This window comes from Apodemus sylvaticus, chromosome 1 (assembly GCF_947179515.1).
Source record: "Apodemus sylvaticus chromosome 1, mApoSyl1.1, whole genome shotgun sequence".
NCBI lineage: Eukaryota > Metazoa > Chordata > Mammalia > Rodentia > Muridae > Apodemus > Apodemus sylvaticus.
The window spans coordinates 126015186-126303543 of NC_067472.1; the positions used below are offsets into that span (position 1 = coordinate 126015186).

Genomic DNA, 288358 nt, shown 5'->3' on the forward strand with positions numbered 1-288358 from the left:
AGGTACTTTAATGAGAAGGTTAAGTAATATGCCAAATTTGCATAAATCCAAGTCCAATTTGCTTGTCTTTTTTACCTATTTCCATGTAAAATAACTTTAAAATGTATATCGTACTAATTGTCCAGAAAACTGGAAATGTGTGAGAGAAGAAACCTGGTTATAACTTATGCACCATAATAAAATATTTAATAGTTAGTTCAAGGACTCGGGTCTGTAATTAACATGTAAAGCTGAAATCACAATCTACACTTCCACTTGTGCTCACATGTGAATACGCAAGTGTGCACAGGCAAGATGGGAAGGAAAAATGTCGCACCCATAATTCTTTTGGGTTTTCGGACTAAAAGGTGATTTCCACTTTCCTTTACAACTTCAGACATCCTGAATTTTTCTATGATATATCTGTGTGACCTTTAAAATTAGAAAAATACAGGTATTTGAAAGTTAACATTTGTTTTGACCTCTGAAAGGTCACAAATACATTTTCCGTTAAAAGAAACTTTACACGACCTTCTTAATGATGAAGAAAGAAAACTCAATGCCAGCTGGGGGGGGGGTACCCCATGGCGGTTCCTTGACATAAGCTCGGCCCATCTGGAAAGAGGGAATCTCAGCTGAGAAAATGCCCCATCGGGTAACCTGTGGGCAAGCCTTGTGATAGTTTGTTGATTAATGGCTGATATTTGAGAGCCCATCTAAAGCCCACTCTAGGCGATGCCGCAGGGTTGACGTTCCTGAGTTGCACAATACACCAGGCTGAGCAAACCAGCAAGCAGCACTCCTCCAGACCCCTGCTTCGGTTCCTGCTGCGGATTCCTGCCTCGAGTTCCTGCTCCGACCTCTCTCCATGATGGACTACCGTGGTCTGTAAGAGAAAATAAACCCTTCCCTCCTGAGGTCTTTTTGCTCATGGTGTTTATTGTAACAGTAGAAAGCAAACCTGGAAGGCAGTGAATTTCCAAAAACTATGAGAGCCTTGGGGCAGGAACTCACAATGAAATGTTCCTTCCAACAGCTGGTTAGAAGCAGATGGTGTCAAGCCAGAACCCAAATGTTATCTGACAGCCTTCTCCACAAACGTCATGTGGAAATGGGACCCTGTAAAACAGCCGAGGCCACAAGCCCATGGCAGACACAAAGTGGCCCAGGCAGCGTCACCAGCAGCTCTACTCCCCCCTCCTCAGCAGCTGCCTGGTGCTTTACCACACCCTGTTTCTAATTGCTTTAAAGTATTCTGATGCAAATTGCTGGATGTCTTGGTTATTGTTAGAAGTTAATCTGTAGCTGTCAATTAATTTCAATTACTGCATATTCCACCTACACAATTTATCAGAGTAAATTGTAAGCATCAGGAGTCCTGGGTTTCTCGTTGGTAAATCTCTAATACAGCAAATGAAGAATAAAAGCCGGTGTGAAAACAGGCTAGTTTGTGAATTTACATGGAGAAAATAGCTAATCTAGAAGGGGGACTACTTACCACAGGCATAGGGGAAGACTGTAAATTAAAATCCCAGCTCTGACATTTAACTGTGACTGGAAAAGTGACTTGGCATTTCTGCGGCAGCATCCTAGTGTCTGAAGAAAGGACATCAGATCGACTGCACAGGATGGTCTGTAAGGGTTTCATGGAAGATGCTTAGAGCAGCACCTGGCACATATCCAGTAAATGCTAAGAATTACCATTACACACACACACACACACACACACACACACACACACACACACGCTCGCGCATGCACTTAAGAAAGCCAGCTCCAAAATCTAGGAAACCCAACTTCAGTCACCTTTTCAGATGACCAGTCTGGCCTCTGGGCTTTTGTTACAAGTGCCAGTGATCATCGGGGCAGGTCCCAGTGACCGGTGAATGCTGTGTGCCACCATCCGTCACACCATCAAAGCTCAGACTCTTGTTTCTGCCACTACTTGGTAGTCTGATTCTTGGCTGTTCATGACTCTGCTTCTCTGCCAAGGCAATAACTGCCCCCTCTTTGTGTGACAGGATTGCTGTTGGATTTCCCTGAGCCACAGCACGTGACAAGGTCATACTCAAGGGAAGGCCAGGGCTAATCCTGTAAACCTAGGCTATCAGACGCTCAGTCCAACTGACCAACCGTGCCGGACATCGGCATCTACCGTGGGACTGTTTGAAAACCTGCCTGCCCATATATGACAGCGAAGCTTGAGCCGGCTATTTAGTGAACTTACCAGTAGGCAGGAAGTCTTGCTAATCTTAGGCTGAGAAAGGGATGCACCGTGTGTAAATCCGTAGCTACTAAAGCGCCACCCCACCTGCTGGCATTGATTGACAGCCATCATCTAAGGACCCCACCTGGGACCACAGACCAGCCAAGGATTTGCCCTGAGGTCCAAGCTTAAAAAGCAATTTGACATTAAAAATAACCAGTCTTTATGAACACAGTGTGCCATGTTTATTGGGCCGTTCACAGGTAAGCTTACAACAGGAAAAGACCGGATGCCATCAATAACGTCAAGAAACAAAATCTTTAGCTTTCATAGCTGCAAAGGGTGCATTCCCACTGCAGCTAAGGACTACCCAGGCCACTCGAATGGGCGCAATTTACTTTAAGCAACAGGAAGCAAATACATTTAACCAATGACTTTTAGAACAAGAAGAAAACTAATTTTATGAGTTAGGACAAAGAAATCAGTTATACAAATTAAATTGATACAAAATACATTATAAAGAAAACACACATACAAAAGTGATTAAGTGGGCAGAGAGCGAGGATGCCACAGAACACCACACTGAGCGAGCACTGGTGCCAGTTCATTTCAGTTCTGAAGTTAGGTCCAAAAGACACATTTACCGAGGTAAAGGCACAATGACTTCCACATAATTAATGGGGAAGAAGCCGGATTCCCCACGGAGCATTCCTTCGTACCAGTTTTCATCTATCTGATTGGTTAACGTAATGATGTCCCCTTCTTTAAATCCTAATTCTCCTTCGTTTTCTGGCTCAAAGTCATAGAGACCGCGACAGCAGGGCTGGTCCGAGGGAGCGTCAGTGCCTGTCCCTGTGATGTGGACAAAAAGCGCAGGTTAACAGACAGATCACCCAGAGAGGAGCAATGGCGGACAAGCCTGTGCTGGTCCCTGCCTACCCCAGGGCTGCCCTCCAGCGCTACTTTGTGGCCCCTGGCCGCCTCCAGCTGCCTTAGCACACCCCCTGCACACAGTGCCTGTCTTTTCAGTCCTCTGAGGAGAAGGATACAAGCCCAAGAGCCCAAGGGGAAAGGCAGATCACAAGGCCCTGGTCCTGCCTCCAGAATGAATGCTCAGACTCTCTTTGAGGTGACTGGACAGACCTGGGACTGCTAAAGGACAAAGTTGAGGTGAGACGTGTCAAGCAGTGCTGAGGCGGTAACATGAGAACACAAAGAGAGGACCCACAACAACACAAATGTTCACAGAACTGACTAACGGGGCCAAACCTAGAGTTCTCACAGCAATGGCTTTCCCGGAAAAGACTGAAACATGGTCACTGTAAAAGAGAAAATGTGTATACAGATCTGAGACATGTCAACTCTAACTTGTTGACTCAGATAACCAGTGTGAGGCCTGGGAAGGCCAGGTGTCTGTATGAATAGATCTGTGAATATATTTCCATATATTTGTTTTCATTAAATAATGTTCCTGCACTTAGTACGGCGGTGGCGAACTTAGCCCCATACACAGCTATCAGCCAGCTGCCACCTGTTCCAAATCCCTCTATCGTTGCTGTCTCTCATGATGGCCATTCTGAGCTCTCCCGAGACCCGTCAGATCTCTAACTGAACATTTGTAACCCTCCCTCCCTGCCTCCCTCCCTGCCTGCCTCTCTCCCTCCCTTCTTTCCTCCCTCCCTCCTTTCCTTCCTCCCTTCTTTCCTCCCTCCCTCCTTTCCTTCCTCCTTTCTTTCCTCCCTCCCTCCTTTCCTTCTTCCCTTCTTTCCTCCCTCCCTCCTTTCCTTCCTCCCTTCTTTCCTCCCTCCCTCCTTCCCTGCCTCTCCTTTCTCCCTCCTTCCTTTTCTTCCTTCTTTCCTCTTCCTCCCTCTTTTCCTCCCTTCCTTCCTCTTCCTCCCTCCCTCCCTTCTTCTTGCCTCCTTGCCCCATCTCTTCCCCCTCTTTTTCATCTCCTCTTCCACGCTCCCTCCCTCATTTTTTTCTCACACCCTCTCTCCTCTTCAGTTCTCCTTTAGACTTTCTCAGCTTTCATAGATAAATCTGAAGATAGTGTGTGCATTTCTTGACATACATGCACACAAATATGTGCATTTTTCCCTCAGAGTAACCACCCAGAACAGGATTTGATCATCACAGAATATGAAGTGTGTTAAGATGCTTAAAATTTGTTATCAATTTAATATTGTACCTTTATATTTAAAAATTAGAAGCCCTTGACCATCAAGAAGCAGGCCCCAAGTGCTTTCTTTTTTTCTTTTTACAAGTTGTCTTAGGTCATTGCATCTTTTCACAGCAACAGAACAGTACTAAGACAAGGCCTCCATTCCCACCTTTAGACTTCACGTGAGAGTTGAAGTTCTTTAGGAGACTGTATCCCTCCTCACCAAACCTTCACGGCTCACATAAGGTTAGCAAAGAGAGAAAGATTGAGAACAGATTTAAACATGTCTGCAGTTGGCCAAGGATAACTCCCAGACCTGTTAGAGCAGACAGACAGATGCTCAACAATGTAACTTATCTTTTTAAAATTTCCAGATCTTTCCAACCTGGGGCGGGGGGCCTGAGAACTCCCCAGCACCACAGCCTTTCTTGCATCCAGAGTTAGGTATACAGAGCTTTGGCGGCTGGGGAAAGAGAAAGTATTGTAGCAAGTCCTCTCCTCCTTCTGAGGGGCAGCTCCTTCCCCTCAGGTCACCTGCAGACTGACTGGCCTCTTGAAATCTGGATCTTTCTATGCAATGGTCCGGGACCACCTAGATGTTTGTGGATTTGGACGGCTCCTTCCAGGAGAGGATTCACCCCAGCCTGAGTGTAAAATCCTTTTGTCATAATGATGGAATCCAGGGAGACAAATATAAACCCTGGGGCTTAGTTCCACTATTTTCAATTTGGATAGAATAACATTCAATGATTTCAAAGCACTAGGGAGCTGCGTTTCTAGCACAGAACTTTTCATTCAGAAAGCGACTCCTCTAACAATCTGGCAGAAGGCAGCCTGGGAGTCTTGTACAAACCTTCCCCTTTCTGAAGACGTCACAATGGCCTGATATCAAATCAGAAAGAAACACCAGGGTTCCAGACCCCAAACCAAGGCCTACCTACCTCACTCAAGGCAACCTTCTAAACAATCTTAGATGCTACTAAGGTGCTTTGTGGGCTATCTCACTGACCGTGAGGCTCACTCTATGATGCTGCTGAGGCACTGTGTGGGCTATCTCATGGACTGTGAGGCTCACTAGTTTTCCTCACACTTACTCTATCAGCAACCTTTGATGACCAGAACACATTCTAAGCAGTATAACATTCTCTCTCTCTCTCTCTCTCTCTCTCTCTCTCTCTCTCTGTCTCTTTCTCACGCATGCCCACACACATGCACACACGCGCATGCGCACACTGAACCACTCAAAAGACAGACACATGGCTCACACACCACACCACGCCGCACTCTGATATGCCAAGAGAGGTGCTGCACCAGCAAATACACACTAGACAGGATGCCTCTCAGGAAACCACTAGGAAGAAAGACTCCATAAAGGAGTTCCCCGGCTCATGCACCTGGGGACCTCCACACCTTTCCTGCACTGCCCCAATGCCAAGCACAATCCTCAGGTGCGCAGATACTTATAACGCACACTGATCAGAACTTGGACTAGCTGGCCCAAACCACACCTGTGGCAGCACAACGTTCTGAAATACCTCCTGATACATTTTTCATTCTGGGTCATTTTTGTTAGCCAGAGTCCTCTTCCAAGTAAGCCTCCCTTCAACAAAGGGAGCAGAGAGGCCAGGCAGGAACCACAGCCCGCGCATGGCGTGCAGTTCTAAAACGTTGCTATTTCAGTTGTGAAATGCTGTGGACATTATGCTGCGGGAGTTGAGGCTTTCAGGGTTTCGTGCTGGAGGCCGGGTATACTTTGTAAGATGTAAGAGGCAGACTCCGGTTCAAAAGAACCAGAGCTTGAAGACCTCAGATCCTAGAGATTTTATTTCCATCTGTGGAGATGGAAAGGCTGTTTCCTGCTACTAAGAAAAGAGGTAGAAGTTCTTCCTGGACAGGGAGGGACCTGGAGAGAGAAGACAGTGGCTACAGCGTGCAAATGTTTCCTCGATTACACCCTGAGGATGACGTCTGCCCCACTTCCCACTGGAACTCTGGATCAAGGCAGCTCCCAAAGTGCTCTGGGCCAGGGAAAGTGTGGTGCAATGAAACCCGAGGGGGCTTGAGGTAACTACCGCTTACTCCCCAGAGTGAAGGAGGACTGAGGGTCCACAGGCCACAAGCACAATGGGACAGATGTTCAACATACACAGATCTGGCCTCTCAGAGGTGGGACTGGAGCAGGAGACATCAGATCGATCTCTGTGACTAGAGAGCCCATTGGCCTCCACATGTGCAACCCCCAATCTCCATCAGCTCCCACGCATTTGGACAGTATCTCGCGGTGATTGAGGATGAGAGGACAATTAAGGAAAACCACCAGCTCCAAGAAGGGGGTGCATCTCTGAACCACTACAGTGGTTTCCTGAATCCAGTGAGTAATGAATAGGCCATTGACGCTTTTCATTGGAGGAGACTGAGTTACCTTGAAATGGCAAGATTACATTTTTTTCCATTAAAAGAAATGGAAAAAAGATTAATTTTTTTTCTCATTCCATTTTTGGCAAACAGTGGAAATGGAAAATGATCAAGCCGTTTCCGCTGCTGGTCTAAATGGAGAGTCATAGCAAGACCAAGTAGAGGGATAACATTTCTGCCCACCTAAGACACAGGCGGGGCCCTCTGGGACACAAAATCCATGCCCCAGAAGATGGAACTCGCAGCCAGTCAAGACAAGCTCTGCTTCCTCAGAGTCTGAGATACTCGCATGTAAGGGGCCTGGATGCCTGGCTCCCCACCCCCAGACACAGCACCTCCCTACAATATTTTCTCTGACTCTTGAGAGTAGGCCTTAATGTAGCATGAGAGGGGAGATAGGAAATACAATCTGTCTTTGTGAATGTCATGAATCAAAGATTATTTTAACGGGAGAGAGAGAGAGAGCATCCCTCTTAACTATGATTCTGCTTCAGCTGCACAGCATCAAGGGGCGAGAGAGAAGGGAGTGCGTTTTCTCTCAGCCACACACAATAGAGATGGAAACCATATTCTTCCTAAAACAAACTTCACTTCCCTCTTGGCAGTGATGTGGCCCACTTTCTAACAATAGAGGGTCCCATCTTAGCCTCAGGAAAATTCGCTCACTGCCCTCCCCCCATCCTTGTTTGCCAAGTCCCTGCTGGACGTGTCACTGGCACACACAAACTCTGACCACATTTCTTCTCATGTAGTAGCCATCCCATCCCATAATATCTCATCTTACCCAGCTTCAACCCTCTCAGGTGTTAGTGAGGCAAGTCATGCCTCAGCCTCAGCGACAATAGATTTAGTTTATTAATTAGTTACTACCATTTCCCCCCAACATAAGGGACAGAGAAGCCTCTGACCCTTGCCTGGGTGCAGTCTGCTGTATGGACCACGTGAGTAACCGTGGGAAGGTTTATCCCCTCTCCACACCTCCTCAGCCACCCTCAGGCCTTCTTGTATGAGCCAATCCCTGTCCCTCAGAGGATATCCTCTGCCTGGATCTTACCCACCCTGAGGAAAGCCCTTCCCTAATGGGGCTTCTGTCCTCCCTTCCGGTTCCCAGAGCCTGCAGTTTTGAAACAACATCCTCTCCCTAGACAGCAGCATGGGGACTGTGCTAGAATAGAGTGGCCTGACCTGGTCCTTTCCCGCCATTCTCTTCTCATTCCCCCCCTCAGGCTGGGATCTGTTCTCAAAGGCTCTGAATCCACACTTGACTCTGAGGGGAATGACGTAGTAGAAGGGGCGGTGAGTAGGGAAGCGGTGAGCTCTCTTCTCAGGTGTGAAAAGTTGAAGCTCTTCCAGCACACTGGATCTTGAGCTATCTTCCTGTGGGTTTTCTCCTCTCCTCCTCTGGCTTTGACTCTAGGGATTGCAAGACTCAGAAAGCACTCAGTCTGAGAACTACCAATGAAGGGCACTCTTGAACCCCTCCCTTCACACACACCTACTTTCTGGAAGTCAGTGAGATGGAGAGAGAACTCACACAGCCTACTATTTGTCCCATGGAAAGAGACAAGGGGTGGGGTCTCCAGGAAGCGACTGACCTGAGGAGAGCACTCTTTTAGTAAATGCCCCAAAGTGTTGTGTCTTTTGAAAAGAAAAGTTGTTTGTTTTTAAAAATATACACACATATACATATAGCTTCGTTCTTGCCTCCCTTGCAGCTAGGTTGCGACCTGTCCCTTTCCCTACTGCCAGTGGACCTTCCCGAAGCAGTCCCTTGGGTCCTTCTAATCTGCTGCTCTCAGTCTGCTGTAGGCTGGGAAAGCAGATAGCCGATTATGTAGCATCAACAGCGGCTGTGCTGTGGCTCCTACATGCTAGCAAGTACTGTGCCCAGCACCCCGAATTTACAGGCTTTAACTTTATCCTTAGAACAGTTCTTCCCAGTGGGAAGTTATGACCCCTGCTCTTCAGGACCCATAAGTATTCAGTGACAGAGATGGGATTCAGTGCCCTCTGACCCCAAAACTCCCTCTATCCTTCTTGGTTGAGCCTGAGGGTGGGCTGACTTGTTTCCAACTCACTTCCTTGTCTCAGGTCCAAATGCTCAGTAGTGTCCGCTTACTGCTTAAGCTACACCCAGGGCCACTGAAGCTTGGGGAAGGTACCTGGCAGGTTGAGAGGAGCAGTACTCCAGTCAGGAATGCATCAAGTGTCTTTCTGGAAGCCTGGTTTCCACAAGACAGTCACCCTAGGATGTACTACACTGAAGAATTTGGCTCAATCATTTGTCTCCTAGACATGTCTATACTCCTATTGCAAAGTGAGTGTCTTTTTTTTTAATGTGTAGGCCCTGCCTTTCCCTTTTGAATACATGTTTATTTTCCAATGTAATCCCTGGAGATTGGCACCAATTGTGCTATTTCTGAGCAGACTTCAAAGTGTCAAGAAGTTTATAAAAGTCTCTTTTATACCTCACGAAAGCTAGAATGTCTTAACACAGGTCAGTGGAGAGATTTACTTTGCCTGCTCTGACAGACCCTCACCCTTCTCCACACACTCAGATCTCAGCCTGGGGCCTGTTAACCCTTAGCTGTCACAATATTAATTAGGACCTTCAGAAATCTCAATGGAGCTTTTTGCATTTTGCATTTTCTTTAACTGTTGAGTCCATGGTTTCTATGGCATCTTCGGCCATAGAATCTGAGATTCTTTCTTCTATCTCTTGTATTCTGTTGTTGATATTTGCGTCTATGGTCCCTGATTTCTTCCCAAGGTTTTCTATCTCCAAAGTTGTCTCCCTTTATGCTTTCTTAGTTGCTTCTACTTCTGTTTTTAGATCCTGGAAATTTTTGCTCAGTTCTGTCATCTGCTTGTTTGTGTTTTCCTCTAATTCTTTAAGAGATTTTTGTGTTTCCTCTTTCATGACTTCTGCCTGTTGATCAAAGTTCTCCTGTATTTCTTTAAGTGATTTTTGAGTTTCCTCCTTATTGGCTTTTGTATTCTCCTGAATTTCTTTCAATGATTTTTGTGTTTTCCTTGTAAGGGCTTCTAATTTTTGATCCATTTTCTCCTGAATTTCTTTAAGTATGTCCTTCATGTGTTCCTGTACCAGCATCATGACCAGTGATTTTAAATCCAAATCTTGTTTTTCTGGTGTGTTGGGGTATCCAGGACTTGCTAATGTTGGAGAATTGGGTTCAGATGCTGCCATAATGCCTCGGTTTCTGTTAGTAACGTTCCCACGTTTGCCTTTAGCCATCTAGTTCTCCCAGGTGTTAGATGGTCTTATTGTCACTGGCTGGTGCTTCAACCTACTGTGGATCTTTAAGGTTATCTCTGCAACACTGGATGACTGGGTTTCTTCTGGCACAGATTACTGATATGCTGCCTTCCTCTTCTGGGCCTTTGGAGCCCTTCTCAGTCTTGCCTCAAGCAATGTTATACTGAGGTTGTCAAGGTCAACCAGGTGTTCTCTGTCTGCTCTATTATGGAGCGGAAGATGTTGTGGTGGGGGTCACTCCCTCTGTTGATTCTCACATCCTTGTACCAAGCTCAACTCCAAATGGATCAAGGACCTCCACATAAAACCTGACACACTGAAACTAATCGAAAAGAAACTGGGGAAGACCCTGGAGGACATGGGCACAGGAGAAAAGTTCCTGAATAGAACACCAATAGCTTATGCTCTAAGATCAAGAATTGACAAGTGGGACCTCATAAAACTACAAAGTTTCTGTAAGGCAAAGGACACCGTCAAAAGGACAAAACATCATCCAACAGACTGGGAAAGGATCTTCACCAACCCTAAATCCGACAGAGGGCTAATATCTAATATATACAAAGAACTCAAGAAAGTAGAACCCAGAGAACCAAATAACCCCATTAAAAAGTGGGGTATGGAGCTAAACAAAGAATTTTCACATGAACTTTGGAGAGCTGAGAAACACCTTAAGAAATGTTCAACATCATTACATTAGGGAAATGCAAATCAAAACAACCCTGAAATTTCACCTCACACCAGTCAGAATGGCTAAGGTCAAAAACTCAGGAGACAGCAGGTGTTGGTGAGGATGTGAGGATGTGGAGAAAGAGGAACACTCCTTCACTGCTGGTGGGATTGCAAGATGGTGCAACCACTTTGGAAATCAGTCTGGCGGTTCCTCAGAAAACTGGGCATGACACTTCCTGAGGACCCTGTTATACCACTCCTGGGCATATATCCAGAGGATTCTTCAGCATGCAATAAGGACACATGCTCCACTATGTTCATAGCAGCCCTATTTGTAGTAGCCAGAAGCTGGAAAGAACCTAGGTGTCCTTCAACGGAGGAATGGATACAAAAAAATGTGGTATATTTACACAATGGAGTACTATTCCGCCATTAGAAACAATGAATTCATGAAATTCTTAGACAAATGGATGGAGCTGGAGAACATACTAAGTGAGGTAACCCAGTCTCAAAAGATCAATCATGGTATGCACTCACTTATAAGTGGATATTAGCCTAGAAACTTGGAATAGCCAAGACATAATCCACAAATTAAATGATGTCCAAAAAGAATGGAGGAGTGGCCCCTGGTTCTGGAAAGACTCAGTGCAAGAGTATAGGGGAATTCCAGAACAAGGAAGTGGGAAGGGGTGGATGGAAGAACAGGGGGAGGGAAGAGGGCTTATGGGACTTGCGGGGAGTGGGGACCCAGAAAAGGGGAAATCATTTGAAATGTAAATAAAAAATATATCAATAAAAAAAAAAAAAGAAATCTCAATGGAGGAAAAAAAGAAAGCTTCATAAACAGATGGCGCCAAATAATCGGTATCTGGGGCTGGACCAGAGAAGCTGGAGCCTGTGTCTGAAGCTGGAGCCTGTGTCTGGGTGAGTACTTTTCCAAAATGCCTGTCTGTCCTTGATTCTGTATTAAAGCCTTCTCTAATCACTCCAGCACTGCTTAAGTCTACAAACAGAGGAAGGGCAAGTATTGCCTGCCCTCTATTGTAATGTAGAGCAAGATCCCAGGGTGAGGAAGGTTTGGGACACAGGTCTCAAGTGCCACACTGTTTCCTGATTCTGACAACTGCCTAGGCACAGAGTTCCTCTCAAGGACTCTCCTGGGCTTTCTCTTCTCTCTAGGGACAAGGGGGCAGCTCAAGCAGTGGACCTGGTGACCCTGTGTGGGGCTTAGACAGACACTAGCATTCTCCTGGCCGGGTCTGAGTGCGGCCTCAGCGGTGAGCCCCTCCTCCAGGCTAGCTCACTTCAGTCCCCCCCTCAGCTGCCTAGCACTGACATTATCAGCGGCTCCATCGCAGCCGCAGCCCCACGTAGTCTGCCTAATTGACCTACATCCTTTCAGCAGGCTCTGCTCTTTTTCCTTCTCTGGAAAGAAGAAATGATGAAGAAAATGTTCTTGGAATCTGTTTTTGGCAAAGTCTTCAGAGCTTTGCTTAAAAATTGTTAGTGAAATGCTTGACATTTTTCCTTTCCTTTATAAACATTATAGGCAAATCATTCAGAATCCTAATGGAAAGTAATTTCCCATTAATGCAAGCTGTAAAATGCTATTTTCTTTTGAAACTCTGCCTGGGAAACAAACAGTGCAGGGCCCTTTACACTCGAAATTCCACCTACAAACCAGCAATGCTCCACGATGGGTGTGTGACGAGGGGACCCAAGGCGACCCCAGGGAACCTTCAAGGACATGGCTGGCACAGGCACATGGCCACAGTGTCACTCGGGAGACCCCACCGTCTGGGAGAATTGAGTTTCTGGGTTCAGCCTTCCTATAAAAGCCAGCAGGGTATTACTTTTCTTACAATTTAATCTGCCGAGGGACAGAGCTACTGGCCAAGGCGAAGGGACAGAGGCTTGGATGTGAAGAGCCTAGGTAAGGAAGCCAGGGCTCCCTTGTCCTGTTCCAGTTCCCTCCACCAGGCCAGATGCACGCGGCAGATGTCCTCAGTCACCACACACCGGCCACACCCCCATGATCATGGATCCTTGAGACCAACTTTCCCAACGCTCTTAAACATTGTTACATTTGCCAGGATTTCCTGTGTGTGTGTGTGTGTGTGTGTGTGTGTGTGTGTGTGTGTGTGTGTGAGAGAGAGAGGGGGCAGGAGAGAGATATGAGTGTATGTGTGTGCACATATGTGTGCGCGCGTGCAAGCACGCCTGCATGTGGTCAGAGATCAATGGTAGGTCTCTCCCTTCTATCATCTTCCACCTTAATTCTGGAGCAGAGTCTCTTCCTGTACCTGGAGTTCGCTGATCCCTCCTGTCTCTGCCTTCCTAACCCTGAGCGTGTGAGTGCACACTGTACCTCGCTGAGAGACCACGTACTCGTCTGTAAACCAGTGGTACAGCAGCATCAAAGCTGCACCCACCAGCAGACTACCCAGCCTAATGCCATCTGTGGTATGGTGCCAGCATCACTACGCTGTTCTGCGGTTTCATTCTCATTTTGACTCTGCAACCTTAGTATGCAGAAGGAAGGAGGTCCACCCACACAGCAACAAGCAACGATGCTGGCCTGGCGTGCACACGCACTCCAGATGCAAAGGGCCCTCCACCTTTCTCTGACATTTAACCAAATCTTCCCTTCTCATGGAACTCAATAGTCTGCGACTGCCAGGCTAAACGACGGAACAACGGAAAGCCGGGTCTGGCCTGGCAGCCTGTAAGAGACGGCGTTTGGGTGAACCTTACCTAAGGTCCTGGATTCCTGTCTCTAAGAGCAAGCCCCTGCTTCAGTGTTGGCCAGCAGGATGGAAGTGGAGGGCTGGGGGCTGCTTTATCCAGAGATAGAGGCTGGGATTGCACTCACTTTCAAGGTTCTCAGTTCATTTGTTTATATCCTCCATTCTAAACAGAAAGCTTAAAAGGACTTCCAGAAAAATCAGTATCCAAAGTAAAGATTCATGTCAGGCCAGAAACAGGCAAATCATAAAATGTACAAAACTGTATTTTATCCAGACAACCTAAGTTCTGAGAGAGGAGGTAAGCACTGCTACGCCATGACACTAGTGGACAGACACACAGTGGGACTGGCCCTGGCAGAGCAGGATGCGGGTTTCCCCTGGCAGTCTGCTCAAGGGCCAGTGAGCTTCCCCACAGCCAGAGGAAGTGACAAGGTTTAACAGGTGTATGATTTTCCTAAAGTACCCATGTCAGTTCTCCAAAGCCTCTGACTTCTTATATTTACTCAAATATGTGTTATTGAAATACATTTTTCAAGATTTTCTTCAAACCAGATAAATATTGCCCATAACCAGTTTAGCTTATGTGCAGGTGTGTTTACAGCTGTGCAGTCATGGGATCTACTTGATGTTGTCTTTCTTTTCTATTTAACTTCACGCCTGTTTGTGTTTCTGTATAATCCACACATCATGACAATTCAATAGATAAATAGTATGTCACGTAGTCTATCATTATCCGACTATGGCCAACGTGCTTACAAGTGAACGCCTAGCCACCAGGGTGCTCCCACAGACAACTTAGTAGAGATTACCTAACAGGGTTACAAGAATATCCTGTGCCTAAGTACCTCTTTAGGTGTGTTTCCAGAAGGGAAGCCACTGAGGTGCACAGACAGAGAGCTACACTGACTTCCCAGTGAGGAGTGTCAGGGGTTGGCAAACTGTGGGCCCTACGCCAAATAATGTAGGAATGGAAGCCGGCTGAGCTCACTCCTCACCTATGGACACGTTTGGATGATGTAACAATAAAATTCAGTAGTTGTTACAGAGATCGCATGGCCCTATAGAGACCATAAGTCTTGCGTATTTACTGTCTGGCCCTCCACCAAAAGGTCTGCTTATGCCTAAGTGATTCTAATCTATAAGCCCTCAGTGATTGTGAGATTGTGCCCAAGTGCCACATCTGAAGAGAAATGGAGCCTGCAGCCCCCAACAGAAGGCAGTAAGTCACAACAGGGCAGTCACGTTCTTCCAGTAACTTTGTAGAACATTCATGTGGCATTCTGCACACTATCCACCAACCCACCTCTCCCTCTGCAAGAGTGATAGAACTGCACGTATGTCTGGGTCTCCAGTCCACCTCTTCCTACCTTTGTAGCTGGTCTGGTCATGTGACTAAGCCCTGGCCATGGGGTGAGAGAGGTGAGGTGAGCCACTTATGCTCCATTCTTTAAGGGGGAAATTACACCTAGACTTTCATTTTTCGCCTCTTGAGTCTCTTGGGAACAGTGGCTACTATTACCCCAGTGTAAAAACTGTTGCCAGAAGCCAGGCACTGTCACAATAAAACCTGCAACCAGAAATGACAACTCAGAAGGCAGAAATGGAAGGAATGCATGTGTAGTAGGTGTGACAGCCCTTAATGCCTGTGAGGACAGCAGAACATTATGGTCCAAGTTTTACATGTGACAACCTTGAAAGAAGGCCCCACACCAGGGACTCCTAAACAGGAGGAGGATAAAGCTAGGATGTGCGTGCCCATCTATGATGGCCAGTGGAGCCTGGCAAGTTAGTATAAGAAGGCAGATCACTGGTCTGTGAGTGAAGACATACTCTTCAAGAGAAAGAGCAGAGGGCGAGAGTCGGATGTTAGGAAGCAACGTCAGGAGCCCCCGAGAGCAGAGGCGAGCAAGCTGCTGATTCAAACGCTCCTAGAGACCCCCCAGCGAGGAGCCCGGGCATGTGACCCTCACTTGGATCTGTTGCTTCCAGTGTCCTCCAGACAACCTCTGAAAGCTGAGAGGAAAGACGTCGAGCTGTCTGCAGTGGTGGGTCTAAGAAGGGACCAAGGCCCTGGGCGCATGCAGAGCACAGTCACCATGGCTTTGAAGGACTCACCCTGTGACAGATACACACGTCTCACCTGGAAACCTCTGAGCTTAGTGAAACTTCCAGGGCCACACAGCACAAGTCTAAGAGGACAACTTGCAAGGCCAGCTTCAGATGTGGCATTTCTGAGGGAGAGCTGGAAGCCATAAAGGACAGGAGAGGAATCTAGCATACAGACAGAGACACAGACACAGATATAAAGACACACAGACACACACAAACACACACAAACTCACACACTCTAATCAAGTCCTTCACTTCTAGGGCAAGGGGTATACACATTCTCATTCATTCTCTCTCTCTCTCATACACACACACATACACACATATACACACACAGACACACACATTCTGTCACACAGAGACACCACACACACATACACACACATACATTCTATCTCTCACACAAACACATTCTCCCTCTCTCCCTCTCTCTCTCTCTCACACACACACAAACACACACATATACATATACATACATATATACTCATCCAGGAGTACTAATTGAACCACTAATTAGAACCAGGTTCTAATCAAGGCAAGTCCTTCACTGTCAGGGCAAGGAGTCCTTTAATATCTGTTAAGCAAGATTCCATCAGTGTTAGGGAGCTGCTCCTGCTGTGTATTTCTATTTGCTGAGGTTTGAATCTTGCTATTAATATTGATCTGTATGTGTGTCCCAAATCCATGTACTACAACTTAGTTCCAGTGAGTCTAGTAGCCTTCCCCACAGGATGATTTCATAAAGGTGGGACTCATGCATGAATTAGTATCCTTAAAAATAAAAGGCCCAATAGAGCAGCTTATTTGCCACTTCCACCATACAGGAAATAGCTACAAGGTGCCATCTATGAGGCAAGTCACGTATCAGCCACCAATCAGGTGACGCTCCAAAGGTCAAGTCTATCTGAAGCTAAAGATGCATGACCAGTGTAGCTGTGGAGGGGCTTGGGGGGAGGGGATTTGGGGATTTGGACTTGCCATTTTCGTGGTGGATGTGTTTCATGTCATCCACTATGACACAGACAGCTGTTCTGTCTCACAGCCTCAGAGGGCTCAGTTCGCTTCACTGGCCCATTTGACTGAGGTGGGGCAGCACTTCATAGTAGGTGGCAAAGGTCCTCATTCCCTTCTGAGAAACAAGAAAGCATCGGGAGTAGCGATGCCCCCACCATGTAGTGGCATAAGGTAAATCTACCAGGCCCACTGTTAAAGGATCGACCACCTCTCAGCAAAGCTATGGTCTGGAGACCAAACTTCTAGTACATGGGCAGCATTCTGAATCTAAACTAAAGCAGAAGAGACATGACAGCTTCTGACCTTAGAACGTCTTGTTGTTCCTAAGTTTCCCACTCAGCTCAGACAGCACTGTGGGGAGGTAGCGCCATTTCCTAAGCTGCTTTATCCTTCTGTGGGTCTGCAGCCAGAATCTGCAGTGACTGATGGCTGGCCTAAAAGGACATATTCATTCTCATATTCTCTCTCTCTCTCTCTCTCTCTCTCTCTCTCTCTCTCTCTCTCTCTCTCTCTCTCTCTCTCTCTCCCCCCCCCCCTTCCTCCTGGCTGGAGTAGGAACAAGCAAGGCAGCCTTATAGGAGAAACAGCCAGGATGACAGGGAGTCAGTCTGCCTGCATGAGTCAGTGGGTAGGTACGGTAGGTACGGTAGGTACGGTAGGTACGCCCTCCTTTTGGAATAGTTCCCCCAGTCATTGTACAAGCAAGAAAACCTTACAATGCTGCATGTTGTAGGCTTATTTTTCTGTTTGTTTGATAGCAAAGTCTTGACACTACTGGTCTGTGAATGTTCTTGATGACTCTTCCTGAGGTAAATGCCATTTAAATCATTAAGCTTTGCATGAAGCATTACATCACAATGCAAACTGAAAACTAGCACAATGCACTGCAAACCACAGCTTCAGGCTGAAACTCTAAAATAAGCACGGAGGAGATAGACTAGTTCAAGTCAAACTGAGCACTGTGCTGATGAAGACATCTAACAACTGCAGGCCCAGATTCTATGTTAAAGTTGGACATTAGAAATATGTCAGGGCTGGGACGATGGCTCTGTGTATAAAGTGCCTGCCTGCTGCACAAAAGAATGAGTCCTGAGTTCAGGTCTCTGGGGGGTTGTTGGGGGATGGGAGACAAAAAGCCACAGTGTGGCAGTTGCCTGCCTGTAACCCCAGCACAGAGGGGCAGAGGCAGGTTTGGCTCCTAGTACCCAGTGTATCTGATGCTGTCTTCTGGCTTTTGAGAGCACCTGCACACAGGCGCACACCCCTCTACACAGATAACACCCATACTATATACACAATCTTTAAAATTACAGCTAAGGGGCTAAGGGCTTAGTTCAGCTGGTAGAGTGCTTGCCTAACATGCAGAAAGCCTTGGGTCCACTGCATGGGACCACATAAACTTAGCATGGTGGCACACGTCTATACTCTTGGCCACACTAACGGTGAAGCAAGAAGTCACAGGCCAAGGAATGCATGTGGCCCCCAGAGAGGGAAAAAGACAAGACATGGGTCCTCTCCTAGAGCTTCCAGAAAGAACACCAACCTCTGGACAGGTCCCCAGAACTATAAAGAAACTTCACCTTATATTGTTTGTTAAGAAGTTTGTTAGGAAGTATAGAAAACTAATGCAACTAAAGAAAAATTAGCATAAATGAAACCTAAATGGAATGGGTACAGAGAGAAGGCTGAAAAGTGAGACATCCTTAGAGAGCAGCTGTGAACACAGAAGAGCACAGAGAAGCCCAAAGCCACAGACAGCATCACAGGCCTGCTGTCCCAGCGCTGGGGAGGGGAGGCAGGAAGATCAGGAGTTTAAGGTCATCCTCAGCTGCAGAATTATTCTGTAGTCAGACTGGTATAAGTGAGATGCTGTCTCAAAACACCAGTAATCATAACACTAACAATAGAAGTTTAAAAGGGAAATCTGAGGGAAGATAGGAAAGGTGTTTAAGGTATATCAAGACGTCCACATTTATCAACTATGTGTGTAACTAGGTTTACGTTTAAAGGCTCAGTGAGAATGGAAGGAGGAGGAAGGACAGGACCCACTTTCCCAGCGTTCTGCTCTCCCGACACTGCCGTTGTCAATTAACTCACCAACTAACCGGAAAAGACAAAAGCCAGCCAAGTCCATCTAACCTGGCCTGCCACTCAGAGCAACCAGCAAGAGTGAAACACAGATTGTTTTCAAGGGCACACAGAACATTTGCCAAGATGGGTCATGCTATGGGCCACGAGATGAGTTTCAAAAAGTATGGTACAGAGTAAAATTCATACAAATAAACTATTTGAACAAAATAGAATGACTGGCAGAAGAAATGGGCTAAAGAAAATGAAATTATTTCTTGTGCACGGGAGGGTCATGTTCTTGCGGGTGTGCGCATGTGTGTAGAAGTGTGTGCAGCTATGTGGACTGGCTTGGTAGTGACAGGTCAGCCTCAGACGCCATTCCTCCGGAGTCACCCACCTCTTTGGTTTTGGACAGGGTCTCTTACTGGCCAGGGTCTCCAGGGCTCTGCTTGTCTCTGTCACAACAGTCCAGGACTGTGAACCCCCTTAGAACACTCACATAACAGACCATCTTCTCTTAAGTTGCACCTGCTGGGTACTTATGTGACTGCTGGAGAACATTGCTGAGCAGGGTGAAAGATATCAGGAAATGAAAACTAGAGTTGTGGTGCAGACCAGAGCGTTCGGTAGGACCAGGCCCTCAACTCCCTACAGCAATATGTAGATTCTAGCCATATAAAATTAAAATCAGAATGAGCTCTTTTTGTAGAGATAGGAAAACTAATGCTAAAATTCACCTGGAAATGCAGACAAACAAACCTAGAAAGTTAACAGCAAACAGAAACAAAACACAGAGACAAAAGAATATGAGCTGGTTCTAAGACACAAAACTGCAGACCTTGGCACTAGAAGCTAAGAGAGTTCAGAGACGTGGCCATGGTGTGTGTGTGTGTGTGTGTGTGTGTGTGTCTGTCTGTCTGTCTGTCTGTCTGTCTGTCTGTCTGTCTTTATGCGTATGTTTGTGTGTATGTATTCATGTGTCTGTGTATGATGTAAATGCATGAGTACATACATGCTTTCACCAGCGTGAGTACACCTGAGGGGCATATATACACATCCACATGTATGCCAATAGTGCCAAGTGTCTTCCTTAATTGCTGTCTACCTTATATATGGAGGCAGAGTCTCTCATGTGAACCCAGATCTCACTGATACAGTTAGTCCAGCTAGTGAGCTAGCTCTGAAAAGCCTGTCTCTGTCTCCCAATGCTAAGGATTATAGGTGAGCCCACCATGCCCTCCTGGCTACCATGAGTGACATGGACTCTGGGGATCCAGACTCTAGTTCTCATGCCTACCCAACAAGTAAGCCAGCTCCCCAGCTCTTGGAAGATTGAGTTTCTACTCATGACACTACAGATCATTATCAGAGAGTATAAAGCAGATAAGTACAGAGACTGCAGAGCTGTTTGTTTTGTTTTGTTTTGTTTTGTTTATAATGGCATGCAGGAGCTAGAGAGATGGTTCACTGGTTAAGAGCACTGGGTACTCTTGTAGAAGACCCAGGTTCAGTTCCTAGCACACAACTGTTAACTCCAGTCTCAGGGGATCTGGTGCCCTCTTCTGGAACTTGCCAGCACTGCATGCACACATGCAGGTAAAACATAAACATAAAATAAAAACAGGCTGGAGCGAGGACTCCGCAGTTAGGAGCACTGACTGCTCTTCTAGAGGTCCTGAGTTCAGTTCCCACTTAGTGGCTCACAACCATTTGTAATGGGATCCAGTGCCCTCTTTTGGTGTGTCTGAAGACAACTACAATGTACTCATATACATAAGTACATAATTTTTTTTTTTCGAAAACTAACATGTTTAAAAAAATAAGATGTGCAGAAAAAGGCCACCAGACAGATCTTGCAAACTAATGACACAGAGTGATAAGGAGAATCCTGTTGTGATTGTTAATCCAGACCAACCTATGTGTGGCACAGACTAGCCCTGGGGACATTAAAAAAGACCGTGGAAACAGCACAAAAGAAGGTGTGTGTGTGTGTGTGTGTGTGTGTGTGTGTGTGTGTGTGTGTGTGTAAGAGAGATAGGCAGACAGACAGACACAGAGACAGAGATAGACAGAGAGACAGACAGACGGACGGATGTAGACGGAGATCCACTTCCCTAATACCTAGCTCCCAACTGCATCAGTTCCGCTGCAACTTCAATGGGAAACAGGAAACTGTGTGCAAAGCAGGAAAAGCAAGACAGGGGGCATTTTAAGACTCCTGAGTCTTAAAACATGAAGGAAGTTATGCTTAAAGGAAATTTATTTTCAATGGTAATTATAAGTAAACTGAATGGACAGAGTGTGTGTGGGAGAGTGAAGGAATTAAAGCCTCAACCAGAATATCAGGAAAACATGAGTGACTCAAAACAACACAGGAATAAAACCAAACTTTCTACTCTGAACTGTGGAATTGAATGCCAATCAAGTGGAAAACACAACAGGAAGTGGTTTCTTTAGGAGCAAGAACTGAGTCTGGGGGTGAGAAAGCCTGCTGCTCCTCACAGCTGTGACTCTCAAGTTCCATTTCCTATTTAAGACAGATGCAGTTACACTGGAAGTTTTGAATTTTCTTTGAAAGAAAAAATCCTGTGACAGTGCTGGGCAACTCAGAGCTCTGCTTCTCTGGCCGTGTGTGTGTGTGTGTGTGTGTGTGTGTGTGTGTGTGTGTGTGTGTAACGAGAACACCTGAGCATCAGGAGCAAAGTGGATCAACGCCAACGTCTCACATCTGCACAAACACTGCGACTGTGGGCTTCAGGAGGATGGGGGAATTGTCTTCAGCATCCAAGGCAGAGAGCGCTCAACACTCCACACCAACCACACAGAAGTCTCCGGTGTATGAAGATCTCATTCACAGAATACAAAATAAGACACAGAGAATGCATGGAAAGCTACAATTATCTCTCAAAGGACTTCTACTTAGCCTATGTAAAAAACTGACAAAGCTCAAGAATAGATAATAGAAATAATCCAATTATAAAATGGGTAGAGACCTGACGAGGTGTTTCACCCAGAAAACACGCACAGCAGACTCACGGGCACGTGATTCTCCTCAGCATTCATCAATGTGGCGAAAATAAAAAGCGATCACAGACGCTGCACCTCATGGACAGACAGGCCCGTACATGTCCCTGCTCAGGTGGCTTGACAAAGACCTAACCTAGATATTAAGGAATCAGCTTTTAAAATAGTAGAAACCATAGCAGAATAATCTTGGGAACAGAAAGACTTCTGAGGGTACAAATGTCCTTTTCAAATCATAAACAAAAATATTAATAAAGTTGGCTACACCCAAATAAGAGTGTCTACATCCTCAAAGCAAAATTAAGGCAAATAAAACAAACAAATCACTTCCCAGAGTTTGAGGGTGAGCAGTAAACGGGGGTTGGGAAGCTGTCAAGAACCTGTATGCAAAGGTTTCCTACAGATCACTGCAGCAAGGCAAATTTTCTAAAAGAAAATAAATGATGCACCTTAAATACTGACCAATTAAAACAGAAAAAAAATCTAAGTCCAGTGATGTCAGAAAGGTCAAAATGGAGATCGAACACCATTTTTTATGCAGCAAAGCTTGACAAAAATAAAGATCTGGCATACACCAGCACAGCAGAGCCATTTTGGAGTGACACTTGGCAATATCCACCATCATTAAATGCCAACAGTACAGCCCCGCCCCACCCCACCCACCTCACCCCACCCCACCCCACCCACCCCACCCCCACCCCTGGCTTTGATGCTGACTCAGAAATTTCATTCCTAGAAAGTTTTGATCCTTTGCATATAGAGGCGGATAAGGGCAGACACTGTTGCAGGTAACAAGGGCCAAGCAGAACCATGAAGTGGCGGAACAGCGGGAGAGGCCTGTGCAGCACACGGACATGACCACGGGAAAGAGCAATGCGTTTTGGGAAGAAAATTGCACAACAGTAAGTCACTTTGTTAAATATCATGTTAAATGTGAAATGCACGTGCCAGCCACAGAGAGGACAATATTCACACACAGTCATTAGGAGAGCCTACGCCTGCGGAGGAGACCAGACATGGTTGGGAATCATAGAGCGGGCATGGGAACGTCTTTTCTACTCTTGGTTGTATTTAAGATCTGACAGTACAGCACTGGAGCTAGTGCCAGGCAGACCTCAGAGCTCAGAGAGTGCTAACTAAAACTGCCTAACATTTGGGAAGAATGAAAAGTGTTAAACCTTTAAATATAAAAGATAACCCAGCAACTGTGGTTCTCCAGCCAAGGGACAGTCTAGCGACTACATTAGACAGCATTAGTACACAAAGGATTTCTCCCAAGGACTGGTTTTCAATTTTTGAACACATGACCACTGGAACTGGGAAAGGAGGGGAACTCATCAATCACCCACGGAAAGTCCATCGGTTTCTCAGGCGTTCCCTCATGGCCCACTTCAGATGGCGAGCTTACCTGTTATCTGTGATGAAGAGCTGGGTCCAACCCCATTGGCATCGGTGGAACTCGTGTTCACAGGCTTTGGCATGAATTCTCGCTTGGGGACTTTGGATGCAAGAGCTATTCTGTAACACACATAGGAGGCCAAGTCAGACCTCTGTCCTCCACGGGCCTTGGCTTTTCTTGTGGACCAGACCCAGTGGGAGTGGGAGTGGGAGTGGGGACTGTGCACACTGACTTCAGGGATATGACCAGCATGCACTTCTCCAGTATCTGAAAGGGTGTCCTCACTATGTCCTCAAGGCTTAGCAGCCAGGCGCTCCCCGGGCTAGCTGCTGGAGAGGGGACCATCCCTGTGCTCACGGCCTAGATGGCTGCCTGCCGACAGACAGGGATGCCTCGGAACGGCCTTCGCTCTGGAACTACAGCACTACTTGAAACAAAAATCGCTCTGACTTTGTTCTATTATGAAGCCTAGTCAAAACACAGGGTAGGTTTAGCCCAATGATTTGATTAAGAGGGTTGCTGCATGTGCTATAAATGATATTACCGATTTTCAGAAAGTAGGGACTACATTGACCATGAAAGCCCCAAGACAAAGAATATTTCTTTGTTACCCAAAGTATACTGTCGCCTGTCATATGAACCCAGCCCGGTAATAGTTTTCATGGCGTTTACAAAGTTCTGGGTATCGCCTGGCTTTCTCCCCATCCCTAGATGCTGGGCATGGGGCCCGCTCTACCCCTCAACAGGTAACGGGAAAGCTGCCCAAGTCAGCAAGGAAGACACAGGAGCTGACGTCTCAGGCAGACAAGCCACCGTGCTTGTGTGCCCTACACATGGGGTGCAAAGACGGAGTACCAATAAAGAGAGGAAGAGGAGCCCTTCAGCCCTTTACCCACTTCTGCCCTGTTCTAAGCTACACAGATATTATCTTGGCCTCATCACATACCCAACCTGCGAGCAGACTAGAGAAAATGTCAAGCAGAACTGGAAGGAGGGCTGAGAGACCGGGACAGACGGCTGCTCCGGTGCTGCCTGAGCAGGCGGAGGTGCTTACCGCAGCTCCAGCTTGTTCTGCAGCTCCTGGAGGATCTCTGTGGACTGCCTGTGATAGTCTAATGCCGCCTCTACAAACACAGCCAGCTGGCTGACTTGCTCTACCTGTGGCAGAAGTGTAAAGTTACTCCATGCTGGCCAGAGCCCGTGAGGTATCCAGAGCAAACAGGGAGCCAGTGACGGCAGCCTAGCTCTGCGAGGCAGCTTGGCGACTGCCTGAGCCCTGGTCATTTCATTGGTCTCGGAGCCCTAGAATCATGAGGGTCACATCAGAGCTGTCAAACTGATTTGTTATTCTGAATCTGTGGTAACTCCACCAAATATTCTCCTTTATGGTTATAAAATTATATCCTGAGATTTTTTTTTTTTATTAATGCTCTAAAAGTCATGGATCTGAAGATGGCAGGAAAGAGTGCTCCCAACTTAAACAAAACCAATGCTAGGCACGAGAGCTTGCTTAGGAAGAGGTCTCTAGTTAAGCCAGACCAAAAAAACAGTCAGCTAATCCATGCTCAGAGAGTGGGGACATAAGACAAGTCACACCTGCTCCAGGGTAAATAAATGTCCCCTGCATTTCTGTTGCCACCCAACAAAGTGTTTTCCCTGGAACATACAGCAGGACGGCTGAGCCACAGAGACTCCATTATTCCTCTTTCCCACAAACTGACATGCTCATGAAAGTGGCGCTTGGTGGGGACTCAGGAGACGATTAAGACAGGGCCCCACCATTATCTAGCCAAGGCTAGCCTTGAACCGCCCCCTTCTCCACCCAAGTGCTGTGAGGTTTTGTTTTTTAAGCAGTTTGTAAGAAAGGCCCAGAGGAGCTCCAAGCTTGAAGAAGGGCCTGAGAGCAGCTGCATCTGTGGGGTTGAAGAACCACTGCAGCAAATCAGGATTAAGCTTGTTTCTAGAGCCTTCTGTAGCAAGCCCCAAATGACTGAGGTGACTCCTCCCAACCACCGATTCCCAGCCCAAACCTCAGAAACTCCAGATCTCGACAGAGATACAGCTCAAAACCGCTTGCCCAGGCTTCTCCCAAGCAGCCTTTTCTTCCACAGTGTTCTAACCGGCCGAGGCAGGGTCTGGCCGCTCGCCATTCTGCCGCCTGCCTCTCCCTGCGGAGCCGGCTGTGAGCTGCTAGCTTCCACAGCTCCATCTGCTTCCGTGTGCTCCTGAGAACTCTTTCAGTTGTCTGCTCATTACTTGTCCTGCCCACTTTTTAAAATCACGGCTTCAACGTGTGTTTACAACATACATAGAGGCCGCTTATGCCAGGAATGCAGTGGGCACACACATGACTACAGAAAGCCCTGGCATTGTGCTCGCCTTACCATGCTGTGGCTAGGGAAACAGCTCTGGCCTTCCATTTCCAAAAACCCAATAAACAAAACAAGGACAGCCTGGCCCCTGCGAAATCCCAAGGATTTCTTACATTTCACCTCTTTGGCTTTTATGAACACTTTTGAACAAGTCCAGCACCACAGTCTGACATGATCGTGGCAGAAGCTGCTAAGACAGAGCACTGCACCCTAGCAGTGCTACAGCTGCACGCTCTGTGAAAATCTCTGCGGCCTCTCCATCTGAACAATAGTAAGGGGTCTGTTCTGAGCCTCATTTTAACTATGCCTGCTATTTGCAAAATTCAAAGATGGCTAAAAGCGACCAGGTGAAGAGCCCGACCCTGCAGGTGTGGTGCACACTCACTATGCGCGTGGAAGTGGGAGTCACATCGACCATTCTCTCTGACAGCTAAGATCATGCAACCTGGAGCTGCACCTGGAATCCTTCCCTTGACCGCTGACTTTGGGAAGGAGACAGATCCCAGAGCCCCTGAAAGCTTGGAGACAGCGAGAGCGTTCCACATGGCGCCTGCGCACACGGCTGCCCAGGGAAAGCCCTGAGCAAAGCTACTCAGCTCCTCCTACTGAGCATGAAGGCAAGGCAGTCCAAACCGGATTATCTCTCCATCACTGCCAGGAGCCAGAAGCTTCTATCTGCCTCCTAGGATGTGAGCTGTGGGCTGGGAACCACAGAGACGGCTTCTGCTTCCAAGGGTACAACTTGAACTAAATACCTAGAAAGACAGAGCCACGCTGAAGCAACAAACTTGGGGCCTGCAAAAGCCAAAGACTGTCCAGGCAAAACACACCCTCCATCGACCACATTATGAAAACTGAAAAGCTGCCTGTTGGCTTCATCTGTGGGTGAAAGCTATGACTACGTTAGGTTGTACAGGAAGGGATGCTTTGCAGAGAGATTACATTAGGAACCTTGAAACAGGGTGGTATCTTGGGTTTCCAAGGTAGCCCAAAGTAACTATAAACTGACTTTGGGCTGACAACGCAGTCTAGCTGGTAGAATGTTGACCCTGAATGCACCAAGTCTTGGGTTCAAATCCCAGTGTTACCTAACCCAGAGGTAGAAACAGGAATCCCAGCGCTTAAGAGGTGGGTCTTCCACTGTCTCTGCCTCTCCAGCACTAGGATTACAGGTGTACACCAAACAGTTTTGTTTTCTTTAACTTTTTCTTTTTTCCCCTTCCTTTATATCTTTCTTTTAATGTGGAGTCCATGAATCTGAACTCATATTCACTGGAAAAAAGCATCCAGAAATTCCAGCTCCTTTGAGGAATCCAAAAGAGCGGCAATCTTAAGCACGGGAATGGGAGGAGGACATGGCGTTCCAGGTCATACTCATTGCAAGGAAGCCAAGCTAGGAGCCACAAAGCTAAGGAATTCTCGTGCTCTGGAGGCTGCAAAGGATGACAAAGCAGGCTCTTCCCATCAAGCCTCCAGTCCTGCCAACTCCCCACATGGTCAAATTTCCCACCTCCAGACAAGAAGACAATTGATTGGAATCCTTTAAGCTACAGTGCTGCTTGTGGACACTTGTTACAGGGTCCATAGAAAAGGAACAACATTGTTTTCTTCTCTTCTCAAACCGAGAGACCTCTAAGGGTGGGCAGCACGGCTCAGGGTCTGGGGACAGAAGCTGCTGCCCTGAGACTCACGGAGACAAGCTGCCCTCTTAGCTCTATGCATGGTCCTGGCTCTTCTCTAGGCTGGGGGCTAGGGAGAAAACAAACAGTACAGACAACCCCACCCATAACAGACACTGAATGCTGCAACAGAACCTGTGCCGCCTATGCATGCACGTTAATTCTCTCTCTTCCACTGCAACCGGGTGGGCAAGCCCCAGAATAGGAAGCTCTGGGAGGATTGGGGCCCTGGAACAAGGCAGTTTAGATGCCAGGGGACTGGGTACCAGGAGTTGCAGAAACTGCGGGTGCAGCCATGTGAGATCTGAACCTGGAGAGGACGTCTGAGCCAACCTACAATGGACCTGAGCTTACCCAAAGGAGCAGAGCTCAAAGACTATAACCTACAAAAAGATCCTCCACCTCAACTCTCTGAAAGAGGACCACAGATAGGGTGGCTGGGGAGAAACAGGCTATAGCACCCAATCCAGATGCCTGGGAGCCACAGTGACTGGCATGGAAGCTGCCAGCTAGCCGGAGCGCGTGATCTCTGTGAGGTCATCTTCTATTTCACATGTGATAGTCAAGTGACCTCCCATTCCCGTGCTTATGATCGCTGCTCTTTTGAATTCCTCAAAGGAGCTGGAATTTCTGGATGCTTTTTTCCAGTGAATGTGAGTTCAGATATAAAGAAAGGGGGGAAAAAAAGAAAAAGAAAACAAAACTGTTTAGTGTGCGCCTGTAATCCTAGTGCTGGAGAGGTGGAGACAGAGGATCCCTGTGGCTTGCTGGCAGCCAGTCTAGCCAACTCAGAAAGCTCTAGGTTCAGTGAGAGGCTCTATTTCAAAAGTGTGTGTGTGTGTAGAGCAGGGGGTGGGGGTAATGAAGGACAACACCCAATATCAACATGTGGCCTCTACTTATGCACGTGTATATATGTGTGCTATGCACACATACACACACACACACACACACACAGAGAGAGAGAGACAGACAGACAGAGAGACAAAGACAGACAGACAGACAGAGAGACAGACAGACAGACAGAGAAGCCTAAAGAAAATACTTCTCTGAACCAATGAAAAACCCAGCATTCTGGAATCCAGTGATTCCATTGGTCTGTGGATAAAGAGAAGCCTCTGGCTGAGGGATTTGTCAGCTGGTAACTGCTGCAAGACCTTGGCCTCCTCAGGCTGAAATACTTTTAAAATGTATTACGTCTGACTTCTTCTAAGAGCAAAGGCTGACATTTAATAATGGCATGTTGTAAGGACTCAGAGGAAAACTGTCCAACCGGGGGGTGATGTGTTATCCTCAGGAAACAGCTAAGAAGCCTCAGAACCAACCTCCTGCCTGCTGCAGCCCCACCTGGCCATGACCTGTGTGGCACATGGGCCCTCCTCCAAAAGGAGGTGCAGTCTGCGTGCCAGTCACAATCTGGCACAGGAGGAATCAGTGGGCCTGGCCCCCCTAGGATTCATGGAAACGCAGAGGGCCCAACCCCAACCGCTCCCTGTCCTAAATGGCTGCCTGATGGAGTCACTTGATCTCAAGCAAGAAGTAAGGCCCTCAGGTCCTGCATCTAGCTCTTCCCAACAAAATCAGCAAGGACTGCACTGTGGAGCTAAAGGAGATACTTCCCTATTCCCATCCCCAATCTGGCCTGGATTAGATGGGTAGATTGAAGTGGCATTGTTTAGGGATGATGGAATGAACAACTCAAGCCACATACATACACACACACACACACACACACACATATCACACATGAGCCACATGCAAACAGTCCCTAGGTTGAGATTTCACACATAGCTGGACATGTGTGGAGTGCCGGACTGCGGGTCCAGCTAGGCTCACCTGATGGTTTCTCAGTTACAAGAATGAAGTTGGGAAGGTTTATATTGCCTGAAGAGAAAGCAGCCCCAGAGGGTGAGATTTCAGCCCCTGAATTCCTGGTGCCACAGAAGCATACACAGGAAGTAACCACAGACAGGCAGAGCCCAGCGTCTCAACGATCTCAGCCACTCTCCTCTGTCTACTCATTTCCTTGGGATGGATGCTAACAAGTCCCGATGCCTTTCCCTCTGTGTGGGTGAGACTGAGCCTGTCCCTAACAGCATGCCTTCCTCTGCCCTATAACTGATTCTCATGGTGCAGTGAGGGACACTCACCCAGTGAACCATGATGGCTTTACGTTGAGAGGCTAGCATCCATCAACTGAGGTTATCGAGAGGAGGATGGGAAATGTTGAGACTTTGACCCTGGGCCATAACGCTAACAGTTGATCAAAAGGTCGATAATTTTTTTTTTTTTTTTTTTTTTTGGTTTTTTTGAGACAGGGTTTCTCTGTATAGCCCTGGCTGTCCTGGAACTCACTCTGTAGACCAGGCTGGCCTCGAACTCAGAAATCCGCCTGCCTCTGCCTCCCAGAGTGCAATAATTACTCTTAACTGAAGGCTCACGCCAGATACCTGACTCCTTTGTCAACTTCTCAATTAGTCAGAACCCAAACCCATGTCTGCTGAGTTCCCCAAAACTCCTCCCAGCAATGATGAGACATCCCCCGCTCATGTTTGGAGGAAGCCATGGCCCTTCTGCTATCTGCTGGCATGCTCTCCCTGAAGCCCCACTTTAACAGCCTGCTTACCAGCTCCCAGTAGGTACAATGCCAAGTGTGTCACAGTGTGAACATAAAATGCGCTCAAGGACCACACACTGAGGGTTTGATCCAGAGATACGGCAATATTTTGTAACTTCTGGAACTTTAAGAGATAAAGCCTAGTTTAGAGTAAATAAGTCACCAGAGGGATATGGGGGAGACTAGGGCTGTCCTCTCTCTCTCTCTCCCTGTCCCTGTCCCTGTCCCTCTCCCTCTCTTTTCCCACCCTGCACCTCCTTTTTGACCACTCTAAGGGCAGCATCCATCACACCATGATGCTCTGTGGCACCATAATGGAGAGAATGGATCCAGCTGGCCATGGTCTGAGACCTCCATCCCCTGAGACAAAGCTCACCTTCCTCCTTTCAAGTTCTCTCAGGTGTCTCTCCCAGTACACTAAAGTCTGGCCAACTCAGGGTCTAAGCACTGTCAAACCCATCAGGCAGTGTCCCAGCCTGCAGACCTTCTATGTTTGACAAGAATTAAAGGGGTCCAGTCATGTTTACCCAGAACCATGATGATATCCTAGAGGAAACCCAGCCATCACCAACCACTCTGAAGCACAGCTCCCAGCCACGGGAAGCAGGCACCACCACGAAGGCCGAGTGACCAAGGGTGGACATGAAGTTGGTGGCCAAGAGGTATCAGAACTCTGTGGACTGCATAACCATGGCCTTGGCTTTATGGAGGTGGGGTGGGGAGGGAGAGGAGTGAAAGTCAAGGTGAGAGTTTTTTAAAAAACACCCGACCTCAGCAAGGATTATTAGCACCTTTTCTCCACCTCCCACCAGTTTGTCACACCCACAGTTTGTTCTGCCCGTGGTGGGCAATGCTGGCATTAGCCTGTGAGACCCCGAGGTCAGCTGGAGGTTTTCACACTTTAACTCATCAACAGGAGAGAAAATGCCAGGCCACAAGGACATGGAAAAGACCAGGGAGGCCCCTTCCGAGTCTGACTGCTGTCACCCCCCCCCCCCCCAGAGAAGAAAGATGATCTGCACGATAGCGCAGTGACCAGTGAGTCTCCTCAGCTGAGACAGATCTCCACCCCAGAGTGTGCTGTTAAAGCTCTGCAAACCAACAGCTCCAAACCCCGAATGCTGTGGCCTTTAACACAAAGGCTGCCCTCCTGGGCCATCTTCTGCTACAAGGCCGCCCCTAGAGACAAGCAGCCCCCGCCAAGAACTAAGACTTCAGTCAGGGATTGCTGATTCTCTCACTAGATGTAAGGCAGGAAGCCACAGTCACAGAACATTCTAGAAACGTCCATAACAACTAAGGTTTTAGAGCTACTCCGCATGGCAAGCACGCTCATGTACAATGGTGTTTTATTCCTGTGCATTAAAGTCATCTGTTTGGTTTTAAATACTTACATCATTTTCTAAAAAATTAAACATGCTTCTTTCGGCCAACTCCTTTGACTCTTCAAACTTTTCTACTGCTTGTCGTATTTCTTCCTCGGGGATCCTACCTACCCGCTTCTTCTTATAATCGTAATCCAGGCGGCGGCCTTCCAGCTTTCTCAGGTGGTGCTGAAAAGAGAAAGGATGTCCTCACTAGGTGAAGAGACTCTCGTGGTGGTGTGACACACCACAGTGTGTGCCCACATTGTCTTTCTTATGTTTCTGTTCCTTTCTCTCTGTCTAAATTCGATCTGTTGCTGCTTGAGACTCTGGCGCATGCATGTGTGTTTTAATCTGAGCTGCCCTGAAAATGCTCTCTCCTTTCCTCTCCCCTCCCCCCCACCAGCATCACTCTCCCTTCCCAACTTCATGCACATTAATCCATGGAGGCCACACAGAGCCACCTGCTGGAGAACCCCTCAAGAAAACTGACCCCCTCCGTACCCTGGAGGCCATCACCAGCCCTCAGCTAGTGGGTGGGATGTTGTGAGCCTCAGCCCCACCCACTCTTCAGGTAGGAAGGGTTGCATCCTCTGCTCTGCACTCTCTGCCCACACTGCTGAGCATTCAGAATACTCACAGATGGTCACATGGTGGGCGGAGGGATGGGTGGCAGGTGAGAATGAGAGTCTGTGTGGAGCACAAGGAAGGATGCAGCGTAACCCTTCCTAACCGGCTCCACAGGACGCCCTCCCACAGTTCTGTTAACATACACCATGTCTAAGCACACTAACTACAAAAAATAAGAATATTTCCATTGCCAATTATTCCCTAAAAAGATAACTACAAAATGATGATGATGATGATGATGATGATGATGCATGTCTAAGGGACTTACTGCCCAACAAGAGACAAGAGATGGGCAGCTGTGCTCATGACCCACAAGCACAGGAGGGGTACCTTACAGTCTGGAGAGGGGACAGAGAACGTCCCAGGGGAAATAACATCTATGGTGATATCTAAGATGCTTGGATGACAGGAGAGCAACCATCACAAGAGCAAAACAAACCATCACCCAGGGACAGGAGGTGACTGCTCTGTCACCCGGGGACAGGAGGTGACTGCTCTGTCACCCGGGGACAGGAGGTGACTGCTGGAGGCTGGGCAGAAGGGGAGCAAGGGGACCGCAGAGGCCAGGAGAGGGTGAAGGTGATGTTGCCGGCCAGGGTCAGCTCCTGAGGCCGGAATCTTAGGAAGATTCCTCTGCTGAAAGCTGGAGCCTGGGCCAGAGGCAGACGTAAATACCACAGGGAGAAATCAACCCAAGGAGGAAGACTGAGCGTAGACAGGATGACAGGTCTTGGTGGGGTGAGAGGGAAGGACCTGGGCCCAGTGTAGGCTGGACTATCACAGAAATGGGGGAGAGGGCATGCTTTCCCTGGGATGGAGGGAAGGGTAACAGACAGGTGAGGGGGTTGAGGTATCCAAATAAGGAGGGAAGCAGCTGTCATCTCTCACCCAGCCCTCCTGGGTCCTTCTCTCATGCCTTGTGCTCTTAGAATAAACTCTGAATGCAGGTAAAGGCATCTGGGGGCTCCCTCCACAGCCACCTGGTCTCCGCCCTGTGTCCTGGACTCCTGGACATCATAACCCTGGCCCTTCACCAAGATGTGCTGCATATTTATTCAGCTCAGTCAGCCCGGACAGCTCCTCAGAGGCCTTTCCTCATCCAGCTGTACAGAGGATGGGGCCCCTCCTCGGCCGTCCCTGCTCATCCCCAGCATTTGTAACTGCTGTCTGTTTCCCTGCCACGCGACTCTCTGCTTCATCTGTTTGTTATGGGGACACACTACCTAACCCAAGATCTCCTTAACTGATCTTAAGTGATCTCGGTGGCTGCACACCAAGATGGCAACAGGCCCAAGGTTCAAAGGAGCTTGCAGCTCAAGGGGGAGATGTCAAGCAAGTTTGAAGGCAGCGAGTTATTCTCTACAGCACCACAAGAGGGCGCCTGGACCTGCAACGCAGGAGTCGGGTAGCCTGGATTGCTTGCAGCTGGCTTGCACATCAGCAAAAGCAGCCAGGCAGAACGAGACCTGGGAGTTCCCAGAGACGCTCTGGACAATGATTTCTTGCAGGTTTCCAGATGAAAGCTGCCAGTTTCTAGACAATGATTTTCTCGAGAAAGAATGAAACGGAATGACCACAAATGCAATGGATCCAAGCACACAACCGATAGAATGTGATATTAGCAATCAAAGTATGAAGTCACTGTGCTATATGAGAAGTGGCTGCAGAAATATGATATTCGGTCTGGCTTGTAGATGACTCAGTGAGATGAAGAACAGGGAAGTGACAGTCGGAGTTTGTACCTCCACTCCCTGTCTCTGTCTGCCAGGAGAAATGGATCCCAGAACTCTTTCTCAGGGAGCCAGATAATATAGTAACCGAGTGCAGTTTTCAACCCTTAAATGAGACTGTGTGGTTGCTGAGTCCTTGCAGAAACCTTGATTTAAGTCATGGCATCATTATGAGCAGCAGCAGGCACGGGACAGCCAGGAAGACTCACCCCAATCTCTTTTAAATCTTTGTCTTGCAGTAGCTGAAGCGGATCAATAAAAGTTTGCTTCACATTAATATCCAGAGAGTCTTTCACCTCAGCCATGAGTTTCAGGGCCTCACCAACATCTACCAATGAGTTGCCTTGAACAGAAGAACACAATGTATCCTTCAAAATAATAGTCTAGGTTAGGGGTGACTCAGGATTGGGGTACAGTGAGGCTTCACTCTAAGGCCTCTGCTTCCTGACTCAGAACCAATGGGAAAAGAAGAAAAGCTACCTTTATTCTGCATGCGTCTCTAGCCTGCCCTCTCCCCATCCTTAAGAGTGAGTTGGGGGATCAAAGCACTTACCACCTTGGCCATTAGATGGAGACAAAGTTCTTTTGTGGAAAATCAGGTCTGCAAACTGGCACCAAAGGTCCCTTACAAGCTCAGGGATAAAACATCTTTATAACGATGAAGGGATCCCTTCATGGGAATCTGTGTTAACCCAGCCAGATTACAAATAAGGCTTTCCTCAGCCTGCTGTGGGATCGGTAGGCAGTCACTCATTGCACAGGGTCCTAAACCTCCCTGAGGTCTTGGGTATCAGGGATGCTCTGTGGACTGGGGGACTGGGGGAGGGAGGGAGGGGCTGCTCTGGTGGGGATGCTTCCAGGATATGGAGCTCTTTCATGAATCAGACTCCGGTATCCTGACTGTGACCTGCCTGCAAGGCCTTTGCCACCCAGTGTCTGGTTGCCATTCACAAGGACAGTTGTTTGGCCTCTGGAAAAGATGCCTGGGGACACTGCATAAAATTAAACTACTTTATTTGAGATCCTCCAAATTGATTTTGCAAAAAGATGGGGGCAAGACACACTCAATTCCTCAGATTAGAAACCTGAAGGGCCCGGCCCTAGACTGACTTTGGAGTCAGACAAGGGCATGAACAGTCCACTCATGCATAAAGCAGGGAACGCAATGGTGGCCTCGTCTCATTTTTAAAGGAAGTAAATCCACAGCTGGGTCCCTGCCAATTAGAAGTGGAAACCATCTCTGGAAAGTCGGGTTGGCCAGATGCCAGTCCAACCCTCCAGGTGTCACTTCTCCTAGAAGGAGAGGTTTTCTAAACTGAGCTGGCTAGAATTTGACTCAGAGTTGTTCCTGCATGGAGGAAGGATGTCTCCTCCTAGCTTGGGTACCACTGCCTACCCAGCTGCCTGACCCTGCCATTCCTCGTTGCCAGGGCCTAGGTATCCTAATATCAGCCTACTGAGTTGTGGCAGAAACATCTGAAATATGCCTCTGGGGACTGTGGAGATGTCCTGTCAGTAAAGTACGTGCAGTGCACACGTGAGGACCCAAGTTCGACCTCTCCAGCCCATGTAATAATATAAAAAGCCCGGCTTGGTGGGGCACATCCGGAATCCCAGCTCCGAAAAATGGAGTAAATAAAATGTCTGAGGCTGGTCGGTCAGCCTCACTGGCAGAACCAACAGCTCCAAGTTCAGTGAGACATCATGTCCCAAAAAACAAGATGGAAAGAGACTGGTGAAGACCTCCAGACATCACACATGAAAAGCCACTCCTACACACACACACACACACACACACACACACACAACACACACACACACACACACACACTTAAATTAAAAATAAAAGGTCCTCTCCTATCTGTAGGCTTTTCAGAGCTTGGGAATGTGAAGGCAAGCAAAGAAGTCTGTGTGTGTGTGTGTGTGTATGTATGTGAGAGAGAGAGAGAGAGAGAGAGAGAGAGAGAGAGAGAGAGAGAGAGAAGACAGTACAGAGTTTGAGTCAGCCTGGTCTTTATAGAGAATTGCAGAGCAGCCAAGGGTGTGTGATGAGATCCTGTTTCAAAACAGAACAAAACCAGCCTGTCTAGATGGATGGATGGAGAAAATATAGTGCCCACACAATGGAACTTTATTCAGCTGTGAAGGAAAATAAAATCATGAAATTTGCAGAAAATTTGGTAGTGCTAGAAAATATTATTTGGGGAAGAAATCAGATTCAGTGAGACAAATGTGCAAACCCTAAATTTTTAGTGTGTGTGTGTGTGTGTGTGTGTGTGTGTGTGTGTAGCAAGAGATGGCGATGGGTTTAGATCATAAAACTGTAACGGGGACCGTGAGAGGAGACAGATCCCAGATGGGGAGGCTGAGGACAGTAACTGAATGCATGCTGCAGAAAAGCAGTGGGTGGGCAAGGACCAGGAGAGGGGCCGGAGTGGGGAAGCCTGCGAAGGGAGGGGCTCAAAGGCCTACACATATTGTGCTGTAGTCTGTGGGCGGAAACAGAGGATAGCCGGGAGCTACGTGCACACATACACACGTGTACACACTGTGTTTTAATCTTTAGAGACACATGGGAATAAACAAGAGATACAACAGGTACAGAGGATTTGATTGCGCCTACCCATAGAGATGGCAGAATTACTGATGCTAAAGTTTTTCTTCATTTTATTTACTTATGTTTCCTAAAACCCCTGCAATGAATATACTACTCTGGTAATATGTAAAACTATCAAATTGCAGAGATACAGGCTTTGTGTGCAACCAAAAGTCCACCCAGGAGGTGTTCGCACCATGCCAGCTGGGACAGGGATACCCACCAAAAGCAGAGTCTTCTCCAAGTTCCTTGCCGTACTTCAGCATGCAGTCCCCCAGCAAGCCTTCTGTCTGTGGGTAGCCGGTGGCCTTCACCTGCCCTCGGAGCTTCGACATAGTGTTCAGCATCCCTAGCTTAGCTCTGTATGCTTAAAAACATTGTCATTTGTAATTCCTTAAAGTTACAATGTGCCATTGACAATCACACCGTTTTAACAAACACAGCCGCCCAAACTGAGGTCCTCAGACCAAACACCACAGCCAATCCAGTCACAGCACTTCCCACAGGCTTTGCAGGGGGAGGGGTACACAGAAATATTGCTTCCAAATTGTCTCAGCCTCATGCAAAGGAGCTTGGACCAAGAGAATCCATGAACACAAATGTGCAACAGAATGTTTCAAGACGTGTTCTGACATTACCTGGATTGGGCTGGAGATACTCTGTGGCTTTTGAAAGAATTTCTGCTACAGCTTTACTGGTAATATCTATTTTCTTTAAAAAAAAAAAAAAAAAAAAAAGAACAAATGTTAGTGAATTTAAAGCTTGCTAAAGTCACAAAACCAACAACAGCACTTCCCACTAATTTAAGTTCTAACACTGCTATGGTGACCTCTTTTTTTCTTATTTTATGTGAATTGATGCTTTGCCTGCATGTATGCCTGTGTGAGGGCATCAGATCACTAGAACTGTACTTACAGACAGTTGTAAGCTGCCATGTGGATGCTAGGGATTGAGCCCAGGACCTCTGGAAGAACAACCAGTGCTCTTAACTGCTGAGCCACCTTTCCAGCTCTGCTGTGGTGATTTTAACACAGATGCTTTCTATATCTTAGGGAGAGGTGATCTTTTCTCTGTCACTGACTCTGAGATATCGCCTCTTCTCAGTGATGTTAGACCACACTAATTTCCTTTTCTTCATAATGTTAAAAATGAATGTAGATGAGAACGTTAGAAATATTTGATACATTACAACTCTACTCAGTGAATAGAGAACTTGGAGAGCTCCCAATACTAAGACTAGACACGAGGCCTGGTCTTATCTGGAGAGTGACCTTGAGTAGCCATGCTTAGAGACGGTGTCATGATATAATGGGTCATGTCACAGCCCTGGTATTAATAAGACAACCACCACCATGAGTGTTATAACGTAACACAGCCACCATGCCTGCTGGATGTTAGCAGAGGTTGTCTGCCGCGATTTGATTGATTTTGCCCTGCCATTCCCCTACATTGCTTGTTATTAATTAACATAAAATTAACAAAATATCCAGGAAAGCCACATTACAGAGTTCATTCATTTTATTCTATACCATCAAAAACTCATCCACACATAAAAATGAAGGTAAATGAGATGCCAATCATAAGAACAATACAAAATCATGTCCTAAAAAGGAATAAATCTTATGAGAACATACTTTTAAAAATCCAATTCCCTATGTAAAAAAAAAAAAAAAAGTTTTAGAAAGACATAAACCAGCTGGGTGTGGAGGTGCATGCCTTTAATCCAAGCACTTGGGAAGCAGAGGCAGGCAGATTTCTGAGTTTGAGGCCAGCCTGGTCTACAGAGTGAGTTCTAGGACAGCCAGGGCTACACAGAGAAACCCTGTCAGAAAGAAAAGAAAAGAAAAAAAGGAAGGAAGGAAGGAAGGAAGGAAGGAAGGAAGGAAGGAAGGAAAGAAAGAAAGAAAGAAAGAAAGAAAGAAAGAAAGAAAGAAAGAAAGAAAGAAAGAAAGAAAGAAAGAGAAAGAAAGAAAGGAAAGAAAGAAGAGAAGAGAAAAGAAAAAAAGAAAGACACAAGCCTTCCCATAAATTAGCATTACAATCTCATCAGAATTAGCGATTGCATGCTAAGCTGATATGGTGAGCTTGAACAGGAGTGGCCCCCACAGGCTCAGAGATTTGAATTGCTGGCTATTAGGGAGTGACTCCACTTGACAGGGATTAGGAGGTGTGGCCTTGTTGGGGAAGTGTGTCCCTGGAGGTGGGCTTTGAGGGTTTTAAATGCTCAAGCCAGGCCCAGAGTCTCTGTCTCTTCCTGCTGCCCGGGGATCCTAATGCAGAACTCTCAGCATCTCCTAGCGCCCACGTGGCCATCTTCCTGCAATAACAATAACTGACTAAGCCTCTGAACCGTAAGTTATTGCCAATTCAATGTTTTCTAAGAGTTCACATGGAAATGGTGTCTCTTCACAGTAACAGAAACCCTGACTAAGACAGAAGCTGGTACCAGGGGCTGGGGTATTGCTGTGATAAGCCTGGCATGCTTTTGTTTTGAGGAATGTGGACTCTGAAACTCTGGATTTGAAGGAAAGATGGTGGTGCTGAAGGTGATTTGAACTGTGGGGCCTGGCTCAGGAACCTTCACAGGGGAAGGATTTTAGTGCGTGGCTTAGAGATCATTCTTGTCATCTTTTAGCAAAAACATGTAGCTGCTTTTGCCCTTGTCCAAAAAGTCTTTCTGACGCTAGACTGAACAGCTTTGGATTGATGGCATTGGCAGAGAAGATTTCAAAACATCCTAGTATAGACTGTGCTGTGTGGTTATTCATGGTCAGTCATAAGCAGATCTACACAGAAACAGAGCAGGCAGTAAGCAGCAGTCCTCCATGGCTTCTGTGTCAGCTCCTGCCTCCAGGTTCCTGCCCTGTCTGAGCTGCTGTCCTGACTTTCTTTGATGATGAACAGCGATATGGAAGTATAAGCAAAATAAGCCTTCCCTTTCCAATTTGCTTGATAATCATGGTGTGTCACTGCAGCACTAGTAACCCTAACTTAGTTGATGATAAAGTGAGATTCATAATTCACACTGTATCAGGATTAAAATATGGACCAAAAACTAAAAATGTAATAACTTATAAAACAGAATGTCTCAAAAAGGTGATGCGGGAAGAAGCATCTAAGCTAGATCTGAGATCCCACACAGTTAAACTGTGACACACAAAACTCCATTCTACAGACAGTGACAGACACAGTGACAGACACAGCACATGGCGTTTACAGGAAGTGGCAAATGGGGGGAGGCATCACAGAAGGTCAGCATCCATAGAGCTCAGAATTCCCACTATACATAAATTTTAAAAAATAAAATAAAATAATCTGGTTAGATATTGTGCAAGGAAACTCTTGAGGAGGAGAAACAAAAGAAATTCTATGCATATTACTGAACATGTTGACAAAGATAGATGGTCAAAGGAAAGCCGGAAAAGAAAACTAACTTGTGAAGTGTGAATACAAAGAAACAAAACCAAGCGGCCCTTCTGGAATGGCTGGGGTGTGTCTGCACTAACAAACTGGTAAGCAAGTATCTTTAGCAAAACTCAAAACAAAACAACAACAACAACAACAAAAACAGGCAGGCAGAGAACTAAAAGCATGTTGGGGAAGCTGTGTGTTGGGAAGCTTGTTTTCCAGTTGATTAAATATAGGACTCCTGGGGATGTGCAACGAACTCTCCCAGGCCTGGCCCACACAGGGCTGAGTAGCAGAACAGGGTTCTGAGGATACCAAGAGTTTACAGTCATTGGGTTAATTAAGTGGACTGTATCTAGGAGCTGGAGAGAGGGCTCAGGAGCCAAGAGCTGCCCTTCCAGAGGACCTGGGCTCCGTTCCCAGGACCCACATGGCAACTTCCTTCTTGAACTCCAGTTCCAGGAAATCTGATACTTTCTTGGCTTTCATAGGTACTGGGCATATACACACAGTACACAGATGTGTCACAAGATTTTCCCTGTCCAATAATATTAGGGCAGCAGGAGGCCTATGATTGGACAGGGAAAAGGGAGGCAGAGCTAAGAATTATAGAGCATCTCAAAGTTGGGGAGGGTGGGGGAGGTGGGAGGGGTGGGGGGGCAAGATGGCGGCAAATGTGAATCAGTGGCTATGACCAACCATTGGTTGTTATGATATCATAAAGGTTAGAATATTGGGATAATTTGTCTAATCTAGGTGTTATCAAACCAAGAGGATGGTGGATCTATTTGGTTATTAGAATATGGGACAGATCCAGCGAGACCCCACTGAGACTGTGTTGTGGCCCACTGGTGCCAGTACTAGATTGGGAACATGGCCTGGCAGGGCCAGACAGTTGGCAGGTTAAAAAAAGTAGGAGCACAGAGAGTTGGTGGGTTCATTTTTTTAATATTTCCCACATATATATAATATATGTATATATATATATATATATATTTATATGCAGACAAAATATACAACATACACACAATACAAAACACCCTGTGGCTATGGTTATAGCCCCTTTCTTTTGCAATGAGCATTTGTGCTTTCTCCCTCCTCCCCTTGGTCTTCCTCCCTCCTCCCTCCTGGCCTTTATGATTTTCCACCTTTTCATTAAAAACAGAACAAAAAGATCACTTAGCACCTATTTTTGTTATTTTCTGTCTTATCAACCTTTTTGTAATGGCTTATTTTTAGTTGTGTATATATGTACATGTCTGTGAGAGGGTATGCATACGGGACTGCAGATGTCCTCAGAAGCCGCAGCCATCAGATCCCCTAGATCTGGACTCATATACAGGGGTAGCCCTGGAAGGTAACTGCAGTCCTCTGCAAGAGCAGTGCTCCATATCAACCGCTGTGTCCTCCATACTGAGCTCTACCTTCTATTCAGAGTGACTCGATTGGCTGATGATCCCCCAGCTGTGGACTCTGTGCTGTCCGCACTTTTTTTCAACCCTGCTTTCCTGCTAACTGCATTTGAGACGTAGCCTTATGTCACAGGTGTGGAATGCACAGTTCTGTCACTTATCCTAATACATAATTCTGCTTTTTTATTAAAATCTCCTTCAAATGAAGAAGTGATTTCACGTTTTAAAAGGAGATTTTTATTTTATATAAATGAGCATTTGCCTGTGTGTGTGCCTGCTACCCTGGGAGGCCAGAAGAGGGCACTGGATCCCCTGCAACTGAAGTTACAAGTCGGTTGTGGGTCACCAAGTTAAGAACCAAATCCTGCTGCTCTGCAAAAGCAACAAGTGCTCTTACATGCTGACCCATGTCTCCTGCCCAAAGTTCACATTTCTGAGGATGCAAACATGTGTCACTGTTTCTTCTGCTGCAACTGCAACCAGCGAGCCCGGAAGGGATGCGCGTGCCCACTGGCGATGCAGGCTCTACTTACATACAGCCAAAGTTATTAATTCTTTGCCCAAATCGTTCTTGAGCCCATGAGCGCCTTGGGTCCATCTGTTATTAGGGGGGGGGGGGTGCAGCTTCCTTGGCTTTAGTCTCCTCTCAGGCAGTCCTCACAGCTTTTACCCTTCAAATTTAGAAACTGCGTCATGTGATACAAACTGACCTAGAACTCTGATACTTTTCTGGTACTGATACTTTTCTTCATCTTTTTATATTTTTATAAGTTCTTTTGGGGATATTTGGGGGAAATGAGAAAGGAAATGGATATGACTAAGATGCATGTATAAAATTTAAAGAATGCATTAACATGCCAATTCTTTGAAGGAAACATTTTTCCTTGCATTGCGTTTCTGTGCCATGCTGCATTCTGGGGTCAGCATCGCTGCTTTGTTTCTGCTGAGTAAGCAAGTTTGTGGGTTACTCTTCCCGCTACCCAGTCATCCTCATGTCATCTTCTAGATGACACTAATTTCTTCCATAAAGTCCTTAAAGTACTTAGTTTTGTGACATATAATATAATCACATAATAGCAAGCCTCTCTATCCTATACTATAGTATAGATATTATTTTTATACTTCTATCACTTCCAATGTTTTTGGAGAGAAAAAAAATCCCAAACAGGAATAAATGAGGGATCTCAGTCCATCAGCTAAAACTTCACCTGCCCCATCAGGGGTGACGACCTCCTAAGAAACCCCTCCTGTCCATCCCCCTTTTGGTTAGCAGATACTGGAATTTCCCAGGATGCTATGCTATATGAGAGGATCTAGGGAAGTCAACTTGACACAAACTGGAGTTATCACAGACAAAGGAGCCTCCCTTGAGGAAATGCCTCCATGAGATCGAGCAGTAAGGCATTTTTCTCAATTAGTGATCAAGGGTGAGAGGGGTGGGAGGGGTGGAAGGACGCATTGTGGGTGGTGCTATCCCTGGGCTGGTAGTCCTGGTTCTATAAGAAAGCAGGCTGAGCAAGTCAGGGGAAGCAAGTCAGTAAGCAGCACCCTCCAATGGCCTCTGTGTCCGCTCCTGCCTCCAAGCTCCTCCTGAGTTCCAGTCCTGACTTCCCTTGGTAATGAACAGCAATGAGGAAGTGTAAGCTGAATAAACCTTTCCTCCACAACTTGCTTCTTGGTCGTGATGTTTTTTGGGTTTTTTTTTTTTTTAAAGATTTATTATATGTAAGGACACTATAACTGTCTTCAAACACACCAAAAGAGGGCATCAGATCTCACTACAGGTGATTATGAGCCACCATGTGGTTGCTGGGATTTAAACTCAGGACCTTTGGAAGAGCATTCAGTGCTCTTAACCACTGAGCCATCTCACCAGCCCCTGGTCATGATGTTTTGTGCAGGAATACAAACCCTAAGACACCATATGACATCTTCTACCTTGCAGAAGAGAAGGAGAGACAGGGGCAAATTTGGGGCCATGACCAGAATCATGGCCTAGTTTAGTTACCCACATCCTTGGCCATACCCTGGGCAGCACTTCCTCAGTCCACTAGTGAAATCAGAGCCTCACTTCACACGGAATCTTAGTGTGTTTCTCTTGGTGCAGATGTGGCTACACTGAATAAAATGCTTTGCCCTGCCCCCTGCCCCCTGTCTCTTTAATGGGCTTGTTGAGAACAGGTGTCTGAACCCAGCTTGTCACGGCTGCCAGGGCCCAGGCCTTGACTCTAAAAGCCCCAGTAACATAGCACCTGATATTTGTTTTTAAGTTTAGCATCTGAATTGAATAATCTACTTGGTAAAGAAGCTATATACATACTGTCATTATATATTAAGAAATTTAAAAATCAACTTCAGATGTGTTAATGATATTAACATGTTGATAGGGGTTTTAATTTACAGAAATTCTTTTTTCAAAATCAAACACAAAATAAGCTTCTTAGGGTCTTAACATGTCTAGATATTGTCTTCTTCTCAGGGGGGACTTCCTGGAGGAAAGCTGGCCAGGTCCAACGTACATTAAAGAGACTGTCTTCTGAGCCCACACCCAGCAGGCTTTCCCCCAGCCTGTACTGCCAGCCACACCCAGGCCTCCAGCTGTGGTCTGAGGAATCTAATTATCTAGACAAGCTCTGCTCAAAGGGCCCAAGACCAAGAGGAGGCTGAGCAGTGTGAACCCAGGTAGACGGCCAGGGGACAGGACGGGACGGACTCTGCAGTCCTCCGTTGGAGTGCCAAGCCAGGAATGCTGTTCTGAAATATTTCATGATTCTGGAAGGCCCCATGTGAGGCCAGTAGGGCACACATTCTCATCTCTGTATCACACTGACAAAGAGATAAACCAGCTCATTAGAGTTCACCCTGTCGGTTCTAATGGCAGAAAAGTATTTGCTGTGCAGCTGCTGAAACAGATGGGAACAACAGCCTGGATTCCCAAATGATAAATCAGTTGTTATATATGGGAAAGCCTTGTCCCAGAAACAGTTGACTCTCTAAGACATATGAGCACCATTTGGCCCTGGAGTTGTTGCCAAGGCTCACATCTTATGCATTCTGACATATGGCCACTAGAGGGAAGCAGTTAGTCACATCCTGTCTCCTTCTTCAACATGCCCAGACTGGATGTGGTTCAACCCAGAGCCGATCTTGGACTGGGAAGTACTGTGGTCCTGCCTTCCGATTCTGCACCCCATGTTTGCATTGGAACATTCTGGATCCACACTCCAGGTCGTATTCCTGACAACAGGAGGTTCTCTCGCTGGCGAAGACAGCTCATTTCTAACCCTTTATGTGTTCAAACAGCTTTACCTTTTCCATGTCCAGAAATTCTTCATCTAGCTTCGTTCCTTCGGCACCACTTATTTTTTCACTAAACAGCTGCAAAAACAAACACAGATGCTTTCACTGTACAAAGATTCTCTCTGTTCTGTTACCGACATTAGTAACAAAAATCTTGGTTCTGCTGTTGTTGGTTTTTTTTATTTTTTATTTTTTATTTTATTTTTTTGGTTTTGTTTCTATACATTGGTGTTTTGCCTGCATATATATCCTTGGAACATTAGATATAGATAGTGGTGAGCTGCCATGTGGGTGCTGGGACTTGAACCCAGGTCCTCTGGAAGAGCAGCCATTGCTTTTAACACTGAGCCATCTCTCCTTATCCTCTATGGAAACTATCAGGGACCAACAAGACAGTAGAGGTTCCTAAGTTCAAGCCCTGGAACCAACGGAGAGGTAGAAGGAGAGAACCAACCACAAGGTTGTTCCCAGACCTCTATATGTACTGAGGCACGCTCATGCACACACAAGCACACACACACACACACAGGCACACGCGTGCGCGTGCACCAGCACCACCACAACAACAACTAAAAAAAGAAAGAACAGGTCATGGGACAATGAACGTTTCCCATTTGTTCAAGCTTCATCATGCACCGTCCTCCTCAAATGGCACAAAGTGGTTCTACTACAAGCAGTGACAAGACGGCTAGGAACACAAGGAGTACAAGAGTTAGCCCCAGACAGCCTGAATGCAAGAGACAATAAAAACATACAAATACTAGGACCAGATGCAAACTATTATCAATGCATCAACTGGGAAGACTCTCAGAGCTGCTTAGAAAATATCCTCAGTCTGCAGAGCAGAAGGCAGATCATTCAGGACCTGATTCCAAAATGCTTGACATTTGAGCTTGCTTTTTAAGGATAGCGACATTTCAGTGTGCAACACTGAGGGAAAGGTCTTCCAGGATGTGATAGTGTTTTCAAAAAGGGGAAACTGAGGTTGGAATGGAAAGGGTGGTGGGATGCTGAGCCCGGATGCTACTCTTTGTGGGGCTGTCTAGACAGTACAAGGTGCTCAAGCAGTATCTCTGGTTTCTACTTGTTGGATACTAATTGAAGACATGTGCTCACTGTGCAGAAAATGCACACACATACACACACACACATACACACACACTGGCCACATGACTGTGACTACCAAAACAATGTCTCTAGATAATGAGAGGCCAGTGTGCTTACAAAAGAGTGTGTTTCATTCTGCACTCTGTGAAGAGTGTTCAAGGGAGAAGGGGAGGAGACGGCCATTGAAAAGGAGGCAGAGGCCACAGATCACACCCTGGCAAGCCAGAGGGCGTGGCAGACAGGTCTCTAAAAAATGCCCTGCCCAACACAACCACTTAAGAAGCCTTTCAGAAAGGTGACTCCGGCCCAGTGGATTTGGCTTCATGAGCACGTAGAATGGACTGCCATAACGAAGTGTGTTTTCTTAGAAAGGATTGCACTGTGATGTATGGCTTCAAGCGTTAATGCGTGTATAAAAGTCACAGGAAGCTGCTGTTAGGGGGACTGCAGACCCTTCACATGGAGGACAAGCCCTGCTAGGCAGAGAAGGAGAGGGGTGTCAGCCCGTCACACAGGGCCACTCATGAGGGGTGTCAGCCCCATCACACAGGGACACTCATGAGGGGTGTCAGCCCATCACACAGGGCCACTCATGAGGGGTGTCAGCCCGTCACACAGGGCCACTCATGAGGGGTGTCAGCCCGTCACACAGGGCCACTCATGAGGGGTGTCAGCCCGTCACACAGGGCCACTCATGAGGGGTGTCAGCCCGTCACACAGGGCCACTCATGAGGGGTGTCAGCCCCATCACACAGGGCCACTCATGAGGGGTGTCAGCCCATCACACAGGGCCACTCATGAGGAGTGTCAGCCTGTCACACAGGGCCACTCATGAGGAGTGTCAGCCTGTCACACAGGGCCACTCATGAGGGGTGTCAGCCTGTCACACAGGGACACTCACAAGGGGTGTCAGCCCGTCACACAGGGACACTCATGCCCCAGAAGCACAGCCTCCCACCTGACCCACAGCAGAGAGAACAAGCAGGAGTGCCACCTGCTGGCCACCGCCCTCCCTCCCAAGAACTAAGTCCAATAAGCAGTGTCATTTAAACTACAGAGCCTGTGTGCTCCTCAAGACCATCCACTTGACAGGAGTTCTTCCTTCTCAGGCTGAGAGGACAGAGGTCAGACAGGCTTGCTCCAATCTGTAATAGGAGACATGGCACTCAAAGGAATCTGAGACTGCTCTACACCAAACAGTGAGGAGCAAAGTCACTCCAGTGTCTAAACTTTGGCGGGAATACTCAGACGCTAATGGGAGATCTGCACGCTCTGGCCTTTATCTTGTCACCATGGAAGACTGCACAAGTGGCCACCATGCTTCGTCACTCACCCTGCTGAGATGCAGGACATCCCAGGACGTCCCATCCCGGCCCTCCTCCCGCCTCGGGGGAGGGGGAATGGAGGGGGAATGTAGGCTGTGCCACGCGACAACAGGACCAACTGGGCTGGAGATACTTTGTAGCCACAGTTCTGTTCCTTCTCTGAGACCCACAGTGATCGAGCGTGGAGAAGCGTGGACGAGGAAGAGCGGCGCTGCCCAGCGCACTCTGTACACTGGGTGTGTACGGTGACTGGAGCAGCCCCTACAATCTCCTGCATTGTTGGGTCGTGAAATATGGACTAGAGATCCACTTAGTATTGAGAGTTGAGAAATCTCCCCAGCTGGTCCACGATGGTGGGATTACACTGGCTCTGTTTTTTAGAAAGCATGGTGCCTCACACAGGAGTATTTCTACTTTTGGGTGGAGAAATGAATGTGATTTCCATTCCTTTCTCATTTGGAAAGAGATAATGCCTGGTTTTGTTTTAAGTAGGAGTCACAGGTCAGAGTTAGGACAATTCTGGTGGTTTACCTGCATTCCCCCAGGACACTTAGCTATTTTGAAACATTAAGTAGGAATACTTATATAACATATGTAAGTCACCTGACCATTGAATGATAAATTCCCACATTGGCTCAGGTATGTGAACACTTGGTTAAACACATTGATACTCAAGCAACCTTCACTCCTATTCAAGGTAACTATAGGTTCCAATTTAATACCTTCCCTATGTCCTGAATAAATTCAAATGACAACTTAAATATCAAGAACAAAGTCAGAAAGAGAAAGCACTAACTAGAATCAGAGTAAGTCTTTTTCTGGTCCTTAAAAAGAATTAAAGCACAGCACGGTGAGCTCAGGTGGGGCCCCAGGCCTGGCACAGCTCGGCTCCCGCTCCCCGTCGGATGAAAACAGACCTTAGAGTATGCCTAGGGTGGGAGTGAGGACCACGCTCTGCCGACAGGCTGGGAACAGGAAAGGAGCGAGCCTGGAAAAGAAACTCAGGTGTCTGACGCTGTCCTGTCTGGAGTCTGCACCCTGACCTCAGCGGATTATATCAGATACCCACAGCATCACCACAGGAAAGAAGCCAAGGTGCTGTCTGATAGTCTTAGGAACCCAGGTGGAAGAAAGAAAGCACAACCACCCAGCTACCTAACACAGAGGGTTAAAGGGCAAAGGACTTTTAATTTTTCCAACATTATTTATCCTAGATCTAAATTCTAAATAAATATAGCACCATGAAAGAGAGCCAGAAAGATTATACAAAATAGCATGAATTCACTGCTGACAAGAGGAGCTTTGTGAACATGGTGACAAGGGCCTCTTATGTATGTTTAGACTAGAGCCAAAACTGTTAAGCGATAGAAAGTTTCATTTAAAAAAAAAAACTAGTCACAAAAAAATAAAAATTTAAAGGCTATTTTTAAAAATTACAAGTCTTAAAAGGCAACAGTGACAATGGTCTGAACATCTCAATAAATGAGACACTTCTCAGGAGAGGTGACCATGGCTTATACCAATTTGGCAAAAAACCTAACCAGGCACAGGGGTAGACTGGGCATAATCAGAACTGGAATAGTAAGCTAGAAAGTATTTAAGGGACTTACCAAAACAAAACAAAACAGACAAAGCACTTTATCTTCTATTAGAATAGAGAGTGGCTCCAAAGTGAAAGGCACCGGGGAGTTGGGGGGGTGAGAGGGTGGGGGGGCTGGGGAGGGTGGGAAAATCAGTATTTTAAGAATAGGGTGTTTTGGCCAAGCAGTGGTGATGTATATGCCTTTAATACCAGCACTTAAGAGGTAGAGGCAGGCAAATCTCTGTGAGTTCAAGGCCAGCCTGGTCAACAGAGTGAATTCTAGGACAGCCAAGACTACACAGAGAAACCATGTCTCAAAAAACAAACAAACAAACAAACAAAAAACAAAAAACAACCAACAACAAAGATGCTTGTTTGTTTGTTTGTTTGGTTTGGATTTGTTTTTTTCGAGACAGGGTTTCTCTGTATAGCCCTGGCTGTCCTGGAACTCACTCTGTAGACCAGGCTGGCCTCGAACTCAGAAATCCGCCTGCCTCTGCCTCCCAGAGTGCTGGGATCACAGGCGTGCGCCACCACCACCCGGCTCAAAGATGCTTTTTTATTACATAAAGATGCAAGTCTTTAATTTTGAAAATATACTCAAGTTACTAAGAAAGATAAGTATTAAATGATAACAAGATCTCAAAAATAAAATACCCAAGACCGTCTGTCAGGGGTGGGGCCTCTCAGGCAGTGAGCAGCAGACATCAGATCTCCGCAGCAGCTGCAGCTGCTGGAGAGCCCGAGCTCAGCACAAGACAGCCAGGCCTACACACAAGAACAAGATTAAGACACCCAAGCCACTGGGGTTTCTACTAAAAAAAATAATGTTAAAATGCTATGTTAAGGAAATAAAACCAGAACCAAGAGGGAACGCATGGCAGACAATAAATAGGGGGAATAGAAGGGGAAAGACTCTTGGGACAAGATCAAGTATCCCCTGAAAACAATCAGGTAAAATCTAACGCCTGGGCTCATCTGAAACCCACGTGACACAGGTAAGGATGGGGTGGAGCTGCTGGGCGGCGAGTGTGACAAAGCACATGTGCTCACACAGAACTGTAGACAGCGGCGAAGAGATGCACAGGCACCTCGTTCAATAAGTAATACTTAACTTTAAAAGCACAAAGCTATAAAAGAAATAGTGCTGTGTGTGTGTGTGTGGTAATAAGTGTCTTTAATCAACACATGGGTAAAAAGCTAATGTATTTCATACCAAAGGAAATTTAGAAAAGATATTCAAATAGAAGCTAAGGAATGGCCTGTAGAAACCACAAAATGAGATAGTTACAGTAAGTCCCAGAGGGCCAACAATAACATGGGACTAGAATCACTGTATTAGAGGATGGAGTAATAGAATGGATTTTGTTGCTTCACTGGTAGAGGTAGGAATCAAAACCCGGGCTTTGTGCATCCCAGGCAAGTGCCCCACCCCTGAGCTACACACGAACCAGTTCAAATGAATGGATTTTGAAAACACAGCTAAAATTATTTCTAGATTGATATCTATGGCAAAATATACAAAAATATTAAAAGTAAATAAGTAAATATATACATACTATGAAATCACTGAACAAAATAATGCTTTTAACAACATCCAACAGGAAGTATTTCCCTGGGCCAAGCACTGGCTGGGATCTCAGGCTGACAACAAAAGGAGTAATGCACAAAACTCAGTCACAATGACACTGTGACAACCACCGCACAATTCACACACACACATGCATATATGTACACGTATATGATGCATGGCTCAAAAGTCAAATTAACATTGATCAAATACATACGCAAACATTTCTAACTTTTCAGCCAACAAATTAGGAAATGTATATTCATGGGACATATAGACAGAGTATGACAGAACAGGACCAAACCCAGATAGCACTCAGCACCAAAGGGAAGCGCGGTATTTGTTTTTGGGTTTTGTTTGTTGTTTTTCTATGTAGCGCTAGTAAGAATCAACAGTAAAAATAAATATGTAGGGACAAGTGTTGAGAATTTCATCCCCAGAACAATTATTTGGGGAACTAGGGAGATGGCTGTTAATAAACATGCTGTTCACGAGTACCTGACTCTGAACCCCCAGCAGCCGTATGAATGCCAGCGGATGGAGCAGCTGTAAAAGCCACGCGAAGCACTGCGTGCCTGTGGCTCCAGCACTGAGGCAGGAGGAGCTCCTGGGGCTCAGGGGTCAGCGGTGAGCAGTGGCCAGCGGTGAGCAGACCCGAAAGCTCTGGGCTCAGGGAAAGGTCCTCATTATTGGAGGGTGAATAAGGGGGACACCTGACATAAAACTTTGGTCTTTGCACATGTATACACACACACATGCACACGCACACGCGTGCACGGGCACACACACACACACCAATAGAACTTTATGCATCAAGGCTGACTGAGCACACCTTTAGTTCCAGCCCTCAGGAGGCAGAAGCAGGGTATTCTCTATGAGTTCTAGGTCAGCCAGGACTACTCAGTGAGATACAGATAGATGAGAGGGAGAGGGAGAGAGAGAGAGAGAGAGACCTGTAGATTACAGCAAAGCCATGTTTAAAGGTTAAGAGATAAAACTCTCCTGAGAGTTTGAGATTTAAACTCTCAAGAGTTTAAAAATACTAAAAAAAAAAAAAAAAAAAAAAAAAAAAAAAAAAAACCTCTTCAACTTACTGCTTTAAAAAAACAATACAATATCAATCAACCGAAATCACAAAACTACAGTACTGCAACCTCATGTCTCAAACTGATATGTCCATGAGTTATCTAATTACCAAACCCAGGAAATCTGCCAAAAGGTATCAATATAGATGTTAAAGACACTGTGATCAAGGCACAGCCACACAACACAAGATAAATACACTTCCACCCACGGCAGAGAGATGCAGAGCCTGACACTAGACACCAGACAGGATTAAGCAAATGACATGGGCTGCCCAGAAAGCTCATTGTACTTCACCAGGGAGGAAGTAAAATTACTGACAGAGGGAAGGAACATAGACAAAGCCAGGACATTAATATCCTAGCAAAGAGGCAACACTGTTAAGTCTAATGCCAAATGAGAAGGGTCACATCTCCAGGCAGGCAAATGACACAGGGATCAGGTCACACAGGTGGGCAGGTCACACAGAGGGGTAGGTTACAGGGTCACACAGGTGGAGGGTCACACAGGTGTGCAGGTCACACAGGTGGACAGGTCAAAGAGATGGACAGGTCACACAGGTGGGCAGATCACACAGAGGGGTAGGTCACAGGGTCACACAGATGGACAGGTCACACAGGTGTGCAGGTCACACAGGTAGACAGGTCACATGGGTGGGAAGATCACACAGGTAAATAGGTCAAACAGGTGAACAGGTCACACAGGTGGGCAGGTCACATAGGAGAGCAGGTCACACAGGTGGACAGGTCACACAGGAGGGAGGCCACGCAGGTGGACAGGTCATACAGGAGGGCAGGTCACAGAGGACGACAGGTCACACAGGAGGGCATGTCACACAGCAGGACAGGTCACACAGGGGCAGGTCACACACGTAAGCAGGTCACACAGATGGACAGGTCACACAGGTGGGCATTCTGAGACAGGTCACACAGATGGACAGATCACATAGGTGAACAGGTCACACAGGTGGACAGGTCACACAGGTAGATAAGGGCACACAGAGAGACAGATCACATAGGTGGGCAGGGCACACAAAGGGGCAGGTCACACAGATGTACAGGTCACACAGGTGAACAGGTCACACAGGTAGATAAGGGCACACAGAGGGACAGGTCACACAGGTGGGCAGGGCACACAAAGGGGCAGGTCACACAGGTGGACAGGTCACACAAGTGGGCAGGTCACACAGAGGGACAGGTCATACAGGCAGGCAGGTCACACAAATGACCAGGTCACACAGGGTCACACAGGTGGGCAGGTCACACAGGTGGACAGGTCACACAGATGGACAGATTGCACAGGTGGGCAGATCACACAGATGGACAGGTCACACAGGTGGGCAGATCACACAGGTGAACAGGTCACACAGGTAGATAAGGGCACACAGAGGGACAGGTCACACAGGTGGGCAGGACACACAAAGGGGCAGGTCACACAGGTGGACAGGTCACACAAGTGGGCAGGTCACACAGAGGGACAGGTCATACAGGCAGGCAGGTCACACAAATGACCAGGTCACACAGGGTCACACAGGTGGGCAGGTCACACAGGTGGACAGGTCACACAGATGGACAGGTTGCACAGGTGGGCAGATCACACAGGTGGACAGGTCACACAGGTGGACGGGTCACACAGGAGGACGGGTCACACAGGTGGGTAGGTCACACAGGTAGGCAGGTCAAATACACAGGCAGGTCACACCATGGTCAGGTAACACAGGCAGGCAGGTCACACAGGTGGACAGATCACATGGGTGGGCAGGTCACACAGATGGACAGGTCACAAAGAGGGGCAGGTCACACAGGTGGACAGGTCACACAGGTGGACGGGTCACACAGGTAGGCAGGTCAAATACACAGGCAGGTCACACCATGGTCAGGTCACACAGGCAGGCAGGTCACACAGGTGGACAGATCACATGGGTAGGCAGGTCACACAGATGGACAGGTCACACAGGTGGGCAGGTCACACAGGTGGAAAGGTCACACAGGTGGAGAGGTCACACAGGTGGAGAGGTCACACAGGTGGGCAGGTCACACAGGTAGAGAGGTCACACAGGTGGGCAGGTCACACAGGAGGACAGGTCACACAAGTGGAGAGGTCACACAGGTGGAGAGGTCACACAGGAGGGCAAGTCACACAGGTGGGCAGATCACACAGGTGGACAGGTTACACAGGAGGGCAGGTCACACAGGAGGACAAGTCAGACAGATGGACAGGTCACACAGATAGACAGGTCACACAGGTGGACAGGTAGGTCACACAGGAGTGCAGGTCACACAGGTGGGCATTCTGAAGGTCACACAGGTGGACAGGTCACACAGATGGACAGGTCACACAGATGGACAGGTTGCACAGGTGGGCAGATCACACAGGTGGGCAGGTCACACAGGTGGCCAGGTCACACAGGTGAGCAGGTCACACAGGTGACCTGGTCATGTGCCACCTCTAACCACACAAGCAGTACATGTTCAAACAGGTCAGTGTAGGAACATATTTGAATTTCAGAATGATCAGTCAAGTGGATCGTAGGGGAAGGAGCCTTGTAGGAGAACCAAATGGACAGGGTGCTCCAAAAAATGACAAGGGACAAGTATCACACATATACATCTGCTAAGGGACAGTGTTGGAATTCCAGCTTCTTCAGTGTTAACAGCAAAAGTCCTGTATTTGACTTGGGCTAATAGATAAACACTGCAAACCTGCCCGCAGACCTGCGGCAGGCCACCCCAGCCAACATCAGATGGAACCCTGTCTGGCTCCAACTTGGCAGCTCCAGTCAGATCAAAACTAGGAAAATGAAGAGCACTTTCCCACTTACCTGGGAAAACCCAAGGTACTGCGTGTGGGTTTCCACCTGTCTGCAGTAGTGGTTTAATGGTAAATATTATAGCCTTGGCCAGCCTCTGTGTCTGTCATGTTTTTAAAGAAAGCTGGATTCTCCATCTCTTCTGCTTTTTGAAAATGGATTTATTTTCATTTTTAATTATGTGGAGGGATGTGTGTGTGTGTGTGTGTGTGTGTGTGTGTGTGTGTGAATGAGGAAGCGGGTTCTGAATCCAGAGGAGGGCACAGGATGCTGCAGAGATGATGTGGGAGCGGGAAACTGAACGCAGGTCCTCCTCAAGAGCATCTCAACAGCTGAACCATCTCCCCAGCCTCACTTCTTCACTTTTTATAAAACAAACTAACCAGCAATAAAGCCAAACTCTAGGAAAAAAATTTTAAGCCAAACTTACACATAAGGATTCTAAAAATTGGAAACTGTGTAAACTACAGCTAAAACCGTGGCTCTATGGGAGGAGGGCTGGAGAAAAGCTCTGGCTACACAAGCTTAGAAAGACGTGAAGAACAAAAGTTATCAAGATTTCTTTACAAAAACATGTTCTGGGGCGTTAAAATGCTAGTGGGTACTTCCCAGCATCCCAGGGGCGAGTGGGATGGACTCGTGGGCTATGTTGGATATCTAATGTAAAGATGACTCTCCAAGAGGTGGTGCTCTGGAGAGACACGGCATCAGGCTCCCCAAGGGGGTTCACTTTCCCTACAGGCTCCTCTGTCTTGTCTGCCATTTAGCCACCATGGACTGCTTTTATGAGCTCAAAAAATATGGCAAGATTCAACTCATCAACAACAGGGAAAGGACCTAGGGGTGTGTGAGCCCTTCAAACCACCCAGGAAGGCACCGGAGCAGTGGGGCCCGAGGTCGGGAATGGAACTGGTGAAGCTTCTTGAAGTACAACAGGTGGAGAAGCAGTTGCAGATGCTTCTTCATTCGGGTGAATTTCCTGACTTGTAACACAGGGTGGAAAGTGGGAGCCGAAAGCTCCAACCTCGAATCAGCAGCAGACATCTCTCTCCCTCATGAGGGAAAAATCAGGGCACACTGTAACCAAGGAAACCAGGATCTCAGAGGAAAAAATTCCGGGGAAAAAAACAAAAAGCATAGAGAAGTGGCCCTGACAGACTGTTCCCTTTTCTCCTGGTGCTTGAGGTGGGTCCAGGCAAGGCTTACAACACGTAGCACAGGGCCACACGGGTGAAGGCTAATGATCTGGGCGGAGGTTTTCATGGTGTCACCGCCATCAAGAGACAATGACTGGATTAGGATTGGCCATGAGATGCCACAGTAAAGAGGATGGGAAGTGAGGGTGTATCTCCTCAAAATCCATACACCGAAACACTGATGATCGATGTGTCATATTAGGAGGCGGGGTCTTGCGGAATGAGTGGGTCAAGGTTGGGTTCTCGTTGTGTACAACCTCGTGGAATGGGATTAGTGTCTTTGTAAGGGAAATCTCAGAAAGCCCTCTCCTCCCCATCTACGAAGCACATGGGGAGCTGGCCAAGGCTAACAATCCTGGCCACACATCCACCGGCCTTTGCTATGAACAGTCCACAGAACTCTGAGAATCAGATGTCTGTTTAAATCGCCCAGTGTTTGGTATTCTTGTTGGAAAATCCCAGGTACACTAAGACAATATCCAAATGGCCCAATAAGCATTTGAAAATATCTCACCATTATTATTATCGTGGGAATACCAATCAGACTGTGATGAGATGCCACTACATTGCTATCAGAATGACTAATATCATCTCAAAACATGAATGTCAGCACAAGTGTTTCCCAAGGTTGATGGAGCAATTGGAATACGCATGTGCTACTCTAGAGTCCACATTGCCTCAATGGTTTTGGGAAACAATTTGGCAGCATCGACTGAAGATGAACACAGAAATCACAACGCCCTATGATTCAGAAATTCCCCTCTTAGGCATTCACCAGGCAGAAGTTCCTATATGTGTACACTGAAATTCACATACAGGCAGCATTATTCAAAACAGCTAAAAACCAGAAACCATGCAAATGTCCTCTGCAACAGTGAACAAGCAAAAGGACGGCTGCTATGTCTGCAATACAACATGCTATAGAAACTAGAAGACACAGTTGCCTCAGGCAACAAGAGACCATTGCGGGCAAACATCTCATCAAGGGTGCTCATTGTGCTGCCTAGTTTTTCATGTCAACTTGATATAAGCTACAGTCATGTGGAAAGAAATCTTAAGACAACACCTCCATAGTATTGGCCTATAGGCAAACCTGAAGTGCGTTTTCTTAGTTGATGATTGGTACGGGAAAGCCCTGCTCACTGTGTGTGGTGCCAGCCTGGGCTGGTGGTCCTGGATGCTATAAGAAATCTCGCTAAACAAGCCATGAGGAGCAAGCCAGTAAGCAGCACCCATACATGTCTGCGTCATCTCCTGCATTCCAGTTCCTCCCTTGTTTGAGTTCCTTCCTGACTCCCCTCAGTGTTGGATATAGAACTGTGTGAACTTATAGAACTTTAAGCTAAAATAAACCCTCTTGTCCTGAAACTGATTTTGATCATGGTGCTTTATCACAGTAACAGAAGCCAGAAATTGGTTCCAAGACATGAGGTATCATAGTAACAGACATGATCTTGTGTTTTTAGGAGGGCTGTGGTGGCCTTTGTACTTTGGGCTTAGAACATTGTTAAATGCTCAGAGCCCTGTGTGATGTTGTGTGTGGGAGGCTGGAAGAGAGGAAGGGCGAGAGATGCAGATGGTGGAGGCTTGTGACCGTTCAGATGAAAGTTTGAGGGTCCCTTAAAGGCTCTATAAGGGCCATTCAATATTTTGAATTCAAAACTCTGTGGTGTCTGGTCATCTGGGGCTGAAAGCCAGCTGTGACTAAGAGGAGACCAGAACCACTGGAGTCAAACTTTGGCTTTGCTGGGACAACTGATAACAGTCAGCTGGAGCTGTTAGAATTTGCTTTGATTAAGAAGTATTTTGATATCAGTAAGTATTTAAAATCCTCAGGGTCAGCCCACAGAAGCTGTGGTCCGGAGACGGGCAAGGCTGTATCACATGCTGGTAGTTCAAGAGCCACTGGCAAGAGCCAAGTGACACCGGTTTTGAATGTATGGGGAAAAATCTGAGGCCTGGCACTGAGTGGCATCCTGGAGTCCTTGAGGAAAGGCTATTGGTGAAGATGAACCCCCATTTGCAGCAGGAGTCCCCAGCTTAATAAAGACCCTAATAGCATGTGACAGCCTCCAGGACAGCAGCAGCCATGGGAGGTCTCCACCGAGTCTATGAGACAGAGCTTCGAAGGGCAGGCCCGGTGAGCACAGCTAGCTACTGGGTCCCCAGAGCCCCAGCGTGGGTCCCAGACATCAAGCACTGAACTTCTAACCGTGTTAAATTTTGGGTTTTCTTTGATTTGATTGTGACTGTGGCCTTCCCTTATGGAGTAAGATAGCGTTTAACATATTTTATAGGAGCCCACAGTTAAGAGACTTAGACATTTTGCCAAGATTTTGGATACTTTAGAGAAATGAAACAGACTTTGGATGTTTTTCTAAAAATGACTGGACCTTAAAAGAGTTGAAACTGTGTCATGCTTCCAAATGTTTTATGCTGTGATATTGGTATTAATAAAAAGATTCGGAGGATCAACAAGAACAGAAGTTATGGCTAAATAAATTATATGTTTCTGTGTTGTTGACAAGTGGTCAATTCTGCTAGCTAGTTATGACAATTTGACCCAAGCTAGGATCGTGTGGGAAGAAGGAATCTCACTCAGAAAAACGCCTCTATAGGACAAGCCTAAGGCAGGCCACTAAGGCAGTCTCTTGACTGATGATTGATACTGGGCCCATTCCATTGCAGGTGAGCCCACTGCTGGCCTGGTGGTCCTGGGTACCATGAGAAAGCAGGTCAGAGCAAGGCACAAGGAGCAAGCCCGAGAGCAGCACTCCTCGGACATTGTATCGGCCCCGCCTACCGGTTCCCACCAAGCTCCACTTCCCATCTCCTGGAATTTTAAACTAAAATAAAGTTTCCTCCCCCAGGATTTATCATAACAGAAGCTCTAAGACTGTGACTCTTCTGTTCTGTGAATCTATTGACAAAGTCCAAAAATCAAGGAGAACATGCTATGTTATTCTAGTCGCGTAAATCAAAAGTAGAATACACTAGATGTATAGGGCTGGAGAGGTGGCGCAGAGGTTAAGGACTCAAACTGCTCTTGCCGAGGACATAGGGTGGATTCCCAGAACACACACAGCAGCTTACAATCACCTCGGGGGAATCTTACTTCAGGGGATCTAACACCACTGCTACTGTCCCAGAACACCAAGCTTGCACATAAATATATGCAGACAAAACATTCAAACCACAAAACCTTTTTAAATCGAATATACTGAAGTGTAGTGGTAGAAATAGGTGTTAAGCTATGGCATTGAGGGAGGCTTCTTGGTGCTGGTGATACCTGTGTCTTTGTGTGTACATGCGCGTAGCAGTCAGAGGCCAATGACAAGTGTCTTCACCATCACTTTTCCTGTTATTTCTTAGACAAGGCCTCTCTAAACCTGGATGCCACTGATTTAGCTACCTGCTAGCAAGCCACAGGGACGGGACCCTCCTTGTTTCCCTTCCACAGGACTGAGGTCACATGTCTGTGGCACCGAGCTGAGTTTATGCGGTGCTAGGGATCTGAAATTGGGTCTCCCTCCTTGCATGGCAAGTACTCTACCAACTGCATCATGTCCCTAGCCTGATACCTGTACCTTGAACGGGATACATGGACATGTTGTTCATTAAAATACATCACGATATATATATATTTATAGATGCCATTCACTCCCTGTGTGCAAGTGCTGTCTCAGTAAATACCTTTTGCAGCAATTCAGCACTCAATGTTTTTAACATTTACATTCAATGTATTCTTTCTGATTTGTCTAGAATATCGGTTCTCAACTTGTGGGTTGCAAAGCCCATAAGGGTTGCATAGCAAATATCCTGCACATCAGATATTTATATTATTACTTGTAACAGTAGCAAAATTACAGTTATGAAGTAGAAACAAAATAATTTTATGGTTGGGGGTCACCCCAACTGTATTAAAGGGTCACAGCATTAGGAAGGTTGAGAACCACTGGTCTGGAGCAGCATAAAACAAGCAATGGTGGTCTGAGACTTCCTCCCATGTCAACAGCCCCACAGTCCAGAGTGGGTCGTCTCTGATCAGCAGATTCAGACTAACACACAGAAGCTCTCAGGGGCTGCCCTGCCGCTGCCCTGCCGCTGCTCTGTACCCTGAGCCACGGTGCTTGCTTGGGGCTTCCTTGTCATCACAGCAGGACAAGAGAAAAGAAGCAACCCCGCCACGGGGTAAATGAACTGCAGATAGCAAGTGAACCCAGCACAACTGAGCCAAGATGGTGGGCAGCTTACTCGACCAGGTGTCTTTAAATAAATGTCTAAATATGTGGAGGCAGCAGACACACCCGTAACGGGGCTGAAAACCCAGGAAAGGTGCCAGCAGCAATCCACGAATGGTGTGAGGTTCCTGGAAGATGGAGAGCAGATGGGATCAGAGAGGGGAGAAAATTATCGCCAATATAGACGTGGCAGAAAACTGCTCCCTAGATCAAAGCAAATACAGGGAAATTCCAAGCCTAAATTATGTAAACATCAAACGAACAGGAGTGATCCCCGAAGCACAATATGGGGATCATTTAAAAAATTATATGTGGGCTGAAGAGATAGCTCCGTGTTTAAAACAACCGCTAGACAAGCCTGACATCTGAGCTCAGATCCCCCGACTATGGAGAGGAACAAGCAGAGCAAGAACAGTGGAGCAAGAGTCTAACCCAGCACACGCCCACCGGAGATGGGAGACAGAGACAAGACAATGACTGGGAGCTCAGGGCTGCAGACAGAACAATGAACAAGAGAGACACTGTATCCAACAAGGAGGAAGGAGACCAGCACTGAGCCTGTCCTCTGCTCTGCGCATGTGCACCGCGGCACACGCATGCTAGCACCCATGTGAACACACATACACACATACACACACACACACACACACACACGCGCACGAGCGCGAGCAGATAGATAGATAGATAGATAGATAGATAGATAGATAGATAGATAGATAAACGACAACGGGGCTAATGACCCACTTACACTGTTAACCACAACTCTTCTACATCCAGAGGCAAATTCTGCAGTTACAGCATCTGGGCTCTACTCACTACTCCACTGATAAACACAGATCTGACTCTGGGGAAATTACGGAAACACTTTGCACCTTCAGTTCTTGATGTGCAAACTGGTGATAACAGTTCCCGATTGAAGGACGGGAAGGACAGACCAGTGTCTCATACCAAACAACAGACACTAACAATCCATGGAGCAGCCGACATCTGGGAGTGCTTGTGCCAGCCTGCGACCTGCACTCACGTCTGGGTGGACTCCCCTTGGGACAAGTGGGCCTAGAGTAAGGTCAGGATCAGAGAGGATCAGGTCTCTCCAAACATTCCAACAGACAGGAGAAAAATATGTGGGTGACTCATCCAAGAGGAAACCACTGCATTCCCAGAGTAAAGCCTTCCTTTGCAGCGTTCTGCTGCCCCGCACTGATCCTGTCAGCACAGCCCAGTCAGGAGATAACACAAGACAAAAACCTGCCAGCCACCTTACACATCTCAGCAGAGCCCTCAAGTCTAAAGGCAACCTGCAATCACAGAAAACTGAAGAAAACCAGACATAAGAAAAAAGTATCTACCAGGAAGCTGAGGATTGGCAGTTCTCAGCCTTCCCCATGCTGTGACCCTTTAATACAGTTCCTCCTACTGTGGTGACCCCCCAACCATAAAATTACTTTTGTTGCTACTTCATATCTGTAATTTTGCTATTGTTATGATGTGTTTTCCAATGGTCTTAGGTGACCCCTGTGAAAGGATCATTTCACACACACACACACACACACCCGCAAAAGGTCACAACCCACAGATTGAGAATCACTGCTTAGGACGTTCCAGAACTGACTAGGGCATGGGGGCTTATGGGATAGTAGACCTTACCAAAAAACTTGGTAAGGTAGAGCAGGTATGTGTCCCTGGAAAGTCAGGTACACACTTGAGACAGTAGGTGGCTCCCTGCTCCCTACCAGATTCCTGGCCTGGGACACACTCCCCATGTCAGTCAAATGGCCCAGAGCAGAGTTCTCCATGCTAATGAGGTACCTAGAGGCCCTGAAAGTTTAGTCAATAAACTTCCCTTCCCACACATTCCTTCCGGCAAAAGGTATTTTTATCTCTGGCCCACCCTGAGAAGTAGGTAGGCATCATTTTCCACAATGAACAACCAATAAACAGTTTGGAACTAAGGACTGTCTCCTTCACCTACCACCACCACGGTAGAGCATAGAGAAGGTCTTCACCTACAGAGCCTTAGTCTCCTGGAGTCTCTCTGCGCTTCCAGACCCCCGAAACTACCCTCATTAGCTAGCTGATGAGCTAAGCCAGAGCTCCCAGCCCTGGCCCCAGCCCAGAGCCAGATGCCAACCTCACCCCTTGGGCCCAATGGTCCTGGCCTCATCGCAGGCCCGTGAACCCCTGACACTGCATTCCTGACCTCTCTGTGTGGTTTTCTATTGGTGATTAGATGTCTGAGAGCCAGGGAATATCAGCCTTGGCTTCCCACATCTCAGATGGCATTTTCCTACCCCAGAGCAGTGTCTTGGCCCTTCCCTAAAGGCCTGCACAAGACGACAGTATCTTGGGATAAGTGCAGTCAAGCTCCTGTGTTTTGCCACCCACCCACCAAGTCGTGCCGCAGGGGCTGAGGCCTGTTTAAGCTCCCATCAATATGTATAGACAAATTTAAATAATATACAGGTGAAACAAGAAAGGGCTACTATGAAAAAGTAAGAGGAAACCAATCTTTTTTAACTGAACTAAAAATAAAAGTGGACAAAGCTCAATTCAGAACTGCTCCTTAGGAAGACACTGAAGGAAACAGGCCAGCAGACCACCAGGGACGAGAGGCAAAGAAGCCTGGCTTCCACCCTGAGGAAGCTTCTGCTGAGGCTGCTCTGGCCATCCACCCGACCCCTGAAGGTCTTGGTAAGACACCAAGCGAGGCCGTCCTTAGGCCTGGTGGGCTTATTTCAGGAATGGATTCTAAGTGCTCTGGAAGTCAGATGACAGCTGAGGGACTCAGTTCTCTCCTTCCAGTGAATTCCAGGGTTGGAACCTGACTTGTCACAATCATGCACTGAGGACTTCTACCTGTTGAGCCAACCCCACGGCCCCAAGAACCTTCATTTTATACAGAAATGCACATTAGCCAGTCCTTGACATAGGTAGATCTTTTAACATAATGTTTTATAGCTTTTGAGATAATTCTGAAAACTAGGAAATGTAAAATATCAATACTGACTTAGCTATAGGCTTAGGCAAAGCCCCTCCGTTCCTTCCCTGATGTAATCGGTCACGATCTTTCTTTTCCTCTTTTGGTTTGGGGGTCTTATTTGTTCCTTCATTTGTTTGTCTGTTTTGCTCTGTTTTCTAAGACAGAATCTGGCTATGAGACCTGGCTAACCTGGCTGATCATTAACTCCTGACTCTCCTGCCTCATGCATCTTCCTACCCGCTGAGAGGACAGAAGCGAGCCACCACGCCTTGGTCATGTCATCTTACATCTACAGAGCGATGCACTCCTCTTACACTAGGACAGTGAGTCATACATATTGATCTGCAAGCTCTCCAGGAAAAGGCTTTTATCTGTCAGCGCCTTTAACAATAACAATAACAAGACCAAAGCAACAGCAGCAAGGACTAAAGCAGTCCCTATCCTGTGTGCACCAGGCTAGGAACATCACTGGACTGTATGACAATGGTAGATAGCCCCAGGAGGACCCGAGGTACCAGTCTGCCTGAGGTCAGCCCCTGCTGTTGGGGGGGGGGGGGGGGGATGAACTTCAAGTAGCTGCTCCCATTGTAATGGTCACAAGAAAATGATAATCACATTATCCTGGTTAGTTTTTCTGTAATAAACACCATGACCGGAAGCAGCCTGGAGAGGAAAGGGCTTATTTCATCTTACAGCTTACAGTCCACCAGGAAGGGAAGTCATGTAGGAACTGAAGCGCACCGCCTAGAGGAACACTGCTTCCTGGCTTCCTCCCCATGGCTTGCTCAGCTTGCTTTCTTATAGATCCCGGAACCACCTGGCCAGGAGTGGCACCCTACACAGTGGACAGGGCCCTTCCACATCGATTACTAATCAAAACAATGTCCCACAGACTTGCCCACAGGCAAATCTGATAAAGGCATTTTCTCAACTGATGTTCCTTCTTCCAGGTGACTCTGGTTACTGTCAAGTTGACATAAACAGCAGCCAGCATAGATGTGGGACTACTCCTGAGAGCACAGGATCTGTGCAGGGTGTTGCAATAATCCTCAGAGTGGGAAACACAAGACAGAACGTGGGTCATTTCAAGGTAGTAGTTCCCAGATTATCACCTGTGCACATGCTCTCTCCTCTAACCTATTGACTCTAGAAGATCCCTGTTTCTAGAGCGCCCTTTTGTCAGTTTTCATACAGCATAGTCTTAATTCACTCCACGTCTCCGTGTGGAGCAGGCATACAGGGATCCCACTCAGATCAATCTGACATGACCTAAGCCTTTCACATTCTGAGAGGCCACCTCCCATTCCTTCCCAACATTCTATGGGCTACCAGCTTCTCTGATCCATACCTATTACAACAGCCTCCAAGAAGACCAGACACAGGCACTGGCTCCCTTCCCACGTCCTTCTCAACCCAACTTAAGCCACCTCTGTCTTCCGCCCACTGCATAAAGATTCTCCTCTCTTTGTGGCAGAATTTGTTCCAGCCTAGGTAACACATCACTACACTGGAATATTTTGTATTTCTTTAGCCCCCCCACCCCACCCCAGCTACAAGCAGTCACTTTTCTATAGCTAATCAGACCTGGACAGATATCAGTTGGGGTGGGAGTTTCTAGGAGGCTTTTCTTTTCTTTCTTTCTTTTTTCTATTTTTTCTTTCTTTCCTTTCTTTTTTCTTTTTTTAAAAGCATGTTCTTTTATTGAAAAAGGAGGTAAAAACATTTTATAATAAAATTGAAGATTTAAATGGAAAATATTTCTGATAAAATAAAAGAGATATATAAAAAAACACCTTAAAATTGACAGTTTTCATGGAAAATTAAAGAGTAAAGTGGTAGACATAAAAAATTGCTAAATTAATTGAAGAAGAAAAACATTTTATGACAGAATTAAATATTTTTACATGGAAAATATTTCTGATAAAATTGTAGAAAAATGTAGACAAACATGTTAAAATTGAAGATTATAATGGAAAATTTTATATAGATTTAATAATGGTAGGCATAAGTATTCCTAAGTTGATTCAAAGTGGAATTATAAACATTTTCTGATAAAGTTGAAGTTTACATGGAAAATATTTCTGATAAAATTGAAAAAATATATAGGAAAACATGTTAAAATTGAAGATTATCATGGAAAATTATATAGATAAAATGGTAGTCATAAAAATAATTCTAAGTTGACTTAAAAGTGGACATTTAATTATAAACATTTTCAGGTAAAATTGAAGATTTACATAGAAAATATTTCTGGTAAAATTCAAGAAATATATAGAAAAACATGTTAAAATTGACTATTTCATGGAAAATTATACAGATAAAATGGTAGACATAAAAAAACTTTCTAAATTAATTGAAGGTGGAATTAAAAACATTTTGTGATAAAATCTGAGATTTACATGGAAAACATTTCTGATAAAAACAGAAAGAATATATAGAAAAAACATGTTAAAATTGATGATTATCATGAAAAATAATGCACATAAAATGGTAGATATGAAAAATTACTAAATTAATTGAAAGAGGAATTACAAACATTTTCTGATAAAATTGAAGATTTACATGAAAAATATTTGTTAGTTTATGTCTTTTTATTGGAGAATTGAGTCCATTGATGTTAAGAGATAAAAAGGAATAATGATTGCTGCTTAATGTTATTTTTTTATGTTATTTTTATGTTCGTGTGATTATCTTCTTTTGGATTTGTCTTGCTTTTTCTAGGGTGTAGTTTCCCTCCTTGTGTTGGCGTTTTCCATCTATTATCCTTTGTAGGGCTGGATTTGTGGAACGATACTGTGTAAATTTTTGTTTTATCATGAATATCTTGGTTTCTCCATCTATGGAGATTGAGAGTTTTGCTGGGTCTGGGCTGGCATTTGTGTTCTCTTAGAGTCTGTATCACATCTGCCCAGGATCTTCTAGCTTTCATTGTCTCTAGTAAGAAGTGTGATGTAATTCTGATAGGTCTGCCTTTATAAGTTACTTGCCCTTTTCCCCTTACTGTTTTTAATATTCTTTCTTTGTTTAGTGCATTTGCTGTTTTGATTATTATGTACCAGGAGGACTTTCTGGTCTGATCCAGTCTGTTTGGAGTTCTACAGGCTTCTTGTATGTTCATAGGCATATCTTTCTCTAGGTTAGGAAAGTTTTCTCCTATAATTTTGCTGAAGATATTTACTGGCCCTTTAAGTTGGAAATCTTCTCTCTTGTCTATACCAATAATCCTCAGGTTTGGTCTTCTCATTGTGTCCTGGATTTCCAGAATGTCTTGGGTTACAAGCTTTTTCCATTTTGCACTTTCTTTGACTGTTGGGTCAATGCTTTCTATGGTATCTTCAGCACCTGAGATTCTTTCTTTTATCTCTTGTATTCTGTTGTTGATGCTTGCATATATGACTCCTAAATTCTTTCCAAGGTTTTCTATCTCCAGAGTTGTCTCACTTTGCGATTTCTTTATTGTTTTTACTTCCACTTTTAGATTCTGGATGGTTTTGTTCAGTTCCTTCACTTGATTGTGTTTTCCTGAAATTCTTTAAGGGATTTTTTTTGTGTTACCTCTTTAAGGGCTTCTGCCTATTGATCCATGTTCTCTTGTATTTCTTTAAGGGATTTTTGTGTTTCCTCTTTAAGGGCTTTTATCTGTTGACCCATGTTCTCCTGTATTTCTTTAAGGGAGTTATTTAAGTCCTTCTTGAAGTCCTCTATCAGCATCATGAGATACAATTTTAAACCTAACTCTTGCTTTTCTGGTGTGTTGGGGTATCCAGGACTTGCTGTGGTGGGAGAACTGTCAAGTAGTCTTAGTTTCTGTTGGTAGGGTTCTTGTGCTTGCCTTTTGCCTTCTGGTTACCTCTGGTGCTATCCGGTCTTGCTGTCTCTGGCTGGAGCTTGTCCCTTCTGTGGGCCTGTAACCTTGTGTCCTTACTCCTGGGAGACCAACTCTCTTCTGCCAGGGTTTGTGCACAGAAAGCTGTGGAGCCACCAGGCTCCCTGGTGCAAATGGCGGTGGGAAGACTTCCCTCCCAGCTGCTCCACTGATCTTAGGCCCTGTGTGCTTCTAGATGTTTCCCTCCAGAGAGAAGGTGGATATCTCACCTCTGTGCTCAGAAGTGAAAGCGCTGCTGGGGGATCACTCTCATAATTCAAAATAAGTAAAAGTAATATTTTATGATTTTCTTCTGCAACTCTTAATAAGAAACATGTTGGGACATAACACTATAAAAGTTTTTTTTTTAATCCTGCTTATAAAAACAAACAAACAAACAAAAAAACCCCAAAATAAAATAAAAACATAAAAAACTTGAACAGGAAGTCACAAGAGAAAAGCTTGGGTCTATTTGGTTGTTCTTCAGCAATAAGATGTGTCCTTCATACTAAACAAAGCAACAAAGAATATAATCCTTCTTAGGCTTAAAAGAAATAGCCAAAATCAGGAAACTTCTAGATAGTGACGCTTGTTGGAGGAGGAGGACTGATAGAATGAACCCTTTTCAGAATAGCACCTGCATAGGCAATGCAGGCGCTCAGAGCTCCCTAACTCCAGGTTCTCCAAGCACCTTCAGGGGACAAGAGCAGTAGAAATGGCCACACAGTGTGATCAGCTCCTCTTTCTCCTGGGGTCTAAGATGCTGAGAACCCATACAGACCTTGCGCTCTCTCTCTCTCTCTCTCTCTCTCTCTCTCTCTCTCTCTCTCTCTCTCTCTCTCTCTCTCCCTCCGTCCCTCCCTCCCTCCCTCTCTTTCTCTCCCTTTCTCTCTCTTTCCCATTCCCTCCCTTCCTCCCTTCCTCCCGTCCTCCTTCTCTCCATCCATCCATCCAAGGTCAGGTGTGAGCCAGGTGTAGCAGCAGCTTATAAAGATGACTGCTGGCTACCCCAGCCCCCTTCTTCCCCTCTCTTCATCTCTGTGTTCCCTGTTTCTGACTGGCCTCTCTTTCCCTCTTCCTCTCTATCTTTCTGTCCTTCTCTGTTGCCCCCCTTTCTATGCCCCTACCTCTTCTCCAGGTCTCCACTTCCTTCTTCCACAATAAATCATTATTCTAGGTCTATCCTGAAGTGTGATTCCTCAGGGGGATACCTTGGCAGGGCCCACCAGGTACTTCCATACTCCCGCCCTGCTGCAGTCCACCACAATTTATATTTCATAACACTCTCCCCCTCGGGGCTTCGGGTCCAATGAAATGTTTGGGATTTTCACCACACACTGGCCTCCCAGGAAAGAAGAATTGCTTATTTCCCACTCGTCATTTTTGGAGATTTGAAGAAACGAGGAAATGAAACAGGAAGATAGGGAGGGAGAGAGAGAAGGAAAGGGGGTACACTTCAGGCTACCCCAATCAAACCAGAGCTCCATCTAGACAGAAGGGCATTTCCAGGGTTTCACAAAAGGCCCCCAAACTCAGCCTCAGGGAGCCCAGACCTGTTAAACTTATGATCTAATTCATATGTCTGACTTATATGCAAATGTCCTTAGGAAACCTGCATCCTGTACAATGAATATGCACCAACTTAAATGAAAACAATGCGAAGCCCAATGTTCTTCAGCTTAAGAACATTCCAAAGCTGGTGACTTAAAGAATGCAGAGCATCAGCAATTATTAATTGGGGGGGAGGGCGCTGTTCAGGATTTGCAGACCTTACTACTGTGTGGAAGGATGGAAGCTTCCTCCCCTCAAGCTGAGGTCAGACTCCAAGACCTCCAACCTTTTCCCTGCCTCTTCTCCATGCTCCCCTCCTCCCAACAGCCAAGGCCCCCCCACCCCTGCCCCAAGTTCCCAAACAAGAGTCTCCCCCAGAACATTGCCCTTCTGACCTTCCCAGGCCTGCCACCAGGACTCCTTTGTTCCTTTGTCTGTACCAGGTCATTTTATCTCAAGGCTAAAGGATTCAAAACAAATGAGATGTCACTGACAACAATGAAACTCACTGTTGGTCACTCTGAGATACAGATAAGGGGAAACAGGCACTATGTCCTAAACTTCCTGTGAAAACACCCACGACCTTACCTAACTCTTTACAGCAGCGGGAAGTCCCACGCCCAGTGGCCTCCCACCTAAACTGGCTTATTCAGAACACCATCAAGAACTCCCTAGTAAAAACAAAGAGTGTTGGTGCAGAAGTCACCCCTCACAAGTATTTGCCACATAATATAGGTTAGGAGATAGCTACATTTCTTGAAGAGTTGGCAACTTGGAGAAGGAGGTGACTAGGTGTTCTCAGCTCTCTCTGTCCCTTTTGTTCCTTGTATGACTACATCACTGTAGAGTCCAAGAATAAAAAAGGGACACGGAGAAGTGAATGAAGAATGCCAACTTGTGTTTATAGTTTAAATAAGAGGAAATGATGCATTGGTGACTTCAGAATTTCAATCATTTAATGAGAATCACATGACGTTACAGGGGTGAACCAGGGAGTCAGGATTAAAAAAAAAAAAAACAATAGCAAAACTTTCTGTTCAGCAGAGTCACACATGAAAAGCCTGGTTTCTCTCATTTCTCTTTAAAACAGGAAGACTCATCCTTCAGGACAAAGCAGTAAAGACTATGTAACTTATATTTGAAATCACTGGCCATACAGCTTTTCCTAGAGTCACACCAAAGTGTCTTAAAAATCTCAAGGGAAAAGATCATTCATCTGACCTCAAAACAGATTTTAAACCTTCTGACATTTCTCCTTTTCTTTCTCATGTTGAAATTGTTGGCGGTTTGTCTAGGCTCCGCCCCACAGTTACCTGGCAATAGCCAGATGTGCCCGACACTATAAAAGGGACTGCTTGCCCCCTCCTCACTCTCCTCTCCTCCTGTCCCTTGCTTCCTTACCCTCTTCCCCTCCTCCCACTCAGTCATGTGCTCATAGCCGGCCTCTCCTCCCCCTCTGCCTTTCTCTGTCTCTACTACCCCCTCAACTCCCCCCCCCCGCCCTAAATAAACTCTATTCTAGTCCTGTGGCTGGTCCCTCAGGGGGAAGGGATGCCTCGGCATGGGCCGCAGAGGTGCCCCCTCCTCCCACACCATACCTCACCTCCGCCTAACATATCTCTTTCTCTTTCTTGTTATAAAACACAACAGAAATGACAGTCAGTCATCTGTCTCTCTTCCAAGCACTTATACCTATCATGGCCAAACAAGGTTAGAAATCAATCATGGGATAAGGGAATGTGGTTTGCTTCTGCAGGAGGATTGCCTAAATGAGACCCAACATACCTGCAAAAATGAGGTCAAGGAGGCCTTCTCCTCCTCCAGCCCTTCAGGGAAGTGAGCTGGACAGGTAGCATTGTCCCCATCCACATTTACAAGTCTGAAGGGGGCTGTTAGCAGAGAAAAGACCCCAGGACATAAGCTGTTAAGTTTGTATCACAATTGTACATGGTGCTATAGTGCTGAGAATTAATGGCCTCAGTGAGAGGGTAACGCGAACTACCTGCTTGGAAAGGGGTGGAGAGACAGAGATAGAGAGACAGATATAGAGACAGAGACAAAGTATACAAGTGCACTTCCTGTCAGGAGAGCCGCTCCCTCCTGGGGCTTCTCTGGCTGGAGAGCTGGTGCCTGAAGGAGAGCTGAGGACGTCCTCCTGAGGACGTCAGGAGGTATGGCGGAGGAGGAACGTTACTGTAGGAAGGAGGGAGAGAACAGCCAAGGGTTCTGGAAGAGTTCAGACTGAACACGGCCAGCAGAACAGACCAGGGGTGGGGGGAGGAGACTGAAAGAGGAAGAGGAGAGGGGGACAAGAGCGGGGACCAGGAGCAGGAGAGAAACCAAGAGAGCAAGAGGCCAAACAGGCTGGTTTATATAGGAGAAAAGAGAAGCTGGGGGCAGGGAAGGGAGGGGAAGGGAGCGGAAGGGCAGGGGGAGGGGGGCCTGAATGAGTTTAAGGTAGGGGATGGGGGTGAGAAGTTCTGGAGAGCAGCCCTGGGCTCTGTAACATATCCTTGAAATGCTGGAGACTGCTGGCCAATGGCTGACCCCTTTGATATGTTAATAGGCACCTCAGCCATCTGTCCTGGATTTCCTAGGGAGCTAACAGTGCCCCTCCACCTCTCTCTTCTCCCCCTCACTGGGACGTTCTCAGTGGGGGCACTTAACCATCAATATTTAAACTGTTACTGATGCCCCAGCTGGCACCACTGAGTCCCAGATGCATGGAACCAGCAGCCTTTGGCTACCCCAAGCCAGCATGTCCTGCTCTGCCTTTTCTCCCTTGTTCTGCTTCTGTCTGTGCCCGTTCTCCTGCATGTCGCCCATCCCCAGGAGACAAGAAGACAGGCTGGATAGAGAACTCAGACAATATGACTACCTGTGACTTCAAACCTGCATAGAAATCATGAAGCAATTCAATTTGGCTTTGCAAAGCACATGCTGTCCAGGGCCCATTTCAGTGGCATCTGCTCCAGACCAGCCTGGTGGCCACGGTCCCTAGAACGGGCCATAGCGTGAGCACTGCCTCTTCCCAGGCCCTTTGCTGCTCAGGACCTGCGGTGCTGTCTGTTGTTTACTGTCTTTTCCCTGGAGCCCACACTCTAGTCCACCTCACTGGGACTTCTCTGAACCCGCATGGCTCGGGCTTCCTGGCCGCTGCCCCCAATTACACTCTGAACAAGGACACAGGCAGGGGAAGCAGGGCAGAGTGGGCATCCTTCAAGCCCCTCCCCTGAGCTTTAGGCTGTCTATGGTCACCTCTTCCCTTCTGTCCCTGGAACCCAGAGGCAGGAGCAGCTTCTGGGAGTTTCTAATCTCAGGTTTACAGCACCCATTTCTACTTTCTCAGTCTCAGCATCTATCCAGACAAGCTCTAGTACAGCCTCTTACATGAAACGCTGAGCATGTCCACTCGGCCCCGACAGACCCTGACTCTTTGATCCACAGCACCCACACAATGGAAGGACAGAATCAACTCCTGAAAGTCGTCCTCCAACCTCCACACACTATGGGGATTGCATGTATGTGCACACTCACGCACCCTATTACAAAATAAGTAAATACAATGCTTTAAAGGTTTAAATATAGGTCAGGTGTGGTGGCGCAGGCCTTTGATCCCAGCACTCTGGAGGAGGAGGAGGGCGGATCTCTGTAAGTTTGAGTCCAGCACAGTCTACAGAGCAAGTCCCAGGCCAGACAGGGCGATGGACGCAGTGAAAGCTCATCTCAAAAACATTTTTTGTTCATTCAGTTATTTAATTTTATTTTTTAAATTAAATTAGCTGATACACAAAACAAGCTATTTACATACTTATGAAATACCATGTGATATTTTCATACATGTATTATTGTATAATGTTTAACTTAGGGTAAATTTATCACCTTAACTATCTTTATAGTAAGAAATTCAAGTTCCTAACTTTGTGTCTTTATGAGCTGTCCTGCACATTACTGCTGTCTGGGTTCCCCCTAATCTGCAGTAGCACCCCAGAACGCCTAGCTTGTACCTATTGAGCACCCTCTCTCCACGCCTTCTATTTCCTTCCACTCCTTTTTTTTTTTCAGAAAACCAATTTTTAATTTCTGTGTGTGTGCATGCACACACGCTTATATTTTTTGTTTGGGTTTCTGCTTAGAATTGTAATATATCTATTTAGGTGTTCACTGCATTGTTCAGACATAATTTCTATAGTCAAGCCACCATCTATTACCTCAATGCACAGCTAAAACATACTTTCTTTGCGAATTTCCATTATACAATAAATGGAATCAAATGATTGAATAATGTGTATATGTGTTAATAATTATGTGTGTGTGAGTGTGTATTAGTGGATAAGTGAGTATGTGTGTGTTTGCATCTGAGTGTAAGAGTATGTGAGAATATATATGTTTGCTTGTATGTGAGTGTGTGTGAATGTGTGTGTGTTTGCATGTGTGTGTGTTTGCATGTGTGTATGTTTGCATGTGTGTGTGTATGTGTTTGCATATGTGTGGGAGGGTGGGAATGTGTGTGTGTTACGTGTGTGCAAAAGCAGTGTGTGGGTGCTCTTGACCATGAATTCTAATGGTCAGTGTTGCTTACCTGCCTCCTCCATCTCCATCCTACTCACTGAACCTGGAGCTGGCCAAGTCCCTTCCCTCTCTCCCTCCCCAGCACTGGGGTCATGTATAGCACATTGCCACACCAGCCTTTAATGGGTTCTAGGGATTTGAACTTGGGTTTTCATCCTTATTCAGCACGCACTTTACCCACTAAATCATCCCCAGCCCCAACATAATATATTTTGAGATCCAAAGACTCACTGCTGGCTCGCCTCTCACCATCCCAGGAAGCCCTCCCAGTTCTCTGCAGTCTGCAGTTCAGCCTCCTCCTCATAGTCCCACCTCCACTGCAGTGACCCTCCTCTAGCTCATTTGGTACCTGCCCCTCTGCAGACAGCATTCTCAACCCAATCCAGTACCTGAAGCTGCAATATCTATGTATTGGCACAGAACACAATGATCGATGAACTGTCACACACAAATTAGTAACAAGTAGATTACACCTCTGGGGAGATCACTGTCCCCAGTTCTCAGATTCCCGGTCCTTTTATTCTAGACCATTCAAGGCATTTATGTAACCAGAAGGCTTAGAATATCAGTGTCTCTCCCCAAAGAAATGCACACACAGGCTTCTTCCTATCCAATTCAGCAGACAATATTCTCCCTTTGGGGCAAAGGCCAGATTAGCTTATGGCCCATAAACATCCCAGACTCCTAGGCTCAGGCTTCCTCGCCTCAGCACTGGATGTCTGAGCTCTGGGGCTCAGTAAGTGCACAGAGAGGTGCCCAGAACAATGAGGGACAAACCCATCTGCCTTTACCCAGAAGTCTTGGGCCTTTCGTAAGCATTTGTGACCCTTGCAACTAAAGCAAAATTTCACAGCCTGAATACACAGTTCCCAGCTAACTGTGCAAAACAAACCACAAACCTAGATGATTAAATAGCCATTTCATTATCTGGAGTCAGGAAAGAACTATTGAACAGAATGGGTCAAGATACTTAGCACAAGAACACGTAGGGGAAATTCTGATAGGCTTGAATATATTAAAATATGAAAGTTCAACAGATTCCATTAAGAGAGAAACAGAATCAGGCCAGAGAGCAGGGTGAGTTGGTGAAGTGTTTGTCAACAAGCATAAAGATCTGAATTCGATCCCCAGCACCCACATAAGGCCATGTGACAGTGGAACACACCTGGGATCACAAAGGTGAGGAGGCAGAGACAGGAGGAGCCCTGGGGCTCGCTGGCAGCCAGGCTGCCCAAGTCAGCAAGCTGCAGGCTCAGAGAGAAACCTTGTCTTAAAAGAATACAAGTGAGTCTTTGAGGAAGGCAAAGCAACCTCCATCCACCATACCTTTACGCGCACGCGCACGCACACACACACACACAAGGTATCTGCCATAAGTAACGTTCCCAGACATAATGATAAACACATGTCCACAGTAAGCACAAATCTTATAAGTCAATACAAATATAATTTATAGAAAACTTAGCAGCGGAGTTGAGCAAGCCCTTCTTAGTAAGAGAAATCAAAGTGCACGTGAATGTGCAGAAGAAACGCACGACACAGCTGTCAGTGTCACTCAAAATCAAGAAGATACACATGAAATGGAAATTTCCATGGAAAGCCATTTTTGCAAACTGAAGCATGCTTTATGATACAACTGTTCCACTCCTAGGCCCATATCCCCAAGGGATAGCGGGAGGCTGACCATGGTGGCCATGGTATTTGTAATAGTCAAAACCCCAAAGCTGCCCAGAAGTCTAACCTTACAGGAGAATGAACGGGTAAGCATGGTATAGTTATGTCACGGATAACAGCCCCACACACACACAGTTGGCAGCATCAGGGCTCTAACCCCAGGGCACAGTTGTTTTCACATGCCCTTTGAAGACAGGGTGCCATTCCCAAAGGAACAGCAGAAGCAGAGCCGCCTGGTAGAGAACCTTTTTGATTCGCCCTTGTGTCCCCTTCTTGGTTAGCAGGCCAGACCATCACCCAACCAGCTCCTGCCCCATACATCACCTGCCTACTGGCCTGAGCCAATCAGGTCCCACCTGCCTCTATAGAGATCCCATGGTGAGCCTGTTTATCAGGCCAGCTCTGGGCCAGCTCCCAGTGTGGACCAGCGTCCAGTTCCTCGGAAGCAGAGCACTACCCATTGCTACAGGAAGACTTCCTCCGGTCTCCAGGAACCCACAAGACCTACCCCTAGGGAGAAGGCCTGCTCTTGCTTCTGTGCCAGGCAAGACAGAAGCCCCTGCCACCTCCACTATGGTGACTGGCTCGCACTGGACTCCTTCAGAGACCAGCTCTTAAACACCCCTCCCCGCCATAACAATGAGCTAAAAATGGTACCACCAACAGACAACCTCTCTCAGCTGGCATCCCAAGGGCGGCACAGCGTTTAACTGTATAACACTTGCCTGCAAGCTATCTCATCTGGTACTTCAGGCTTGAGAGCTCAGAGCTCTAACACCTGCTGGCAACCCCACTCAGCTGGCATCCCAAGGGCGGCACAGCGTTTGGAGCTGTAACATTTGCCAGACGGTGCCTCTTGGTTGGCATCCTACCAGCCACCAAGAGTTTAGATGTCCACTTTTCCACTGGATCTGTCACACCCACATGAATTAAAAGTCCTCGTTTTTCACCTCTGTCTATCCACTGCATTCTCTGTGGTGGCAGGGGGACACGCAGCCATCAGTCAGAGCAGCTGTATCAGTCACACAGTAATTCTACACTGCGGTGAAGAACAAACTACTGCTACACAGAACACCACGGATGGGCCCTGAAAAGGGAAGCACTGAATGGAAAGGTCTGAGACACAAATGATATAACGCGGCCCTGTGCTGGGTAAGTTTCAAAGAAGACAAAGTAATCCCTGATATTCAGGAGCCCTGTGGGTGCTGGAATGAGAGCAGCCCCAGAGGCTGGCATGTTTGAAAGCTTGGCTTCCAGTCAGAACAACTTTGGAAAGGATTAGGCATGGCTTTGTTGGAGGAGGTGTGTCACCGAGCGTGGGCTCTGAAGCTTCAAACCCACACCATCCCAGTTAGCACTCTCTGCCTCTTGCTTGTGAATGAAGTGTAAGCTCTCAGCCATTACTGCACCGCCATGCCTGCCTGCCTGATGCCACGCTTGGTCAGAGGCTCTAAGCCTCTATAGCATGAGCACCGAGTTAGATGCTTTATTTTATAAGTTGTCTTGGTCATGGTATTTTTGTCATGGCAACAGAAAAGCAACTAAGACAAATACAAAAGTTCTAAAATATAAATACAATTAGTAAAAGTCATTGTCCCAAAATGTAAGCGTTATTTGGATGGAGGAGGCCTCATCAAGCACGGTGGTGGTTTGAATAGACATGCTCCCCATAGACTCGTGTGTTTGAATGCTTGGCCCATAGGGAGCAGCACTGTTAGGACAGCCTTGCTGGAGTAGGTGTGGCGTTGATGGAGGCAATGTTTCACTGTGGGGGCGGGCTTCAAGGGCTCCTATGCTCAAATACACCCACTGTGGTGTACATTCTCCTGCCGCCTGCTGATCGAGATGTAGAACTCTCAGCTCCCTCTCCAGCACCTTGCCTCTCTGCGCGGCCCCATGCCTCCTCACTCCATGATGATAATGGACTGAACCTCTGAACGGCAAACCAGTCCCATAGAAGATTTTAATTTATAAGAGTCGCCATGGTCATGGTGTCTCTTCACAGCAATAACTAATAATAATAGCCCTAAGACTTTGGGGGCTGAGGGGCCTGGTGATTTCTGTTTTGTGTCCTTAGTGGGGATACACTGCATTTGCTTTATAATAACCTACAGCTATGCTATGTGCCCATAAACACTCGTATAAGAGAAAAAAGTCAGACGAAGAAATGCCTGCGCATGGTAGCCCATGTCACACACTCATGAGACAGAGGAGGCAGGGTGAGCACTTCAAGTTCAAGAACAGAACAGAAAAGAAACAAATACTCAGGTCACAAAACATTCCCAGCAAGGCAGAGTCCATAAGCGACTGGCACCACGCTGACCTGGGCCCCCACATGGTCACCAGACACCATCACTGTAGACCTTAGTTTCCTCATCTGTGTACAAATGGACATGGTTAGATAGAATAGTTCTATTAGGGCCCGAGAACTGTCCTTTGTAGAGCAAGGAGCTGCCGTTGATTCCTTCAAGAGTTCAATTTGCATAAATTAGATAGTTGAGCTGAAACAGATACTGTAGCAGGACCTTGTTGGTGCTTGTAAAATCACACTGAGAATGCCAGTCTAGTCGAGCAAAAACATTGTCCATGGCATTAACTTCCTTAGTGTTATTTGGAATTTTGCTGGATTGTAATTTCATTTGTATTTAAATTTAAATAAGTTGAATGTTTATAATTATTGTAAAGCTGTGAGCACAACTTAACACTTTGTTTTATGTTTATATATATTAAACTAATGCCAAAACTAAATTCAAATTAACACAAGTAGTGTTTAGAAGAGGATTAGAGAAGTCTATGTAGGAACCAGCACCCCCTGAGCCCTCCACCTCCACCCCCCAGCCCCCACCCCCTCTTCTCACCCCTCTCCATTCCCCCTTCTTTACCCAAGGACAAGCCAACAGCACACAGGTACCTTCAAGCAAATTTATGCCAATTCCACTTGTCACACAGGTGATCAAAGCTGGGGCTAAATAAGGCCCAGTTAGTTAAGCAAAAGGCAGAAACAGAAGATCTGGGCCCAGGGACAGTTCTTTGAAATTCAAATGACCGTGACCCTGAGCTCACACCATAGCAGCCGAGGGCACAGAGCCACCCCTGTTCCTTGTCTCCAGTGGCTGCTCTAAAGAGTCACCAAGGACTCATGGCTGAGGACAACAGATAGACTCCCTATTGTCCTGGAGTTTCAAAGTGTAAAAATCACTCTATCTTTCAGATAGGAAATCTAGATGTTAGCAAGGCTGATTCATTCTGGGGGCTCCAGGGGAGACTGTGTGTCATGGTTGTGCTATTCCAGAAGTATAAGTTAACACATTTGTCTTTCCAAAATGCCGGGATTTCTTGGTTGACATTACATGTATAAGGTATGACCAACTAACGGGAGCAATTGGCCACATATCCAGCTGTCCTGAGCACTGGCTGAGGCAAACACAGGTCTTTTTATTCCAGTCTTAATTACTAATACCACACCCTATACCTAGCTCTCTGTAAACTCCTATGTTTCCTCTAGGTGGAGAGGAGTTCACATTCTCAAAGTCCTACGATAAGGAAGGCTGACAGAGACGCAAGTGAAGTCTCCTAGAGCTGTAAAAACCAAGGCTGCGGCAGCCATGGGGGTGGGGTGAGGTGGGGGATCGCAGGTTTGAGGGTAGAGCTGTAGACCCGGAGTCTTGATGGTGAAAGAGCAAACCTGCCTGGATCCAGATGAACTAATAGGCAGACAGACAGACAACAGGTCCAGGTGGACAAAGAGGACAGGCAGATGAAAATTTGAGCGAGCTGCATTTACAGCAAACATGGAGTCAAGCTGAAGCCTCTGAAACAGTAGGGAGTTCTCTACACACACACACACACACACACAGGCATAAACACATTAATATACACATGTACATACACACAGAGATGCACACACATACATACTGTCCACATCTTATGGAGTCCAGATGAGGGAGTTGCTCCCTCTTTTTTTGTCCCACGTTTCTCAGGCCTGTTTTCCTGGTATGATTTGGATATACCCCTGTACCCCTGTAATTCCTGCTTCCCCCAGTATTTGTATAGGACAGCACTCTTATTTCCAGAAATAAGTTATCTGTGTTGTGTAGGTCGGCACCCAGGTGTTTGCATCCATCTTCAAAATGGGGTCACAGTGGCGTATAAACTGAAGACACTGAGCAGGGCTGTTTTACACAGTATGGAGGAGATGAGCGCACAGGGAGCCTGGCTCAACAGCCTTCCAGCTAGAAGTCCCTGCACTGTACCCTTCCTGCCATACAGGTGGCCGTGTGGGGAACCCCAGAGAGGCAGCTTTGGCAGACCCTCACCCATGCTGGGCGGCACTCTGTGATACAGCAGCCGTTAGGTCACCCAAGCTCCCGATAAACCCCTGGTGCACGAAGCTTGCTGAGGGTGGAGCAGTTTCCTCAGTCCATCTCCAGTTCCCTAGTGGGATGGACAGATAGGCTGAGTTCACCTGCTCACAATACCCCAGGTGCACATTCAATCCAAACCTTGATTCTCTTCCTGCATCCTGCGTCTGTCTTAGGACCCACCACACAGCCCAGGGTAACTAGCTCAAGAGCCCACCTGAAACCTCCCACACAAAGAACTCTGACGGGTTCCAGCCAGCCTGACACAGGCACCTTGGATAGCCCTCACTGTACTGTGGTATAGGCTGCTGCACCCAGGCAGAAGCCTGACTTCTGAAAGCTGTCATTCCAAATGATCCCATGAATTTGCATAAATATCAAGAAGTCCAAACACACAAACAGCAACCAAAAATGCAACTTATTTTCCCGAGTGCAGCTCTACATGAATTGATCCAAGTTACACGTTGTACTATCATCAGTCCGTACATGTAAAGGAATACTTTTTAAAAATCATCTTATTTTTTAAGATGGATAATGATTCAATTAATCTGCTCTATTTAAAAAGCTTTTCAGTTTTTTAAAAGTCTGGCTTATAGAGACACTACATGAATGCTAAGAACCCTCCAGCAGCACAAAGACCAATCACAGTGACCTGCCCCTAAATTGTACTTGGCATCTATATCTCAATCCTCCCTTTCCCTACCTAGCCATCTCTTACTAGATTACACCTATGCACACACACCTCTAAATAGTCCAGTGTGCATCCCCTAATAAATTCAGGAGGGAGTTTTCCAAGGAAGACATCCTTTAAAGCTCAAAATTCAAAGGACCTTCAAAATTCAAAGGTCTTTTATTTTGGGGGGGAAGGAGCCACTTCTCATCGTATTGCAAAGAAGTTTCAGACATTATTATCCCAAGATCTAGGAACTGTGATTTAGGTCCTGGCCTCTTATGATCCATCACAGACAGGTCTGTCCACAGGAGGAAGCAGAGAGACTGAAGGCCAGGGGAGGGTTTCTGGCCAGGAGAGCAGCCTTGAAGGGACAGGGCGGAATGATGCTTTGGAGAGAGAGCAGCAATGGGCAGGAGCCCTGAAGCATGGAAGGGAGCGGTCACTCGGATGCAGAGTAGGGCCGAGCCGCTTCCCGTCCTGGTATTCCACGGTCTGTGTCTCCAAGTCATGGTTGGTTTTGCAGAAAACAAGTTTCCTTTTTTAGTGTTAAGTTTAGCCAAGTAATTAACATTCCACTAGCTTAATATTAAAAGTGTTGACCTGGCTCTACCTAGATTAAACAACTTCCTAAAGACCCTTCCAACCCCCACACCCCACACCCCTCACCCCACACCCAGCTTCATGCTGTAATGAATCCAGCACTGCTGGAGACAGGAGGGGAAGACCTCCAGATAGAGAAGAAATGCAGGTCCCCAGCAAGCAAGGGAAACTGTGGCCCAGCTGTGTCCAGGAAACATGTCTGAAAGGGGGCCATCTGGATTCGTCATGAGGCCTGTGATTATGTAAATGCATTTCAAAGAATTCTTTTCAAGTTGTTCTAAAAGTTGAGGAGAAAAGACGATACAGCCTTTCTAACCTGGGAGAGGAAGGGAAAGCGTGCTAGCAGTTCATTCTCTTGCACGCACGCACGCATGCACGCACACACGCTGCTGTCTGCAGAATACCACTTCTTCCTTGGAGGCAGCTGGTGGGGAAGGGAGGGAAGGGGTGACAGTCTGGGTAGTGAAGACAGCCTGCAGACTGCATTCAGATTGAGAAGGAACAGGAGAGAGAGGAAAGCTCAGCTCAGCTCAGCTCAGCACAGCAGCTTCCTGAAATGGGATGGCTTTGACACCTGACAGGCTCTGAAGCTGGGGTGCTGCCAAAAACAAACTCTTGGAAGCGGAAAGGTGTGTGGGTGTGTGGGGGGGGTGTAGGTGCTTATGTGCACATGATCTGTGTACATGAGTGTAGAGGCAGGAGGATGACCTCAGGTGTCACATTGCTACCTAACCAACCACATTCCCCTCGGGACATGACCCTTCACTAACCTGAATGCAGCCAAGTAGGCTAGGCCAGCTGGCCAGTGAGCCCCAGGGACACACCTGTCTCCACAGACTCTATTCCAGCAACTGACATGAGGTTTAGGTTTCAGGAGATAGCAACAGGTTTGTACAGCTAAGCATCCCAGCCAAGGTGTGGCCCTGCCCACCATCCTTGTCTCGGCTCCTCTCTCCTGACAAGTTGTCAGGATTGTGTGAAGTCGTTTTGGAGAACACAAGCTCCCTCTCGGGCTGGCACCAGCTTTGAGGTTTTTCCTTCTCCAGACATAAGATTCCTGGAGAATTTTCACTTTCTTTCATTTCATCTTTCCTTTCTTCCTTTCTTTCTTCCTTCCTTTTTCTTTCTTTCTTTTGAGACAGGGTTTCCCAGACCTGAGTGTCCTGGAACTCACTCTGTTGACCAGCCTGGCCTCTAACTCAGAGATTCGCCTGCCTCTGCCTCCCTAGTGCTGGGATTAAAGGAGTGAGCCAGCACCACCCCCAGAATGAATTTTCAGTTTCTTAAAGTCCATGGTTTCAGTGGTCTAACTGCCAAAGTGGATAGGGCACCAACATCTCTTTTGAATATCTTCATTCATGCCAGGACAGTTACAGAGGAGGAGGAGGAGGAAGAGGAGGAGGAGGAGGAAGAGGAGGAGGGGAGAAGCATGCTGTGATCCTGAAACTGAGAAGTTGGTAGAGGCTTTGACACTAAGAAAATAATGATAATTTTCATGGGGTTTATAGACAGTAAACACCAATGGTAGAGATACCACTTAGTAAGAAAAATATTTCCTTTTTTTTTTCATTTTCCCAGGAAAATCAAAAGAATTCCTAGGCTAGCAAGATGGCTCAGCAGGTAAAGGCATTTGCTGCCAACCTTCCTGACCCAAGTTCAATCCCCAAGACTCCCACAGTAGAAGAGGACCAACTCCAATAGTCTTTGGATCTATATACAGGTACACACATACATGTACACACACACACACAAATAAATAAATGCAAACACCCCATTGTTTCATTAAAAACAAATGTTCATGCTTGAATTCCAGGCCTAACATAGCCCACCCCTACTACCAAGCAGTTCAGACTTGAAGACACCGACTTCCCTCTTGCTTGCCACTGTCTTCTGTCTGGCTAAAAGCCAGTGGCACTTGAAGCCGGTGCCAGGCTCCTCCGGAGATGCCCTGCGACACAAGCAGATGTCAGACACTCTGCCACTCTTACCTATGCTTCTTACCCAGAATTAGCTTGGCAAAATGAGTACCTTGTACGGTTAGCCCAAGGTACAGACATTGGGGTGCTAGGATCCACAGTAGTCCTTTGCTTAATCCACTCTTCTGATTGGCCAGTTTTCTCATAGGAAACCTAGCAGGGGGAAATGCCCTGCTTGGTACTGGGCATGTTTTAAAAGCCCTTTGAAGAGCTAGGGGATGCGTTAGTTGATGGCTTCTCCTTCTCCCTTTGGCTGCCAGGAAGCTCGGCGTGCAACTCACTGGATCCTTTTCATTTGTTCACCTGTGCACTTATCCTAAGTGTCTCCCAAAGCCTCAACTTTTTCCTAAGCTATTTGCATTCTCTCTGACCATGATACATTTCTTAAAAATTTACACTTAAAGGAAAAGTCTACCAAGCGACTTCAAATGCTGTACGAGATGGAAGATTAGAAATATAAATGTAAACGTGTTTACAATGCACAGCAAATGCTGACAAAAGCAACCCATGGACAGACAGCTGGCTACAGCAAGCATGGCATCTCTTAAATAATACTACTCTGGGCTGGAGAAATGGCTCGGAGGGTGAGAGTACTGGTTGATCTTTCTAGAGGACCCAGGTCCAATTCCCACAGCCACAGGAAAGCACACAATGTCTCTAGTTCCAGTCCCAGGCAGCCAGTGCTCTCTTCTGGCCTGCATAGGCACCAGGCGTGAATGTGGTGCACAGACATACATGCAGGCAAAACACTCATACATGTGGAATTAGTAATGATAAATAGAATTAGAAAGCAAGAATCATTATGCCACCAGACTAGGCATTTGGTTCCAAGCTTGCAGAAGCATAACTAATTTCCCCCTAAAAGATATAATACAGTGGGCCCCAAACTGTGTTTAATATTCATAGAGCTTCCAAACAATCAAAGGCACTTTTCCATGAACAACGACATTGCATTCATATATGCATAAAGCGGAGATTCTTTCCGCTCCTCTGCATGCCGGCTACACAGATGAGGTATTCCGAGCCAGGCAGACCACAGAACCGATATGCACTCTACATGACGTCTGATCAGGGCCCATGCACCAGGCGACAAAAAGCACTTTGTGTGACCAAAAAGGCAAGAAAAATCCTGCAGCTCTCCTCTGACACTCTCTTCTGTTTGCCCAGAATGCCAGGCATTGAGGGCAGACGCATACATTAATATATTCATTTTGAACCTAACCCTGTGCACACCCCACGCAGATGCTCGGTGTGGGGGCCGTGGAGAGGGGCCCAAGTAAAGGAGACGAAAGACTCCACACCAAGGGTATCTGAGCAGAGGTTTTGGATTAAAGTTTTTCCAAAACAGTGTAACTTAAATTAGGTGTTGTAAAGTTAGTGGGGAAGGGGATCCCCAGGAGGTAACTGACACTCCATCGAGGTACCAACAGGTAATGGAAACCTCTGAGGCCAGATTCCTTAGTTGTTCCTATTTGTGGGTACTTACAGAATCAGTACAAACACAGCATCTTTGCAGAACTGTGCTCTCTTGTCCTTTTTGGTTTGGTTTGGTTTTGGTGTTTGAAACAGGGCCTCCCTTTGTAGCTCAGGCTGGCCCAGATCTTACTGGCCCAGGCCTTACTATGTGTGGCTGTGTAGCTCAGTCTTCCTGTGGGATTCTCAACAGTGGGAGACGAGGCTGGCTCTACTGTGCCTGCCTTCAGGACCCTTTCCCTCGTCCAGCTTTGACATGACAATGTGTTGTAGCTTCTTACACTTGGTTGATGTCCCTGAAAGGCCTGCTCTTTTCTGAGAGGAGGTGAAGGGGCGTGGAACCAGGGAAGGGGAGGTGGTGGGGAGAGACTGAGGGGACAAAAGGGAGGAGAAACTGTAGTCAGGAAAGAAGAATAAATAAAAAGGAAAAGAAAAATGGACTCCCTCCACATCAGTCTTCAACACCCCGGGCCCTCTAAGGTGTTAGTGAAGGGCTTTTGCCCCAAAATGCACTTCCTAATTCTGAGCCTATGGTATGAAAGGAGACTGAGAGGCCCCTCCCTGTCTTCACCTTAAAGGCAGGCTGCTCTTGAGCCTCCCTTGTCTTCTCACATCGGGACACAGCTTGAGAAACTGACCTGCTCCCCAGGCCTGCTCCGCCCTCTCGCTTTCTCTAGACAAATGTGTACATTTTAAATAACTGCAAAAGGCAGGTGCAGGGATGCACATCTGTAACCCCAGCTCTGTGAGGAGAAGACCCTGAAGCTCACGGGCTGGCAGGTCCACAGAACAGTCTAGGGGTGAGGTAAGAAGAGTAACTAAGGAAGACGACCAAAGCCAACCTCTGGCCTCCACACACTCGTGTCTACACACACACACACACACACACACACATCTACACACGCACATGTCTCCACATGTAAATGTACCTTGCAAGCACACCTGGTCTTTCATCTACATTTAAATCACACTAAAATTTTCAATGAGGCTCAGTGGTAGTGTTTTTCTAGCCTATACAAGGCCTTAGGTTCAATCCCCAGTGCAGAAAATAACATAGTCAATGTTTTAAAGGACTGTTTTAAGGCATTCTTTCCAGGGGCCTGGCCATCCATTCAACCACAGTAAGTGCCTGGAGAGGCGCTGTGGTACCAGCCTCCTGACTCCTCCCTGCTTCCGCCTTTGTGCATCCCAGGTTGGTTCTCAGTAGAGAACCAGGAGGATCTTTTCCTAATGTAAGCACATCTTGCTACCCCAATACCCCAGAACCCTGCCTCTCTTTTTACACCCTCACCAAGGCCCCAGGTGAGCAGCTTACACCCTTCTTAGATACCAACCTTCACCCTGCGGCACACCATGAGGTCTACCCAGCTGCTCCCTTCCCCAGCACCCGTCAGCAGTTTCCCTTTGCTCTATACGTTCTTACTCCCACAGTGTGTACCACACACACATCAATGTTTCTGACACATCCATCCCAGAAACCCACTGTGATGGTTTGTATCTGCTTGTCCCAGGGAGTGACACTAGTAAGAGATGGAGCCTTGTTGGAGTAGGTGTGGGCTTTAAGATCCTCGCCCTGGCTTCCTAGAAGCCAGTCTTCTGTTTGCCTTCAGAACAAGATATAGAACTCTCAGCTCCCCCTGCTCCATGCCTGCCTGGATGCTGCCATGTTCCTGCCTTAATGATAATGGACTGAACCTCTGAACATGTAAGCCAGCCCCAATTAAACATTGTCCTAATAAGAGTTGTCTTGGTCACGGTGTCTGTTCACAGCAGTGACACCCTATCTAAGACACCTGTGAACAGGAGAAAACCAGAGCAGGCAAGTGTCTAGGGCTATATGAAGCCAGCTTCTGAATTCATAGCTGCATCTCAGGCTGGAGGCCCACAGGAGCCTCTAGGGAGAATCTGCTGCTTGAGTTTACGGCCAAACAGCTAGTGACTTAACATTTGATAAACTGTCCATCAATCAGAACGACTCTGAACATGTCACAACCACCACAGCAATGTAAAAAGGAAAACCATGTCTCAAATGGTCATCTACAGACAATTACTTGCAACAATTTGACATTAATCCCAAAAGATACAAACAGTTCTTAGAAAGCAGAGACAGGTGTCACAGCAGGACTCAACAAACAACACAGAAAAGAACAAAAATTGCAAACCTGTCAGAAAGTTCCTACAGGTTTCTTTTTCTGGTATCAAGAAAGATATGGGGATATGGGTTCTCTTTCTTGCAGGGAGAAAGAGTCTACATTTCTGTGCATGGCAAAAATGTTCTAGAACCCTAAATGAAGCCATCCTATCATGCTGGCTCCTCGGGGCGGGGGCGGGGGCACACCCATCTTCTTCACACCCATCTACAGTAGTCCGTTTCTGGACACAAAGAGCAAGAGTCTACAGCATGCAGCACTAATTTGGCAAGCATAGTCTCTCCCTAGAAACTTAGCAAAGAGTCACTCGCTGCTACTCAGGATTCTAATTAGGAACGCATCCTGTGAGTCCTGCCGCCACATTCCATTTTGTGCATTGGTCTCCAATTGGTGAAATTTTGATTATCCCTATTACTGGCAAAATACTTGAAAATAACTTTAAGATACAAAAAAGTATTTAAATAAGTTATAGTTTGCCCACATTAAATACTCAACAAAAATTATGGTGTGGATCTCTATGGTCCCAGCAGAGTACTTAGTGAGAAAAACAGATGAGAAGCTAGCATGTATTAACACTTTGTTAAAATATGTAAATATAATAGTAATGGACACATACCCAATATCCAGAGTAATAAATATGCTAATGAGATGTGGGCGGCCTTCTTTGAATTTCATTTTTCTTCTGTGAACCTAGTTACTACCTGAAACACATTACCCTAGTCAGGGTTTTACTGCTATGAACAGACACCACGACCTAGGCAACTCTCATAAGGACAACATTTAATTGGGACTGGCTTACAGGTTCAAAGGTTCAGTCCATTATCATGGCAGGAGCATGGCAGCATCCAGGCAGGCATGATACAGGAGCTCCTGAGAGTTTCTACATCTTCATCTGAAGGCTGCTAGCAGAATTCTGGCTTCTAGGAAGCTAGGACAAGGGTCTTACAACCCACACCCACAGTGACACACCTACTCCAACAGGGCCACACTTGTTCCAGCAAGGCCACACCTCCGAATAGTCCCACTCCCTGGGGTAAGCATATACAAACCATCACACATATGATTCATTATCAAAAGAAGCAATTCAAAGCATCAAGTAAAATTCAGTGCCCTGTCACACATTTTGTAAAGGGTTGTATCTGCATGTGTGCACCTGTGTATGTGCATATGTACATATATGCGTGCACACACATGTGGAGGTCAAAGGTTGGTGTCAAGTGTCTTCCTCCGTCGCTCTCCACCTTATGTCTACTGTCTGAGACGGGCTCTCTCACTGAACTTGAATCGCCCAGTCACCCAGCCTTCCTGGCCAGCAGACACCAGGGACCTTCCTGCCTGTTCCCCAAGCACTGGGATTACAGGCGTGAACCTGCGCCACACTCTTACGTGTACTCAATACTTGGTACATGACTACCAAGGATTGAGCACAGATCCCCACTGTACCTCCTGAGCCTCCTCTATTCCAGGGGTTGCATTTTTTTAAAGAACGCATTTCTTGATCTCCTTACATACCTCAGTTGTATCTCATACAATCCTGGATACCTCACATTCTCAGTCCTAGAGACGGAAATTCAGAGGACACTCAGTAGTCACAGCAATCATAGTCTACAGAGTTGCTACAATCTAAATTAGGGCATGGCAAATAGTCACCCCTGGAAAAAACATACCTTAGGTTCTGATCACATAAACTCCGTATTTGTTTTTGTCTGTAAAATGAGTGAGTCTGTGCGTATATCTGTGTGTCTGCATGTCTATAGTATGTCTTGTATGTCTCTGTGTGTGTCCATGTGTATCTATGTGTCTGTGTGTGTCTGTATGTGTCTTCTGTGTCTCTGTGTCTGTATGTCTTCTATGGCTGTATATGTATCTGTGTGTATGTGTTTGTGTGTATGTGTATGTTTATGTTTCTATGCTTGTATATATCTGTGTCTGTGTGTCTACATGTGTATCTATGTGTGTGTCTCGTATGTATCTGTGTCTGTGTGTATCTCTCTGTGTGTGTTTGTGTATGTGTCTGTGTATATCTGTGTGTATGTGTGTCTGTCTATATCTATGTGTATCTGTATGTATCTGTATATGCCTGTGTGTCTGTGTCTGTGTGTGTGTTGTATGTGTCTGTGTGTATATGTGTATATGTCTATGTTTGTGTGTATCTCTGTGTGTGTCTCTGTGTTTATATGTATCTCTGTGTTGTATGCATATCTCTTTATGTGTACATCTCTATGTGTTTATGGGTGTGTGTGTTTATGTGTGTGTGTCATGTGTGTGTTTCTGTGTATATGTTGTATCTCTGTGTGTGTGTGTGTGTCTGTGTGTGTCTTTGTGTGTGTCCATGTCTGTGTCAATGTCCATGGTGTCTGTGTCTGTTCCTATGTATATCTTGGAAGATCACTCAAGTTCTTAAGAAAATACCAACAATGCCCCAGGAGTTAGGCATAAGATGTGACCAGATCTTAACCAAAGATAAGTGGCAAGCATCCTTCGTTCTCGCACACCCATCCTCCCATCCATTTACTCATGCAAAAATGAGCAAGTCACCGGTATGAGGAAGCCATGTTCTCCAAGGCATGGCCATGGCTTTAGGCCCCTCACCTGGGGATGCGGGAGACAGACATCTGCAGAGTAAAGCCAAAATGAATTCAAGGTATGTGAGCAACTGGGTGTAGGGGTGGTGGCCTGGCTGTGTCTACACTCACCACTCCACCCAGGGCAACCACAGTTATAGACCTTTACCCAGGAGCACCTCAAACACCACAGGCTGGGAGTTCAGAGGAAACCTGAGGCAGGTGCTCCTGGTTGTGTGACCTTGCTCAGGAGGTTGCTACACCCTCTGTGAGAAGTCTATCATGTAGGTAAACAATGGTCCCCAGTCTCCCCTCCCCCCCTGCATGGGAACTAACTCAATTAACATTATTTTTCTAACAAATCATCATACTTTGAGATAAAGTACATAAGCACCACTATCAAACACTTTCAAAACTACTAGACAAGTATGGTCTCCAGTCTGCAGGACCCTCGGGAAAGGCCGCAAGAACAAACCATACCTCAGAGAAGGCCATGCAGGTGATAGAGGAAGGGAACTAGAGATGCCCGGGCCCTCCTAAGGCTCAACAGAAGGAGCCATCGCTGGCTTTTCCCAAGTAGCCCTTGAGAAGCCATTTCCTTCAAGACCAGAAATGGAGGGAGACTTGGCACTTGAGAGAACTCAGCTAATTGGCCTGGGAGGTTTCATTTATCCAAGGCTTAATCTATGACCTCTAGCCCACTGAGAGCCAAGCAGGGGACAGCAAGGGTGATATGAATGAGAGGCTCAAGCAAATGCAGCAAAGAGGAGAATCACAGGAGATGTCCAAGGTTTGCATTAATAATACAAGGTCTTTAAGAAATAAAGTCCTGTTCACCTGTTTTGACACACTCGGCCTTCGTTAATAGAATTTTCATCTTGACCACTTGTTTTTAAACATACACAGTTGGTATCTACAGTGATCGAGGACAATCCTGCGTAAGTTTCCAGTAAAACAATGCAATGCCAGTCCTCTCGGAGATCCACATCTATTCCAGGAAACAGACAAAGCACTGAACAAATGCTCCTGAATGCAGCATGAATGCATGGATACTGGGCTCCGCTCACGACCCAGGACTCTAGGATTAGTGGTCAATAACATAGGCAAAGAGTATCAGACCTTGAGAGTCCTAGCAGCTATAAACCTGGGAAAATGAAAACTCTGTGCTAACTAGGTAAAGCTTGTGTATCACACAGTATACAGAGCACTAGAAAAGGACAGACAGACATGTCACTGGAGGACTGGACACAGAATGAGAAAAATTCAATAAAAGTCTGGAAAAACAAACCTAGAATCTGAGAGGTCAGTGTGTCTGAATATCTGAGAGAAGTTTTGCTGAGCTCAGTGGTGTATGTTTCTAGTCCTAGGTAGCTCAGGGAGCAGAACCAGGAGGGTTAGGAGTTCCCGACTAGCCTGGACTACATATGAAATTCCAGGCCAGTCAGGGCTACAGAGTCTTCTCAATATTGCTGCGCTCTCTCTCTCTCTCTCTCTCTCTCTCTCTCTCTCTCTCTCTCTCTCTCTCAGAACTTTCTTCAACAGAGTTTTGAAGAGAAAGTCAGTACCAGGCAAGATAACGGAAGACCTGCTGAAAGGAGCGGGCTACAGAAGTCCCATCCATCACTGATGTCACCACTTGATAATTACCCCAACTAAAGCAGCTCAGATAGAATCTTCTGGAAGAAGCATGGACATTCTGGGTCCAAGTCTAAGCCCCAGCCAGTAGCATGGAACTTGGCTATGTTTGCCTCCCAGCACTTAGCAGCACAACTATTACTAGTGGGAGATGGCTTCCTTGGTGGCTGTACCATCTGGGCTGTAGGACAAGGGCACTCATTAAGTCACTGGTGTTGGTGCTTCTGTGCTGGATATAAGGGCCACAGGAAAGCACGGTGCTCAGACCAAGCTCCTTGGTCATGGTCATATGTGTATCTTCTGGCTGATTTTCACAAAATCTTACATCTTACAAGGATCAAATACAGTGGACTTCAAACAGTGAACATCTGAGACTTTAAAATGCTCAGCAAATTATAAACAACACTGACAGAAGGATTTAAGCTCAAGGTCAGTAAAGAACACATGAAATGATGGTTTCCAGTTTTGTTTTTGTAAAACACTGTGTGTGTGTGTATGTCTGTGTGTGTCTGTGTGTATGTATGTGTGTGTGTGTGTGTGTGTGTGAGAGAGAGAGAGAGAGAGAGAGAGAGCTAGCTCATAGTGTGTGTGTGTCACTTCTCCCTTCTACTTGGCTTGAGACAGCGTCTCTGAAATGGGGTCTCTCATTCGCTGCTGCACACACTGAGTTTGAGATAGGGTCTCTCATTCGCTGCTGCACACACTGAGTTTGAGACGGGGTCTCTCGTTCCCCACTGCACACACTGAGTTTGAGATGGGGTCTCTCATTCGCTGCTGCACATACACTTTTCTTCCTAACATTAATAGACTTACAAAGCAAACTCACAAGATTCACAGGTTGTTTTTATAGATTTAAGGTAGAATTTGTTTTTATATTTGTGGCTTTGATTAATTAAATATTGAATAAAATCCTGGTGACTGTCAATCTCCCTTCTGAGCCATCAGGTGTTTAAAACCAAGGGACAGCGAGACGGTGCAGGAGGGATAGATAAGAAGTTAAGAGTCCTTACTGGACGTACAGAAGGCCCACACCCACAACCGCCTACCACTCCAGAGCCAGTGGTTCAGACACACTTTACTGGCCTTGGAGAGTGCCCATGTATACATATGTTCACACATATAAACTCACACAAAAACCTAAATAATAAAACAAGGGATAAGAAAATCAGGGCCCTGGACCACTAGTGGGGCAATATGTACAAAATGTCATCAACAAAGGAACTGGGCCAGCTGATCTTCACCATCCTCCAAGGGCAGTCAGGAGAGTGGCAGGTGATAGTCAACAGGTGGCAGAGGAGTGCATTTCAGCAGAAAGGAGGGCGCCATGTATGGCACAGCCCAGTTGGACACAGTATGGACAGACAGCTCAGGTAATTATAGATGGCCAGGGCCAAGCCAGCAGGCACGGGCGATCCAGGCAGCCACGGGTGAGGCCAGCAGCCAAGGAGGAAGCCCGGTAGCCATGACTGAAACCAGCAGCCCAGAGATGAGCCTGGCAGCCACATGGGGGGGGGGGGGTGGTTGCCAGCAAATTCAGGTGAACCTAGCAGCCATCAGAAGCAGTCTCGGTTTATCCAGAAAGGCACTGCATGGAAGTTTTAGTAGTTACATGAGGAACTTTGTGTACTAAGAAGAGTCCCCTGGCAGCAGTGGAAGATGGCCTGAGGGAGGGGAGGGGAGCACGGGGAAGGAGGTGGCAAGAAAGGGGGACAAGCACTGAGGCCTTTCAGAACACGGGACTTTAGAGCCGTTAGGAGGCAAGGTCTCAGTGTGGCCCTAGTGTCCAGCACAGTGTCAAGGAAATAAGTAGCGCACTGGGTGGCCTGAAGGAAAGATGACTGGGACAGTGGCATCCACAGCGAAGCTCTGTGTTTGCAGAAGCTAACATGTACTGAGTCTTTTGCCAGGAGTCTTACTTTATTTCCTTATTGTAAACCTCGTCTCATTCCCCACTCCAGTCCTTGAAGGCAGGCATGTTTATTTCTGGAAACTGAGACACTGAGACGTTCTCAGAAGGGAAGCCTGGAGTCAGTCCACCCCGGGGAAGCCAGCCTAGAGCTCCTTGCACTGCAGCAACCACGGCTGTTCTGGTTTTAATCAGGGCAGTAATAAAAGGATTTGGACTAAAGAAAAATTAAGTGCAATTTTGAGGTTGGGTGACAGCTCGGTCAGAAACAACATGCCTCATAATCATGAGCACCAGAGTCACACACCCCAGGCCACTTAAAGAAAGCAAATGCCAGGGTGGAAGAAATACACCTGTAACTCCACCACTGAGAAGGCGGAGATGAGAGCCGGCTCTCACTGGCCAGGCCGCCTAGCGACTCAGTGAGTCCTGGGCCAGGAAAAAAGACTGTCCGAAGGGGGTGGGGCAAAAGGTGGCCAGCACCTGAGCAAGGACAGCTAAGATGGTCCTGTAAATCACACACACACACACAACACACATACCACACACAACACACACACACTGCACACACACCACAGACACCACAGACACCACACACACACCACACCCACAACACACACACTGCACACACACCACAGACATGCACACATACAACACACACAACACACACACACAACACACACCAGACACCACACACCACACCCACAACACACACACTGCACACACACCCAGACACCACACACACCACACACAACACACCCACAACATACACACACTGCACACATACCACAGACACCACACACCACACACACACACACACACCACACAAAATACACCCACAACATACCCACAACACACACAACACACATACCACATACACCAAACATACCACATACAACACAACACACCACATACACCACACATAACACAACACACACATACCACGTACACCACACACAATGAGACATTGATCATCTAATCTGAAGTAGGGGGAAGATTGTCACAACAAGAAAGACATGCAGAAATGTAGCTTTAGGGATTATAACATCACAGGCATCCCTATGACAGATCACAGAGATCTCCATGACAACTGCAGGATCCCAGAATATGAGTAGTGCAAATGGATAAGGTCTGGGAGCCAACTCCAAGTGGTCATGATTTGAAAACGGTAGACACAGAGAGGACAGACAGTAGACAGGGAGACGAAAGCTTCCCCAACAGAGTGGAGGGGTAGAAACTACACCAGGTCTCAAGGAGACGGACGCATGAGATACAGACACAAAAGCCTGTGGTTCACTGGTGGCCTGGACTGAACAAGTTCCTCAAGGGACAGAGAAGGCAGGTGACATTGGGTGGGTGGTGAAATGTAAGGCAAGTAGAGGCAGGGGTGGTGGCCCAGTCAGTAGAGTGCTCGCCTTGTTAATCCCTAAAATTCACATTTAAACAGCCAGGCGTACACAATTCCAGTGCCGGGGAGGCAGAGACAGGATGCTCTGTCAGGAAGCAGCCCTGGGTCCCAGGAGAGACCCTGCCTCAAAACAAACAAACAAACAAAAAAAGGAAGATGGCTCCTGAGAAGTGACACCCAAAGTTGACCTCTGGCCTCAATAGGCATGTACACACACAGCACATGTACACACACACACACACACACACACACACGCGCGCACACACAAACTCGCGCACACACACACACGCGCACACACACACGCACAAATGCACTCTGAAACCAAAATAGAAAGATTCATGGGGTTTGTGAGAGAGGGGCTGCCCTCTGTGGGATCTGAGCAGGCGGGAACAAAAAAGAAACTAAATGAGCCCAGTCTCCGTTCAACAGAACTGATGAAAACCAAGTTGAATGGAACTTCACTGCTGACCTGGAAGCCCTGTTAATGTCCAAAGTGGAGGACCAAAGCTTGTGACACCACCACCCACAACCTCCACCCCGCAGGGCACCAAGCTTCCCCGTGACACCAGCTGCCCCCATACCCACAGAGCTTCAGTTAGCAAGAGATGCCAAAACTCTTCTTGTTCCCATCAACTCCACCAGCTCCCATGTCAAGAGAGGACAGAGAGGAAAGGAGGACCATGCAGGGGTGGGAGGAGCCACATGTGAGACCCAAAGCCAGAGGGCAGAACCCTAGATCTACCAGTGTGCAAGCTTATGCCCTAGGACAGTAGGTGCCCGTCTCCGGATTCTCCACAGACACCCTCATGCTACCTGAGCAGAACCCAGCTCCTCTGGAGGCTGCACTCTGCCTGTGGACCCGTTAGCATAAGCCTGGGACACTGCACTGAGCCTGGACACTAGTGGGAGGGGACGATGGGGGCGGGGCGCTGACGCATGCAGAGCCAGGTGTTCAGTAGCAAGCCGGGCCTCGCTTCCTTTGTTTCCTGACTCTGCTCATTTCCCTCTGGGGAAGTGCAGACCTTGTAGCCAGTACTCTGATATAATAATTCAAGCTCTCAGCCCTTCCCCAACCCCCCAGACTGAAGGTCCATCCTGCATATCCCTCCCCCCCTACTCCTCTCCCACCCCCCCACCCCATTTCCATTCTTCCTCTTGGAGCCAGACAGCCTCTCTGCAACAATGCTAAAGCCCTTCTATTATATTCCTGGCCTGTCTGTCCAAGGCCAGGGTCACACTGGAGTGGCTGACCATGTCGTAAAGGAAAAACCCCACAACCTTACCCTGCTCCCATGCAGCTACTGGCCCACCCCTCCTAGCCTGCTCAACCTAATAATTCTGGCTTGAGACCGTCAAGATGAATGCGGGGTGGGGGCAGGGCTACAGCTGGAAGGCAGCTGCAGCAAAACCAGAGGTCAAGACAATTTCAGAGCAGAGACTCCTGAGACGGGGCAGATCTGAGTGATGCCAAAGGCTCCAGGCTGGCTTTGAGGGGTAAATTATGGGGAAGAAAGATGCCAATGCAGAGCAGATGTGGAACCAGTAATGCTGAGACCACGCCCACCAAGCTGCTGCCCCACTGGAGAAAGGTGCATGGCCTGGTTCCTGGCCCAGGAAGAGGGTCAGTGCAGCCTGCCTCAGAAGGGCATTTCCCCATATTTTGTTTTGTTTTGCTTTGCCTTAGTGTTCTACTATAAAAATTATGAATGTCACAAAAGTAAACCAAAGAATTGAATAAACCACTGTGTACCCACCACCCGGCTTCAGCCCCTGTTGGAACTGTGTTCATCTTTATCTCACGGATGTCCCCATCACTGTCACCCCTCCACACACCACCACTGGATTATTTTGAAGTAAATCCCACACATAACAGCTTTTAATTTGGAAATACTTCCAAACAAATCTCCCAGAGCTATGAATTCTGGGTTTAACCTCACCAAGAAACAGTGAGTACATCTGAGGATAGTTTAGCAGGAATTCCTCAACATCCCGCATCAGGGGTCCCATTTAAATGTCTTTTGACAGATGGGTTCTGTGGCTCAGGGTGCCATGTTGCTCTTGAACACAGTGGATTGAATATTCCCTGTCTTTCTTCAGTTCCCACAGAAACAGACCAGGAAGCAGTGGTAAGGGTAGAAACGGTCAGGGACAGCATATCAGTAAAGCCAGGAGGGGCACAGGGGGGAGAGGGCCACCCACAGTGCACTGTCACGGGGAGAGTGGGTGGGATGGGAGGTTTCAGTGGCCCTGGGTGATGCTGGAGGCACCTCCCAGTTTTCCGAAGCCCAGGGCTATTTTCCGACTAGCTCCCTGCCCATCGCATCTGGATTGATGAGCGGCTAGGACTTGCCAAGAATAATGAAGCAACAGAACAGATGTCCTCGGACAGAAGGCAGGGGTCACAGGTGTTCCCAGCACACAGCCTTCATCCCGCGCAAGCCATCAAATTAGAAGTGGTAGGATAAAAAATATTTTTTAAAAAAACAGAACTACCACATGATTCAGCCCTTCCATTACTGGGTATGTCACCCAGAGAAAGCAAGCTGATGATCTCCAGAGACAGCTGCGCTGCCGTGGTCCTTTCAGCCCATGTCGCAATAGCCAAGAAATGGAACCCACCCAGGTGTCCTGATAAATGAATGCAGGAAGAGTGGCGTGTGCACAGTGGAGGGCTACCTATCCATGAAAGGATGAGCACCCGGTCATATGTGACAACACGGATGGAACTGGGGTGGCTCTGTGTTAAATGACATAAGACGTACAGAAGGACAACTGTCCCGTGACCTCACCCATGTGGAATCCAGCGGAGCTGAGCTCACAAACCAGGCAGGATGTAGGTTAATGGGATGTGAGAGTGGGAGACAGCCAGCGAGGAGGAAAGCTGGCTGCTGGCCTCTCAGACAAGAGAAGTCCCGCGTGCTGTCACACTGCAGTGAGGACAGACAACGTGCTGTGTGCGCTTAAACCAAACCAGAGGATTCTGAATGTCTCCATCATAAAGACAGACGGTGGATACCTTCACCCTCCATGTACACTGCACCGAAACATCACTAAGAGTCTAATAAAAATGGTCAATTTGGGGCTTTACTGGGGGAAAGGTGGTGGGGGGGGGGCCTCCAATGAGAAAAGGGGGCAGGAGGCCAGCATCATCGACAGACTTCCCAAAGTCCCTTTCCTCACACTTTTCCTTTTCTTGATTTATTAAGGAATTTATCACCTGTCAGATGGTGGAATACATTCCCACAGTGTTAATGTGTTCCCCTGGCATCTGTATATGTTTGTATGTACATGAACGTGTTCAGGTGTGAACATACATGGATGCAGATTTACATGCCTCAGTAGGGAGGTCAAAGATGCATGCTGAGTTTCTTCCTCATTAGCACCCCAATATCTCTTTTGAGACATGGCTGCCCACTGAATCTAGAGCTCACAGTTCAGCTGGACCAGCTGGCAATGGACGCCAAGGCTTCTCCTGTCTCCCAGCACTGGGGCTTCCACACGGGCACTGGAGATCTGAACGCGGGTCCTCAACTTGTGTAGCAAGCATGTTATCCACTGAGCATCTCCTCAGACCCTCTCTGGACTTTACATAAGCCAAATAAAAGACTGACCGGACCATGGCTCTACCACGTGTGACACCACCCTCCCTCCTATATCTCATCAGAGATGCACTTGAGAGCCTTGAAGCAAGCTGTGTCCCCTTCCTTGGTTGATCATGGAAGTTCAGTGTATTCTCCAATGGACCAAGTACCTTAGAAGCTATTTTGATAGGTGGTGGAAAAGCCAGTCTCTGTGTCACTTAAAGCATTTGCTGACACATTTCTGGCAGGGTCTGCACACACCCTAGAACACACACCTGCATAAATCACTTATCACCCCCAAACCCACCCATACACTCCACACACACCGAGACCTTGTCTCACACTTGAAGCTTTGGGAACCAACTTCAAGGGTGCGAATACCACATGGGTTTCTGACCTTGAATTTGGCCTGTGTGAATCTATTCACGCTTAGCTCCAACAAAACCCACAGCAGAATACTCAGCTTTCTAAATCCATCCACAGCTCCTCCCTGGAGAAGATGGCTTCCTTCACCTCAATGCACAGACAGTGGTCACCCAATAAACTGGTCTGGAGCCTTGACAGAATGGGCGTTCCCACGCAACAGTCTAAAGGGTCCCACGAGGCTGCTGAGGACCTTTAACTGGCTGAGCTGGCTGACTTTGTGCAGACCCTTCTCGCCTGCTCCCACTAAGTCTTTACACCATGTGTGCAGTGTCCAGTGCCCATCAGGGAGTGCTTGCTGGCCTTCTGGGTCCTCGTGGGGCCTGTGCTGGCCATGGTGGGAAGGGCTTATCTCCATAATGCCGATTTGCAAACACCACCCAACTCATAGCCTTCAAGACTTCAGACCCACCTATGACTGTCAGTTTGTCTACAAATAGTGACCAGCTACTAAGCCACATAGCCGCCTTGAGAAGCAGCACCACGCAGCTATGCTAACTGTGAACAAGTTCCCAAGGACACTGCTCTTGTGGTATTGCTATGGCAGGCTTTCCAGGGCTCTCCCTCCCAGACAGAAAGCCACAGGTGGCTTTTGGACTTGGCTATGAGAGCCGGACCAGGCTCCAGGTGAAGCAGATTGTGACCTCAGAGGCACTCGTTCGTTGTTTACCTTCGGACGGACCACTCCTTACTTTCCCACTTATATCCAGGCTAGAGATTTCCAGACTACAAAGAACAGTTTCTGCTCACTACACTGATCAGAAAAAAATAAAACTAATTGATATCACTCACGCTTACCAGTGACCAACACAGAAGTCACCTGGGAAAGCAGTGTGCAAAGCATTCCATTAAGGGGCATCATTGCCAAACAGACCAGCAGAGCAAAGCCTGCAGAAACCTATGGAGGAGAGAGTCCACACTGCGAGGCAGGCAGACCCTCCAGGGCTTCCACCCCATTGGCCATCTCTCCCTCAGGCTGGGCTCCACATGAGCTCATTAGCATTTCCCCAATGTCTTAGTGGATCACTGTTACCCATGTGATTTGATCCTTGGCGACCATCCTATCCCTGCCTAGTTAAATACATTTTTTAAAAAATGGTACAGAGACACGATATGGTTCCCCATTGTCTGACCATCTGTCCATCTGTCCGTCTGTCTGTCTCTAACCAAACCTGCTAGTCATCATCACCCACATACAGAACGCTGACCTCAGTCTCTGCTTCTCAAGCAGGACTAACTCCCTGTGTTCTTCTAGAAAGGACAGATAGACTGAGCCATTTTGCTTTAAATGGCAACTTTAAAGGACTACCACCTCCAGGAATGTCACTATAGTCCAAAAAACCTTAAGGTTGCCTTTGGACTGTAGAGCATTGGCTGGGGGTGGATGTATTAACTAGTGAAGTGAGCTCAGCTCCAGCAAGGGGGAACCAAACTGAAGTCATTTTGAGTAAAACTTCCATTTTGAATAGTTGTTAAAGTTTAAGTTCCCAAGACTTCCCTGGATAGCTGACGTCCTGTTTGACAGAGAGGCATCTACCTTGATAACTGGCGTCCTAGTTGGCAAGATGGAACATGAATGCTAGGCAAGTCGCCCACCACAGTTGAATAAACCAACAAATTAGAACAGGATGAGTGTGCTACAGAGGGCAATGTCCCTAGGAAAGTCCCCTATCCCTGAATCTGGTGGGGAAAAAAATATAACTGTAATTTGGCACAGATGTTTGTGGTTTTCAGGCTTAAAAGTGGGGGAAGGGGGTCACAGTTCAGCTCCTGAACCTGCTCTGCAGCCCTGATCCACCAGTGGCAGCTTGATTGCAATAATTTTTGTTTTCTGTATTGACTTGGTGTTTGAGTTGTGTTGGATCTAAGTGGTCCCTATAACAAAAGGAACTGGTAAACAACCCTGGAAAATTAATTGGCTGACAATGGTGGGGGCAGGCGGTGAACAATTAGAAGGATAAAGGAAATGAGGCGGCTTTTCCTTTTTCCCTTTGGCTTTACTGTAGACCTTCACTTTCCTAATGGATAGATACTGAAGAAATTAGGAAAAACTGATGACTGAACATGAGCCACACAGGAAAAACAGGCTTGTTCCCTAGAAGCTATATAAGCAGTGACATTTCCCACTGTAATCCCAGTACCCAGGCAGTTGAGGCAGGTGAATAGCTTCAAGTTCTAGGCCAGGCTGGGCTATGATGTGAATACAAAAAGAAAGAAGGAAGAAAGGAAGGAAGGAAGGAAGGAAGGAAGGAAGGAAGGAAGGAAGGAAGGAAGGAAGGAAGGGAAGGGGAAGAGGAAGGGGAAGGGGAAGAGGAAGGGGAAGGGGAGGGGGAAGGGGAGGGGGAAGGGGAGGGGAGAGGAAAGGGAACAGGAGGGGAGGGGAGGGGAAAGGGAACAGGAGGGGAGGGGAAGGGAAGGGAAGGGGAGAGGGAAGGGAAGGGAAAAGGAAGGGAAGGGGGAAGGGAAGGAAAAGGGAAGGGGGAAGGGAAGGAAAAGGGAAGGGGAGGGGGAAGGGGAAGGGAAGGGGAGGGGAAAGGAAGGGAAGGGGAGGGAAGGGGGAAGGGAGGAGGAAGGGGAAGGGGGAAGGGAGGGGGAAGGAAGAGAAGGGGAGGGGAAGGGAAGGGTGAAGGGGGGGAAGGGAAGGGGAAGGGAAGGGGAAGGGAGGAAGAAGGGAGGGGGGAGGGGAGGGAGAAGGGAAGGGGGGAGGGAATGGGGGGGAGGGAAGGGGAAGGAAGGGGGAAGGGAAGGGGAGGGGGAAGGGAGGGGGAAGGGGAGACTAAGGTACTTGCTGGCCTGAGTTCTGTCCCCAGAACCCACGTGAATAGACAGGTGTGGAAGCTCACAGTCGTCCCAGAGCTAGGGAGACACAGGATGGATCCCCAGCTGTCTGTCTGGCCATTCTAGCCTATTTGGGTAAGCTCCAGGCCAACCAAAGACCCCTACAAAGGAAGTAGACAAGATTCCTGATCATCTCACACACACACACACACACACACACACACACACTGCGCACACGTTGTTTCATATTTTTGTGTTTGTTTCTTCAGAATGAGTAGAATGGAAGCCCCAGAACAGATGGCCACACACAAACAAGGCCCTTCATCTTGCTCTCCAAGCTGGGCCAGTACATGCTCGGCACAGCAGGCCTCTGAGGGCCCCAGGGCCAACCTTGGAACCACACAGTAACTTCCAAAGTAGCAAGGATCTTTGTTTAAAAAAAAAAAAGTCTTCTGGATGGAGAGAAACAGCTAAAGAGCCCATACAACTGAATACAGTTAATGACAGGGGGGTTAGGACAGGTGTACTCCTGCTAGAAATAAAGAATTGATCTCTGACCCCACAAAGCCACAAAACTCCAGAGGCCACAGAATGCCATGAAAGGGAACACACTGCTGTGGATTTACCAATTCTCTAGATGGCAGCAGGCAGTCACCCTGCTCCAAACTGCCGAGCAGGGCAGTCTGTGTGTCTGGCACTGTCATGAAATGCCTAAAATATTGAGCTCATAATGGGGAAAGGTATGCTTTGAAGGTTTCAATCCAGGCTGGCGCTTTCCATGGCAACATGGACGAGAACACTCACTGGACAAAGCACCCATGGTGGTTGAAACAAAAGAGAAAAGACACTGGGGTTTCTAGAGGCCCTACCCTTCCCCAGCTAGGCCTTCCTCTTAAAGGTCCTCCCACTTCCCAGAAGCATCATGGGATTTGGCACTCGGGCCTGGGAGGGCACTTCAGATCCCATCTACTTGGAAAGCGCTAACACACACCTGATGCCTCTTCAGAGACAAACAGATGCAGAAGGTGAGGCTATCAGCACACAGCGCCCCTGAGATGTGCCGCAGAGAGGGCTGTCTTATGGGAGTGAAGCCCCCACTCCACTCAGATGCAGACTCCAGGGCCTTGAGCAGGTCCTGCTAAGGCTGTGAGTACCCAGCATGCCGCATCTCCACCAGCCCTGTTCACCAGTGGAAGGGGTCAGAAGCCTGGGGCAGGAAAGGAAAGCACACAGAACAAAGCCAGTTTCTTGAAGACTGCACTCAGATTTGCTGCAGGTGAGTGGGAACGCCCTTGGGCCATGAGAAAAAAAAAAGAGGGGGGGGGGCCTTAAAATAGCCTAGGAGCTAGAGACAGAAGAGGGAAACTCCTCAAACCACTAACTGAGGGAAAAGGGAGGCTGCAGAGAAAATTAAAACTGTCCGTTTCAAACCATGCAAGTCATGGGAAAATATGCTGGAAAATACACACACACACACACACACACACACACACACACACACGAAAAGCATTAGACCAAACCAAAAGGAGAAACAAGCGCATCAGCTGAGAGACTGATAACAGGGTGAAGTAAACAGAAGATCAGGAGGAAAAAGAAAGATAAAGGGATCCTTCCAGATTGAAGGATGTTCAAGAATGACCTCGTAATTGCACTCCTGAGTGGATGTTCAAACAATCAAAACCAGGTGCTCTTGTGCTTCAATAGTGAATGGGCGGTGGATGGTCTGTTCTCGTATGCAGATGCCGAGGCCCCTCTCAGGGTGTGTTAGTCCTAGGCATAGCAAGAGTGGGGCCACAGATGGTATAGTATTAACACAGAAGAGACTGAGCATGGAGTGTGACTCATTCTCCTCCCATATCTATGTATCTATCCATCTATCCATCTATCCATCTATCCATCTATCCATCTATCTATCCATCTATCTATCCATCTATCCATCTATCCATCTATCCATCTATCCATCTATCCACCTATCTATCCATCTATCCATCTATCTATCCATCTACCCATCTATGTATCCATCTATGTATGTATGTATCTATCTTATCCATCCACCTATCTTTTCCTCCCTCTCTCTTTCCCTTTCTTTCTCCCCTTCTCCCTCTCCCCTGCCTCTCTCAGACTGTGAGAAGGTTCCCATTCACAAGTTAAACAGAGGGTCTTGCCATGAACTAAATCTGCCAGCAGCTGCATCGTGGATGGACTAATGATTGCAGAGATTACAGAGATTAATGATTACAGAGATGGGGAAAGAAAATGCAAAGGAAGAATGAGGAGGGGTTTGTTGATTCATTTGGAGACAGGTCTCTCTGGCAGCCCTGACTGTCCTGAAACTCACTCTGAAGACCAGGCTGGTCTGGAACATAGAGAGGCCCCTACCTCTGTCTTCCTAGTGCTGGGATTAAAGGCACGTGCTCAGCTATTGAGTTTTATTTTGACAAGATGAAAATCCTTTGAAAAGTAGAGATGATTGCACAATCAACTATTTTGTCAATGCATACTAAATGCCACTGAACAAAATACCTGTAGATGGTTAATTTCATGCTGAATTGTGGTTTGAATGAGATTGTTTTCCACAGGCTCAGATATGTGAACCCTTGGCTCTCATTTTGGGAGGTCCGGGTGGTACCAGAGGTCACTGGGGGGGGGGGGGGGCAGCTCTGAGAGTCTAATTTTCTTGTCACTCCACTTGTTGTCTCTGCTGTGTGCCTGTGTTTGGAAACGTGAGCTCTCAGGTTCGCCCTCTGGCTGCCTCGGTTTCCCACCATTCCTGGACTCTTATCCCTCTGCAACTGCAGCCAAAATGAACACTAGCCCTGATAAATCACCATTGTAACAGTCTTCTATCACAGCAACAGAAAACTAGCACATGTGAATTTCAGATTTTATGGTGGGGGTGCAGGGCAGCATCCTCTGTAGCCCAGGCTGGGCTCCTCTGTAGTCCAGGCTGGTCTCCTACGTCAGTCTCCTGAGTGCTGAGATATAGGCATGTGTCTTCACACCCCAGTCAATTCAACTTTTCGAAAATGACTTAAACAAATGGCAAAGGACCGCAAGTTAACATATCACAGATACTTGCATAGCAGTATTCACTGCATCAGTAGTCACAATGACTAAATTATAGAAGGAGCTTAGATGCTGACAATGGAGACTGGGATAATGATGTGGTTTGTGAAAGGACCTTCTCCTTGAAAATGACACCACAGCTTCATACTGAGAAATAAGGTCAAGTGTGGGGGATTAAGCCAGGAGGCAGCACTGCCCCAACTGCAGACTATGTGGAAGGAAATTAGGCAGAGAGGGGACAGAAAGGGCAACTTCAAGATGCCAAAAGGTATGATCAGGAGCCAAGTCTTGGGGAAAATGGAGTGTTTTACATTCTTTAAAGGGCGCAAATGTGACCATGGGTTCGTTTCAAAATTCTGAATCCTGTTCCCTGCCCAGTGCCAACACTACCAAATAACAAGATGGCTGTAAAATTAGAGATCTCGGGTATCATAAGAGGAAGCCCAGTTCTGAAAGGGGGGGCACCTCACAACTGCTTGACAGCAGCTCTGCTGAAGTTCTAGATGAGAGAGAGTAAGTAGGAGCTCCTGAGGGCAGAGAGATGTCCCTGTTCAGAATGGTAGAGTCAGGTAATAACTAAGAAGGAAAGCTGAGAGTGTAAACCCACAGACACCCCAACAAACACCGCTTGTGGGGTTCCAGACGAGGACTGGGTGCCTCCCCAACTCAGAGTGACCACAGAGATGAACCCAGGAGCGTGAGAAGCCTCTGCCAGACACTCCGCCTCTCTGCTGCACCCTTTACCTTCACAGATGTTAAGTGCAAATGAGGTGAAAGGCACCCACGGGAACATAGCAGAAAAGAGCACATGACCCCTGAGCTGTGTATACCCCGTGACCTGGCATAGCCAGTCGCCACGCGTGACCATTTAAATTTTCATTAAAACTTTTTGTAAAAACTAAAGAGCAGTGCACTCTCATTTGCACTAGCCACATTTTCAAAGGCCCACAATATCTAAGGGTGGTGAGTGGGTGTGTGCTGGGTGGAATAAGAATGACCCCTAAAGGCAGGGAGTGGCACTATTTCAGAAGGATTAAGAGGTGTGGCCTTGTTGGAGGAAGGGTTTCAAAAGCCCAGCCCAGGCCCAGCCCACCCCCACAAATCACAATAGAGCTCTCAGTTACTCCAGCACCATGACTGCACACTGATAATGGACTAAACTCCCAAAACTGTAAGCAAGGCCCTAATTAAATGCTGTCTCTTACAGGAGCCACTGACTGGGACCAGGTATCATATGAGGAAGCCCAGACCCAAGAATGTGTCCATCTTCACAGAAGCAGCCTTGGGAAGCACCCAGAGCAAGGCCCTCTGGCCTGCTCCCCAAAGGTGACTGTGGGAGTCACACATCCTTTGAGAAAGCTAACCTGTAAGTCTAAGCCTCTGCCTGCCACACCATCTGGGCTGACAGAGCAGAAAGGGGAGTCTCAAAGGCTGCTTTCTTCAAAGAGCAGGAGAGAAAACCACCAGACACTGGAATAAACTTGGTGAATTCACATAAGAGAAACCCTCCACCATGCCTGAGGAAGACTGGCAGAGAGGCAGACTCTCACAGAAAGCAAGACCGGAAGAAGCAAAGCCATTCCTATTGCGCTCTGAGTTACAGGGTGGCTTCACAAAGCTCTTCTGGAAATGCGGTAAATGTAATTGTTTAGATTAAAAACAAGACAGCATTTAAAAAAGAAAAGGCTTGGCCACTTATGGTGGCCTGTGTATTTAATCCCAGTGCTTAAGAGACAGAGGCAGAGGGATCTCTGAGTTCAAGGCAAGTCAGAGTTATAAACTAAGACCTGGTTTCAAACAAATAAGTGGCTGGAGAGGCAGCTCAGTGGTTAAGAGCACTGTTGTAATAACATGTACTAAAAGGAATCAATATAATACAAAAATAGGCCACAGACCACAGAAGATCAACCAGTGGATCAATTTGAGTGACGAAGGCTTTATAAACTTGACTACGAGGGTGAGACATTGTCATTAAATGGCAGTGGGGCTAGAGACAACCCTGCAGCTATGAGCACTGACTGCTCTTGCAAAGGGCCGCCTGGGGCTTGATTTCCAGCACCCACATGGCAGCCTACAATCATCTGCAACTCGAGCTCTAGGGGATCCAGCGCCCTCTTCTGGCCTCTGAGGACACCAGTCATGCACATGGCGCACAGACTACATTGCAGGCAAAACGCCCATACACATAAAATAATAATTTTTTAATATTGTAATGGCAATATAATTTAAAAGACGGAAAATATCCAAAGACAAGTCACTAAAAAAAAGTATACGCTCTGCACCAGGAAAACCACACAGTTAAAGCAGAGCTCCAGTACTGAACCTTAGCAACCAACAGAGGCAGGAGGATCCACGGGAGGGGAACTCAGGCACGTGTGTCTGACAGGAAGAGCTCTCACAGAGGAGCCTGCCAGAGCCACAGCCCTGGCGCCAACACCTGGGACTACAGCCGTGCCCACGGGGTGCCCCCGGCACTTCTATCTGCTCAGCAACAGCCTGTCCATCACTTTTGTCACCTATTCTTGTAACCAGGAAGAGTTGTTTCCAAACAGTGTCTTGCCCCACTTGCCCCTGAGTGCTCAGTGTACTGCAGCGTGTGTTTTCACACTGCGGTGTCTACTGCCAAACAAATTCATTCTCTTTGGCAAACCTCACGTTGCTCGCTCGGTGTTTGGACAGCAGTGCCCATGTGACACCAAAGACACATCGAATGTGTTTCTCAACTTCCAACTACAGCACAGACTTAAAAAGAATGATTATACCCAGGGATAATGGCAATTTCATTGCCAGGGAAATGAAAGCAAGGGAAGACATAATACAAATAATCTTTGGGGGGGGATAAAATTTGAAAATGTAATAGGCTACCAGAAACACAACAGCAAACAATGATCTACTGGCTTTTTGCAGTAGTCTTCTCTCAAGTCTCCAATAGGAAATATCAAATCCAAGACTGTTCTAGGAGAGGAGCCGCCAAAACAAGATTCCTTTAAACACAACCAAAATCACACAAACCAGAGATGATTTCGATTACTGTCTCACAGTGCTGGGACAGCCATTATCAGGGACAGGCGTCTCCTCTGAGAACCAGGCCTAGAGAGATTGAAATCTCAATCCTTGAGAGCTTCTTCTGCTTTCATGTAACTCAAGCCAAAAGAAGTAAGCCATTTCTGAAGCAAACTGTCTCCCACAGCGTGCCACCTGCACAGAGAGAACTGACAAACGACTGAGATCCAGAGCCGCCTGGCCGCTGGCATCACGCCTCAGCTCCCAAAGTCACCTGCTGTGTGCGATCAACTATTCCTAAGGCTAATGCCATCTCAGCCTCAGTGAGAGACTGCAGCGGTGTGGAGGCTTTGAGTCCAGACACCACAATCACCAGGCACAGGATCTCCATCCTCTTGGCAATAAAAATGGAGTTTGTCCCCGCTCATCAAGTGCAGAGACAAGAATTTACATCAACAGACTTCAAAGGGACAAAAAGATAAAACGGAAATGTGGACGAAGATGTGGAAAAAGAGGCTCCGCATGCAGGCCTTCCAGAGGAATGGAAGTTTTCAGCCCTTGTGGAGACCGCTGTGGAGGTCCCTCCATGGCACCGCCCAGCAGCCCACTGCAGATACATACATACCCACAGGAAATGAAATCAGCATGCTGAGGAACCAACAGGACCCCTCTATCTACTGAACTCTGTCCACAAGAACCAGAACAGGAATCAGCTTACGTGTCCAGTCAGAGAACAATGGAGAAAGAAACTGTGGTGCAGACACCCCGTGGAATACTCTGCCACCCTAAGCAGCGAGACTTGCTGCCCTCGGTGACAGCATGCACGGATCTCAATGACATCACGCTAAGAGAAAGAAGCCAGGCACAGAAAGCAAACACTGTATAAAGTCATTTGTAAGATGAATCTGAGATCATTTATCTCAGGCTGAGACAAGGGAATTGTGGTTACCAGACACTTGGCAGAGGCGGGCAGAAGTGGATCAATGGACGCCAAGTTGGTGTTTAATAGGAAGAATATGGCTTGGTGTTCTGAAGCCCACAGGGTGAATATAATTAGCATCTGCTTTCTCTCAAATACTTAGAAGACAGGAATCTGAGTGAGCTCACCTTGAAGAAATGACGGGAAAGTCGGAGGATAGATGGGTACTTTCTCTGAGCTGATGCCTACCCAGGGGATATGTAAATCAAAGAACAGAGTTCGCCCCTCCCACTTCCCCACCTCATCTTTCCCAGTGCTCAGCTCTCCATGTAGTACAAAGCACGAGCACGTGAACATCTTGGGTCCCAGTGAAACTCTATCAATGGACACAAAAAAAACTGAATTTCATGGAATTATCATGAGTCGCGCAATTTTGCTATTCTGTGTCTTTCAACCATTAAAAGAAAAGGAAAAAGTCATTCTGGGTTGAAGGGCTGTGCAATACAGGCAATAGTCTTACTGTATCTCTTCAGCAGCACACAGAGAACAGACAGGCTCAGGTGACCTTACACTTATTCCAGGAATCAGCATTGCAGGGAAAAGGCCAGCAGAGAGCTCTGACAAGAGCTCCTGTGTCCTGTGCTGGCTTTGAAGTTATGAGGGCTGTCCCTGCGTCCTAGCATGGCGCCTCCCAGCCATGACTGTGTGACTTTGAGTGGGTTCTAGGTAACCTTACCATGCTGTCACCCCGTCCTACAGGGGGAGGGCCACCAAGCACCATTCCGATACAGTTATTGTAAGGATTCAAGGAGACCCTGCAGCCTCTGGAACATTCTGCACAGCAGTTCTGAAAAATTAGACTAATTAGTACAATCATGAAGACCCATGCAATGGTTGGGTCACTGCAAAACATTTTTCCTGAATAAGGTTTTTTGGTTATTAGGGTTTTTTTTTTGGGAGGCGGGAGGGTTGACTCCTACTTCTTCACTTATAAAAAGCCAATCTCAAAAAAAAAAAAAAAACTAAACTATATATAAAACTGAACAAGAAAAAAATTGTGAATTTTCATTCTGGCATAATATGTGAGGGTTCAGCAGGCAGGAATCTGGAACCCTGTGGATTCTCTAAGAGGTGTAAGCTCAGCCGTGCAGGAGAACACACAGGAACAGTCACAAGCCACACAGCAAGCCCATCTGAAGGCCTCTTTGCGAGAGGCAGCTTTTGGGGTCCGAATGAATTCTGTATGACAGACGTTGTCATTATCCATATGTGTACCAGGCTGAGGTGACGGGACAGAGAGGAACCACTGAGAACGAGAACGAGTACAAAATGACAGGCTTTAGAAATGGGAAGGGAGGGTTCCAAGCAGAAGCCACTGCACAGGCAAAGGCAGGAATGTCACAGGCCTTCCAGAGGATGGAGTAGGGGTGGGGTTGGTGTGGGCACGGGTGCTAGCGGAGGAGAGGTGGCTACAAACAGCTCTCCGTTAGAAATGTGCCCACACGTGAAATTAGAGTGTCTACCCAGGCCACTGAGGTGAACCCTGGGGGAGGATGGAATAACAGATCAGATGGATTCTAATAGCAACAGAGCACTGTGTTCTGTTAGACAGAAGCCACGTGGCTGCGACACTGGGGCGTTCACTGGGGAAGGGTGGGGTGGGGGACGGGTGGGGGTGGGGAATGGGCGGGTGTGTGGGGGAGGACTACTCGGCTAGGCAGCACCCACATGGGATGGAGCCAGTGATAGTGAGGAATCAAGTGACGCTGGACGGAGACGATACACAAACAACTGAGAAGGAAAAATACTGTAGATTCTAGACAAGATCGATAATGCGGTCTGTGGGTCTCTAATAACTGCTCAGGGAAAAGCTGTTAGTTTCAAAGCCAAGAACAGTCCAGGGGCAGGGAAGAAGGTAAAGAATGCATGGATGGCCACACACACACCGTCTCGCAAGCATGCAGAGAAGCAGGATAGAGTGGCCCCATGCACTGTGAGGTCAAATGCTCACTGAGTATTCCCTACGCCCCGTGGGTCACCTGCAACCTGGGGCAAGTGGTGAAAGGCACGCTTGTACACGGGTTCGTGGATCCTAATCCAGCTCCTTTTTTAAAAGCAACTATGAACACAAGAACCAGACAGTGGAAAGTGATCTTCTCTGTCCCAGGGAAGAATTAACTCACCGGCCTGTTTTGTGTTCTTCTGTCCCTAGAAATCACATGTTCCTGATACAAGGAACATCAGCAGAGGGAGAGCCCTTTGCAGAGAGATGAGAAAGCTCTGTGAACTCCAGAATGACCCTTGGCCTTGCTCACTGGATACATTTAAGGGTCATAGGAAGGAAGTGTGTTAGCCCCGGCACTCCCTGGATGTTAATCTCTCATCTGGCAACATTTATTAAAACTGGGAATCATTGTTAATAGACGGCTGTGAAGATTGAGTTGCTGTGAAGACTGAGTTTGTCAGTACCTACTACAGTCAGCATAAACAAAAGGCACTCAATAAATGAACTCTGGGAATGATTTCAGATACTGGTTCCATAATGCCCCCAATTCTAGATAAGGAAGCCAAACCCCAGGGAAAGTTAAAGTTACTCTCCCAAAGTCACACTTAGGTTTCCTCGATCTTCCGGGACACCTACTTTCCCACACAGTGAATCAGACTGTCCTTCTGGTGTTCTATGCCCCTTTCCTTACAATAAATTTCAAAGCTCTTAGCCCATTCAATAATGTGGGCCTCACAGCCAGCTGGTAGGTCAATTAGTAACCCCTTTCCAGATGAGACAACTCTGGTAGCCCTGTAAGCCCAAGAAGCATTTAAATCCAGCCTGACAGCCTAGGAGGCCCAAGCTCTCTCCACCTACATTAACAGAAGTTCACTTCCTGATGAGATGGCTTCACAAAACTCTGTAGAAGAGACCTGGGTGATGGGCACATTTGGTTCAACAATGCCTAGCCAGGGACAAAGGAAAAGACAAGGAAAGAGACAGCCCTGTTTTCCCATTGGCCCCATCTCCATTTCTTCAGATTCCACAGGGCCTCCATCCCCTGCAGAAAAGCAAGACAAGTGGAAATAGTAAAGCCATGGTGTTAGCGACATCCACCCTTGCATCCATGGTACAGCATCACCTACTCAAGGATGCTCACCTGCCGGACAAGAGCCAATCCTGAAGAACCATTGCTATGGCTTCTATGAGTTACGGCCATGACGCCTTCTCACAGAAAAGGCCTTGATCCAAAACACCAATGTGAAATATAGGGATCCAGCAGAGATAACATTCAAGAATGGAGCTTAGCTTCCTTTTACCAAATTTTATGAGTCATATGAAATAAGTTCTGTTCTACGCATGTCACTTTCACTTCTGAGACGTAATGTTCAAAGGACCACACAGGGTAGCACTAGATCTGCCTTAAGAGAAACGACCTATCCTTGCATCCTGTCTCAAAATATTCCTAAGCAGGTCACTCTGAGCAAGGTCTTACTGAGTTCTAGTTCATGGCCAGCTAGCTTTTGCACACCTGGGTGAGGCTGCCCACTCTTGTCAAAGCCAGTTGCACCCACTCAGGACTGTCAGGTCCACAGGCCCCTTTCCCTGATCATGTCACAGTCTTTGACAGATGCCACCAAGCTCTTCACACAGGCAGATGCTCAATGAGTTTTCCAGGAACATTCCCACAGAGGCCAGGAGCCGTCTCTGCAGGGAGCCATTTTAGCTCCTGAGCAGGAGTACAGCCAATGCCATGAGCACCGTTCACCTAACCCTGACACGAAGGCACCTGCGCATAAATGACTCACTCCCATGCTCAAGGCCGAAGGACTGCAGCCAAGCACATGACACTGGGCAGCGATAGTTCATCACTATCTTTTAGCACCCACAGCTCTTTAGAAGATTAATTACCAATATTTCAAAACTAGGATATCTCACATAAAAATTGAGACTTTGAAGGCCCCTCTCCCCAAATGAGGAAGACCTCAGCAAACTATAACCCAGAAGAATCAGAAGGAGGCCATAACTCCCTATCATTATTGTTTGTTAGATGCTCATGGAACACCAGCAGACAGCTTCCTGAGTACCCACTGTGTGTCAGGCTCCTGCAACACTAGAAAACAGCTTCCTGAGTGCCCACTGTCAGGCAAGGGAGGCTTAGGACACCTTAAGAAGTACACAGGACAAGAAATGATCCAACACCAAACAAGAAGAGACTGAAAATCAGATGACACAAAGGACCTTTATTTCAGAAAGATGGAGTATATGTACTTTCTAAATTTCTCCCACTGACTATAGCTAAAGTTCTGGGCACTGTCTACAGCTCAAATACAAGATGACTCAAAGAGTGAAGAAGAAATGTACTGGCCAGAGACACTGGACCTACCCGCCCCCTCAAAAGTGGCATGTTAGTGAGTTCCCTCAGTGTTGGAGCTGAAGAAGTTGGCAACCTAAAAATGCCAGTGAGCTTAGAGGAAACAGTGTTCCAAAATGAAGAAGAGGAAGAGGAAGAGGAAGGAGGAGGAGGAAGAAGAGGAGGAGGAGGCCCGCTCTCTCTCAGTCATAGAGTGAGCAATTTGGCCAGCTAGAGAGGCAGACAACCCTTGCAGTGTAACTCTTCCCCAGGGCCACACCACATAGAGAAGAAAGAGAAAGGTAAAGATAAATGATAAGTAGGTAGGTAGATAGTTAGATGATAGGTAAATAGGTAGGCAGAGAGATAGATGTTAAATAGATAACAGAGATAGACAATAGATAGATGATTGATAGATAGATGATAGATAGATAGATAGATAGATAGATAGATAGATAGATAGATAGATAGATAGATAGATAGATAGATATTAGATTAGATAGGTGAGTGGGTAGATGGATAAACAGAGAGACCCATGGCCCCACAACTGACCTCAGTGAAGGATGAGAGGTAGACTAGACATCCACCTTTGGCCAAATGTAATGAGTTGACTTATTTATCCCTGTCCCCTCTTATGCACAGTGTGGTGTCAGAGTAGACAAATGATACTATCATCCTCAACACAGTAAAAATCTGCCTTTAGTATCAAAGAAGGCCATCTGGGGAACTCAACTTCCATTTCTAGTGGTGGCAATGAGGTTTCCGCCCTCCTGTTCAGGGGAGTGGGTCACATAGGCTGAGCAGAGAGTCAATTCATGCATCGTGACCAGGGTAATGAGGCCACCCCTTCCACAGTGCAGGGTGAGACCAAGCGGGGAGCAGTAACAAGTTATCTCCACCCTTCCCAAACAGAGAGGCATCAGGGAGGCCTGGTGGGCACCAGAAGCCCAAGGCCTTCAGCAACAAAGAGGCCTTCCTATTTCTAAAGCCAGCGGAGTCTTGGACAGGAGCCTGGGCCTTCCTCCGCCTGGAAGGAACATGACAGTGACATTCCCATCCTGACCCCACCAGTGTCAAATACAACCAATAAATGACAGCCATCTGAGTAGGATCCAGAGCCTTGTAACACCCAGATGCCCAGATTTCAGTATTTTAGAAAATCACTCATCCTGAGAGCCAAAAAAGTTCAAGTTGAATGAGGAAAGACAATCACTAGATGCCAACACCAGGATGACAGAGACATGACAATTACAGCATCAATGCTTAAAGGGGGCACAGATAACTTGAAACAAGTGAAAACAAAAGAAATCTCAGCAAAGATGTGTATGTATAGATGACATAAATAAGATGCGAGTATTGAAATTCTAAAGTCAGAATTCAAAACTGTGTGTACAGGAAACAAATGAAGTATGAGCTGAGAGACAGGGTGATACAAATTATCCAACCTGAACAACAGAGAGAAAATAAGCTGGGAGGAAAGAAGACAGCCCCAGGGACATGGAGGATGAGAACAGAACATTCAGTGTTCATATCACTGGAGCCCCAGAAGGAAAGGAGAAAGGGACCGGGGCTGCTCAACTCTCAAAGATGGCAAGCGAAAATTCCAAATTTAGCAGAAGACAGAGCCTACTGACTCAACAAGCCAAGTGAACAGCGAACAGGATAAAGATGAAATGTAGTACATCAAAGCATAAACCATAATCAAACATCTAAAATGAAAGAAACCAAAAACATCGTGAAAGCAGAGACAGAAATGACACCTAAGTGACTCAAATTGTACCGGATCAGAACTCACAGTCAAGAGATTAACTTGACACAGAGAGCCAAGATGAGAAGTGTTCACTCTTCTTAGCTACCAGGGAAATGCAGGTAAAGCCTACGGTTACCTTCCACCTCATCCTCCTCAGAATGGCCACTGTCAAGAAAAGAAGTGATCACAAGTGCTGATGAAGGTGCGAAGAGACCGGCCAGGGAGGAGAACCAATACACATCATTGGTGGGCGTGTAAACTGGTCCAGATACTATACATACCATTATGAGGTTCCTCAACAAAGCTTAAAACTGACCCTCTATAGGATCCAAATATACTGTTGCCAGGTCTATATTCACAAAAGACTCTGGGTTCACATGCCACAAAAATATCTGCACAGAACCAGTCTAGGTAGCCAATGACAGAAGACTGAAAACAGGAAATGTCATAGACACATCCCGTGGGGTTTTATTCCGCTACAAATAAATAAATAAATAAATAAATAAATTATTCCATTTTCAGGAAACTAAGTAGAGCTAAAGATCCTCATGTTAAGGTAGACATAAAAAAAGCAAATTTCTCTTCTTATACAAGCAAAAAGCTAGGTTTAAAGATATTTGAAAGTAGGAGAACCATTTGGGGGAAGGGAGGGTACTGGCAGGAGGGAAAACTGGGGAAACAATTAAAGCCTAGTCTGTGTGTGAGAAATTTCACAATGAAATCCACCCATTTTATACAGTTAATATATAAAAATGTCATGAAAAGGAAAAATAAGACAGCTCTGAGGCCAGAACAACAGGCCAGCACTCGGGACCTGGAGAGGGGGTTGCAAAGATGCTTGCCTGACAGTATGAGCTGAGCTTCCTTGTTCAGCAGTGGAAAGAGTGGCTGGCTGTTTGTGGACAGCTAAAGTTTTAGCTTTATACTCTGGGGTGGATTTCACGTAAGTTGTAATGGTGTGGCTCATGTGGGAATTCAGAGGGCAGCCTCAGCTGATGGCCTCCTGCTTATTTAATTTCACATCATGGAAGTCAGGAGAAAGCACTACAACAGTTTCCACGAGCAGAAAGAAAAGAATCACCACCACAGGTCATCATCCACAGCAGAAATCCCTCAGCAGTAAAGGGAAAATGAAAGCAGTCCCAGATCAAAGAAAATTAAGAGCTTGCCACCAGCTCCTTACTCTGACAGAATGACTGAAAAATAAGTTCTCTAAACAAAGAAAGGAAATAATAAAAAGAAACTTGGAACCTCAGAAAGGAAGACAGAACTTGGTAAGCAAAAAAATTGCTTCTCCTCTTGAGCTTTTTAAATGACTTTTGATGATTAAAGAACAAATTATAACAGAGCGTCATGTGCTCCTCGTGAATAGAGGGGATGTAATTAATGTAATATTGTAAATCAGGAAGAGATGGGAAATAAAGGAAAGTAAGTTTTCTATATTAATTTTAACTGTTAAAATGACAATATTGGTGTACTGTGATGAGTTGTTTACGTTTATAATAGACATTACCAAGCTATACAAAAATATACATATGAAAACACCACAAAGAATTCAAATAAACTTTAACACAGAGAAAGGTTAAGTAAAAAAAGAAAAGAAATTCAAAACAGAGCCAACAAAAATAAGAAAAATGGCAGCCTTTAGCCATAACATGTAAATAATTACATTAAATGTAAATGGCCTAAATATAACACTTAAAGAACATACTGGAAGAATGAACTAATGAAGCATGACAGTTAGGGTTTGAAGGCTATTGGCACCATTAGGAGGTCAGGCCAGGCTGGTAGAAATGGGCCACTGGGGGCTTTTGCCTTTGAAAGTGCCATTCATCTTGGGTTCTGGACCTGTTCCTGGCTAGCACCATATGAGTGTCTGCCTTCCACTGCCTCTACCACTACAGAAGGAACCATTCCTACCCCCAAGCTTGTCCCCTATGAACTCTCTCTGAAACTGTGAGCCAAAGATTAACCTTTCCTTCTTTGAATTGTCTCTACTGGTTATTTTGTCACAGCAAAACAACCAACACAAAATCTGACTGTATTTGACCTAACAACATACTTCAAATATTGGATAATAGGCAGGCTGAAATCAAAGAAAAGCTGATTAGCTAAAGTAATATCAGACAAACATAAGAGCAAAGAAACTACAAGAGTGAAAACTGACCTTTTAAGTTTGATTTATTTTTATATTCATATAGAAGCCAATGAAGAAATGTCACTAGATTAACAGCCTTAGAGACATTTTTATTATAGTATATATTAACTGAACATATTAATGGAGTTTATATGGTATTTCAAAAGATACAACATGAACTTGCTTTTCTATTTCACTCAATAAAATATACTACAGTTATTTTTTTTTTTACTACAGTTGACAGGATTTTATTTCTTCTTTGTGGCTGTATAATAATTCATTGTGTGTCACATTTCTTTTATCCATCCACCCACTGAGAAGCACCTAGGTTGATTCTGCAGCTCTTGTGACTAACTCCACAATAAGCATAGATGTGCAGGTGGCTCTTAGGCACACTGGTTTTGCCTCCTTTGGTGATACGCCCAGAAGGGGAATAGCTGGATAACACGGAGTTCCACATTGTTCTCTACTGTGGCTTTTAAAAATATATATTCCTACCAACAAAAGATAACTTCCTGTCTTCTCCAGCATTTTTAATCTTTTGCTTTCTTGAGCTGTATCTTTGGAAGAACATTCTGGCACAGTGAGTGAACAGATGTATGCAGGAGGGCAGACACAGGTCTAACGATGTGTTAGAAGCTACTGCAGCCATGAGGGGCAGGGAAAGTGACCAGAGCAGAGCAGATTGGCATCAGCAGTGATGGAGAGCAGCCATTAAATAAAAGATACACTTTCTGAGCAAAGCCAGGAGGAAGAGCGTGCCAAGAAAACTCACGTGCTGCGCTTTGTTTTGTTTTAAGAGACAGCGCAGACGTCTGAGATCACCAGTAGAGAAATGCAAAGGATACAGACAAAAGTTCCTGTTTACCCATCTATACCCTAATATCTGAGAGGAAAGGTAGCACTGATGTATGTATGTTGAGATTCATCGGAGGACATACTGTTTAAGTGTGGGCAAGCTTCCTTGAAAGAGTGTAAGTGTGGAAAACGGGAGCCAGAGCACGGGTGTGGAGCACGCTATGCAGTCGAGGGATGAAGAGCTGTGAACGGAGACTGGAGGATCAGCTGGCCGGGACTGAACTTGGAGGAAGCCCCTCAGGTGCTAGCCTCAGGCAACTGGTCAAATGCTGCACAGTGTTCCAAAATGGAACTGAAGGACACTTAAAACTCAAACATGCATGGCCCCAAAGCACAGGAGAAAACTCAGTTGGGATGGGCTGAAAAGAAAGTGTGTGACAGAAACCAAAAGAGTGTGTACCAGCTGATAAGAGAGAGAGGATACAAAGAGAGGCAAGGGAGGGGCTCTGCCAAAAGAGGACTTGCTCTTTTTGTTGAGATTGGAGAACTCATATCTACAAGCAGATAAGAATGACTCTTGAGAGAAAAAAAAATGTGCTGAGGAGAGATGCAGCCACAGGACCAAAGCCCCTGCGCTGATGAAAATGGCAGGTTCGGGAGACACTAAAGCAACTGGCCACGTGCATTTTGTTCCTTGTTACACCAAGAGAAGCACACACACACACACACACACACACACACACACACACACACACACACACACACACACGTGAGTCTGTGAGCGAGCAAACAAGCCCTCAGGGCTACCAAAGTGTGGCCCATAGCAGAGACAGGAATGAGGAGCTGTGTGACTCACATAGGAAGGACCCAAGTCACAGAGCCGAAAACACCCACAGCTCTGCTACAGGCCTATAACCCTGGCACTGAGGAGGTGAGGTCAGAAGTTCAAGGCCATCTACACCTATATAAACAATTAAGGACCACACTGGGCTGCATGAAACTGCCTGAAAAAGGAAAGAGAACCGGGAGCTGGGTGAAGGGCCCCACTGGCGGGTGCAGCATCCTCTGCCCGTGATGGGCTTGGCAATCACAAGGAGAGGCTGCTTCAGAGGAACAGCAGGAGTCTAACAGCGGTTCCAGGGTGACCCCCTCCCATCCCAGGCACCGCCCAGCTGTCAGGACTGCAGAGGTGCACAGTCTAACTGCCCACTCTCTGCTGAGTTCCAACATCCACAGTATGCTTACGTGCCACGTCGTGGAGCAAAGCATTCTATCCATTCTGTTTACTAAGGACTTTATTTTCTGGGTTATCACGCCCCCACACGGTACATAGCCCTCCACATACTTAGAGTTGGAAAATATAATTGCATTCAACATACTCAATAAAACTAAAAAGTTCATCTTCCCAGGGAGAAACTATGATTTCCAGTGTGCTTTGAAGTTCAATCCCAAAGGACACCCTGGGTTATATTTTTACTTTATAGAAGAAAATGTAAAAAATGCTTGAGTTATATTGGGATCTTTCAGTTATTGAAAAAATTCCTAATCAATTTGGTTTGGACATCTACTCTAGGACCCTGGCTGTTAAAGCAAAGTGCTCAGATTTATGGATTAATTTGTCAGTCTGTGTATAAGACTGCAAGAATGTTTTATCTTCAGCGTATTTTCCAATACATCTAAGAGAAAAATAAATCATTATGGATTTTGCAAAGTGCATTTTTATCTTTTTCTCTAATGAGAAAGTGAAACAAAAGACATTCATTGTCTCCCTAGAGAATCTCATCACTTACCAGGGCCATCTCCCCCAGAAGCATTTGCCCAGAAATGGCCAACCCGCACAGGCAGTGTCTGCAGGGGACTATGTCAGGGACATATGGACCCTTATGGACACTCAGCCCTTTTGGACTTGATGCATTAGAAGAGAAAGAATGAGTTACCCAACAGCTAACTTAAGGGCTTCCTCATCTACTATGTGGTTAGGTCATGCTACCTAAAAGCACAAAGAAGTAAATTCAGCATGGGGCCTACAAGGCTCAGGAGAGAGAGACAAGAAATTATACTTCTTCCTGGACTTACGTGGGCATATGACTCAAGCCCCTGGGAGATCAGAAGGTCCTGGGATGAAAAGAATATGTCTGTTAGCAGATTATCCCGGCCTGAGCACCCACTAGCAGTAGGGTCTGGTCTAGGCCTTCCTCATCACCAGTGACTGTCAAGAGAAAGCACTATGAAATGACGAACAGCCAGTGTGACTCGGGGAATGGCCGCACGGATGCACTACCAGAGCATATCTTTATTGCTCTTGTGTTGTACTTCACAAGCAGCCACAGTGGCAGCTCGGAACTCTTTGCATTGCCTTCCACCGGCTCCACTCGCATCCCTGCAGAAGAACAACTGCTTCTATTTAAAACTTTGGTAAAGAGTTTTAAAAGTGTTTAGTGACAAATTCAAGAAACCTGGCACAATGAGGTATCATCTCCAGGGCTGACAGCTCATCTTCTGGGAAGCAAAGGGCTCTGTTCGTCAATGACAGGATAAGGATTGGGCAAGGAGGGGCAGGTAGGGAGGGGCAGGTAGCCAGGGCATTCAGCCATTTACCCTGCCGTGGTCCACACTCCCTTATTTGTAAAAGGTCCCAATTGAATTGTCTTACTCTGAAACATTTTAAGTAAATTATTTAAGAATTTCAGAACAGAGATACACACACACAGTCTAGATGGATGGATGGTCTGTACGTGCTTATGTATGTGTGTGTGTGTGTGTGTGTGTGTGCGCGCGCGCGCGCACACACACGCATGTATACTTACAACTCACATACTATGCAGCTTATTTAATGTATACAATCAAGAGATGGTTCTATGATTAAAAGCTCTCCGCTCTTCCAGTGCAGTGGACACAGTGCTCAGTTCTCAGTAATCACACTGTGGGGTTCACAACCTTACTAGCTCCAGGGGATCCAGTGTTCCCTTCTGGCCTCCTTAGGCACCCACACACTACATAGCACGTGCTCTCTCGCTCGCTCTCTCTCTCTCTCTCTCTCTCTCTCAAACACACACACACACACATCTTTTAAAAATTAAAAGCACGCAGTCCAATGTTTTTTAATATCCTCAGAGTTTTGCACGATCAAGTTTATCACAAGTTTACCCCTGAATCCTCTCCTTCATCCTGTAGAGCGAAAGCCAAGGAGGCCCAGCTGGGTTAAGTCACATTTCCTAGGTCGCAGAACTGATCATGGCAAGGAGCCAGCCTTGAATCCCTGGGAATTATTAGCCACTGATGTCATCCGGGACTCCCTCTCCCTGCCCCGGGAAAGCTCCGAGTGAATTAAAGCCACTGTGAAAATGCTGTTTGAGACCACCTGGCATTGCTTATTACTCTGCTCCCTTGTAGTAAATTAAACAAAACCTAATTTCTCCAAGCTGGTTGTACTGCATCATTTCTAAGAAAGACTTCTAGAAGTCTGAGGGTGAGGATGCAGCTCAGACAGGAGAGTGCTTGCCGGGCATGCATGAAGCCCTGGGTTCTCCTCAGCACAGCATGAACTGTGCAGAGTGCTGCCTCCTGTAGCCCCCGGCCCTGAAGGGGTAGAGTGGGGTCTCAGATGCTTATGATCATGCTTGGTTGTGTAGCCGGTCTGAGGCAAGGCTGGGCTATGTAAGATGTGGGAGAGAAGTGCAGGGAGAACAGGTCTGAAACTATCTGCCAGGTACTTGAACCACACAATGTTGGTTAAGTGCAGAGAGAGTATGTAATTTCTCTCTTTTCAAATGAAGTACGAATGATTTCAGAGATAGGAAGGAAAGGTTTAGAGTCTAGGTAGGAACACACCTGCCCCAAGGACAATGATGAGCCCTGGAAGGCCTCCTGTTAGTTTGATTTGATTGATTATAAAGAATAGAACCAAGCCTCCTGTTCACATATATTTCCCCAGCTCCAATAACATCCAAGAATTTCAGCCACCCACTCTGGTCCATGGTCAGAAGCCATCCTGAAGTGGCTAAGGACTCAGTCTGGGTGATCACAAGACTGCTCCTATATCCAAGAAGCGGAGTGTGTGTGTGCATGTTTGTGTGTTTGTGTGTCTGTGTGAAAAACAAAGGGCCTCATTTCCTGCTGGGACTAAGCAAGACAATGCCACAGCATGGCCAGCAGTCAATTGCCCAGAGACTTGGGCATTACCAAAGAAGTAGATGCCGACAGCTTACCCACCCTCTGTATGACTCGACTCCTTCCCCACCCTCCATGATCCTGTGACAGCAGTTATTCCTTCCCAACCTCACTATTATCCATGTATTACACATACATTTATGGAGTACTCACTGCTCAGCAAGCACTGCGCTAAGAACTGTCCAAATGTGGCAGGGCCTGTGGTGAGTGTAGCGCCCCCTACAGTTTCTCTGTATATACTACTGTGTGTGACTCCACTAGCCTCAGTTCTCCCTTTTTAAAATGTCCATTTTAATTGGAATTTCCCCCCAATCACTACTTGCAGACTCCAGAGTAAGATATAACAATGGCTCAACGGCCAATGACAACTGAAATATCCCACAGACTTTTGTAAGCACTATGATCCAACAGCAAATCCACCATCTCTGCTCTCACCCAGCATGCCCCTCCTCTAGGATTTCTATCACCCTGAATAGCATCACTGTCCGCCCTATGTCCCCTGCTGAGAACAGCCTCACTTAGTTTCCTTGTGGACCAGCTGTGACTGAGGGACTAACAGTGTCTTTCCGCCTGGAATAGAAAAAAAAAAGGATTTTTCGAAGGCCAGCTGCAATCTCAAGATCAATATGAGGGAATAGCACGAGTGGGGCATCGCCACCGATGTGGACTCCAGATGCAATCTGTCCACCTGGGTTCTAGCAAAACTGAGGCTGGGAAGGAAATGGGGCCAGAGCAACAATTCCGCAGGTGCCGGTGAACAGGTTTTACAACACAGGCTCTCCCACGGCTGGAAGAATATAGTGTTAGAAAGCAAATTTGCTTCTCTCTCTCTCTCTCTCTCTCTCTCTCTCTCTCTCTCTCTCTCACACACACACACACACACACACACACACACACACACACACTTTCCTGTGTCCCTGTTTCCAGCTTCCTCTTCTCAGAAAGCCCTCCTTCTCCTATAACAGTCCTTAGCCACATCCTCTCTCAAGCTTAATGCCCAAATGCCCTGTCTTCACCTCCTGGAAGCTTCCCTTGAAGCCCCTATTGAGTCACCTGCCATTCTCTTCCGCGGAGGCGTGTCTAACACGGTTTGTTTACGTGTGTGTGTGTGTGTGTGTGTGTGTGTGTGTGTGTGTGTGTGTGTGTGTGTGTTTGGGTCTCCTCATCACACTGTCTCTGAGAGTAGGAGCCTGGTGCCCACCTCGAACCAATCCAGTGAAGACGGCCGGCAAGGGAAGGACCACAGCGATGAGCCCCAACCCCGGGAAAGCCAAAGCAGAGACTGCCGGGCCCCAGCCAAGGGGCAAGAACAGCGTCCTGGGGGCGGGGTGATTGGGGGGAGGGGGGGTCCCAACGGACAGACTGGAGATTCCCGGGCAGGAGGGAGGCCTACCACGGTCTTGGTCCCGAAGGCTCTCCTCCGGGCGCTCATCCCTAAACCTACTACCTCCGATCCCTTGCCAGCCGAACTGCTCAGATTTACAACCGCCAGGGCGCAGCGGGAGACCCGAGACTCGGGGGAGGAGGCACCAACACGCGCAGCCCAGAGCGCGCGACCGCTACCCGCCCCCGTGCCTTCCTAGGCGACCAGATGGCCCAAAGGAGGCCGATGAAGACCCTGAGTCCATGGCCCGCAACCCCTTGGGGACGCCGCCTCCAGAAACCCCTCGCGCGCGTCTCCCTACCTGGCTGGCTTTGTGGAACTGCTTCTTGAGCCCAGCCACCGACATCGCGGCGGCGCCCCGCCCGGGGGTGGTCTCGGGGCTCCGCCGGGCCACGCGGCCGCGACGCTGAGCGGAGCGGGCACCCCGGGCGGTCCCCGCGCGCCCCACGGCCACGGCCACGGCCACGGCGCTGTCACACTGGCACACGCGCGCGCGCAGATAGCAACACCGAGTTTCGAGGCCCCAACGCAGCCCATTGGTCGAGCTTCGGCAGTATGCAAATGAAGCTTCTGAGACCGCCCACGCTTCATTGTTGCGTGGAGACCAGGAGCTCTTGAGCCAGGAAGAGGACCAGTGGAAGGGGTGGCCGCGGGGGTGTCCCTGGGGTGCAGAGAGCCTCTCAAGACTTCTTTTAGACAGCTGGCTCTGAGATAGTTCCGGTTGCGCGGTCTCTCTGCTTTTCAGGGACTTGGTGGAAAACCTGCTTTTACTCACTAGTAACAAAATCTCCCCTCCCCAAACCCCCGCCCTGCGAGTTTTAGATAGATGTGTGTTGTGAGGAAGGAACTCTGGGATGGGCTTCTCAGGGAGAGAAGAAACAGTACAGGAACCAGGAACCTGTAGTTAGATGGGAGAAACCTGCTTGTGGGAAGTTAGGTGAGATCTTTAAGCACAGTCTGCCTGAGCGGTTTGGGGTTCCCTGGGAGAGAGTTACCTAGTAATTTACTTAATAAACTCAGACTATGCTCATAGGTAAACTGAGCCGCTTATCAGCTACACCAAGAACCAGTCTACAAAATACCATAAACAGGGTCTTCCATTCCACTGCTTACCAGAGAACTGTTCAGAATGCTCTTCAGGAGAGTCCTCTGCAAAAGATCCTTTCCATCAAGAGGTCCTTACTGAACAGTATTCCCAGTCACAGAAACGGAGCTTGGCATCAATTCATGTACCACCAACAAGTCTACAGTTTTCCCTACATCTGGCCTTTCAATGGCCCTATGGCTCCTAATGCCTTCAATCCACCTCAGCAATGCTTCACACCGAAACAAACACCATCCTCCTTCTGGTCTCTACCTAAAAGAAATGTGGACGTTCCGTGGACGCTTCCCAGCATCAGGTCTCCGATCATCAATATTCCTGTTGTCCTGAACACTTGCAGTTCACGCCTGTATCCGGGCTTCTGTTTGGCTCTAGCATTTCTCCAGAACCCTCAGCTCCTGGCTCCCAGCCCTGCCAGACCCTAGTGTGACAGAGTGAGTACCTACAGTTCCCTGTGCCTAGGTTTGCTCACAATGGCTGGGAAGGTGTGGCTTCAACAGTGTCATGTCTCTGATATGGGAGAAGATGTGTATATCTTAACAAGCATCATGGGACAAGGTTACTGAATATGACTCAACACCATGGGTCCTAGCTAGTCAAGGACTTGCTGACACCAGACAGAGGTAGGTGGTGTGACGGTGGCGACTACTGGGTCAGAATAGTACAGCAAAATGACCCGTCTCCACTGCTGTCCCATCCCCACGAAACAGGTTTTGTGGAAGATGGTCTCTCTTGTTCTGAACTAGTCTATGGCTGGGGTACACCGAATGGGTTACCTGGAAGGGAACCTGGGGATGTATGGGAAGGCGGCAAAAAGAGATGAAGACCAAGACCAACATTGCTGTTCAAGGTCTCAAAGTTTAATGGAGAACTCCAAATATATAGGTAGGGGAAACCTCTTCCCCAGAGGCTGGAGGCTTCTCAGCAGAACCAGTTCAATTGCTCCACTGGTGGCTAGTATCTCTCAGGAAACTACAGGTCTTTGGAGAACAATGGACTTCGCCTGGGTTTGAGCACTCCACCCTAGGTGGAGGGGATTATGGCTAACACAAGAGTTCCTGCTCAAAGGCTGGGAGGGGAACTTTACATTGGTTGATGTCAAGTTCCTGCCAGGTGGCATGGCACCTCAATAAGTCTCTCAACAGGTAGGAGATGTTCAGCTGCTGATCTCCTCTCTGCCCAATAGAAGTTTAAATGGCACAGCCTCAACCTGTGCCCCCTGAGGAGTCAGGTTTTTTTTCAAAGCAGGTGATTGGCATTTTTTTTTTCCTGCAGCTGATAGTTTTATTAGGTTTGTGCAGGTTTCATTTCAGTTTGTTCAGATTTGAGGGGGTAACCACAATTTGAAGGGACCTTTCCACCCTGGGGAGTGGGGCAGATTCCAGGTGGGGGCCATGGGAGCCATGAGGCAGCTGGTCACACTGCATCTACAGTCAGGAAGCAGGGAGAGGTTCACACTGGCACCAACTCGTTATCTCCTTTATCCCTTTCTGTTCAGTCTTGGGCCCCAGCCATGAGATAGTGGCAGCCACTCAGGTAGGTTTTCCCTCCTGTTAAAGCTCTCTGAAAACTCCTCATGGGCTCCTAGGTGGCTCCAAATCTGTCAAGTTGACGATGAGAACCCGCCATTGCAATAGCATATTTGAAGTTTCTTACATGGTCAACTGTGGAAATCTATCTTCTCAGTTTTTTTTTCAAGTGCAGGCTTGTAGATTGTTTATCATTTTTAAACTCAGGAATCCTTCCCTTGTAAGCCATTTACACGGTCTGCGTATCTTATTCCATGTTAGTTTATAACAAGCAGATATGGAAGTAACAATGGCTTGGATTGTGTGCCTTGTCTTTATAAACAACATGGATGTTCTACTTGGTTTATAAAAACAAGTTTGGGCCATTCTTTTGGGTTTTTTGGGGGGGGTTGTTTGGTTTTTGTTTTTGGTCCAAATGTTATTCAAAAAAACAATTTTAAACTACTTTTGAGTTACTAAGAGCTTTTAATTCAGTATACGTTAGACTTATGCAACTATGATCAAATAGTGTCTTGAAGATTTTTACACTTTACATATGTATGGCAGAGATTTGAAATTGTGTGATTCAAGCCAGGAGTTGTGGCTCACACCTTTAATCTTAACACTCCGGAGGCACAGGTAGGCAGCCAGAACTACATAATGAGACCCTGTGTTGTGGGAAGGAGGAGGAGGGGGAGGAAGAGGGGGAAGAGGAGGAGGAAGAAGAGGAGGAAGAGAAGGAAGAGGAGGAGGGTGTGATTCTGATTTTCCAGATTACAGCTTTTTCAATTGACTTGTAACAGGGGAATGTGTTCTAGATTGGAAGAGCTCCCAAACTCACACTGGCTTAGGCTACCTTGGCCATCTCAAGGCTTTCTCTTCACAGAATCATCACCCATCAGCCACCCACATGCCTATGGTTCTTCTGTTCAGAAAAGAGGCACACAAGTGCCTTAGACTATTTCACAGAGTCTTCATGAGATGAACAATCTTTCTGATGGAGACTCAGAAGCATCTTGAGATACAGACAAGCACTCCTGTGAACCGGAAGAAGTCTGGACACTTTCCAGGGTTGTGGCACCTTGGGGAAAAGGCTTGCTTTATGCTGTGTGCTTCAACATTCCCTTAGGCATCTTTCCCACGGTCCATGTCTCCTCCCTGGTGTATGGAGTGCTGTGTTAGTTACAGCCACGTTTCTGTATGTTGTCTGTATACCAGTTTTGGAGTCTGTGGGTACTGATGGCTCTTGTGTTTAGTTGTGAGGACTCACATCTCTCTGGGGACAGGAATCCTGGGTAGATGAGATGGAGAGGGAAAAAAGCATCCTAACTAATGTTGTAAAATACTAACCTGTTAGCTCTTAAGCCAAGTCTTAAACTACCTTGCTAGGCCTGCCTTCAAATGAGCTTAAACTACGTTGACCATCTCAAGGCTTGCTCTTCTTAGCATCATTACCCCTCAGCTACCCAAGGATGTATAGCTTCTGTTTAGAGGCCATATGCAAATGCTCTTGACTATTGACCAGGTTAATGGGGACTAAATATGATCAAAGTACATTTTACACATGTATGAAATGTTACAATGAAACCTATTATTTCATAAAATTAATAGCCACTAATAAAATAACGCATCAATTAAGATATATGGCGCATATATTAAAAAGTTGTGAGATAGATATTGAAATCAAAACAACTGCTAATAGGATGAAATAGTTCTTTTATTTAGATAAAAGGGACAAACACTGATGACATGACAATCAAAAACTGATGGAATGCAACAGCTTTGAAGCATTTAAAGCAAAACTCAGATATAAAAAGCAATAGACAAAGTCACATCTTGAGCAAAGCACTGGAGAACAGATATCTTTTAGGCTTTGATGAGACCAGTATAAAAACATTGAGGATTAGAACATTTTAATATGCCCTGTTCAATAGTCAAGGGCATTTGCTTCTTTTTGTTCTAGAGCTTTTAGATGTACTGTTAAGTTGCTATTATAAGATCTCTCCAATTTCTTTATGAAGGTATACAGTGCTATGAATTTTCCTCTTAAAACTGCTTTCATTGTCTCCAGTAAATACCTTCCTTTTCATTAAATTCCAGAAAGTCTTTAATTTCTTTTTTTTTTTTTATTTCTTCCATGACCAAGTTGTCATTGAGTAGAGAGTTGTTCTGCTTCCGTAAGTATGTGGGCTTTCTATTCTATTTTTGTTATTGAAGACCAGCCTTAGTCCATGATGATCTGATGGAATGCATGAGATCATTTCAATCTTCTTGTATTTATCTGTTAAGGCTTATATTGTGTCCCATTATATGGCTAGTTTTGGTGAGGGTTCCATGAAGTGCTGAGAAAAATGTATATTTTGTTTTGGGTTCCTATTATGCTGAATGTTACAGTGTTTCCTTAAGCATCTCTTCTATAGTCCATGACTCCTCCCTAGTGCAAGGGGAGTAGAAGGCAGGAAATAGGCCAAACTAAGGGCTGAAATGAACCAACTAGAAACAAAGAAAACAATACAAAGAATCAACAAAACCAAGAGCAAATCAACAAAGATAGATAAACCTTTAGCCAACTAACTAAAGGGCACAATACAGTATCCAAATTAACAAAATCAGAAATGAAGAGACAAAACAAAAATTGAAGAATTGAAAAAAAAAAAACATCAGATCTTACTACAAAACTGTATACTCAACAAGACTGAAAAATCTAGATGTAATAGATGATTTACTAGACAGGTGCCACTTACCAAAATTAAATTAAGATCATGTAAACTATCTAAACAGTCCCATAACCCCTAAGGAAATTGAAGCAGTCATTAAAAACCTTCCAACCAAAAAACAGCCCATCAACTTAAATGGAGAGAAATTTGAAGCAATCCCACTAAAATCAGGGACAGGACAAGGGTGTCCATTTTCTCCTTACCTATTCAACGTAGTACTCGGAAGTCCTAGCTAGAATAATTAGACAACAAAAGGAGATCAAGAGGATAAAATTTGGAAAGGAGGAAATCAAGGTATCACTATTTGCAGATGATATGATAGTATACATAAACGACCACCAAAATTCTACCAGAGAGCTCCTACAGCTGATAAACACCTTCAGCAAAGTGGCTGGGTACAAAGTTCACTCAAAGAAATCAGTAGCCTCCCTTTATAAAAATGATAAATGAGCTGAGAAAGAAATTACTGAAATAACACCCTACACAAGAGCCATAGATAGTATAAAATATCTTGGTGTAACTCTTACCAAGCAAGTGAAAGATCTGTACAACAAGAACTTCAAGTCCCTGAAGAAAGAGATTCAAGAAAACCTCAGAAGATGGAAAGATTTCCCATGCTCATGAATTGGCAGGATTAGCATAATGAAAATGGTGATCTCATGAAAAGCAATCTACAGATTCAGTACAATCCTCATCAAAATTCCAATACAGTTCTTCACAGACATGGAAAGAGCAATTCTCAACTTCATATGGAAAAATAAAAATAAGAGGATAGCAAAAGCAATTCTCAACAATAAAAGAATTTCTAAGGAATCACCATACATGACCTCAAGCTACACTACAGAATAATAGTGATAAAAACCCACATGGTACAGAGACAAGGAAATCAATGGAATAAAATTGAAGACCCAGAAATAAACCCACATACCTATTCACTTGATCTTTGGAAAAGAAGCCGAAACCATACACTGGAAAACATTTTCAACAAATGGTGCTGGTCTAACTGGTGGTCTGCATGTAGAAAAGTGCAAATTGATCTACTTATCTCCTTGTACAAAGCTCAAGTCCCAAGTCAATCAAGGACCTCCACATAAAACCAGATACAGTGAATCTAATAGAGAAATGTAAAATAGCCTCGAACACATTGGCATGGGGAAAGTTTACTGAACAGAGAGAGAGTCAGTGGCTCAGATTCTAAGATCAACAATTGACAAATGAGACTTCACGAAACTGCAAAGCTTCTGTAAGGCAAAGGACACTGGAAACAGAACAGAACAGCAACCTGCCAATTAGGGAAAGAGCTTCCCTAACCCTATATCCAATAGAGGGCTAATATCCAATATATACAAAGAACTCAAGAAGCTAGACTCCAAAAAACCAAATAATCCAATTAAAAAAATGGAGTACAGCGCTAAACAGAGAATTCTCAACAGAGGAATCTCAAATAGCCAAGAAACACTTAAAGAAATGTTCAACATTGTACTGGCTGATTTTGTGTGTCAGCTTGACACAAGCTGGAGTTATCACAGAAAAGGAGCCTCCCTTGAGGAAATGCCTCCATGAGATCCAGCTGTAAAGCCTTTTCTCAGTTAGTGATGGGGGAGGACCCATTATGGGTGGTGCCATCCCTGGGCTGGTAGTCTGGGTTCTATAAGAAAGGAAGCTGACCAAGCCAGGGGAAGCAAGCCAGTAAGAAACATCCCTCCATGGCCTCTGCAACAGCTCCTGCTTCCTGACCTGCTTGAGTTCCAGTCCTGACTTCCTTTGGTGATGAACAGCAATGTGAAAGTGTAAGCTGAATAAAACCTTTCTTCCCCAACTTGCTTCTTGGTCATGATGCTTTGTGCAGGAATAGAAACCCTGACTAAGACAAACATCCTTAGTCACCAGGGAAATGCTAATCAAAACAACCCTGAGATTCATAAACCAATCAAAATGGCTAAGATCAAAAACTCAGGGGACAGCAGATGCTGGAGAGGATGTGGAGAGAGAGGAACACTCTTCCACTGCTGGTGGGATTGCAAACTGGTACAACCACTCTGGAAATTAGTCTGGCGGATGCTCAGAAAATTAGAAATAGTTCTACCTGAAGACCCAGCTATACCATTCCTGGGCATATACCCAAAATATGTTCCACCATACCACAAGGACATGTACTCTACTCTGTTCATAGCAGCCTTATTTGTAATAACTAGAAGCTGGAAATAACTCATATAATGGTTTGTATATTCTTGGCCCAGAGAGTGGCAGTATTAGGAGGTGTGGCCTAGTTGGTGTGAGAGAAGCTGGTACCAGGAACAGGGGTATTGCTGTGATAAGCCTGACCTTGCTTTTGTGTGGAAGAATGTGGATTTGAGGACTTTGGATTTAGAAAACTGTGGGATACTTTAAGTAGGGCTTAATGGGCCATCCTAGTGGGAATATGGAAGACATTGTTGCTGAGGGTGATTTGAACTGTGGAAAACTGGTTCTAGAGGTTTCAGAGAAGAAAAACTTTAATATGTGACCAAGAAACTGTTTTTGTAATAGTTTGGTGAACAATGTGGATGCTTTATGCCCTTGTCTAAAGAGTCTACCAGAGGCTAAGGTAAATATTAATTACATTGACAAAGGAAGTCTCAAAAAAGCCCAACAAGGACTTTATTCTCTAGATAAGTCTGATAAAGAGCTTTTTGAACAAGCTTAGCAAGCTTTGAAAGAAAAAAATATAAAATGCATGGTTCAAATAATAAAGAGCACCAGGAAGTGAAATGGAGCTGAATCCTGTGTTCAAAGAGATAGAGGTTAAGGGAGTGGTGATCTCAGAGCAAGATCCCACCCAGCTAAGCTCACTGTTTGTGCTTGCAGTTAAACAAGGAATAGTTTGGACTTTTAATCTGCAGTGTACTACAACCCAGAAATGGAGGGCACACTTGTGATCCAGATCTTGAGGCTGGAAGACACAGGGATTTAACCAGGTTCTTGAGGAGTAGTGGCCATGAAAAGGTTAGGCCCAGGCATGGTGGTGCACACTTAAATCCCCTGAGACAAATCCAAGCAGATCTCTGAGTTCAAGGCCAGACTGTAACAGAGCAAGGCCTAGGTAAAGAAAAGCTTAAATCCAGGTCTGGAGGTGCACACCTTTACTCCCAGGAGACAGAGCCATGCAGATCTCTGAGTACAAAGTCAATCTACAGAGCAACTTCCAGGACAGCCAAGATTAGACAGAGAGGGAGTTTAAAAAAAAAACCAGAAAGCTGGTAATAGAATCAGGGAGGCCAAGTTCCAGCCCCAGCAAGCCGCAGAACTAGGCAACTTTGGGCATGTAGCTCTGGCTTTAATGTCAAGAACAGAAGGGACTACCAAGACAATTGATGCTGGTTAGCTGGAGCTAAGAAATTAGAGGTGATTAAAAAGAGACTAGCATCACTGAGGTGAAATCTGAGAAGTGTTTTCTGAGAGCACAAGGAAGCGGTGTTCCAGAAATAGCCAAGGTTGTGCCTCATTCTGCAGCTTACATATTCATTGGTAATATATAAGAATCAACCCAGGTGGTACTGGTTTTGAGGGCATGAAGGCATCTTGAAGGGCACGTGAGGGTTGGCACTATAAGAGGCCAGGGGTGGACACTGATGAAGGTGCAGCCTCGGTTGCAGTTGAAGGCCCAGTACTTAAGGGGTCATGCAAAAAAGTTGAGGTTTGGCACCATAAAAAGAGCCTATGAGAGGCTATTGGTTGACCCGTCCAGCAGGTCCAGTTATTCCCGGGTCTCAAAGGGGCACTACCTGAGGGTCAAAAATGGGGGGGAGAGAAAAGGGAAGCCAAGCACGCTAACAAAATCAGAGTCAGTCTGGGTTGTGTCAAGGCTTCATTTAATGTCAGGGAGGTAAGTGGGTTTTAAGGCTTACAGAGAAGGAATTGACCTTCACACAAGAACAAAGGAGGGAAGGGCAGAGACACCCCTAGTGATGGAAGCCGGAAGTGAGGAGGTCATCCAAGTGGGGACACCCGGAGTTAACAGCAGGAACATTCCATGGTTAGGGCAGGAACAACTTGTGGTATTCTCCGGAATCTTCTCACACCTAGGGGAAGACTCTAGTTAATTGTTCTCATATTTTAGCGGCCACCACCTTAGGGTCATGAGTAAGCATTAAATCTGAATAGCTCAGGATGACTTCCCACATCTCCTTTTTTCTTTCTTAAGTTAGGGGGTGGCTATGGAAAGAGGGTTGGTGGAGAGCCTGTTTTAGGCTAGGTGGTTTTGCCCCCACGTCCAGCACCCCAGTAACTAGGCCTTTTTAGATCCTAGTAGGGCAGGGCCTCTGCCTTAGGCTATGTAAGTTGCATCCACTCCTGGTTTCACATCCCACTCCAATGGCTTAATCAGGCCCTTGGTGGGTGTGACGGGCATCCAGGTAGCGGACTAACAATAATCTCGTCAGTGAGTCACCCTGCATCCAGTAGGCGGTGTGCATCTGGCTCGTGGCACCACAATATTTCCCGGTCATTGGCTACTCCACAGATTATGGCCCTTAGCCACTATTAGGAGCCAGAGGTCACCCTCCCTGGCATTGATGTTCCTACAGAACCAAGAAAGCTCTGTGCCTGCAGCAAGGGTGGAGAACTGAAGGCCAAAGGTTGCTACCTCTGAGTCTGTCAAGGCAGAATCAATCTGTGATTTAACAAAACTGGTTAATCTGTTAAAGGCCCAGGGGCCAAATGACAAAAGCAACAAAAGACCCAGGAGGAGCCCCAAAAGGCTAGGGAGCAAGGTGGAGGGCCAGGGCGAAGTCTCAGCATCAGCATACTCTGGCAGCTAGCATGTTCCTTCAGTATCCTGTAGAAAGAACACAAACATGCCTCTTCTCTACACTTAGAGTTCCCTGGCATTAAAATTTTTAAATTTTTGTGGTATATAGAGATGTGATTCTCCCTTCTTTTATTTTAAAAATATTGTTGTAAAGTTCTATGGGCCTGTTCCATAATATCTTGCCTCTGCGAATTATGAGGAATCTCAGTAATATGATTAATATTAAATTATTAATAAAACATCTCAAATGACTGACTATGATTATCAGTTATAATATTTGTCTTAATCTGATTTGGAACATTCAGTATAAAAAATAACATATGTAAAAACAGTTATAACTAGAAAGCTTGAGAAGCTGTCAATAGTCATATGTATATTTTGATTAATTTTTTTGAATTGCATTTGTATTGTAAAAGTTAAGAATTAGTAGCATTAAAAAAGGAACAATTTCAGGCAATTGTAAGCCATGAGTTATATATATATTATTATTAATATATAAATCAAAAGTTTGATTTTTAATATTTTAAAAAGAACAGCTACAGCATCCAATTCAATTATCTGTGCTGAAGCAAAGGGACACTCAAAAGAATAAACATGTGATCTAATTATAGGAGCTTTACTCCCATAGTAAATGTATTTTTATAGGATGCATGTATAAATCTATAACAATATAAAATATGTATAGAGGCATATTTTTAACAATTTATCTTTTAGATAACAATTATTAATTTTGCCTAAAAAAGGCTTGCCATGTAATAAATCAGCCAATGTTTTGTAATAACCAATTTGATTGCTGTTTGAAACAAGAAACAAACGTTTTTTTTTTTACCTTGAAAGCAGAGGTTTAGGTCTTCCATGGGCAAGCTTAAGATGAGGAAAATATAAGATAAAGTCAATTAATATATCCTAACAAACTTTAAAAATCATTTATGTAAAAATTCTAAAAGTCCATAGTTAGGAGAAAAGGCCTGTAATGAACATTTCATGAACATTATACAATGAAGAATTTAAGATCCTAGCTTCTTGTATTGAGATAGAGACAAAATATCTTTTCTCACTTAAGGTAAGGCTACTCGCCATTCCTTAAAGAAAAAACCTTCTAATGAAATTGTTTTATTGCTTCTTTAAAGTTAGAAGCAAATGCTTTTATAATTGTCAGAATGTAAAGCAAAAAACACCCTATAAATTTTTTATGGGGTAGAAAGGCCAAATGTTAATGCCTTATTGACCTTTTATAGATTTGAACTGCATTTTAAACCACACCTGGATATTTCAAGAATGTTCTTTTAGCCAAACACTCCCTAGTTGAGGCCTGCAAGGCAAAAACACAAGCTTCCTCACTAGCTTCCACTGAGGCAGCCCCAAGCCTTGCATTAATTCAAATGTAAATTCCTTTTGTTGTTGTTGTTGTTGTTGTTGTTGCCCAAGGACCTACTTTGAGTCCTTGGCAAGGACATTACCTGCCGTCCTCAGACTTAACATCTTCTAATCTGAGCTTTTTATCTAAGACCAGACCCAAACCCGCCTGTCCAGTCCAGCAAGGACACCTTGAGGATTGAATAACTAAAGGAACCTGTAGTTCCAGGATTTCCGGGAAGAATCCTAGTTTCATAGTAGCCAATTAGCCTGTTTGATATCAAATAAATTTCCACTGAGATCTCCCTTTTAATTTTGGAAGGTTAAATTTTGCTTCTACCATTGTAGCCTATAAACTTGTGGAAAAGTAGTAATAGGTCTATAATGGCCACAGCTGTATCATTCTTAAAATTATCTTAATTACAAAATATGTTAAGAATCATGAGCCTTTAACCAGGCGCAAACTGAAAACGGCAGCCAATGACACACTGGCAATTTTTATTGTACCTCTTTTTCTTGCAATATTAGAGCACAGGTGCAACTTTGGAAGCAAGTTCCAATTTTAAACAATCTATTTTCTTTAAAATCAATGGCAAATGTATTATCTTTACAGCACAAGGTTTGTCTGCCTGTTTTTATGTTCAAGTGTATGACAGTGTAACTTATTAAAGAGGCATTATTTTAAATCATATTTCTTATAAGTCCAATCTCCAGGCCAAGATTCACACGAAACACCATGCCAATTTAGAAGCATCTCAGAGGCCTGTATTTCCTGGGTTGCGTCATGCCACGTGTAGCTAGTTAAAATGGCTCCGACACTGAATCGCCAGTTTTAAACAAACCTTTTCTTAATAACACTATACCTTTTAAATCATAGCCAATTAATTTATAACTCTATAGTCAAGATATGTAAAAACTTATACCATTAAGACCTAATTAAAAACAAGAATAAAGTGATTACACAAATCTTATGAGTCAAATCAGAGTTTTCCCAAACTGGAGGTTATTAGCCCTTTAAGAGAAAAAGTTGAGCACATTGCCGCTGCCGGATCTACCGGCTTGTGGCCCTCAGAGTTCTGGGGTTCCTCCAAGCCGGAGCAAGGCCAAGTAACTTTGAGGCGCTAGCACTCTGTCTCTAGCTGCTCACCAGGGCCAATTGCCCGTGGCCCGCAGAGTTCCGGGCTCTCTCTGGCGGCCGCGTTATTGCCTGTGCCCCGCACGCCCTGCGCTGCCCTGCGCTCTGCCTCCCAAGTGCTGGGATTAAAGGCGTGCGCCACCACCACCATTGTTCGCGGCTGCACATATTTTTTTTCCTTTAGCTGTGTTTTACTCCTACTTATGAATGTGAGGCACCTCAAATTAGCCTCCTCTGTATAAACTGCAATTAGCAGGACTGCCAGCAAGATAAAGCTTTTTTACCATTTTTTTTTCTTTTTAACATAAAACATAAAAACAACAATCATTTAGCCAAACAAAACAATGGACAACACAAATTGACACACATATGAACAGGTTTTGGTGCACCAAAAGACAAACAACAGACAGCGAGGGAACTTGATGTCCCAAAGAGATCTAAATATCTTAACCTGAACTAAGGAGATCTCCAGTAGGTTTCAGAGAGAAAACAGGACATCTCCCGTTTTCCTTTCCTAACCAGGAGAATTTTGAAATAGCTTCCAACCATTCTTTTTTTTTTTTTTATACCGTGTCCTACACATGGAAAAACTGCTTTTCTGAAACCTGCTTTTTCTCTTGTTTAAGATTTAATAAGGGGGAAGGAGGATGCCTCGTCGAACACGCACACCTGTGGAGAGGGGAGTAGAGCCCAGGAATTTCTCTGCAGTCCAGGTCTTACATGCTGCCCGTGAGAGGCTTCTCCCTGGCTCAGCATGCAGTCCCTGACTTCTACCTGCATGGGTCTCCCCTGTCCATTTTTGCCTAGTCCCTGTCCAGGGAGATAGCCCTGGGAGAGCATTTGTTGAGCAATAACCTCATTGGGACTACACATAAGGACTTTCATTTGAGAGAGAATGTCTCTTCCCCAGAGGTTAACAGGCAGACCAGGGAGGGAGGCAAACACTTCACGAGATCACAGTAGAATCGGCACCTGAGTCTAAGATGCCTTCAAAGCTTTTACCATTTATTTTAAGGCTGAGTAGAGGAGCCGTGCTGCATGCCTATCGCTGGGTATAGGGTGGCAGGCCACGTGGAGGGGCTTGTTTTGGCTCTGGCTTTTTCTAGGCATTTGACTTTGAAATAAATCTTGAAGTTAGAATGACCATTTGTCCCTCGTAGCTCCTTTAAGAGGGCTACTTGCTCTCTGCAGCTTTTCTCCTCCAAGTTGGCTTTCTCCCCGGGGGTCTCTTAACTTAATGGCATATTAGCAAGGGATGGGTCCCTCAGGAGCGGAGGATAAAGAGAAGTTACAGGAACGGATGGCGGGCACTCAGACCTGTCTATAATGACTGAGGAAGGTTTTGGAGAGTTCTTTTTAGGGGAAAGCGAGGTCACAGAAGCTGCCCGAGACAAAGGGTGGAGGCAATATTCAGCAGGGTCCTCGTTCGCACTCTGAATGAGCCCTCAGTAACTAAAGAATGTATCAAACATTGGTTCACCTGTACCTGTTTTCAAAATCTTATTAATTTCTTTACCAACCCTATTCCACGTTAGCGGGTGAATATCAGGTCCACTTAAAACCAAGCAAGGGCATTTATCATTGACAAAACAAAAGGACTTAATTAAATCTTTTTTCTTAACTCTTACTCCTCTCTCCCTGAATGATTGCTTGATTTCTCCTATAAATCAAGCCTCTTTAGCCTCTTTTAATAATTGTTTCCCCATGACAATCGGACGACAATGTTTGGCCACTCACCTGCTCCTCCAGCAACTCATGAGCAATGTCCTCTGTGGGGTCCTCCTTTTCCCGGGATTTCTCCTCCGTCGTCTGGTAGTTGACCGTGCTTCGGGTCCCTGTTCAGGCACCACTATGACCCGTCCAGCAGGTCCAGTTATTCCGGGGTCCCAAAGGGGCACTACCTGAGGGTCAAAAAAGGGGGGGGGGAGAGAAAAGGGAAGCCAAGCACGCTAACAAAACCAGAGTCAGTCTGGGTTGTATCAAGGCTTCATTTAATGTCAGGGAGGTAAGTGGGTTTTAAGGCTTACAGAGAAGGAATTGACCTTCACACAAAAACAAAGGAGGAAAGAGCAGAGACACCCCTAGCGATGGAAGCAGGAAGCGAGGAGGTCATCCAAGTGGGGACACCCGTCCAAGCAGGAACATTCCATGGTTAGGGCAGGAACATCTTGTGGTATTCTTGGGAATCTTCTCGCACCGGTAGCTCAAGGGGAGGACTCTAGTTAATTGTTCTCATATTTTATCAGCCACCACCTTAGGGCCATGAGTAAGCATTAAATCTGAATAGCTCAGGACGGCTTCCCACAATTGATGAAGCCTAGTTGCAGCAGAAGACCTCAGCATATTGGAGATGCCAATACCATGGGATGATCAAGAACAGTAGCAGCAGTGGAATAGAGTCAAACAGAACCTAGAATGCTACAAAGGGCAGAGCTGGAGAAGTGACCCAAGCCTTTTGGAAGAGCCCAGAAGATCATGTGTGGATCCAAGACATTGGAATAAGAAGGTGTGAAACCAAAATTGACTTGGAGACCCCAAGATGTTAAACATGCCAGAGCCATGGTATAACTGTGAATTAGTTAATCCACTTTGGCTCCTAGTGGATCAGGCATGTGCTGCACCTTCCAAGAGCTCTAGATTCACAAGTGAAAGACAGACAGACAGACAGACACACACACACACACAGCTAATTTTGAAATGCCTCGACTAGCTCAGTGGCTGGGCACTTCTAAACCTCCCTGTGTCTAGCAAACACACTCATCCAGTATTCCTGAGTTAACATCTTTTAAAATATATATTTCATTTTGCTACCCCAGACCCAATTGAGGAAGTGGCCCCCTAGGGCTACCTTCTGGATTCTTACATGCTAAGGCTGGCCTTTAAATTTCATCTTTCTGCTTCCCCATCATAGAGATTTCTCTCTCTCCTTCCTCTCTCCCTTGGTCCCTTGCCCATGCAATCTAAAAGTCCTGCCACAGTCTCCTTGCCCAGCATTGACTGTATGGCAATTCTTTATTACCAATCAAAGCTAGGTAGGGCAGGACCCTCAAGACTGGAAGCACAGCTCTGTGAGTCAAATTAAGACCAAACATTAGAACCAGTTCCCAACATCTCACCCTTTCGGTCCAATTTTTTGTTTAAAAAGGCTCTTCTCTCAGACATAAATAGAGCATAACCATAACAATTATATAAATTACAAAGTATGATCTATAATTAACATCCAGTCCATCACATTTGTCAAAGTATTCTACTATTTAATCTGACTTAAAGGGTTTACAATTCTATACCTGAATTATGCTCTGACTTTAACTTGTATTACCATCTGAAAAACATCCTTTCTATATCATCTTCCTCAATATTAAGCAACTTGAGTTTGATTATGAGACTATAATTAGAAATCTGAGAATGAATTATCTGAATATGTAGGAAGCACAAAAAACATAGCTTCTAAAACTTAAACTGTAGAGACAGCTGACTACTTGGACATCTCCTACATCTTTACTCAAAACATCGGAGCATCTGTCTTCAGCCTTCTGGCCCAGAACCATCTGACAGACCTTGAAGTGAAACAGGAACTATGAAGGACTTGTTTACTCTGTACTGGCAGAGCTAAACTGTTGACTATCCTGCATTGTGTGTCCTTTCTTGGACAGTATTTTTGTCTGTAGATGAATAGGGTAAGTTTCTTCCAGTAGCTATCACTACATATGGAGGTTTTGATGTTCAATTCCTTCTTTATACCAAGAAGCAGGTACTGTCAGGAACAGACATGCCTCTAGTCAAATGATCTTTAATAATGAATTAAATTTCATATTCTGTGGATTTCTGATGTTCTTGAAGACAATCTATCTATACAAAATATATCTGAATTGTTAAACCTTTACTACTATTAGCTATTTCTATTTGAATATTGTAGAAAGTACCTTAATTAGATCAGAATCTAATATAACTATGAGTTTACTATCTGGACTTTAACTTGCATTATTTAATCATCCTAAACAGTTTGTAATAGTAGTTATTAGAAGGACTGGATCAAAGCCTTGTATTCTTAAATGAGTTGCATAGGCGTAATGCCTATCTAAGAGTAAAAATATTAATTTCAATTTTTGTATCAAGAAATATATACCAATGAAAATCTTAAATTTGTATAAATCTATAAATTCTGTACCAATATAAGGTTATAACATCAATTTGTATCAATTATAAAGGTTTTTATCAATGTAATGCTGTGGCTTTATAGTGCTTCACCTAAGAATAAATTTAGTACTCCATCCCCATCTATTTCCTTCCTGTTCAAAATTATGACCATTTCCAAATTATCCCTTAAATGACAACCTATCTATAACTTATAAAATAACCATAGACAGATATTCAAACCTATGGGATTAAGATGATGACTCTCTATAATTTCTTCCTGATGAATAGGAGTGATAAATTCTTCAGAGTTAGGGACAAGTAGGAAAATTAGAAAAAATTTGATTAGACTTAAGAAATCTAGCTTTAGCCTCTGTTATCCAGTCTTTGTATGTTTAGAGGGCTCAAGATTTGACTAAAGTTCTGACTGGATCTGTCTGAAAGTTTGGATGAAGCAAGGTTGTCTGGAGCTGAAGCTGTTTTGGAAGCAATTCTCTGGAAACAGCTTCATGAGGTAGAGGGCTGGAACAGCAGGACATTTTAGCATTCCCAAGGATAAATCTTGCCAGAGCTGTATGCCCTGCAATTTATGAATCTCACAACCAAAATTTTAGTATTATTAAGATATTCATATGGATTATGCAAGTTGCACAGATCAATTAAAGATGAATTTTGTATCAAACTCTGAACCTACTTAACTGATGTTGTGTTTGCAGACAGGGGCCTAGAATGGCTGTCGTCTGAGAGCTCTACCAGCAACTGAGACAGATGCAGATATTCACAACCAACCATTGGACTGAGGTCTGGGATCCCTATGGAAGAGTTTGGGAAAGGATTGAAAGAGTTGAAGGGAATGGCAACCCCATAGGAAGACCAGTAATGTCAACTACCTGTGACCCCTCAGAGATCCCAGAGACTAAGCCACCACCAACCAAAGAACATACATGGGCTGGCCTGTGGCCCCCGGCACATATGTAGCAAAAGACTGCCTTGTCTGTCATCAGTGGAGGAGGATGCACCTAATCCTGTAGAGACTTGATGCCCCAGGGAAATGCTGGGGAGAGTAAAGCAGGGGGAGTGAGAGGGGAGCTCTCTCTCAGAGCCAAAGGGAAGGGAGATGGGGTAAAGAACTCTGGGAGGGAGGACCTGGAGGGAGGGCATCTCAGGGAGGGATGTCTCAGGGGTTTAGAGCACTTACTGCACTTTCTGAGGACCTGGGTTCAGTTCCCAGTACCCACATCAGGGAGCTCACAACTACCTATAACTCCATTTCTAGGGCATCTGTTGCCCCTTCTGACCTGTCAGGGCTCCTGCATGCACATGCTGTGCATAGATTAATACAAGCAAACAACATGAAATAAGTAATTTTTAAAAGAAGACAAACATGTTGCAATAAAACAAGAGGAAGGGTACCTTGAGGACATTTTAGGGATTGATGACATCTCACACATCAGAAGGACTAGGGTGGAAAACTGAAAATACAGTTGGAGAGAGGGGGATAAAGAGAGACCACCCCCACAGTGCTGCACTTAACATCTCACATATAGGTCCAACAGAGGTGCCTGTAACCATGGTCCAGGGGTCTCAGCATTGCTTCAGTGGTAAGGCTTGCTATCATCTACAGTGGTGGTTATGAAAAATCCAACACATGCACATTTATGGAGGCACCTATGAAGATCTTTGACAAAAGTTTGTGAGAATAGGCAACATACAGCAGAGTCATGTTTCCTGAAAGAAGTCCAGAGAGGGCTATGCACAAAGCTATGTGGTTGAAATCTAAGTTTGAATAGAAACTCCAGGGTCCTGGAGATGCCAAGAATGTGGGAAATCTATTGAAGAAAGAGCAGGTGCCAACTGGATCTAGAAGAGACAGAATATATGTACACTAAATGCCAAGGCCATAGAGATGACACTGTCCAAGCCTCCTGGGGCCCACATCACAGTGTCATGTGTTCAAGGTACATGTCCACATGCACTATAGGAGTTAACCCTATAGGTGCTTCAGTCCAGTCTAGCATGCTATCCTTCTGTTTCCCCTTTGGAATGAGAATGTTTACTTTGAGCCACTGTATATTGGTGATATGTAACATTTTTATTTTATAGGGGCTTATGGATAAGTGATTACCTTGATTCTGAGTAGAGACTTTGGACTCTTAAATATCATTGGAACTTTTAAGGCTGTGGGAACTCTATAAAGTTTGACTAAATGCAATTTGCATTAAAATTTTTCCCATAATACTTTGGGGGCCGAGAATGCAATGTTAGGGCTTGATCCTGAAATGTGGCTTTGTTCTGAAAAGTCATAGAACCTTTAGGAGATGAAGCTTAACTGGAAGAGGTGGGTCACTGGGTGTGGTTATAGCTTGGCCCTTAGTCCCAGCCAAAGTCTCTGCTTCTCAGCCTGGCCTGAGTAAATCACCTCTGCCACACTCTCCAACTGCCATGGCTGAGACCTGTGCCACACCACGATGTGCCACACCACAATGGTCCACACCACAATGGTCTACACCACGATGGTCCACACCACAATGGTCCACACCACGATGTGCCACACCACGATGGTCCACACCACAATGTGCCACACCACAATGTGCCACACCACGATGTGCCACACCACGATGTGCCACACCACAATGGTCCACACCACGATGTGCCGCCCCACGATGTGCCACACCACGATGTGCTGCCCCACGATGTGCCACACCACAATGGTCCACACCACAATGTGCCACACCACAATGTGCCACACCACAATGGTCCACACCATGATGTGCCACACTGCGATGTGCCACACCACGATGTGCCACACCACACTGGTCCACACCACGATGTGCCACACCGCGATGGTCCACACCACAATGGTCCACACCACGATGTGCCGCCCCACGATGTGCCACACCACAATGGTCCACACCACGATGTGCCACACCACGATGTGCCACACCACGATGGTCCACACCACGATGTGCCACACCGCGATGGTCCACACCACGATGTGCCACACCGCGATGTGCCACACCACGATGGTCCACACCACGATGTGCCGCCCCACGATGTGCCACACCACAATGGTCCACACCACGATGTGCTGCCCCACGATGTGCCACACCACAATGGTCCACACCACGATGTGCCACACCACGATGTGCCACACCACAATGGTCCACACCACGATGTGCCACACCACAATGGTCCACACCATGATGTGCCACACCACGATGTGCTGCCCCATGATGGTCCAGCCCTATGAAAACATAAGCCAATAGTTTCCGTCAGGCATCGTGATCACAGAAATTTGAAAGAAGCTAAAACAGTACATTCTGTTTCAATTTCTTGGGAGACCTGAACTGGTTCCTCTAGTTGCTGGATTAGTTACTGAGTATAAGGTTCCTTTCTCCCATATCCCTCCCAAGATTTGCTGTTTATTTCTATGATTTGACTTTAAAATACAATTTCAATGTGGTCTTAATCTGTGTTTCCCTGATGGCTAAAGATGCTGAATAAGTGCCCATGTATTTATTGGTCACTTGTACTTCATTTGAAAAGTGTCAGTTAAGTCATTTGCCCATGTTTGTTCAGATTATGAAGTCTTTCGATGTTTAATTTTTGGAGCTCTTCACATTATTTAGATTGTAACCCCTTGTTAGCTAAAAGGTTTTCTTCCATGTTGTATTTTGGTGATTGCTGTGTTGTGCAGAAGCCTTTCTATTTGGTATAATTATGTTTATTAATTCTTGTTATCACTAACTGAGCTATTAGAGACTTGATCAGAAAGTGACTGCCAATGTGCAGCTGACAAAGTGTTTCTCCTACGTTTTCCTCTAGTAGTTTAAAAGTTTCAGATCTTACATTTAGGTGTCTTTGACCTGTTTTGAGAGGTTTCTGGGGTTTTATCTTTGCATGTGTATATGGCATGTATGTGTCTGTATACTCCTGTTTGCATGTGTCAGGGCACACATCTGGGCAGGTATACATGCATGTGTGCAGAAGCTCAGCATTAATTTCAACTTTCTTCCTTGATCACTTCCCATCTTATTAGTTGGAACAGGGCCTCTTATTAATATTAAAAAGAGTAAACCATGAAGGAAAAATAAAAATATGAAAATCAACCCTAGTGTATCCAGTAACTATACAACAAATACCAGTAGACAATAGTCAACCCTAAGGTTATGAAGATGTTGTATAGCATCCCTTAGAAATTCTAGATTTAAAAAGAAAAATAGGCTGCCCTTTCATATGGTATGCATTCACTATACAGAAAGCAAATATTAAGTTCTTGGGTGATTAAAAATAGGATAATCTTCAAGACTGGAAAGATATGGCAAAATCAATATTAGAAGCTGGTCCTCAGTTACAGTGGTGATCATGGTAGAAAGAATATATTAAGGAGATAGAACAGAGAAATAGGCTAGAGGTATCAATATTACTCAAGATCAGTTGCTAGGTGAAGGTCCATATGCTGAGGTATAAATGCAGATTGAATTTGATCATGCCACCTTGCTGTTGTATTATATGGTACCTTTAAGTGCTTGGGACAAGGTTGAAGAAACATCAAAGGTCTAAACTTATAATTTTTACTAAAATTATATAAGGCCCAAAGAAATCATTCACCGATAGATAGATAGATAGATAGATAGATAGATAGATAGATAGATTTTTTTTTACAAAGATTGACTTCAGCTGTAAATAGAAAAGTATCAGATTCAGAAGCTAGGCAAGCAGTAATGTGGGGAGCACATGCCTGATTTCTTGCTTCTGATTAATCATGAATGAGTCTGCCAGCATCTGTCTCTGTTTTCAGTTATATCCTGCCAAGTTCTTCAACTAACACATATGTCATTGAGAGACTCCCAAGCCTGAAGGAAAGAGCCTTGTTCAAACATAGAGACTGTGTACCATAAGCTCACAACATGAGCATTTGTGGTCATTATTTGACTTCCTGGAATTGGTCATGCTTTCTGTTGGTCACCTTTAAAAGACACTGAGAAAATACACTCGTAGCTGGTATGGTATTGACCAGCAGCACTCCCATATCTGTCTCTTGATCTTCTTTCTGCCTTTCCTATAATCACCCTCACTCTGCAAGTCATGGTTTTCCCATTGACTAACCAGCAGGCTCCAGTGGGCACTGCAGAAAAAGTGAGTGCTTGGAAAAAAAAGGGGGGGTGGAGCTCAGTGTGGTGAGTATATCTCAGGAGTAAAAACAAGAGAGCTCAGCAAAAAGTAAGGGAGCTCACAAAAGTAAGAGATCTTAGAAAAGGTAAGGAAGCTTGTAAAAGTCAAAAAGAAGAAGAAAAAAGGAAAAAGAAAATGAAAGAAAAATGGGAAATTGAAATGGCCATGTGCTTTTTGTGCAAATGCTTAATATGTTTCACAAAAGTGGAACCATACAAATTACATAGTTTTTAGATTTTTAGACAAAGTTTCTTCTTAGTTTCCCGAGGAAGGTACAATAAATTTGGCAACCTGGAAGAAAGTTGGAGAAAGACTTCAAAATGATTGTGATGTGCATGGACTAGGTAAAGTGTCTGTAGGTACTTTGTCTTTAGATACTAATCAGGGCTAGGAGAGAGAAGTGGGTTTCAGAGAAGCAGCTCTCCCCCGACCCCACCCCCATGTCCAGGGATGCTTTGGTGAGAAAGACAAGGAAAGTTAACAGTCCCAAGTGGCAGCCAGGGTTCACTCCTGCCCCTCCCTCCCTGGGAAGCAACGGAGGCAGCACCGCTGTGCTCTGGTGTAGGTGAGTTATGACCCCTCAGGTTACGGTCTAAGAAGAAATGTTCATGGAGAATGTTTGAGATTGATAAAAGCAAGTGATGAAGGTCAGAGGGTGTAAAAGAACTTGAATGATGATGATTTAGAAGTAAAAATCGCTTCAGATGAAAGAGGTTTTAAAGTTGCTAAATGCAAGTTATAAATGCTGAAGGAGCTAAGAAGATGTTTTAAAGTATGTAAATGTAAGTTATAGAGATGTAAGAAATTATTTTTATGGGAAATGTTTCATATTCCCCCCACATGCTATTGCTGTTTCAAAGTTCAGAATTCTAACATTGATCAATGTAGTTTAAACAAACTAATGGAACATTGGCACTTTACAATTCAATCACAAGCTTAAAATTTTAATTTCCCTTTGGCTGTCTTCTGAAAATAAATTTAAAGATGCTTCTCATCATCCTAAAAACATCTCTGTTCGGTCTGATTATCTATGGTTGTAAACCTATAGTTTTTACTAGGTCTCAAAGGCATGAGTCTACTGTTGTCTAACAGACATTTGTTAACTACTTTTCCTAAAATATGGATTTCACTACAACGGTAAATACTAATGAAAATCCTTTTGTAAACTAAAGTTCACATAAGCTCCAGGGAATCAAAAGTCCTAAGACTTAGCCACGCCTGTCACCAATCAAATGGGCTCCAGATAAGTACACCTGCTTGTTCTGATCCAATCCCAGCAGGTAGCCCCAAAAGCGAATTATATAAACTAACGTATATCATACAAATTATAAATTATATACATCAAAGCATGTCTATAGTAGCTACATGCATAATCACACATTCATGTGTATATATAAATTATGAACATTAAATATAAATTATACAAGTTAAATATAAATCATGCATTGAATGACTTATATATGTTGATATATATCATATAGTGTAAATGCAAATCATATGCATTAAATATTAATTATATACTTTAAATGAAACTTATACACATTAAATATTAATTATATATGTTAACATATGAATTAAAAATAAGTTAAATCTATAAAATATGTTATAATCTATATAACATACAAGGACAGGAAATTATGGAATGAGCCCATGGAGCTCTAAGAAAAATGAGTTGCAAAAAATTTTTAAATGGGAGTTGTATACTCCTTCACCACAGAATTTTATTTTGAATTTCTTTATCTTGGATGCCAAGTACTCTGCTGCTGAGTGTTGATGGTACCCTACAACTAGGCATATTTATCCCCAGGTGAAATGGAAGGATCCGCTTTCTAGCATATGGCGTGTTACTGATCCTGTAGTAATATGAGGAAGAGGGTATGCTTGTGATTTTCACAGGATGCTGAAGGGCCATTATGGCTGCCAGAGCAATTGCTGAGACATGCTGATGCTGGGACAAATGATGATGATGACCGTGACCTTGCTGAGTGCCCCCATGGTGACGACAGGGAAGCTGTACTGTTCCTGACCCACCTTTGCTACATCCTTCTGTGTAGTCAAGGCCAGAAGTACTTGTGACCTCTAATAATACTCAGCTCTTAGGATTTCCTTGGTGAGAGTATAAAGTATTCCAAATTGGTGAATTACACTGCTACAGGGCCTGCCTATTTATTTTACTAGAAATAGTACCAATGATGGATGTGTTTCTGTGCACCCTCAGATTTGGAAGAAGACTGTCTCTACGACTGTAGTGCAAAGCATTAGGATGGGAAGGCCTATATCTGAGACTGGACAAGCTGCCTTGCCTCGGGCTTTTAGACCTTGTGGGACAGGAAACATGGAGACTGTGGAACCTGCCTTAGAAAAATCAATCAAATGGAGAAGTTTTTATAATGACCCTCCTCTTTCCTTTAATGTGACTAGTTATTCTGACTCAATCACAGACTGGTCTGAAAAATCAATCCAATATTGGACAAAAGGAAATGACAGTGGGCATTTGGAGGGCTGGTTCTGGACATTTTAAGAGACATATTTGGAAATTGGCAGCTGCCATATATAATGTTATGTTTGCTGTGGATAAAAATGGAAGAAGTTCTGAGGTTAAGGTAAGTGTCACATCCTGTGTTACCTCACTGGATCTTTTACTAAATGAGAGTGTTACTTTTGTTACTGGCTGACAATGAGTTCAATATTTCTTTTTTGTCTTTCACCCAATTGTGTTTTGCACTAGATGATGGTCTATCTGTAATGGTAGCACATCAACCAACTTTTATTATGATTCCTGTACATAGATCTGAACCCTGGTATTCTGGAAAAGGCTTACAAATATTGGGAGAATTAGATCACTCTCTGGCAAGGAGCAAATGTATGGTTGGGCTGATCATTGCCAGTGTTACTGTTCTCATAACTCTTATAGCCAGTGCTACCACTTCTGCATTAGCCTTAGCACAAGACATACAGCTAATTTTGTTAATCAGCTTGCTGAAAATATAACCAATTCTGTGAGCATACAAGAGAATGTAGATAGACAGCTAGAACAAATAATTGACTCATTATATAATATAGTGTAGATCATGGAAGATGAGGTACAAGGAATGAAAGTCAGAAGCCATTTGGAAGGTCATACTTTATATCTATGGATTTGTATAGCTCCAAAAATGTATAATAAGAGTCAGCATAATTGGAACAAAGTAAAAAATATATCCCATATACCTTCATGGTATATGGGATAGGATTAATACTACTCTAGACTAGCTCACCATGTATAAGGAGATTGTAAGTTTTTAAAAATGCAAAGCCTTTGTCTTTTGATGCTGCTAGCATTGCAAATGATATTCTGAAAAAGTTACAGGCCTTTTTCCTTCATGGTTTTCATTTACATCTCTCTTATTTTGGTGTAGCAGGACTTGGCCTAATGAACCTTTCTATGGCGTGTCTTTTACCTGTTCTTTTGAGAGAAATCCTCAGAGCTTTTACAGATGTCAAAGCAGAGTTACATAAGTTCAAGCTCCAGTGTCTTCCCTAGCGGAAGTTGGTAGCCAATAACAGGTAAGATCGTCTTGAAAAACTTCTCAACCCAAAACAGGCCATGAATACAAGACTATTCATGTACCAATAACAGGTAAGAGCTGTGTTTTCAGATGGCACCCTAAGACAGGCACAACTTTCTGCTCTGGCTGATAACGGGCACAACTTTTATAGATAAAAAAGACAAGTAAGATTCTCTCAGAGGTATCAACCTAAGACAGGGCATGAAAGCTATTATTATGTACTAGCAGCGGGTAAGATCCACACTTTTTGAGGGGACATCTAAGACAGGGACAGTCTTTCTGCACCAACAGCCAATACAGCTTTGGCTTGTATAAATAAAAAGGGAAACATGTGGGGAGCACATCCAGAGTTAACTTTGGCTGACTTCTTGCTTGTGATTAATCATGAATGAGTCTGCCTACATCTGTCTTTGTTTTTAGTTAAGACATGCATTATATCATACCAAGTTTCTCCACTTTCACACACATCCTTAAGAGACTGTCCAAGCCTGATGGAAAGAGTCTTGATTCACATAGATACTGTGTACTATAAATTTGCCATGTTAGCATCTCTGGTCATTGCTAAACTTCCTGGAATTGGTCATGCTTTCTGTTGCTTTCCTTTAAAAGACACTGAGAAAATACATTCATGATATTAACCAGCAGCCCTCCCATATCTGTCTCTTGCATCTTCTTTCTACCTTTCCTATAATCACTCTCACTCTCCCAGTTGTGGTTTCTGTGTTGACTGTATCAGCTAGCTCCAGCACATTAACAGATTTGGGGGCTTTCAAAAATGTTAATTCCGCATGTGAAAACAGTGATTAGACCTCTAAGGAATAGATTAGAAATATGGCTGACATTGGAAATCATACTTATTATGCAACTTCAATAAGAGAAGTTATCTCTAAAGATTTTAAGAAAAATCAAAATATCAAATATTTAATTGTGGTAAGTAAGATCCTTAAAAAAAAAAAAAAGATTGTAGGCCAGGCATTCCTGGAAACAATGTTTTTTCTAGAGACAATCCAAAAAGAAGGTTTTATCCTTCAGGAATATGCAGAAGGTGTGGCACAGTCTGGCATTAGACTAATAAATGCAGATCAACAAGAGACAAACAAGGTAACTAACTCCTTGTTGGAAAATGCCCTAGGGGGGCTTTCACGGGCCCTGATATCAAATTCAAATTGTCCATTTCAGGTCAGCCTCAGAGAAATTCATCTACAGAGTAATTGAACAGCATTGCTCTAGATAGAGCCATTAATAGCCCAGATATCAAACTCAGAGCAGCTTCAGTAGATAAAACAGTAAAGTTAGAAGACAGTAAAGTTAGGAGAGACCAGAAAACAAGTGTTGTGACAAACTGTTATAGGTGATCAGAGGCCAAAACTAAAAATATAAGTGATATTGAAACTGAAGATGTAGTAGATACAGAAGCAGATATAACAATAATTTCACCAAAATCTTGGTCTCCAGACTGTTCTCTTTGAGAGGTAGCTGTTCAGTTTCTTAGAGTTAGAACTTTAATCTCAGGTAAAACAAAGTGTGATATGGCTTAAGTGTACAGGGCCAGAAGGTCAAATAGAAAAAGTAAAGCCATGTGTAGCAAATACAGCCATGAATTTATGAGGATGTGTTTTGTTGCAGAACAAAGATTAACACAGAAGACACAGATTGACATTCCTTCAATCTCAGGGAAAAAAAATGTAAAATAAAAAATGCTTCTGAAAAAAATGTTGAATGGTGTTATCAAGAACAATCACAGATTGTCCAGGCTGTCCATAAGCAGAACACAAAAGGTGCTGGACTTTGAAATGTACCAATCACCCTAACTTTAAAATGGCTAATTGACAAACCTGTATGGGTGGAACAATGACTTATGACAAAATAAAGATTACAGGTACCAGAACATCTGGTACCGGAGCAGCTAATGCTCAACACATTGAAGAATCTACCCACCCATGGGATTGCCCCATGTTTTTAAGAGACATATATAAGATAATTCAGCCAACAGGCTCTTTACAGCCTGGAATCATATTGCTTTCTTAATTATCTAAGTCATGGTCTATGATTATAACTGATTTAAAAGATTGCTGTTTTACAATCCTTTTACATGAGCATGGTAGGGAAAGGTTTGCTTCCTCAGTACCTGGTTTTTTTTTTCTTTTAAAAACAAATGTATTTATTCACTTTATATCTTGATTGATGCCCACCAGGTTCCCTCCTCCTATAGTCCCTACCACATACCCCCTCTCCTTCTCCTCTAAGAGGGTGGAGGCCCCCTGTGTCTTCCCACATCCTGGCATATTAAGTCTCTGCAGAGCTAGTCATATCCTCTCCTACTGGGGCCAGACAAGGCAACCTAACTAGAAGAACATATCCCATAGACAGGCAGCTGCTTTAGGGCTAGTGCCCGCCCCAGTTGTTCAGGACTCACATGAAGACCAAACTACATCTACTACATATGAGTGGGGAGTGGGGGCAGGGGACTAGATACAGCCCGTGTATGCTCTTTGTGGTTCAGTCTATGTTAGTTGACTCTGTTGGTCTTCCTGTGTAGTACCTATCCCCTTCAGGGCCCTCAATTCTTCCTCCTATTCTTCCACAACAGTCCCTAAACTCCATTCACTGTTGGGCTGTGAGTCTCTGCATCCATATGAGCCAGATGCTGAGTGGAGCCTCTCAGAGGGCAGCTATGACTGCTAGCATAACAGAGTATCATTAATGGTGTCAGGGATTGATGCTTGCCCATAGCATGGGTCTCAAGCTGAGCCACTTATTAGTTGGCCATTCCCTCAGTCTCCATCCCCTGTCCCTGCATTTCTTCTATACAGGAGACATTTTAGGTCAAAAGTTATGTGGGTGGGTTGGTGTCCCCATTGCTCTACTGGGTTTCCTGCCTGGCTACAGGAGTTCATTTCTTCAGGTTCTATAGCCCCTTGCTGTGAGTCTCAGCTAACGTCACTACCATTGATTCTCTTGGGAGCCTACCATGCCAGGTCTCTGGCATGTCCTCGACCTGCCCCCAACCCCCACCTTTGCCAGTTGCAGATTCACATTCATTCTCATGGCCATCTGTCCATCCCTCCTGTCCCTCCCCACACCTGATCCTGAACCCCCACATTCTCCTTCCCATTCCCCCTCTTACCCAGTTCCCTTCCTCCAGCTTCCTACTATGACTACTTCTAAGTGAAAATTAATCCTTGCTTGGGCCTAACTTCTTGTTTATCTTCTTTAGGTCTGTGGGATGTCGCATAGGTGTCCTGTACTTTGTGGCTATTATCCACTTATAAGTGAGTACATACCATGTCATTCCTTTTGGGTCTGGGTTACCTCACTCAGGATGATATTCTCAACTTTGCCTACAAAATTCATGATGTCTTTGTTTTTAATAGCTGAATGATACTCCATTGCGTCAGTGTACCACATTTTCTTCATTCTTCAGTTGAGGGATATATAGATTGCTTCTAGTTTCCAGCTATTACAAATAAAGCTGCTATGAACATAGTTGATCAAGTATTCCTGTAGTGTAGTGGAGCATCTTTTGGGTATATGCCCAGGGGTGGTATAGCTGGTTCTTGAGATAAAGATAAAATTATTCTCAATTTTCTGAGAAGCCACCACATTGATTTCCAAAATGGTTGTACAATTTTGTACTCCACCAGTAATGGTAGAGTGTTCCCCTTGCTCCACATCCTTGCCATCAATACTGACTTATAATAACAGTTGTCCAATAAAGAGATAACATTGGAAAGTCTCAGTACAAAGAATGTTAAAGAGTCCTATCTTGTGCCAATATTTTGTACTAGAGTCATTAGAAATAATTTATAAACATTTTCCTCAATCTAAAATTTATCATTATATGAATGATATGTTTGTTGAAATAAAGAGAATTTTGCCTACTTGAGGTTTACAAATTACTCCTGAAAAATTACAAAGGAAATTCTATTAATTATCGAGGATATAAGATAGGTCTATGGAAATTTTGACCATAGATAGTACAAATCAGGAGAGATCAGTTATGAACTCTTAATGCTTTTCTAAAATTGCTGGGAGAGACTAATTGACTAAGGCCTACAATTTGATTAACTACTCAAGAGCTAATTTATTTATTTCAAACCTTAAAAAGTGATTTGGACTTGAATGGTCCAAAAAAATTATCAGGTGAAGCTAAAAAGGAATTGGCTCTGGAAGAAAAATTGCAAGGACCACATATAGACTGTTTGGATCTAAAGCTGTATTACATTTTAATTATTTTGTCCTCTACTCATTTTCCCACATGAATTCTTATGCAGAGAGAAGATGCCATCTTAGAATAGATATTTTTATTACACAAACAGAATAAAAAATTAAAGACCTATGTAGAAAATATTTCTGAATTAATTCTGAAAGGAAAAATGAGACTTCATCAATTAGCAGATAAAGGCCCAACAGAAATTATGGTACCTTTTACTAATGCTTAAATTGCTTCATTGTGGACAGAAAATGAACATTGGCAAAGATCTTGCAAGAGTTTTTTGTGACAGATTAACAACAAATATCTCAAAAGCAAGAGTCTCCAAAGTATAAAATGAACTAATTGGATTCTCCCTCATATAGTAAAGGTGAAACCAATTTCTGGATCCCCTACATTCTATACTGATGCAAATAAATCAGGAAAGGTAGGCTATAAGTCAGGAAAAAAGTAAAATGCTCAGACCTTATTCTTTTCAAAAAAAATCAGAGCTGTGTGCCATTCTTATGATATTATTAGGTTTTCCTGAATCTCTTTATACAGTTACTGACTCTCAACATGGAGAACGAGTTGTTTTACATATTGAAACTACTGAACTCATTCTGAAAGGCTCAGAATTAACTTCAATACTTATTCAAAATGACAAGTAATCGGAAATAAAAACCATCAATTTTGTGCAACTCATATCAGATCCCATACATATCTACCAGACCCTCTAGCACAACATAATGATGAAATTAATCAGCTATTAATAGGAACTGTGCTAGAAGCCTCAGAATTTCATGAGAAATACCATGTTAACAACAAAGGTTTGAAAAAAGTTTTATCTCTCACTTGACAATAAGACAAGGAAAATATAAGGCAATGTCCTGCTTGTTCTTTGTATAACCAAACTCTATTACCTGAAAGAATTGACCCAAAAGGTATCCAAAGAAATGAAATTTGGCAAATGGATGTGTTTCATTTTGATACATATTCAGAATTTCAATGGACAATTATTTTAAGTTCTAAAAAGGATGATTTTATAATTACACATTTATCAGAAGTTATGGCTATTGTAGGGATACCCATACAGATTAAGACTAACAATGCTCAAAACCATCTTTAAAGAAAAAAAAAAAGACTAACGATGCCCTAGCATATGTGTCTAGTAAAATGAAATGGTTTTTGCATATTACAACACAAAGCATATTACAGTTATACCACAGAAATCTACAGATCAAACAACTGTAAAATGATTTAACTATACTTTAAAGGAAATTCTTATAGAACAGAATGGGAATATGGGATCTCCCAGAGATAGATTAAATAATGCTTATTGACAATGTCTGAGATAGATAGCACAGCTTCTGAAAAACACTAGATTTATAAAGGACTGCTGGATTAAATCAGTATATATATATATATATATATATATATATATATATATATATATATATATATATATATATACACACACACATATGTGTGTGTGTTGTGTTATATATAGTATATATAATATATATGTATATATGATAATCTCAAAATGGAAGTCAGGAAATATGTGTGTTGCATTGAGGGAGACATTATGCCTTTTTTTCAACAGGAAATAAAAATCTATTGGTTCCTTTAAAACTAAAAGATCAGATTTGACCAGGAACAAATCCTGAAAATCTTAACTACAGACATGAAGGAAGAAACCAAGAAGAACACTGAGACAGGTAACATGGATGCTGATCCCTCTACATGGGAATGGCTCTGAGACTGGTTGAAACATGTCTCTGCATAGCCAATAATTCTGGTTGGCTACAGAGTCTCAGAATTTATTCCATGCCATCTTTCCATATAGCAAGGATGAAGATTTATATTATAGTTTGGCCATACAGTCCAAACAGACTTATAAAGTTTGATGCCTTTCACCTGCAGAGAATCATCTTTAGCTGATTTGTGCACACTGCCCATTCCATACATATGTTAATGCAGATACGTGTATTAACTTTAAAGTTTATGTATTTTCCGAATAAAATGCCCAGACACCATTGAAGAAAAGACAAGTAGTCCAGGCGATCCAGCCTCACAGACTGCCTCAGAAGCTGTTTCTTCAATAATCTGCATCCAGAATGACTTCTAATCAGCTAGCTATGATTGTTCATTTCTAGCCTGAACTCCAGGCTAATCCCTGTGCTTTCCCACCACACAGAGACTGGACAGCAAAGGACACAACTGGCTCTCCCAGGACTTTACTAACAATAAAATTTTCTTAGGGCTCCCAAAGATGCTGCTGCCCCCAGACAGCAGGAATCAATTTTAAAAGAATGACAACCCCTTTCCCAAAAGGTGGGGTTGGTTGTTTTTGGACATTAGATAGGTAATGGATATTTGTTGTTATTTAAGGTGAGTTGGTCACAAATGTTAGTGGTCTTGGTTAGGGAGGAAACAAAAGGAGGTTAGATTCAGGGATCTCTTTCGTTACTTTTTCTTTCCTTTTTCCTCCTTTCTCTCCTATCCTATCTAATGCTAGGAAAGAGAAGGAGGGAATGAAAAAGAGGGGGATATAGGAATAATAGGTTAAAATGGTATATTATTGAATCTACAAGCCATGGAATGGGGTTTTGTATTCTGATACAAATTTAAGGTTATTTTTGTTACAACTTACTGTATATGCATATCAATTCTTGTTTAAGGTATTATACTTATGTAACTTATTTAAATCTGTATTGTAAAGTTCTAATCCTTGAAAGTTTCCATTACAAACCATTTATGACAATTAAGAAATTCAGGTTAGTAGTCAATCAAAGTTGTGGTCATGATAGATACTAATTTAGTTAATCACAGAAATAAGCTTATATACCCCCCTGTAGATTTTTCAGAGTTAAGCAGAGTAAATAGCCAGAAACAAGCAATGTTTGCCCATTCAGATACACTTTGATAAACAGATGGTCTACAAAGACTTCAAAGCATTTAAGTAGTTTTAATAACATAAGGCTTTTTGTGACAGTGAGACAGTCAGCTCCTGGGAGCACCCCTTTCTACTTCTAAAAAGACGATGTACAATGAAGAACTTCGGTATGGAGTTTGTTTCAATTGTGACAAAGTTAGCCACAAGACAGTCAACTACTGAGAGCATGCTGTCCAAACTGTGGACTCATGAGAAAGTTGACTGCTGAACTTTGCCAACACAAGATAGGCCAGTCCTTCAGAATTCCTTCTTCATAATAAGTCCATCAGATATTCTGGGCCTGTAGGCCAAAGATGGACGCTCCAACATTACAGAGGAATCTTGGGTAACTGTCCAGGTAGCCAGTAGTCACTGTTATTTCTATAGTTTTGAAAACTGCTTTCTCAGTACTTCCTGATTACTCAGGTAATATTTATCCTTCTGAGGTTTCTGTTGGAGTTAAAGACTAAATAGTTATAGTCTCACATTAAGTTTGGATTGTTTAGGGTTTAAGAAAATGTGTTAAGGCCTAAAAAGATGTATTTAGGTTGATAAATGCAAGTTACGATAGAAAGTGATCTAGGTACAGAACTTCAAAGTCACCAAGATAGGATAGACAGCAGTTTCTCCAACGTTGCCAAGTACCAAGGGACTGGCTGTTGTGAATTCATTTCTTACCTGGTGGTTCTCAAAATTCTTATTGTATATAGTCAATTGATGTTAGAGAATGAGCCTTTTATTGAACTAAAAGGGTGAGATGTTGGAATAATCTTTTGTACTGTGAAAGGTTGTCTTTGTATTATTTAAATATTGACTTCTGCACTGTCAGAGAATTGGGTACAGGCTGGACTTTGGTATTGTTATTTTCATGAAGTGTCACGTATCTCTGTGTTTTATAAACACCTCTCCATCACCTTCTGATTTGTTTATAATGAGCTGAACAGCCTATAGCACATCAGGAGAGGACAGGTGACCTTCCAGGCAGAAAAAGGCCAGAAAGATGAGATTCGCCAGCCAGACACCATGTGGGACTGAAGGAGAGGTAACTAATGGGCCATGTGGCAGATTAGATTAGAATCAATTGTTTAATTAAATTATACAGGCTTGTTGTGAAATGGCCTAAGCTAAGGCCTGCACTGTAATAAATAATAATTGTCTCTGTGGCATCATTGGGCTGCTGGCAGGGTTATGGCAGTCCGTAATAATATATAGTTTTAACAGCACCAGAGCACCAGTTTTTAAAGATACAGCCTCTTCTCCAGCATATATTTTTATTACCTTTGTAGGGAATTAAATGAATGAGTCTCTGTGGGTTTATCTGTGTCATCTGCTCTAGTCTATCGGTCTCTGCATCCATGCAATGCCATGCTGTTTTGATTACTATGGCTCTGTATTATAACTTGAAGCCAGTCATCATGATACCTCCAGCATTGCTCCTTACTCGGGATTGCTTTAGCGATTTGGGGTCTCCTGTGTTTCCACATGAACTTCAGGTTGCCTCTTCCCCCAGTACTGGCAAGTGTAGTGGGTAATAATTAAGAAAGAGTACAGCCAATTTACAATAATAAAGTCTTATCCCAATATTTCTAACCTCTCCAAAACACCAGAAATAAGTCATCTGGGTATCCGTGTCTTCCCCTTTCTCTGCTTGTGTGATCCACTGAGCCCCTACCTCCCTCTCCTTCTCTCTCTCTCTCTCTCTCTCTCTCTCTCTCTCTCTCTCCCCTCCCCTCACTTCTCTTAGCTCCTCCTCCTCTCTCCCCTCTAATCACTGGCCTCTCACTGCCTCAATGTGAATGGATAGGAAATATCTTGCAACAGGGAAGAATACTGGAATTTTACTGAGAATGACCTTGAGCTTGCAGGAGTCCATTTTAACTCTTGTGTTGACCCTTGAACTTGAGGGTTCTTTGCAATCTCATTATTGTTCTTCAATGTATCTGGTGTCTTATAATTGTCATTATAGAGGTCTTTCACCTTCTTGATTATTTTTATCCCTACTATTTTGGGAGATGGTGATGAAATTGTTTCCCAATTTCACCCTGAGTTCATTAATGGTGTAGAGAACAGGCTGTTAACTTGTTATACTTATTTTTAGTTCTGCTACTTTGTTGAGAGAGTTTTGCTAAGTCTAAGATTGTCTGTGGCATCTCTGAGGATTTGGGGGCCCAGGATTATACCATCTGCAAACAAAAATTGACCACTTCCTTTGCTAGTTTTGGTTTCTTTTGCTATTGTGCTGTGGCTAAGATGTTGGGTGTTATACTGACTAAGAGTAAAGAGAGTTGACTCCAATATTACCTTTCTGAGCTTCTCGTTTTTCACCATTTAGTATGGCATTTGCTATAGGTTGGTCATAGACAGGCTGCATCATACTGATGGATGTTCTTTCTATTCCTAGTTTCTTCTTGTTTTGTTTTGTTTGCTTTGGTTTGGTTTTGGTTTCCATTTTTTCAAGGCTCAGTATCTCAGTGCAGCCCTGGCTGCCCTGGAACTTGCTCTGTAGACCAGGCTGGCCTTGAACTCAGAGATCTATCTGCCTGCCTCTGCCTCTTGAGTACTGGGATTAAAGGCATGTGCCACCACTGCCCAGCTCTTTACAGTTTTTATAATGAAGAATTGTTGACATTTCTCAAAGGCTCATCTGAATCTATAGAGATGATAATGCAATTTTGTCCTTGGTTATATTTATATGATGTATATTAATCTTTGTGTTTTGAAATCATCTTTACATCCTTAGAATGAATCATAGCACAGAATCTTTTTAATATGCTGGGAAATTCAATTTACAATTTGTGTGCCTGTGTAGAGGGTATGTGTGCATGTGTACATATTCATGCATGTGCCTGTGGGGGACTGAAGTCAAATCCAAGAATCTATTGATCTCGTCCTTATTTTTATGTGTTTTCTTATTGTATTATTTGAGTGTTTGCCTGCATGTGTTTATTTGCACATGTGCATTCCTGGTACCCATGAGAGCTTTGGATCCCTAGGGTCTGGAGTTACAGATGGTTGTGAGCCACCATGTGGGTTCTGGGAATCAAACCCAGGCGTTCTGCAAGAGCAACAAGTGTTCTTACCCTCCACACCATCTCTGTAGCCTGTCTACCTTACTTTTTAAGAGATGTCCCACTGAAGCTGAGATCGCAGATTAGCTATAGGAGCTAGCCCCAATGCCTCAGAGGTCCTTCTGTCTCTGCACACACATCACCACTGCCCCTTCCCAACACTGAGATCACACTCACCACTGCTGTACCCAGCTCCTCTCATAAGTGGTGGCGGTCGACACTGAAGTCTTCCTGTCTGTGCTGTAAACCCTTTACTGACATAGCAGTTATTTTCTTTCATGAATTGAAATATGTCATTTCCAGAGATAACTATTGATTTTCTGATCCATTTGCTGCACACATATGTGCATGTAGATGCACACTAGTATGTGTGTGTCCACATGGTGAGGCTAGAGGGAGATGATGTATGGCTTCTCCTATTCTCCAACGTATTGTTTTAAGACAGGGTCTTTTATTGAACCTAGAGTTCACTGATTGGCTAGACCAGCTGACCAGCAAGCTCTGGAAATCCAGTTGGCTCCACATCTACTCTCAGATCTGGTGTTACAGACACTTGAAAGTGTGCCTGACCTTTTTTGTAGAGCAGGTATTGAAGATCCGAACTCAGGCCCTTGTAATTTTTGCAGCAGACACTTTGACAACTGAGCTCTCTTCCCAGCTGGGTTTGCTTTTGTTAATAACTCGGTACTTCTATTTTGCAACTGTAAACATTCTTTCATGTTTCATGATTTTACATATTAAACTTCTAGACTGTAGTTCATAAGGCTTTTAAGGTATATGAATAGCTTTTCTACTTCATTTTAAACTTTCTTCTTTACTTTTATTTTATGTGTGTGAGTGCTTTGCCTGCATGCATGTCTGTGCACCATGTGTTTGCAGTGCCCATGGAATCAAATATTATTCTTAGGTTTGGTTTTGTCATAGTGTCCCAAATTTCCGGGATATTTTGTGTCAGAAACTTTTTAGCTTTAGCATTTTCTTTGACCGATAATCAGTGTCGTCTATGATATTTTCTACGCCTGATATTATCTCTTCTATCTCTTGTATTCTGTTGGTAATTCTTATGCCTGTAGTTCCTGTTCTCACCCCTAGGTTTTCCATCTCTAGGATCCCCTCACTTTGTGTTTTCATTATTGTTTCTATTTTCATTTTCATGTCTTAAACAATTTTATTTCTTTCTTTCGCCTGTTTGGTTGTATTTTCGTGTATTTCTTTAAGGGATTTATTAATTTCCTCCTTAAATGCCTCTATCATTCTCATAAGATTAGATTTAAGGTCATTTTCTTGTGATTCAGGTGTGTTGCGATATCCAGGACTTGCTGTAGTAGGGTAGCTGGGTTCTGGTGGTGCCATATTGCCCTGGCTTTTGTTGTTCATGTTCTTACACTGTAGTTCCTGGTGCGAGTAGGCCTCTGGGGATGCAAGTAGAGATGGTAGTCCCTGATGTCAGCAGGACTCTGGTATTGCAGGTAGAGCTTGTTGTCCCTGGTGGTAGCAGGCTTCCAGAGATGCAGGTAGAGCTGATGGTCCTCTGCTTGTTCTGGGTATCAGCAGGCCTCCAGGGTAGACTTGTGGCCCCAGCAATGGAGTACAGCAGACACAGGGCAGAGGCTGTTGCTGCTGGGCTTGCCCAGAGGAACCAACAGACAGGGGACTGGAGGTAGGGACCTTACCTCATGGTCACTGATGGCTGTGGTTGTCTGGGGTTGTGATTAGAGGTATGGAATCAAATGCAAGAACATTACCAGTAGAAACCAAGGCAACATGGCACCATCTGAACCAAGTTCTCCCACAACAGCAAGTCCTGGATACCCCAACATACCAGTAAAGCAAGATCTGGATTTAAAATCACATCTCATGATGCTAATAAAGAATTTCAAGAAGGACATAAATAACTCCCTTAAAGAAATACAGGAGAACAGAGGTAAACCAAAGTCCATAAAAAGGAAACACAAAAATTGCTTAAAGAAATACAGCAGAACATAGGTCAATAGGAAGAAGCCATTAAAGAGGAAACACAAAAATCCCTTAAAGATTTAGAGGAAAACACAAACAAATAAGTGAAGGAACTGAACAAAAGCATCCGGGATGTAAAAATGGAAGAAGAAACAACTAAGAAATCACAAAGAGAGACAACTCTGGAGATAGAAAACATTGGAAAGAAATCAGGAGTCATAGATGCAAACATTAACAACAGAATACAAGAGATAGAAGAAAGAATATCAGGTATTGAAGATACCATAGACAGCATTGACCCAACAGTCAAAGAAAATGCAAAATGCAAAAATCTTATAACCTAAAACATCCAGGAAATCCAGGACACAATGAGAAGACCAAACCTAAGGATTATAAGTATAGATGAGAGTGAAGATTTACAACTTAAAGGGCAAGTAAATATCTTCAACAAAATTCTAGAAAAAAAATTTTCCTAACCTAAAGAGAGAGATGTCCATGAACATACAAGAAGCCTACAGAACTCCAAACAGACTGGACCAGAACAGAAATACATCCCATCACATAATAATCAAAACACCAAATGTATTAAAGAATATTAAAAGCAGTAAGAGAAAAAGGCCAAGTGACATATAAAGGCAGGCCTATCAGAATTACACCAGACTTCTCACCAGAGACCATGAAAGCAAGAAGATCCTGGCCAGATCTCATACAGACCCTAAGGGAACACAAATGCCAGCCCAGACTATTATACCCAACAAAACTCTCATTCACCATAGATGCAGAAACCAAGATATTCCATGAAAAAACAAATTTACACAATATCTTTCCACAAATCCAGCCCTACAAAGTATAATAGATGGAAAATGCCAATATAAGAAGGGCAACTACACCCTAGAAAAAGCAAGATAGTAATCTTCTTTCAACAAACCCAAAAGAAGATAACCACACAAACATAAAAATAACATCAAAAATAATGGAAAGCAACAATCACTATTCCTTAATATCTCTTAACATCAATGGACTTAATTCCCCAATAAAAAAGACATAGACTAACAACCTGGATACATAAACAGGACCCAGCATTTTGCTGCATACAGGGAACTCACCTCAGTGTCAAAGACAAATGCTACCTCAGAGTGAGGCTGGAAAACAATTTTCCAAGCAAATGTCTCAGGAAACAAGCCAGAGTAGCATTTCTAATATCAGATAAAATTAACTTTCAACCTAAAGTCATCAAAAGAGACACAGAAAAACACTTCTTACTGGTCAAAGGAAAAATCCACCAAGAAGAATGCTCAATTCTGAATATCTATGCTCCAAATGCAAGGGTACCCTCATTTATAAAAGAAACTTTACTAAAGCTCAAAGTACACATTGCACCTAACACAATAATTGAGGGTGACTTCAACACTCCACTCTCCTCAATGGACTGATCAGGAAAACAGAAACTAAACAGGGACACAGTGAAACTAATTGAAGCTTTGGACCAATTGGATTTAATAGATATGTATAGAACATTTCATCCTAAAGCAAAAGAATATACCTTCTTCTCAGCACCTCATGGTACCTTCTGCAAAATCGACCATATAATTGGTCACAAGACAGACCTCAACAGATATAAGAAGATCAAACTAATCCCATGCCTCCTATCAGATCACTATGGAGTAAGAGTGGTCTTCAATAGCAACAAAAACAACAGAAAGCCTACATACACATGGAAGCTGAACTCTACTCAATGATACCTTGATCAAGGAAGAAAAAAAGAAAGAAATCAAAGCCTTGTTAGAATTTAATGAAAATGAAGGCACAACTTACCCAAATTTATGGGACACTATGAAAGCAGTGCTAAGAGGAAAACTCATAGTTCTGAATGCCTCCAAAAAGAAACTAGAGAGAGCATACACTAGCAGCTTAATGGCACACCTGAAAGCCCTGTAACAAAAAGAAACTAATTCACCCAGAAGTAGAAGACAGGAAATCATCAAATTCAGGGCTGAAATCAATCGACTAGAAACAAAGAGAACCATACAAAGAATCAACAAAACCAGGAGCTGGTTCTTTGAGAAAATGAACAAGATAGATAAACCCTTAGACAGACTAACAAGAGGTCACAGAGACAGTATCCAAATTAACAAAATTAGAAATAAAAAGGGAGATAGAACAACAGAAACTGAGGAAATTCAAAGAATCATCAGATCCTACTCAACACAAACTGGAGAATCTGGATGAAATGGACAATTTCCAAGACAGAAACCAAATACCAAAGGTAAATCAGAATCAAATAGACCATATAAACAGTCCCATAACCCCTAAAGAAATAGGGGCATTCATTGAAAGTCTCCAAACCACAAAAAGCATGGACCCAGATGGTTTTAGTGCAGAATTCTACCAAACCTTCAAAGAAGACCCAATACCAATACTCTTCAAACTATTCCACAAAATAGAGACAGAAGGAACACTACCCAACTCGTTCTGTGAAGCCACAATTATGCTGATACCAAAACCACACAAAGATCCAACAAAGAAAGAGAACTTCAGACCAATTTCCCTTATGAATATCGATGCAAAAATACTCAATAAAATCCTTGCCAACTGAATGGAAGAACACCTCAAAATGAACTTTCACCACAATCAAATAGGCTTCATCCCAGGGATGCAGGGATGGCTCAATATATGGAAATCCATCAATGTAATCCACTACATAAAAAAACTCAAAGAAAAAAAAAACACATGTTCATTTCATTAGATACTGAAAAAGCATTTGACAAAATTCAGTATCTTTCCAGGCTAAAAGTCTTGGAAAGAACAGGAATTCAAGGCCCATACATAAACATAGTAAAAGCAATATACAGCAAACCAGTAGCCAACATCAAACTAAATGGAGAGAAGCTTGAAGCAATCCCACTAAAATCAGGCACCAGACAAGGCTGTCCATTCTCTCCCTATCTATTCAATATAGTACTTGAAGTTCTAGCTAGAGCAATTAGAGAACAAAAGGAGGTCAAAGGGATACAAATTGGAAAGGAAGAAGTCAAATTATCACTATTTGCTGATGATATGATAGTATACTTAAGCGACCCAAAAAAACTCCACTAGAGAACTTCTACAGCTCATAAACAACTTCAGCAAAGTGGCTGGATATAAAATTAACTCAAACAAATCAGTACCCTTCCTATACTCAAAGGACAAACAAGATGGGAAAGAAATTAGGGAAATGACACCCTTCAAAATAGTCACAAGCAATATAAAGTATCTTGGTGTGACTCTAACCAAACAAGTGAAAGATCTATATGACAAGAACTTCAAGTTTCTGAAGAAAGAAATTGAAGAAGACCTCAGAAGATGGAAAGATCTCCCATGCTCATGGATTGGCAGGATTAATATAGTAAAAATGGCCATCTTGCCAAAAGCAATCTACAGATTCAATGCAATCCCCATCAAAATTCCAACTCAATTCTTCATAGAATTAGATCAATTCTCAAATTCATCTGGAATAACAAAGAACCCAGGATAGTGGAAACTATTCTCAACAGTAAAAGAACTTCTCGGGGAATTAGTATCCTAGACCTCAAGCAGTACTACAGACCAATAGTGTTAAAAACTGCATGGTATTGGTACAGTGACAGGCAGGTAAATCAATGGAATAGAACTGAAGACCCAGAAATGACCCCACATACCTATGGTCACTTGATCCTTGACAAAGTAGATAAAACCACCCAATGGAAAAAAGATAGCCTTTTCAACAAATGGTGCTGGCTCAACTGGCAGCTAGCATGCAGAAGAATGCAAATCTATCCATTCTTATCTCCTTGTACTAAGCTCAAGTCCAAGTGGATCAAGGACCTCTACATAAAACCAGACCCACTGAAACTAATAAAAAAGAAACTGGGAAGAGCCTTGAACACATGGATACAGGGGAAATTTTCCTGAACAGAACACCAATAGTCTATGCTCTAATATCAAGAATTGACAAATGGGACTTCATAAAATTACAAAGCTTCTGTAAGGCAAAGGACACTGTCATTAGGACAAAACAGCAACCAACAAATTGGGAAAAGATCTTTACCAACCCTACATCTGACAGAGGGCTAATAGTCAATATATACAAGGAACTCAAGAAGTTGGACCTCCAGACAACCAAATAACCCTATTAAAAATGGGGTACAGAGTTAAAGAATTTTCACCTGAGGAATAACGAATGGCTGAGAAGCACCTAAAGAAATGTTCAACATCCTTAGTTCAACATCAGGGAAATGCAAATCAAAACAACCCTGAGATTTCACCTCACACCAGTCAGAAGGGCTAAGATCAAAAACTCAGGAGAGAGCAGGTGCTGGCAAGGATGTGGAAAAAGAGGAACACTCTTCCACTGCTGGTGGGATTGCAAGCTGGTACATCCACTCTGGAAATCAGTTTGGTGGGTCCTCAGAAAACTGGGCATAATACTATCAGAAGACCCTGTTATACCACTCCTGTGCATATACCCAGAGGATTGTCCAGTGTGCAATAAGGAAACATGTTTCACTATGTTTATAGCGGCCCTATTTATAATAACCAGAAGCTAGAAAGAACCTGGATGTCCCTTAAAGGAGGAATGGATACAGAAAATGTATATTTACACAATGGAATACTACGAAGCTATTAAAAACATGAAATTCTTAGACAAATGGATGGAACTGGAAAACATCATCCTGAGTGAGGTAACCCAATCACAAAAGAACACACATGGTACGCACTCACTGATAAGTGGATGGATATTAGCTAAGAAGCTTGGAATACCCAAGACACATTTCACAGATCAAATGATGCCCAAGAAGGAAGCCGAACAAAGTATGGATACTCTGGTCCTTCATAGAAGGAGGAACAAAGTACCCACAGAAGGAGACACAGAGACAAAGGGTGGAGCAGAGACTACCCCACCTAGTGATCCTTCCCATATACAGTGACAAAACCCAGACACTGTCTTCAATGCCCACAAGTACTTGCTGACAGGAGCAGGATTAGCTGTCACCTGGGAGTCTCTGCTAGTATATGACAAATACAGAGTGGGACACTCTCAGCCAACCATTGAACTGCGCACAGGGTCCCCAATGGGGGAGCTAGAGAAAGGACCCAAGGAGCTGAAGGAGTTTGCAGCGCCATAGTAGGAACAATGATATGAACCACCCAGTACTCCCAGAGCTCCCAGGGACTAAACCATCAACCAAATAGTACACATGGAGGGACCCATGGCTCCAGCTGCATAGGCAGCAGAGGATGGCCTTGTTAGACACCAAAGGGAGGAGAGGCCCCTGGTCCTGGAAAGGCTCCATGCAGCAGTGTAGGGGAATAGCAGGACAGGGAAGAGGGAGGGGGTTGATTGGAGAACAGGGGGAGAGGAGATGGCTTATGGGACTTTAGGTTGTGTGGGAGAAACCAGGAAAGAGGACAACATTTGAAATGTAAATAAAGAATATATCTAATAAAAAGTAAGATAAAAATAAAAAAATAACAAATAACACAAAGAGGGCAAGGGTAGAGAAAGATGAATCACAGCACTTGGGTGGCAGAGACAGGAGGATCTCAGTGAATTGAGGCCAGCCTGCTCTACATAATGAATTCCTGATAAACAGGACTACACAGGGATATCCTATCTCAAAAAGAAAAGTTAAACTTTATAAAAAGCAAAGAAAAATAGAAATATGGATCTGTGTTGTCCATTTGCCTTGAGCTAAATTCCAAATCATTAAAAGGCTCGTCAGCCTCTGGCCTGACACAAGTTCTGGATTTCTGCTCTTGACCACAGTGGAAAGCTGAGTTCTAATACTGATGTCTTAAATTAGCCCTGCAATGTTAACTGTGACCTCTCAGTTCCTAGCCTTGTCTCTTTTTCTCGGGAGACACCCCAGGGCTTTGATCCACCACAGGTCAGGTGTTTAGCTAAAGCTGGCCTAGAAGTTTCTCCTCCTGGGACCAATGTCTTCACATAGCTAACTTCAAGCTAACTCAGTATGGCGGGTTTGCGTTCCTTGAACCTCCATACAGCACCCGCCCCCTTTTTACACATCTGGGGAAGATGTGTGGCCCTCAGTGAGGTAACAGGACATGATGAATCCCAGCTGTCAGACATGGCAAACGTGCCTTGAACCTGCGAGATCACAACTAGAAACAAATGTATAGATTTTCTTCACTTAGTGGTTTCCATGAAGCTGAAGGGAAAACCAGTGCTCAGTCAGCGAAAAGCTAGAAAGAGTTTTCATTTTAAAGGATGGAGAAACACCTGAAAAGTTTTAGTTCACCTCAGCAGTAAAGGCACACAAGGAGTGTGCCTGACCAAGGAGTGTAGCCGTCTATAACACAGGACTTTGTCCCCTGAACTCTGTAAGTATTCAGCTCAAGTCTAGGCCCTATTGTAATTATAATTGCCCTCTGTCCATTACAGCTGCTAGTTTACTTTTCCATGTTTCCCCCAGGATGGTTTAGTTTTCATTTCTTTCTTTTTTTTTTTAATTTTTTTTCAGAAACATGCTTTATTATCCCACACACAGTAGCCATGGCAGGAGGGTTACACAGTTATTTCAGATACTTTTGTATAAATCAATTTGAACTTAGACCATAAGAACCTTATTGCTGGGGCATAACAGTAGATTAATCTTTTCCCTCCTTACTCTAATTCCCAAATCATTGTATTTCTTTTTTTTTCTTTTTCTTTTTCTTTTTTATTTTTTTATTCGATATATTTTTTATTTACATTTCAAATGATTTCCCCTTTTCTAGCCCCCCACTCCCCGAAAGTCCCAAAAGCCCCCTTCTCTCCCCCTGTCCTCCCACCCACCCCTTCCCACTTCCCCGTTCTGGTTTTGCCCTATACTGCTTCACTGACAGATGCTTGCAGTTTGTGGCGGGGTGCCTGGCCTTGCTGATGGTTCATAACCTGATGCTGCCATCTCGTGGTAGTCCCGGGAAGTGGCAAAGGCAAGCAGGAACCCAACGCATTTGGTACAGCATTGCTTCAAGTCGTTCACTGTTCAAAGGTATTTGGAGGTGCTGTTTGTTTGAGAAAGGACCTCATGTAGCCTTCATACATACTATGTGGTAGAGGGTGACCTTGAACTCCTAAATCACAAGTGTGGTGTGGGGTTGGGTGGTGGTAGTAATTAAGTCTTTCAAAACATGCAAGCCCCTTAGTTTGATACAGTAGCTGACTTGAATGGCATTGATGCCAAATATAATGTGTTTGCCTTCCGGGTCTGAGTTATCTCACTCCGTATAATTTTTCCAGTTTTGCCCACTTCAGGTTTCATGATTGCACTTCTCTTTATAGCTGAACACAATTCCGCTGTGTCTGCATTCGCCGTGTCCCTCACCCAGGGACACTTTGTGGGCTGATTCCATTCCCTAGCCACTGTGAACAGAGCAGCGGTAAGCGTGGATGTGCATGGGGCTCTGTGGTGCAATGCAAAGGTCTTTGGGGACCTGCCTAGGGATGGGATAGCTAGAAGTGACTGGTTATCTTCGAAACAGTCCTGCCTCTGGGGCACCAGTGCCCAGGCACGTGTTACCTGGCAGGTGGCTGCTGTGGTAGCATGCAGGGACCAACACTGGCTGGCACCTGATCTTAGTGAGTCTCCAGCATCTCCCAGCACTGTAAAGCCAGCCAGCAGGGAGGTGTTTGAGAAACGTGTAGACTGATTCCAACACGGCTACACTAGTTTACATTCCTACTGACAAGGCATAGAGGCTCCCCATTCCACACACCCACGCCAGCATCTGTCCTCATTTGTATTGACATCGGCGGCCATCCTGACTGGGGTGGGGGCTTAGACGTGAGATGGAATTTGAAGTTTGCATCTGTGTTTCCCTGCTGACTAAGGAGATTGAACACTTTTTAAAAAGTATTTCCAGAGAACTTCCTGACCAGTTCCATGGTCCTTTTTTTTTTCAAAATGTTTTTAAAGATTTATTTATTTATTTTATGTATATGGGAACTCTGCATGGTTTATGTATATGGGTACTTCATGCCCACCAGAAGAGGGCGTCGGATCCCATTACAAGTGGTTGTGAGCCACCATGTGGTTGCTGGGAATTGAGCTCAGGACCTCTGGAAGACCAGCCAGTGCTCTTAACTGCTGAGCCACCTCTCCAGCCCCCATGGTCCTTTTTTTTAATTGAGCTGCTTTTTTGATGTTTAGCTTTGATGTCCCTTTGTTATAATATAAATTTATATCCTCTGTCTCCCACCCACCAGAATAAATAAATGTCTCTGGGTTGTACTGTCCCGAAGAACTTCCTATAAAGCTGGCAATGCTGTCTGTCTGTCTGTCTGTATGTATGTATGTCTGGTCCTACTATCTAGTAGTTAACCATGGCTGTTAGTCAGATAAGAGATGGGGTAACTGAGACTCTATATTTTTAACTTTACATGATTTCAGTCAAATGTTGCCAGCCACACATGGCTGGTGGCTGCTACTGGAGTTCAGCTCCCAAAGGTCAAGGGGTCAGCTTGCTTTATTCTCTACAATATTCTTGATACTAAAGAGTGTGGACGTCTCCGAGCTGCTCAGTCGTTGTAGGTGCTCATTTAATGAATCAGTAAACAGCAGGGAGGGAAGGACCAGAAGTAATGGACTAGATTTAATAAGTTGGGGTGATATGTAAGATAGAATGATGCTAAAATTAGAGCAGAAGATCCAGCAGCATTAAATGTCGCCATCATGTTGTGTACTCAAGGTGAAGGTGGCAGTGGCCCCATGGGTACTGACCCCCACGGGATGATAGGAGTTGGCTTTGCAACCAGAGGTTCATCTTGCCCTGACAATCGGCCAAGGGTGGAGTTCCCATAGACACCCGCAGGCAGGGAGTTCACAGCAAGTGTTTTCCGGCCAGGAAACTCCCACCATAATGTGTGCCTGGTCTTATGGGAACCATGGATCCTTATGGGAACTACAGAACTGATAGCAAAGACCCTATAGCTATTGCGGGACCCAGGAAAGCTTTGCTGAATGTACGAGACAGACTCCCTATCCGTGCTATTCATAGTTCAGTTGTGGTGGTTGTGTCTGGTCTGTGCCATCCTTGGCAGCGTAGGTTCTATCCCCGGAGCCCATCAAGTCCATCCTCTTCCTCCCGTCTCTACACCAGCCTCGAACTGGAATTGTCCTCCGGGAATACCCGCCTATTTATTCCATGTATAAAAACAGGCTAGCTGAACACATTTAATACAGCAATTCTGAATTTAGAGCTATAGACCTATTTTAAGATAAAAACATGTACCAGATCCTCACATAGCAGGAGCTGATTGTGTTTACAGATAAAGCAGAAAGGCTTGGCACTTGAGATTTCAAACCCCTCCCACTGTGTGTGCCTTTACTCACAAGGGAAGTGTGCATAACATGTATAGAATGTCTTTCCCTAGACAGATGTGTCGTCTGTCCATTGCAATAGGATTCTACCCATAGGGGGCAGCAGAGGACCTAAAAGTGAAACAGCAGCACCTAAGGCTCTCTTCGGAATGGGTAAGTCCCGCGGAGGCCTTAGGCAACGCTTGCTTCTTGGGTTTTGCCCGACCCTGGGGGCTGATAAGGATGCGGCTGTGATTCCCTGGGTCTGCGCCAAGTCTGAGATTCTGCAGTCTCTAACAAGCTTCGGGGCGATGCTGCAGCAGCTGGTCACCACCCACACTTCCTGTCACCGAAGGGTGGTAAATGACAATTTCTTCACACTGTCTCACAGAGTTCCCGCTGCAGATCATCCAATGCACGCTCGCTGGACCGCTGGTAAACACGCATGGCCAAGAGCGCCTGTGTTCTGGTGAAGAGGCTGACTGGAGAAGAGCTAAATTCGGAATCTATCAGTCCCTTGGTCATGGTGTGCAACTCTGCCGCCCAGCATCTCTGCTGGTAAACTTTAGAGGCTCATATCTGCTACCATCTTGACCCACTTGGGCATAGGACTCTGAACACGAATTTATCAGATTTTGCACTAAGAGTGGAATGTATCGTGTGATGCCTATGTCAGCTTGACTGAATCTAGAATAAGCGGAAAGGTGGGCTTCTGAGCATGCTCACGGGGGACTATCTTGATTACATTAACTGATATGTGAAGATCCACCACGGTTGTGAGAGGGCGCCATCGCCTGGGCAAAGACTGTATAAAATGGAGAAACCCAGCTGAGCATAGGGTTCATTGTTAACTGATTGTAATGTGAGTGACCAGCCTCACCCGCCCCCACCCTCAAGAACTGTGAGATCAACCTTTTCTTCTTTAAGTTGTATTTTTCAGAGTAGTTTATGACATCTTCTGACCTCCACTGACATGCAAGAAGGGGCGGGGGAACAACTAAGACCCAAATCGAACATGGTGTCCAGCTGCCTTCCATGGCCCTGCATAGTGGGCTGCTGGACTGCAAGGGAGACGATCCACAGACTGCACGGAACATGCCAGACTCACTGCGCATGCTCATGACAACTCTTGGAGAGATATATATCAGGTCAGGGATAAACTCAGACATGAAGCATGCATGGGCTGACTGTTTGAAATGTCCCAGGAAACGTGTGTGTGGACGCTGGGTTCACTAGCTGGTAGCGTTGTTTCAGGTCATAGAACCTTCAGGAGGTGAAGCCTCCGTGAAAGAAGTCGCGGGAGAATAGGAAGGTTTTTATAGCAGGTCCACTCTCTGCAACCTGACTGTGCAAGGAACGCCACGGTCTCCTTGCCACCGTGCCTTTCTTGACGAAATGGACTGTTTTTCTTCTAAAACTGCAAACCACGAGAAAACCTCTCTTAAGTGCTCCTGTCGGGCAATTTGTGCCAACAGGAAAAGCGACTAATACAGGAAGCTGGTACTGAGGAGTGGGGCTGCTGCTTTGATAAATTTTACTGCGGAGTTCTTTGGACCTGATTTGTGGGAGGAATGTGGAGGAGTTCTGCACCGTGGGCTGGGAACGCGCTCCGATGCCGCAGGCAGAGCCTGGTGGACCAGGCTGCCTGGAACCTCAGAAGACAGGAATGTTGGGAGAAATGTAGACAGGAGAGGCCAAGCTCAGGGGGTCTCAGACGGGAACAAGAACTCTACTGTGGCCCGGACTAGAGGCCACTCGTGTTTCATCATGGAAAAGAATCTGGATGATTTCTGCTCTGTTCTGTGGACTTCGGTGGAGAGCTGGCTCAGCGGTTAAGGACACTTGCTGCTTTTCTAGTTTAGTTCCAAGCACCCATGTCAGGAGGCTCACAAAGGCCTGTAACTCCAGCTCCAGGAGACCTGGTGCCTTCTTCTGTCCTCCATGGTCATGCACACATGGCATACATTCAGACACACACACACACACTTTAAAGCCTATAGAAACAATTTTTTAAATCAACTCATTTGGTGGAGGAAATTTAAAGGCAGGATAGCAGTCAAGGTTTGCTGTGGTTACCACTCACTTCTCTTATCCAGGTCTACAGAGAGGGAGGAAGGAACGGGTTGGGGGGGAGGGGAGAGCAAGATCAAGAGAATGAGAAAGCGAGAGAGCAAGAGAGGGAAGGAGAGAGCAAGTGGAACAGGAAAGTATGAAAGTGTGCTCTTAGGAGTGGACAGGGACAAGTCTGACATGGTGGACAGAGTGGGCACTGTGAAAGGAGCTGGAATTGTTAAAGAAATTAGCCCCATCAAAGAGGGAGCCTGGTGCTCTGCACTGGGACAAAACTGGCTTACAGTTCCAGAGGGCAGGAGCCTAGTTAGGAGCCTACTTATGAAAATGCAGATTAATTTGGAAGAAGAGAGAGTTGAGCTGAGAATGACTCTGAAGGTGTCCCCTGCCTAGGAAAGCATCTACCCAGACTCAGCTGACACGAAGGCCACTACAGCTTCAGTACAGGGCAGGCCACACCTACAGCCAGGACAGAGCTGGGCAGCGTCGTCTACATGGTCCTGGGATCTTCAGACTTGTGATGCAGGAGTGAGGGGTTCATAGAGGTTTGCACCAAAGTCCCAGAAGGTCACTGGACTCAGGCAATGTGTAGCAGAGCTGGGTGTTCTACAAAGAGGCCCCGAGAAGGATTTGCATGAAGCTGGCAAAGTAGAGACACCAGGGCTCTGGGAAATCTAGTGAAAGTTACAGGCGTGAGGTAGAGATGGGCTGTGAGAAAGACTGTGTGTTACAGGTAGCCGACTGGAGAGGCTGGAACACCCAAGACATTTAGAGCCCAGATGACTCCACAGGAGCTCCAGATGCTGGACATGGACCTATGGGATTTGATGAGTTTGGGTCTTGCTTTGTCTCACATCTTTCTTGCTGTACCCCCATTCTTCCTTTTTGAAATGGAAATGTTCACTGGGGGCCAGGAATTGGGGTTTGGTGGTTCAGCTCTATTTCCTGTCAGTTCTCTAACTACATCAGCATTAGGATCAGCTTCTTCTACGATGTCTTTCCCACCATGATGAATTGTGTCTCATCTTAAACCATGGGCTCAAATAAGCCCTCCTTCCTTGTTTTTGACAGGCGTTTTGTCCCAGCAACAAGAAAACTAATATATATAAGTATCGCCCAGTGAAATGTGATTAATCCACTTTTCAAGACTTGGATAGTTTAAGAATCCTTTGCTATAAAATATGCCAGGGCCCATTCATTGATTCATGTACTAATTATACATCTATCAATTGCCTAGTAGGTGCTTGGGCCTCGACTAGCAGAGATAAGCCGTATGACTCATTAACCTGTGGAAGTCGCTCACGGATGAACACCAACACCCTAGGAGGCCAGTCCCACAGAGTCCAGCCACTGAGCCACTGGGCACTGTACTCTAGGGTATACAGAACTATCCCTTTGGCATTAGCACGTATACACGGAGACTGGAGTATTTTGTGCCATTCTGTGACCATTCTTCCATCATCATTAGTTGTGGCTTTATTCTTCTCCTTAACATGCTCTGAGCTGGAGGAAAACATGGCTTAGTAAGCATATGTTGGATCAGTTGGCACTGCCGCAACCCTTACGTTAACATCTGGTCCCTCCTCACGTCTGTGCTCCCTCTGCCTGTCCATGCAGAGGAACAAGGGCCTACACGGCTGAAGTATGCGGAGGAGGGGGACAGTGGGCAGGGCAGGGGGCAGGAAAAGGAGGAGGGAAGGACAGTTTCGCTCTCCCATCCAGCTGGTGAGCTTCTGATCAGGCTCCTGGAAAGTGGAATTCTCCTTGCTCACTCGCCTCTCTGTGCACACACCTCTACTGGAACAGAACCCTGTGAACTCCATCACCCTCCATTTGAGGAGGTGATGTATGGCCTATGACCTTATCCAAGGCTTTTCCAGTGGGAACACAATTAAAGCTCATTAGATTTTAGGCAAAACCATTGGAAGTTGTTGGCAATTGTGGCACAGGCTTCTTTTGGGAGGGATCCGGGAAACTGAAGGGGCCTCAGTGAGCTCCGGGTCAGCTCCGGCTCCGGCTCCGGCTCTGGCTCTGGCTCTGGCTAAATTCTGCTTCACCTGGGTCCAGGAGACACACAAGGGGCAACTCTGTAGATCTACCGAGCATATCTCAATATACAAAAAGGAATTCCACACCCTCTCTAGCTCTGAAAGACTGTTTTACTACACATAGCCACAATTTTTTTTGAAAACTGACATTAAATCACGATGCTTAAATCCATGACAAGGAACAAATACCTTGAATTTTCCCCTTTGTGGGTCTCTCTGCTGAAAACAAAACAAATCCTCAGTTACCTAATCCTGGCCACCCCTATGCAGAACATTTAAGGCTAAAAACTTCAAAAACAGCCGCTCTCCCCTGCTTTCCATTCTGTTTGCCCCCCAACACCCCCCCACACACTCATGGGATGACCTCACCTGATTTTTATATAGAAAATTGGGTCCAGCTGGCGCCGACTCCCTCCAGCCCCCTCATCTCTGTGTGAATGCAATCTGGGAACCCTTTGTCTCCCCTTTTCCCTCCCTCTGATTGTAAGGAAAATGAGCCCCCACCTCCCATCTCCTCTACTTTGTCTCTGTTCCCTAAGAGGAGCAAGTGCCCTCTTCACCCACAGACTGCCTAGGGACAAACCTGAGCCTCTTCCTGCACCTTCTAGCATCACCCCCTCCCCCCCACCCCCACCCCCCCCCCCCCCCCCCCGGGATCTGAGTTCTCACTCTATGCAATTTTGTCCCTTGGTTTTCATACATGGGTCTGACCTCCAGCAATTTTCAAAGTTAGATATTTCATTTTTTACAAATAGTGAATGGACTGAAGTCTGCAACTATTTCTGAGTAGCCAGAACCTTCCTATCTCTAAAGTATGTTCTCAGAGCACAGCCTTCTGTCCTTTATAAGACCCAGAAAAAGTCTGGCAGAGAAACTCCTAATGCCTCCTGATTTAGGTCCCATTGTGATAGAGGCCCAAAACAGGCCCTTAAAAACAAAAGGTCAACTTATTTAGTGATATATTTCCCTAAAATTCATAGTTGTATCCTCTGCTCCGTTCGCATGCTGCGTTCGCATGCTGCGTGAACCTGTGACCTCCAGGCTGCCCCAGACCTTCCAGCATCTTCGAGGCTCTCACAAGCATTTACCTGAGGGGCACACAACCTTCCTTCCTTTGTGGGGTACCTTGTCCCAAGCACAGCCTATACAAGTGGCCCCCATCCTCTCTTTTGGAGACACTTTGGATAGTTTTAGGTGTCTGTCTGCTCGTGTAACTTTAATTGCACATTTAGCTGGTTCTCCAGGGTACCTCAACTTTATTTTCAAGGCTTCAGTCTGAATTTGACGGACTCCTAGAATTTACCCAAAGTATCAAATTTATGTCTTTCAAGTGTTTTTCCCATTTTTACTGTTTAAAATCTGATTTCTAGAACATGATACACTGTAGCAAATTATAGCACACGAAGGGTTTGTCAAATTAACAAGACCTGCCCAGATACTTAGAAGAAAGAGAAAGGAGCCACGTGGCAGGAGAAGAGAATCCATTCATGCGAGCGATCCTGCGACCTCCACATGCCCACCACGGCTCCCCCACAAATGAATGTAAAAAAGAGTAGAAAAACACACTTCGGTGAAATGGGGAAGTGTACACAAAATACTTATCAATATAGCCAGGCTTGTTTGCTTGCATATTTTAAATTTTGTGATTCCCTACACACACACACACATACTGCTTCTCCTCCATTGTCTTCCTGGGACCCACACCCACCAAGGCTGAGATAATTGAAAAGGTTGCTGGTAATACAAGCCTCTTCCAGAAGAAGACAGACACTCTTCAGGGTAATAAAACACGGGAGCTGTGCCAGCAGCATGGGCTAGCTGGTATGTCTCAGATAACCCACCTGGAAGCCAGATGACCGCCATGGCCTGTTCCTCCTCTAGCAGACAGGTCTGAAGCTCCCTGTATCTCCCTAGCAGTCAAGTTGGGTGAGACTGAGAAGTCCACTTCAAATGTCTATGTCCCAGACTGGTCATGCATGCCAAGGCCATAGCTAAACGCTACTGTTTTAGGAAGATGGGGGTAAAGCAACTATGACTTGGGGAATTTTTTTCTGTTTGTAGACAGCATACAGACATGGAGGAGCTGCTGAGGAGATAAGAAGCACAAATGGACAGGAAGTAAGTGTAAAATGCTGACTGAGGGATGCAGATATGGCTCAGTGATTAGGAGCACTGTTTGCTCTTGTAGAGGACCAAGGTTCAATTCCCAGCACCCACATGGAAGCTCACCACTGTCTGTAACCCCAGTTCCAAGGGATCTGACGCTCTCACACAAATACACATGCAGATAAAATACCAATGCACATAAACTAAAATATCATTAAAAAAGAAGAAAAAGTTGAAGAACTGACTCACAGGTCATCCTCCTCCAGCCTGTAGTTCAAACAGGTCAGCTGCTCTGCTCACACAGTTAAACACGATTGGAAGTAGCATCCATTTAAAGAAAACAAGATAGACTGACTTATACCACAACCATACAGAGGGCTGCTAAAGAATAAGACAGAAACCAAGCAAACAGATAACAAACTAGATGTGACAGAATGTCTGTGCAAATGAAAAGCCATTGAATGTGTAGACTTGACTGTGTGGACTTGACTGTGTGGAGTTGACCATGTGGAGTTGACTGTGTGGAGCTAGCTGTGTGGAGCTGACTGTGTGGAGTTGACTCTGCAGAGTTGACCATGTGGAGTTGACTGTGCAGAGTTGACCATGTGGAGTTGATGGTGTGGAGCTGACTATGCGAAACCCCGGAAACATCATCTCTCAGTTCCCAGCTCTGGCCACATATTTCTGTGTCTCCCTACCTTTATGGATTCTCTCTCTCTTCCTACAACCATAAGCCAAAATAGACTCTCCACAAATCAGTTTTGTTTGCTATGTTTATTACAGCAATAAAAAAAGTAGCACACCAGGGAAGTGAGAGGCTCCCAAGACCCAATGGGGATGACTTTAGCAAAACTACGCAACAAAAGGGAGATACAACCCATAGAGACCACTTCCAGGAAATAGACAAGGCCCCAGTTGAGGGATGGAGCCACCCACCCATCTCAACATTGTTAACCCAGAAGTGTCCCTGTCCAAAGGAAAGACAGGGACAAAATAATGCAAAAGAGATGGAAAGAAAGGCCATCTAGAGACCGCCTCACCTAGGAATCCATCCCATCTGCAGACACCAAACCCAGACACTACTGCTGAAGCCAAGAAGTGCTTGCTGACAGAAACCTGGTGTGACTGTTCCCTAAGAAGTTCTACCAGCACCTGACCAATACAGATGCAGATACTCACAATCATCGGATTGAGCCCAGGGACCCCAATGGAAGAACTAGGGGAAGAACTGAAGGAGATTGAAACCCCATAGGAAAAACAATATCAACCCACCAGACCATCCAGAGCTCCTAGAGACAAAACCACCAACCAACCAGTACACATGGAGGGATCCATGGCTCCGGCTGCATATGTAGCAGAGGATGGCCTTACCTGACATCAGTGGGAGGGGAGGCCCTTGGTCCTGTGGAGCTTTGATGCCCCAGTGTAGGGAGATGCTGGAGTGGTAAGGCTGGAGTGGGTGAGTGGATGGAGGAGCACCCTCATAGAGGCAAGTGAGGGGGAAGGAGGAATGAGATGGGGGTGTGTAGAGGGGTAATCAGGAAGGGGGCATCATTTGAAATATAAACAAATAAAATGATTAATTTTTTAAAAGTAACAAAATACAGCTCTAAAACCACAGCCCTGCCCTCCATGACCTATTTCCTTCAGTGTGACTCCTCTTAAATCCTGCCAAAGAGGGGCCACCAGCAGCTGAGGACTGAGAGCTCGGTCACATGAGCCAGCAGACAACCTTCTGCATTCAAACTGCAGCGAGGGTGTGAACAGGCTGTGTAGAACTGTTAAGAAATGAGCATTCAAGGAGCCTGTCTCCGTGAGCAGCAGAGACGGAGAGCAGGAACTGGCTTGGGAAAGCCAGGCTGAGGGACTACTTATTTCCCCGTAAGCCACAGAGCATCATTTGACTTTGAAAATTATATACATAGAATGCTTCAGTAAGAATAAATTACATTTTGAAAAGGAATTTGTCCGACATTCCTAAGAATTAAGTGTTTCATGCATGTGTGTGTGTGCGTGCGTGCTCTAGTTGGAGAGGGACTAGACCACGGCTTTGCTCTTGCTAATTGCCTGCAGATGTGTAAATGTCTTCAGGGTGAAAGGGAAGGGTGGCAGAAACCACAGCATGTGACCGGGTGGAAGTCGCCCGGTCCTACCGTCCAAGTTAAACGGGCACAGCTGCCAGAGACTGTGGAGCCGAGACGCAGAAGCTTGCTTTGCTATGTGTGTTTCTCATATCCTTGAGCCAGGAGGCACCTGCCTCAGGATCTTCAAGGGTAGAAGTCAGCCCACCGCAAGCGCTTACTTCAGCTGTAAGGGAAGCTGATTATACAGAGCTTCTCAGGGGAGACTCCAGAAGAAGTCTGGAACTAGTAGATACAATGTCAACCGTGTGATGAACTTTTTGTTCGTTGGTTTGTTTTTTGTTTGGTTTGGTTTGGTTTTCCGAGACAGGGTTTCTCTGTGTAGCCCTGGCTGTCCTGGAACTCACACTGTAGACCAGGCTGGCCTCAAACTCAGAAATACGCCTGCTTCTGCCTCTCAAGTGCTGGGATTTAAAGGCATGCACCACCATTGCCCGGCTGGAACTTTTATTTAAGGTTAAATCATTTCTAGAAGAACCACAAATTCATGCGCAAACCAGAGTTGTCCCACATTTGCTGGCGTGGAGACGAGGCGAGCTCCTGGGATACCAATTAGTCTCTGCTCTCTGCTTTTTCTCACCTTCTAGTTTTGACACATAGATGGTTTTATTTTAAAGTAGTTTCTTTCCGAGCATGATGGTACATATGTGTTCCCACACTCAGGAGGCAGCGTCAGTAGGACAAAGTCCAACACCAATCTGAACTTCTAGTACGTAGGGCGTGGAGGCCGCAGCTGGAGGATTGGAAGTTCAAAGTCATCCTCAGCTACCTCATAAATTCTAGGCCAGCCTGGGCTACATGAAACCTTGTATTAGAATAAAACACCAAGACAAATAAATGCAGTTTCCTTATAAATAACATAGTTGAATCTTCCTTCTCCTGAATTTAACAATCTAACTTTTAAAAAAGAGTTTACGTTATTCGTGGAGTTACGTGCATGCGTGCGCCTGCTCAGAAGAGAATGTCCGCGTCCTCGGAACTGGAATATGGTATTTGTGGGGTGTTCAGTGTGGGTGTTGGGATCTGAAGTCCGCTCTCCGTGGGTGAACATGCTCTTAGTCACCAGGCCCTCTCTTCAGCCAGAGTCTTTGATTTTTTGAAATTGAGTTTCTTGCAGTGTTCACTGCTTGCTACTTGTTTTCTATCTCTCCCGTTGTCTCAGTCAGGGTTTCTATTCCTGCACAAACACCATGAGCAAGAAGCAAGTTGGGGAGGAAAGGCTTTATTCAGCTTACACGTCTGCATTGCTGTTCATTACCAAAGGAAGTCAGGACTGGAACTCAAGCAGGTCAGGAAGCAGGAGCTGAGGCAGAGGACATGGAGAGATGTTCCTTACTGGCTTGCTTCCCCTGGCTTGCTCAGCCTGCTCTCTTATAGAACCCAAGAGCACCAGCCCAGGGATGGCACCACCCACAAGGGGCCCTCCCCACTTAATCACTAACTGAGAAAATGGCCCACAACTGGATCTCATGGAGGCACTTCCCCAACTGAAGCTCCTTTCTCTGTGATAACTCCAGCCTGTGTCAAGTTGACACACAAACCCAGCCAGTCCACCTGTCTACTCTTTGTTCTCCATCTCTTCATTTCCTATATCCTTTTGTGTAACTTAGCATCTTTATAGGAAGCTCACAGTGCACTCCTATTTTCCGTGGCTCTGCTTTGTGTTATTACCATAATACTTTATCGTTGGTCCCTTTCTTCTTTTGAGACAAAAGTCTCGCACTACAGCCCAGGCTGGTCTCAAACTCACAGCAATTTTCTCGCCTTGGTCTCCAATACTGAGAGCATAGGCATGTACTACCATGCTCTGCTCACAGGTATGCATGTTAGCAACCCCACAATACATCTTTATTATATTGCCCTTAATTATGTTTAAATAAAAATTGAATAAAAAGATGTATTTTATATTTACCCAACATTTATAATTCCTAACACTGTGTGCAAATGTGTGTGAGTGTGCATGTCTGTGTATGTGTATACGTATGTAAGAGTGTGAGTATATGTGGTATGTGTGTGTGTACATGAGTCTTTATGTGTATGAGCATGTATGTATATGTATGAGTAATGATTGTGTGTGTATATACATGTGAGAGTATGTATTTGTGTGTGTGAGTGTGCATGTGTGTATATGTGTGAATATGTGAGCATGTATGTATATGCATGTGTCTGTACCTGCATATGAGTGTATGTATGTGTGTATATGTGTGTATATGTGAGCATGTATGTGCACCTGCATGTGAGTGTGTGTATATGTATATGTGTATTTGTGTGTGCATGTGTGTGCATGTGTGTGGTATGCCTAAGTGTGTACTTGCACCTGACACTACTCCCCCATGCACTGACCAGAGCTGAACACCAAGTGTCATCCTCCACAATCATCCATTTATTGCCCTGATACAGCCTCTCACTGTCCCAAAAGCTCCGCCCTTCGACGAGGCTGCTTGGCCTGAGACCTGCCTGTCTCCATGCAGCACTGGAGTTACAGGCGTGCCGAGCCATGCACATGGCTAGAGATCAGAACACAGGTGAGACACTGCAATAGGAGGTGCTCATCAGAATCCATCAGCACAACTGACATGATCTTGAACCCCCAGACTATGAGATAAACTTCTTGTCTTTTAATTGACTGGTCTCGTCCATTCTGTTGTATCAGCAGAACACAGATCCTAACCTTTCTAAAACTCCAAGGGCTCCATATTTGTAGGCTGCCTCTCGGTCCAGTCCTTCTCATAAGTGTAATCTTTTTGTTGGCACGGTTATTGAATTTTCTCCTTTTTTCCCCCTCAAAATATTGTTGTGTGGGTTTTTTCTCCATTTTTATTTGTCTTTTGAGGTATTTTAGAGAGAAGACAAGAGAAATGGCATTGGGAATGGCCACACATAATTTTGAAAAAATAGAAATTTCCATTTCTGCCCCTTAAAAACAGAATGTATTCTATTCAACTATTATCTAATGTAAAGACATTCTCAATTATCTCTTTATTGTCCTATTAATAATATTTGTTTAAGTTCCATGGTGCTGCTTGCATTCTAGACCCTAGCATCTAAGCTATTTGATATAATTTCCCCATTATTTCATTAATATTTTAATATTATATCATACTTAAGTTGATCTTGTAAATAGCACCAAAACTGTGTTTTATGTATTGAGAGAACACTTTAGCAAAGGATTTCGTGTGTCATCTCACACACATGGGTTTAGCATGTCGTCTGACTGACACACATGGGGTTTGCATGTCCTCTGACTGACATACAGCACAGCTGAGCTACTCAGCTTGTGTCGACTGAGATCCCTCATTGTTTCCTGAAATGTCACTTCTTCCTGCTTCCATTTTTCCTTCTTTTTCTCTGATTTTCCTGTCCAGGCTCCTCTTGCTCCAGCCTCTCCTCAAATGATAATCCAAGACTTCTCAGGACTTACTCTCTGGTTTTATCCCTTGGAACCATCCCATCTATTCCCTGGGCCTTAATTATTCTGCATTAACTGTGCACTGTCAAACCTATATGTCCTCTCATGACCATATGCATTCTACTCAACATTGCCTCTCGTTTTAGATTCATGTGAATATGTGAATGAATATTTTGCCTACATATACATCTATGCATTGTGTGTATGTGTGTGTTTGGTGCTCTCAGAGGCCAGAGGAGGGAATCATATTCCCTGGAACTGGGTGGTTGTGAGCCACCATGTGGGTGATGGGAATGGAACCTAGGTCCTCTGTAAGAGATTCTTAACCTCTGAGTTCTTAACCACTGAGCCACCATTGCTCCAGTCACTGCTTGACATTTCTTATTCTTGTTCTTCAACTAGAAATTGGAGATACTATCTTACTGAGATATTGTAAGGATTAAGAGAATTTGTAAAAATATTACTTAGGATTTAAAAGTTTAAAACATTAAGAAAATTTCATATTTACCTTTAGTAACTCCTGCATAAGTGTCAGTGCCCTAAATGAGTTCCAGACTCCCCTTACCTAGAGAGTAGCACATAACACTGTCTGCTAACTACAGCGTTACCTTCGCTCCAAACCTTGACTGTGTATAAATGTCACAGGTTCTGTCAAGATGAAGAGCATATTTCTGGCTTGACAAGCTCTTCATCTTGGCATCTTGATATACATGTGCCAATGAATATGAATAATAGTTAGCTTTCCATACATGTAGGCAGAGTGAGAGTCTTCAAGGGGCAGGTGTGGCATTAAAAAGTGGGAAAGACATGTCTAGGAGACAGAAAATAGTTTGGAGAACGAGAAAGCTAAAGAGCAGCCTTAGGCTGAGGGGACTACAATCCCTCAGCATGACCAGTCCTCTGGCTGTTATACTAATACAGTCTGATGTCACCGGTTCTGGTGAGTCTAGCCATGCAGGGTTCTGGTATTTATGGCTCTGAAAGCTATTAGTTCCATGGGGAAGGAATGTGTGCAGATGAGAGAGCAGAATTGAGTTAGAGAACTGTTGGGAGATAGATAGATAGATAGATAGATAGATAGACAGACAGATATGCTATTTTACTGGGTTCTTACACCTCTACCTCCCTTCCAGCCCTTATTCTATCCTCATCCATTCTAGGTAGGAGATAAGGAAGGTTAGAGAGAAAGGGGGACATAGATCTCTTTAGACCACTTCCTAATGATTAGGGGTGTCCGGCTCCTTGGGGCGAGTCCAATCTTCATTGTTAGAGTATCTCCAACTTCTTTGTCTCATATTTTTGCTCATGACCACTTGACAAACTGTAACAACAGCCAGGAGCAGCCAAGGGAGAAGCAGCCGCCTTGGAGCGTGCCCCAGGCCCCTCTCCAGACTCCAGCATTTATACCCTCTGAAAACTTCCCAGAATTCCAAACATAAACTATCTGCAGCTAGGCAAAATCACACCCGTGCCACTGCACAAAACAAAGCATAATCACCTGCTGTGGGGCAGCCTCTGACCCCACACCTGGGATTACAACAAAACCACATAATGTAACTGGGTTTCTTTTTTAAAAAATATTTTTTCATCGGTTATTTTATTTATTTACATTTCAAATGTTATCCTCCTTCCCGGTTTCCCCTCTGCAAACCCCCATCCCATCTCCCTCACCTTGCCTCTCTGAGGGAGCACCCCACCACCCGCCCACTCCCGCTTCACCCTAGCATTCCCCTACTCTGGGGCAGTGAGCCTTCATAGGTCTTCCCTCCCACTGAAGTAGATAAGGCCATCCTCTGCTACATATGCAGCTAGAGCCATGGGTTCCTCCATGTATACTCTTTGGTGGATATAGTCCCTGGGGTTCTGAAGATCTAGTTGATTGATATTGTTGTTCTTCCTATGTGGCTGCGAACCCCTTCAGCTCCTTCAGTCCTTGTCCTAACTTCTTCATTAGGGTCCCAGTGTTCAGTCTGATGTTTGGTTGTGAGCATCTACATCTGTATTGGTCAGGCTCTGGCAGAGCCTCTCAGAGGACAGCCGTACAAGGCTTCTGTCAGCTAGTGTTTCTTGGCATCAGCTGTCCTGTCTGGGTTTAGTAACTGGGTTTCTAAAGAAACCAAAATTCTCACTACAGCGAACCATTAAAACATTGTTTGATGAAGCTCTTTAATTAAAATCTGTACACAGACCAGCCTCCTGCGTGCCTGGTGCTGTGAACATCACCGTGTATGGAAAGCATTCTCTACTGTGACACAGAGGCAGGGTGGGGCGGGCCTAGCTCCAGACTGGGTCCCAAATTAGGACCAACAGGGAAAACTGGCCCTGGTTTAATACTGCTCTCTCACAGAGGAGACAGTTCCCAGAAGACACAGAGAAATTTAAGATGGAATGGAAAATCCAATGCTAGAACCCTCTGTGAGCCGCCTCAGTGCAGGTACGGTTCTCCTCTTTGCCGACGCTCCGCCTTGCTCCTGTCTCAGAACATCCCTGAGCTCCGCTTTTCCGGTTCGGAAAGATTCTGTCACCCTCCCCAGAGTGTAGTTAGATCGAGCTGCAAGGTGTTGGAAAAGGGACAGCGCCTGTTAATTTTCTAATACGGATGCTCATTGCATGGAAAACACCAGAACTCATTAAGGCTACCCACCACATTGCCCGAGAACCGCCATTTCCCTGGAGCTGTAGCCCTCTCCTCCGGGAACGCTCCTCCTCTTCCCTATGGAACCCCAGTAACCGTGGCCCCTTTGTTTCTCTGGTAACTGAGGAAAAACTATTTGGCTTATGTCCTAGAGGATTTATTGACCCAATGTGACCCTCACACTACAGATGGCAGTGATACCCAGCACAAGCTCATGTTCTCAAAGAGAGGAACTTTCACAAAGAGTTTTATTAACTAAAACTGTGCCAGTATAAAGTCTGCTCTCAATTTTCTGCGTGTCCTAAATCTTTTAACAGTGATCCAGATCCCACGAGCTGAGCAAAGGGTGAGGAGTACTTGATTTACCCAATTTTCTTCTCCAAACTCTTTGTGGCGGGTGTACCCACAAGACTTCCTGCAACATGTTGGTAGCCCTCCAGTCCACAATCCAAGAGAAATTCATAGATACTGATCAGGATCAGTGCCAACTCAATTAGCCAGGTGGGGGGAAAAATCACTCTGCCAACAACAGTTGTTAGCTTCCAGAGAAATTACCAACCATCTTCTGGAAGGGAGGAGGCCAGCCTCAGACACTTTGGTTTACTGCAGGACTCAGTCCAATTATTCCAGTCCTGAGTAGTCCTCTCCTGGAAGACCATTCCAGCCGCCCTGTGACAGGTGAGTGGTGGTGTCCCTGTATATAGTTCACACACCCGTGAAAAGCTGATTAGATGAAAGTCAATACCGTTTTCCTCTTCCAGGATGCTCCCACTCCAAGTTGTACTAAGGAACGATCTGGGGAAAGAGGACAGGAAAAAGCGCTCGGGACAGAAGCCAGGCATCTTGTGAGAATGTAAGATGGAAAGAAAGCTAGGGTTGGGCCCCTCCAGTAAGAGGAGGCTGGAGGAATAACTAGAGGCAGCCCACACAGCCCTGTAGATGTTAAAGATCTGAATGTAGATCCTTAATATAATAAATCAAATCAGTAGGCACCTGCTTCACCAGATCCCTGATCAGATTAAGTTTATCTTCTGAGGAACACTGGCACAGAGAGACAGCTGGAGAGACCCTGCCTGGGAGGCAGCAGTTCAGAAGTGAGCAAAGTACACAGAAGAGATGTGGAGACATCCCTGAGTGAAGATAACAGGATTTATTAGCACAACAAATGATAGAAGGCGTCAGACATGATCCCTCACCCCTGAGATGCCAAGTACTTAGCTCTTCTTCCCAAATGACTTTTCTGGAACAGGCATGTGGATAAATGAGGAAAACTACCCCTAAGAGTTGTATCCATAGCCTGGGTCTTCCTTTAGTGCTGTCCTGACTGGCTGGTAAGCTGGCCTAAATGCTGAGAGGAAACACTGGAAGCCACTACGGTGGCCCGGGAGCTTGCTGGGACAAGAACTGTGTGTGGCCAAAAGCACCAAACAGGAAGAACAGAAAGCAGTCCTGAAATGAGGAGAGCATCCCCTTTGTCGCGCCCCCCTGGTCTCTCTAGAACCCTATCTCATCGATGACAACACCAAGCATTACACCAGCAGGTAAAGGGGGAATGTTTACACATCCCCTCTCCAGTGTCAGAGCAGAACAGCAGGATGGGGACTGAGGCACAAAATGGAACACTGATGTAAATGCAAATCAAAGTCAGAATGGGATATTACCTCAAGTCCCTTAAGGTGATGCTGTTTCAGGGCCAAACAGCTGGCAAGTGTGCAGACGAAAGGAGCCCGTGCACACTGTTGGTGGGGATAGAAGCTGGTTGAATCACTGTGGAAACGGAAGGGAAATTCCTCATAAAAACGAAAAATAACCCATCAAGTGATTCAGCCATCTTACCTCTGGTTAAATAGCCACAGGACATAAAACCTTTATCTGTACCAGGCAGCCTCTTGCAGCACTGTCACGTGACACCTGACATGGCTTAGTGGTGTGTCATCTGAAAGAAGGGAACCTCAGTTAAGAAAACGACTCCTTGAGATCAGGCAGTAGCAGCCGATGGGAGCCATGCAGGGAACCGCAGACACACATCAGGGAGAGAGAGGCCATATTAGGGATCTCCATCGGGCCCTTCCCATGGAGTTTGGGAAACTCCTCGGGAGAGAAGGAGGAAGGATTGTAGGAGCCAGAGTGGGTCAAGGACACCAGGAGAATGTCCCCCACAGGATCAACTAAGCAGGGCTCACAGGGGCTCACAGAGACTGAAATGCCAATCGTGGAGCCTGCATGGGTCTGCACTAGGCCCTCGGCAAATATGTTGCTGTTGTTGTTGTTGTTGTTAGCTTAGTGTTTTTGTGGGACTCCTATAGTAGGAGTAAGGTGTCTCTGACTCTTTCATGTGCTCTTGAGACCCTTTTCCTCCTACTGCCTTATCCAGCGTTGACATGAGAGTTCGTGCCTAGCCGTATTGGATCTTGTTATGCCATGTTCTATTGATATCCCTGGGAGGTCTGATCTTTCCTGAGGGAAACAGAGGAGTGGGTCTGAAGAAGAGGGGAGATACGGGATGCTTTGAGGAGTAGAGGGCCAGAAAACTGCAGTTGCAAAGAGTTATATGAGAGAAGAATAAGAAATATATATATACCTCCATAAAACAGTCTTATGTAACTGTAGAATAATTTTTTATATAAAAATAGATTTCTGGAAAGAAAGAAAGAAAGAAAGAAAGAAAGAAAGAAAGAAAGAAAGAAAGAAAGAAAGAAAGAAAGAAAGAAAGAAAGAAAGAAAAAAGGAAGGAAGAAAGGAAGGAAGGAAGGAAGGAAGAAAGAAAGAAAGAAAGAAAGAAAGAAAGAAAGAAAGAAAGAAAGAAAGAAAGAAAGAAAGAAAGAAAGAAAGAAAGAAAGAAAGAAAGACTAAGATAAACTGATAAACTGTAGGGCATTTTCTTGGGAAAGGGTTTAACCCAATGTGGTTGGGGGCTGTCCTTGGACTGGTGGTCCCGGGTTCAATAAGAAAAAGGCTAGCAAACCATGAGGAGCAAGGCAGAAAACAGCCTCCCTCCACGGCCTCTGCATCAGCTCCTGCCTCCAGGTTTCTCCCCTGTTTGAGTTCCTGTCCTGACTTTGGTGATGAACAGTGATGTGGAAGAGTAAGCTGAAAAAACCCTTTTCTCCTCAGGCCACTTTGGTTGTGTGTTTTATCACAGCAAGATGAACCCTAACATGGCAGTCACATAACAAAACACCCTACATAAATGACTTAAAGGGGAAAAATACTGATTTTAGCTCACGGTACCAGAGGTTTCAGTCCACCATTCTTGCCCCCACTGATCCTGATCATTAAGCAGAAGTTATTCAGCTGTAGTAGACGGAAGTAGCCTGGAGGGAGACATGTAGCAAGCAGAGGGAAGCCTAGAACAGAATATAGTCCCCAAGAGCACCTCTCCAGTGACCTACTTCCTCTTTGTAAGCCCCGCCTCCCAGGCATGTGTCAATCTAATTGGGTTGAGGTGGAGGCACAAGGATCAGAAGTTTGAGGTCGACCTTGGCCACATACTGAATTCACGGACAGCCTCCATACATGGGACCCAAGGACCCTGTCTCAAAACAAACAAAACCTTAAAAAAGCAAAACAGCAGTTGATTTTAAAATTTCCCCAAGCTGGGACTGTTTGAGAGGCAGCAGTAGCCACCAAGTCCAGAGGATTACTTTTTAAAGAATACAGTTTTATAAACACTGTCACACCATGTAGAGGTTTTCATCAACCACGTTCCTTCTTCCTAATGGGAAATAGTATCTGAAACAGGCATAGCTGTGGTCAGGATCAATACTCCCCACTGAGCTGAGCCTGTCTCAGAGAACTCTGCACCGCAGCCAGTTTTACTCACAGTTGACAATCCCTGCCGAGCGAGCGCTGGAGAACGCTGATGATCTCCAGGGTGGCTTCTCATTTCCTCCCCACTCTGCTCTGTTCCTGGGTCAGTGCTCAGTGCTCGGAGCCACTCTTACTCAGAGAAGTTGGACAAGTTAACTACATTCTTACTTCTCCTCCCTCCTACTCCAGCCTTGCTATGTGGTGTTCAATAGAAAACAGCACACACTGGCGACTGCACAACTTAGAGCTGCTTTTATTTTTTTTGAAGGAGACTTCTGGTAGGGGCTTTGGGATGCAGAGGGGAAGACACATATCTATCCCTGGGGAAGGGGAACGACTCCACAGACCTCATCTTTTTCAGACAGGTCTCTCCTTCGACTTGGAATTCTCAGATCTGGTTAAATAAATTTCCCTATATTTTCAGACATTATATCTATTTACTTATTCCAAAAGGAATCCTCAATTACTCTATTTAATACAAATAGACAGTTAGACTTTATGATTTTAAAAACAAGATAGACTAGGAAACTAGGTGCAACTTGTTAGAGGCAGTGGGTTTCTATCTTAGCACAGTAATACCATATCAGCCAAAAGGCTGCCAAGGCTGCCTGGACACACACCGAGAGGAAAGGACAGCGCAGCTAACAGCTATAGACCCTCTAGAGTGCCAGGAAAAGGTGGGGGCATTGGTAGACACGGGGAGAATCTATGTGCTACACATTATCACCAATCTTGAAACCTGGGTTATATGTCACCCCTAAATTCATATACAGAAATCCTGACTACAAAAGAAATTGACTTAAAAAGTCACTAGCATAGGACCTAACTCAATATGGCCTGTGACCAAAAAAGAAAAAAAATGGACACAAATATGCATAGAAGGACAGCGATGAGGAGATAGGTGGAACAGACAGACAGACAGACATCTAAATGACCCAAAGAAAGACTTCAGGAGACGCCAATCTTGTCTACACTGTTAGCCTTCTAGCCTTGAAGGCTGTGAGAAAATGCATCTCTGTTGTTTAGGCTGTGGTACTTGCTACAGAAACCCTAGCCAATGAATATAGCCAAGGGCAGAACTGTTTGGCCCACAGCATATAAAATACTGTTCTGGAGCCATTGACAACGTGTTTCTCCCAACCATTGGCTTTCTTCTCTCTGTTCCTGGAAACAGGACCCTCAGCCAATTTTGTGTTGCAGGGAAGAGCGAACCACTCCCATTTGACTAACACAGCAGTTGCACAACTTTAGATCGCCAGCCTGAGAACCCGAGACCATGGCTGACTCCCCTCAGATGACGGGTATTCCTTTGCACGGTCTACAGAGCCTGCATCCAAGAACAAATCAGCCCCCTCTCTGATTTACTTTGATATTTAAACATAATCTTAGTTGATGAATTGTTGAATCACCAGAACAGAGTTTTAAATCCAGAAACATGGGAGGGGAGGGGGGTGAGTCCAAGTCACAAATGTTCACTACTTGAAGGGACCAACTACAGATTTATTCAATAGAGGCGGGACTTGGCTTCCCAGTGGTAACTCTAGGCCCAGTCCCCAAATCCCTCAGGATGAGCCAGGAGCTCCCAATGCCAGGAAAGTGCTTCCACAGCATCAGGTGAGCTGTACAAATGAGAGGTAATTTGACAAGCCAGCCAGCACGAAGCAACCAGTCAAGTCAATGCAGAGTGCCTTAATGCACTTAAAAGCCCAGAAGCAAGCCCAGGCTGGGTAATAATGGTCTAAACACCACCAGGGACTTCCCAAGTCTAATTTCCAGCCCCAATGGCCATGGTGTTCCGTCTCCATTGGGCTAATTAAGGCACAATGGAGACGGAATCTGACAGAGAAGCTCACCCTGGCCTTGCTCTAGATTTATGGGGAAGAGAAGTTGCCAAGAAGGTAAATTAGACATCAACAGGGCTTCCCCCAGGATGAAAAGAGTCTCAGCGGCATTCAGACCGTGAGATTTAAAGTGAATACAGATCAATGTAAAGCAGAAAGGCTCAGTTAGAGGGATCCTCATTACTTCATCATTCAGAGTTTTCCTTTCTTCGTTTATAAGGTATGGCTAGTATTACTATCTCAACAAGTTGTGAGAAATGAAATATACTAAATGTGCCCTAGCGACAAATGGTAGCAAACTTCTAGATGACGTCATTGCTCTCAATCTTTTCTGCTACAGTGAAATAACCCCAAAGAGACCATCCTTGAGAAGTGAAAGTCCAGTTAGCTTTCAGACTTGAAGTCTGGGCCCTGTCCTGCCTAGGGCATATGCTGTTTCCATGCAGAGTTTCAATAGGCTGAGTGGCTATGGAAGCCATTTTCCTATCAACTTTCTCAAATAACCAAAACTTCAGCCATAATATGTGCAACTTGTGCATTCTATAATTTTAGGTCCAGATGCTTCTCCCCTGTTTCTAACAGCCCCTTGATTTCCAGCTGTCCACCATGTTGGATTAATAGCCCAGACAGCCATGCCCCATACTGCCTACAAATATAGAGCCACACCCCTGTCCTAATCAGACTCATGGCCAATCCTTCCCAGAATCATCAAATGCACATAATACCCTGCTCATATTCCCCTCTGACTTCTAATAGCTGGACCTATGATATCAGGAAAGAAAGGAACATTCTTCTGGTTAGATCAGTCCAACATTTAGTGCACAACGTCTGTCAGAGAGCAAGCTAAAGAGCTAAACTCTGATGGATAAATCCAGTGCAGACACTGGGAACCTCGTTACTGTTAAGGTCCAGTTAGTCAGTTAGCCAGTAAATTAACTTGTTTATACATTAAAACCAATCAAAATGTCTTCTGTCACAAAGCAGATGAATTATCACGACACATGTAGAAATGCAAAGGACCTAGAAGAGTGAGCTCTGTCCTAAAGGCAGAACAACACTTACATACTACACACACATACTACACACACACACTACACATTTTCAGGCAGAACTGTAAAGGTGAAATTGTACAAGAATGAAGAGAAGGTGGTAGTGGTGTAAAAATGGAGAAGTGGACTAAGAGAAAAGAGTTCAGAAATGAGGCAAACAGATGACTGACTTTCAGCTGAGGTACCCACACAAGTCAACAAGAGGGAAAGACACCTTCCTATCAACGGATCTGAGACAGCTGAATAAACACACAGGACTAAACAAGCCTGGACCCCTATTGTGCACACACACAGTGTTAGCGTGAGATGGATTGCACACCCAAACATGAGAGCTAAGGCTATAACACTTCAAACGTAAAAGAAGCAAAGACATGGAAAGCACTAAATATAAAAGAACATTTTGAAGCTTGGTGGTGATGGTGCTGCACACTTTAATCCCAGCACTCAGGAGGCAGAGGCAGACTGATCACTGTGAGTTCAAGACCAGCCTGGTCTACAAAGGTAGTTCTGGGACAGCCAAGGCTGCCAAAGAAACCCTGTATCAAAAAACAAAACAAAACAAAAAGAACATTTGATAAATTAGAAGATATTAAACGGAAAATTATGTTCTTAGAACATACCATGGAGAAAAGAGATGCTAGGCTGGAGAAAGTTAGAGCAAGCCTTCAGACTTGTGATCAGAATAAAGAACTCCTCTAAAGGCTACAATAAAAGGACAAATAGCCTCACTCAAAACAGGAAAAAGATATGACATATACCCTCGAGACTCAGGGAATATCACCAAAGAGGGGATAGAATGAATGTAAGAACCAGAGAGTGGGAAGAATGCTGGGAACACTATCCTCTGGACGTGCCATTGCTGTTGTATTTATGAACTCTCAACAGCAGTGGTTACTGCACAAGACCAATACAGTCACAATTCCAGCACGGATGGCAGAGGGGCTCATAAGGCATTTTATTTTGTCATTTTCTTTTGGGTTTGTAGCCACTAGTGGATTGCCCATGCTCCAGTGGATGGCCCAACATCCATGCACGCACTAGCTGGATACAGAGGGATATTTTAAAAATTGAGGAGGGTTATGGAGTTAGAAGGAAGATCTTGGAGCAGACCTTGGGCGCAAACTCCACAGCCAGTCCCACAACACCAAGAGGAAGCTCCACTCCCAGGTGCTTTTACATGCCCAGGATCCTAGGAGCTTGGTCACACCAGGATCTAAGGGTCCTAGAGGCAGCTTGACTCCCAGGAGCTCAGACACACTCCCTGAGATTCGGATCCAGAATCTCAGGATCATAGGATACCAGAATCACAGGATCACAAAGACTGCTTGACTCTGAGAGTTCTGATATAACCAGGATCATAGGAAAAACAGACTCTAGTCGGTTATAGCAAGGGCGGGTAGCACTAGAGATAACCAGTGGTGGGACACAAGCATAAGAACATAAGCAACAGAAACCAAGGCTACTTGGCATCATCAGAATCCAATTCTTCCACCATAGCAAGTTCTTGATACACCATCACACTGGAAAAGCAAGATTCGGATCTAAAATCACGTCTCATGATGATGATAGAGGTCTTTAAGAAGGATATAAATAACTCTCTTAAAGGAATACAGAAGAACACAGGTAAACAGGTAGAAGCCCTTAAAGAGGAAACATGAAAATTCCTTAAAGAACTACAGGAAAACACAATCAAACAGGTGAAGAAAATGAACAAAACCATCCAAGATCTAAAAATGAAAATAGAAACAATAAAGAAATCACAAAGGGAGACAACCATGGAGTTAGAAAACCTAGGAAAGAGAACAGGAGTCACAGTCCTAGTCATCAGCAACAGAATACAAGAGATAGAAGAAAGAATCTCAGGTGCAGAAGATGCCATAGAAAACATTGACACAACAGTCAAAGAAAATGCAAAAATGCAAAAAGCTTGTAACCCAAAACATCCAGGAAATCCAGGACACAATGAGAAGACCAAACATAAGGATAATAGGTATAAAAGAAAGTGAAGATTCCTAACTTAAAGGGACAGTAAATATCTTCAACAAAATTATAGAAGAAAACTTTCCCTAACCTAAAGAAAAAGATGCCCATGAACATACAAGAAGCCTACAGAACTCCAAATAGACTGGACCAGAACAGAAATTCCTCCCGTTACATAATAATCAAAATACCAAATGCAATAAACGAAGAAAGAATATTAAAAGCAGTAAGGGGGAAAAGGTCAAATAACACATAGAGGCAGGCCTATCAGAATTACACCAAACTTCTCACCAGAGACTATGAAAGCTAGAAGATCCTGGGCAGATCTCATACAGACCCTAAGAGAACACAAATGCCAGCCCAGGCTACTATACCCAGCAAAACTCTCAAATACGATAGATGGAGAAAACAAGATATTCCATGACAAAACCAAATTTACACAGTATCTTTCTGCAAATTCAGCCCTACAAAGGATAATATATGGAAAACACCAACACAAGGAAGGAAACTACACCCTAGAAAAAGGAAGAAAGTAATCTTTCAACAAACCCACACAAACATAATTCCACCTCTAACAACAAAAATAAAGTAACAATCAATTTTCCTTAATATCTCTTAATATGAAAATTAAATATTATCAACATATCCTAATTGATTGAACTTCAAAAATATGAGGAATTGGAAATTTGTAGGCTGTTACCCAGTGGTCTCTCTAATTTGGTAATTGGAGAAACACATCCAATATTGTACAATCCATATATATTTTCTGCTTGTTTGTACATGACAATATCTTGTTGTGTACCACATAATGGTCTTGAGATCATGCTTCTCCTATCTCAGCCTCTCTATTAGTAGGACTGTTTATTTGATATTTTTACACTATATTATACTTTTCAGAACAGCTTACATATTTCAAAATTATTTATACAGCCAAAAGAAACATAGACAATTTGGGAGGTGGCCTATAAGAGAACAACAAAGAGGGAGACTGAATGTTTTGCTTGATATTTATAATTATTGTATTAATTTTGAAAAAGATGACCTTAAAAGTTACTCTTTTTTCTGAGATGAATGCTTTTCAAAATCATCACAGCCAATGAAACAGAATCTTACTCTCACCTAATGTCTGTGCCACCTTCCAAGCAAAACCATTGTTCATTAAAACAGTTGATGAATGACTTCATCTTAATACACACACCATTTCTTAAATGAATGTAACCTGTTTCCTGTGGACTGAGGATGAGGACAATCACTCAAGTGAAATAGCTTTGACCATAGCAGGAAATCTGTATCCAAATAACTGTGCCTACAATTCACTCCTTGGCACAGCAGAACTCGTAGCTTAGCTACTATGGAGGTAAAAGCCTTTGGTGATGTGAGGAACATTGAAAAACAGCCTTATTACAATGAACTCCAAAGTCTAAAAATTGTTCCTATTTTGGGTTTGTACCACGGTAAAAGCCAAGATTTTAAGCTTTACTAAAAACAAAACAAACAAACAAACAAACAAACAAAAAGACTATCTTTTTATCTTCATTTAATATCATGTCCATCATTTTTATGATTGGTATAAAAATATATATTGTATTGAATATAATAAAAAATTAAAATTAAAGAAAAGAAAAGGAGAAGTAAGGAGAAGTGGGTAAACTGAGCCTTGGCAGCTGAGTTAAACAGGATCCAAAGTAAAAACCATCATCACAGAAGTTGGTCAACAGTCGCCTATGTACTTCCTAAGGTCCCTTTCACAGCTGTGGTTCACCTCACACTTCAAGATCTCAGGCAGACCATGGTTGGCTTCTTAGCACTGCATCCTCTAGAAGAGCCCTTCTCCAGCTCTGCCTGGCCAAGTCCAGGCTGCTACACAAAACTGTTTCAGGACCTCTACGTCTCTATATCTTCACCCCCCAATAAAGGACAGAAGACAAAAGAATTTTGTTTTGTTTAAGTTTTCCCTTTGTTTGTTTTGTTCTGTCTTTTTCAGACAGGATCTCACTCTGTAACTCTGGCTGTCATGGAACTCACTCTGTAGACCAGGCTAGCCTCAAATTCACAGAGATCCATCTGCCTCTACCTCCTGAGTGCTAGGATTAAAAGCATGCACCACCACAACCAGTTCAGGTACAAAAGTTTTTAAGATGCAAATATCACAATTGACAGCATCCTAGACTATCTCTTCCCCTTACCCACGTCAAGGAAAGTTTCTGAGAAAAGGTGTACTTACAAAGGTTTATTAATTAGAATTTCCATAATATAAGAGGTTGGAATGTTGCAAGTCCACAGGCAATTATCTTGAGCCATTTTAACTTCTTAATAGCTATTTATTGTCTAATATTGTTTGTAACAATTAGGTAATTCCTTAGGAACATATGACAGGGCTTCACTGATCCAATAGCTAAGAACATAACTGATAGGTAGCACCTAAGGCTACAGCAGAGATTTTGCCCACTTTGCTATAACCACCTACCTGATGTTTCCACCCCTGTATTTTAAAAGGTCTTAACTTCTTGATTTTGTTACTATAAAAAGTCAATAAAAAGTTCCAGGTTGAACATGAAAAAAAAACAAAAAACAAAAACAAAAACAAAAAAACCCAAGGAAGATCTGTTAAAAGGGAGCTGGGGGAGGGGGGAGCTGAAGTGAAATGGGTCATGGATATGATCATAATATAGTGTATGCATATATCAAATTCTCAAAAATATTTTTTTAAATTTTGAAAAGATCTGGACAAATCTGAGAAGATCTATAATGACTAGTAAGCATATGTAAAGACGTTCGTTGTCAGTTCCCAGTGTAGTGTACCGTCAAAGCCGCACTGTGACGATGCTTCTATCACTGGAGCAGCTACGCAGTACAGTTTACAGCATCAAATGCTGACAGTGGAGCAGCTGGAACTCTGCTCTGCTGCTGGTAGGGCTGTATGATGAACAACTATTGTAAGGACAGTACGGCGATCCTTTGTACGTTAAGCACACAACCGTCCTTCTATGTGCTAGATATTTACTGGGGAGAAAATGAAGGTATTTGTTTCTTTTTTTTCTTTTTTTTCTTTTTTTTTTTGTAGTATCTCTTAAAACTTCTTTTTTTTTCTTTTTTTTAATTCGATATAATTTTTTATTTACATTTCAAATGATTTCCCTGTATATAAATGTTTATAGCAATTCTATTCCTAATAACCCCAAACAATCAAATGTATTTGCATGATGGATTACTTACTAGCAACAGAAATTAATGTTGCCACCAATACATGCCTCAACACAGATAAATATCAAAATATTATATTGCACAGAAGCCAGACACAAAGGAGTATGTATTGTATTTTCCACTAACATGAACTCCAAGGACAGGCAAAAATATTCTTTGGTATTAGGATTCAGAACGTAGTTGCTCCCAGATTACAGACGTTTACTAAAGGGAGTCAAAAGAAAAATGTGGGCTGACGGAAATATTGTGTATCTCACTTATAATGGTGGTTAAGCATGTATATACATTAATCAAATACTGCACGTAAACTTCACTTAGGAAACTAGCATCTCACTCAGTGGTGAGCTGGCTCTGTGGTGATAAGCATGCCTTACATAGGAAGCTGGTGGACAAGTGAGTCCAACAGGGTAGAGAAGAGAACCGACTCCTGTCACCTCCACAAACGTTCACCCCTTATTCTAAATTCCAACCACTACTACCACCACCACCACAACAAAATACATAAAACAAAATAGGGATTATAAATAAAATATGAGCTGTGTATACGTTCACAGAAGCTATTTATACTTCTTTTAGTAACCTTTCTTAAAATTTTAAATTATATAAAAATTGAAAGTCTTGAAAATGTGTTCTTTTGACCATGCTTTTGTTCGATATAAGCATGTTTATTTCATTCCTGTGCCTTCAGGTGCTGGGGGGTAGGGGGGAATAGGGAAAAGGTGGAAGATTTGATGAGTCCAAACTTCCCACATCTGTGGAATCTGAATGGAGACAAGAGACCATGTCAAAAACCAACACATCTCAAGACATGAGGGTGTTCAGGAAACAGAATCTGAAATGGAGTTGGAAAATTGTTCTTTGTTGGGGACACTGGAAAGATTAACACCCAGTGGAAGGGGGAGACTGGTGGTAGAATCCGGCAAAGAAAGGTGCTGGTCTGTAATGTCCTGTCCTGGAAACAACATCACTACCTCCTATGGGGAACACTGGGGCTGGAATGGCCCTTTGGAGATACCCAAGAGATGGCAAAGAGCTGCCCCTTTGTAACCCCATGTTCACCCTATGTAAATCTCCAGGAAGAGAATACAACATGGCTTTCTCTAAGTGAGACAATTCCTGTAAGCAAACATGTTCCTTTAATCCTAAGGGAGCCTGAATGGCAGATTCTCTATAATGTCTCAGATCCAAATTTTCCCCAAAGTCAGTGTAGGTCATTGCTATGGAAATTCCATGGGGGCAGAGTTCAAGGTCACGGATCATTTCTACTCCTTAATTTGACAGCTTAGCCAGCAGAGAGGAGATTCCAGAAGCATTCAGGGCAAAAAGAGGGATTGCACCAGTGGTCAGGTCACTCTAGAGGGGTAGCGGGACTCAGAGAACCATCTGTGAGTGACTGCAAAGAGAGAATGGTCTCTGGAGCAAGAGGGAAATAACCAAAGAGGCAAGTAACTAAGAACACTGGAGACTCCAACTGTCCTGCTGTGCTCCGTAGACAACCCTGTTCGGTGAGGATGAAACACAAACTGTGCCTTTGCAATGAGACTGAGCTGGTGAGATGGCTCAGTGGTGAAGACATTTGCTGCTAAGCCTGTCTCCCTGAGTTCAGACTCTGGGACTCCTATTTCTTATTCTACAAGCTGTCCCAACCTCCACGTGGGTACCAAGGCAAGTGTGCCCTTCACAAGCATGCGAAAATAAAAGTTTGAGTTTCATGAGTTTGAGGCCAACCTAAGCTATAGAGTGAGTCCCAGGCCAGGCTGGAACACAATGTAAGACCCCGTCTCAAAAACAAACAACAAACAAACAAACAAAATGGTAAAGAGATTCTGAGAGAAATTCAAGGATTTACAAGAGAGTTTACATGGATAGTCCTTCATTATCTCAATAAATGTACCTATTGTGCTGAATAGTTTTATGTCAACTTGACACAAGCTAAACTTCTATTGAGAAAATGCCTCCATAAGATCATGTGGTAGACAAGCCTGTATTTTCTTAATTAATGATTGATAGGGGAGGGCCCAGCCCAATGTGGGTGGGGCCATCCCTAGGCTGGTGGTTCTGGGTTCTAATAAGAAAGCAGGCTGAGCAAGCCAGTAAGCAGCGCTCCTCCATGGCCTCTACTCCTGCTTCCAGGTTCCTGCCCTGCTTGAGATCCTTTCCTGATTTCTTCCAATGATGAACAATGATGTAGAAGTGTAAGTGGAATAAGCCTTTCCTCCCCAACTTGTCTTTGGTCATGGTGTTTCATCACAGCAATAAGAGCTCCAACTAGGTCACCAGACGCGATAAGACTTGTCTCAAAGGGGAGAGACTCAAAAGAGATGCAAGAGATAGGGTCGAGGTGGTGATTGTGACAATAATGGCAGAGAAGCTAGTGGTGACCTTAAAAGGTAGATGAAAGAAAAGACAGGAACAGTACAGAACCGTAGAAAACAGAGCTGAAAACACACTCAGCTTCACAACGATGACTGTAGAGAAATCGTTCAAAATTAAGTAGGGAAAAAATGGAACTGAGAGTATCAAAGAAACATAGATATGGAAAGCAGAGGAAGTTTAAAAAACTAATTTGGTGTTCCTAAAGAAGAGGTAAAAATCAAGATATTAAAGATAATGTCTTTAAAAATACTCCAAAAGATGGCTGGGCAGTGGTGGCACATGCCTGTAATCCCAGCACTCTGGGAGGCAGAGGCAGGCAGATTTCTGAGTTCAAGGCCAGCCTGGTCTACAGAGTGAGCTCCAGGACAGCCAGGGCTATACAGAGAAACCCTGTCTCGAAAAAACCAAATCCAAAAAACAACAACAACAAAAAAAATACTCCAAAAGGAAAAAAAAATGACACAGAATGACGTATAGCATACTTCCTAGTGAAGAGAATATGAAGAAGAATTATATGGAGAGATTCTCGTGAGAATCATAAGGCACAATCTGATTATATATATAGACTAGGGCAAGGGATCAGATGAACCCCACGTTTCTCCACAGCAGCACTTTGAAAGAAATGTCTACAAAGTGCAAGGAAAATCAAGTGTCCCTAGAGGGTTTTGTAACCAGCTAAGATACCTTCTGAATAGAAACGCAATCAAGCAAAATCTTCAGGATTATAACTCCAGTCCAAAAACGTGACTCAGGGATCTAAAAATGTAAATTTATTGAAGTAATTTAAATAATAGTAACTAAGTGTGTACATTGGCCTCTCACATGCCAAGAGTGAGTTTATAATAATAAGCTGTATAGATATTAAATCAATTAATCATTTAAACAGATTTATTTTTATCATTTTTAATTATGTATATATTTGTTGGGGTTGGGGGTCTGTGTACTTGAGAGCAGGCCAGAGACACCAGATCTCCAGCGTCTGGAGTTGTAAGCAGTTGTGAGCAGCCTAAGGTGGGTACTGGAAAATGGATGCAGGTCCTTTGTTGAGTGCAATAGATGTTCTTAACTGAGCCATCTCTCTAGTTCCCCCAAAATAAGCTCATTTAATCTTATCACTACCTCCGTAACACAGTGTGATACCACTATGCTGGGCAGCTTGAGGAGATACCACTGATTTGTGCAGAAGGGATGAATTTCTTGCATTCACCCTTTTAGGGCCATGGTTCTAGGTTTGTTGATAAACAGGAAGAAAAGGGCAAAGGAAGGGGAAGGAACAGTCCATACTGAGGGATGGCTGCTGTCCCTGGGTCTCAAGAGAGGCTCAGTCCAGACTGAGGTGGGAGAATACACAAGTGTATCTACATTAAATGGGGGAAAGGATTATGGGATGGAATGCTAGGGTATCGGGAAAATTATTCATAAACACCTAAAAGCTCAGACCTGCGTTTGAATTGAAACAAGTCTCTCTGCTCTTCCCAAGCACAGGTTAGCTTTCAAACCTGCACACAGCTGCACTTCCTTCCCACGGCACAGGAAAAGATACAGGGAAAAGTCAGACGTGACCTCGCAGGCAGATCCCTGACAAGGGTTGGCTGGAGAGCAGGCTTGTCACAGGTCTAGTCTGGGGGCCTGAGCCTGACAAAGCATCTCAGATGTGGACACGCCCTGAGGTCTGCCTCTGAACCTCGATCCAAGAGGTTTGCAACCACCCTCAGATCTGACTGTTCTGTATGTTTTATTAATACACTTTCTCTCTCCCTGACTGTGCAGCCAAGATGCTCGAAACAAATTGATTTTATCAGAGTCAGCTAGAAAAAAAAAGTGTGATTGGAATGAACTCCATAATCCAGCTCTAAGGGCTGCTGGCCTGCATGGGCCAGGCCAGTCTCTTCCTCTTGCTCTGCCTTGAAGGCAAGTCTTCCAGCAGGAGAGCCAGTTCCCACTCTCTCCTCAGTAGGCCCAACCTCATGCTGCAGGCTACACATCCTAGTTCAAAGAGTTGAGGAGTTTTGTCCTTAAAAAAAAATTCTTTCATGCAGTTTTTTCTTTTATGCCAGCATGCCGCAGTCCTGGCACTATCGACATTTTGGGCTAGATAACCCTTTGTGGCCACGGGGAGTGAAAAGGGTCTGCAGGTTGCAGGATGTTTCCCATCCTCCCTGGCTTCTACCTGCTGGATGCCAGAATCTCTGCTACCCCCTGCCAGCTTTAACAATCAAAAACCGTCTGTCAGGGCAGATGCCCCATAGGGCAAAACTGTGTCTGGTTAAGAACTATTGTTTAAGATGGAATTGTGCGAAAGATTGTGAGTATTTTATAACTGCTCTCCGTTCAAAGCTTTTACAAAAAACAAAAAACAAAAAAAACAAAAACCAGGAGTGAGGTGTAAGCCAGGTCGGTCTGCTGCCTCTCCGAACATCTGCCCACCTCTGTATCTGCGCATTATGGTGCCTCATTACAGTAGCTCATTGATCCTCCTCTCATAAGTTCCATTATCCATTCATATTTTGATTCTGAGAGATGTTTGCTCAGGTCGTGTCTGTTGTGTCTAATGGTCTGGGGAACTTAATAGCTTCCTGCCAGCAGGCACTTCCCACTATCGACTGTGGTCTTCTGGAAAAAGTATGTGGCTTTTGCACCAGTGTGGTTGGGTTCCCTCCCCACCCCACCCCCATTCCAAAGCTTCAGGTGTCACCTTGTCTACAAACAAGATAACAGAGTGGAGTGTTTGTATTCAATTATATGCAACCTGAATGTGGAGAGGCCGACAGACAAGATGGCTGCCATGGGACAGAAAGAGCAGCAGGAGACTGCTGCAAGCCGGAGGGATGCTCCACACCCTTCTCTAGCCCCGCCTTCATCCTGAATGCTTCTGCTGCTTTAGTCTGTGTAGATTGATGTAGGCATTAATTCCTATATACAGAATCTTGTTACACAGTTCAGACTTGTGAGCCAGCCTCCTGCCCCAGTCTCATAAATGCTGGGATTACAAGAATGCACCAGCAGATCCAGCTTGGGGTTTTCTTTCTGAGGCTGCTTCTTAGTTTCAGACAAGTTTTCTATGTTGGTAATGCCTGGTGGTCCACACTTACCAGCAAATGTTCATTTAGTGATCTGGAAATGCTTCTGGGTGGCAAGTATTGGGCCACTCAACTCTGCTTAGAAATTAAAAATAAAAAAGATGAAAGTCAGGCCTAGTATTACAGGCCTTTATCATAGCTCCAGGGAAAGATTCGAGGAACACAAGTTCAAGACCTGCCTGGGCTTCAGACCCAGTTCAAGGTCAGCTTAATCATACGAGCCAGACCCCATCTCTAAATTAAAACATTTAAAAGAGGTTGAGGGTGGAGATCAGTTGTAGAGCTCTTGTCTACAACTGTGCCCTAGGTTCAATCTCCATGTAGGAGGGAGAGAGAAACAGAGAGAGACAGAGAGAGACAGAGAGACAGAGAGAGACAGAGACAGAGAGGGACAGTGACAGAGACAGAGACAGAATACACGCCCAGCAGTTAATTTGCCTGTAACTTAGGCCTTCCTGAGATGACTGCTTTTCTTTGTATTTCTTCTACCAAAACTCCATGACATTTGCTGTGGGCCCCAATCTTGTCTGCCAGGCCACAGCTCAAATAAGTCTCTGTCTCTGGAAACTTCAGTTCATGCATCATTGGCCACCACCCATTGAAGAAGACTAGTCCCCCACACAGAAGCAACACACACCTGTCAAAACACAGACCCATGCCCACCATGTCTCAAGCTTTAACATACGTTCAGCTTTCTCGATGTTTGAATGAACGTGAATTCTTTCCGTTTGACCCGTGGAACCAGCCAGGCCTCCTCCTCTCTTTCCTCCTCTCCAGCCCTTGCTCCCTCAGAAAGCCCTTCATCTTCCTCAGTCAGCTACTCATGCCCTACCCACTCTTCACTTCCGGTGTCTCCAGCCAGATGGATCCCACTTCCCCATTAAGCAAAGCTGTCTCTCATTCACTCTTAGGGTTCAACTTCAGGCTCACCTCCCGCCCTGGGGGGTGTCATTAGACTCTCTCCTCCTCCTGCTATGAATTCAGACTTACTGGGTTCATTTTCTTCCCACCAGAAGATGATGTTTCCCTGAGAGTGGGGGCAGTGTGCTCGCCCAGCTCCGTGACTGAAGAGCCCAGCTCCATGGGGGAAAAGTCTATATTTTGGTAATCAGACGGCTCCGTTTTCTCCCCAACCAAGGCTGTGGCTTTAGTTAGAGCCAGTGCCCTCTCTCCATGGTCAAACAAACTAGGGTTTGGCTTGTTTGGATCCCAAACGAGGGGGATGGCAAGAGGTTTGGGAAGGAGGGGGACTTTAGGATATAACTTGGAAATGAGGCAACAGGACCACGCCCCCCCATGTATAATTAAATAACAAATCCCAGGTGGCGGTTCGCTGCCTGACCCAACGGTTTGTGTTCCTGAAAGATACGCACACGCACACACACCCTTAAACAGCACCTTAGCTGGGCCACGGCCTAAACTCCATGCAGTTAATCCAGAGCCATTACTTACTAATTCTATGTTCTATCTTGGCTGCCCTGGACCCAGCTGGGCAGCCCTCTGGGCGGCGCTCTCCTGGCTCCTTCACATGAAGGCTATGTTCTCTGCCCTCCTCACTTGGCATCTCTCCTCTTCTCCACCTCTCCCAACAAGGGGATCTCCTCCTCCCTCCTCCTCCTGGCCCCAAACCCTGGAATCCTAACCCTCCTCTGTCTGCCCTCTCCAGCTCCAGCTATTGGCTGTTGGCACCTTTATTGCCCAATCAGAACCATCTGTGGGCAGGTTCCCAGAAACTAAGTGCAGACAACTCATGCAAACAGTTTTTTGGGGGAACATAATTAGCATTAGAATATAAGCAGCTACATTCCCACCCCTTCAACCTCCAGGTAAGAAGATGGATGAGATATGAGACAGGGGGATGGTCAAGACCTCTCCATTCCTTCAGTCTCTTCAGGTCCTAAATTCCTTATGTCATATGCCTTATGAGCTTCCTGGTCAGGCTCATAATTGCCCCACAAACTTCACCCCCATCCCTTACTCTTCCTTAATTCCAAGCAGTAGCCATAAAGAGCAATGCACAGGGCCCCAGAGTTCGCATGGTCTCTGTCAGCAGCCTTCACCCACTGCCACTTCCTGCTCCCTCACTGATCATTCTCACAGACGCCATCTCCTTCAGGAAAGTGGGCAACGGCTCTCCAACCACGGGCTTTCTTGTGTCCTTTACTAACCCTACGGTTGGCTGCCCTCATTCCGCTCACACTGCTATGTCTACCTCCCCTCCTAGACTGTAAATCCCCAGCAGTGGGGAGGCTGTCTTCTTGACTGTGACAACCTCCCAGGATAGCATAGCACGTGACCCACCCGGAAGCTTAACATGCATTAAGAGTAGCAAAGTCACCAAAGAGGCCCCGTAAAGACTGACTGGCTTTCTCAAGGCCCCTAGACAAAAAAAATAGCAGAGCTAGGATTCAAGTCTATATAAAGGATATAGCATTTCTATCTTCTCGTCTCTTCTAGAGAAAACAAAAACAAAAGACAAAGATGAGGTAAGGAAGAAAATTTATGGGTAAGGAAGAAAATTTCTAGAAGAGGTTAATCGATCTCTTCCTTCCTAGAACTAGCATTAACAGTCACAGGAAAGGCTGGGAGGATGCGGGTGGCATCTTCCAGGGCAGCGGATCAGAAAGAGTCCAGAGGAGGCGAGGGGGTCTGGAATGAACAGAAAGCAGTGCTGGGGGTCCCGGAGCAAGCAGGAAGGAAGGACAATGGACCACCTCACTGCCCTTCCTGGGCCACTGGATCTGGATGGAAGAAATGGGCGGGCGTCAGACGTCTCAGGTGGCCCCGCCTTCCAAAGGGCCTTTCCAGATCGCCAGGCCTTCCTCAGGCTCCGCATGTGCAGCTCTTCCCAGCGTTTCTTGAGCACATCCATCATGCCAGATCCTGTCTGAGGCCTCTCCCCTCTTGAAAGAAAACAGTCCTTCAGAGTTGTTAGAGAAGGCAGCCGGCTGGTTTCCATCCCGCGGTGGCTGGAGCAGCTGGTACAGGAACTTTGAAATTATTATGTGAAGGTGTGGGGGTCAGTTGTATGGTTGTCTTTATCTACAAAGATGTTTTAGTGTGTGTGTGTGTGTGTGTGTGTGTGTGTGTAGAGGAGGGAGAGAGAGAAAGAGAGAGAGAGAGAGAGAGAGAGAGAGAGAGAGAGAGAGAGAGAGAGAGAGAATGTGTCCGTGTTTTATAGTACACATAGAGGTCAGAGGTGACTGGCAGGAGTTGGTTCTCTCCTTCTACCATATGGGTCCCAGGAATTGAACTCAGAGCATCGAACTTGGCAACAAGTATCTCAAGCATCTTTCCCCTCGAAGCCTCTTGACAGCCTTTGTCTCCTTTAGGCATCTGGAAGGATGAGACTCCTCTAGCTCAAGAATTCCTGGACATGAAGACTGTACTCCTATGTGAATTTGTGAAAAATTATCCCAAGGCCTTTGTTTCCTCCCTGTTAAAAGCTGCTGACTACGAAGTCTCTGCCACGTGAAAAAATATGAGCTTTTATTTTAAAATGAGATCCTAGGGTTGATTTTCCAGATTATGCCAAGTGTATGCGCCAAATCCACTCATTCCATCTGACCTGCAGGAACACATCTGCTCCAGGCGTGCCCCGCCCGACTTCTGACGGTGGCATATGTCTGATTCCTTTGATTAAAGAGAAGGGTTTGTTAGCATGTCATGTACAGTATATCAAAGGAGATCAGGCACCCGTCTGCAAGTCAGATGACAGAAGGGGTGATCCGACCGGGTACAGCTAAGCAGAGGTTGTGAGGAGGCAGCCTGGAGGATGAGTCACAATTTGGAAGTGTTCATTAGCAGCGGTTTGGGTAATAATCATGCAGGAGTCCCGGGGTCTTCAGCGTTCAGTGAAGCAAAGCGATTTCCCAAACATCCATCTGTCCCAAGCAGAGAAGAATTCCGACCAAATTGGAGAACCACCATGGTCAGGGAGGCTCTGCAACATTTGGCAATCATTTTCCAAAGTGGGATTTCTCCAGCTGTTCAGTTTCGATGGATCTAGGTTAAGACCACAGCTTACCTTTAATCAATTCATGATGAAAAGCTTTTTGTTTCTGAACAGCAAGCCTACCCCCCAACACCATGTCCTTTGTATTTAAAACAAAATATACATGTTTCACACACACACACACACACACACACACACACTTGTGTAATTACATACACCCATAGAGAGACCAGTGGGGCCAGCAAGAAAGCCAATTACTTTAACTGTTGATGTATAAAGTAACTGACTCCCTGGCTGGCCCGCCCCTTACACTTCCTGTATGTATCTCATAGGATGTCAGCTGTCCATCTTGGTGTTAAGAGATGACAAGAGAAAGGCTACCTCCTTCACGAAGTTCCCTCTAAGTCTACTAGGCCCTGGCTACCCACAGTGCAAATTTTAAAGTGCCCCGTGCAAAGTTGCTAAAACTTTTAATACCTCAGGTCCCACTGATGGGGACCCTCATCGGCACATCGCGGTTGAGGGGGGTCAGCTCCAAAGGTCTGAAACTGGACTTTCTCAAACACAGCACTCTGCCTATTTCATGGTCTGTTTGTTGTTGTTGTTGTTGTTGTTGTTTCTGTAACACAGAAAAGGGTTGCTTTTCCTTTAATAACAGTTCAACACAAACCCTTTGGAACTGTTTATATTGGTCACTCTCATCAGATCACCTGTTGTGTGTCAGCAGGTGTCTGATCCAGAAGCTGGAGCTGAAATCAAACCATGGGTGGAGAGGGCTCAGCCTGGCCCCAGGGATCTTAGAGTCTCCCGGCTGATGTATCTCAGAGGAAGCCTTCTGCCCCGGCTTCAGTTCCCTGTCCAGCCTGTTTTCTGGCCCAGCATCCTTTAGTAAACAGTCTACTGAGTGCAGTGGTGGTTCCCAGGGGGACTCCCTTGGGCCCTGTGAGTGCTAGCTGCAGCACAGCAGATGGAGGGGTGTTTCCTATGTGGGGGTCCTAGGCAGCCTTGTCCCCTTTCTCCATACCGGAGGGTCCGTCTGTCACAACTGGAGATAAGCTACCTGCTGCCCCCACAAATAGAATATTGTTTCAAAACTTGAGGGTAGAAAAGCAGAAATTTCTGGGGTTAAATCCAGCCTGTATGTGTAACTTCGGTCAGGGGAGTTGAAAAGAGAGCTGTCTCTCCTGTACCCTGGCCCTGGCAAGGCCGGTGGCACGGGGCTGTCTTCCCATCGCCGCCTTGCCTCGGTGATCTCTGGCAGGGATGGACCGGATGCTCTGTGAATCCTGAGGCAAAGCCTAGGGTGGGAGCCAGCAGGGATGCCAAGCCTGCTTCTCACTTAGTCAGTATTGTTTTACACCGAGAGGCCCAGAGGAATTAGCTGCTAATCCAGCCCATCAGAGCCGTGCTTAAAGCCGGCCCTCCCATCCCAGGCTCTGACAGGCTCCCTTCCCATCCTGTTCCTGTAGCTGGCACCGATTACTTTTCTATTTGCAAATCTTTATGAATATGTAAGGGAAAAGCAAGAGAGGAGGGCCAGGTGCTCTTCCTTTACTCGGCCAGTCGTCACTAACCCAACGGTGCGCCCGCCATAAGGAAAAACACTAAATAAAAATTGATGATAAACACTTTTTAACACTTTAAAGATCTTCCAAGTTTGGTGGGTGCTTTTGCTGTTGTTTGAAGGGGGGCGGCAAGGGGTGGAGGGGGAAATGGTCAGTGTGGAGGCCAAAGGTCAACCCCTTCCTCGGGAGCCACCCCTTTGTTTCGTTACTGGCCTAAGGCTCTCCTATTGGACTAGACAGGCTGCCCAGCAAGCCAAGGATCTGCTGTCTCCTCCCACCCAGTGCTGGGTTCTCAGTGAGCACCATCACACCAGGCTTTTCAAGCTGGTCATTAAAGGCAGGACACAGGTCCTCGTGTTTGCTGTCTGTGCAGCGAGCACATGGAAGGCTAAGCCGTCTCCCCAACCCTTGTTTGTTTGGAGACAGAATCTGGATAAATAGCCCAGGCTAACCTTGGGCTAGAAATCCTCCCGCCTCAGCTTCCCCAGAGCTAGACTATGTGTGTACATATGCAGGCCTGTGAGCACCCATTTTAAAAGCCAGAATCATGTTAAATGACAAACTTAGAAGTGACCCCTCTAAGTAAAGAAATGGGATTAGAACCCATATACACACACACCACACCCCCACTTCCACCCCGGCTTCCTTCTTGCCTTCAATTCTCTGTCCTTGCCACAACTCCTGAGCTTCTGTTGTGTTTCACTTGCTGGGTGATGGAGCTCAAAGTCAAAAACAATGAGGCCCCCTCTGGAGGGTGGACTGCTTAGCTGTTACCATGGTTACCAAAGGAGGCTGTTTCTTCTAATGCAATCAGCGGAAGAGCAGAAGGAGCCAAGGCCGGCACACCCCTTTGCGGCTATCATTATTTTGTTCCTGTTTTTTTTTTTTTTTTCTTCTGGTGGCGCTTTGCATTAAACTAGGATTTCAAATACACTATGCAAATGTTCTTCCCTGGAGCCACTCCCCTCACCCAATGAATCCTTGTTTTTAGGTGGCTGAATTGTATTCTTTGATTGGCCAGTGAGGTAAGGCACAAATCAGGGCAGGCAACCCTGTCAAATATTCTTGATGACTCAAGGACTTTTGCTCACAGGACACATGACAAGTCAGGTGAGGCCTGACCCTCCAGCAGATCCTTTATAGTCTTTAAGTATGTCTCAGTCCCCTAGGTGCTAACTAACCCAGCTGTGGGAGGGAACATAGCGTGCCCTGCTTTCATAGGGAGAAGGGCTTTATTTTAGCTTACACGTCCAGATTCTAGTCCATCATTGTGGATAAGTCAGGACACCAGGAACCTGAAGAAGCTTGTTGTGTCATAGCCACCGTCGAGAGCAGACGGGGTGACTGTCTGCGTAGCGCTCAGCTAGCTTTCTCTACTCTTATATAGTCCAGGCTCCAAATCAGGGAGCTACCCACTTGTAGACTGTCTCTTCCCACATCAATAAAAGCAATCACAACAGTCCCTCGGAGACACGCCCAAGGGCCAATCTGACCTAGACGGTCCCTGACTGAGCCTCTCTTCCCAAGCGATTCTAGATCATGTCAGGTTGACAATCAAATTAACCATGACACATGACTATGAACAAGACGCGCCATGTGCAAAATGGACGACCAGGCTGGAACCATGAATGTCTTTAACCAAATACCTTAAAGATCGTCTCCTTCCCTTCTGGGGATTTTATTAATATCCAGCTCCCTGTAGCTACTGACCTTAGAGTGACTTAGACTTTTTGATGTGAGCCCTGAGAAAAGCACAGAGGGAAAGGATAGTCAATGCCTTCCTGATCTCTGAAAACTCACTCTCCCGCCCTCCTGTGTTCAGTGGGAACAGCTGGCCTTGCCACATGACACACTGGAGATGGGAACAGAGTCTACACAAGCAGCTCCCAGGCAACGCAGTCACAACTGCCCTACAACACTGTGCCTTGACCCTATGTCTTTCCCATCCATCCAAAAGAATGAAAACTGAATGACCACCTGCTGGGTGTACCATGGAGTGTGGATACAGTCGTGTCCTTCCCGCCCACTCCTCCCCACTCTCCTCTGTGGAGCAGCCCTGTGGTCTTCAATTCTAAGTATGGAGTCTTTTGTCCAAGACAACCAGGACCCCAACCACCCTGGTTCATTGATCCAGCCAACCTGTAGCATTCTCCTGAGCATGTAACTCAATTAATTATCTGAGACACAAAGTGAGAGGCTTCTGAAAAATGCAAATGTCTTCCCTCCTTTGTACCAGCCCTCTTGAAAGAGATCTCACCCATCCTTCAGAGGGCCTGGTAGGAAGCTGTGAAGGCAGCCATTTTGCTATACCAGGAGAGATCAAGTGTGCTCGGGGGTGGAGTTTCCAGAGAGAATGGAGTCAGGGGAGAACCTAAGAACACTGTTCATCGCTCGCTCACTAAGCCACCAAATCAAAGCAGCTGGGAAGGCCACCCTGCTTCTGGTCTCCAAGTCCTGAGAGTCAATAAATCTCCTTATTATCTGAGGTATTCAGAGTTGGGCTTTCTATTCCTTGACCCTGAGCAGAGATTAAACAGAAAGGGTAACTTTCTCTGGGGCACCACACGCCTCTGAATCCTCTCCAGCTTTTTTGCAAAGTAAACCCATTGGATAAAGATGACCCTTGAGCAAACACATTATGAATTTAACTCTAAAACAAGGAGCTGAAATAGAAAGAAGTCGGAACCGCCCCTCCTAATACATAGCACATAAAGGATGAGCGGTGCCCAGGGAACAGATAGAAGGAAGCAGAGGCATGATCGTGTGAGCCTGTGCTGCCTGGCTCGATGACAAGAACTTATTCTCCCAGTGTTTGACACTCTTGTAGCAATGCCCTGTTTGCTTCTCAGTTCAGCCTTTTTAACAGTAGCCCCTCCCACCACAAACAGTCACAAACAGTGACGTCTTAGGAGGCCCACAGTCACTTTTCCCTCACATCCCATAAGATGACTTCCCACCCTGGTACCACAGCCTACCCCCACATGTATTTTGCACACCAGAGTCCAAGCCAGAGCCTTGCAGCAGACTTTAAAAAGTTAAGCTCCAGTATCCAAGATAAGTCTTTTTAAAATAAATAAAGATAAGCCAAGACAGGACTGCCCACTTAGATTATCTCGCCTGTCTTGGTTCTTTTATCTTCTCTGGCTGCAAGAGGGAGCTGAATCTTGAACCTGAATTTGAGCCTGAGTGCGCTTGGTACCATTCCAGAAACATCAGGCCCATAGGTCCTCCAGAGCATGGAGGGGTGTGTTTTCCTGACAAGAAAGAATTCCAGGAGTCCTTGGGAATCTGGGGGTTATCAGAGGCCTAGGCAGTCACAGCAGGGGAGGTGTCCAGATAACTTCAGTCAACTTTGTGCTTCTCTGGTTCACACTTGCAAACTAGAGCCAGTGTGGGGCTCCTCCAGAAAGTTCTTCTGAGGCAGAGCTGCTTCTGCAGCAAGACAGAGGCGCAAAAAGCTTCTTTTAGACCACTGCTTTAGGAGACGTTCTCGACCAGTCACACAGCCCTGACTATAGTCCCCAGAGTCTCTTCCTCCCAGCAGCCCTAGGTTGTTGGGGGAAACGACATGTATGCAGGGGTCAGATGTAGTTTGCTCTATCCCCCACTATTCTCCCACGTTTAGACAACTGGTCTCTTTTAAAAACATGTAACACCTTTGGAAGGTGGAGCCCACTTAGAGGAAGTGGGTCACTAGTGGGTGGGCCTTGAGGTTTCTAACCTGGCCCTGTTTCCTTTTCTCTTGCTGTTACCAAGTTTGGTAGAGATGTGAATGAGCTGTGTCATGTCCCTGCTTTCATAGCTTCTCTCACACCAGGGTACCCAGCCCTGAGCGCCTTCAAATCATCAGCCAAAAGAAATCATTCCTCCCTTAGGTTGCTTGTCAGGTATTTTATCACAGAGATGACAACCAAAAAGTAAGGACCTCGGAGAGTTGCATCTCCATGAAGCTCATTTTCAGTATACCACAGTCTCTGCCCCATCTTCAGCCTCTGTTCTGCATCCGAAGCCATCCGGAATGTAATGGCGTGGTACAATGCCTTGCTTACTTTGAGAACTCCCAAATGCCAGTCATTCTTGCTGCTGTATCTGTGCCCTTCCCTGATATGTCAGCACAAAGCACTAAAAAGCACCAAGAATCTAGTTCCACCCAATAGTTATTCCCAAGTACGTGGCCCTGGACACCACGCAGTGATTCTCAGGACCCTCTTAGACAACAAATCACCAATGCACAGAGGGATGCAGAGGCTCAAAGACCGTGATGCCAAGCAGTCCTGTCAAGGTTTCTGTGCGATTCCCAATCCATGACAATGCCACCCAGGCCTCCACCTGCTAACAGGGTCTCCTCTATTGCTGTCACACTATTCAGGGGCTGTGTCCTGGTCTCTTTTTGTGGAAAACCACCTGTTGGATTAAAACTGGCAGCTGCAGTGCTAGGAAAATGAAAATGACTGCATCTGACGGTAGCTCCCCAATTTCTGCAGCTGGGCCAAGTGAACTGGAAGAACTCTGGGGCAGGCAGACAAACACTGGGCAGCAATGGGTCACATCTGCCTGTGGCAAGCTGTTGTAGAGCTATTTCCTCTGAATTGAAACATCTCTGTGTTCATTTTTTTCCTGTTAAAACACTTTCACGCCAGGCGTGGTGGCACATGCCTGTAATCCCAGCACTTGGGAGGCAGCGGCAGGCAGATTTCTGATTTTGAGGCCAGCCTGGTCTACAGAGTGAGTTCCAGGACAGCCAGGGCTACACAGAGAAACCCTGTCTCAGAAAACCCAAAAAAAACCCAAAAACAAAAACAAAACAAAAAACAAAAAACAAAAACAAAAACAAAAAAACCAAACCAAACCAAACCAAAAAAAAAAAAACAACACTTTCACAAAAGCAACTGGGGTTTGGCTGGGGGGGCGGGGAGGCATTTTTATGTCCCAGTTCCAAGTTACAGTCCATGATGACAGGGATGTCAAGGTGATAGAAGTCTAAACCAACTGGTCACACTATGATTGCAGTGAGAAGAGGGCAATGAAACCATGCCTAGAGTTCTCAGATCAAGGTCTCCCTTCTTAAGATAGCTGAAGGTCTTCTGTGAGGGTGGGTCTTCCCACATCAATTAAAACAATCAAGATAATTCCCCAAACACTCTACTCCCTGTTGATCCAAGTTTTGCCAAGTTGTCAATCAGGTACCAACCATTACAATTACCTCCTGGAGAGAGGGAGGCTGGTAAGATTGGGGAAGCAGAGGAAGTTTATAAGACCTAGGAAGCTAATGAAAGAGGCAAGATCCACAAGGCCCCTCTCCACAGTTACTAAGCACTTACTAATCGCTGCCAAAGGAGACTGCAGTGGAGGCCTGGAGAGTTCTGCAGAGAGCTCCAGGGATGCTGCTTTTGTGATCTGTCACTCACACTAGGGTAGGCCTTTGAATCACCCATGTTCCCATTAGCAACTCCAATAAACTCATGGGTTTACCACTAGATTTTCATGGAACCGTGTCTCTGGTCTGTCACTGGTATCCTATATGGAGTGGTAAATAGATATCTCTGCACATTTTTCAGGGAAAAAGTTATACACCTGCCTTGCAAGTCTCCTTGTGTGATCAAAATTGTGCACCCAAGGCTTCATCCCCAACCAGAATGACTTTGGATGTTTTATGATCAATATGAATTCTAGAATCTTCTCACAGCTCCCATGTACCTGCACTTCAGGTAAACTACGGAGGCCTGAAAAACCCAAAACCATGAACAAAGGGTAGATTCTATGTGGTGGTGCCTTCTTAGAAATTGAATGTGCTTAGGAAATTAGCTTCACACATGACATTGGTGCTTGGAAATTAGGTCTCCGTGTTTCCCAGGCAGTGTCTTCCTAAACAAGGAAATGGGGAAGGAACGGGCACAGGTTCTGTTCAGAGGCCTCCACTGCCTAAGAATTCAGGAAGCGACTTAGCACCCAAAGCCTAAGACTTTTTAAGGTGATCAAAACATAATACTCTTCTTCCAAGTACAAAGCTAACTGATAAATCCAGGACACATGAGACAGATGGATGGAGATTTAGCCCATCAGTTTTCTTGCTCACAAGGTGACTGGAGAACGTGTCCTTAAATTTATGGCCAGTGGGGCATGCCAGTTTTCCCTGTATGCCTGATTCCAGGCTGCCCTGGCCAGACTCTGGGAAAGTCATGCAAGGAGAGTTCAGGTGATCAATGGAACAATACTCACCCAAGATGGCAGCTTGCTGCCTGTCCAGGCTGAAAAGGGAGGAAGAGGGTGTTGATGGAGAAATGTGGACCAGTGTATGTTAGCTTGTAATCCGATGACTCAAGAAGAATGAAGAGGCAAAGCTGGTGACTGGATGTGTCCCTTTAACACGTGTGCCCAACCTTTTGACATTGCAATAGTACTTTATCATCTACAGATATTCTAGAACTATGCAATTGGGTTACAAACACCAATGGGTAGGGAGAATCATTCTTTTATGAACTCATGGCCAATGATAGATTCCATATGTTCCAGGGGATGGCACCACACTCATACATATATGAGCTGCACTAATTAGACTTAGTGGGTTATCAAAAACTAAAAGGATTTCGGAGGGAGCCTTATCTGTAGGAAGTTAAATAGAGGTTGAAGATAATATGGTCATGTTTTATTTTAGACATGTATCAAAGTCTCAAGAATGAAAACCATTTTCTTAAAAAAATCACATGTTGTTTTAATTAAGTTATAATCTCATGTTGGGCTGTATTCATAGCTATTCTCAATCACAGGAGGCCACTTGTCGCCCACAGGCCACCGGATGGACACACATGTATAACAAGGCGAATCTGAAAACTATAAGGCGAGAGAAAGGAAAGCTCTCCCATACACACGTGAGGTCAGGCTTACCTCATGAAGAGGCATAGCTGGTGACTGGCATCCCTCCCCATCCACTGAAGACATCGGGCTCTTCCAGTAAGGGGTGCAGATATCTAAGAAGTCAAGACAGGTCGCAGTCAAATGCTGCTGTTTGGTATCACATGTGGGCAGTTACCAATAGCACTTCTAGGTGGAAAGCTAGCCTTGGACCCCTCCCTTTTAACCATTCAGGCCTGAGGTCATTACTTGGTGACCACAACCTATACAGCTATGGACGGAGCCTTGAAGGAAACTACAGAATCAACCAACACCTGCCCAGAGCCTCTCTGACTTTTCTCTCTTACCATGCAGATTGTGCCTTATCCCCATGCAGGAATCTCAGCTCAGTAGTTCATTGTTTACTCTCTCAGGAGGGCGCTCTCCTAACACCCTCACCCCTAGTCTCAAGCCTTCACGATCCACTCCCATGGAGTTAGCATCCTCTCCTCTGACATGGCATGTGTTTCTGTATCATTCTTTGGTTAATTTCTGTTGGCCCCAGTAGACTTCCATTTCAGTTTTAGGAAGGCAGGGACCATATCTGATTTTGCTTCTTACTACATCCTAAAATCATTCTAACACATAGAAGGGGCTAGAACGGTTGACTCGGTGAAGAAATAAATGACCACGTTTGAGAAGATTAAAACAAGGTATTTAAAGGAAGCAAGGCCGAAAAGAATAACACAGATGAACTCAGCAACTTGGGGTCTGAGGGACACCATTAGGAGTCAGAATTCAGCCTTCAGCTTTAGGACTCTCAGGACTTCAGGCAGATTGCCTGTCGTCTGAGGATAAAATGAGAGTCCACTCTGCGGGGGTAATGTAAGGATGAACCAAATGCAAAGTGATGTAAACTGTGCCTGGTGCGGGCAAGCACTCAGCCTCCTCGGCGATTCCTGCTCTTTGGGAAGGGATGGCTGGGAGGGGAATAGAAGTTGAGAACGTTCCAATAGAATTTCTATTTTTGCTTCATGCAGACGGTGAGTTATCTGCAGGTGACGGGAGAGAAGATTGAAATCGCTATTATGAAACCGGGAGCTGCAGGGCCAAGGGGAAGATCCAGCTGAGGCTGAGCATGGATTTGGAGAAGCGTCAACCTGTAGAACTGAATTTCACCAGCAACTGTCATCAGCAAGTGAAGAGAAGGGGCAGGCATCGGGGCTGGCATTCCTCCAGGACTGGGGTTTACAAGGAAGCAAACTCAACTAAGCAGGATACTGGCAAGAAAATAAGACTTGGTCCGTGCTGCAATGAAGGTAACATTTTTAAATAACATAGTCTTCAATACAGATTAGTGAGGTTGTCGCATAACTCTTTGAGGAAAAATAAAATTACTTGCGATAGTTTAGTACACCAACACAAATTATAGATTAGTGAATATTGAAGATGAAATGGTCAGTGGCAGTGATCATGACCTTAGCATGGGAGAGGTCTTTCTGGCCACAACCAATCCAGAAACCATAAGAAAAAGGACTAGAAAAAAATGTAAAGTTTTGGTATGACGGAAAGAAAACTGAAAAGCAATCTTGAGAGACAGACCTAAGAGAAGACATTCACAGCAAAATTAACAAAAAAGAATTTCTAACTTTAACATATAAAGTGTGTTTAAATATCACCAACATGTTTGGAATGGTAATATAAACTGTAATCCCAGCACTTGGGAGTCTGAAGCATCAGGATTGAGAGTTTGAGGCCAACCTGAGCTGCAAAGTGAGATCTGTCTCAAAAAAAAAAAAAAAAGAAAAAAAGAAAAAAGAAAAAAGAAAAACAAAAAAAAAGAAAAAGAAAAGAAAAAAGAAAACAGAAGTTCACTCACTTAAACATAACTGCACACATTTACACATCATAATATATATTGACCTTACACATAAATGCTTCAGGTGGTAAATTTTATATTTTGTGTATGTTACCATAGAGATATTGGGGAACAGGTTGAAATGAAATAGGAAATTATGTTCTTATTTTCAGTATGGGGAAAATCTTTCATGATATAACTCACACACAAATTTGATGACAAAAAGATAACATTTCAAAAGACAAAAAGTAATGTTTAAGGTCAAAAGACCAACAATCCTAAAATCTTCACAACATAACAAGCAAGGGTTCCTAACTGTGCATAAAGAATTCCTGCAGAGTCATACAGAAACAGAACACACTAGGAGCAAGCACTCAGAAAAGTACCCAAAAGCTGTGTAAGATGTTCAGCTTAGCCTTGCTAATAGTCAAAGGATGGGAATTTAATCCATACTCAAAATATTAAACAGTCCAAGAATAGCAGAGTTAGACAGGAGTGGGGGCGATGGGCCTGTCACGTCTTACAGGTGGCAATGTGACTTGTGCAATATGTCTGTGCATATCAAAAGCTTTAAAAATGCCACCACCTGATCAGCCATTTCCTTCCTAGAAATTCATCCTAAGGAAGCCATTGTGTCCCTGTCTGTGCACAGAGCTGCTATTGGCTGCATGAAGACTCACTCTTTTACAGCTCACTGTTCTATAGAGCCTTTACATCTAATAGAATGATCGGTTAAATGATTGTTGGCAGGCCTACAGACAGGAATCCTCAACCACCATTAAAAAATAATGTAAAAGAATATTTATTGGCATGTGAAAAGATTCACGATATGCTTTGAAGTGGATAATGTAAATTAGGAAATAGTACACATAATATATCACAGGGAGAGTGGTCACTCTGAGAAACTGGCTTCGGCTCCTTTGTGTAACTTCCTCTCTACGTTGTTGCCCAAAGCTTCTTCACAAACAGCCACTGCTTTGTAATCGGAAGGCACACTGTGAGTGCTGTTCTTAAGAGACTTATTGTTTATCTTGTGTGTGTGTGTGTGTGTGTGTGTGTGTGTACTACTTATGTGCAGGTGCCTTCAGAGGCCAGAAGAGGGTGGTCAATACCCTGGTAATGAAGTTACAGGCAGTTGTGAGATGACCCATGTGGGTGCTAGGAACCAAACCTGAGTTCTCTGTAAGAGCAGCAAGTGCACTCAATCACTGAGCCGTCTCACCAATCCTCCCCTAGCCCCCACCCACCCCTTTAAACTACTCATATTTGGTACTGAATAAACAGTTTTAAGAATGAAATACTCTTAAGTAGTCTAGGTTTCTCTGTTCTCTCCCCAAAACATCTGCGGACACATTATCCTGCCTCAGTGGCTCGTGACCGTTGACCCCAACTCTCTTCTTGGCCTTCCACAAACCTTGCTATGTTATTTCCAGGGAGAGAGACCAGGCACACAGGTGCTCATTTTCTTTGACCCTTTGGGTCTGCTATAGCCAAGCCACTTGAGGGCTCATGACACTGTGACCACAGGAACCTGGTAGATACAGTGGATGCCCCAGGACACCATCTCCTGCAGCTCCCATTAGCAATCCTCCTACATGGAGCCCAAGGGGCTGTGGGTTCAAATGCCATGAATGTTCTCCAGAAATGGTCTCCATTTCCTATTCTGGTCACACTTTGATACTTAGTTCCCCACCCCAAAAATGCTCATCACATCTGCATGTAGCCTTACTATTGATGTGTGTCCTTCAGGGTCCTGACCATCAGATCTTGCTGTTTTTGAGATCATCATAGCCCCTCCCTCCTGTCCCCTTCTACCATCCCCCAGAACTTCTAAAGACTACCCTCCAGAAAGCAAGGCCACTAGAAGACTCAGTTCATAGTCCCTCCCACCTGTGACAGCCCACACAAGTTGATTGTGTTTCCTTTGTGTGCAAAGGACATGGTTACAGAGTAGCAGACCCCCTGCAGTCCAGCCTCTTCCCCAGTGTGTGTCTATAGAGCATCTGGTGCCGGTGTCCTGGGGGCCCAGCCCCTAGGAATGCAGTCTCCTGAAAGGGAAAATGTCTCACAAAACAAAACCAACAATATTTGAAGATACAATTAGCAGGTGACTCGTAGGACAAGAATGTGAACAGTCACCACAAAATCTGTCTCTCTATGTCAGGAGAGAGGAGCAGGACACTGACACCCCAGGACACCTTCTAGACAACAGGTCTCCATTTCAGCAACAGTTCTGCCAAACCCCGGAAGAGAGGAAGCAAGATGGGATGTGTTAGGGCCACTGTTCAGAAAAGCAGGCTTGTCTGAAACAGAGATTGCTGCCACCAAGTTGGCTTGTAGTGGCAGCTGCCCCTGCTGCAGAAGATGGTGCCTACCTGACTGTCTGCGGTGGCATTCCCAAAGGGCAGGGCCTGGCACTGCCTGGCACTGCCTGCCTGAGGTATTTGGTGAGTCCCAGAGCCCAAAGACTAGGGAGAGGGTGGGGATGTCTCCAGTTAGTGTTTAGGGGACAGGAAATTCCTAGTGGCAAGATGACCTCATGCTGACAGGACTGGGGCGAGCCGACCTGCCCCAGGCTTATCTAGGATGCCACTACCTTGTCCCAGGATGAACAGAGGCCACGGCCCAGCCCAGTGTTCTGCTGGCCCAGGAAGCATCTTCAGATTCTTTAGAGATAAAAATCTTTCAGAACTGAGAGCCTGATTCCCACACAAACAGGCAGCCCCTGTCCAGCCCTTTCTCTGCCTGCCCCCACACCCCATTCTCAGATGTCTAAAAACTACCTTCCTGTTCCAGTGCTGAGTCCACTTGAATGACTCTTTCATCTTGGATAAAGTGGTAAAGGAGAACTCAGGTGAGCTGGGCTAGGAGCTGTAAGGACTGGAGGACTATTTGGACTGGAGGTGTGGCCTTGCAGCAGGAAGCAGGGCAGAGGGAGGGGTGGGCACTAGGAAGTGGCCTTGGTCAAGTTGGCTCACTCCCTGACAGCCCTGGTTCAGGATGTGATGGAGGGAGGGCTGTAACACTGCAGACCCTATTTAGGACGTCATTGGATTGGGGCTCTTACCCTCTGAGCCTGGGGGCTGCAGCCGTAGGCCAGGGCCAGGGCCAGGACAGAGGGCAGTGGTTCAAACCTGAAGTATCTTCTTCTGCCTGAGACACAATTGTGGTGTTCCAAGGATTACCAAAAGGAAGAGGGCTTCTGGGAGGGGTGGTTCCCTCTCTGCTGAGCCCAGGCTCCTGACTCTCCCTCCCTCAGCACAGATGTCATTCATTCACATTCCTTGGTCATTAATAAAACCCCACTGATGTCTGCCATGCCGCTACCAGGTGGTGAGGAGGACTCTATGAATCAGACAGAATTTGTGCCCTCAGGACACTCCCAGCCCATTGGGGAAAACAGACAAAGAGACTTGTCATCCCTGGAGTGAGCTGTGCTGGAGAGGATGTTCACACATAGAGGAGACACAAAGGACAGGGCTGGGTGAACCCCAGGAGACATCACTCAGTGCTTAAAAGTGGAACTCCCCAAGTCCTGGGCAGATCTGGGCTTGAGAGACAGCTTCACTCCAGTATAACACTGGAGAAGTCATTTAACTAAGTGTGTGATTCCAGAAAATCACACACAGACACACACAGAGAGAGAGAGAGAGAGAGAGAGAGAGAGAGAGAGAGAGAGAGAGAGAGAGAACACAACACACAATAATGTTCTTCTCGTGATGTTTTATAGAGATGAAATTCATGAAATTCACATTAAATGCTCCGCCAGATGCCTGGTGTTAGTGATGGGCCTGTTGCTAAGGTGATAGAGGATGCTATCTAAGATGAAGTGGAGAGAGCTGGAATGGTTGGCAGTGGAGGTAGAGGTTAGTGTATCAAGCCTGTGTGTGCAGGGAGGAAAACTAGCATTGCTGTGCTCATCGGCTCTGTTTGCCCCAGGAAGGAAGAAGATGTCTGGTGAGAAAAATGGGGTCTGAGTGCGTGAGACTGGACGCATTTGGAATCACCGTGCTGGAAGTGGTAGCAGAACCTGTCAGGAGGAAGTGCCAGAACTGGCAGGATCTCTCAAGAAGTGAGTGGTTCAGACAATGAGCTAATGTTCTGGGCTGTGCATATTCATGGAGGGACATACGGTGCGTGTATGTGTGAATACATGTGGAGACAGGTCAATGCCTTTCTGAATCAGTCTTTATTTTATTTTAAGATAGGGTCTCTCACTTAACCTGGACCTCACCAACTCTACTAGATTCATTCTCTAGCAAGTCCTGAATGTTTGTGGAAGCCCAGTTCCCAGCTCTGGGATCACAGGCATGCAGTGTCATACCCTGGTTTTATATAAGTGCTAAGGATCAAACTCTGGTCCTCATCCTTAAGCAGCAAGACAGACTGAACCATCCCTCCCACTCCTCATGATCTAAGGTTTTAGTGGGTCAGTCAGCAGAGTTCTGGAAAGTGGAGCTGGTCAGGGGAGCTGAAGAGTCGGGACTGAAAGAGCGCATCCTCCTGAGCCTTTTGTTGAAGAAGTTTTCTATCAGTTCTGAAAGTTGGTACTCAGCCTACCATGTAGATATCATTCATAAATATTCTTTATTCTCTCTTCTTTTAAAAAGACATCTTTTTCTTTTCTTATTGTGGAGGTCACAAGTGCCTCGGTACATGTGGAGAGGTCAGAAGATAACTCTCCGGAGTCAAAATAAAACCCTGGTGATCAGGCTTGGCAGTAAGTTCACATGACCTGCCGGTTGAGCCATTTCCAGGACTCTGGTCTTTAAACGCCCCAGTGAAGGGATATAGGAAAAGGAGACCACATTCTCCACTGGTGCAGACAAGGCACGTTCTGCAGGCTCTAGTCACCACTTGCTCAACCCATTCTTCTTAGAGATGAAAGGACTCCAGTACAGCCTTGACCTCACAACAAGCGCCATGGCGGCCGGACCCACTTAGAGCAATTCCGTTCCCTTCACTTGACTTGGTAAGAAGACACTGCTTGCTTTTGTATTTTGTCACCTTCTACCTTGAGCCACCATTGTTAAAGTAAGATGACTGGACATGCAGCGGCTGTCAACCCTAAGTGACAAAATTCCAATATCTGAGGAAAAGGATAGAAGGGTGCAAATCCAAAAAGAGTCAGCGTCTTCCACAGCAGGCATGGGCTGTCTTCAGATTTCTGGCTCAGCAAATGGTGTCACGTCAGATTGAGCCATCAGCTAGTTTACTATGTTACTTCCAGTTGAACATGTCCCAACAAGCACATGGGTAGAGCTGTCTTGTGACATGGCTCATGCTGCAGTCTGCATGGGAGGACTCAGGGACTGTGTAGTGTGGCCTCTTGTTAACCAGGAGGCCAATAGCGTGGGAAGAGTTCTGTAGGCCTTAAAGACTTTGAAATGGGGCTTCTGAGGATCTGAAAAGACAACATTTCAAGCTATGGGAGTCCAGGATATCCTCCAGGGGAGTCTTACCATCTCTGCTCCCCCACAAACTCCACCTATGGATTCTGATGCTCTGCTATGGGAATTCCAGAAGCCAGACACACGTTTCCAGTTAAGAATCTTCAGGCAAAGGCAGGCAGATCTCTTGAGTTCAAAATCAGCCTGGTCTACAGAGCAAGTTCTAGGACAGCCAGTTACACAGTAACTCTGTCTCAAGAAAAGCAAAAACAACAACAACAAAAAATCTGTAGTCTTTACCAGTGATGAATATTTTCCATGAGCATGGGCGTGCACATCCTAGTGCATATGCATGCGCGTGTATGTGTGTGTGTGTGTGTGTGTGTGTTAGGAATTCAGCTGTACCCACTTGCAAATGATCACCCAGCTGAGTTTCTTGTGATTCACCCTCAGGAGATGGCCTTGGCACCCTCACCTGAGTATTCAGCCACAACTTAACCAGTTGTACTTAATTCTGCCCTAATTACACTGGCCTGGGAGCTTAGGGGAGTGGGGGTCAGAGGCTATAGGCAGGGAGGGTTTAGGAAAAGGACTCCACTTATACATCCATGGGGAAATTATCAACCATGGCAATAGACCCATTGATTCCTTATTAAGGGATACAGAGGGGTAGGGCATCAGGAGCAGATTTGCTTCTTGTACCTTCCAGCAAGCCTTGCACATAGCTACCAATGCTCTGGGTTCTCTAAGACTGAGTTTCACATTGATGGAACTATTACTAGGCAACAGGAAAAATCTCTCTCTAACCTACTACTGCTTGGGTTAGTTATCCTTTGTACCTGAGGATTCAGAGCCATACTGGCTGCATGTTCAGCCTTCTCTCCAGTCTAGAAAAAAAATATTCGAGTTGGAGATGTAGTATACTATATTTTCTGATTATCACAGTATTTGAGTCAAATTTCTCATGTTTATGTGTATGTGTATATATGATATGTATATACACATGTATCCATACTCCTCAAGTTCAGTGATCATTCCATACTTTGAAAAATTGCTGCTCATCTGATCATTTTAGTTGGATTTTGGCAATGTCTTCCAGGGTGTGTGTGTGTGTGTGTGTGTGTGTGTGTGTGTAATGGAAAAGTGCCTTTGATTGCCTTAACTTTGTGAAGGTCCAAAGTCTCCAAGGACCATCCACCAGCCCAGATGAATAATGTATTTTTAAAAAATCCTAACCACAGAGTACATCTCCCAGGGGCTCTGGGCCCCCATTCATTCCTTTCTCGTAGAATAGAAAGCTCCCTTGGTGGCTCAGGCCACCCCATCAGCAGGGCCCGGCACAGTGACAGACACCTGGTAGGCCCTCCGTCACTTTAAAGAATGGATAAATGTTGGCCTCCAGTTTATTTAGTAGTGTCCAAATCTGTGGTTAGAATGCCTTACTTTTACTATAGAGCATACTAATGATAGCTAATAGTGTTGTAGATGGTATGCTTTGACTAAGATAGATGAGGATTAATTATTTAAGTCCGTGTAAAGAGCTACAATCAAGTCAAGCAGAGTAGGACTTGAAAAGCATCTTACAGATATTTAAGAGGTGGTCAGTGCTGGCCTGGGGGTGGGGGGCTGGTTTCAGTAGCAGGGCATGGTTTCAGGAGGCCAGAAGAGAACTCTAGTAGCTAAGGGTTGGGGAATAAATGGAGACCCAAAAAACTGGAATGAGCCCTTTGAGAGCTCCACTTAACTGTGAAGGGACAGAGGGGTGTCTTCAGTACCTGGCAACTTTTTATTTCTCCCCAGCCCCAACCTCATTCCTAAAATAACAGCAAAATCAGTCTATCAGGATGCATCAGAGTGAGCACCCTGGGTCTGCACTCTCAACTCAGTTATATGCCAACAGGGGGTGGGGTAGAGATCAGCAAAGCACCACACTCTCTATTCAAACCCAAGTCTCCCAAGGATCTTGTTTACCTCCCCAAACACCATACCTGACTGGGACGGAAGCGCACGGGGACAAGTGGGGTTTGCCCTTTAAGGATCACTTTGACACAGACTCACACATTTCTGCTGCTGCATTAGCAGTTGCTGGGGAGACAGGCGAGCGTTTACTCGCCTCATCCAGGTCTGAAAGACCAAAGAATCGACCTGTGTGTGCGCTCAGGAGGCTTATCTACAGAAGCACCAGTGAGGCAGCTCCATTGTCACAAGGCCCAGGGTAGCACAGGTGACAGCTTTCCCAAGGCAGGACAAGGACTTGCCCCTCAGGTAACGCTCTACCCTCTACACACTTGGGGAGGAGGTACAGCAGGGAATGGTTGGAAATTCAGGTAAATAACCAGTGACCCCGCCCACCTCCTTCTCAGAGGGAGAGTGGCCATCCCCATCTGAGGGCCTGCTTAACATGGAAATGGTTCCTATGCTTAGAAGACAGTATGTCACAAAAATCACAGACTTCCAGAGGGGCTCTATGGACACCCCCAACAAGCCCATAGCAGGGTGTCATGAACCTCAAACCCTAGTCCCAAACTCAAGCCTGAGTGTTTGGCCAGCACCACTCTCAGAGGGGCAGTTACTCTGAGAGGGGCCTTAACTTATTACCTGGGGGCATTCTTGATAGATCCATCCAATGTCTGAAGAAAAGCCCATGGAAACCTTACCAAATTTATAAACTACTCTGCTTTCCTCTTAAAATCCAGAGGGACTCTACTGAGGAAGGAATCTTTTCAACTGGGCCCAGGTGTGTTAGGGCTCAGCACAACCATCCTGTCTCCATGGCAACGTGGGTGGTGCTGATAGAAAAATTTCCTCCTCCTCTCACTGAGATGAGGCAGCCAAACAGCTAGGATGCCAGGAGTCTGGGATTTGAACCTGAGGCAGCAGCATACCTGGCAGGCAGAGATTCCAGATCAGGCATGAGGGAGGCTGTTTCCGACGGGGGGCCATGAGCCATTGCTGCCCCCCCCCCCGCCCCCTCGGAGATGCACCCTCAGAAGCTGTGCATCTTGCCAATGCGCACTAATTCTAGCTGGAGCTGGGCTGAGGGGAGCCTCAAGGACCTAAAGCACTGATTCAGAATGTCTTTCCTCCCAGTTTTCGCTGTGTCTCACGCTCAGGTTATCCTGCCTTGGCTCTAGTGCTGGACAGGGAGCACACCGTTACATGTCCAGCCAGAGTCTCATGTAGCCCAGAGGGCCTTACATATAACTGTGTAGCCAAGGATGATGGCCTTAAACTTCTGATTCTTCTGAGCGCTGTGATTGCAGAAGCATACCTTTATGTCGGGTTTATATGGTGCCGGGACCCAGGCTTCATGATGCTAAGCAATCTCTCTCTCTCTCTCTCTCTCTCTCTCTCTCCTCTCTCCTCTCTTTCTCTCTTCTCTCTTCCCCTCTCTCTTTCTCTCTCTTCTCTCCCTCTCTCTCCCCCTCTCCTCTTCCCACTCTCTCTCTCTCTCTCTCTCTCTCTCTCTCATTTCTACTTGTTTAAATACTGATATGTAAATGCACAAAGAGACACTGATAGGGGAAATCTTTCTGGGGTGTGTGATTTAATAGATTTATTAAATAAAAGTCTCCGAATAAAAAGTCCTTCCAGGTCCTCTTCCCACAATGCTCCCGTTGGCCTTCTTAGACCCGCCCATCTGTGAGACAGGAGAGCTGCTGTTGTGAGTTCCTCCTTGTACTGGGAGGCAGTCTAATAAGGTGGTCTTAAAATGTAGCTAGACCTGGGTCGAGTCCAATCTCCAGCGCCCCCTAGGCAGGTGTCCCCGGAAGTCACCTGGTCTTTGAGGTAGTTGCCTCATTGTGCAATGGTGCTGACAGCCTCTCGTTTGCAGCTGGGTGGCTTACAGGAGATACCATACCACTACCCACCACAGCGTCTAGCACTTGGACAAAGGTGTTAAGTGAATGTGCTTTCTCTAAGCAGAAAGGGGCTCTGATGGGTTGCTAGACCACACACGAGGAGGCTGGCTGGGCATGCTTCTACACTGTGAAGAGGGGCGGCAGATGGCACCGTACAGAGCAGAGCAGGGCAGAACAGAGCAGGGCAGAGCAGAGAGGATTCTGGGAGGTGAACAGCAGGCTGTTTCTTTTGTGGATTCCATGGGTTTGAGAATGGAGGGGGGCAGGAGGGGAAGCTGGTGCCTAATTGCACGGGGTTTGCCTTCAGAGACTGTAGGAGCTCCACCTCGGTCAGGGAGAACTGGCTAAAATGTAGTTTTACACTTTGGGGGAATGATTGTGTCCTTTTGATTTTGAACAGTGTGTGTGGGTGTGAAGGAGTAGGTGAGCCAGAAAGAACCAAGCTTGGCTCCCAACCGGAAGGAATCCTTATTAGCTAAGGGGATGGAGGTCAGGTCATCCTGGAGGAAGAGCACCTACCTGAGGCATGATTGTGAGAAAAGGCAGTTGAGACACCTGCCCCAGGAGAGCCAGGGTGCTTGGGCACTGTGGTGATAGGAACTGACACCCAAGACTTCAGGAAAATGTTGGTTTGGTCATGGCTTTACCCAAAGAGAAATGTTTCTTGGAAAGGGAAAACTGAAAACAGTGTTTTAAACAGTTCAGATGAGCACAGGTCCAGGCCAGCTACTGGGAGGTTCTCTCAATAGCTCCAGTACTGGAAGCCCAAGGGCCTCAGGTAGAAGGGAAAACCCAACCATTTCTTCCTCATCTGTTTTCTACCTCGCTTCCCATCCAACTCCCATGCCCCCCCCCCCCCCCCGTACCTTCTCCAGTGGTATTCACTCATTGTCTACATTAGTCACGTCTACACGCTACTCAGCCGACTCTATCCGCTTCTCCACCTGGGCTGCCCTGGCCAAGGCCCCACGAGGACCCCAGCCTCTTCACACACAGCTCTCGTTTTTTTGCTGATCCAGGTGGCACTTCTCTATCGTGTAGAAAGCCTTTGCCATGCGGCCACTCTCCTCAGAGTGACGGTGATTCTGTCATCTGCTTCCTCTTAAAGTTTCCCTCACCCTTTCTTTCTTTCATCCTCTTGTCTTTCCCTGACTGCTCTCTTCCTGTCCCTGTTAAAATGGAGTTCCAGCTCTGCCCTCCTCTCCTCAGAAGACAGACCCCTTCCAAGGCCACAAATGAACACATCCACCCCGGCTCTTTGCTTCCAACAAGGAGTTCCTCTCAGAACCACAGGCACCTTGTTCAGAGCAGAGCTACTTCATAAGGCCCCAGGACCCCCACCCCACACACACCAATGCCGGGACTTCCTCTTTCCCCTCCTTCAGCTCTGCTCCCTGGCCTTTGGCCTCCTTCCCAGGCACTGGTTCTCCACCTGCTACTCTCCTGAAGCTCTCTTAAGCTGAACCCAATTGCTCCTCCTTTCAGGGTTAGGACAGATCCCCAGAGGCCCCCAGTTGCCTTGTAAGAAATGAAGACTTCTCCGGACCCACCTTGATCGCACTGAATCAGACACCAGGGGGAAGGCCCTGGGATTATCTGTGTCTGTGGATTTCTCCAGGTGATGTGATGCTCTCTTCAAATGAAAACATTCTAGACACATCGTGAGGGATGGTTGGCAAGATTTAAAGATTGTCTGGGGATGGAATGTGAGGGAGCAGGGGAAAAAAGCACTCTGGAAATGCAGCCCAGAGAATGGCGTACCAGCCGGTGAGCTACAGTAGTCCAGGACTGAGTTTTGTGGGAGAAGTAATTAATTCAGTTGTTGACTCAAAAAAGAGAGACTTGAATCAAAACACAGGAGTCTCTTCTGAAATGATTTGTTTCAATTCAAAGCTATCTTTTACTCTCATTCTTTAACATAATGTTGGAGCCCAAGCCATAAACACAAATGAAATGATCTTTCAAAACATGGGCCCATGTCAGTGTTAACTACTCAGACAGGAGAGTATCTGAAGATAGATTAAACCCTGGGCTTAAAAAGCCTGCCGCTTAATTAGTGCTCCGACTTATCACCACATCTCTTTAAGTATTTTCTAGAACAATTATCCCAATTTATATTTTGAATATGAATGGAAGAGTTACCCCTTGAACTTTCACCTGGTTCCCACTTGCCAGAAATATCCGAGTCTTCTTGGAGAGTCTTTTTCAAATGATCTCTTCCACAGACATGGTTATTTGTATTTTAAAATAACACAATACAACACATAGGTGAATCAACACGTCTACCTCGATTGATTGCCCTACCTCTGTGGAATCAACACCACTGTCTTTGAAATGCAAGATTAGAGGAAAGGGCTCCTTCTTAATTGTTTATACTGAGTTAATCCACTGAAATCTGAACCTTGAAATTACAGTTCAGACTCACCACGATCTAGCAAAATAGAAAATCATCACGGAATCCAAGGTCTGAAGTTCCAAAAGAGAATTAGAGATAAGTGGTAACTGAGCCGCCGATGATTAAAGAGAAGTCTATTGTGCACGGGGAGCCAACACTGTTTACGTTAACATCTGTATTGCAAGACTTACGCTTTATAGATATGAAAGTATGTAAATTTGCCGTCACATTCCGTATGGCCTTAAATCAGCAGGGCCTGGGCTTCTGCCATGACCAAAACCAAATGTTATTTTCGAAAGCAAAGAGCTGCGGCATCAGGAAAGTGTCAGGCCATTCATCAGCAGGAGGAGGACACCATGCTAAGAGGAGCTGGGGATGCTTTCAGAGCCTACAGGAGATTTAACCCTTTAGGTGGAAACCATTTCCTTAAGTGGAGAAAACAACATTCCTGGATTTCCAGATACTGTTTTCTAAGTTTGAAGAACACCTGGGATCCAAAATTGTAATTTAGCAGACAGAGATTGACAAGCTCTTCAGAGCTACCCATCTGACAGATGAGGTGGGGGTAGTGACATGAATGAATAAGCCCAGCTCAGTGGCAGAGCCAGGAGGACCTCTGTGGGCTCCGCTTCCCTCCCCTAGCTGAGGTCATGTGCTAGAGCCTTCCACGCCTATGAACTTCAAGATCAGAGGTGGCACTTCTAATGTATGAAGTCACTATCATAATTTACCTTACGATGTGCCCAAGTCCTTGAAATAGCATTTGTAATCCCCAATGCTATGATCAACCTAGATTTTAATTTTTAAACTAAACTAAAATTGGCTCTTGGTTGCACAATTTTTATTTTGAAAATTTCAGTTGTGTTCATGGGTCTGAGTAGATGATACTCTTCACAATACAAGTAGGGTAGTATTCACTAAAGATGCAGGAAGAGAGCTGGGGACGTGGCTCAGCTGATAGAGTGTTGCAAGCACCAGGGCCTGAGCTTGAGCCCCGGAGCCCACACAAAAAGTCAGGCCTGGTGTTGCACGCATATAACCCCAGGGCTAGAGGGAGAAACAGACAGATCTCTCTGGGGTTTTCTGGGCAGCCTAGCGAATGGCAAGCTCCAAGTCAGTGAGAGAACAACCCCTGTAGTTAACCTCCAGAGTTCATACCCCTGTGTACCCCTCATGCATACTTGAACACACAAGCACAACTCTAACAAATTCTCAGTGAAGAACCCTTTATAGGTGGCTCTCCTTCAAGGCGGAGGAGAGCAGACAGCTGGACAGCACCAGAGAGCCAGATATCAGAAACAGTGCTGCGCCGTGAGCCTGTTAGAGTCTTTTCTCTGTTCCCAAGTACGTCTCTTCCCAGCTCTTCCTTCAGCTTGAAACTGGCTGTGGCACCACCATATGCTATAAACCAGAGCTCTGGGGAGGCTGTTGGAGATGGTCGCACACCAGTGCCAGGTGCCGTAATGTTCCCCTGGAATCCTAGCCCTAGGAGAGCTGAGGCAGGAGAATACAGGGTTCAACTGCCTGGTTACGTGGTGAGACTGTCTCAAAACACAAAACAGAAGAAGCACTCCAGTGCAGAGGAACAGACAGAACCGTAGGCCTGCCACTGAATGGTGGGCATCAGGGGAAGGACATCACGTAGATAGAGAACTGTAAATGGAGGGAAGAAGTGGGAATAGACCGAAGACAATGTGGCCAGAGATGAAGGGCATGTCTAGGAGAAGTGAGTAGATGGCCCTCAGACTCAAATGTAAGCACACACAGCCCAACCCCGGAGTTTCCAACCTAAGTAACCTAGAGCGGGGCCTGAGGAATAGTTACCTGGTGGCATTAAGGCTGCTGTTTGGGGCTCACACTTTAAGGACCTCTTAAGTAGATGGAGGCACACCCCATACCAGGTCAAAGCAGCCATGGAGTTCCTCAAGCTTTTCACCTTCCCTAGTACGGCGGGTGTGTGTCCGGGCATACAGCATTCCAGAGTGTTATAAAAGCAGATCTCCAGGCCTCACCTTAGACCGGCTGATGGGAAGGGGCGTGTTATTCAGGGGATTTTCAGGTAGGTAAAGGTCTCAGTCTCATGAGCACTGTTTTCCCTGGCTCAGCTGTTCCTCAGCCCTGGTCCCCAGGTTCGAATCATCCAGAGACCCTTTTTAAAAATATGTATGGCCTACCTCCAAATGGAATGTAAACTGATTCAGGAATAAGCCTGGCATGGTTGTCATGTTTGTCTCCCTAGGTAATTCCAGAGTACCTCTGAGACTGCCATGACAGCCACACCCCTCACTCAGGAGTCACAGTCCAGGTTAAGGCAGAATGGAAGTTTGAAAAGAGCAGCCAAAAAGCTACACGTTGTCTTGCCTGCTGCGAATGGAATTGGGGCAAAGATGGCAGACTGATTTCTCTCATGACACCTACAAACGCGATTTGGTGTCATCGCATGCACATACCCCACCCCATAAACAACACACACACACCATCTCATACACAACATACACAGACTACACACAACACACAATACATACATTCCTCCACATATTACAAATATATACATCACCCCTACACCACACAACATACACATTATATGCACATAGCACCCTGCACACAGACCATATACATAACATATGACACTATTTATATACCATAAGCACAGACCACATACATAATACACAACACATTATACAAACAGCACACACACAGGCCTTATACATGATACACAACACACTATACACATACTATTCACACATAAACACTACAATATACACCACACACTGAAAACATAGAGTACTTGTATAACATACACTATATTATACCTATCATCCTCATACACAGCACACATACCACCTCCACATACTATATACACACAGATGACACACATACAACATGTGACAAACTAAGCATGCATCACCCACACACATCACTGTCTCATACCATGCATAACGCACACACAGCTCAACCCTTATAACATACCACTCACATATAATGACCGACACACATACCACCTCTAATAATAACACAACACCAAAACATATAGCACACCACACATACCACTTACACATCACACACATACCACATACATGTACATACACACACCTTGAAATGAAACAAGAACTCTATCTCATGGTGCGTATTCCATACACACTCAGCTCCTAGATTATACACTACAGCAGTTTGGCCATCCAGGGGCTAAAGCCATCTGATAGCCCTGAACTTCAATGACACAAGGCTAAATGAAAGCAGCCAGATGCGTAAGACCACTTATCCTTTGATTCCATTTGTAGAAAATGCCCAGATACGGCAAATCTACAGAGACAGAAGGTAAATACTGAGGTTACCTGGGACTGGGAGAGGGGTAGAAAAATGATAACAAATAGACACGGAGGAGGTGGGGATGTGGGTGGGGGTAAAAAATGTGTTCTAAAAATAGCATATGCCTATAATTCTATAAACATAGCCAGCCACGTGGCTCCAGCTGTGGGAATAACTCAGAGCTAGAGAACTTGCTTAAATGCATCCAGGCCGTGAGTTCATTTCCCAGCACTATACTCGCTGGCTTACCCATATGTGTGTATGTGGTGTACACGTGTGCATGTGCATATACACATATGTGGTAAAGCCATTAAACTACACTAGTAAAATGAGTTTATCTGTATGTAAATTATACAGTTTTAAATAACAACACAAAATAAATTAAGCATTACGTGTTTCTATGCCTTGTAACAAGTTTCTGTCCCTCAGCCTCCTGCAGGTTTGCAGAAGTGAGACAATGCAGGGCTCCTCTGCACATCCTAATGGGAAAGTCTATAGTCCCTTTACCTGTGGTTCAAATGGTTCTGTCTTTCTTTCTTTCTTTTCTTAAGCAGTCTTAAGCCTGTCAAACAAGGAGGGGAGGGGAGACGTGAGGGGGTGGGGGTAAAGTTCCCTAAGAAAAGCAAGAAAAGCCTTTGATGGTTTTAAAAATAGCTGCCCGAGAAGGCTGGCTGCGGAAGCGGCAGGCAAGGGAAAGGGTTAAGCCGGGCCTCCGAGCAAGGGCGTTGGCAGGGCCCAGCCGCGGTACCAGTCTGTACAGTGTACAGGGGAGCTGTCCTGTCTGCTGATTTATCATTCTCTAATGTCACGGGGATGGGATGTTGAAATTGTGGCTAGAATGTGAAATACGAAAAACACGAAGATTATGATTTAGCGTCTGGGCAAGATCAGCGGCGGCCCTGGAAGAGCTGGTCCCCAGCTTCCTTGGCTCGGGCCTGTGGTTTTCCACTCCAGCCCTGGGGAGAGGAGCGAGGTCAGGGCCGCTGTGCTCCAGAGCAGAGCAGACAGGCAAAGGCGGAATGAAAAACAGCAAAACCACTTCTGTGCGGTGCGTGCCAGCAGGACCAAAGTCAACTTTAATTAAACGGAGACCTGCTGTTGAGGGATAAACAAAACAGCGGGGGGTGTAAACAGCTTAAACCCGGATTCAAATGACACCTGCGGTGTCTAGACGGAGGAGCGGCCTGTTAATTTGCAGTCTCTTGAGAAGATGCAGATGAGTCGGATAATATCCCCAAATTTTGCTCATTAGTAAAAATAATGACTGAATTTTAAAGAGGCAACAAATAAGAAGGTGGGGTTACTGGGAGACTGATTTCAACAGGTTTCTGCTGAGGAAGAGGCTAGCTACTAAGAAATGATAGCAAGGAGAAAATGGAAGGTCACACCGCGATTCTTTCTTTCTTTTTTCCTTTCCGGGTTTTACATATTGTGCTGAAGTTTACTCTACATTTCCACTTGTCAGCGTAGGCCCGTTTACAGGGGAGAAAATGCAGTTTCCACATTGTTTGTTGCTTATCAAAATCAGTGTTGACAAGCATTCCCTCTGTATGGCTTATTTTAATTGCTTCCTGTCGTGCCAACTGCATCTACAAACACGGACTGTACGAATTAGCCTCAAGACATGAGTGTACTATGTTGGAAGTTAACTAGGACAGCTCAGGAATGAACCTTGAGATTCATTCACTTGTCCATTCATTCATTAATTCATTCAGGGGCGGGGGGGGGGGGGGGGGGGGGGAGCAGGAAACACTTCCTCAGGCACCCTATGCAAATAAGTCAAACTGGCCTTCACAAAGAGGCCAGTCTGCACAGTGGGATGTTGTGAGGTTTATGTGTGCCTGTGTGTGTGTGTGTGTTGTGTGTGTGTGTGTATGTGTATGTGTGTGTGTGTTGTGTGTGTATGTGCCTCTGTGTGTGTGCCTCTGTGTGTGTAGCTGCTAGCCACCCAGAATTCTGAATCTATTTTGTAGCATTAGATGGGGAAAATGTTAGTAATTAGTTATTTTTTTTCTAAACCACAACATCAGGCAATGGAACTTTTTTTTTCAGAAGCCAGAATTTCAGATAACTGAGCACAATTACTCTTAAAACCCAACTTAAAGGCCAGAGAGAAGGTGCTGTGGGTAAAATCACTTGGCATACAAGCCTGATAACCTGCGTTCAACCCCTGGCACCCAAGATGGAAGAAGTGAGTCAGCTCCCAAAAACTGTCCTCTGATCTCCACATGTGCACACAGACATCACACACACACCACATCGCATCCATACACACATCACACATCACACACACACACACACTCACACATCACACACATACCACATCACATCCATACACACATCACATAACATCCATACATATATCATACACACACACATCACATCCATATATACATCACACACATACCACATCACACACACACCACATCACACACACACACATCACATACACATTTAACATCACATCCATACACACATCACACACACACACATATCACATCACATCCATACACACATCACATTCATACACACATCTCACACACGCATAACATCCATATACACATCACACATCACATAACATCCATACACACATGGCACACACACACACACATACACATCACATCCATACACACCACATCCATCACACATCACACACACATCACATCCATACACACACATACCATGTTGCACCCATACACACATCACATCCATACACACGCACCCATCACATACACACCACACACTGTAAAAGACTTCTATTTTTCAGGCAGGGTCTTAGGTAGGCCAGGCTGATAACCTTGATCTTCTGATCCTCCAGTCTCCACCTCCCAAGTGCTTGGCTCTGTAGTGTTGACACTGAGCGAGGTCTTTCTTCTTGCTGGACAAACGCCCTACCAAATTAGCTACTCCCTGCCCTGTCGAGGACTTTTTGCTGGGACTTTCTCTAGTGCACAGAGCTTGCTTCTATAGGGCTCCCTCTTAGCCTTGCTCACTCTCAGGCTCAGTGACAGTGGCTGTGGACCAGGCAGTCAGGAATGGTGTTTGTGTCTGGTGTGTATCAGAGTTCTAATCAGCTGGGCTGCATGATTCAAGGCAGGCCCATGAACTTCTAACTGAGGTTCTTGGCTGACAGGACAGGTGGGCATCCCAGACGCTCTTTAAGGCCCCGCTACTCTTGCTATGTTGCTCCTATTCACAGCATGGATGTCAATCCATGCCCAGAAAACATCCTGGGAGCATGGGGTCTCCACTAGGAGCAAGAGTGACTCACAGTCTGGATGGCTCATGGGACAATGCCACAACCCAGCCCGCCAGCCCCTCCCTACTCAAGTACGTCTGTCTGCTTACCCCTCCTAAGCCTAAAACTCTCAGATGAAGTCCTACGTTCTAAGAAGAAAGACATAGTAAATGCTGCTGTGGCCTCTACAGATATTTTTGTTTGCTGTTGTGATTTTCTATTAAAATGTGATTCATGTTTATCATAAAAAAAAAAGTCCAGGTAATGTTGGTACACACCTTTAATCCCTGAGATCCAGAGACAGAAGTAAATAGATCTCTGTGAGTTAGAGGCCAGCCTGGTCTACAGAGCTAATTCCAGGACAGTCAGGGCTACACAAAGAAACCTGTCTCAACCAAAACCAAAACAACAACAACAAAAATGGAATAACAAGCAGAAAGGATGGTTTGTGTGGCCTATTTCCTTCCAGTCAGCAATTCTCAAGTTCTCCTGGGCTGTGGAGGCCTGAGGCAGGCAGCAAGGACAATAGCAGGAGTGCTCAGCACAGCCCTGTGGAGGGCTGGGGGTGGGGGTGGCTTCAGAGTCATGGCCTGGAAGTATAACACTTAGGGCACTTGAGGAGTCTGACCTTGTTTTCCACAGGAACAGACCTTTACCTTCAAAGGACTAAGGGGCGTGGTCAGGAGAGGGGAAAGATGGTGGGTGGAGAGATGGTGTGAGTGACAGGTGGGTAAAGACTGAGGGGCGTGGCCAGGAGAGGGGAAGGATGGTGGGTGGAGAGATGGTGTGAGTGACAGGTGGGTAAGGACTGAGGGGCGTGGCCAGGAGAGGGGAAGGATGGTGGGTGGAGAGATGGTGTGAGTGACAGGTGGGTAAGGACTGAGGGGCGTGGCCAGGAGAGGGGAAGGATGGTGGGTGGAGAGATGGTGTGAGTGACAGGTGGGTAAGGACTGAGGGGCGTGGCCAGGAGAGGGGAAGGATGGTGGGTGGAGAGATGGTTTGAGTGACAGGTGGGTAAGGACTGAGGGGCCTGGTCAGGAAATGTGAGTGACTGGTGAGATAGGGACAAAGGACAGAGGCCTCCAGGTCGGAGAAGCTCATCGACCTGGCTGTTAGCTGGCGGCTGGACCTGGGTTGGGCAGGTTTGTTGTCTTTGTTGTTTTCTCTTCCCTCCTCCTCAGTTTCCTTTTGATTCTGAGCTTCACATTACAGCACGTCATGTTCTGCACTATTGTAATCGTTGTTATTGAACAGCCTTTGGTGAGGCATTGTGGGGCTATTCCTTTCTTATTAAAGATAAATCTAGCTAAATGTTTTAGAAAAAAATAATAATAAAACAGCCGGTTTATTTCTTGCTTTGCTTTCTACTCTCCTGGTTTCTACTCTCCAAGGTCTCCAGGGAATGGCAAATTAAATGTAGGAATGCTCTCTCTCTCTCTCTCTCTCTCTCTCTCTCTCTCTCTCTCTCCCCCCCCCCAATCAGAACTGGACCATCAAGAACAAGAACCGGCTCCCTGCAGCCATTCAGATCCCTTCCAGAAGCAGAATGAACACAGATTTCATAGCCTTCACTAAATAACCCGTGTCTAAAGAAAAACTCACTGAACCAGTTTCCAGGTAGCACCAAGTCCCTTCTTCCTTCTCCCCGAGCTGGGCACCCCCCCCCCCCCAGCTGAAAAAAGACGTTTGAAGTAAAAAAACGCCAACCTTTTTTGTAAACAAAAGGACAAAGTTTAAAAAGTAAAAAAAAAAAAAAAGCTCAGACAAAAATAGTTTTTAAAGAAACGTACTCTTTCGTTTCTCCTAACCACAACATTCATTGATTCATTCAACTATTCTGGCCATCACTACCTTGGTGACCTTGTAGTGAAGCAAAGAGTCACAGTCCACAGTCAGACCAGGAAGTATTTTATGAGTGACAGTGCAAGGCGGCGCTGTGAAGATGAGATGTGGAGGGAAAGGCAGGGCGGGGCCTGAGTGAGAGGGGCGGGGAAACGCGGTCAGGTGAGCAGTGACTCCGCCCCTTAGAGCTGTTTCTCATTTACATATCTGTTAAGTGTTCCCGTGCCCTTAGCTCACTTACTTTATTTCCTCTGATCTTTAAGGCACTGAAGGTCAATAACCTGATTATAAAGACATAAAAATCAAAATACTAAATTTATACATGTGAAGAGATTCTCTTGCGTATATGCCATATACATACATAGTTCATTGATTGTTCGTTTTTATTTTTTTATTTTAACTTTTTGTTTTGTTTTGTTTTTTAGAGTCTCATGAAGCCCAGTATGGCTTTGAACTTGCTGTAGCTGAGGATGATCTTAAACTTCTGATCCTTCTGCCTCCACCTCCCAAGGGCTGGGATTACCGCATTAGCCACTAGGACAGGCTGGCTCATTCATTGGCTGTTTTTTAAAAGTTGACTGTTCAAATGAGCATGAACATTAATAAAAATCCATTAGACGGCATCGATTTATCCGGTCCACCCAAATTAGTTGGAATCTTAGTTGGAATCTTTGTGGTTATCGCCGACAAAAAAAAAAAAAAAAAAATCCAACCCGGGCTGGTTTGAGCCAGTTTATCGCTCCTGTAACAGTACAGCCCTGGCCAAGGTTAGGGGTGTCAGGCACATCCTCAGGGGCCAAACAACATGAGTCCTCAGCAAGGCTCTGTTCTCCCAACAGGTAGACTTTGTTCTCAGAAGCCATCACCCCCTCAGAGAGAGAAGGCAGCTGCAGGTTCAGATTTAAATCCCTGCAGGGAAAGGGAGCTGAAGATCAGGGCCCACCCTGGGAGACGGGGGCGGAGCTAAGAGTGTGGAGGCGGGGCCTCAGAGCGTGTGCCGCTGTGCGCTCTCTTTTAATAGAAGATAACTAGACGGCAGCCCCACCGACCTCCCTTCCCAAATCCCTAGACTCCAAACCTCACCTTTTTGACGGGGCCCATGTACAGGACGTCATAGACGCGGGCTGGAAAGTAGACAGAGAAGTCACCTGGCTGGATCCTGTTCTTTCGGCAGGACCGTCCGGCTCTTTCTAGATAGACTAAGCTGTGTAATGTTCCCAAGGAGGGAACTGAGCACTGTGCCCTAGCATTTGACGTCCTAACCCTGACAGTCACAAACACGCGCGCGCACGCGCGCACACACATACACACACACACACCTCTTGTCATGCCTTCAACTGAAGAAGAAATACGTTCCCTTTTCTCTTGCCCCATTAACTCTGCTTAGTCCCTCCTGCTTCAGGCTGCACTGGAACAATTTAGGGTCACATCAACCGATCATGACATCACGTAGCTGCCTTCGTGGTTTTTCTTTCATCCTAAATCAGGTCCCTTCTCTTGAAAGCATTCCTGAAATTTTATGGAAAGAATAAAGCAGATGCTATATAAGTTGTATTTTTTTTCACAGTAAATATTCATCCATAGTGTTTTCTTTGTAAGTTTCCTACCTTACACAATGTCTGGACTTTTTCTGAGCCTTCATATTGGTATCTATAAAACTGTATCTTCGCCTAATAATAAGAATAATAATAACAAATTACTTCAGATGTTTTGTTTTTGTGGTGATCTGAAGCATTTAGAACTCTGTCTTGTCCTACCGCCTAACACATTAATGGCTTTCACTCTATCCCTCTCCCTGGACTCTTGGCATAGACCAATCTCTTTGGGAAATTCTCATCTTCACTTAGTAAAATTATCTTCAGATCTGTCTCCTCCAGAGTCCCCCAAAGGACAAAAATGAAAACTGAATTTTTCACTAAACTCACTCTGAACCCACTAGGATGGTTGTCACAAAGAAGATAGACCAAAATGTCAGCAACAATGTATAGAAAACCAGAGCGCTCCTGGTTCCTGGTAGGATCGGGAATGGTACAGTCGCTCTGGAGAACAACTATAAGTACCGTCAAAGGATACACCTAGAGTTGTCAGGTGACCCCTCCTCAGTTCTATTCCTACAATAGCCACACACACAAGTGAACGCCTGCTCATATCAGCAGTATTCACATCACCCCGGAGGGTTCCAATAGCCCAAATCTTTGCCAGTGAATGCATGAAAGAAAACACAAAACATGGTATAAACGTAGCTATTTCAGCATGGAAAGGAATGAAGGGGGCTGGTGAGAAGGTTCAGTGGGAACAAACTTCTGCTGCAGTCTTGTGCCCTGCCTCGACCCGCAAGGAAAGACGCAACAGGACCAGGTTCTTCTCTGCAATGCTTTATTCAGGACTTTTTCTTTGTTCTTCTTACTGGGGCCCTGAGCCCTCTCCCTGCCGCCCTTATATAGCCTTTCAGCCTCGTCTGCAGAAGTTAGTGCGCCGCTTCCTAATAGGTGAACTAAGTGAATTCTTCATTAGCATATAAGTGTGATAACATATACAGCATACTGCGCATGTACTAAAGTTGTTTACCACCAGGGAGCTGCATCCGATCAAAGGTGGCTTACTACACTGCAGAATGACAAGGACCTGAGTTCAGATCCCCTCTCAGTCATCTAAAAAGCTTGGCATTCGGCAGTTATACAGTTGTGAGTTACCATGCGGATGCTGTCCTGTGCAAGAGTAGCAAGTGTTTTTAACTACTAAGCCGCGTTTCCAGCCCTGCAAAACTTTATTTAAACAAAACCCAATGGAGTTGGAAAGATGGCGCAGCAGTTAAGAGCACTGGCCACTCTAGGACCCCATTCCCAGCACTCATGTGGTGGCTGACTGACTATCTTCTAGCTCTGGGGATTCAGTGCCCATTTCCGGCCTGCTAGGCTCCAGGCATACATGTGTGCAGCACTCTCATATATGAGACAAAATAATTAAACAAGCCAGCCCAACCTGACATTTCCTTCTTGACTCCCTACTCTGGCTGCGCCTGGTCCTGTGTCGCTGCCTGACTTGTCCCTGGTACCGTCTTAAAACATGGGGCAGCTTCCTTACACAGCTATCTGAGTGGACAGGCAAAGCGAAATTTCTGCAATTCTGATTTCTTTAAAAAAAAAAAAACACAGAGATATGATAAGAATGTGTTTTTGGTTTAATCCCAGGTGTGGGGCCGAGAGATGGTTGTCGCTTCAGACTGACAGTAGCAGCTGACTATAATGTGCCTCATTGTGCCTTAGCAGAGGCGAGGTTTGCCAGCTGCAGAGGGTTTCTGCGGTTGTGTGACATCCGGAACCCTGGGAACTTTTCAGAGGGTATATAAATGCTAGGGCCCTGATAGGTGGGGTCGGTGGTTGTGTTCACTGGAGGGGGTGAGGGTTTGTTAATAGACATGCCTAAAGAAGAAACAAAAGGAAATAAAATTCAGGACTCTCTCTCTCTCTCCCCTTCCCCTCCCCTCACTTCTTTCCCTTCCTCCCTCCAGTCCTCCCTCCTTTTGTCCTTTCTCTTCTATCTGGTGATGCGGTGAAATGTAGGGATATGGGGCTAAAGGTGGGAAAAAGAACCCACAATGTAGCAAAGACCAGGCTGCAGATCTGGACACAGAGATCCTCACCCTTGGATGTTTTTGCTTTGTTGTTTGCTTGAGGTCGTTTACTTTGCTTTCTTTTGTTTGGGGCAGGATCTTATAGCATAGTCCAGGCTACACTTGGAGTTCTCCTGCCTTAACCTCCGAGTACTAGGCTTTAAGACATCACCCACCATGTCAGGCTGACCTTGCCCTCTGTGAGTCTCTGCCAAGGACCCTGTGCCTGGTGCAGAGAGAATTCTGTGTCTTTGTCTTTACCTCACCCCACGGTTTACCAGCAGCACCCATACCAGCCTGAGTCACCTGAAGCCCACGGCTGAGCAAGGCCTCCAGACGGCTGCTTCCCTCCAGAGGCTGCTGGGCAGACAGCTGTGTGGACAATGTATCTTCCTTTCTGGACTCCCCTAGGCCTTCCGTTTCCTGCTGACCAAACCTCAAGTCCCAGCCCTAAGTCTCCTCTCCCTAAACTGGAAAGCACTGCGGCACCCAGGGTCTGCTCAGCTTCTCCCATGAGGCATTGCTGCTTTCTCAGGAAGTAGAATTCTGAGCTGGACGCGAGCATATTCCTCCCATTTCCAACCACTTGTTCTCATTCTCACGGAGCTTGCGCCCTCCCTCAGCTTCTAGAACAAACCCAGACTTACCCGATTGCTGTGTCTCTCATAACTTTATTTAGAGCTGAACCAGAGGACCGCATTGTCTAAGTCTTCTAACAAGCTGACTCTCTCCACACTGGAAACCATCAACTTGAAAGTTTCTCTTCCTGCTCTTAGTTACGGCTGTGGGGAGAAAACTTAAAATCAACATCTTTTGAAGAATGTTTTCAGATACTGAAGCCTCAGTCTCTGGCATGTGCCCCACCCCCACCCCCATCCCCGAAGCCCTTGGGGCAGTGCTTAGAAAAGCCCAGGAGGAAGAAAGGTGCTGGAGAGGCTGAGATGTGGTTTCCCTCCCCAGCGCAGGGTCCGGCACAGCAAGGCTTCTGAGTGAGACCACTGTCAAGGGCTCTGACTTGCCTGCCCTGTGGGCCAAGACCTGCCTTGGCTGCTGTAGTTTACTCTGCCCAGACAAAAAGGGAGACTCACAAACAGAAAGACTGTCAAACGCGACCACTGCCAAGAGACAGAGACAGATTCCCCTGGTCAGGCTGATGCTACCTCGTCTTTGTGCCTGAGTGAGGGTGGAGCCAGGCCAGATGAACTCACCTGACCACAGCTCTGTGTGCAAGCCTGAGCTTGGCTTTGGAAAGTGTCCACAAAAAAAAAAAAAAAAAAAAAAAAAGAGTTAAAGCATCATTTTGGCCTAAACAGATGGCTCAGAGGTTAAGAACACTGGCTGGCCTTCCAAAAGACCTGGGTTCAATTCCCAACACCCATAAAAAATATTGTATTAAAGCTTGGAAAGTATCTTCTTGCTGTCACCCTGAGGACCTTCTCGGCTTGCATGTGGATGCCCGTGGTGGTGGGGCTGTGAGCGAGCTCTAAGTGTCCATCCGGATGCAGGGTATTCAGAGATGTGCAGTGCAGAACTCGCACTTCTGGGTATCATGGCTCCCAACGGCCAGCTCTGGGCCCCACTTCTCCTACTTGGTACAAGCTTTACTCCTCTCAGGGTCTGGCCAGTCGTTCCCTCTCCCCTTCCTCCCTTCTCCTTTCTTTCTTTTCTTTCTTTTTTTGTTGTTTTGTTTTGGGGTTTTTGTCATTGTTGGTTTTCTTTCTTTCTTTTTAAATTTTTAAATTTTTTTTAATTTAATTTTATTTTGAGACAGGGTTTCTCTGTGTAGCCCTGGCTGTCCTGGAACTCACTCTGTAGACTAGGCTGGCCTTGAACTCAGAGATCCTCCTGCCTCTGCCTCTGCCTCTGCCTCTGCCTCTGCCTCCCGAGTGCTGGGACTAAAGGGTGCACCACCATGCCTGGCTTTCCTCCTGCCTTTCTGTCTTCTCCGCCTGCCTCCTTTTCTTCCTGTCTCTATTACTGACCACGGGTGAGAAGCTGTGCTATGAGTTAGGTATACAATTATAACAAAGCGGGGTCCCTGTGCTTGGGTAACACTTGTGTGGTTCTTCTCCAGGAAGTCCTCTTGAACTGCACATCACGTATGTAGTACCTACTGGCTGACCTCCCCCCACCCCCACCCCCATCCCAAAAAATCTGTATTTTGCAAGGCTCTGGGACTCCAGGAGATCTAAAGAGGGCAGGAGGGCTGGGAGTGACCTCCGGCTGTGCAGGAACTCCATTCCTACTTCCTGTCCCAGGGAACATCCTGGGGGCAGGGTTTTTTTTTTTTTTTAAAGCTCATTAGAGGAGCAGCCATTAAAGTGGGGCCCAGAGCTCCTTGCCAAGAAGGCCACAGGAGCTATAGAAGGTCCCAGGAAGAAAAGGTTTACCACCCAGGCCTGTCTCCTGAGGTACAAAACACCCCCTAATGAGTCCTCTCCAGGGGAGGGTGAAGTCACCTGCAGAGAAGCAGCTGAGCCTAGGGTGTTCTCCAGCAGGCTTAAAATAGCCAGACTCCCTCCACAAACACCTTCCCCACAGTGTTTAGGCAGGTGAATGCCAGGAAACTAATGAATCGGAGCTTAGTGAATTAATTGTTGATGAAATAATGCGAATCGTGAGCTTCCTGTTCATCAGTCTCTACAGAAATTAATTAGCCCTGCTTGGCAGCAAGCTGGATCAAATTTTCAACTTAATTTATGAATTTGGCCAAATTGTCTATGGGAAGGCTTGCCTGGAGGACCTTCTGTGGCTGTGTCGTGTCCCAACAGGCCTTGCCTTTCATAGATGTGATTGCCTTAAGAGAGCACCAACCTGAGAACAGAGTGGAGGAGGGAGGAGCGGACCGGAGCGAGGCTGAAGGAGAAGGCTGAAGGATCCAGCCAGACCCATGCCCGCTCCTGTTGTCTGCCTCAGCCCGTGGCCTGTGGACTCTGCCCCAGAAGAAGGTCGATCTGCTGGCCAAGGCGCGGGACGATGAGTCTGATCAAGGCCCTGAGTGCAGGCTTTGGTTTTAATTCCGGGCACTGGTTCAGATTTCAAGATGAGAGAAAGACCAGTTAATGAGAAGGGAGAGGAGGTTAAAATAGGAAGCAGAGGGCTTGGGCAGCTAGGGAGAAAGTGTCTTTTGCAGTGGTACTTGGTCCTAATGGCCATGGGATGGGGCACAGAGGAAATCCCTGTTCCTGAGGTACCTGGCTGGCTTGAATAGCCTCCTTCACTGTAGTCAGGTTCCAGGACTTCTACTGAGCAGCACAAAATACAAAGTTACCCGGTGAACCAACCGGTTCGGAGGTCGCAAATCCTTGAACCACTTCTGTGAGAGTGTGGCCATGCATCCGTATGTATACATACAGAGCTCGGTGTTTTTAAAACGTCACCTTTTTCATGAAAAAGCCCATGAACCAAAGTTCACAGTGAAAGCAGAAATGAGATTGCTTATGGGGAACATTCCAGTCTAAGAGAGTCCGACTCAGCCTCAGAGTTGGAAAAGGGCATCACGGCCATTTTAGCTACTTAAAATTATTTGCTAATTCCAAGAATAATTACACATGGGAACATGCAGGGAATCTGCTCAGAAAGTTTGTCTGTTATGGACAGAGGCATAAGCTGGCAGCATCTGGTCTCTAACAGGGTCTCCTCTAGCCCACGGTGGCTTTGAATTCTCTATGTAACCAAAGCTGACACTGAGTTGCTGATAGCCCTGCCTCCTCCTCCCAAGTGCTGGAATTACAGGGGTTTGTCTGGTGCCCAGTATATATAGTGCTAGAGCCCAAGCCCAGGGCAACCAAGCTACACCCTCAGGCTTCTCTCTTAGGCTGCTGACTTCCTTGTTTCTCATGGGCCTCATGTCTCAGTACTGAGCTCTGTCTGTTCTTGCTTATTTCTAAATGCAATGGTTCAAAGCTTGATATACAGCTACACTATTACCTCTGGTGTGTGTGGTATGGTGTGTGTGTGTGTTATGGTGTGTGTGTGTTACGGTGTGTGTGTTATGGTGTGTGTGTGTGTGTGTGTATGTGTGTGGTATGGTGTGTGTGTGTGTTATGGTGTGTGTGTGTGTGTGTGTGTGTGTGTGTGGTATGGTGTGTGTGTGTATGTGTGTGTATGCGTGTGGTGTCCATGCACATCCGTGGAGAGCCCAGAGGCTGACATGTGGTATCCTCCATCACTCACCACCCTAATTTTGAGGCAGGGTCTCTCACTGAACCTGAGCTTCACTGATTGAGCCAGGATGGCTGAGGGGACAGTTTTGAGGTATTATCCTGTCTTGGCCTGTGCCAGTGTTGGGGTACAGGTCTACGCCGTTACGATTGGCTTTTCTGTGGGTGATAGGGATCATACTCCGGTCTCCAAGCTTGCTTTTCCCACTGAGCCATCTCCCCAGCCCCTGAGTGTCACACTCTTCCCTGAGATCGCAGATGTGACTATGTAGAAGGACTCACTCCATACCCAGAGCTGTTGCTTCAGCAGACAGCATATTAAATGGAGGGAGTTTGCTGGAATCGTCTCCACCTCTCCTCGCCTCCCCTCTGTGGGTGTAGTGACTACAGCCAGACTACCCTTCCCTTCAGGAATGTGTTATGTTCCTACCCGCTCACCCCGTGACCTCAGGCTCTGTCTGCCATTTGTTTATTCTTATTCTCCAACTGCCAAGTACATAATTCCATGGTTCCCTCAGGTAGCATCCTGAGAGCCAATGGATTGCAGAAGTGTGTGTGTGTGTGTGTGTGTGTGTGTGTGTGTGTGTGTGTGTGTGTGTGTAAAACTCCAGGTGGAGCACTGGGCAAAGGGATAGTGTGTACTAAGGAGCCCAGGCATGTTTCAGCCTAACTTCCCGGCTAATCAATATCTCGCCCACCTCACCCATCAGGCTTTTACAAAGGGGACTGTAGCCCACGCTGTCATTTCCCCCCACCTTCTCCAATGAAAGTTTTGTAGGCTCGCTCACAAGCAGGCCACCATCCACAGGGGTGCCCTGACCGAGCTACCTAGAATCTCTTCTTTTTTTTCTGGCCCCACACTGCTCTTGAACTGTCACAGCTGGTAGACTATTGTCACCATTTTCAAAGTCCCTATGGTGGAAAGCTGCACATTCGTTCATTCATTCATTCATTCATTCACACACACCCCAACTTTCTTTCTCTGCAGATAGTGAACACTAAAGAAAGACTGCATCTCCGTTCTGTGTCTGTTTCTCCTGGGAACATCTGAGGACAAATTACTGTTTACAGACTATGATGCAATCTAACGAAGCAGGTCTTAATGCTAAGACCAATCGTGCTGAATATCCAAAAAGTTGTCTCCACCGAAAGTAGATGAGCAGCATAAGTCTCCTTGATTCCCTATCACCCAGAAGTGTCATTTAGCAAGATCTGTCCTTCCCTTCTCCTCTCCCTTGTCCTTTCTGCTGTTTTTAGGTCACCGAAGCCTACAAAACAGAGACCAGAACAACAGCAGAGGTAGGAGCAAGGGCTTGTTGCCCTGTTGCAAACCCCTGAACTAAGATAGGAATGAGGTCTGTGAAGGTTAAATCAGAAGACACGTCACATGAACAAGCGATGGTTGCCCACAGTGCTGTTAGTACATTGTGCTCTGGTAGACAATTTTTGCCAAGATAATATTTTGCACAGACATTTCTGATTGTCTTCCCATTAGATGGCTGGGGGCAGGGAGTGAAGGAATGTTTAGAGTTAGTTGCAAGTTCTAAATAAGATCCTGAACAAATGCTACACTGATCATGGGAACTTCATCATGGCCACTTCAGTGCGCTGAGACCACTCCAGGTTTTGATCCTTAGTATTTCATAAGCTCTATGAGTTAGTTCATTTTAATTTCATATGTATTAAGTCTCAGTGGGTCCATCTTTGGGTGATCTGGAGACCTGCATTTGAAGTGAGCCTCAGGAGGTTTCACAGAGACGCACGTGATGGATCCAAGGATTATTTTTCTTAACTGGGCAAATCTTATCTTTAAATTCCTGGCTGGGATGTATGAAACCTTATTTGTTTGTTTTTTGTTCGTTTACTACTATAGACCTAGTTTATTATATGAAGCCTGGTCACTTACCTCCTGAACGCCATGCTGGCTGCTTTTAGGTCAACTTTATATGAGCTGAAGTCATGGAGAGGAGGGAACCTCAGGGAAATGCCTCCATAGGACTGGGCTGTAGGCAGGCCTGTTGGTACTTTCTTAATTAGTGATGGTGGGTGGGTGCCACCCTGGATTGGAGATCCTGGGTTCTACAAGAAAGCAGCCTGAGCAAGCCACGAGGAACAAGCCAGTAAGCAGCACCCCTCCATAGCCTCTGCATCAGCTCCTGCCTCCAGGTTCCTGCCCTGTTTGAGTTCCTGTCCCAACTTCTCTTGATAATGAACAGTGATATGGAAGCACAAGCCAAATAAACCCTTTCCTCCCCAAGTCGATTTGGCTGTGGTATTTCATCACAGCAATAGAAATCCTAACTAAGACACAAATGCTGTTCCGCCGTGGGAAGTTCACGGCCTTTAGGCTGTGAAAGCTTTATCACAGCCACTTCAGTGGTTTTGGTTGTCATTACGTCACAATTCTTTGTGAAGACAAGTTAAACAAAATTTATTTTATTTAAATTTCTTGGAGGCTTCCCTGTGCTTCTGAGGCAGACTCACTTTTGTGGACTGATACTTGTGGGCCCCTGGGCTCATGGGTTGAAGGCACCGCATCCGGTGTGATGGCACTTGCAGCTGAGGCTTTCAGGATGGGACTGAGTTTAGTCTGATGTGAGCCCACACAGAAGCTTTAGAAAGGAAAGCTTTGAGTCAGAAGGTCAGGAGCCATTTTAAAGCCAAATCTTTACCATCGTTTATATTGATTTTTTTTTTCATGGAATTTTCAGCTCTTTAGGGAAAGGAGCTAGTTTGCTCAAGATCGTTCTCAGAATTCCTCTCCTCAGATATGCAAGTGATTCAGTGCTTGTATAGGACATCCAGACCTGGACTCTCCGTCAATCTTGGTTCTGTTATGAAGCCATTAGGAGAGTCTTCTATCACTAAAACTGAGGCAGAAAATGAATTCTTATTTGTGGTCAGAGACTGGAAAGAAGTGTGTGACTGACGGAAGTGGAGAGTTCTATTTGAAGTGTAAAGTTTCTCGAATCCGGGAGAACTTCAGAGAGTGCAGAGCCTGTGCTAGGGCAAGGAACGGTTTCATCTCACAAATGTAGTCCATAGACTGTGATAGCTAGGAGTTAGGGCATGAAACCCCTCCAGGTCTACACTGCGCTTCCACTGAAAAGTACTCAGGCTCAACTGGTGATGTCTGCTTTGGACACAGGAAGGGGAGACATAGGACAGTACCAACGGGAGAGAGGCAAGAACTCAGGATAATGACTTGAATGTAAACAACAACAACAAAATAGAGGTTAATTTTACTTAATTTCTTCACCAACACATAAGCAATCCTGTGTCGTCATAGCTCTAAGAGTTTACAATGGTGATAACTGTGATCAGTGGTCTCCACGTGAGTCACTCCACCCGATATGAACAGGTAAGGCTGATGTTTCATCTCTGGCAGCCACCGGCAATGTGTGCACACTACTCTGAGGTAACATTTAATTTCAGTTCTTTTTAATACAGACATGTTCAGAAGATCGCATTAGCTGTCTGATGAAAATGTCCATGGTTCTCTGTGCCAATTTAAGCACAAATTAAATATTTATTTTCAAGTAGTCCGAACTGCAAAGGAAATGCTAAGAATGGTTTTCCAAGGAGAGAAAGGGGTCTGGGCTGGATGGAATGGGAAGTCAGTTCCCTACAAAATATTTACCAGTTGCTCTATTGTCAGCTGGATTAATCCAGATGAAAATCCAAACCAGCAAACAGGCAAGCCTAACCTCTGTCAGTGCCTTGTCTCATCAGTACCTGGGGAAGGAGAATCTTTATTGGACCTCACAGCTAGGTTTCAACCTTCCTCCAGGTCACCTTTGCTCCAGGGTCCTCACACCCAGCTCCCTTCCCCACTTGCTGCTTGTGGACCACAGGATGCACTCACAGTTTTCCACCCCTGGGCACACGATTTTCCATCCACCTAAAATTATAAATGTCTCCTTTATTGAAAAGTTCCTTCCTGCCCAACTTATCAGCACAATCAGTTTGTTTTTAAGACAGGGTTTCTCTGTGTAGCCCTGGCCACCCAGGAACTCCCTCTATAGACCAGGCTGGCCTCGAACCCAGAGATCCACCTGCCTCTGCTTCCTGAGTACTGGGATTAAGGGTGCGAGCCAGCACTATACAGAGCAAAATCAATTTCTTATTCCCCCCAAGTGTGTAGGGTCCATAAGAGGGTTTTGGATCCTCTAGAACAGGAGTGGTGATATGAGTACTAGGAATTGAACCTTGGTCCTCCGAGAGACTAGTAAGCACTTAACTGCTTAGTCACCTCTCCAGCCACAGGAAATGTTTAAATCACACCTGTATTGAATATGCCTAGACTCTTTCTTATCTATTGCCTAAGTAACACACAACCATATAGTATTTACATTGGATTATATAGTGTATGAGTAACCTAGAAACTATATAAAGTCTATGGGAGAACACTCAAAAAAAGAAATCAAAAATCAAATGAATGTAAGAGAATATATATCAGTTAGACACAAACATTATGCCATTCTACACAATAGAATGAAGCATCAGATGTTTGGGTATCAGTGGGACCATGGACAGAACACCTCACAAATACCAAAGGGTCGATAGTTGTGTTTTGTTTCCCCTTAAAGGTTTTCCCTCCACTCTGTTTCTCAGTGCCTTTCCCTTTCCAGTGTGTCTATTTTGACTCTCATCAAGCTGGATTAACACAAGGTGCTCACACACAAGACTCGTCACTCCCTAGAGAGGTCAAGCCTTCCGAGGGCAGAAGAGTGACCTTCCTTGTCTTCCTTTCCTCCCAGCCCTGCTTCCTGTCTATCACACTTGGCTTATGTGGTGATCATTGGCTTCCACCATGGGAATTCTTAAAACAACTGCAGCGAACACTCTGCTTTGCTGTCTTGCTGAAGGAGAAATCTCAGGAGGGAAAAACAATGGGCAGGTTTAACTGCATTTTTTAAAACTCCGAGGAGTCGAATAGACTTCTTTTCTCAAGAAAGTCTTTTTCAAGACCCAATTTCAAAAACAAAGATGGTCAAAAAAAAAAAAAAAGTAGGTAGACCCATTGGCAATTTATTTAGGAAATCTGTTTAGAAACAAGTATGAGTCAGGCTATGTAATACCAAATTATAAGTTATAAATTGCAAAGACTGATAGAATATTCTTATGGAGTGATATTGAGAGAAAATACACACAAGATATCATGTCACAGGTAGATAGGCATAGAAAGAACATACTTCAGGGGATGGAGAATGACCCAAGCTAAGAGCTTCTGTTGTTCTTGCAAAATACGTGGGTACAGTTCCCAGCTCCTGCGTGGGTGCTCGCAATCATCTGTTTCCGGTGACCTGATGGCCTTTCCTGGATCCCTTGAGCACCAGGCAGGTACACAGAACACAGACAAACACATAGGCAAATACCCTTACACATAAATAAAAACAAGTCTTTGAAGAGTAGATACTCGAAAGTGGTGAAAAAAAAATAAAGTGCATTTTTTATTTTGAAGAAGGAGGTATGGGTGATTAGACACTTTTTCTTTATTATTGTTGGCTATGCAATGCAGCTGGGAAGGGGAGACACTAAAGGAAGTGGTTACTAAACAAGTTACTGGTGAACCTAAGACATGGCGTAGGTGAGAACCTTAGGTGAGAACCTAAACAAGGTCTCTCTTGCCACCCAGGGTCAACATCCTCTTAATTTTGTGCATTTTAAATTCTCGTAGATGTCCCTAAAGAGATGGGCATCTATTAAAGAGGTTTCCACTTCCCACAAGAGCAGGCTAGCTTATTGCCAACAGATGCTAAGATCTACTAGAGAACCAGGGTAAGTCATTACCAGAGGGTGAGGGGAACTTTCTAAATCAAGCCAAGAGTCGTTCTGGCAGCAGGCGGTGGAGTCCAGCTCCTGCGATGCAGGCAGGCCGGCCTCAGGAGGTGTATGTGGAGGAGCCCACTGCAGCAGAAGGCACTGAAGGAGCCACTCAGTAGCAGGTAGCAGTAGGTCAGGCCCAAGGAGAAGGATCATGTCAGCACCAGCCTAGAAGACGAGTGATATACCCAGAATTTCATTTGAAACCCCTGAGACTGTGACTCCAGGAGCAAGGGAGAAACTTGGAACTCACAAACTCACAAAGCTCAGCATTGTGTCATAGTAAGAAATACTAGACTGTGACAGTGTACTCATATACATAAAATAAATACAACTGCTTAAAAAAACACAACAAAAAATATTAACACACTGAAGACACATGATCTGAGGACACGAGTACACATCACACACACACACTCAGTCTCGCACTTCTGGAGTTTGACTCCTCAGCCTGCTGCCTGAGCAGCTCTTGCTTGACAAAGAAAGCCCTCCCCACTCTGGTATTTACTTACCCTGGTTCTCTAGTCAATCTTAGCATCTGTTGGCAATAAGCTAGCCTCCTTATGGGAAGTCGAAAACGTTTTAAGAGATGCCTGTTTCATCTCTTTAAGGACATATTTGAGAATTTAAAATGCACAAGATGAAGAGGATGTTGACTCCAGGTGCCTCACCTGAGGAATATCTGTGTGTGAATATAGGCACCTGTGTGCTCTCCTGCACATGAGGAGGTCAGAGGATAGCGCCCACTGCCAGTTCACTCCTTCCACCTTGACAAAGACAGGATCTCTTGTTTTCCACTGCACACACTAGGGTAGCTGGCCTGTGAGCTTCCAGGGAGTCTGGCTCCTCCTCCCATCTTGACACAGACACCCTGGGATTACAGACAGATGTGTGCTACTGCATCCAACTTTACATGAGCGATGTATGCCCACGCTTGGAACCACACATGTGGCACGAGACATCCCTCCAGTCCCAGAGCACCTATTTTTTTTTCAAGGATACACAGGACACTTTATCAAAATTGATTTTGTAGTACAAGAACAAAACAGTAGATCTAAGTGAATCTCAAAATCTTCGTTTATATAAGATATATTCTAATATTACAATAAAATAACATACATCTATGAAAATATAACAATAAAATCCTCAAATAGTTAAGTGTTAAATAATATATTCAATTCTTTTAGCAATATTTCTTTCTGTTGTCAAGGCTAGTCGTTGTTTCTGTTTTGTTTTGTGTTGTTTGATTGAGACAGTTTCTGTCTGTAGTCTCAGCTGTCCTACAGCTTGTCACTCTGAAGACCAGGCTGTCCTCAAACTCATTGAAATCCTCCTGCTTCTGGAGTACTGTAATTAAAGACATGTACCACCACTGCCTGGCTAAGGCTAGTATTGAACTCTTGAGATCAAGTGATTTTCCTGCCTCAGTTTCCCAAGTGCTGAGATTACAAATGTAAACTACCCTACAAAGTATATAACTTCTGAAATTACACATACATCCAAGAAAGATCATAATGCAAATAACTAAATATTTTATGTGCTAATAGTGTATGACAACCATTACCATGTGGGCTACAACCAAAACCATGAATAAAGGAAATTTACAACTTTAAATGCATTTAATGGGAAATTAAAAAAAAAATAAAATAAAATAAAAGTCGATTACCTGAAGGGTAATCACATAACATCAGGGGTGGAGGGGAGATCAAACTTGCTTACTACCTCTTAGCCTTGAGTTTTTAACCTATGGGAAGCATGCTTAGCTCAGTTAACAGCATGGACCCCTATTACATCCTGTACTGTGTAGAGTGGATCGCTGTCACTGCCTTACAATGTCCTGTATACTCGGTCCTATCTGATTATGAGAGGCTATGGAGTCCCTCTTCCCTCCTCCCACTCATATGTCCCATGGGTATCTCTGCTGCCCACCTCTCCCCCTCCTCCTTCACTTAAGGCCTATCTCCTTTGCATAACTATACCCCCAAAGCATGCTAAAACCCACCCTGGCCATGAACTGGTGCTCTTACTAGTGCCCAGAGATTCAAGCTCAGATTCTGAAGTCTAAGAAACCAAAATCAGCACTTGTAAGTGATCTTGTGGAACTTGGTTTCCTTGTCTGTCAGATTAGCAGCACCCTGAAAGCTTATAGAAGAAACAACAACAAAAAAATCTTATCGATGAGTCTCAGCTCCCTGGGAGAGAGAAACAAGAAGTCCTTTTATTTATCTAAAACCTCCCAGTTGTCTTTGAAGCCCCACTTTCCTGAGGACCCCCCGCCCTTACTGATAGCTCACAACGACTCTGCTCCTCCTTGCCTATGTTTGTTGTTGGTTTTTGTTTGTTTGTTTTTCTCTTTTGCTTTGAACTATTTTATTTTTTTTTATTGGATAGTTTATGTATTTACATTTCAAATGTTATCCCCTTTCCTGGTTTCCCCTCCAGAACCCTCTATCCCATCCTCCCTCCCCCTACTTCTATGAGGGTACTCCCCAACCCACCCACCCACTCTTGGTCAGCAAATAACTAGATTCTGAACTAGATTCTGAATTGGTTGTCTGGACTGCAAGAGCGGCTCTGCGACTTGCTGAGAGCCTGGCTTCGGAGTCCTAGCCTCTGTCCTGGGCTTCTTCTGTAGAGTGGAAGTAGCAATAGGAACTGTTGGCCATAATCACAAGAGTGGGTAGGCTGTAAGAGCTGAGACAAGGCAGGAAAGAGAGGCAGTGCTCACGCACTTTGCTGAGGCTGTCTGCTCAGAGATCCTCTCCTCCCCTGCCTGCTTGAATTTCTGGTGGTCCCTACCCTTGTCACTTACGCTTCTTCCGTCTTTCCAAACTAAGACAGTATTGGGGCCTGGACGAAGAAATGGAAGACGGCTGTCATTTCACTTGACTCAAGAAAGAAAAATTCTCCTCCGGAGTAACAACACACCACACATGGGTTCGGTGCCAGCATGTGCTGCCTTTAGTCTTTGGACCCATGTCTTTTTCCCCAGCTCTCAGAATCCTTCTTCATGCCTCTGACCATATTCAGTGGAGTTCTGGGCTCCCGAATTCATCTGTGGCAGCTCACCTAACTCAAAACAGCCAACCAAACACTCATAGATTCATCTTAGGTTCCAGTTTAAACCAAGCCCCCAGTGTGGGGGCTAGAAGGCAGGAAGATGGCCTGTCCTCTCCCTAACTTCAGCCCTGCCGGCCGTGAGACTTCCCACTTCGAAGGCTCCATTCATGTGTATTCCAGATATCAGATATCACGGCATCCGGCTAGGTTTAGGGACCCACTAACTCTTAGATAAAATAAGAGTATAAAGAACGCACATCCTTGTACCTTGACCAAGGTTTCCCCTGTGGCCTCCCTGCTTTGGCTTTTAGAGAGAAGCAACTCCTTCCCCTGGCCAAGAGGCCAATTATGTTTTTTTAACCCCCACTTAATGTGTCTTCCTTCACAGCCAGTATGGAGGCTGGATGGAGGATGGTGTTGACATGATTTCCCCAACAGCCCCATGTCATGGTTCCCTGACCCTAAAACATGGAATTCTTCATCCTTTTTTACATGTAGGCATCAATTATATACAAGCATATGTCACCCAACACCATTCTGTGACAACTTTTTAAATAGAATTAGCATACTGTTTTAAAGTATATTGAGTTAATTAATAAAGACAGTCATGTTACAATATATACAAATATAGTAGCAGGGTTACGAATTAAATGATGATAATAATACAAATACTAGAATATTATAAACATGACAGGTAAACAAATGGTATTATTCATCACTAAACAAATACTACAATAAGCCAGGTAAAGTCTCTGCCTTTTGTATAAAAGTGAGGATAGATAATACTTCGCTGTGGGTCAGGCATTTCTTCAGAAGCTTTGCAAATGTTCAGCTTCTGAACACTTAAGAGGTAGAGGCAGAAGGATCAGGGGCTCAAGATCCTCTTTAACTCTATAGTGAGCTTGAGACCAGCCGGGCTACATAATACCTTGTCCCAAAACAACAATAAAGACAAACAAAAAGATGTGCACCAATATTCAGCTAATATTCAAGGTGGGCCTATGGGAAGGCAATTACTGTTGTCATATTTATATTAGAAATGAAGAAACTGAGGCATGAAGTCTAACTGAAAATCTTGCCAGGCCCCCACAGCTGCTGAGCATCAGAGTAGAAACTCAGGCTTGGCTGTCAGTGTATAGCTCTGCCATTTTGTTATTGTTTTGGGGTTTTTTGGGGGGGGGGTTGTTTGTTTCAGTTTTGGTTTTTTGGTGGTTTTGGGTTTTGGGTTTTTTGTTTGTTTTTGTTTTTGTTTTTGTTTTTGTTTTGAGACAGGGTTTCTCTGTATAGCCCTGGCTCTACTGGAACTCACTCTGTAGTCCAGACTGGCCTCCCAAACTCAGAAATCCAACTGCCTCTGCCTCCCAAGTGCTGGGATTAAAGGCGTGTGCCACCACTGCCCGGCTGTTCTGCCATTTTGACTCCAAGTTTAGGGACAGAAGATAAAAGCAAACCTGGAGGCTCAAACCTCTGGGTTCAGCGGCAAACACAGCCACAGGCAAGAACGGTAAGAGTAGTTCACCTGAGCAAGCAGGCTTGGACAGATGTGGTGTTATTCACCTTTGAAAACACCTCTGGCCATCTCCTCTGTCAGTCCTTCCACCAGGCAAATGGGCACGCACAATGTGCACCCACAGCAATTAGATGCAAGAACTAATTAGTGCCCGAAAGGTGTGTCAAGCTCACCTAGAGATGCTCTAATGGGGGCAAGGTAGTCTCGCATAAATTCCAGTTTTTCATCCTGTGGCCCGCTCCTCGCTGGGCAGAAGGTGATGCCCCATCTTGTTGAGATCTGATCTCTAAATGCAACCATGTGTTTTCTTTCATCCAAATGACTGTGCTCACCCCAGGAGCAGCCTTTAATTTTCTTCTTGGAACCGAGGACCATCCTTACAGCAACAAAAGGTCCCTAGGATGGTGAGGTAAGATTTGAATTAAGATACCTTGGCATGTTGCAGTCCACGGCAATTAACGGGCAACAGGTTTTTAGCAGCGCCCACTCTCTCAAGGGCAGCTACGCTTTGTCTTTCGAATCCCTGTCTATCCTACTTCCAAGCCTTCTTTTTGACGAAGAGCCCCCAGGGGCTGGCTCTCTGTAAGTGCTCAGCCCAGAGGATGTCACAGAGGAGCCTCTTCCTCCATGGCCACCAAGAGGCCATGTGGTTATCAAGTTCTAGTCGGTGAGGGTCCTATGGGCAGGGCGTCTTGATTCGGCTGAGGCTGGCCGTCTGTTTTGACCCATTATCGAGTTTCTTTCTTACTCTCACCTGCCTTTTGGGCCCTGCTCCTCATTAGTACCTCCCTCATGAGGAGAGAAGAGAAAAGGGGGGAAAAAGGGCAACTTTGGCTTGTCCATTTGGCTCTTTGTCAGCAGCTCTCCTGCGTGTGTAATCTGATGGAGCCGCGGTCCAAGGTGGAATTTGGACTCTTTCCCACTCTAGCCCCTTGCCAGGCATGTGAACTCCTGTTGAGGCTTCAAGTCCCAGCCTTCCCAAAAGCCCCTAGGCTGTCAGAAGTTAGTCACTCCCTCCCCAGTTCCTGGAGCCCCCTCCAGGCCGGGAACACTTAGCACATTGTGTAGTAATTATCAGGGCCCTTGTCTGTCCGCTATTGGATGGCAGTTCCTGGAGGGTGGGGCTGTAGTCTTTCATCAGTTTAAGTCTCAGGGGTTCTGGACCCAGTCTTGGCTGTGACTGCCCGGTAAGAATGGATTCAGAAAGAACAAATAAATCCCAGTAGCCCCTGCTCCTTCTTCAGAAAATCAACAGTTAATTTAAAATTTTAAGGGTTTGGGAAAGGTTTTTGTTTTTTGTTTTTTTGAGGGATATTGTTTTTACCTTTGTTTTGCTAATACTTTTTAAGAAAATCATACCCTGGATTTCTGGAAATGGGAAGGCTTTTGTAACAGATGCACTCACTGCATTTGTTCAGTGCGGTTATCAATGCTCTGTGAGGTACTGAGCTCTGTCTTACGTGCTGGAGAAACAAAAGCCCACGCTCCGTGGTGCAGTATTCTAGCTGTGGTGTTCTTTCTCCACTATCATCTCTTGCCACAGTTTCCCACCTCGGATTCATCTCTTGAGGCCTTTTCTCTGAGGCCAAAACCCGACTTAAATAGTTTCCCCAAACCTACATAAAAATCCAGAGTCAAGCTTTGAAGAAACACTGAAAATACCAGGCTCCCCTTTAGGAGAAACCAGGTATTCTCCAGGGGCTGGAGAGATGATTTAATGATTAAGAGCACTGACTGCTCCTCTAGAGGACCCAGGTTCAATTCCCAGCACCCACATAGCAGAGTAGGGAAGGCAAGGGGGGACCACAAGTCTGTGGTCTTTCCACCAAAATCTGATCACCTCCTGAAGCTCAGTGGCAGCAACCAGAGACCCTTGGGCCACCTTGGTCCTGATGTCAGGCTTCCCCCCCACCCCCAGGGCACTATCCTCATCCTGTGTCCTTTGGGGCATGGACCCTCCATCTAAGGTCCCTGTACATTCCTCAGAGCCATGTTCAGACAGACAGGCAGACAGGCAGACAGGCAGACAGGCATCTCTGAAAGGTCATTCACAACTCAGCCTATGGGTGAAGTTGGGCTAAGGGCAGGAACTGTCTAAAGGCAGAAGACCTTGGATCTTCTTAGAAACAGCCCAAGGCCTTCTGATGCACAGGAATTAAGACAAAAGGAGGAGGCATGAGCATGCTCTAGGCAGGGGAGCCTCCATCAGACCTGAGTGCTGGGAGCCCAGGGATAGGCTGTGAACTGTGTTGGATGTCACAGGTCCCCAGAAAAACAGACCAGAGAGAGGGAGGGGAGAGAGAACACTAAGAGGTTACTGTTCAAGGAAACAGGCTCACACAGTTAGGCGGGCCATCATATCTGAGAAGCCATCAAATCTAAGAAGATGTTTTGTTGTTAAGATTTCTTTCTTTTTATTTTAAGTTCTTTGGTGTTTTGCCTGTTTGTATGTCTGTGTAAAGGTGCTAGATCCCCTGAACTGGAGCAGTAGACAGTTTTGAGCTGCCATGTCAGTACTGGGAATTTGAACCTGGGTCCTCTAGAGGAAGAGCCAGTGCTCTTAACCACTGAGATATCTCTCCAGCCTCTGACTAGGAAGATTTGTTTTTTTTTGAAATTGCAATTTGGAGGCAAAACTTCTTCTCTAGAAATCACAATCTTTGCTGTTAAGGCCTTTGATCCATTGAAGGAAGGCCCACAGATTATGGGAGGAATCGCTCCAAGTCCACAGGGTGTGACTACTAACCTACCTACCGACCATGCCTACAACCTACCTTCTCTTCAACCTCTAGATAAGTGTTTGACTAAACCTCTAGGTAAGTTATCCCTACCCTCTAGCCAGTAGCTATATTCAACTTGAGTCATGAGTGTGAAAATAAAGCCAGGGTTTATAATATTTAGCAGGATGTGAAGACATCTTGGGAAGATGAGGGAATTTGGAGGGTGGGGCCGTGAAGAGAGCTTTGTCTGTCGGCAGTAGGAATACGCGAGTGGTCACTGACTTCCCTTCCCTCTCAGACCAGCCGAACATCTTTCAAGTTTGCACTTAGTTTAGAGTTCTTAGGTGGTAGGAAGTCCATTTTAGGCTAACATCTTGCTTCTGGTTCTTGCCTCTGAATGCAGCCTGGTTGGTTCTGAGCGGGTGGCAGAGCAAGAGACAAAACCTCCTTCAGTTTTGCCTGACTCAGGTCTTTAAGGGGAAGATCATTTAGTTTATCTAAAGTGCTGTGAATTCCCACAGCCTTAGGCAGACCCATATTCCAACGTAAGCACAAAAACAAATTCTAAGGCCAAGAAAATGACTAGTGATGAGCCACAGGTATGTATTACCGTGACCGCTGCTCTCCCTGAGAATTCTCTCTGCCAGGCGAGCAGAATCCACTCCACAGACATGAGGCACGGCCAACGTTTTGGTGACTGCTTTGTGTGTGTGTGTGTGTGTGTGTGTGTGTGTGTATGGAAACGGTACCTAGTAGGTATGTGGAGGCACACAAACCTCTACATATGTTCTTCCATGATCCGAAAAGAGAGGCAGCATGCCTGACACCGCTTCTGTAGCATTTGCCCTTCTGAAGAAGATCGGCTTTTAGGCAACCGAAGCCATGATTATGCAAAGTAAGAACTTTGTGTGGACAGGAAGGCAGTTGTTTCTGAAGAGCTAGTGTGATGATTGAAGACAATTTGGCTTTCCTGGTGTCTGGGTGGAAACACAACAGGTGTGTGCCTTTGCCAAAGATGACAGCAGGGTGTGCGGATGGTGTGTGTCTTCAGCAGCACCAGCAAATTCAAGGCTGGGAGGTTTGCAGGTAAAAGCAATGGAGATGTAGCGTGATGCCGTGAGGGTTCTCAGCAACTGGTAGCCGCCGCAACCAACCGCTGAGAAATATCTCTATATCTGCTCAACGGTATCCACCCATGAGAATAACATGCCAGGACTTTTTATGTCTCGATGTAGTGTTTGCTGTTATTCGAGTGGTCACTGGCAACCTTGCAACCAAGGGGTTGCAAGTGCAGACAGCTACCCTGTGGTGTCATGTTAGCGTCTCAGAGTGACACTATGTGGTCCTCACTAACACATAAAAGAGTGGCTGGGGACACTCGCAGAACTCTAGCCAAGTCAGTTTGAGTGAGTTTAGAACATTTGCATAAATTCAACCCTCTGTGCTTCCTACGAAAGGGAGGGGCTGAGGAGGCTTTCTAGAGAGAAGAGGTCATATCTGCAGGCAGCTGTGGCCTCCAGAGGGCCACACTAGGAAAGTGAACCCAGTCACTACTCAGTTTTCCCAAATCAGGCCACCCCGTAATGGCATTCCCAAGTCCCCCCCAAATCCCGAGTTACGGAAATTACACCTGCATGTCTTGGCTGCTGGCTGCGATCTGTGACACAAAGGCTGAGAACAGGGAAAGGCATTTCTGCCATTCCATGCAGCCTTGGAATCAAGCTGACACGTATCCCACAGCGTGACAGCCTCAGCATCAGGTTCTCAGGAAGGGCTGAGTGTGTGCATTAGGTCACAGAGCTCTGCTGCCGTTTAACCAGCCCTGGCCTGTGTCGTGGTGACACACATCTGCTGACTGGATGCATCAGTGCGTCGCGCTGTAGGCTGACTGGTGGGCCATGCTTGAAAGACTCTTGGCATGTGGCCCTGCCTGCACTCTGCACTCTTGACTGAGAGCACATGCTCTGCACAATCCAACAGTGTTAACACGCAGGGCCAAGGAGCTTCCTACACATCTGGCTGAGGCCGGCTGAATCACCTCCCCCCAGGAGGGTGGCTTCCAGCTCGGTGACATCTGTCAAGTGGCAGGAAGTGTCTGGATTCATCCCTGAGTGATTTTTATCTCCGCATGCTTTTCTAATTTCATCAGGGCCTCCGTGCTGCATTCCAAATGACATGTCCACATTTGCCACGGACAAACATGACAGATGGAGAAAAATCATCTTTGACCCTTAAAAGTCAGTTGGTCATGTTTTATAAGGGAAGAACTTGGGCAGGAGAAATATTCTAGGAGAGGCTGTGGAGGTGGCTTGAAATATCATACAAGTTACTCATGTTTAGCTTATGGAAAAGAATGCTCACTTTCTGAATTACTGGTTTAATCAGAGCATTTGATTTTTTTAATAGAAGCATAATTTAAATAAAATAAAAAACACAGATTTCAAGGGTATACTTTTTTTTTGTTTTTTTTTTATTTACTTATTATTTTTGTTTTTTCAAGACAGAGTTTCTCTGCATAGCCCTGGCTATCTTGGAACTTGCTCTGTAGACTGGGCTAGCCTTGATTTCACTGAGATCCACCTGCCTCTGCCTCCTGAGTGCTGGGATTAAAGGTGTGCACCACCACTGCCAGGCTCAAGTGCATATCCTAATGACCTTTTTCTTATCTTGAGACACCCTCAGCCTTCATTTTCATTCAGCTATACATCCATAGAGTTGTCTTATAAACCAAGATTTAGAGCAGTCTCAACTCTCCAGAAGGTTCCTTGATCTCCCTCCCTGTGGTTAATCAATCTAGTTATAAGAGGTTCCCACTCTCTCTGTCACATAGAGTGGTGAAAATGTCATTTTTTAAAGGTCTCACTGTTTTAAAGCATGTCTCACCATGCACAAAGGATGTAAATTGTCACATACTGACATGAAGAACTAAAGGTAATGCTTCAGATGAAGTGCTTTTTTTTTTGTTTTGTTTTTGTCTTTGTTTTTTTTTTGGTTTTTTTTTTTTTTCCAAGACAGGGTTTCTCTGTATAGCCCTGGCTGTCCTGGAGCTCACTCTGTAGACCAGGCTGGCCTCGAACTCAGAAATCTGCCTGCCTCTGCCTCCCAGAGTTCTGGGATTACAGGCGTGCGCCACCACCGCCCGGCTTGATGAAGTGCTTTTTTAAGTATCTTATAGCATGTATCTATGAGTGAGTGAGTGTGTGTGTGTGTGTGTGTGTGTGTAGGGTGGTTTTCTTCCTACTCAATAGCTAATATTTTGCAATCAAGGAGGAACATACACTCAAAAGTAAATGATTTGTCCTTGGTTATGAGGGAGAAGGCTGGATTTATATTTGTTTCAGAAGCCTTTTAGAATCTCGGAATCAACCCCATGCACGTGTAAACGTTCTGCCTTCAGAGTCCCTGCACTGTGAAGGATACACAGGCCCTGGTGAAAAGCCCAGCCCTTGTTCCGGCTCGGACTCTCTCAGCCTTACACACATGCAGGAATGAGGCCCTCGTTGTGGCTTGCTCTTCACCAGAGGGGGAAAAACGCTTAGTCAGACCCAAAGCTAGTTGCTGCAGGCCCTACTCTGTCCTTAGGAAATAAATACCAAGAGAAAAGACTTCGGGAGACAAGATTAAACCCCCCTAAGTCTTCAAATGCCCGTGTCTGGTAGCTGTTATGATTAGCCTGGGTGGACGAGGCCGCTCTCTGTGACTTCCCTTAAGGCACACTAACCCCAGCACCGTGACTCTCTGTGACTTCCCTTAAGGCACACTAACCCCAGCACCGTGAACACCCTGCTCTGTTTTATATTTGAAGGCAACCACTAGGAAAGATCTTTGGTTGAATTTGGAGAGACAGGGTAAGAAGCCTTTGCCGCAGGAAGGAAGTGATTTTAACAGGAGAGATTTGGAGGAGACAGGAGCCACGGCAGCTCAGCTATGACAGAGGCCCTCCCAGGGTCACTGAGTATCCCCTGTCTGTTTCCAGATCCACTTGTACAAAATGCAGTGCTCAAATGACACTGGGCCACTGAATGAAAAGACGACACACTAGCTGTTTTATTTACAGTGGGGAGTGGAATGGGGGGAGGTGTTCAACTCCTCCAAGGAGGACTTGGGCAAGACAGGGGTCTGCAGAGAATGCTGGAAACTCCTAGTACTGGGAGCAGGGGGACGTTTTTTCATATATATGAAGGGGCGCGCTGTGGCTTATTTCTCTTCTTTTCTGTATTTCTTTCTTTCTTCCTTTTTCCTACCTCCTGTGCGTGCATGTGTGTGCGTGTGTGTGTGTGTGTGTGTGTGTGTGTGTTGTGAGAGGAATACATTTACCTTTGTGTGTATATATGGAAGCCAGAGGCTGACATTGGGTATCCCCTGATTTTATTGTATTTTTTAAAAGTTTTGAATGTATGTGATGTGTGTGTGTGGGGGGGTGTAGGTATGTGTTTTGTGTGTCTGTTTATGAGTATAGACACATGCTATAGCATGTGCATGGAGGCAAAAGGCAACCCCAGGTGTTGGCCTTTACCCTCCATCTTATTGGAGACAAGGTCTTCTTTGTTTCACTACTGTGTATACCAGGCTAGCTGACTTGGGAGTTCTGAGGACTCTTGTATCTCACCATAGGAGCCCTGGAATTACAGATGTGCACAGCCACAAGTGCTTTTACGTATGAGCCACCTCCTCAGCCTCCTCACTGTATTCCAAAGATCAGTGTCTGACTGAACCTGGAGCTCACCGATTGACTAGGCTGGCTAGCTAGGAAGCCCTTGGGATCCTCCCGTCTCCACCTCCCAACACTGGGATCACCGAGGCACACCATCATGCCCAGCTTTACCTGGGTGCTAACCTGTGAACGTGGGTCCTCTTGTTTGCACTACAAGCACTTTACCCACTAAGCCGTGACATTTGCTTCTCAATGCTCGGGTTCATCGTCTACGGCTGTAGTTACCTGCAGAACGACATTCCACGTGCTGTTTGATGGCTCGTCTAGTTTTGTCAGAAGGAGAGTGTATACCTGAGATAGAACACTCAAAGGTGTTCTTTACTAAGGCATCACGAATCCTCACTCTAAAGACCAGAGCACCCCTTAAAGACACTGCATCCTGAACAATAGGCGCTGAACACTGAGCAGAGACCATCTCACATGGAAATCTACTGAGACAGACCATTCTTGGGGCTTTTAGCACAGCATGGGTTTATTTGGCCTCTGTTGGGCATGTTAGACTGAGAAGAACTGAATTAATCTTATGCAATGTGCCCTTATACAGCTTCTGGAATCTTTAATCTCTCTCTCTCTCTCTCTCTCTCTCTCTCTGTGTGTGTGTGTGTGTGTGTGTGTGTGTGTGTTACCATCAGGCCCATCTGGGTTCTATGTTTATATTTACTTCAGTCCCATTGGAGGTCCTCAGCCATATGTGGAAACTGAACACATGCTGTCTGAATCGTCTGCCTTTGGCTTAGATTTCCACTACTCTTTGTTTTTTGTTTGTTTGTTTGTTTTTTGTTTTTGGTTTTTTCAAGACAGGGTTTCTCTGTGTATCCATGGCTGTCCTGGAACTCATTCTGTAGACCAGGTTGGCCTTGAGCTCAGAAATCCACCTGCCTCTGCCTCCCAAGTGCTGGGATCACAGGCGTGTGCCACCAGGGCCGGCTAGATTTCCACTACTCTTATGCCCTCTCTGGGCTTAGGCTTGCCACGTTCCACGGGGCTTGTTTGGGAATCTCCCTCCTTGGCAGTCACATGAACCACAGTAGGTCTCTGTATCTACAGTTGTTGGGAGATTACACTTGAAGTAGTCAAGTCACACAGGCCCATGCAGATCTGTTCCTAAAGGCTATGGCACAGACCTGTGCACACGGCATAAGTTGTCATACACCCACTAGCAAATGCCCGCTGTATGGTTTGGGTGCACATCTTGGTACCAAGTACTTTTTACCCCATAAACTCCAGTCTGTGCCTCTGATCACCACTGCAGCTGTGAGGGAAGTTTCACGGCATCTGGTGTTTTTGGTGAAGAGAACTATTTCCAGGCTGAGAACAACTTGAAAATGTCTCCCCCACTGTGAAGACATCATCGACTTTACCAGGCTTCCGTGGCAAGCATTCTGAGGAATTCTCAGCTTAACCATTTCCCAACCAGGCCAGCTGCAGGACCTAAAGTCATTGAGGGGCTTTGTCTTTGGATAGCCTTCATTCATTTCTATTCCCCGTAGGGTAGGCCAGTGACTCGCTCATGGGACAGATATTCAGTGGATGAATGGGTGCTCCACTTAAAGATGAAAGACATGTCAATCTTTAAGAAATAAGCTTTTGTGGACAATAAAAGGCCCGTCTGAAAATTTCCATCTTCTTTAACAATTGGCAAGGAGAACATGGAATAGAGTCAGTTGTTTTCTCCTACTTTGAAAATCTCCAAGTCATTTTTAAGATGGATTAACTTCAGATAATGATCACTTCTGTGAGTTTCCTCTCCCTATTTCTCTCTCATCCACAACCTGAGAACTGGCTGTGTCTATTACCCATGGCCCACCAACCTGGAAGCCCTCTTTATCTTTCTTGATTAAGGCTTTTCTTGATTATCTTGGTTTTTCTTGATTATTTTGGTTTTTCTTGATTATCTTGGTTTTTCTTGAGGACTGCCCTGCATCTCAGGATGTAGGTCCTTGCCCTGTCTTTACCTTGCTGTGAGACAGCACCTGAAGGACAGGATAGCATCTCCCCTCCATACCCAAGCACCCAGTGGTGCATAGGTGGAATGAGTGGTCTCTGTGTTACCTTCTAGAAGTGATTCAGATTAGCTCATGGGAACACTTAATTTCCGTTATTTTTACAACCTTCAGTTTCCTCTTTGCCATGCCTGAAAGGTAAACTGGGAATGGCAGGCTACATGCTCATTTGTAAGCCTTAGACATTGTTATCATAAAACTAATCTTTACATGTTCATAGTTAGACTATTTGTAATAGCCCCAAACTGGAAATTCTCCAAATGCCCATCACTAGTTGATGGATAATAAATAAATTGTGGGATTTCGCACAATAGGATAAGGCAGAGTAATTACAGTGAGCAATCTACAGCTACATGAAACAATTTCGATGAATCTCATTAACACAATGCTGGGTATTAGAAGCCAGACACAGAAGGTATGATTCCCTGTTTATGTAAAGAACAAAAGCAAGCATAACTAATCTTTGCTGCTCATAGTCAAGATAGCAGCTTCCCTTGGAGGAGTAATGACTGGATCTGGATCTGACAAGGAATTCAGAGGGCTGTGGTTTTTATTTTGGGTGCTGGTTACACAGATATTTGGTTTATAAGGAAGTATTCTCTGCAATTTTGCTGCAGTAACCTCTCTCTGGAAATCTGTCACAAGCGCTATCTCTGAAAAGACCCTGTTCAGGACCTCTTTCCTGATGCATGGATGGAATCAAAGGGTGTTGGAATGACAGTGTATGTCCGTATTAATTACCTAGTGCTGTATCTTGGAGTACCCCAGGACATGTTGGCTAAAACACTAAGCATTAATTATATAATTGCCTTTGTTGGTTAGGAATCTGGAGCAACTAAACTTACTAGTTTTAGCTCAGAATCTCTCATGAAGCTACAACCAATATGTTGTCAGGGGCTGCCATCATCTTCAAATGTTTCAGAGGTGTAACAGGACCTCAGACCTTAGTAGACCCCCAGACCTTAGCACAACTGACTCCATGATGGAAGTACTATTCTAGCTGTAAAACTCACCAAGTTGACAACATTGCCTGCCAACACTAAAACAAAGACCCAAACCGTGAAAGTCCATATACTTTTGGGAAAGTCTCAAAATGTACTAACTTTGCTTTTTAGCTTCTGGCTAACTGTACTAGTTAATGGAAGTATGTCAACCCAGAACACGGTCTTTTTTGTTTTGCTTTTGGTTTTGTATTTTGGGGGCTTAAAAGCTCACTCTGAGAAAGGCCCAGTGCTATACTGGGATCCCAAACACCTAGTGTAGTCACTGGACAGCTAATAGGAAGTTTCTATTGGCCTGAACCCATGTCTGAGCAGTCTTCTCTGGTGAATACCTCAGAACAAGATAGTTCATCTAATTCACTTTCATGGTTGTGAACCAGAGGTCAGTTGGTCCCACATGTATTTCCCCATAGGGCTGCTTGACAACATGGCGGCCAGCTCCCCCCTCAGAAAAGAATGAAAAGGAATGTGGGGAAGAAGTTAAAACATCAGTCATAACTTAGTCTTAGAGGTCTCATGTCATTCTTTACTACTGTATTCCGTTCATTAGAAATGAGTCACTCAGTCCAGGGGCCCCTCAAGGGAATCAGAGTTCACTTCTTGATGAACATAACATATAATAACAAATAATTTGTGCATGTATTTTCAAAACCATGGAAGTTTACCTTGTGATTACAAATTACTTCCCCCTTTGCCCCTTACTAAGGAGCTTTCGAGACCACTAAATGCAGAGCATCAACTTGATGCTCAGAGTCATGTCACCTGCAGTCAAGGCCAGACGCTACGCATGCGTGTCCTTAGCGTACATGTGGCTGCCTGGGCCTGGCTCCTCTCATTCAGAACACCTGAGATGCTTAGACGTCCTCTGCAACAGCCTCTAACCTAACAGCAGTGGGAACTGCACGCGGAAGGCAGGCCAGAAGTCAGTGGCCCGGGCTTAGAGCCTTGTTCCTGATGAGCTGCTAGTCTCTGGCAGTTCGGAAATCCAACTGGGAGAAGGTGGGAGCCCACTCACCAGGATTCAGTCCTATTTCTGCTCAGAAAGGATTTGTATATGTCTTGGCTCTGCTTTCTGGTTTTTCTCTTTTGTCTATGAAGGCAGCCATGTTGTTTTCTCATTTGCTTCTTACTAACAGCATTCTGGGAGTTCAAAGGCATGCCTTTGTCCAAGTATGATCTTTAAACCAAAGAAAAATGAAAGTGATGATGTGTCTCCCGAATCAGGACAAGGGATCCTCTGCTCCTTCACAGACTGCAGATGGCCCTGCTATAGGAGCAGCCATCACACCTCAGGACAGCCTCTCAACCTGAAAACATGAGGAAAGCCTTTTTTTATTCGTTTCATGCTGAAAACAATAAGTTTAAAATCTTCGAAGGACAGATGCTAGACTTAAGGCGGTCAGAGAAAAAAGGCATTGCTTAACTTTAATTTTCAGCCCATGGAACAAACTGAGACTAACAAAAAGGGAAGGAAGATCTTTGCACCTTCCTTGTCATCACCAGGAAAACAAACATCTCGTCCTCCTTCCTCCCACACAGCCAGGAGAACCATCTCTACACCCAGAGAGAGAAAGACCACCCTGGCAGTAAGTGACTGATATGATGACACACGCTTACATCCTAAGATCTGCACAGTAGAGCACAGTAGATCACAAGATCTATGCACCTGAGGCAAGTGGACTCAAGAACCCACAGCAGTGCAGTCTGGGAATTGTAGTTTTATGCTTTATAGCCATTCAGAATGTAAAAAAAAAAAAAAAAAAAAAAAAAAAAGTTAAGAGCCTGAGAAAAGGGAAATTATGCTGAGCTCTAAAACCAGCTAAAATGGAGACAATTCTAAATGAAATAAAATATAATGTAAATGTGAATGTGCTTTTCTTGAAGAGGGTCTACCTCTTTTAAACTAATAATAACAAGCACTAGGAGGAGGACTGGTGGGGAGGCTCAGGTACAGGTGCCTGCTGGGCAAACCTGGTGACTTGAGGTCAGCCCTGGGACCCATATGCTGTGGTCTGAATGTGAAACGTCACCCACAGGCTCATGTCTTTGAACACTTGGTCCCTAGCTGGTGGTACTGTTTAAGAAGGTTATTGAACCTGTTGGAGAAAGAACCTTGTCACTGGGGGCGGTAGTGGGGGTATCTTTAGGGTTTTATAACCTGTCCCCACTTCCTGCTTTCTATCTGATTCAGGACTGCCGATACAACGTACAGGCTGGCGTCATGGTCCTGCCATCATGCCTGCCATGACACGGAGGACTGTATGTCCTTGGGAATTGGAGCCCAAATAACCCATTTTTCCTCAATTGGCTTTTTTGAGGTATCTTCTAACAGTGATAGAAAATTAAGTCACTATGCAAAGGTAAAAGGAAACACAGAATGCCATCCAATTGTCCTCTGACCCCTAACACAGGCTGTGGCATGCACATAGACACACATAGACATGCACTTACACATCATACACACACAATAATAGTCATAATGATTTTGTTTTCTATTTCAGAGTGACAGACCCAGCCCAGTGGTAGACCATTTGCTTACCATGCAAAAGGCTGTAGCTTTAAGCCCTAACGCTGAAAATGACAACCACCATCTGGATTCTAAAAGGTCACACTGAAGATGTAATTAAGAGTGTGCAAAGGCAGAGGATAATGTTTAATTCCTCAACTGATGACTCTAGTATGAGAAAAGAAGGTGTGGATGAAAGGCAACGGGGCCTTTGCTTCATTTTGTTCTTTAGGTTGTTATGACGATCTTTCCGTGGCCTAGGCTGGCCTGGACCTCACTGTATGGTCCAGGCTGGTTTCAAACCAGCCTCCTGCCTCAGCCTCCTGAGTGCTGGGACTACACCCATCTAAGATTTAACAACTTATAAAATTAGCATATTGATTTACATTCCAATCCACTGGGCTTAAGTAAGCACTCCAACAGTTTGGCACCTGTGGGTCTGGGTGAGCAACTGGCTCTGTGAGATGAACCCCAAGCTCCCTGAAGGTGCAGTAGTAATTCAGAAAGTTTGGGGTGAGTCCTGAGAACATGCATCTCTGACATGTTCATCAGTGACACTGGTGGCCCATGGCCCACATCCTAAGAACCACTGGAATCGTCTGTTTTCCACCACAAAATGTATCTCAGAGTTATAAGAACTGGTGAATGGTCAGACAATGTAGTACACTCATACAGGAAACAATGAAAAGAAACAAACTACACCTGTGTCCAGCGGGGAGCATTGGGTGCCCCATGCTATCATTTCTCTGTTACATCCTTTGAGTCAGGGTCTGTCACCAAGCCTGGAGGTCGACAGGCGGCCAGCAAGCTCCGGTAATCCTCCATCCCAGCTCCAGCACTGGGGTTAAGGCATACATCCTCACCTGGCTTTTTACGTTGGTGCCGGGGATTTGAACTCTGGTCCCCATGCTTATGTGGTAAGCCCTCTCACCTGTTGAGCCACCTCCCCAGGACATAGCAAATATACCTTTCCTACACCTTTCCTAGGTGGCAATCTCAATGATCTGCAGGTCCAAGTGACAGGTAATATGCATATCCAACCTTTGATGTGAACATGGTCTTTGACTAAGGAACTAGTTAGGAATGGACACTTGTAATAGTCATCTTCCACATGGTCGGCTGACAAATCTTGTGAAGATTTTGCAAATTGGAAAGGAACCATGTGTTTTAAAAATATGTTTATAAAGTTAGATAGAGGTGATACACACTTTTAATTCCAGCACTCGGGAGGCGAAGGCAGGCAGATCTCTGAGTTTGTGACCAGCTTGGTCTACAGAGTGAGTTGCAGAAAAGCCAGGAAAAATCCTGTAACAAAAACCAAAGCAAACAAACACACAAACAAAATCAAAATATAAAGTGATCTGTCACTAAAACTGATGTTTCAGATTGATTGCTATAGAAGGATGTTCACAAGAGTTAAGTAGAAAGGACAAGTTAGAAAATATCATTGGAGGGCCGAGGAGAAGGCTCGGGGGGTGAGAGTGCTTACTGTATTAGCCTGATGACCTGGCCTGGGGTCCCCAGAACCTACTTTAAAGAAGAATGTGGTGGCACAGCATCTAATCCCACGAGAACTACAGGAACTGGGGGTAAGGCACAAGAGATGATTTGCAAACTTAGGAGACAACTAGTCTGGCTTACACAATAGTACAGAGACCTCGTCTGAAATTAAGTGGAACGGTATGGACTGGTATCCCAAGCTTGTCCTCTAACCTCCATCCATCCGTCATGGCACGTGTGTCCCATCTCTCTCTCTCCTCTCCCTTTCTTCCCTCTGTCTCTCCTCTCTCTTTCACACACACACACACACAAAGGAAAGAAAATGTGATTCAACATATGCGATACACACATGTAAGGCATATTTAAAAGACTTTTAAACATTTTTCTCAAGTACTACATAGTGTTTTCATAATATAGAAATAATTATCTTTCACTTGAGAGGCATCTATAGCATGAGGTTGAGGCAGACCCTTCCCTTTATGAGATAACACTCTGATTATAGGAAACAGAAACCAAGGATAATGCCACAAAGTATAAGTCAAAGCAGGGCTGTCTGTTTTATTCAGCCTTTGTTGTCCTCCTTCAGAAATGTTCGTAGTGTTATTTCCCTCCTGCAGTGATACAGGATTCTACCAAGCAAATGTGCCCTACTCCCCAAAATGTCAATTTCTAGAAAATGCTTGTAGAAAGATTTGCTTCCCTAAATACCTTGTATAGAATTCAGACACCTTGGAGTGATGAACAAAGCAGCAGGCGACAAATCAAACAAGCAGTTTCTTTACAAAGATTACCTGGGTTTATGTGTGTGTGCATGTGCACGCGCACATAGAACTGTCTGCCTGCATGTGTGCATGTGTGCCCTATGTCTGCCCTTTCTGTCCCAGGAGAAGGTGTTGGATCCCCTGGCTTAACACAGTCTTTAGAATCAACTCCCCAGTTTTAGGGTTAAGCCTTGTGCCTTGGTTACTAGAGAAAACTGCTTAGTTGCCTCCAGGGCCAGGATAGCTCTCCCTGAAGGGTTGCAGTCCTGAAGAAAGGACCTACATCATCTCAATCCACCTGCTCCTAATCCTGGGGCTGTGGATTAGGATCTCCTTCTCATGTCCCCAACTCATTGAGTGGTCTGCATCTGGAGAGCAAGATAGGATTGGGCAACCATTGACTTTTGGTATAATGGACCTTCCTGGTACTGCTTTCTGGGGGAGGGGTCAAGATGTGCAGATCAAGACCCTAGTGTTTACTACCAGTTGCCAAAGAGTGTGTACACTGCAAACCAGAACTTACTAGAAGTTCCAAGCCAGCGTTCAGCACACAGGTTTGTCTGAACTTACAGAAAGTTAGTGCATCCGGTGACAGGGCGAGGACCGAGGGAGGAGTCCACCCAGGGTGCAGGAAATAAGAGGGTGCATTGTCCTCAAAGAGAACTCCAAAACAGTATAGGAACTGCAAGTGTGCATGCTTCTTTCTATTGCTAACAAACAGCTCTAAACAAGGGTAGTGGTAAGGCCTACTCCAGCGTGGTAGATCGGTCACCACCACTATCCATCTCAGGCCCAGGCACAGCACCAGTCTCATTTCTAGCATGTGTGTGTGTTCTACCATTTTACTCTTAGTCTGATCTCCCTCTGGGATCCTCTGTCCCCTCTGTGAGGTGTGAAGACAAGTGTATTTTGAAACGGGGAAAGGAGTGGTCTTGAACCTCGACTGCCCCTTTTCCTCATAAAAAATGTCTGACGTGAGGACACACCTGGGAAAGACATTGTCCCCAAACTTAGAGTAAGGCTCCTGCTGGGAAAGGGAGTGTCTTGAAGGCCAGCCCTGATGTCCCAGCCTCTCTGAGACTTTCCCAGTGCCCGAGGCAGAGTTTGTCATTTCCTTCTTCGGCTCCCACAGCACTCAGTACACACACCTCTTTGTCAGAGCACTGGCGGGTGAACGTCTTGGATCACCCCACTCTCAAGGGAGCTCCCCGAGGGCAGCAACTTACTTGCTCATCTTTGCTCCTGGTTCTGATGTCTGAGTGACAGTGAGAACTGACACTCCAAAAAAAAAAAAAAAATAAAATAAATAAATAAAATAAACCACTCCTACCCTCAGCCTAACCCCCATCCCCATCCTTACCCTATTTAACCCCACACCCCTACTCATGAGAAAGTAGAACCACACACTGTCCTTCTCTTTCCCTGTGAAGCCTGTGATCCAGGGTGAGGCATCATTAATTCATTCAATCATTCATTCATTCATTTGTTGAAGGTATACTTGTTTATTATGCAACTGTCATTATGACAAGTTACTTGTTAACTGTTATTAACCTAAGTAATTCTATTAGGTAAACTGTAAAGCTGAGAAAGAAGTAGCAATTCAACACAAAATGGGGAAATTTCTGCCAAGAAATTCAGATAGGGTGTGGGCATTAATTCACCTCTGTGGTGACTGTGGAAGTGACAGAGGAAATGAAACTCAGGTCATCTTCATCTGGGTACAGAATCTGATGACAACGGCTGTGGCCGTGTGATAAGGACTTTGCCGAGGCTTAGGTGCAGTAAGGGAATTACTTACTAATAACGGGCGGGGAGGAGCTGGGAGGAAAATGTGATGGGACTCGTTCAGCCTTGTCCAGACCACACCCAGTTTAGTCAACGACTTCTGAACCCTAAGAACAGGAAAAGAACGCAGTGGAGCCTGCACTTGGGACAAGGGACAAGGCGGGGGAGGGCTTAAGAAAATATAGCAGCCCACCCTCTCAATCGGGAGAGTGACCCTCGAAAGTGACCCCCGGTGGGAAAGGGTGGTCTGGAAAAGGAAAGCCGGTTCTCAAGAATGCCTGGGGGTTTGCTTCAGAAATGTACCACCGCCGCCGCCGCCGGCTGTCTCTGCTTCCTGGCTTTACACCGTAGTTCTTGTAGGAAAGCTTCCGTGAGCACCATGTCAGCAGAAATCACTGCTGAGAATTCTGCCAAGCTGAAATTCAACCTGAGGGCATGTCCTACAGTGGCACCTTAAGATACATTTTCAAGACATCCGAAATGTAAAAAGCATATAAAATAAATAAATAAAAGCCAATCGGCAATACCATCTAGGGAGCTGTGGCTTGGGAGGAGAGAATGGAATGAAGGGGAAATCCTTAGCAGGCTCAATGCCCTTAGCGTCAGCAGCACTTCCTGAGCCCAGGCTCTGACCTATCCTGAGAACCTTCCCTGGCCTCACAGGCAATATTATCACAGGCAGGATTTGCAAATCAATGGCCCATGAGCTAAAAATCCAGCCGCCAGCTGTGTTTCATTTGGCCTGTATAGTGAATCCATTTTCTAAAAACTGGAAATCCTTAAGAGGGACTTTTCCAGTTTACCACAATCCTCACTGTTCCCTCTTGTCTTACACCAACTCATCCCCTCGAGCTGCGGAGCCTCACTGGGCTTTCAGCTCTGTCCTCAAACTTGACCGCTCATTGGAATCATTTAAAGATGCTTCAGAAAATACCCACGCTTAAGTACAATCCCAGAGATTCCAGTTAAGGCTGCCTCATGATGCTGGCAAGGGGGATTTTAAAAGGACCCAGCAGGATGCTACTCCACAGCACCCTCTGGGAAAGCAAAGTAGCTAAAGGCTATAGTGCCAGCTGTGTCCCACCAGCCACTGCTTGTCTCCAAATTAACTCCTCTCTACCTGCTGCTGGGCCACCTGCAGAAGCGAGGGACCGCCCACCTCATCAGGACCCTTGCATTCAATCTTCCATGGTCTACTCCAGGCCAACCTGCCAGAGGTTAGTGGCAACCTCTCTGCTAAGTGAGAGGGGATTCTGGCTATCAGCATAGCCAATCAACTCGGACTTAGACAAGAACTCTGTTCAATTCGTTACACAGATTGATAGCAACATCAGGGAAAAGGGCTCTACCTCCTGCCTCCCGGCTTTAAAGGCAGGAAAATGGAGATATTGGTCCTGTTTCCATAAAAAACCCAGGGTGTCCTCAGTCACCCAGGCACCCAATAAATCGATTATGGTAAGAATTCTCACCTGTTCTGCAGCCCATGGAGAGCCGTATTCCAGCACAGCCCTGCGGATGGCCAATAGCCAGCATCTGTTCTGATTGGTCAGAGCTTTGCCACGTTGGGTGGTAATTATCGGTCAATGGATTTGTATAAGCTTTCTCACCTTCTTACAGCCAGTTTGATTACGATGGACTTATTCTCATCCATTGCTCAAGCCCTGAAAGGGAAATGAACAGACCCAGAAATACTTGTGATAAGACAAAACATAGGATGGTAAAAGATGGAGCGCACACACACACACACACAGACACACACACACACACACACATACTGCCACCACCACCATTCCTGCCACAATGTTATAAGTACATTGGATATTTATTTATTTATTTATTTATTTATTAGTGTTTTGAGACAGGGTTTCTCTGTGTAGCCCTGGCTGTCCTGGAACTCACTCTGTAGACCAGGCTGTCTTTGAACTCAGAAATCTGCCTCCCACTGCCTCCCAAGTGCGCCACCCCTGCCCAGCTTGTAAGCACATTGGAGAAGCACCTTCTTCAACCTCTGCACCACCGAGAAAGGTGGCACAGAGCAGTGAGAGGTAGGACTGGGGATAAAACGGTGAGCAGGCGCGCTCCAGGCAGTGGAGCTTAGGGGTGGGCAAACCTCGCAGAGTAAAGGAGTGGGTGTGTCCACTGCACTGCGGACATTTGGAAAACGTGGCGTTGCGTAAAAATCACTGCATTTCCCTTGAAATTTACATCATTAGACATCTATAACCCTTATGAATGGTCTCGCTTTTCATGTCAATTGCAGATTGGTTTTGTTTGTTTGTTTGTTTGTTTTTTGGGTTTTGGGGTTTTTTTTAGCTGCAGAGACAGTGCTCACTATGGTGACAAAACCCCTTCTTGGTCACCCGGCATCTCTCAACTCTCAAAGAGCACTCCAGAAATCTGAACATGGCCCTTATCTCTATAAGAAAGCAATCCTCCCTCTAAGCACGCGCGCGCACACACACACACACACACACACACTACAGTCACAGGGCACACTAACATTGCAAACTACTTTATACTGACTGGTTCCAAAGGCAACATCATTATAGAAAAATAATCATAGAAAGAGAAGAAATCACAGAAAATGAGTACACAGCACGCTGCTAATACTTTGGATATTTGTTTTAATACTTTGGATATTTGTTTTAAGTTGTTTGGAGATATGCATAATCAAAGTCCTTAATACAGACACACCGGTATCTTAGGTTCCTCTTGATCAAGTCATTGTGGTGTGTGTGTGTATATAATCATTCATCAGTGCGAACATTTGTGTGTGGTGCATGTGGGGGCCAGAGGTCAGTGTGTGCTGTCTCTTCAGTCTCTCCCCACCTTATTTTTTAACTGTGGGTCTTTGACCAGAGCCCAGCAAGCCAGCAAGCCGTGTTTTAAAGCCCTGTGCTTTGTAACTTGTTCTGGACATCTTTTTAAATGCCATCAAATATAGAAAGTATGGATTTTTAATAGTCAATCCTGTTGAGTTATCTAAAGGCTTTCATTTGATCTAATTATGGCGACGCCTTCCAAGCTGAGCACATCATCAGAAGTAACATTGTCCAAGATCAGCCAAAACGTCTGCGCAGGAGCCTGCCCTTCTCGCGCTTGGGTTCTAGCCAGGGGCGATGTTCAGGACTTTGATATTCAATATTTTCAAGCGGGAAGGCTTGTACAAGATTAATTACAAACCTAGTGCCTCTTGTAGCTCAGACCCTCATTATCATTAATGAACCTGTCTTCTGTACTAAGAAGGGAAGAGGCCTCTAATTGGGTTTATTTCTTAGAGCAGATATAGAAGTGGCCCTCAGAAGTGTACTTTTGGCCGACCTATTATGTAAAGTGAATCTGCTAATCTATGCAAACTGGAGGAACCACGGAGAGCAAATGAATTCTGCGACAGTAGCTGCTTGGGGGAGGAGGGCACAGTGAAAACCCACTGTATTGCCACGTACGCATGGCTCATTCATCTGTAAGGAGAACTCGGCCTTAATTATTCATGATAATAGCCCTTAATATACTAGTTTGCTGCAGTGTATTTGGTAGCCATAATGGAGGTCTCCATCTTTTAAAACTTATGACAATTCTCCACACTCTTAAATCTTCCCTGAGAGGTGGGGTAAGACTCTGAGGTTTTCCTGGGAATGTCATGTTTGTAGCATAATAATCGAGCTTTACTATTCTCAAGAGACTTTCATCCTGGGCATCTCAAAGCATTTTATGAGCCTTCATTAGTGCCAGGAATACCCGGGAGGCACCAGTGTTTTACTATCTTTGTTTTATAGGTAAAGAAACAAGACAGGGGCTGGTGAAGTGACTTGCCCAAGGTCACATAACAAATCAGCGGGACATCTTGGAGATCACAGGCAGGTTTGGGAGATGACTGATTTCCTTCAGCCCTGTAAGGTGCCATTTTGTGTGTGTGTGTGTGTGTGTGTGTGTGTGTGTGTGTGTGTGTGTGTCTGGGGTGGGGAGTGGGTTGGTGCTAAAGAATGATGACCATGACTTTCAGTGCTTGGTGACCATTCCTGAGACATTCTGTACACATCATGGACACATGGTGGGGGGGGGGGAGTGGGGGGGAGACAGAAAGAAATAGTAGTAGTCTCACTAGGGTTTCCAGTTCAAAAACCATGGTTACCCAAACTTTCATTCAGTTTCCCTTCCATTTGGAAGAAGACTCTTATGAAGTGTGCAGATCACGACACAGCTATCACTTTCCTGGGTGTCATTTTGAAGAAGAATTGAGTATTTGGGGGTTTTGATCTCTCTCTCTCTCTCTCTCTCTCTCTCTCTCTCTGTGTGTGTGTGTGTGTGTGTGTGTGTGTGTGTGAGAGAGAGAGAGAGAGAGAGAATGCAGATAAATTTGGGTACCCACAGAGACCAGAAGGCAGCTGCCGCTAGAATTATAGTTTGTTGAGCAACCTGATAGAAGTGTTTGGAACTGAACTCTGGCTCTCTGGAAGAATAGCAAGTGTTTTAAAGGGCTGGGCCATCTCTAAAGACCCATGTTCTTATGGGGGAGGGGAGATGTCTACCTCCCATATTATTAAGGGATTTTTTTCGTATTATCATAAGATTTCAGTCAAAAAAAAAAAACTTTGCTTAAGTTAGAACTTGCTGTTGAGCTGGGGAAATTCTAGATAATTAACTGGTAGGATTCTCCTTATAAGCTGGACTATTCCTTCTAAACCCTCAAGTTTTAAGAAAGTGAGAGAGCTTTTGAAAAATTATTTTTATGGCTAGTGACATCTATGGTCTAGGTCCTACTTTTGAGGTGTACAGATGGGGTCTTTTTTTGTTTTTGTTTTGCTTTAAATGTACGCTTTTGAGCCCAGCTCCTATTTACACGGAGAACATTTTTAAAGCCTATACACTCCCGACTGTGTGGAATGCCAGGAAACGGGTTCATTCTGAAAGGAACGAGCTTTCAGCTCTGTCCTCTGTGACAGACTCCAGAGCAGCTCTACCTTAAGGCAAGCAGGTCACCGGGCCGCTTCGGTGACCCCCCCCTAACCTGTACCAGGCTGCCGGCGAGCACTCCTGTCAGTTCTGTTTACTCTGACAAGACTGATGGCATCCAGGTGGGTTTCTCCACCCCCGCCCCGCCTCCTTCTCCCGCCCCCACTCCTCTGCAGCCCCAACACGGAGTTTGCCAGCAGAATGGTTCTGCCCAACGCCAGGCTATGGAAGCAGCTGCTCGCCTGAGTTAAACCACTTGCTTTGATTCTAATCAGCGCAGGACTTTCACCTGGTTCCCTTGCCACCCCGAGGAGTGCCCTTGATGGGCCTCAGAGCTTTGAACTTTAGAAAAATGTGCCTTCTTGCCTTCTCTAGCCTCTGCACCTCCCTAGATGGAGTCTAGGCCTGGGAAGCATGCGCTGTAAGGCAGATAAGCCTGTTAAGCATCTGGAGGGCCTGGCCAGGAGATGTTCAGCTCGAGAATGTCAGAAGTAGATAGAAGGGCTGCTGGAGGTGGGTGGGGGCAGTGCTGAGGGGAAACAGGCTACTTCTCAAGTGAACCTCAGCCGGAGTCGGCCGGCTCCCACTGGCCGGGGATAAGCTGCTGATCGTGGGGAATAATTACTAGTGGACGCCTGGTATGTGTTAAGTGTTATTGGCCCCTGGGATGTGCCACTAAGCACTAGGGACTCAGACGTGAGTAAGATGAGGTTCTCAAGTAGTGTGTGTAAGTGTGGGGGGAGGGGAAGGGTGCAGTTAAGGGATAAGACAGCCAACAAGAAATGATGAGTTACAGAGTCAGAAAGAAAATGGTCCCGGCAGTGAGGAAGGTGAGCCCTGAAGGGACAGGCGGGACAGAAAACCAGGGCCTGGGGATTAGAGGGAGAATGTTCTTGAAGATTTTACATAAGCAAAGGCACCGAAGCAGGAACGAATAAGCAATGTTTGAGGAACACCAAGCGATAGAACCGGGCCAAGAGTTCACCCGGGGGAACAACGGAAGAGCGGCTAGGGAGAGCCTGGGTGGGGCCAGGTGGAAAGGACTCTAGAAGGATTAGCCAGGAAGGTGGGAGGGTGACACGATCCAGGTGGTGGTGTGAAAAAAAATCAACCTGGCATCCGTGTGTAGACAGAAAAAGACGGAAACTGTTTGACTGTAATAACCCGCGCAGGATCTGATAAGGCTGGGCCCCGACTGTCTAAGTTAGTCACGACACCCCCGGCACACACACACACACACACACACACACACACACCTCGCTGTCTAGAGCTGCTTCAGTTCTTCTTCTGCACCTTCTGGTTGTTCCATTCACCGCGGAGGTCTTGCCTTACCCAAGTCCTCAGGGGAGACTGCCCTGACTGAGCCTGGATCCAGCAGAATCCTCCCTGTTACATTCCCACAGAAGCTTTGTCATAGTATGCTACTGTGTTGTCTGGTTTTTTTTTTTTCTTTTTCTTGATAAAATGTTTTTAAATGTCTTAACCTTGATCAGTGTAGTCACCCTGCTGTGCAGCCCATCTCCAAAAACCTTCATCTTCGTCCATTCAGGAGACCCCCCTCTCCAGGCACCATTCTGAACTCTCTCTTGGGACTTCAGCTTCTACAGGGACTCAGAGAGAGTCTGTCTTTCTGTACGTGGCCTTTTTCACCTAGTCTGACATCCTCAAGGTGGATGCATGTTTAGTACATGACAAGATTCCCTTCCTTTTGAAGGCTGAATAACTCCATTGGATACATCTGCTGTATACATCCATCCGATGGTTGGTAATTGAAGACTTTATTTTGCATGCTGGGTGTGGCTTGAAGGCAGGGCAGTCTACCTATGAAGCAAGTGCTCTGGCCCTGAGAGAAAGAGCCCTGCTCCTCGTTTTGCTTATTTTGAGACAGCATTACACTGAGTCTACTGGCCTGGGCTTGAGCTCTTCCTGCCGCCTCAACAGTTCTTGCACTTAGATTCCACCTGCATCAGTTTTCCAAGGAGTCGGAGCACGTGCCTCTACCGCTAGGCCTGCCTGACGCTCGCAGACCTGTAAAAAAAAAAGAACTCTGATAGAAAGAGTAGGTTAGAATTGAATAAGAGAGCAAAGCAGTGTGTGTGTGTGTGTGTGTGTGTGTGTGTGTGTGTGTGTTTATGTGTGTGTGTGCACAGACAGAGTTTCTCTGTATAGCCCTGGCTGTCCTCGAATTCACAGAGATCTGTCTGCTCTGGCTCACAAGCACTCTAGGATTAAAGGTGTGCGCTGCTGCCACCACCCAGCCCCTTATAATGTCCTTAAATAGGGACAAGAAGGTGGGGGAGCGTCAGGGGAAGCAATAAAGGAATAAACCCAGTGTCCACCCCTGACTTCTATACACTAATATACAGTTTCACGTACATCCACACACACAGCTAACAAGAAACAGAAATTTAGGGAACTCAGTCCCATCTTTATGCAAGCATTATTAACTAGTTGGGAATTGACTAACTAGCTAATCTATACCTGACTCAGCTCAGCTCAACACACAAAATTAAGAAACGGAATAGAATTATAAAAGTACCATTCGTTCCAGCCTCATTTTCCAGGGTATCTTCCATTCACCAGCATGATCCATCTCAGAATATGTACAAGGTGTTGGTTGAGCAAGATGAATCCTCTTGGCCACATGATATGAGAGCTGGGGGTGGGGAGGAGAAATATAAGCGTTTTTAGGCCAATATTGGCTACATAGTAAAACCCTGTCTTAAACACAATCCAGAAGGCACGCTCTGGCCCTGGGCGTCCCTGTCCAGTGGAGCAAATGAGCTCCTACTGTGAGTCCTTCAGATCTGTGTTCCTCATAACGTTCGGGACAGGAGAAGAGCCCTTCCTCTAGAGCAGACCAGAGGTATCCACAGCATTTCTCTGAAAACACTTTACCATAGCTGCAGGTAGTTAAATACGGAGGAAACATACCTTCACATGTGCATATGTGTACATGTGTGTGCGTACACATGCACATACAGCTTGGTGTGAAAGAAGCCAAGAAGAGGGGTTGCAACTGCACCTTGGTAACTGTGGGGAAGGAGAAGAAAGCATCTAAGTGAGTATCTCCTGGCTCTGTCCTCTGGTCACCCACAAGGACACCTCTGTCCCGGTTATGTTCTGGCAATTACACAGAAAAAAAATCTGCACCCTCATCAGAATAAAGGTGTTTACTGAGACCCAGAGCATCCTCGGACAGAGAGGGGCTTTCCCGACCTATGTCCAGCATGCTTGATTGGCCCCAGGCACCAGAGTTTACTTGGCCAGGAGCAAAGTCATGGACTTCTGCCTGACAACCAAATTTATATTAACAGATTTAATAACGATAATCTACTGGAAATTGCTTAACATTGTGACCACATCCCTTTACATATACCAGAAATCAGATTGATAAACCATTTAAACTTAGAAGCAGTGGATGCGAGGACAGTGTATTGAATGATTATGTTAATTTTAACTATTGATAGCTAATAAAATAAGACTTGAAAATCAAAGAATCCAGTCTAATGTGTATTTAGAAATTAAGTTTTCATTTCTGTTGGAAATGAAAATACCTTATTGAAATGTTGACCCTGAAGACAGGAAACCGATTCCAAATCTCTAAAGCAGCACTGAGAGTCGAACTGAGTTAAGTTCTTACCCGGAGTCCCTCTCTAACTCTCCACACGGCGCAATGATGGATACCTGTGGGAATGGAATGTCATTCATACATCCTCACACTGAAAACCACAGTGGGCACCGAAGCTAAGCAGAGAATCCCAGGAGAAATAGGGACCGTGGCTGCCACATCCCTGAGCAGCAAGGAGCCAAACACTGGGGAATGACACGGCTTTTCTCAGGTCCTGTTTGCATGCAAGGTGGTGTTCCCCCTACCTACCCACAAATGTGAATAAAAGTTAATTAATTAATTAATAGGTTCCGGTGTCAATCTATTTTTTTCCCAGAGTTCATCAGTGGGTAGGACCTCCTGCTATAAGCTCAGGTTTATATGGTCATCTTAGAGACTGTCTTTTTTTTTTAAATATTTATTTATTTATTATATGTAAGTACATTGTAGCTGTCTTCAGACACCAGAAGAGGACATCAGATCTCTTTATGGATGGTTGTGAGCCACCATGTGGGTGCTGGGATTTGAACTCAGGACCTCTGGAAGAACAGTCGGTGCTCTTAACCACTGAGCCATCACTTCTCAGCCCAAGACTGTCTTCTAAATCAGCATCAGTAGACTAATTTATTCCTGGTGAAATGACAATATAATTATCCAAAACCTTTTGTTAAAATGACTATTTTAGGGTCTTCAAAGAAATAAAAGAACAGAGAGTTACCAAACTAAAAATAAACAAAAATGAAATAAGGGATAAAAGAAAACATTTATTTTTATTTATTTATTTTAAAGATTTATTTATTTATTTTATGTATATGAGAATACTGTAGCTGTCTTCAGAATTGCAGCAGAAGGCATCAGATCCCATTACAGATGGTTGTGAGCCACCATGTAGTTGCCGGGAATTGAACTCAGGACCTCTGGAAGAGCAATCAGTGCTCTTAACCACTGAGCCATCTCTCCAGCCCCCAAGAAAACATTTATAATATATTTTAGAAATGAAACACATATTCACTGACAACCAACACTCCATATTAGATGCAAAATGAAAAGTAGCAAACTGAAAAAAAAATTACCAAGAATTTATCCAGAACCAAATACAGAACAAAAAAGTCTAAAAACAAAACAAACAAAACCACTGAGAGAAAAACAAGAAAAAGCAAAAACCAAGCAATTCAGAAACTGAGACTCTAACACACAGATTCCTGAATTATTCTGAGAAAAGATAAAGACAACCCAGGGCAAACAAAGGACAGAAAAAAACACAAAATGAGAATTTTCCCTCATACTGCAAAAATGTATCCAAATGTTGAGCAAGATAACAGAAATTATTCCAAGATACAGTATTTGAAACCTCAGAAAATTAGAGACATAAAGCCACATAGAGACAGGGCAGATCACTGACCAGAGAGGGTGGTGAGACCAGGCCTCAGCACTAAGAACCAACCAGCTTCTCACAGAATGTCAGCTCACTAAGGGATGGGGGTGGGGTAGCAACCATTCAAATGCTGTGCACAGGCAAACTTTATTGGTTTTGAGAACAAAAACACCAACAAGGGCCTTTTCACATTTATGATATCGAAGAGTATTTGCAACTTCCAGTCTCCACTGAAAGACTACCCAAGGGTTTACTTCAGCTAAAAGAAAAATGAGCCAGGGGTGGAGGGGGGGGAATGGAACGGCTTGTGGAGAAAGGCAGAAATCACCAGCAAGGGGAAATGCATGTAGATTAAACACTGCGTGTAAATCTGGACCAGAACTTACCTGACGAAGCGTAAGCTAGAGAGGAAATGCCCAGACATGTGCCAAAACAAAGAAATAATTCACCAGCATTAATAAAAATAAACTGGTCTCCTCGACACTCTCTTTGGCCAGCCACTCAGCAGAGGAGAGATGAGTGACCTGCATATACTGATTGATTTATAGTTCAGTATTATTATTCCAAGTAAGATTCAGATTAGCTAACCTGCAGCTATTCCTGGTCTAGCCTTCATTTCCAGATCTAGGAACTTCCTAAGGGAGCCGTTCGCAGCTTTTGATTGAACCTTTGGCACCAGTCCCAGGGAGAACTGTTCATGTTCAAATGAATCATGGGATGTGGTGGGGTTTTGTTGTTGTTGGGTTTTTTTTTTTTTTTTCCAATCAATCCCTCAGATCTTCTTGACAAACACAGTAAAAAAAACTTTTATAAAAAGAAGGAAGGAAGGAAGAAAGGAAGGAAGGGAGGGAGGGAGGGAGGGAGGGAGGGAGAGAGAGAGAGAGAGAGAGAGAGAGAGAGAGAGAGAAAGAAAGAAAGAAAGAAAGAAAGAAAGAAAGAAAGAAAGAAAGGAAGGAAGGAAGAAAGGAAGGAAGAAAGGAAGAAAGAAAGAGGGAGGAATGTTGAAGCACTAAAGATTATATAAGATTTCCCCCAGAGGAAAATCTTCCTCCCCAAGGAAGTTAATGTGAAGACAGATCTGTTTTGTTTTTCCAAAGAGATAAGAGAATCCATCACATCAATCAGTGAAAAAGTCAGCATAAAAGGGGAAATGACAAAATTATGTCCTGTCTTCATTAAAAGGCACAGGAAAGTTACTAAAAGTCTATTCATCCACATAAATGATAGTGTCAAGAATGGCATACCAAATTAAAATAGGTCAATAAAAGAGCTGAACAGAAACAAATGAAGACAGGAAAGAATCAAATTAGCATAACAGGTAGCCTGTCAATAAATTGGTCAACAATTGGATAAGACTGGAGCTCCTAATATTTCAGACTTACTTTATCCAAAATATGATCGCTAAAAAAATTAATAATACAAATTCTTGTGTATTCTTAAACTCAAGGAAAAAGCAAGCTGACGAGTTGATAATGGTTGAGGGGCAGGGAAGTTGCTAACTGAGTTACAAGTTAGGAGTGCAAAGCCAGCTGGGTGGCACATGCTTATAATGACAGCACTTGGGGAGGCGAGCATGGGAAATTATGAGTTCAAGGCCATACAGAACTCACAGAAACTCTGCTTTTAAGACATAAACAAGTGGGGCTGGAAAGATGGCTCAGCGGTTAAGAGCACTGACTGCTCTTCCAAAGGTCTGGAGTTCAAATCCCAGCAACCACATTGTGGCTCTCAACCATCTCTTAACGAGATCTGATGCCCTCTTCTGATGTGTCTGAAGACACCTACAGTGTTCGTAGATATAATAATTAATAAATTAAAAAAAAAGAAATAAGCAAGCTTCATATATATCTTCTGAAACTAGGAAGGCTGAAAGAGAAAGAAGCATCTTCAGCCCACCAAGGCACAGGAGTGACCCTAGAATTCTGCTAGCTGCAAGGTGTTGATAGATAAAGACAGTATCGTAAGATCTCGGGAGAGTGAAAACATTCACACTCTCAGGGTTGTTTGTGCAGGTCAAGTGAATACCACTGTTACAGTCAGAATTATAATTGAAAAAGAAATAGTGATTACCATGGAGATTAAATGAGCTACATTGTGCTTTAAAGTAAAAGGCAAGGAGTGTTTTTATGTCTGAATAATAAATATAGATACTGGAACAAAAGGGAAATGTAGTTTTGAAAGAACAAAGAGGGAGTCTCTGCTGAGCTAGGCAGTTTCCAAGATGGCGGCTCCCTAGTCCCCTTCCCCTGATGTTTGGGCAGTATCTTTACTCTTTTCTAGCAAATAAAATGGGGCATCTGATGGGATGTCACTTCTGAGATCATTCTGGTCTTGCTGTACAAGTCTGTCTCCCTCACTTTGCTCTAAGCACTGCCCTATTGAAGCTTCTCCGTGGACAGACCTTTGAGGCACGTGAACTGCTGCGTCTTCCAGCATCCAGGCAGGACCTGATGCCCACAACCGTCACATGAGTGAGCTTAGAAGCAAATCCTTCCAGGGTTGGACCTTTAAAAGACTGTAGCCACGACTGACGCCTTCATTGCAAAATGAACTGTGATCCTTAGCTAACCCATATCCTGAAGCCTGAAAAATGTTTTTTAAATAAATGTTTTATGATTTTATAAACTTTACTGTAAGAAACATTGCAAATTAAAAACATCACACATTCAAATTGACCAGATCCAAAGCCAATGCATCAGTGAACTTCTATACAGTTAGAATAACATTTGAAATGGGAGTTGTTTCATTTTACATTTGGAATTTACAAAAACAGACACCTTTGCTGTTTTGAATCATTCAACTTTTGAATAATTGGTGGTAATACAGAATTAATGTACCTATAATTATATCATATTATATAAACATTCTGCCACAAAAGCGAGTAGAAAGATGTCAGTTTTGACTACAGAACAGAAAAGGAAAAGCATATTGTTTATTATTACTTTGCTTAAAAATATGGTGTCACACTTCCAAATAGCTGAAAGTAAGAAGAGTCTACTTCAAATGTCAGAATGAAAATAGAAAAGGAAGACTTTGAGAGCTACAGTGAAGTCCCTGGGGTCCACGGACTTGCAGGAGCCAGACAGATCCTATTGTAGAGAACAGTTACTCCCAAAAGCGACTCACAAGAGAGAAAGTCCAGCAACAATTACTTATTTGGTGTCTGCTGGGATCACAGTGACACCAGGACAACAGTAAAGTTGCTTTATTCACTGTTATTAAGCTGTAGCAAAGGAAATAGAACATTGTACCAAAACACCCAGAACATAGCCACACCATCACTTTAACATACAGTTACTATATACTTCATAAACTTATTTTATATAAGTCTCCAGTAAGCTCAAATGAGTAAGATTATGTTTATTATCTGGTCATGGTTCAATAAAACGAGGAGCCATGGGGTTTAAGAGAAAGGATTATTTATATACTGGACATGCTTGTATGGCATTTGCTTCAGAGAAAATTTTAATAACACAATAAGATGTCATTTAGAAAAACATGGATACATCCAATAAACAAACCTAGGCAACGTGGCTAATGACATTCTTAGAGCAGACTGTATGAAATGCTTCTAATGAAATCAACTCAGTGTTTGGTTTAAACTCTCTGGGTAGAACACAACAGAAAACCTAAGGGGAAGGAGCTAGGCACTAAAAAGTGTAGAATGTTGTCTTACATTAAAGAACAAAAAAACCATCCTCCCCCCTCAGCCTCCAAAGTGCCAGGACTGCAGGCACATGCCCCAGGCCCAGCTGTAGTTACAGGCACATGCCCCAGGTCCAGCTGTAGTTACAGGCACATGCCCCAGGCCCAGCTGTAGTTACAGGCACATGCCCCTGTGCCCAGCTGTAGTTACAGGCACATGCCCCAGGCCCAGCTGTAGTTACAGGCACATGCCCCTGTGCCCAGCTGTAGTTACAGGCACATACCCCTGTGCCCAGCTGTAGTTACAGGCACATGCCCCAGGCCTAGCTGTAGTTACAGGCACATGCCCCTGTGCCCAGCTGTAGTTACAGGCACATGCCCCTGTGCCCAGCTGTAGTTACAGGCACATGCCCCTGTGCCCAGCTGTAGTTACAGGCACATGCCCCAGGCCTAGCTGTAGTTACAGGCACATGCCCCTGTGCCCAGCTGTAGTTACAGGCACATGCCCCTGTGCCCAGCTGTAGTTACAGGCACATGCCCCAGGCCCAGCTGTAGTTACAGGCACATGCCCCAGGCCCAGCTGTAGTTACAGGCACATGCCCCTGTGCCCAGCTGTAGTTACAGGCACATGCCCCTGTGCCCAGCTGTAGTTACAGGCACATGCCCCAGGCCCAGCTGTAGTTACAGGCACATGCCCCTGTGCCCAGCTGTAGTTACAGGCACATGCCCCAGGCCCAGCTGTAGTTACAGGCACATGCCCCAGGCCCAGCTGTAGTTACAGGCACATGCCCCTGTGCCCAGCTGTAGTTATAGGCACATGCCCCAGGCCTAGCTGTAGTTACAGGCACATGCCCCAGGCCCAGCTGTAGTTACAGGCACATGCCCCTGTGCCCAGCTGTAGTTACAGGCACATGCCCCTGTGCCCAGCTGTAGTTATAGGCACATGCCCCAGGCCCAGCTGTAGTTACAGGCACATGCCCCAGGCCCAGCTGTAGTTACAGGCACATGCCCCTGTGCCCAGCTGTAGTTATAGGCACATGCCCCTGTGCCCAGCTGTAGTTATAGGCACATGCCCCTGTGCCCAGCTGTAGTTACAGGCACATGCCCCTGTGCCCAGCTGTAGTTACAGGCACATGCCCCAGGCCCAGTTGTAGTTACAGGCACATGCCCCAGGCCCAGCTGTAGTTACAGGCACATGCCCCTGTGCCCAGCTGTAGTTATAGGCACATGCCCCAGGCCCAGCTGTAGTTACAGGCACATGCCCAGGCCCAGCTGTAGTTACAGGCACATGCCCCAGGCCCAGCTGTAGTTACAGGCACATGCCCCTGTGCCCAGCTGTAGTTACAGGCACATGCCCCAGGCCCAGCTGTAGTTACAGGCACATGCCCCTGTGCCCAGCTGTAGTTACAGGCACATGCCCCAGGCCCAGCTGTAGTTATAGGCACATGCCCCTGTGCCCAGCTGTAGTTACAGGCACATGCCCCTGTGCCCAGCTGTAGTTACAGGCACTTGCCCCTGTGCCCAGCTGTAGTTACAGGCACATGCCCCAGGCCCAGCTGTAGTTACAGGCACATGCCCCTGTGCCCAGCTGTAGTTACAGGCACATGCCCCAGGCCCAGCTGTAGTTACAGGCACATGCCCCTGTGCCCAGCTGTAGTTATAGGCACATGCCCCAGGCCCAGCTGTAGTTACAGGCACATGCCCAGGCCCAGCTGTAGTTACAGGCACATGCCCCTGTGCCCAGCTGTAGTTACAGGCACATGCCCCTGTGCCCAGCTGTAGTTACAGGCACATGCCCCAGGCCCAGCTGTAGTTACAGGCACATGCCCCTGTGCCCAGCTGTAGTTACAGGCACATGCCCCTGTGCCCAGCTGTAGTTACAGGCACTTGCCCCTGTGCCCAGCTGTAGTTACAGGCACATGCCCCAGGCCCAGCTGTAGTTACAGGCACATGCCCCTGTGCCCAGCTGTAGTTACAGGCACATGCCCCTGTGCCCAGCTGTAGTTACATGCACATGTTCCTGTGCCCAGCTGTAGTTACAGGCACATGCCCCAGGCCCAGCTGTAACTTAAAGAAAAGGTAAAATTAGACTTGAGAAAAATTATACAATAATAGCTATATTTTCAATTATATAACCCTACAAATTGTTCTTAGATTTTAAAATAGCAATTAGATGGATATTAATCACTAAAAACTAAAGAAGTAATTGGAAATGCTAGATATGAAAAACTTGAGGAAAATATATATTTAAATATTACCTCCATCAACGGGTACTTAGAGGAACTTCTGATTTCCACGTTAGAAAAGTATTTCTGTAACACTGGGAAAAATGAGGAACTACCAATTAAGTGTGTGTGTATATGTGTGTGTGTGTGTATCTATGGAGAGAGAGAATCTACGGTGAATGTGCACACATTTGTGTGTGCATGTGTGTCCGCTGCCTTCTGCCTGCTTGGAGGCCAGAGGTTGATATTGTTCTATTGCTCAACACAGTACCTCTCGCTGAACCTGGAGCTGGCAGTTCTGACTAGACTGGTTGGCCAGAAAGCCCCCAGGATCTGCCTTTTTCTGACTGCCACCACCCCCCACGGCTGAGATTACAGATGTGTGCCCCCACATCTGGTTTCTATATATGTTCTGGGGATTTGAACTCAGGTTTTCATGCTCACTCAGCGAACACTTTATCCCCTGAGCCCACCCCAATTTACTTTATAAATTAAATGTGTCAGTGAATTCTAAAGCTCTTTGATTCACATACATGCAATTATAGGCCAATTTCCCTTTTAAAAACATAGGTATGAAAAATCTCAACTAGGGTAGAACTCCATAGATCCTTGAGAGGAGAGCCTATAATTCAGTCCTTTGACAAGCACTTGTTAAACACCTTTGACCAGGTGCAGATGGGACACGAAGCACCGTGCTTAAATGCTAAGAGATACTAATTAGTAACGCATGGCCCCTGCACTCAGCAAGCTTGAAATAGGAAAGAACACATTGAGAACAATTCAAGTATATTTCACACACACAAATCTATGGTCAGAGCACAGCCATGTGAGGGGTTGCCCAGCCCAGCATGGGAAGGGAAACGGGGGCTATCGGCAAAGACAGCTAAAGGCGAGTGTACTCGGAAGGGAGGGGTGTGGAAGCAACGTGCTGCAGGTGAGGTACTCAGGGCAGAGAAGATGAGAAGGGCATGAGAGACAGGAAATGGTCTGGTGCTTACAGAAAACTCCTGCACACTCATTGGCCTGCAGGTTTAGACACATGCCTGTTTTTCATATTGTCTAAACTAACATCCAGCACCTGGATCTAGGGATCAGCAGCCACATATGGTTATGGTTCAAATCATACATCGAGAGATCATCCAGGCAGAGGGGGAAGTGTGAAATATATAAAAAAAATAAAAGCAGCTGGCTGAGACCGAACCCCGAGGATACGGAAAGGGCAGGCAGAGGAAGAGGAGGCCTTAAGAAACCGAGACTGTGTGGGGAGAGAAGCATGTGGAGAACCCAGAGCCTGAGGAGTCCCAGAGACTGGGAGAAGGGTGGTCCATGAGGTGCACAGGAGAGAGTCAGTGTGAAGGACACCCCTTAGATTAGAAATGGAGGGACTGTCACAACACACGGGGTACCTCAAAAAGCTTAGACAAAAACAGAGAGTGGAGAGGGTGGACATTAGAGCGGGTTTGGGGGCCTGTTTGTTTGCTTGTTCTTAGGGTTGTTTTCCTTACCTGCTATAAGTTGCTCTGAAGTTTATGGCTTAAGAGAGTAACTTGTCTCTCAGTATCCTAACATTTGAGGCGTTCCACAGCTCACTCTCTTTTGGCCACACTTAGGTGCGCTCCTAGCGAAGTCAGCTGGCTGGCCTGGTTTCATCGCAGGCTTCTCCACACGCCTTGAGAGCCTCTATCCCAATGAGGAGGCTCAGGCTCCAGGACCCATTCCATGCAGTCGTTTCCCCATCAGGACAGAATGAGCTCTCTTATCATATGCAGCTGGGTTCCAAAGAGGAATGATCTAAGTGAGAGAGACTTGGTGGGCCAGCCCTTGCCAAGACTCTACTTGTACCATACCTGCTAATAACTGTTTAACCACCGCTAACCTCGCAGTCAAGTCTACAATCCCTAGAGGGGAGTACCGCTCAAGGGGGTGAGTACTGGGAGAATTGGGGAAGAAATGCCTGACAGGATAACAGTCACTGCCAGGGTGGGGATGTTCTCCCTTGGTATAGAACTTCAAATATTTATAGGCTGAGCCTAAAAGAAACTAAATGAAAAGGAGATGGTGGGGATGGGTTAAAGCAAAGAGAGATTCTTACTAAATAGAGACGCAAGGGAAGGGGAGGGACTCTTCTCAGATTAGAGACAAAAGGGAGATTGAAACTGCGCATGCTGGGGTAGTGAGATGGCTCACCAGGAGAGGCATTTGCTGCCCTGACTCAAGTTCAATCCCTGGGAGCTAAATGGTCAAAGGAAAAATCCTGTAAGTTCTCTGACCTCCGCACACACACCATGACATACACTAAATAAATAAGTAAAAATGTCAATGGTATTTGTGTATTCTTACTGAGTGAGGGAACGGGAGCAGTTGGAGCAGTGGGGCTAGAAGTATGGAAAGATGCATAGAATTTGTGGGGATTCCATTAGTCAGGAGACTGAGGCAAAAGGATCTCAGGTCCCAGGCCAGACTGTATGGATTAGTGAGACAAACAAACAAACTAGAAACAAGGTCCTGAGTCCGTATGCACAGGCAAAAGAGCCCAGGAGAAAGATGGCAGAAGAGACAGGAAGTTCCTCTGCAGGCTCAAAATACACTGAAATGTGAATAAAGAGGGGGAAAAGACAGCGATAGGTAAGTGGGTAGGTAGATAGATAGATGTTAAATAGATGATAGACAGATGAAAGGTAGGTACAGATAGACGATAGAGAGATAGATGATAGGTGATAGAGAAACAGACAGATGAAAGATAATTGATAAATAGTAAACAGATAGATGAAAGAGAGACAGACAGGAAAGATAGAGGAGAGAAAGATGATAAAGGGATAGACAGACAGACAGATGAAAGATAAATACATGGATAGATTGAAAGAAAGAACATGGGGAAACAAGTCAAAGACTTGTATTGAGAAGCTATTGGAAATAAACGAAGAGTACAGCAGGGTGGGCGGCTCTAAGCCAGCTTTCATGGTGGTGTGATTGGGAGTGCCCCAGAAGTGGCAGAATCGCACAGGGGTGCTGCTCAGGAATATAGGACCCAGGTCCGCTGTAGGCAGTACAGTGTGTGTAGACAACACTAATCCTTCATGGAATCAACAAAAAGACTTCCATCTCCTTCACTTTTCAGATGAGTCTAGTGAGGCTCCAAAAGGTTAAGTGTGTTACTGGAAGTCACAAGACTGGTGTCCAGTGAGCCAGAGCTTCCTACCTCCTTACAAAGCCACACCCAGTGGGAGCTCCCTCTCAACGTTCCCAGGGGCACCTCTGTATTTTATTGTCTCACGACTATATTAAATGGCATTGTCATTCTTGGGATGACGGGACTAAATGTCCTAAAGTTGAATAAAGGGAGTGGTTAGAATCTTCCTGGAGGCCCAGAAGGATTTACTCACTACATGTCTTTTCAATGTGCACACAGAGAAGCCAATCCTGTAACCATATCCTAGCCAGAGTTCTGTTGTTCTCTCCTCCTTGGCCTGGTACCATGCTATCAATGTCTTTAGGAATCAGAAAATCACGAAGATGTACCAACACACACACACACACACACACACACACACACACACGAGAGAGAGAGAGAGAGAGAGAGAGAGAGAGAGAGAGAGAGAGAGAAACAACCCTGTCTGCCCATAGTCA

At 45.4% G+C, this 288358-nt stretch overlaps 1 protein-coding gene across 2 annotated transcripts; it reads right to left on the reverse strand.

Annotated features, from left to right (window-relative positions):
• Nucleotides 1-2415: 2415 nt before the first annotated feature.
• Nucleotides 2416-121312, reverse strand: Sh3gl3 (SH3 domain containing GRB2 like 3, endophilin A3). Of its 2 annotated transcripts, XM_052159504.1 has the most exons (9): nucleotides 121130-121312; nucleotides 44188-44256; nucleotides 36697-36769; nucleotides 36282-36425; nucleotides 33672-33805; nucleotides 31133-31291; nucleotides 24125-24228; nucleotides 23080-23189; nucleotides 2416-3037 (listed from the first exon to the last, which is right to left on the reverse strand). In XM_052159504.1, the coding sequence occupies exons 1-9, from the start codon at nucleotides 121172-121174 to the stop codon at nucleotides 2826-2828; spliced, it is 1050 nt and encodes a 349-aa protein (XP_052015464.1). In that variant the 5' UTR covers nucleotides 121175-121312; the 3' UTR covers nucleotides 2416-2825. The 2 variants fall into 2 exon arrangements, with proteins under 2 accessions (XP_052015464.1, XP_052015473.1); XM_052159513.1 differs by lacking the exons at nucleotides 44188-44256; nucleotides 121130-121312 and having other exon boundaries at nucleotides 36282-36418.
• Between the last annotated feature and the right edge of the window lie 167046 nt (nucleotides 121313-288358).

Coding starts and splice junctions, on each gene's coding strand:
- Sh3gl3 (XM_052159504.1), bottom strand. CDS start 121,174: ATGTCGGTGGCTGGGCTCAAGAAGCAGTTCCACAAAGCCAGCCAG. Junction 36,770..44,187: donor AATTTCTGGACATGGAAAAG/GTAAAGCTGTTT, acceptor TTTTTTTTAAAG/AAAATAGATATTACCAGTAA. Junction 33,806..36,281: donor TGGAGAAGACTCTGCTTTTG/GTGGGTATCCCT, acceptor CTTCTGTTCAAG/GCAACTCATTGGTAGATGTT.